General features: G+C 47.0%; 1 protein-coding gene, 4 long non-coding RNA genes, 47 other non-coding genes and 6 pseudogenes across 77 annotated transcripts; 1 reads left to right on the top strand and 57 right to left on the bottom strand.

Annotated features, from left to right (window-relative positions):
- Nucleotides 1–17,752: 17,752 nt before the first annotated feature.
- LOC116633302 lies at nt 17,753–19,776 on the bottom strand. 3 transcript variants are annotated; one of them, XR_004299633.1, is made up of 4 exons: nt 18,653–19,776; nt 18,143–18,550; nt 17,904–18,057; nt 17,753–17,816 (listed from the first exon to the last, which is right to left on the bottom strand). It is a non-coding gene; the product is annotated as an uncharacterized LOC116633302 (long non-coding RNA). The 3 variants fall into 3 exon arrangements; XR_004299634.1 differs by having other exon boundaries at nt 17,759–18,057; nt 18,653–18,930; nt 19,019–19,776; XR_004299632.1 differs by having other exon boundaries at nt 17,759–18,057.
- Nucleotides 19,777–40,144: 20,368 nt separating this feature from the next.
- LOC116633301 lies at nt 40,145–110,088 on the bottom strand. Of its 21 annotated transcripts, none has more exons than XR_004299613.1 (32): nt 108,958–110,088; nt 104,266–104,351; nt 103,463–103,547; nt 102,513–102,586; nt 99,449–99,534; nt 98,504–98,580; nt 95,932–97,625; nt 94,715–94,800; nt 93,696–93,781; nt 92,800–92,878; nt 91,598–91,730; nt 90,612–90,694; nt 89,640–89,727; nt 86,610–88,581; nt 85,426–85,511; nt 84,472–84,556; nt 83,019–83,104; nt 82,440–82,523; nt 81,479–81,546; nt 80,923–81,012; nt 79,948–80,002; nt 79,058–79,246; nt 74,655–74,769; nt 73,517–73,601; nt 72,555–72,645; nt 71,556–71,629; nt 69,729–70,331; nt 68,049–68,112; nt 65,987–66,415; nt 62,338–62,410; nt 59,352–59,443; nt 40,145–42,652 (listed from the first exon to the last, which is right to left on the bottom strand). It is a non-coding gene; the product is annotated as an uncharacterized LOC116633301 (long non-coding RNA). The 21 variants fall into 21 exon arrangements; XR_004299626.1 differs by lacking the exon at nt 74,655–74,769 and having other exon boundaries at nt 86,610–87,633; nt 88,492–88,581; XR_004299624.1 differs by lacking the exon at nt 74,655–74,769 and having other exon boundaries at nt 86,610–87,633; nt 88,496–88,581.
- Nucleotides 70,700–70,773, bottom strand: LOC116633433. The gene has a single exon (XR_004299711.1). It is a non-coding gene; the product is annotated as a small nucleolar RNA SNORD113/SNORD114 family (small nucleolar RNA).
- On the bottom strand, nt 72,118–72,193 carry LOC116633382 (annotated as a pseudogene).
- LOC116633381 lies at nt 73,113–73,187 on the bottom strand. Its single transcript, XR_004299667.1, has one exon. It is a non-coding gene; the product is annotated as a small nucleolar RNA SNORD113/SNORD114 family (small nucleolar RNA).
- LOC116633374 lies at nt 74,090–74,161 on the bottom strand. Its single transcript, XR_004299661.1, has one exon. It is a non-coding gene; the product is annotated as a small nucleolar RNA SNORD113/SNORD114 family (small nucleolar RNA).
- Nucleotides 77,386–77,460, bottom strand: LOC116633410. The gene has a single exon (XR_004299692.1). It is a non-coding gene; the product is annotated as a small nucleolar RNA SNORD113/SNORD114 family (small nucleolar RNA).
- On the bottom strand, nt 79,566–79,634 carry LOC116633406. Its single transcript, XR_004299688.1, has one exon. It is a non-coding gene; the product is annotated as a small nucleolar RNA SNORD113/SNORD114 family (small nucleolar RNA).
- On the bottom strand, nt 80,527–80,600 carry LOC116633429. The gene has a single exon (XR_004299708.1). It is a non-coding gene; the product is annotated as a small nucleolar RNA SNORD113/SNORD114 family (small nucleolar RNA).
- Nucleotides 81,077–81,148, bottom strand: LOC116633416. Its single transcript, XR_004299698.1, has one exon. It is a non-coding gene; the product is annotated as a small nucleolar RNA SNORD113/SNORD114 family (small nucleolar RNA).
- On the bottom strand, nt 82,041–82,112 carry LOC116633375. Its single transcript, XR_004299662.1, has one exon. It is a non-coding gene; the product is annotated as a small nucleolar RNA SNORD113/SNORD114 family (small nucleolar RNA).
- Nucleotides 83,927–83,998, bottom strand: LOC116633401. Its single transcript, XR_004299685.1, has one exon. It is a non-coding gene; the product is annotated as a small nucleolar RNA SNORD113/SNORD114 family (small nucleolar RNA).
- Nucleotides 86,089–86,159, bottom strand: LOC116633397. The gene has a single exon (XR_004299681.1). It is a non-coding gene; the product is annotated as a small nucleolar RNA SNORD113/SNORD114 family (small nucleolar RNA).
- LOC116633414 lies at nt 87,151–87,225 on the bottom strand. The gene has a single exon (XR_004299696.1). It is a non-coding gene; the product is annotated as a small nucleolar RNA SNORD113/SNORD114 family (small nucleolar RNA).
- On the bottom strand, nt 88,109–88,181 carry LOC116633411. The gene has a single exon (XR_004299693.1). It is a non-coding gene; the product is annotated as a small nucleolar RNA SNORD113/SNORD114 family (small nucleolar RNA).
- LOC116633395 lies at nt 89,223–89,297 on the bottom strand. Its single transcript, XR_004299679.1, has one exon. It is a non-coding gene; the product is annotated as a small nucleolar RNA SNORD113/SNORD114 family (small nucleolar RNA).
- On the bottom strand, nt 90,214–90,286 carry LOC116633399. Its single transcript, XR_004299683.1, has one exon. It is a non-coding gene; the product is annotated as a small nucleolar RNA SNORD113/SNORD114 family (small nucleolar RNA).
- On the bottom strand, nt 91,184–91,255 carry LOC116633393. The gene has a single exon (XR_004299678.1). It is a non-coding gene; the product is annotated as a small nucleolar RNA SNORD113/SNORD114 family (small nucleolar RNA).
- On the bottom strand, nt 92,178–92,252 carry LOC116633412. The gene has a single exon (XR_004299694.1). It is a non-coding gene; the product is annotated as a small nucleolar RNA SNORD113/SNORD114 family (small nucleolar RNA).
- LOC116633396 lies at nt 93,286–93,360 on the bottom strand. The gene has a single exon (XR_004299680.1). It is a non-coding gene; the product is annotated as a small nucleolar RNA SNORD113/SNORD114 family (small nucleolar RNA).
- Nucleotides 94,320–94,387, bottom strand: LOC116633405 (annotated as a pseudogene).
- On the bottom strand, nt 95,528–95,603 carry LOC116633430 (annotated as a pseudogene).
- Nucleotides 96,157–96,231, bottom strand: LOC116633402. The gene has a single exon (XR_004299686.1). It is a non-coding gene; the product is annotated as a small nucleolar RNA SNORD113/SNORD114 family (small nucleolar RNA).
- Nucleotides 97,148–97,219, bottom strand: LOC116633377. The gene has a single exon (XR_004299663.1). It is a non-coding gene; the product is annotated as a small nucleolar RNA SNORD113/SNORD114 family (small nucleolar RNA).
- Nucleotides 98,107–98,180, bottom strand: LOC116633409. Its single transcript, XR_004299691.1, has one exon. It is a non-coding gene; the product is annotated as a small nucleolar RNA SNORD113/SNORD114 family (small nucleolar RNA).
- LOC116633432 lies at nt 99,036–99,104 on the bottom strand. Its single transcript, XR_004299710.1, has one exon. It is a non-coding gene; the product is annotated as a small nucleolar RNA SNORD113/SNORD114 family (small nucleolar RNA).
- Nucleotides 100,048–100,119, bottom strand: LOC116633386. The gene has a single exon (XR_004299672.1). It is a non-coding gene; the product is annotated as a small nucleolar RNA SNORD113/SNORD114 family (small nucleolar RNA).
- Nucleotides 101,006–101,080, bottom strand: LOC116633425. Its single transcript, XR_004299705.1, has one exon. It is a non-coding gene; the product is annotated as a small nucleolar RNA SNORD113/SNORD114 family (small nucleolar RNA).
- LOC116633408 lies at nt 103,076–103,150 on the bottom strand. Its single transcript, XR_004299690.1, has one exon. It is a non-coding gene; the product is annotated as a small nucleolar RNA SNORD113/SNORD114 family (small nucleolar RNA).
- Nucleotides 104,069–104,146, bottom strand: LOC116633394 (annotated as a pseudogene).
- LOC116633385 lies at nt 109,548–109,619 on the bottom strand. The gene has a single exon (XR_004299671.1). It is a non-coding gene; the product is annotated as a small nucleolar RNA SNORD113/SNORD114 family (small nucleolar RNA).
- Nucleotides 110,089–110,749: 661 nt separating the features above from the next.
- Nucleotides 110,750–110,824, bottom strand: LOC116633400. Its single transcript, XR_004299684.1, has one exon. It is a non-coding gene; the product is annotated as a small nucleolar RNA SNORD113/SNORD114 family (small nucleolar RNA).
- Nucleotides 110,825–111,281: 457 nt separating this feature from the next.
- Nucleotides 111,282–177,498, bottom strand: LOC116633300. Its single transcript, XR_004299610.1, has 27 exons — nt 175,769–177,498; nt 171,297–171,380; nt 171,044–171,195; nt 170,425–170,597; nt 168,687–168,844; nt 167,430–167,526; nt 160,197–160,262; nt 159,358–159,429; nt 156,448–156,519; nt 150,207–153,325; nt 148,730–148,807; nt 138,665–141,233; nt 136,685–136,771; nt 134,600–134,682; nt 130,874–133,810; nt 128,470–128,510; nt 124,097–124,138; nt 122,959–123,033; nt 122,028–122,089; nt 121,056–121,126; nt 120,262–120,342; nt 119,405–119,483; nt 118,243–118,331; nt 117,270–117,354; nt 114,269–114,880; nt 113,326–113,411; nt 111,282–112,434 (listed from the first exon to the last, which is right to left on the bottom strand). It is a non-coding gene; the product is annotated as an uncharacterized LOC116633300 (long non-coding RNA).
- LOC116633388 lies at nt 111,941–112,015 on the bottom strand. The gene has a single exon (XR_004299673.1). It is a non-coding gene; the product is annotated as a small nucleolar RNA SNORD113/SNORD114 family (small nucleolar RNA).
- On the bottom strand, nt 112,915–112,989 carry LOC116633391. The gene has a single exon (XR_004299676.1). It is a non-coding gene; the product is annotated as a small nucleolar RNA SNORD113/SNORD114 family (small nucleolar RNA).
- LOC116633422 lies at nt 113,897–113,970 on the bottom strand. The gene has a single exon (XR_004299703.1). It is a non-coding gene; the product is annotated as a small nucleolar RNA SNORD113/SNORD114 family (small nucleolar RNA).
- LOC116633384 lies at nt 116,863–116,937 on the bottom strand. Its single transcript, XR_004299670.1, has one exon. It is a non-coding gene; the product is annotated as a small nucleolar RNA SNORD113/SNORD114 family (small nucleolar RNA).
- LOC116633378 lies at nt 117,830–117,904 on the bottom strand. The gene has a single exon (XR_004299664.1). It is a non-coding gene; the product is annotated as a small nucleolar RNA SNORD113/SNORD114 family (small nucleolar RNA).
- Nucleotides 118,982–119,056, bottom strand: LOC116633379. Its single transcript, XR_004299665.1, has one exon. It is a non-coding gene; the product is annotated as a small nucleolar RNA SNORD113/SNORD114 family (small nucleolar RNA).
- Nucleotides 119,878–119,947, bottom strand: LOC116633407. The gene has a single exon (XR_004299689.1). It is a non-coding gene; the product is annotated as a small nucleolar RNA SNORD113/SNORD114 family (small nucleolar RNA).
- On the bottom strand, nt 120,640–120,714 carry LOC116633398. The gene has a single exon (XR_004299682.1). It is a non-coding gene; the product is annotated as a small nucleolar RNA SNORD113/SNORD114 family (small nucleolar RNA).
- On the bottom strand, nt 121,629–121,703 carry LOC116633390. The gene has a single exon (XR_004299675.1). It is a non-coding gene; the product is annotated as a small nucleolar RNA SNORD113/SNORD114 family (small nucleolar RNA).
- On the bottom strand, nt 122,585–122,659 carry LOC116633383. Its single transcript, XR_004299669.1, has one exon. It is a non-coding gene; the product is annotated as a small nucleolar RNA SNORD113/SNORD114 family (small nucleolar RNA).
- LOC116633389 lies at nt 123,508–123,582 on the bottom strand. The gene has a single exon (XR_004299674.1). It is a non-coding gene; the product is annotated as a small nucleolar RNA SNORD113/SNORD114 family (small nucleolar RNA).
- On the bottom strand, nt 125,400–125,472 carry LOC116633417. The gene has a single exon (XR_004299699.1). It is a non-coding gene; the product is annotated as a small nucleolar RNA SNORD113/SNORD114 family (small nucleolar RNA).
- LOC116633413 lies at nt 127,778–127,851 on the bottom strand. Its single transcript, XR_004299695.1, has one exon. It is a non-coding gene; the product is annotated as a small nucleolar RNA SNORD113/SNORD114 family (small nucleolar RNA).
- Nucleotides 130,128–130,203, bottom strand: LOC116633420 (annotated as a pseudogene).
- On the bottom strand, nt 132,228–132,300 carry LOC116633427. The gene has a single exon (XR_004299706.1). It is a non-coding gene; the product is annotated as a small nucleolar RNA SNORD113/SNORD114 family (small nucleolar RNA).
- Nucleotides 133,611–133,689, bottom strand: LOC116633424 (annotated as a pseudogene).
- On the bottom strand, nt 135,936–136,010 carry LOC116633418. Its single transcript, XR_004299700.1, has one exon. It is a non-coding gene; the product is annotated as a small nucleolar RNA SNORD113/SNORD114 family (small nucleolar RNA).
- LOC116633421 lies at nt 138,704–138,775 on the bottom strand. The gene has a single exon (XR_004299702.1). It is a non-coding gene; the product is annotated as a small nucleolar RNA SNORD113/SNORD114 family (small nucleolar RNA).
- On the bottom strand, nt 140,412–140,483 carry LOC116633428. The gene has a single exon (XR_004299707.1). It is a non-coding gene; the product is annotated as a small nucleolar RNA SNORD113/SNORD114 family (small nucleolar RNA).
- LOC116633431 lies at nt 145,358–145,429 on the bottom strand. Its single transcript, XR_004299709.1, has one exon. It is a non-coding gene; the product is annotated as a small nucleolar RNA SNORD113/SNORD114 family (small nucleolar RNA).
- On the bottom strand, nt 147,946–148,017 carry LOC116633419. Its single transcript, XR_004299701.1, has one exon. It is a non-coding gene; the product is annotated as a small nucleolar RNA SNORD113/SNORD114 family (small nucleolar RNA).
- On the bottom strand, nt 150,303–150,374 carry LOC116633423. Its single transcript, XR_004299704.1, has one exon. It is a non-coding gene; the product is annotated as a small nucleolar RNA SNORD113/SNORD114 family (small nucleolar RNA).
- LOC116633444 lies at nt 168,512–168,588 on the bottom strand. Its single transcript, XR_004299722.1, has one exon. It is a non-coding gene; the product is annotated as a small nucleolar RNA SNORD112 (small nucleolar RNA).
- Nucleotides 177,499–180,568: 3,070 nt separating the features above from the next.
- Nucleotides 180,569–186,181, top strand: RTL1 (retrotransposon Gag like 1). The gene has a single exon (XM_032405945.1). It carries the CDS (start codon nt 181,656–181,658, stop codon nt 185,697–185,699), a length of 4,044 nt encoding a protein of 1,347 aa, XP_032261836.1. The 5' UTR covers nt 180,569–181,655; the 3' UTR covers nt 185,700–186,181.
- A 17,207-nt stretch (nt 186,182–203,388) lies between these two features.
- Nucleotides 203,389–237,510, bottom strand: LOC116633298. 4 transcript variants are annotated; one of them, XR_004299607.1, is made up of 7 exons: nt 237,411–237,510; nt 234,752–234,828; nt 233,770–234,506; nt 231,941–232,054; nt 227,191–227,368; nt 218,282–218,357; nt 203,389–203,759 (listed from the first exon to the last, which is right to left on the bottom strand). It is a non-coding gene; the product is annotated as an uncharacterized LOC116633298 (long non-coding RNA). The 4 variants fall into 4 exon arrangements; XR_004299608.1 differs by lacking the exon at nt 203,389–203,759 and adding an exon at nt 206,862–210,603; XR_004299609.1 differs by lacking the exon at nt 203,389–203,759 and adding an exon at nt 215,264–217,940 and having other exon boundaries at nt 234,725–234,828.
- Between the last annotated feature and the right edge of the window lie 35,108 nt (nt 237,511–272,618).

The following is a 272,618-nucleotide window of genomic DNA, read 5'->3' as shown; positions in this document are numbered from 1 at the left end:
GGGGGGCGGCAGAGGGCGGGGGTGGTCCGGAGGGGAAGGTGCCCCCCCAAAGCCCCGGGGCCCCCGCACGGTGGCGGCGCCCCCTGGCTGCAGAGCCGGGGACGGAGGCCCTTCCCCCGCCCAGCCCGCCGAGCCCCAGACCGAGGCGGCCGCGGCGCGAGCGGTGAGTCACGGCGGCCCCGCGCGGCCCTCCCGGCGGAGCGGCGGCGGCAGGTTCGGCAGGTAATTATGTAATGGACGAGGCTCGGCCGCTTCTGAGTCAGCCCGGCTGAGTCGTGACCGGCGGAGGCTGCGGAGCGGAGGCGGGGGCTCGGCCTCTGCCCCTGGGGGGGGGGGGGGGGGGGGGGGGGGGGGGGGGGGAGTGGCCCCCGCCGCGAAGGACCCCTCCGCTTCCCTTCCCGCTTCCTTTCCCGGAGATGCTCCCTGCAGGGTCCCCGCTGGGCAAAGGCTGGTGACTCTAGAGGAGAGCCCCCCCCCAAGGCAGATGGCCTTTGTTTTTAAACCTTCCCCTTAATGAACATCATCTCTGAACATATATAGACACACAAACGTATTTAGATTTTTATAATGTGTATTTATTATTCAAATAGCCCAACGACATGCCAAGTGTTTGCAAAGGAAGAGCAGGAATTCCTGAGCCCCTCCGCGGGGATGGGGCGGGGGTCTTTGGCTCTTTGGTTTGAGTTCATTGCCACTCAGAGTCCTCTGCAGGCCCACATGGTCCTCCCCAGTCCACAGTGCAGGCCTGTCCCCTGATGGATCTGCCCCCCCCCCCCGTACCCACTCAGGGTCCTTCAAAGGGTGGGGAGTGCACAGCCTCCCCTTCTTCCTGGGGGTGGCAGGAGAGGGCGCTGGTCCAGCAGGACCGTGCGTCTGTCTGTCTGTCCCCCAGGGCATGGGTGCCATCAGCCTTCTCCAAGAGCAGGACCTTCTGGGGGTCCTGTGAGGCAGATGAGCCCGGGGAGGAAGACGCTGACGCTCCAGGTGGGTTCACCGACAGCAGAGACCCCTGAAAGGGTAGGGGAGACAGAGTCAGGAGCAGGACCCAGAGCCCAGGCCGCAAACAAGCTGAGCACTTCCGGGGTCCCCCTGGCGGTGTCCTTGACTCCGAATCTCCAGGCCCAGCTGGCACGGGCATCTGAGTGAAACAGATGCCCCCTACTTCCCTGTGCCTCTGTTTCCTCACCTGGCCCCCGGCATCCTGGGCAGGAAGGGAATGCAGACCCCCGGGGCCGTCGGGGTGGCCGGACCAGCTGCCCTCCGCTCCTTCTTTGCCTCCCATCACTTCCTCTCCCAGCCAGCCCCCTCCCCACTTGAGCCCCCCTTCTATTTTTCCTGGCTTCAACCTGCACAGACACCACCACACCCGGAAAGAGATAAATAAATAAAAGAAAAACAGCCTCAACTGTGAAAAGCAGTCCAGATCTGAATTTTTTCCGGCCTGAGTTAATTACACTTTAAATTGGCATGTTTACTGATCGGGGATTTCAAGTTAACAGAGACACCCCCCTCCCCAACTGTTTGTACAGTAAAACTCAGCAGGCTGGCGGGCTCCCCCAGGCCTTGGCAGGCCCCGCAGCTCCCCTGCCAACGAGAAGCATAACAGAAACATCTATTTTTGAGTGTTAGAGAAAACGAAGATATCACAGATGGTGGGAAGCAGCATTCTGGAAGGTTTCCCACACCCCAGGCTCTGTGCACCCAGGCTCTGTGCACAGCGGCTCGCCCCAAGGAAGACCAGGGCCTTCACTCCCAGGGAACCCTGGAGGCAGGGCCCCGCTGTCCCCCCTGTCTGGGGCCTCGCCGGCTCAAGCCTCCCTCCCACGGCGGCCCATGTGGGGTTTGCTCACTTCTCCACAGCCGGGCAGAGCGAGGCTGGCCTCTCCTTGGAGCAAGGCTGTCTGGGGTGTGCAGGGAGCTCTGGGGCAGGAGTCAAGAGGCCCTGTTTCATTCATTCACTCAGTGAGCACTGTTTAGGGCCTGGGGGAGCTACACTGAGTAAGGGGGCATGATCTCTGTCCTGAGACCCACCCTGATAATGAGCTTGGGTCTCCCCTAGACCCCGCGTGTCCTGGGCAAATCCCACCTTTGCTCCCTGCCCGAATGGGAGGCACCTTGTGGTCCTTGCAATGTGCACTCACCTGACCCAAGGAATGCCTCTAGGGTCAGACCGGGCTCCCCGGCTCACAGCCCACATCTCTCCAGGCAGAAGTGGTCTGGTGGGATTACCTCTGGCCCAGCCCTTGGCTCATGGCTGCAATCAACCAAAGGCTCCATGTACTGGGCACCTGCCGAATGCCCCGTCCCGTGTGTCTGCCAAGGGAAGACAAAGTCAACAAGCATCCCAGGACACCTTCCCTGGGCTAGGTCCTGTGGGGTACATGGGCCCCACAATGACCAAACCAGAACAGCCCCTGTCCTGGCAGAGCTGGCGACCTGTAGACCAAAGAATCAGGGGACTGATATCTGACTGCAGGTTGAGGCTCTGTGTATGTGTGTTGGGGGTAGGGGTACATGAGGGAAGGCTTCCTGTAGGAGGTGGCAGTGAAACTGGGCCTTTAACGATAAGGAAGGACAGGCATTCCAGGTAGGGGTACAGCATGAACACAGGAATGGCACTGGGACTTCCAGGTATAAAAGCAACCATCACACACCAAGGACACGAGGTGGGCTTTGAGATGTCCCATCATGCACCCATTTGGGTCCAGCAGCCATAATGGCCCCAAAGTCCTGCCCTGTGACTGGTCAGGTGGCCTTGAGTGACTCCTGTCCTCTCTGCTGCCACGCCGGGGATTTGGGACCTGCCCCGCAGCCGCTGGCTCACCTGCCGGGCATGCCTTTCCCTGGGGTCCCTCCCCACACCCAACCCCACACTCACTGCCGCCGGGCGGGCAAGTGCCTGCGCAGGTGCGGGCTCCCATCACAGGGATGATGGGAAAATGATGAACGAGCCTCCATCCCACCCCTGCTTCCTGGTCCCCCCCGTGACAAACGGCCCCTCTGCCTCCGCGGGGTCTCGTCAGCCGCCTTGGCTGCAAAACCTTGGCGGCGCTTGGTGGAGATTTACGTCCATCTTCCCCAGATTCTTCTTTTTCTCTCTGCTTCTTTATTCCCTCAAAGAGCACCCTTCTATTCATTCATTCCACAGACGTCCTCCCAGGCCCTCCTGTGTGCTTCCTTCCGGCAGCGAAGAGACCTGACTTCCGTCCACACTTGCGTGTTGCCCACCTTCTCTGCCCCGGTGTCCGCGGCCAGCCTCGATCCCGGCATGAGCTGAGCGAGGCCGACACCGCAGGGTCAAGGGCACGCCTTCTAGAAGCTCTGTGGCAGGGTAGCAGCCTCACTCCCCCCGTGGGTATTGAGGTATTGAATCCTGCTTGGTGTTTCTGCAGGCTTGGGGTGCTAGGGTCACCCCAGTTTTGCAAAGAAGGAAATTACTTATTTGCCAGAGATGGGTCCTGACCCTGAACTTTGAGACAACACTCAAAAGAAAAGCCGTGGCAAAGCATGCCAGGCTCTTGGACCTCAGGTTCCTTACCTGTGTGAGGATGTGAGCAGAAGGGGTGGGGCGTGGGGACAAGAGGGAATGCACTCGGGGAGCCCATTCAGCCCTGACATGTGATGGTGCTTCCAGGACTGGACCAGCCCCTGAGTTGTGCAGGGTGGGATGCACACAAGGGCGGGGGCCGAGCAGGGCAAGGGGGAGGCTGGGGGAGCAGGGCTGGTGCCTGGCCTGCCCCGTCGAGACCAGACAGCTTGGCCTGAGCTCCCCACTCTTGCTCACCAGCTGTCCTGACTAGACTTGCACACAACCCTCAAATGCTCTCCAGGGTGGTAGCGAAAGGCGCGAGTCAAAGTGGGTCCTTGGTCCTTAGCTCTCCCCTGGGCCCTGGGGCTCCTGACAGAGCAAGCAGTCCTCTCCCCGGGCCGGACAGGAGCCAGGGTCCATGGGGACCGTACCCAGCTGCAAGCATCCCATGTCGTGGGGTGGGCACCCAACTGGAGAGATGCCAGGTGGGTGCAGGGAAAATCCCATTGAAAGTATGGCAAGCTGAGTGTTCGGAAGAGGAGGCCTACCTTGTCATGCAGAGAGAATTTGGGCGGGGGACTGTTCTAGAGCTCTGTGGCTCTCAGCAGGCAGAGTGCCTGCTGGGTGGTCTTGAAGGAGTCTCTCCACCTCTCTGTGCCTCACATCCTTACTGTAAAAACAGAGGCTGCTTCCCACACAGGCTGGGGGGGGGGGTGCAACGAGCAAACACCCTAGAGCTGATGGACAGGCGGGGGCTGAAGCTTATTCAGGGGGGCTAGTATTTCTCTGCTTAACCCCCCTTAAAATGGTAAGGCGAGGAGACTATAGGTCCAGACGCACTAAAGCGCCTCAGTTTTCAAAGTGGCTCATTGAATTGTGTCCAGGAGATGTGATGGGGGGAGCCAGGGTCCTTGCCCATGCGGGCCCCAGGAGACAGTCCGCACCCCATGGGCTCAGACCCATGACTGGATTAACACAACACCTTGGAGATGAGCCCAAGTCACTGACCCTCTGGCTTGAGGGTCCACAGCGACTGTCATCCCAGCCGCTGTGGGGACAGACATTTTCATTTGGCCCTTTGTTTATTCTCTCTTCTGCTCAAACAATAGATAAACCAGTAATTTGGCTTTTAATGAAATTCTGCCCCGAGCAGCATGGGGTCACTGTCTTTGGGTCTACAATGAGTTTGGAACATATGCCGCTGAATGCCTGGTACCCCGGGCTGACATTTGTCTCATGCATAATTGTCAAGCGGTGGCTGATCCACCCAACGCTTCCCCCGAGTGGCAGCCTGGGGGGCACCCGGGCTATTCAAGCTGGGGTGTGGAGATGGTTACATTGGAGCTATTAAATAAGGCTAATGTCGCCTCCCGCCCCCTACAAACATTTAATATATTCCAAAGATGTGTGGATGCATTAACAGCAATTTTCATCTCCAAATGTCCCCATTTAGTCAGTTCCATGCATAAAATATTAGCCCTGACACCACACGCCAGCCTGTTGCAGACGGAGCTCCCCAGAGCACCTGGCTCTGAGCACTGCAGTGTGCCACAGGCGGGAGGAGGGCGCTCAGTTGGTGGTTGCAGGATTATCTTGGGGCTCATCTCTCCTTTTGGGGGTCCTGGGAGCCCCTTAGAAAGTGGAGAGGAGAGCCCAGACCCAGCTGACCCGACCCTGTTGCAACAGACCTCAACCCTCCCAAATGACATCTGGAAGGGGCAGAAAAAGCCAGAAAACCAAACGTTTCACAAATGTAAAGAATTTCTAAAACCCGATTACCATATTCATGTGCGCCGTCACTATGTCTTCGGTCTTGTCTTCCGTCTTGTCTTCCTGTCTTCCTCCCTGCCTCCTTTGTGCCCCCATACTTTTCTGGGGATTAACTTGATAAAGGCCCCTGCCCTTAGGGAATCTGTTAGTCAATCAACAAACAAACACCATTCCTCTATTATGGGCCTGGCCTGGGTCCCAGGACTGGGGACAGAGCAGGGAACAGGACAGAAAAAAATCCCTGCCCTGAGAAACCTTAGTCTGGGGGAGGAGGGGGAGAAAGCAGACATTAACAGCAGGTAATTTCAGACAGCAGTGGACCAGGAGGAAAGCTGGAACAGGGTACTGACAGAGGGCGACTAGGACGAGGGGCGGCTAGGCTGGCGGGATCAGGGACAGCCTCGCCGAACAAGGACATTCCATCCCCTCCAGAATCCTGAACCCCTGCTCTAGAAAGGGGCAATCCCTTTGGAGCAAGAGACTGTGCTGGGTGCCCCGAGATGGGGACATCCCCATCTAGGCCCTAGAGAGGGGGAGGATGAGGCAGTCTGCAGTGGCAGCCGCACAGGACCCAGCTCCCAACAGACGGGTGGGTGGACCTAGAGTGGGGGTAGGTATAGGGTAAATGCCAAAAGAAGGGCGTGGCAGGGGATGTGGTGGGCCGCCTGGGGTCTTGCAGGGGGGCACGAGGACGGGGGTGCCTTGGAGGGGCTTTGGGCGGTGCAGAGAGAGCCAGATTCCTTGCTGGAGGGTTCTGGCAAAAGCAGGAGGCGGAGACCCCGATGGGGCCCGTGCAGGGGTGTGAGCCAGAGAGGGCAGCCCCTAAGGCAGGGCTGTGGCGGGCCAGAAAGGAGGGCCAGGTGCACACAGCCGCCCCACCTGGGGCCCGGCAGACCGGGCAGGGGAGGCCCTGGAGCCGTGGGGCTCCACCGGCGCGGTCACTGCTGGGAACCTGGCACTGGGCACAGGGAGCCCGCGGGCCTGCGCCGACACCACCAGGGGAAGGGTGTGCAGAGAGGGGCCTTCCAGGGAGAGGCGGTTGTCTAGCCACCCCCCTCCCCAGTCCGGGGATGGGAGCCAGCGCAGAAAAAGCCTCCGCCGCCCAGAAGACAATTCACTAATACCAAACACCCTCGGGTCACCCCCTGGAGGCGCTCTAGGAGCTCCCCTTTGCAGTAGCCCAGACCCGTCCCCCCACCCCCCACTCCCCACCCCTGGGGCCCTGCGGTGGTCTGGGCAGGGCTGGGCGCCCTCGGGAAAGGAGAATCAGCAGGTGGAGGCCTAGCCCAGCCCTGGGGTAACGGCCCGAGTGGGGACGTCAGGAACCACCAGTTTGGGGGCCTCGGGAGCCACAGGCCCGCTCCGTGTGGCCCTCAGAAGCCGTCTAGAACGAGAGGAGCTGGAACATGACCAGGCCGGGGGGCACGGGTCCCTACACCAAGTCCACAGGTCGACCAGCGCGGAGGCTTCTGCCGCCTGGAGCTGGCACCCGGACGGGACGTCGTCCAAGGCGGGATTCGATACCGGAAAGAGGTTGACTGTATAATATTCATCGTATAGAAAGTGAACACCTCACAGGCAACCTATTTCAGGTACCACTGAGCAGGGCTGACTCCAGACGGGAGGCTTCTTCCTCACAGACGGCCCACCACGCGCCCCGGGGCCACGGGCTGGAGGTCAGCGCATGCTCGGGGCCCCTGCCGTGCCCCCGCCGTGCCCCCTCCCCAGCCCCGGCCCGGCCCCCTCCCGGCCCCCTCCCTGGACGGCAGCGCAAGCAGGAGGCATGCAAGGTGGGATCTGATGCTGAAGAGAGGCCGACCGCGTATTGTGCGTCAGGATGAACGCGAACGCGCCACGGGCAACCTCTCCTCAAGCACCCCACGGGGCAGCAGGTGCAGCAAGAAGCTCGGGCTCTCCCCCAGTGGGGCGGCGGCCGGCGCGGGTCCCCAAGGCAGGGCGGTGAGCGGCAAAGCGGCTAGGACAAGCCTCCCAGGTGCAGGCCATGCAGGGGCTCAGCCCTCGGTGGGGGAGGGGGCCCCCCTGGGGACAGGGGCAGCCGCCCTCCGCACTGGGGGGCCCTCCACGGTCTGGGGCACGGAGGACGGACAGAGCCATTCGCCTTGCAGCAAGCGGGGCCTCGTGCCCAGCCTCCCCCGGTGCAGACCCCCGGCGCCCACGGGCCCTCCGGGAAGCTCTCCCGGGGCGGACTCGATGTGGAGGGTCGGCGGAGAGGGCGACACAGGTCATTCGCAGAGCCCATGCACTCACGTACCCTGGAGGGGGCCGGCCTCAGAGTTGCAGGTGGTACTGAAAACAGGCCATCTGTGTTATATTCGGCATTAATAAAGCGAACTCATCACAGACAACCTCTCCTCAAGTACCCACAGAGACGCCGTCGAGGGCCGTCGAGGGCCGCCACCGCCGCCGTGGTGACCGCCTCGCGGGAGCCGTCCTGAGGGTGGATCAGACAGGAAAGGTGAGGGGCTGCCGGCCGGCCGTGCACGCCTGCCCCGCCCCACCCCGCCCCTCCAGCCTAGGTGGCCAGGCCTCCACCCCGGGTGCCCCGCTGGGGCGATGACACGGACCCCTCCCCCCACAGCCCCATGCCCGCCCCCGCAGGGCTTCATGTCCAAGAGATCCTCCAAGGTGAGATTTGATACTGAGAAAAGATCAACCATGTATTATTCGAAGTCAATAAAGCGAATATAACACGGTCGATCTCCCTTCAAGTACCAGGAGAGGTGCTGAGCCGAGGAGCGACGGGCCGGGCCCGCGGGCCCTGCAGGCTGCAGTGGATACGGACGGCTAGTGGACCAGGTGAAGTACATTCGAAACAATTACTTTCCAACTGGTCGACCAGCCGTCCTGTACCCCAGAGCGGTGCCGCTGCCGACGTCCTTCCCCGAGGTGCCGCGGCCTCCCAGTCGGCCTCTCTGCTGGAATGTGATACCGAAAAGGGGTTCACCGAGCAACATTCGTCGTCCAGATGCAAAGTTGCTCGGGTAACCTCTCCCCGAGTACCATGGAGAGGCTTGGACGCTTGGACTAAGGCGGACGCTTCAAGGTGGCTGTGCTTCCAGAAGACCCTCCCCAAGGGCAGCCTGAACGTTGGGCATTCAGGGGCCGGAACTTCGCCCTCTACCGGACTCCCCTGCCCCCGCCAGCCGTTGAGGCCAACCATTCCATCCCCTCCCAGAATGAGCCAGATCCAGAGACCATTCCCCGAAGTGAATACGAGGGCCGTGGGGGGTGGGGGGATCTCAGGCTGGCAAGAGGGTGCCCTTGCTTGGGCGCACCACCCTAGAGGGCTCCCCAGGTGAGCTGACGGGCATCTGAGGCGCCCTTCTGCCTGAATGTCCTACACGGGGGCTATCTGCCGATGGGTCTGACGCACAGCTGACGAAGACACCACCCTGCCTGCCCTCAGCTCTTCTTTCCCAGACCCCGGAGAGGGTGACCCCAGGCCCCACGCCAGCACAAAGCCTCCCTCCAGGGGGCACTGCGTGTGTGCACGGTGCTAACACCCAGCACTGCGCTCCCCGAGGTGCCCCCAACACCACCCCTAACCCCGTATAGGCGTCACCCCCCCGCAGCATCCTCCAAAGGGCGATTTAATACAAAAAAAACCGGTTGATCATTTGATTAGCCTCACAAGCAAAGCAAGCAAAACACCAAAAATAAAGGCTAGGAGGAGTGGGGGGGAAAAAAAAGCAAATGAGCCAAACATAATCTCTCTTCAAAAAAAGGCAAAGCAGCTCTGATATCAGAACCCTGGTTTTTCACAGAGTTGACATCAGATCCAGAATATGCCCCCAAATAATGGACTGGCCAGAGAGGGCCAGGGAGCAGATGACATATGCCACAAGCAGAGTCTGGATTCTGTGCCCACCACCCATTTTGCGAACTTTGGAGTGGGACCGACAGCAGAATCCTTTCCCTGATGTTGGCATGAATTCAGAAAGCCCTTGGGTCTTGCTATCATTGCAGCAAGGAACCGGCCACCCAAGGTCTGTCCTGAAGAAAGAAAACGCAATATGGAAGCGTCCCTGTCCATGGATACTGACCTGCGGCTCAGAGATGCTTTCCCAGAGCTGACATCACCTCCTGACGGGCTCGTGAGAATGGGCTGGGCGGCAGCGGCTACTGGACCAGATGACATACATCACCAACACACTCAGGGCATGTCCTGGGGCTGCACCCATGCACCTACCCTGGGGAGGGCTCCAGCCGCTGGCCACCTCCTGAGGGTGCTGTGGCTTCTGGGAATCCTCCAAGGCAGGGCTCGATCTGGAAAGAGAGCACCACACAGTGCTGGTCACCAACAAATCATGCCAGCAAAGGACAACTTTGCACACCCTGGTCCATGGTCTGGATCCTAGAAACACCAATTCCAGGACCACCTCCCAAACGAGGCCAGCCTCCGCGACCAAGCGACACTCGGCTGCTCTGTGGGGCCAGCCTGGGGCCTGGGGACGTGCCAACACCTCCTGTGGGTTGCACAACAGCACTGATGACAACTGTCCCCACTGACCAAGGATCTCCTGCCTCACTTGTGGAGGGAGTCAGCGTGTTGCCCAGAGCTCCACAAGGGGGTGAAGGGATGCCAAGAGGAAGCAGATCAGGAGAGGCCCAGCACTGAGAAGGCACACACGCTGGTGACAACATGCACCCCGTCACCAGCGTGTCACCCCTGACGTCAGCAAGCCCGCTCAGGAAGCTCTCTGGGAAGACTTGGGACAGAAAGAAAAGGTCAGATGCATAAAGGACACTGTGCCCGGCCCCCGTGTTCCTGCTGACCCCACGGACCACACGCCACATGTGCGAATTTAACCACCTCAATGAGAACTGTGCCGACATTGATTTTCATACAAATCGTGTTTCTCACAGTGAATTCCATTAAACTAATCAAATTCCCTGTTTAGCCTCCCTGGCTATGCTGTTGAACTGTTTTCATTTCTTTTATTTCCCTTTGCTATTTTCGCCCAAATCATCTTCATTAGGATCAATTCTTTTCCATTTACAAATTTGCACGGGGATCGGATCCCTCAGTGTGCCCGTGTCTGCGTCCGCCCGGCTGCGTCGGGAGTGCGCCGCCGTCCGTTTCCTCCCGTGGCCGCCACGCCTACAGTGCTCTGTGGCCCCAGGTCGGATGTGGCAGCTGACACGTTGTCAAGAAAATTAGATTCTTCTGCCAATTTGTAGACAACTGAGCATGTCTTACGCGGCGACTTTTCCGTTGTGTTTAGTGTTATTTTGTGTTGATTAATCACTGTTATTTAATACAAATAGGGTTCAGTACTGACAGCTTCTATTCATCCCCTAACCCATGAGAAAATGGAGAGTGCTGGTGGGCAGGGGGATGCCGAGACAGAGAGAGAGAGGGAGAAGAGGAGCGGCGCAGGGAGAGGAACCGGAGAGACAGACAGACAGAACGCAGGAGGGGTTTTGTGCGAGACAGAGGGAACGAGAAGCTGCGGCCTCTCCAGCTGCTGAGGGCAAACTCTTCACTAACCCACAAGGTCAAAACTCCTCCCGAGGAGAAGCGGGGCAGGCAGAATGTCTTTGGGATCAGTGGTCAGACTGGTGATGTAAGGAGGGTCCCAGGTGAGCTCTGGAGCAGATTCAGCACTGACACCAGCCTTCCAATGCCCCAGGTGACCCATGCTATGAATGGAACCTGTGTTCTCTGATCCACATCCTCCTTGTCCACCCACACCCACACCATCCGTTCTCGTTCATGGGAGAGGTGTAGACCCTGAGCTTGCCACTGGGCCCCAGAAGCCATCACCGGCAGGATTTGATACTCAAACAAAAGTTGCCTTTGTGTGATTCAACATAAATAAAGCGAATTCACCAAGGGCAACCTCTGCTCAAGGGTCAAAGGTCAGCAGGGGCAAGAGCACCAGCAAGACGCCTCTTCACCGAGGGCAGCGCTGCCTTCAGGGTCTAGCTGCTCATTTCCACCCCCTGCCCCCAACTGCCTGGCACTAGCCTGGCACTACACCCGGGAGCCTCCCACACCTGATCAGAACATGTCTTGTCAGAGGGGAGGGCATCATGCACCAGCTCAAATGGCACCGGGTGATCCCCTGACCTGGCTTCAGCTGGGAGCGGGGGGGGGGGGGGGGGGGGGGGGAGGCTCTGAGCACACGCACCACCAGTCAGACCCATATCTAGGCAGCATCTGGCCACTTACCCTCGAGAGGCACAGACACCCAGGTCCCATCCCAAAGCTGGCGCCTCCTCTGGGCAGTCCCTGCATGGGGATTCAACACAGAGAAAGGAGCGGTCATTTAACATTGTCTAGAAGTACTGTGGCCACGGCAGGGACCTCCAGCCTCCAAGCCTGTGGGGTCCCTGACCTGAAGACTGGGGACTCCTCCTGGAGTGGGGGAGCCAGCATGGCGAGGGCGAACCGGCCGCGTCATCGGGAAAGCAGAGGCTTGCTGCTGTCCTTCGTTCCCTCTTCCTTCCAGGAGGGCCTCGGAGAGCCACTTGATAAAGAAAATGTGTCAACCAGCCACTATCCATTCATCCAACATCACATCTACCATGTGCACTGAGGAACACAGCAGTAAGCAAAACCCCCAGGGAGCTCGCATTCTGGTGGGCAAGAGAATGATAAAGGAAGGTCTATGATAGAACAGCAACATAGTAATAACGGTCATCCCAAGAGCCAATTCTTTTTCAACTGCACTACATGTCAAGCACTGTCCAAACACTCTGCACACATATTGAGTTTTTATACCTACTCTATGACTAGGCATTGTCTCCGTTTTACAGATGGGTAAACTGAGGCACAGAGGTGCTCGCCTAAGTAACTTGCCCAAGATCCCAAAGCTCGTAAACATAAGGTAAATCATACATGCTATGAATGATTCTTATCTTGCACCAGGAATAAACAAATCATGCCATGGAAATCTGTCTTCAAATACCTCGATTCTCATGACCCAAGAAATCCCCATCCCCAGCCCCACCTCCCCAGGGTGGGCTTTGCACCCTGAGGACTAGGACACTTGAAGGCGTCCTAACACAATGCATATGTAAAGTGTGCGCCCTCCACTCAGCCAGGCTGTTGGCATGGCACAAAGGTCCCCTCCCCTAGAATGTGTCCCATGTCCAAGATGACTTCATACAGGACAGAGGCTTACCAAATAAGCTTTCTTCACTAGTGAGTCTCCAGGGAAGGAGGGGTTAACAGTGACCAGAAAACCACTGTCTCCCCTACAAGGTCAGCATCATTCCTGGGAATTCTGGGCCGGGTGACATTGTCACACATAAAGAACTTGTCATGGGGTACACACTCCGTTTCCTTACCGTGGACAGGCACCAGATGAAACGTGCCCTTGTGGAGTTTTTCCCAAGAAGAATTTAGTACTGAAAGGAGATTGGCCATGTAATACTCATCATAAATAAAATGAACACACCATGGACAACCTCCATTCAAGTACCTGACTAAGGTGCTAGCTTCCGGCACGTCCCAGACAGCAGGCCTAAGGACGGAAGGGGTACGGAGTGAGGATGCTGGCGACACCAACATGAGGAGGATGCGCGCTGTGCGGGCTGGCCCCATTCAGCTGGGCCCCGCCGGCAGATGCGGACCCACTGCCCCTTACTTGAAATTAGCGCCCCTTCCAGGAAGCCATGCAGGTAGGGACAGGCTGCGGGGCATCACCTGTTACACATGAGGAGACAGCACAGGGATGACTTCCTGTCAAACACGGAGAGACTCGACGACGAGACTACCGCCTTTTCAGGGAAACTGGCGTCGTGCGTAAGTGGTAACCCCAGAGGGGGCGGGGACGCAGGTGGCACACACATGGGAAGACCCACACGTGCTCAAGACCATCCAGTCAAGAGTGTGGACGCCAAGTCGAGTCCCTGAAGCTGGCATCACCCCAGGGTGCCTGAAGGCTAGTTTTGATATGTAAAAAAAGGTCAGCCACGTAAGATCTGTCAAAAAATAAAGTGAGTACATCACGCAAGACCCGTCTTCAAGGGCTGCCAAGAAGCTTTGGGAAGAAAAGCCCCACTTTTCCCAAGATGGCACCGCCTCCACGAATCTTGCCACAGATGTATCACACAGAGGGTTCGGAGCAGGGTGCACCGAGTCAGGATGGTACACACTCTATGGTCAGCTCTGGTCCATGGTTCCCCCACCCCCCGCCACTGACCCCAGAGAGGAATGGACACTGAGGTCTCACCCTGAAGTAGGACCCTGCCCCAAACAGCCCTCCACAACAGGCTTTGGTACTGAAAAATAGGTGAACTATGTATGATTTGCATAAATAAAGCAAAGGCAACATGGATAACCTAACTTCAAGGACTGTAGATTCGTGCCAACCAGTTGCCAATTCCTCTTCTCCAAAGTTGGCCTTCCCCCTAAGGACACAGCGAACACGGAGAGTTAGCAGAATGAGAGCCATGCAGGAAGTACACGTGCCATGTTCGGTCGTCCCATCATAGACCCTGAAGTAGCCCAGAGGTCAACACCTTCGCGGTGCTTGGCACGGTATCTCAGAAGCACTTCTGGGGGATTTGAACGTGGAAAGGTCAAGTGCAAAAGAAGTCACTATTCTGATCACAGCAAGGAACACTTCCCCCTTTCACATCAGCATCACAACTGATAGTAGGGATCCTTTCTTCACATAGCCTTGTGTCCAGGAAGCCCTCCAAAGCTGGAGTTCATCCCAAGGAAGCTGACTTCGCAATATCGACTGTTAAAAAAAACTCCAGTGTGGGATACAGATGTTATCATGCATGGTGTGACACCGACCTCAGAATTATGGCCTCATCTCCAAAGGTGACCTTAACTTCTAAGAAGTCTCCCTGAGGATAAGTCACACACTTAGGGTTAATAGTCCAGTAGACATACGATCAAAAACCAAATCCTCCATTGTTAAAAGTAAATTCACATACCTAGCAGATGGTACGGACTCCACGTCCATCCCAGAAGCTGGAACTGCAACGAGGCATCCTGCCAAGGTGGAAGATTATACTGTGAAGGGGGCATCCAGGTAGGATTCATTTTAAACAGGCAAGTACAAGAGCAAACGACAACAGAGACTTCCAGATAAGATGGCAGCGTGGGGCCAGATCAGAGATTTTTTTTTTTTTCCTCCTCCAAGAAACCCAAGAAAAGGCCAACACATAGAAGAGAAAAGTACTCATAGAAATAATAGAGGAAAACATCTTTGAAACAAAGGAACGACTAGCTATGAATCAAGGAGGCATAATATGATTCAGAAGAGTTGATAAAGAAAACTAGTGACTGAGTCAGATCCTAGTACTGAGCTAACAGAGAACCCTCTCCTCCACAAAGGCAGAGAAATGATGAATAAAACACAGCCACAGCCAAAATCAACTGGTAAATAAATGCACAGCTAAAAGGAATGAAAGGAAGGGAAACGATCTGCTGCCAATGAAGAGAGAATTTAATTCAGAGTGACAAGTTTGCAACCTGCCACCAACGAGACCTAAGGGACACTGCACTGGAGACTCAAAGAGTCTGTGGTCATACTGTCCAAGCAGAACAGGGGATGTGACCTTGGGCCCGAGAAGTGTAGAGATCTGGAAGAGAAAGGAGAGCTAGAACACTATGCGGGCCCAGAGAAATGACAAGAGAGTGTGCTTCCGTCTAGGCTGTGGATGGAATGACTTCTCCTGTGAGCAACAAAGCTCCAGGACAAAGATGTGGTGAGGATTTATACCAGCCATCAGGTGTGAGAATCTTTAAGCCAACAATTGAGTAGGAAAACTGGTCCAACTGGTGAAAGCCTTGGGGTTCCAGACAGAACCAAACACAGAGCCGTAATGTCACAATCTTTTGCAAAGGGAACAAAACAGAAACACTTTAATTCCCACTGATGATAGTATCACTACAAAAAGCTACAGAAACCCATGAGGAAAAGCACTATCAGGAGTCAACAGACTCAACAGAGAGAAGGACTTGTACCCCTCAAGTTGAAAGAAAGTAACAGTAAGTATCTTTAAAGTGACTAAGGTGATTAAAAAGAGCTACAAATCACAGGGCCACAAGAACATCTGAAAAAACAGGCAGACAAGGTATTAGGAGCAATGGTCAGACATTCTCAGAGATGAAAGACCTCACAGACTATGGTCCACCCAAAGTCTTTCTAACAAAGTATATGAAGATCCACCAGACAATACAGTCCAGCCAAGCAGGAGGTCCCATCAAAAGAGCTAGTGAAATACTAAATGTAGCAGACAGTGGAGCAGTATCCACAAAGCTCTAAGAAAAAAAAAAAAGAGAAAGTAGGCTGAGAATTTTATACCTAGCTAAGTTGTCCCTTATGTCTAAAAGCAAGAGACAGAGATTCTCAAATGTGCAAGGACTGAGCAATAGTGTCTATGAGTATTCTTGAAGAAACAATGATAAAATCCATTCCATTGAGAGATGAATTAAAATGAAAAACTCCAGAATAGAGAAGGCTTAGTTTAAGAAAAAACAAAACAAAACAACTGGTGGTCAGTAATGAATCCATTTAAATATAAAACTATGATTAAACACCTGCAAGAATCGTGGTTACAGAACAAAATGCAAAAATCTATAATGGGAAAATTACATTGTAAAAAGCAGGAGGTGGATCAAAATGTAAGAATGCTGGTTTCCTTATATTTCACAACTAGGAGTGAAGTTGAAACAATTAAAAACATGATGATCCAAACCAGCTGACATTTTACACAATAATTTTCCTTCATATTAGAGGGATCTTTTAGGAATGAATACTTCTTGTGGTAGAGCAAGAGACCTTTATCAATTCTCCCAATTTTCTTTGGCTTACTTTTTATATTAAATTTGAGTAAAATTAGAGTTAACCTTTTTAATAAAAAGATCAGGTACTGTGTGATCTCATATTTATAAAATATTTTTCTCTTTGTCTAAATAGACGTTTCTATTTGCATATTTGCTCAGACAGGTATTTGAAATTTCTGCAGTGCTGATGGTTATTTCTGGGTGCACAGAGAATTGGGCCATTTTCTCCCCTCTTTATTTACATTTTTCCACATTGCTTGAATTTTTATTATGAGCATGTGTCATTTTCATAAATACGGCATTATGGTAAGGTATTCTTTTTGGAAAGAAAAAACAAGAAATTGAAAACAGAACTGCCCTCTGTCCTCAAATTTCGTACACTTTCCAGGTCAATAGATGTAGTGAATCACCCGTTCATTTAGCCCAGAAAAACTGCTGAGACCAACACCCTTCCTGACTTTGCCAGTATATCTAAGGAATCCTCCCTCGAAGACAAGATTTAGCACTGAAAGAGAAGGCAGCTGTCTACTTTTCTTTAAAACACAAAAAGCAATCCAGAAGCATCCTGAACACCCCTACTCCCTCAGTCACTTAGGGTCCTAGATCACATGCTTCTTGCCCCAAATTGGCAAGGTCCTCCATGAACGGACTGAACAAGGATAAGGAGCACTAGGGGCAAACTAGCCACTAATTCCCGAGGGGCCTGCTGCAGGTTCAAGAACATTGGCACGGGACCCACAGGAGTGTGGCTTCCCCGAGGTTGGCATCAGCTCCAAGGAGACGCCTGATGAGATGTGGTACCGAAAAGAGATCGACCGTGTATTGGGCATCATTAAATAATGCGAACTCACCACGGACAACCTCCCTCCGAGCACCATGAGGTGGCACTGCTCGCAGCGTCCCTGCATCCAGGAGGTCTGGGCAGCTGGGATGGGAGTGGCCTCTGAGGGGTGGACGGGACACTGAGGATGAGGGGACCAAGTGGCTCCATCCCCAAGTCAAACCCATGCGTTCCGGCCAACTCCTGGTTCACTAACCCGGGATCAGTTGCACAGGAATATACCTCTTCCTGCACTTGGCTGCCCACGCAAGCAACACTCAACAGTGCCAAGTCAGCCACGTGTGGCTTCATTGTCAATGAAGCAAAGAGCTCTGGAAAGACCACACGTTTGCAAAAACAGATTAGCCACTGCCTCCTTGATAAAGCTGGAGTCACCCTAGGGGAGTTCCCTGGAGGCTGCGAGGCTGCTGCAGGTTAGTAAACCAGGGATCACAGGGGCCGTTTCCTGGTTTCTCCTAAATCCCAAGAACTGACTCATAAAAATGCTTCTCCATGCCCCTCCGACATTGGGTCTGCTAGTAAAAGGAGCTCGCCGTGTGTATTTCAATGTTAGTTTTTTTAAAAGTAAGGGCTTCCCAACAGCCTCTCTAGCTTATCCTGAAGGCGGTGGTGCCCCAGGAAGGGGCCCTCGGGTCGGCCCGGCCTCTGGGGTTAGTGCGTCAGCAGCATGCGTCCTCAGGAAAGCACGGGGCTCAGCCGTCCAGGCACCTTACCTGGGAAACAGCACTGGCTCAGGACGCCTTCCGAGGCAGAATTTGACACTAAAAGAGAGGAGAGCCGTGTATGACTCGCTTTGATGAATCGAATTCATCACGGCCAGCCTCTCTTCAAGTACCATAAGTGAACGCTGGCGAGAATCCATTGCCTCTCCCGCGCAGGCAGCTGCCCTCTCCGGAGCCCTGTAAGGGATGGGCGGGACAACATTGGGTAGTGGGCCGAGTGACATACTACCACTTTAATTGCATGCTCACCCGAGACGCACTTACCCTAAGGCGGGGCGGACCCCGTGAGTCCTCCTGCAAGAGGGGACACCATTCGACGGCCATCATGAAGCAGCACATCGTGGTGCCCCCCCCCACTCCGACAGTGCGGAGTACCAGGGCTGCTCCCCAGGGCGGGCCTCGCCTCTGCGGGGTCCTCCTGTGCGGAGACAGGATGCGGCAGGTTAGGGGACCAGCTGCCTCACCCACTGGATGAAACGCGTGCTCGGTGAACAGGTACGCACCCTAGAGAGGAGCTGGCCGGCTCGCATCAGGTCTCTCATCGGAAGGCAGCATCACGTCCCGGAGAGCTTCGGGGAGGCTGTGTAGTGATGGTGATGAGGGGGCTACTGCGGATGAGTCACCGCGTTTTAAGCGAACACACCCTCCCGACCACAGCTGTCCAGGTCCGCCGAGCAGCTGCCGCCACAAGTCCGTTGCCGCAGTGCCCAAAGTTGGCAGGACCTCCGAGAAGTCTTCCTGGGTGGGTGGGGTGGGTGCTGAGGGTTGGTGACTAGGTGGCCCACAGGGTGAACAGTGCTTGCCCCTCTGGTCAACCAGTCACACACCCTGGACAATGCTCACACCAGCATCTCTTCTGGAAGTTGGCCTTAGGCCCAGGAAACCTCTCTTCCGAGTCTTGTAAGATGGCGCTGGTGACAGAAGCACAGCCATTTCCCCAGAGTTAGCATGGCCCAGGGAAAGGCCCCCTACGGGCGGATCGGATGCTCAGGTTAGTGGGCCAGAAAACTTACAGCTAGGTCAAGCTCGGTGTCCCTGGCCAACCCTCCATCCTTGTCTTCTCCACATGGTTGACAACACGAACTCATCTTCCCGGACGTTGCCCTTGTGTCCAGGAAGTCCTTAGAGGTAGCATTTGGTACTGAAAAAAGTGTTGTCCGTGAATGATTCGTCATAAGTAAAGCGAATCCACCACGAACAACTTCTCTTCAAGTACCACAGAAAGGCAGAGACAAGACAGACAAGAGGTCCCCTTCCTCTTCTCTGGGGGTCGTGGCCTCCAACCGCCGTCCTGCGGGCAGATTGGACACGGAGCGTTAGTGACATGGTTGACGTGGGTCCCGAGAACACGCTGGAGGTTGGGGGGGCCATCCACTCACCTCCCTGGGAGGGGTGCTGACACAGCCCCCCCTCCCTGGAGTTGAATTTGTGTTCCTGAGTCCTCAGGGGCAGGGTTTAGAAACGAGAAGAAACTTGTGCTTCGAAGTGCGAACTCGCCACAGGTCAGGGCTCTCCACACGTGCATGGACCCAAGGGTTTCTGAACGGAGGCCTTGGACTTCTCAACAGAGCACACTCGATTATCCATCAAGCACATGGAGGCACTAGCCAAGCTCCTTCACGACTCGTGGGGTCCACCAAACTGGGGGAGTTCCAGAGAGATTCCCATGGCCACTGCAGGGTGCTCCTGGAGAGTCTGGCCAGCCCGGGGACCCGAGGCACCCTCAGGAGGATCTGAGGGAGGCTCATCAAGCTCTTCACTGTCCCAGGAGACCCCCACTCCCTTGCCACCCACTCTCTACCCACCCGGCTCCACTACCCATCACCCCAGAGAACCACCCAAGAAAGCAATTCCAAGAAGGATGCTATCAAAAGTCACTCACCCACCTTCTCCCAAACAACCCTGGACCAGTAGGACCAGGTTCCATCTTCTCATGGTCAGAGTAATCTTTTCAACACAGGTCCTGCATCTCTCCCTGCCTGGAACCCTCCCACAGCCTCCACCTCACTCAGAATAACATCCACACCTGCCCCACCTCAGCTCTGGCCACTCCTCCATAGCTCAGCCCAGCCCCACTGGCCTTCTTCCTTTCTCTCAAAGATGCCAGAGGGCTTTCCACGTAACCTGCCCTCCTTCTGAAATGCTCTGATCCCAGATTGCCACGTGACCCACCCCCCACTTAGTTTCCATTGCCCCTCCCCAGAAAGAACTTCCCAGACCCCTGTAGTGAACATAACCATCCATCCCATTTCTGCTTCTCTCTAAGACCTTACCCTACTTTCTTTCTCTCCATAACACTCAACAGTGGACAAAATTATATCTCACAGTTGGCTTCTTATTGTCCATCTCTCCCACCAGGCTATAATGAGCAAGGACTTTCTCTTGTACTCTACCCCCAGTTCAGAGGAAATAGCTAAGTTCTAGAATCCTCTAGAATACAGTATGCACACAATCGTTTGTGGAATGATAGAATCATTCGTCCTTGGTTGATCGATCCATGGACCATGGGGTCCTGCCAGTAGCAGGAGAATCTGATCAGGAAAAGAGAAAGCCCTACTGGGAAAGCATCATAGCCAAAGCAGAGTACCCCTCCCCGAGGCAATCATAAAAACGGGCTGGGTCTTGCGGGAGAGGGAAGCAAGTGAGACCATCAGAAACCAAGAGCAGACTCTGCTCAACTCTCTCTCCACATACACCGGAAAGACATGAGGTGAACATGTCTCCCCCGAAGTTGACACTGATTCCAGAAAGCTTTTCTGGGCAAGATTTGACACTCAGAAAGAGTCTACCCTGGAGCAAATGCAATAAAGATGACCAATTAGGTGTCAGCCAGCATCACTGCCACGTCCTCACACTGGCGTGGTCTCCAGGGATTCATCTCATGGCGAGGACTGGGTTCTCCTGGAATAGGCAGCAGGTGCTGGGTGTGAGTGGGATTCTCACTGGTCAACCTGCCATGATGGGTGGTGCAGATACCAACACCCCTTCCAGAAGATCACAGTCCAGCCCTCCTAGGCAGCCACTGTCTGCACAGAGTGGCTTCTGGTCATGGGTGCAACAAGTGACAGGCATCATGAAAGAAGCATGTGCGCCATGCTCCACCGTCCATGTACATACCTTGGGTGGGTATGGAAGCCAAGACCTCCTCCCTGCAGGCGGAATGCTGTCTGGGAGGCCCTCCAAAGCAGTATTTGATACTGAAAAACTGGATGTCCCTGTATGATTCGTCATAAATACAGCGAACACAGCAGGGATAACCACTCTTCAAGTACCGAAGGCTAACGCGGCTGAACCATGTCTTCACCAGAGTCGGCCTGGCCTCCAGCTAGTCCTCCTAAGGACGAATTGGGGACTGAGGGTTAGGAGAATTGGGTGCTACATGTTGTAAATAAAGCCCATGCTCTCTGGCCAGCCATGCATTCCTGTCCCCCAGGAAAGGGCTGGGACCAACAGCTCTTCCCAGGCAAGATTGATACTTAAAAACACAAACTTTCCCTCGTATGACTCAGCATAAAGAGAGCCAACCCAGCAAAGAGAAGGTCTTTTCAAGGGCCAGGTACTAGCATGGGTAAGGAAACCACCACCTCTTCTCCCGGAGTCTGTCCCGAGAAGTCACTGGATAGGTAGGGACTGTGGATCAGTTGACATACATCATTGATAAAATGTATGTTCTCTGATCAACCATCCATTCCCCTATCATGGACAACGCCCTGCCCTCACGTTGGAGTCCTGTCAGGGCACATTTCCAGGTGGGAGTTTGTCCTGAAAAACAGCAGCTCCAATGTGATTAACCACAAACAAGGTGAAACCCCAACAGTCAACCGCAACACCACTCAGCCCCAGGGGCTGAGCATCCAAGGTCTCAGTGGGATACACGGAAGGGAGCTATGTGGCTTAATCCTAATTAAGGCACGGGCTCTACGATGGGTCATTCTTTCAAGTACTGGGGGAGGTCATTCCTCCGTGAAGTTGGAATTATATCCAGGAAGGACGAAATGCCGTATTGTGTTTATAATAGAAAAAGCCCTGAGGAGTGACCCGCCGTGTCTGCCCTGCCCAGGTGAGGCAGAGCAGGAGCCCACCGTGCCCACCCCCTGCCTCGTCCTGTAGCTGGGCTGAATGCTGAGGGTCAAATCAGCTCTGCCTAGACCTTGGATTGGCACTGCCAACAAGAACCTTTCCCGGGAGGGCCTCATGGGCAGGATGGGACACTGAGAGCTGAAGGACCATGTAATCTAGGCCACGAATACAGTACTCCCCAGACCAAAACTCTGTCTTCAGGACAGGTGGGACGGAGCTGGGCTGGCCCCCAGAAGTCCCGTAAGGACAGGCTGTGTCCTGGGGGCCCGTGGACCCCCACATGCTGACTCTCCACCCACGGACGGTGTGATGGGGCTGACGCAGATCCCCTCCCTGCAGGTGGGACACCTCGACACATTCTTCCACGATACCAGCATGAGTTCCACGATGCGACATCTGCCAAAGAGCGCCCTGGTGGCCCCACCTCGAGCCCCGAACGCCGACAACAACATGGGCATCCCATCTCCAAAGCCTGCTTCAGTTCGGGGGCTTTTCCTGCTCATTCTGAGGGTAGAACAGATTCTCTGGGTTAGTGGGTCAGGGAACACATTCACCAAAAAATGCGCACCCTGGGGTCAACTCCATATCCGCATACCTGAGGCGGAGGCTGACAGTTTTCTTACTGTGAGGCTGGCGTCCCCAACATGCATCCATCCTGAATGCATTCCATCAACAGACCCGACCACGCTGGTCATCACAAGTGGAATAGAAGCATCAGGATGGGGGTACGGCAGCCGGGCTTTGCAGCAGCTCTAGGATGTCACCCTCAGTATAGGTGAGATCCTGGGGTGGTGACCCTCCACCAAATTTGGGGTCTGGGCCAGCCTCCCTCCCCTACAACAAGGGGAGATCCTGAGACCACTGTTCTCGTCCCAAATTGGACCCCGCATGCAGGGAGCTGCCCGGGGTAGAGCTATGGAGGAAAAGAGACATCGGCTGTGTGCGTCTTCATTGTGAACACAGGACAGGAATCCAAGTCAGAGCCAGTCTCTTCAAGACCCTCCTGCTGGCTCTGCCTCGTGGAAGTCACCTGAAAAGGAAGTGGACAGTGGGGTCTGTGACTTCACAGAGACCCACAAAGGGACAGTGGAAGTCAGCCTCCCTTTCACATACCTGGAGAAATGGTGGCCCTGAGTTCAGGGAGCCCTCCGGGGTGGGATTTGACCCTTGAAACAAGACTGCCCTCAGAGAAGTCTTGAAAGAAGTGACTTCTCCTTGAGGATCCCAGTGGAGTGGAAACCACAGTGTATCCGGGGGGCCAGCACAGCCTCTGGGAAGCCACCCTACAAGGGGCTGGGCCGGGAGGCTCGGGGCCGGACGGAGCTCCAGCCCCCGGGGGGGTAGGCTCACTGGTCAGGCATTCCCTGAGCCGCCCTGTGGTGATGTGGACACGGAGGCCCCATCTCTGCAGCAGCCCGGGCATCACACCCTCACTCCAAGGCAGGTCGGCATTGAAATGGGGCCGACTTTGTACAAATCAAAAAACACAGCAAGTTCACTGCAAAAACACGGCAAAGTCACCCCGGGCTCTTCCCCCCGCCGGCCTCCCTTCCAGGAAGCATGCCTCACGAAGCTCAGGATGGGCCCCCGGCTCACATCACACACCAGAAACACACACTCTCACGTCTCTTGTGCGGGCGGCCCTCCGAGGCAGAGTTTGATATTCAAAAAGAGGTTAACCATGTATTATTCATGATGAATGAAGCGAACAGAACACGGATAACCTCTCCTCAAATATCCCTGAATAGCTCTGATACGAAAACCATGGCCTCTTCCCCACTGGTGCCTTTGCCTCTGGAAAATTCTCAGGACGAGCTGAATCCCAAAAGTCAGGGAGCCGGGCGTTCACAAGCTGTGAAGAGAGCGCAGGTGCCGGAATCAGCCATCCACTCCAACACTCGGGTCCCAGGGCCTACCTTGGCCCTGACACCACCATCCAAGCCCCAAAGTTCACGCCCCAAAAGACTTCCAAGGCAGGTTCTATACGAAACAAAGCAACAACAAGAAACTCTGCTCCAGGGATTCCTGGCAGATGGGATTTGATGACAAGAGGTAGTCAGCAGATGAATGTGTGTCATACATATACCTCTTCTGATAAAATGGAGCGTCACTGATCCCCGAGACAAGGTCTCTGCCGCAAGATGGCCCCGGTGCCAGGAACATCTCCTCCAGACTGACTGCAAAGGAAGGAGTACAGAATTAGAGGGGCCAAGTCATCAGTTATGCCGTTGACCCGGCACCTGACAGGTTCTGCTCTGGGCGGACACTCGGGGCCTCTCCCTGACGCAGCCTTGTATCTGAGGAGCAATTTGAGGCACGATTCGATTCTAAAGAAGAGTAATCTCATGACATTGATGCATCCAGGGAGCCCATCACAGATCACTGTTGTTCACGAACCAGAGAGCAGCGTGTTGATTCCGGGAGGCTCTCTCAGGATGGATGGCATATGGAAGGCGGGGGACCCGGGCACGCACATCACAAATAAGGCACATGAGATCCAGCCCCGAACGGTTCCAAGTGTTGTCCACTGACCAGCAGCGTTAGCATCACTTGGGAACTTGCTAAAAATGCAGAATCTTGGTCCCTGAATCAGAATCTGCCTTTTAACAAGATCCCTAGGTGATGAAAATCTTAGAAGCATTTTATGGTTTGAGGAACACTGTTCTAGTTAGTACTTCACACATACAAGAACACGCACACTCACACTCACACACACACACACACACACACACCCAGAGGTGCCGCTGACCACAATGTCTTATTCGCAAAGTCTGTGTTCCATCCGAGAGTCCAAGATAAAGTGGGCCCAAAGGAAGGCACGTGGCTGAGGATAAACAGAACTTTCACTACACAGCTGCTCAGGAGCACTGAGCCATACGAGTGGCAGGAAGCATAGTGTGTTGAATGTTTGCGCCTCCCCTAGGAAGTCCTCCATGCTCAGGATATATGCCAAAGACCAGGGGACGTGGGACCCAGGTGCCCCAGTCCACCACCTAGGTGCCTAGAGAGATGCCTGGAGCCAGCATCTGTCCGAGGGACCCCTCGTGGCTAATATTTAAGAACAAGAAGATAAAGACAGTTGGAAAATTAGCTGAACATCTTCCAAGTGGCCCCTTCCACCCCAACGCCAGTATTAGTGCAAGGAAGTCACACTGATGGCTTGCATCGCAGGGCCACTGAATTAATTATTCTAGATCTTCAGAACAGTCATGCTCCACAGGAGGGCAGGAGTCGACGTCCTCCTGCTGAAGTCAGCACTGTGCTTGAGAGAACTTTTGAAGCAAATTTGGATACTAAAACAATGGTTGTCCGATATTAATCACCATGAATATAGAGACCATACTACGGACAACCATTCTTTAAGCACCAAAGAACTGTACCATCCAGAAGAGCTTGGCATCTTCTTCAAAGTCAGTGTCCCTTCCAGAAAGTTCTTCCCGGGCGGTCCGGACAATAAGGGTTAGCAGGTCAGCTTCACACATTGAGGGTCAGGCACATGCTTGGGGGACCAGTTACATCCTCGGGACTCACACAATGCCCTGTCCCTGAGGTTGGCTTCACGTCCCAGAAGCAGGACTGATGAGCCTCGAATGCCGTGCCCCACCTAACACCTGCCCGTGACCAACGCAAGTCAGCGGCGGCACCAAGGAGCCCACTGGGCCCTGGCCAAGCTCAGCCCCGCCTCCAGGGCCCCCACCACGAGCCAAGTGCATGCTCGCTCGTCCCCCAGCCCGGAATGAGCCCCGGGGAGGGGTGCCGCACGCGGCCCTTTACGGAACTGGCCATCGAGTCCAGGAAGTCTGTGAGGCAGGATTTGATACTCAAAAAGAAACTGTCCTTGTATGATGCATCACAAACAAAGCGAACACACCAAGGATAATTTCTCCTCAAGTATGAAACAGCGCGGACAGGAACACCGGCACCTCCAGGTCTCTGGCTCAGGCTTGGACAGTGACTGAAACTCAGCAAACCCAGGCACGCGCACACACACCGCGCACGCACGCACACGCAGCAACACACCGCGCACGCACGCACGCAAGCCGCATGCACCTCTGACAGCCGCTCTTTCAGCACTGGGGGGACAAGCTCCCCGAACCCGCTCCTCACACAGCTTGGCGTCCACGCCCAAAGGCCCTCAGAGGGTGGGTGGCGGCGGAGGTCAAGAACCCAAGGGTTGTCCCCTGACATGGAGTGAATGTTCTCACTTGCCCTGCCGACCCCACCGAAGCTGGCCATGTTTCTGAGTGCCAGCACGAGAAGGACTCCGCTGCTCCCCATGAAGAGCCTCGGGGGGGCCCCTAGCATAAATGTGGCCCCCCCTCCAGTCTCGACAATCCATTCACATACCTGAGGGAGGGCTTGATGTCCACATCTCGACCTTGCTCCAAAACTCCAAGGAGGGAACGTACCACCACCACCACCAGCACCGAGGTCACGGCACGTGAGCGTAACAGCTACCACTTAGGACGTGCCAAGCGCCAGGCTCTACTCTAAGCCACGTACAAGCCTTCGCTCCATCAGCCCCCAGCAGCCCCCACGACCCCCCTCCGACAGGCGAGGCGGCAGGCACAGCGCGATGAGATCTTGCCCAATGTTGCATGGTTAGTAAGTGTCAGAGGCGGGATCCAAACACAGGAAATCGAACTCTACGGTCTGCGCTCTTGATACTGAAAAAGTGGATGACCCTGTACGATTCGACATGAGTAAAACGAACAGGACAGGGATAACCACTCTCCAAGTACCAAAGGTTAGCACGGAAAAGAAAGCCACTGCCTTGGGAGGACTTGGTCCGTCTTCAAGGCGCAGTCCTGGGGATGAATTAGACGCTGCGGGTTAGTGGACCAGGGCACGCACCAGGCATAAGCGTGCAGGCTCACGGACCGAATCACAACAGTGACAACAAACACCGCCCCTCGCCAGCGCTGACCTGGCCCTCGCGGGACCCAGACCACACACACAGCGCATGCCTCCTGACCCTCCCACACATCACAGGGAGAGGTGACATTGCCTGGGCCGTTCCTTCCCTAGAGTCGGCCACGCACCCGTGAAGTCCCCTCCGAAGAGCGGTAACCCACTGAGCGATTTGCCACACAGCAAATGGACACGCACAGTCATGCACACACATACCGCATCCCTCGCTGGGTGTGACTAGGTCCAAGAAGACTCCCAGACAAGGTTTGATACTCACAGAGAGCTTGCCCTTGTATATTCTATGTCAATAAACCGAATATACAAAGGGCAACCTCGCTTTAAGTACCAAACATGAGCATTGGGCAGGTCCATCGCTATGGTTCTCAGGCCTGGCCTCGTCTCCTGGGATCCGTCCTAGGGAGGGGTGGGACATGCAGATCGGCAGACCCGAGGGCAAACACCTCCTGCCAGGTGTGTGCCCGTTGGTCAGCTCCCCATCCCACGGAGCCCAGGGAGGGGCAGGGACGCCAGTACCCCTCCACTGTAATCGGCATCGTATCCAGGAATCACTCCAGCTCAGGACTTGTTCCTGAGAAGGAGATCAACCCCACAGCCTTTGAGTGCACGCACAGAGCTCAGCCTCTCGATTTCTGAAAAACGACACCAGGGGTGGAACGTGCATGAGCACCTCCTCCAGGAAGTTCTCCTGATAACACACTGGGCACTGAGGGCAAGGGGACCGGGCATATTTACATTGTAGATAAAGCAAAGGCCCTGTGGTCAGCAGCCCATCGTATCTCCCACAGAGGCATAAACATCGATGTCATTCTCAGAATCAGCTCCCTCCCCACCACCCTCCTGGAGGTTGGCATCATGCCCAGGAAGCCATGCTAGGACAGTTTCTATGGAAAAGGAGTCAAACCCCACGTACCACAGAGTAATGGAGAACGCACACCCACAGCCAGTTCCCCACGGCGGCCTCTCCCCTGAGGTGGCCCCCACGGAAGGAGCGGCAAGTGAAGGCTACAGGTCAGCAGGGGACCTGACTCATCCCCCAGGTGAGGCGCTCACCTCTCTCAGATGACATCTGTCCCTGATGGGGGCTGCCGCAGTGCTCGTTCCCTGAGGCTGGCCCCAGGGCCAACTGACCCCCACGGCAAGCAGGGCAAAGACAACGGTCACACAGCCCAAGAACTGTCTCTGCAAACAGAACCGGAGTGCTCTTCTCCCAGCCATCATCCTAGGGGTGAACGAGATGCAGGCCGTTAGAGAACCGGAAGACAAACACTGAGACAGAAGCACGTCCCTCTGACCTTCCCATGTTCACATACCTGGCCCAGGGGGACGGGCTCCCATGGCTCTTCCCCAGAGCCCAGCAGTTCCTGTGGAGGACACTGTCTCCAGGGCAGGACATGAACCACAAATCACAAAAAGAAAGAGCTCTTACAGATTCGTCTCGGGGACCATGAGCAGGGCAATGTCCATCTGAACACTGAAGAGGAGCACTGATGAGCAAATCTCAGCCTCTCTCCCAAAGCTGATGCCACCTCCAGGAAGCCCTGCAGGACGGACTAGTGGGGGTTGGTCCATCAGACTTGAGACCATCCTAAATAAAGCCGGTGCTCTGTGGTCGACCGTCACTCATGTGTTACCCTTGAAAGGGGCTGGTATCAAGGTCGGTCTCCTGAGTTTGACTTTGCACCGGGATGCTCCTGGGTATGACTCGGTACTGACAAAGGGCAGGTCCATGCATAACTCATCTTTAAAAAAGCAAACCACCATTAAACTCAGTGCAGACAAGAGGAGGCATGTGCAAAAGGCCCCCCACTCCCTGCCCCCACCAGCATAGCACAGCCTCGGGGGAGTCCCCCCGAGGAGGAGCCCAGGGTCAGCATCGCAGCCGAAGCCCACACCTGGGCCCAGGGAAGCGGGGACATACCTGGGAAGGGCTGACATCAGGCTGACATCTCTGTCCTGAAGATGGAGCTGGGTCTGCGCGCCTTCCCGGTCAGAGTTTGATACGCAAATAAGAGTCTCCCCCTGTATATTCGCCATTAATTAAGTGAACATACAAAGGGTATCCTCTCTTCAAGTACCAAAGAGCAGCTCCAGTGAGGACCACGCTGCGTCTTCCGGAGTGGTCTCTTCCCGCGGGGCCTGAGACCAGGGGGAGGGGCCGGTGACAACCCTGCCCCCTGCATGCTGTGACCCAGCCCTGAGGTGCACTGTACTTCTAGCATCTCTCCAAGACAGGATTGTCTCCCCACAGGCAGGCAATCCCCCATGACCCGACATAAAATGGACAGACAAAGGCCGACATCCCTCAGGGCCTGCAAAACTGCCCTGGGGAAACTTGCTGCCTCTGTCCCAAAACACTGCCTCCAGGAAGTCCACCTGATAACGCATTGGCCGCCTGGGGGTAGAAGACAAAATAGCATGCATCATGGGGGTGGGGAAGCAAAAAGAGAAAACCAACACACTCCACGATGGGCCGCCCATTCGCAAATCCAGTAGCGGTGCCGACAGGCATGCTTTTGAACCTGGCGATGTGTCCAGAAAGCCACCTGCACTGCCGCCCAAAGCACCCAACTAGTGCAAGGTTCCGCAGAGGGAACTGAAATCGCTGTGGGCCAGTGCTCCCTAACTAAGAGATAATGACGTCAAGAGTCCCGGGTCCTTCCATCACAACCAGCAGTGATGCCAAGGGGCTGCCTATGGACAGAGGCCACTGAGGCTTAATGGTCCCAGCAGCAAGTCTCATACAAACACTGGGTGCTCTGGGGCCACCCCGGTCCCTTCCTCGGGACTGGCACTAACCCATCCCCTTCCCTTAGGTGGACACTAAGGCTCAGAAGTCAGCCCAAGAATGGGCTGGGTGTGAAGGGTGGGTGGGCCGAATGACCCAAATCTCAGCTAGACACTGACGTTTCTCTTGAGCAGCCTTCCACCGTATCTGGGAGGTGAAGGTCTCTTGCCAGCACCTGGCATCCTGTCAGCCTTACACGAAGCAGGCCCACCCAGGGAAGCGCCGCTTTCTAAACAGAACGGCAGCTCTGAAAGGAAAACCAGTGCATCATCTCCCAAGTCATCATCTCTTCCAGAAAGTTCTCTGAAAGATGCATGGGACGGGGAGGGCGGGAGCACCAGGTCACAAAGAGCAGGAAAAGAGGCAAATGCCCAGTGGCCAACCATGCACCTGCCAGCCCTGCAGCGGTCCTGGCCCTCTGCTGGGTCCCAGAAGTCAGCCTGGTCTCCAAGCAGCCTTCCCAGGAGGGATTTGCTCCTCAGAGAGAGCTTGTCCTTGCATATTCATTACAATCATACAAACACACGAAGGATAACCTCTCTTCAAGTAGCAAACGAGAGTACTGGCAGGAAGGCCACTGGCTCTGGGACAAAGTTGGCATCAGCTCCAGAAGTGAGCCTAAGATAAACAGATCGGATACGTGGGGTCAGCGGGCGGGAGGCATGCGCCGTGTGCGGAGTCCGCACCCATGGGGGAATCGCGTGCCCACTCGGCCCATACCCCCTGCTGCCCCCACCGGTGCCCCTTCCCGAAACCGACAGCCCGAAACCGACAGTACTCTCTAAAGTTCCTGCAGAAGAGGTTGATTCCAGAAAACTTATCATAAACATGGGAAACACACAGAGAACAAAGTTCATTCAAGGTCAGTGAGGCGGTACTGAGAACAGTCTGGAAACAGCACATTAGACGCCGAGGGCGTATCCCATACAAAGCGTGGGGCTACCCTGTGGTCGGCTCCCGTACCCAGAGCCCACAGGGGTACCCACACCATCTCTTCTTGGATGGCGACTTCACGTCGTCGGAGATTTCCCAGCAGCATTTGATACTGAAAACGTGGATTTTCCTCTATGATTAATCATAAATAATGTACTCATAGAAGGAGAATCTACCTTTTAAATACCAAAGAAGGATTCTGTCCAGGAGAACGTGAACCTGTGTTTGAGTCATCAAAAATGAAAGTCACGTAGGGCGGACGAGTTTCCACGCAGAACCCGGACAGCAGACCCGCCACATAATAACCTCCCCAAGTTGGCCTCCCAGTGAGAAATGGCTTCTAAGCCTGTAGGATCCTTGGCGTTTGTCCGTAATTACCATACGATGTGCAGCCCACCACGTTTTCACCTGCCCAGGCCCCGGGGGGCTAGGGGTCGGGTCCCGGGGAGGGGCTCTCGTCCTACAGTCTCCTCCAGAAATACTCCCAAAGCAGCATTTGATACTGAAAACATGGATTTTCCTCTATGATTATCTATGAATCACGTAAACATAGAAGGAATATCCACCTTTTAAATACCAAAGAAAAACTGAGTTCTGGAACGGACAAACATGTGCACAGTTCATCAAAAGTAGAAGCGAGACAGCAAAGCAAGTCGCCTTCGGTCGCGTGGCCCAGCTGTGACGACACGCCACGGTCTCTCTGCCCAGAGGACTCCTCCGCGAGCGGGGGCTTCTAAAGGTGATGGTCGGCAGACATATGGCTCGAACGAAGCACATGTTCCGCGGTCCACCAGCTTTTCACTTACCCTGGCGGGGGGCGCGGCCCTATCTTGCTCCCCTGACCGCGGCTTCAGGCCAGCCATTTTCCCAAAGCAGCATTTGATACTGAAAACGTGGATTTTCCTCTATGATTAACCATCAAACACGTAATCATAGAAGGAAAATCTACCTTTTAAATACCAAAGAAGATTAATCCTGGAAAGCGTGAACCTACGCACAATCCATCAAAAGTGAGAGGCGCGTTGGCTGCCGTGGAGAAACCGTGACCACAGACCCCAGCCTCTTCCCCGAGGTGGCAGCTCGGCAGAGGGGTCGCGAGACAGGGTGGGGGGGTAGGGGTGGGGCGGGGGGCGCGGGGGGTGGTCCGCAGGCATATGGCGCGAAGAAAGCGCATGGGCTGGGGTCCACCATCTTTCCACTTACCCTGGAGGGGCTCACCCCCCCGGCTCCCCTGACGGTGACATCAGTTCAGCCATGCTTCCCAGCAGCATTTGATACTGAAAACGTGGAATTTCCTCTATGTTTAACCATAAATAACATAAACATAGAAGGAATATCCACCTTTTAAATACCAAAGAAGGATTTAGTCCTGTAAAGCCTGAACCTGAGCACAATCCGTCAGAAACAGAGGTAACGCGGGGCGGGCGCGCTCGGCTTCGGCCTGCTGGGGTGGCAGGGTGGTAGTCAGCTCTGAGGACAGCACCTAACCAGAACCTAAGTTTTGGGCTCTGTCTTCCGTTCACTCCCTCTGTTGGCGGGAGGGGTGGGGGGGCGGTACACATTAACCTTCCTCTGTTTCCCCTGGTGGGGGGGGTGGGTTTCGTGTTCAGAAACGTTTTAAAAGCAACTTCAAATATCAAACATGTGGATTTTCCTCTATGATTAACTATAAATCCTGTAAACATAGAAGGAACATCCACCTTCTGAATATCAAACATGGAAAGCCCTAACCTGAACACAATTCATCACGAATAAAAGCATCCCAAGGCAGTCAAGGACCTTTGACACTCTGTGAAGGAACTGTAACACCAGGCCCTGGCCTTGTCGTGTCCAGATAACAGACCTGGTTACCAGGCGCACGATTAGGGGCGGGCCCTGCTCTCCCTCACCCTGGGGAGGATCACCCTAGCATCTCATGGGCATTTCACGGCCATGACTATATCCAAAGCAGGGTCTGGTTCTGAAAAAGGGGACGTACTTCAAAAATTCACCATAAATAAAGCAAGCACAGGAGGGATGACCATTCTTTAAGTTCCAGAAATATCACAGACAAAAGAAAGAAACTCCACAAAGTCCTTAAAGTCAGCCCCAACTCTGAAGCCTGCCTAAGGAACCCAAAGGCAAAGGCCACACAGAAGTGTATGCTGATCGTCGAGCGTCCTTTCACATACCTTAGAGGGATGAGGACACCAAAGAACCTTCCAGAAAAGGAGACTTGTATCCAAAAGGTCCCAGTAGCCAGGATTTGAGAAGTCAATGGGATGGGCTGTTAGGAGTGTATTAGAGAAAGAGATTTCAAATCGCATCTCTTCAAATACAACCAAGGGGCAGCAAAGCATGGTTATTCACCAACCGCTGCCGCCACCCCCTGAAAAACATGGCACAACTTCCAGAAAAATCATCCTTCAGGTGGATTGAACACAGAAACTTACCGAAGTAGGTGCCATCGATCCTCGGTAAAGCACGCATCCAACAGCACCAATGACCCCAGACTCAGTTGTCATCACCGCCAGGAAGTCCTCCTGAAAACAGATTCCAGACTTGGAGACAAGCGGGCCAGGTGGCCTTCTTCGTAAACACAGCACACGCTCTGCGGCCAACCCTCCATTCACAGTCCACAGAGGGGCACCCACACTGATACTGTTTTCCTAAGGCCGGACTTGTTTCCAAAAATGTCTTGCACGTGAAAACCACTGCCTGTCACAAAGGGTGGGGTTGGGCGTTCCTCCTAAGGACAAATAGATACTGAGGATAACGTGGACCAAGGAACAGCCCTCATTTACAAAGAGCCGGAGTCCCCCCCGTCCAGATGCGGCTTGTTGAAGAAGCCACCCTGATCCCCCCGTCCCAGAGCCCCCAAGCACGATCTGTCATAAATAAAGCAAATACACGGGGCTAGGTGTTCTTCACATACCATCAGAGCAAGGCCACGCTCCCTAGGTGAGTGCTGCCCCCAGGAAGCCCGGCAAGAATAATGAGACACGGCTAGTTAGGGGCTCAGAGGGTCTAAGTCATAAATAAAGTACATACCCTCTGTGGCCAACATCAGGTGTGTACCCAGGGGTGGTTCCGGCAAGCACGGCCATGAACGAGGAAGGCATGCTCTCGAGGAGGAATAACCAACCGGCTGGACAATTTTTTTTTTCACTGAAATGCAGGCAGCCAGACAAGATCTGGGATAGATGTAGCGACCAGCCACCGAGCTCCTCCTCAGGTATCCCACGATGGCATAGCCAACCCACCTGTTGTCGCTTCCAAGAGGTCCAGCATCACTCCCCAGGTGTCCTGATAGGGCTAAAATGTTGGTTAGGGTACCAAATGTCAGGGAGCTGAGAGTCCTGTCTGCTCATGGCATGGCTACCTCCCCTCCCCTGCCACCCTCATTCCCTCCTGGAATGCCCTTCCCTAAAGTGCTTCTTGAATAAACCACTTGCCCCCAAATCCTGAGGAGCCCTCGCCAGGTGTAAGGAAAAAGTATGTGTTAATCATAGCAGTGTGGCCTCCAGGAGGATGGAAGAAAGATAAGTCAGAGCGTATGTCCAGGGGAGCTGGGGAAACCCCTGACCACTAGCTGAGACCGGAGACAGGGGCATTTGAAGAGTCAAAGACCCCACAGTCTCTCTCTCTCTCACCCATTTGGAAACCTCCCCCGAACAACCTGGTATTTCACACCTCTAAAAAACAGTTATTGTTAAAATAAAATTACATTAAACTAAGTTACACACTAAAACATCAGTACACCTGCCACATATTTGTAAAAATTCCCACGATCGTCTCGTATTTGTCATTTCAATTTTTGCAGCCTATGTCTGTCTTATCGCTTCCCCGTAGAGGTTAAGCTTTGGAAACCAAGGGGCTGGAAAGTGTATATTTGGGATTCTTCTCAAACTCTGAAAACCATTATTAAACATTTTTTTGTTCACATTTCTTTGTCAATTTTTCAAAGCAACTGGTGTCACAGAACCTAACTTTCCACATTTATAGATTTACCTTCGGCAACAGGATTATATGGTGATTCATTCAATAAATTCTCAGATCTCAAAATAAATAAATGAAGGAAAACACTTGCCATCTGGTCAACCATCTGTTCTCATACCCTCCGAGTGGGGGAGAGGATCTCACACTCACACCCATTCCTGAACCTGACACCACATGCCGCGGGTCCTTCAAGAAGGCATTTGATGAGGAAAAGAGATCAACCGTGCAATATCTGCCATAAACAAAGCAAATACATCACGGACAACCTCCTTTCGAACATCTCAGACCAGCTTCTGTGACCTTGCTTCTCCTCCAGCTGCCAGGGAATCCTCCTGCAAAGGAGACAGAGGGTGAGGGCTCGCGCACAGGGAGCACGCACCAGCCAAGATATGCTGCTCCCTCGGGGCCTCTCTCCGGCCTACCTGGGGTGCTGCAGGGAACAGCGGCCCTCCCTGACATTAGCAGCAGGATTCAGAAGCCCGCCAAGATGGAAAGTGAGGATCAATGGAAAGAGTACTGTACCTTTCACGTTTCTCGGACATAAAACAAAGGCATCATGGGACAGCAGTTCTTCCCATTCAACAGGTGCCTCAGAACCAGAATCCCCTCCAGGAGCATCTCCTCTGGGCTGCAGAGACGCTGCAGAGACTCCTCTGGGCTGCAGAGGGTCCACAGGCCAGGTGGTACAAGGCATGCACAGGACGCACACGCAGCCCGCCCGCTACGCTGAGCTCAGAAACCCGGGGGGACGTGCTCCCATGGCTGGCTGTCCCTGAGGCTGGCCCCCCATCATCTAGGATGGGCCTAGAAGATTCAGCAGGTTAACTACGTGTGCCCCATCTTGGAAGGCCTTTCTTCACAGGCTACCGACGAGCCTGACGCAAAGACTGCTGCTTCTCTTCCCAAGGTGTTTTTGCCTCCAGGAGGATCTCTGAAGGGAGGACCGGCCCTGGAGGACGGATGGACCAGGGGCTACGGCCGCGCAGGCATCTGCTTGGGCCGGCGCTGGGGGCTGCTGGCAAGCTCCCTTCCCGGAAATCGGTCGGTGCCGGGCTTCGGTGATGGGATATGATACTCAAACAGAAGTGCACCCGTATTTTTCGTCATAAATAAAGCGAAGAAACACGGATAACCTCTTTTCTAGTACCAAAATGTAGCCCCAAGAGTGACCCCGTGTGGCATCCTGTCCCAGCTGACAGAGCTCCAGGGACTCCTCCTAGGGAAGACAGAAACGGAGGGTGAGCGGCCGACGCGACCATGACCGCCACGCGCACACTCTGGACCATGACCCATTACTTACCCCAGGGAGCTCCTGACACCACCGAGACGCTCCGCTCAAACATCCTTTCCTCCCAGTCAGATCTGGCACTGAAAAGAGGCTGGCCAAGAATGACTCGTCACGAGTACAGTGAATTCATTTGGGGAAACCTCTCTTCAAGTACCACAGAACAGAGCCGTCCGTGGAGCCCCGGGGCCCCCTCCTCCAGGAAGATGGCCTAAGGATGGATTAGCGTGGAGGCTGAGAGACCCGGACAGCAGGATCACTCACGAGGCACATGTCCTGCAGTCACATCCATTCTGTGGTCCTGCCCGGGGGCCGACAGCGACGTCTCTTCTCTGCTGACAGCACCGAGGTGCCCGGGGCTGGGAACCTGGAAAAAGTCAGGCTGGGGGGTGGTTAGTCCTAACATAACGACCACCCTGGGGAACCCCTCTCCCAGAACCACAGGGACAGCCGCCTTCCACCACAGTTGGTGTCCCCAATCAATTCCACTATGCACGTGTGGGTGACCGTCCGCCAGGTGACACATCACAGTTCAACTACATCCACCTGGCAGCCGTCTGCTCACATCTCTGGAGGGAGCTGGTGGATGGTTTTCACTGGCTACTTGTCTGTAGGGCTGTAGCAGTGTTTTGGCTGTTGTCACCTGAGCTCCTTTCAAATGTTAGGGGGATTCTTCAGGAGCGAGCCTGGAAGTAGGTCTCCCCAGCCCCCCTGCACTGGGGAGCTGGCATGGGACCGAGGCCTCCCCAGCTGCACCTGTCCTTCGAGGTGGACATTGCCCGTGGTTGGGCTGCAGGTGGCCCGACGCCGCACGTCCCTGACCCTGCCAACACGCGGGCCAAGGGGCAGACCCTCCACGTACATACAGAGATGGGCGGTGACACCACGGTCCCTTCTCCACAGTTCCGCTGGGCCCAGGGAGCTCTTCAAGGTGAGATTTGATACCGAGAAAGAAGTGCACCATGTTTGTTTCGACACATATCAAGCGAAAATAACACGGGCAACTTCTTCCCAGGCACCAGAGGCGGGCGCGTGCACACTCACTCCCTCTGGCCGTCCACCTGCGGGAGAAAGGACACCGAGGGTCAGAGCCGGGTCAGCGCCATCCATCCCACGCGTGCGCGAAAGCAGGGGGGCGCCAGCTCACCTGGGCAGGGGCAGCACATCCGGGACACCCTCGCAGGCGAAGCTGACACCGAGTCAGGTGGGGCGTGCGGTCGTCCCTGTGGGTGAAGCAGACCAGTCCCTCGGCTCCACGACCCCAGTTCGTCCTCCCGGGGGGGAATCAACCATCACGGCAGACGGGTTCCAGAGTATTTACTGTGAACTCCACAGATGCTCCTGGAGAGCGGCACTCCGGAGAAAACAGGACAGTCTGCACCCCGAAAGAGAGTTTCTCCCACGAGTCGGTGGTTCTGGGACGGCCTCCTCTTAAGGGACAGGAGACCGAGGATATTGAAGTAGGCAAAACATGCCACCAGCCCAGCATCAGCTCTCCTGTGTGTCCCGTGGTTCTGATGGCATCCCCTCCTCAAAGCAGCTTCTGGTTCCTTCGAGGCACGGCTGGGCCCTAAAACACCAGCAGTCTAGAGTTTAGTATGACTTGTGGTGAATACAGCAAACCCGTCAAGAGAGGGCCAAAGGGCACCAGGTGCGAGGAAAAACGTCTTCCCCAAAGTGCACAGCATGTCCAGGAAAGTCCTCCGAGGAGAGAGGGAGTCTGAGGGTGAATGGGTCAAGGGAGATGCTTTGGGGTCTGCCATCCTTCAGCTGCCCCGGAGAGGGGCCCATGCCAGTGGCCCTGCCCTGGATACAAAACACATTAATCAGGAATTGTCATTCATAAATTAATACATTTAAAGTACAAACATGGTAAGTTCATAAGAAAAAGTCACTTTTTACTAAGAATCTGCCTTAGATAGGATAACAAGGATAGCTGAACCAAGAGACACACATCACTGAAAAAAAAAAATGCACGAGGCTCTCATCTGCTTTTAGCCCAAGTAAGATAAAACCCAACTCAAACTGGCTTAAACAATAAAGAGATTTTTAGGTTCTATATAACTCAAAGGCTTATATAACCCACAAGTGAAGAGGCAGGGCAAGCTTCAGGCAGGGTTTGATCCAGGGGCTCAAATAATGTCACCCAGGTCCTGGTTCCTCTCTAACTCCTCAATCTATGCCTTTTATGGTACACATTTCCCTCTCTGGGGCTGCACAGCTCTGCCATGCCCAGACCCAGGCCCTCTCCTCTTGGTCATTAAATGGCCGTGGGAGCATCAAGGTTCACACTACAATGTCACATGGTGGAAGGGTCCATACAGGGTCTACTCTGGAAGCTCTCACAGGAAATGGAGAAACACTTCCTTTCCCAGAAGCCTCAGGAAACACCTGGCATCTCATTAGCTCAGTGTAAAGAGTTAGGGGCCCATCTTTGGATCAATTGCAACAGCAAACAGAGAGGGATAAAGCAACTCACTTAATCCTGGGGTGGTGTGTGTATGGTGTGAGGAGATGGGGGTGGGAAGGGGGTTCAGTCCAACCCAGGCCACACGGCAGGAAGAGGGGCGCTTGCAGGACCAAAATCAGGGGAAACCGAGGAAGGGGGAAAACATGCAGGGTAGCAAAAATCTTGACCCAAGTCCACAACAACAGCCCACGTGCCTTCCCTGAAGTTGGCGCCCAAACCAAGCAGTCCTCGAGGCAGATTTGGATACTGAAAAAGAAGTGCACCGCGAATGTTTCGTCACAAATAAAGCGAAAAAAACACGGGCAACTTCTCATTAAGTACCGCACATCGTGTCAGAGCGGCTGGGCGGCACGGCTTCCGGGCAGGCGGCACGCCGTCATGGGATGCGTGCCACGGAGGTCTAATGTTGGTCAAAAACACACAAAATGGCTCATGGGCAACATGGCCTCGAATGAAATGGAAAGACCCTGGGCCCTGACCGCTATCGCCTCTGCTGATCAGCCCTAGCTCGAGGTGGTGCTCGCGCTGCAAAGAGGACATGGAGGTTACTGAGTTATGAATGAGTAATAAAGGAAACCCAAGTTCTCAGTGGCCCGTGAGGACCACCGGCCCATTGGCTCCATGCACTCACCGTCCCCGCATCTGCACCTCGCCACGACGGCCTCGTAGCTGGTGTGTACGCCCACCCCTTGTCTTTGGGCTTGGCCAAATGATCGGCTTCGGCCAAATACACATGGGCAGAAATGGACCAGTTGTAAGTATCAGTGTTAAGGAGCCACTTACTTTCTTGTGCACCTGCCATCGGTGTGGGAACAACGAGTTGGCCAGCCCCAGGGGACGGGGAGAGATGTCCCCTCCTACCTTCACTGCACAGAGTAGGCCTGTCTCCACAAGTTGTCCTGAGGCGTGGGGGGAAGGGATGCCTTGGATTACAGGGCCAGGAGACATGTGCTAAACAGAACACGTGCTCTCGGGGGAAAACATCCACAGCCATACCTCCGGTGATGAGGTCCCCTCCCTCAAGTCGGTGTCACAGCCAGAATGCCTCTCCGATTGAAGCCAACACTGAAAAGCATCCAGTCCGTTTGGGTCCTCACAAGTCAAGCAAAGCTGGACAACACACACAGAGCTGAGTGATGACAACAAAGCCTCTTTCCCCGAGTTAATGAGCATGGACTTGAAACCCGCCCAGAGAAGGGCTTAATTCGAAGAGGTAATGACCCAGGAGGGGCTCATCAAAACCACACTTGGAGCTCCTCAGGCACCCATCCGCTCATTCACCAGTCATGGTGTGGACACCAATGGCCCTGCCTGGAATCTGGCTTCACATCCAGGAAATCCTCTGGGGTAAAGTTTCCCGCTGAAAAAGAGACGGGCCGTGGAACATTCATCATCGACACAACAGACTTGCTCTGTTCGGATACCACAGAATAGAGCTGACTTCACAGCCACAGACACTCCCCACCTTAGCACTACGGTGCACACATGCCCTCCCACCGACCATCCCGAGGACAGACTGGACCCATGCGCCAGGTGATACACACATCCGGCCTTCAACGCGCGCGGTGGGGTGGGCCCCCCGCTGGTGGGGGCCCTGATAGCAAGGCCTCTTCCTTGACCTTGTCTGTAGTCAGGTAGACAGTCCTGGGCAGGATCTGAGCCTGAAAGAGAAGATTATTGACTAATGATTGCTGTATTTATTTTAAAAAGATGAGACGGGGATCCCGCTGGACCAAAACGGTGACCCCTGTGTAAACACTGCATTCATATTGGCCCCAAACCCTCCTACATCTTCACCAAAGTCTCCACGTGCACCAAGATGTCATCCCACAGATGAACTGGGCGCTGATGGATAGTCAAACGGGTGACCTACAGCATAAATGAAGTGCACGTCACCGGTCTACCACCCTCTCAGCTACCCTGGAAAGCGGCTGCCATTACAGTCCCTTCAATGACGCGGCTGGTGTGTCCAGAAAGCCATCCGAGCGAGACCCCCCCCCCCCCGAAGAGCCACCACCCCCCGTGAGTCATCAAACAGACGAAAACCACAGGGCGCCACCTCCCTCCACTGCAAACACATGGGCCCTTTCCCAAACATGGCCTCCTTTCCAAGGAGCTGTCCACGGGAGGGCGGGGTCCCGAGGGCCACACGCTGCACCGCCCTCCACCCCGCGACCCATGTCACCCGGTCCGCCTTCCTTGTGCCTACTCAGAGTGAAGCTGGCACTTTCCCTTCCCTGAAGGCCGCATCGGGAACAGGAAGTGCCTCCAGGGTGGGGTTTGATACTAAAAAAGAGGTTTCCCGTGTATGTTTCATCATAAATAAAGAGAAGACAACACGGACGACCTCTCCTTCGAGTATCGAAGATTAGCACTGATAAAAAACAAAAACAGAACAAAAAACAACCACAAAAACGGAAAACACAAAAACAAAACTGCTGAATCTTCACCGACGCTGGTGTGACCTCTGGGGACTTTTCCTGAGTCTACGCTGCAGGAACCCCGAAGTCACGTGCCCTATTCAAGTGTCCTGCAGTGGTTTCTGGACATCAGCCAAGAAACCCTTTAAAACTGATACTGGAAAGAGGTCACCCATGAAATATTTTCCAGCAATACAGAGAACGTTTAGTGTACAACCTCCCTCCAGTTATTGGAGCTTTCCTGCTGATGGCGCCACGGTCTCCTGGAAGTCCACAGGCCTCCAAGAGTTGGCATCCCAAGTGAGGTCGGTGCATCAGGAGAGAGTTCAGCGATTGAGCCCGCATTTTGTGGTCCCAGGGCAGCGCCGTGGTCTGCAGTGGGCTGACAGCCAGGGCCCTGCGCTGAACGGGCCACGCAGTCTTCCAGGCTAAGGTGTGGTTGTAAAACCAGATGTACAGGACGGGGTTAGTCGTAAGTCAAGTGAGTGCCCACTACAACCTCCCATGGGGTAGGGGAGAGGAGTGGGGAACAGGGCCAGGCCCCTGCCCTCCAGGTGAAACCCCGTTCAGTGCCCTCCACTGCTTTCCACTTAAGTTGGTACCAATGAGGAATGAAAACAAATCGCCTTTCCTGAAGTCAGTTACCCAAATGTTGGCACCAACTCTGGGCTGGCTTTTCTGGTTTGCTGCCAAACACATTTGACCCTAATTTTTTCATCACAGGGGGAATATTGAGATCTCCAGACTCTCTGCGGCCCCAGCAGGGAGGGAGGCCAGCCGAGACCCTGAGAGGCCTGGAGAGAGGAGTCACACCCCCAGGGAAAGCAAGCCTCAGGCCTCCTCTTACGAAGTTGTAGGACTGTGCCCTCTCTTCTCTCCCAGGCCGGCCTGGTGAGCCTCTGCCACATCTCACCTTTCTCTCTCGTGCGTCGGGCTCTTTCCGGGTGGGTGGGATGGCGCGGGTGCATCAGCGGATGTGAAAGATTGGGTTGTGCCCGTCACCGTCACCACCGCATGTGCTCTGGCTCTCGAAAAACAAAGTGGGGTTGAGTGGAAATGACCTGGGCCTTCTTAAGGACCCCATGCCCTCCCCCAAATGCCGCAGAAGAGTCCAGAACCGGGAGTCCTGGCATACTGCCATCAACACCAACACACTGCCGACAATCTACCTCTGTGCCTTAGTTCTAGGGCCGGCCAAGAGCCACCTCCCCTCCCAAAGGCTGACGTCGCCTCCACAGAGTCCTCCTGGGAAGGACTGGCAAGGAGCACCAGCGTCAGACACGACGTGCAGAGCGAGGGAAGCCTAGGCGTTAGCTCGCTCACCCGGGACTGGGGCCCACCACTTCCATCTTGTGCGGGAAGTCTCGCAAACTGGCATCTGATACTGAAGAGTAGTCAGGCGAATGACTTGTCCTAGAAGAAACAAACACACCAAAGGGAGCCTCTCCTCGAGTACCATGGAGAAGAACCATCCACAGAAACCCAGCTTCTTCCCTGACATCAGCATCGCCTCCTAAGGGTTGATCAGATTCAACGGCCAGTGGACCAGGTGTGTCCTTGGTAAATCCCACGGCCTGTAGTTAACTAGCGGCTCACTTCTCCCAGATCAGGGATGAGGACAAGGCCTTTCCCCTAAACTGGCGTAACAGCTGGAATTTCTCCAGATTTAAACTAAATCAACACCAGAATTCTTGTTAGAAATAAACAGGTCCCATCCCAGACCAATGTCAGGGACCCAGTCCCCACTCCCTGACACAAAGGTCTCAGCTTGATCTCAGAATAATCTTTTTTTTCCCCAGAGATGTCATTATGTCCAGAACATCTTTTCAGAATGAACTGGAAGCTGGGGGGCAGTGGTCCAGGCCACCTACATGGTCTCTCCAGGGCATGCTCTCTGTGCAGTGGGCATCTACCTAATGTGGGCTGGGCTAACTCCAAGCCCATCACCAAAGGGGACAAAAGCCAGCCAGCCTTCATAGTGGGACTGGATACTGAACGAGGCTGGCTGTGTAGGACTCCTCAAAGCAAGATAAATGCAAGCCCTGATAACCTACCTTCGTGTTCTGGGGCATGGAGCTGTCACGGGGACCACTGTCTTCCTCCAGGTTGGCATCACCTTGGGAAGTCCTCCTAAGAATGGATAAGATATTGAAGGTTAGTAGAATAGGGGACAAAAGTCAGAAATCTGGGATAGGCTTTGTGGTCAAGCACGTATTCGTGTCCACAGTGCCCATTCCCTAAAGCTGGGATCTGGACCAGAAGGCCTCCAAGGTGAGACTGATGCTGGAAAAGAGGTTAACCGGGTGTGTTTCGTTCTCATTAAAGAAACAGAAACCCAGAAAACCTCTCTTAAGGGTACCACTGATTATCACTGACAAGAACACCACTGATCCTTCCCCAGACTTGACATTCAGTTCTGGAAGTCCTGTTAATATGGATTGGACACCACTGGTTAGTGTAACAGGTGACATTAGTCATAAATATAAGGCACAGGCTTTGTGGTCAACCACTTATTTCCGCCCACTGGATGGGAGCTGACAGTAACGCCCTTCCTGAAGCTGGGATCTGGACCAGAAGGCCTCCAAGATGGGATCTGATACTGGAAAAGAGGTTAACCAGGTGTGTTTCATCCTCATTAAAGAAACAGAAACCCAGAAAACCTCTCTTCAGGTACCACTGATTAACACTGACAAGAACACCACTGATCCTTCCCCAGACTTGACATTCAGTTCTGGAAGTCCTGTTAATAGGGAGTTGGACACTGCGCATGAGTCAGTTTGCTGATGTAAGCCATTCGTTCAACGTATGCTGTCCGTCAACCATCTATCCAAGTACCCCAGTGGAGCGGACCCCAATAGCATCCTGAACTTCCTGAAGTTGGCACGCTCTACAGAGAGGCTGGTCACAAGAGCTGACACATGTATGGTTAACCCCCCAGGGCCAGAGAGAGACACAGATGCCTCAAGCCAAGGCTGGCTCCCCAAAAGGTCTTCCCAAGCCTCCCTGGATCCTGAGGTGCATGGGCCAAGTGACTTTGGTCGTAAATAAAGTGCACATACTCTGGTCAGCGGCTCACTCGAGTACTTTGGGGTGGTGCAGACAGCATGCTCCTTTGCCTGCATTTGGACGGCCTCACATTTAGGAAGCCCTCCAAGGAGAGGCCCTCCTACTAAAAAATAAGTCCAAGTTTTGCCATATCTGGCCCACTGTGTGGTGGACGCCTTGCAGACGCTCTATCTTCCATGTCTAGAGGAGCCCGGCTGGCCCTGGTTTATTGTCTCTTTCCCCAAAGTCGGCACTTCTTCCGGAAGTTCTCCAAGAGGAGATCAGATACTGAGGGTTAGTGGACCAGGTCACAAACGGCACAAATAAAGCGTGTGCTCTCTGGTCAACCATCTCATGTACCCAGACACGTGTCGATGCCACTCTCCTTGTCCGCAAAGTTATCCCTGCCCTTGAAGCCGCCAAGCCAGAGGGGTTTGCTGAGAAAAAGGCTGCCACACATGAGTTATCATCACACACAAGACAAAGGAACGCATCACAAACCCCGCGGAGTTGCAGTGAGCGCAGAACTAGTGTCCCCACCCCACAGTTGATGTTAGCTCCAGGAAAGCTTGCAAGGCGGGATTAGATACTGCAAAGAGGTCGACCGTGTAATGTGCGCCATAAATAAAGCGAACGCGCCACGGACCACCTCTCTCCAAGTACCAAGCAGCAGCAGGACTGACACCAGGACAGTGGCTCTTCCTCAAAGCTGATATCCCCCTCCTGGAAGTCTTCCAAGGCGAGATGTGATATTGAGAAGAAGTAGACCATGTGTCCTACGTCATAAATAAAGCGTACACACCATGGTCAACCGCATCTTCAAATACCATGAAGGGACGCGGAACCCGCCTCTCTTCCCTTAATTTGGTATCACCTCCAGGAACCCCTTGGCAATCAATGAGCGTCATGAGCTATCACCAATCAGCAAATGTGGCAATGACCACAAACCCGTGTCCAATGCCACTACCACCTCCAAGACGCCCTGTAAGGCTGGGAATGGGTGCTGAGTATTGGTTAGGGTTAGCACGTGGTCTGCAGCCAACCGCCTGGTGATCTATGCTGGATGGTGCCTACCACACAGGCCCTGCTTTCAAGTCAGCATGGCCCCCGGGAAGGCCCTAAGGCCGACTGATGCTGAGAATTAGCGGACCACATTACATATGCCATAAACAACGCGTAGGCTTTCTGGTCTACCATCTCTCCACGCACTGTGGAATGGTGCTGAAGCCAGACCAGTGTGTCTCCCACGAAGTTGGCTTTGCCTCTGGGAAGCCCTCTGCGACTGAATTTGATATTGAGAAGACGTGGACCATATTACATACGACATAGAGCTAGCGCATGTTCTATGGTCAACCATCTTTTCAGGTACCGTGGAAAGGGCTGCTGTCAGAACCGGCGTCTCTTTCCTCTCGTTAGCACCACCTCCAGGAAGCCCTCTGAGGCTAGATGCAGTATTGAGAAGAAGCCACCATGCAATGTGTGCCACAGATGAAGTGGACGCAGCACAGAGAGACCCCTCAAGGACCCAGAGTGGAAATGACGCCGGAAGGAGCCCGATGCCTGATGCTTAGTTATCACCTACAGGAAGCCCCCCAAGGTGCATTTGCTGTTATGAAAAGGTGGACCAAGTGACATGCGTTGTTAAGTAAAACATATGAAGCATGGTCAACTTCTACTAAGTATCCCAAAGCGGTGCTGGTACCACCACTGGCACCTCACCTCCAGAGCTTGGCGTGTGACCTCCCTGGAGACCTCCAAGGCTGAAGCTGATACTGAAAAGAAGTAGACCATGTTCCATACGCTGTTAATAAAATACATGCAGTGCGGTCGAACCCTTTCCAGGTACCGTGAGGTCGGTGTTGACATCAGAACCAGTGCTCCAACTCGACTCTGAAGCTGGATGGCAGATAGGGAGGAAGTGGGCCGTGGAACGTGCCTCGTCTGTAAGCAGACACAGCAGGGCCAACCAGATCTTCGTGGAGGAGCCGTGTTGAGTCCAGAGCCAGGGCATCTTCCCCAAGATGACTACACTTGATATGGGAAAAAGATAGACTGTACACGTATCGTCAATGACAAAAATGAGTCAGTGTGTCTTCAAGTACCTGGAGTGGCATCATCTCGTGAGCACCCGCACCTGCACTGGGTCTTGAAGCCATCTGAGGACAGCTTGGAGGATGACAAGAGGCAGAACGTGTAATATCCCTCCTTCACGAACATTTGAGGCACTGACCACCATTTCTTCAAGTACTATGGGGGGACGTGCCAACGTGGAAGCAGGACACCTTCCTAGAGGGTATCATTGTCCTAGGGAAGCCCTTGGAGGCTGCGTTTGACACTGAGGAGAAGACTGTGTTGCAAGCATTAACAGATTAAGTACACATCTAACAGTCTACCGTGCCGCCAAGTACCACGGAGCAGACAGGGTGCTGAGGGAGACCAGTGTCGCTTCTCTAACTTCAGGCTCTCTCCAGGATGGTTTGGATGGCTGGGCTAGATACCAAGAAGCGGTTTACCGTCCCACATACATATTCAAAATGTATGTGGGACGGTAAACCATTTCTTCAAGTACCGCACGAGGGCAGTGATGACCGGAGGAAGGCTCACGTCCACAAAGTTGCCTCTGGGGACCTCTTCGGGGCTGCATTTGATGCTGAGAAGCAGCGGGTCATGGTGTACACTAAACAAGAGTTGCGTGGTCAACCATGTCACTGAATGCCAGAGAGCAGCACCGATCCCAGAAAGAATCAAGATCTCCTCCCCAGAGATGGCGAGATTTCCCGAGGCAGAACTTGATATAAGAAGAGCGAGAGTATGTCATTTTGCATCATGCAGAAAAGAACATGCCATACAGAAAACCATGTCTTCGAGCATCACGAAGAGGCCTGGTGTTGGGTCCAGTGGCGCCTCCCCGAAGACAGCGTCGTTTCCAGGAGCCTCGAGGATGGATTTGATACTGAGGGTTAGTGGACCGTGTTACATACGTCACAGATAAAGCGTACGCTATACGGTCTACTATCTCTCCAAGTACCACACAGGGACGCCGAGGACAGAGGTTGAGGACGCGTCCAGAAAGCCTTCCAGAGCTGGGGGAATCAGAGGGCAGGTCGAGCACAACACATGCATCATGCGACAAGCACACACAGGCTAGGAGTCTTGTCTCCACTGTCAGGAGCTGGTGCGGACGCTGGAACTGGTGGCTTATCCCCAAAGCTGGCAACTCCTCCGGGAATCCCTCCAAGGCTGCAAGTCCCACTGAGCAGAAGTGGACGATGTTATGGATTTCATGATTCCAGAAATACTGGTTAAGTGCCTACTATGTGCTAGGCACCGTGCTGGATCTGAGGGAATGGGTACGTGGGCACAGCGGGAGGGTGGCCATGGCATGTGGCTAAAGGGACTGGGTGGGGGGGAGGGGAACGGGTGAGCAAAACGACAACTCTAGGATGGCCTGTGTGCAACCAGAAAGAACACCTGTCTAGTTCTACTGAGCAGGCCAAGCAAGTAGACTCAGGGCATGTGAAGCCCAGGCTGTAAACCCAAGTATTGGGCATTAAAAAAAAAAAAAAAATATATATATATATATATATACACATATATATGTTATATAAACTTACATATATAACATATATATATATATATTTATATATATGCCACAAGCAAAAGACTAACGGCCATCTCTGCCTGAAAGTCAGGGGCATGTCCCAGAGGTCCTCTTAGGCCGACTGGATCTGAGCAGTAACCACCATGCCATCTTCATAAGCAAAGCAGATGTTTGTTTTGGTCAACTGACTCCCTAAGGTCAGAACCTCCGGTTCATCCCCAATCTTGGCACGGCCTCCAGAAAACCCTCTGCGATTGAATGTAATATCGATCAGAGGGGGACATTAGTACAAACACAGGAACTTCAACATAGGGCAATCTCTCTTCCATGCCACACAGAGTGCTGGAGGCTGGACTGCTGGGTCCCCCTGAAGGCAGGATTGGCTCCATGAAGCCCTCCCCAAGCTGGCTGGGCTTCCGGGGAGTGGTGGGCCATGCCACACAAACGCTTCCTCGCGCATATGCCACAGGGCAAACCATCTCTTCAAGCACCACGGCTGAGGCTGGAACCGGCGTCTTTCCCCCCGAGTTGCATCACCTCCAGAAACCCCCCAGAGGGTGCATTGAATAGGCCTTGCCGCACAATTCGGACATCAAACACAGGCACCGGGAATTACCATGGAGCAGTGCCGGAGCTAAACCCAGTGTTCTCTTTCCTCACGTTGGCAACACCTCCGGGGTGCCCTCCGAGGATGGATTGGATACTGAGAGTTAGTGGACCATGTTACATAGGTCAAAAATCATAAAGCCTACGTTCCATAGTCTACCATCTCTTCAGGAACCATGGAGTGGTGCTGACCCCAGACCAGGGCTTGTCCCTGAAGTTGGTGTCACTTCCAGAAAACTCTCTGAGGCCTGATTTGGCACTGGGAAGCAGACACGTGGTGAGCGTAAATGAGCCCCCCTCAAGTGTGCGGGAGCGGTGCAGATGGGGATGAGGCACCTCTACCCTCTCCCAGGAAGTCCGTGCCAACACGGAAAGATTGAGAAGAGGCCAACCATGCAACGTTGGCCATGCTTTGGCCAGGACATGGTCAACTATCTCTTTATCGAGGCAAAGGGCAGTGGTTTGCTCTGTGTGGCAGAATGGGAAGCTCTAAGGGCAGAGCTCAGACGTGAAAGGGGGTCCCTCAACTCCTGGGTAACAACCTCCCCGAGCTATGGCAGTCCTTGCCACACACTACACCACCCTGGTATACTCAAGTCACAGACCTGAGTGAGCAGTGGGTTCTTCTAGCTCCTTCCCAACATCTACACCTCCCCCAAGAGGCTTTCCTTGGGTCTCTCGATCCCTTCTCGTAGTCCAACTGTCAATACCACCACCCCGTAGAAATGGAATGCACAGCCATGACAGTTGGTCTCCAAGGACAGGGCAAGGGCAGGCTCCTGGGCAGCAGGGTGGGAAGACATAGCTATCCTCCAAAGTCTTGGAACCCAGCGCAGAGCATGTCATCCCCCAGCTCACAATCCAGTTGTTGAAGACCAAACTCCTTAGAATGGCATTCAAGGCTTCAGCCTACATCCCCATCCTCCTCCTGCTCCCTGAGTCCTGACACCACCTCAGCCAACTCAGGCCTTTGCATCCCCTGACCCTCCCAGCACCCTGCCTGTGCCCCTCCTCCACCAGCCCAACCCCACCTCCCATGTGGTCAGGCACAGAAATAAGCTCATGTTTATGAAACACCCATGAGATGCTGGATCTGTGAATAAAACAGGGTCTCTGCCCTCCTGCAGCCTCTAGCTTAGCAGGGGAGCCCCACGTGGAAATAATTACTGCAGAGCATTGACTTCAAAATTAAAAGAGACCAAAGTGTTGTGAAGGAGCGAGGAATGTTTAGTAAGAAGACTAACCAGCTGGGGGGAGCTTCTCAGAAGAAGTTTATAGTAAAAGATGAAGGATGAGGAGAATAAGCCAGGAAGAGAGGGGACAAGAGTGGACAATGCAGGGTGGAAGTAGAAGACTGGGTAGAGCACAGACTAGGTGGTACACAATCCAGGTGGAGAATGGACCAGGTGGAGCACGATCCAGATGGAGAATGGACCAGGTGGACACAGACCAGGTGGACACGGACCAGGTGGAGCAGGGACCAGGTGGAACACGGACCAGATGGATGGCCCGTGGACCAGACAGGTGAAGCATGGTCTGGGTGGAGCATGGTAAACAAGAGAGCAGACCTGTGAATGGTGCATGGAGAGCCAGAAACATGCCAGAACTAAGGTGCGAGATGGAGACTAGATCATTCAGAGCCTTATAGCAAAATTTAAAGATTCCAGATTTTATCCTCAAGCCACAGGAAAGCCCTTATTAGCTGGTAAAGGACACGAGCTTCGTATTTTTCTGAGACAAGTCTTGCTGATGTGAAAAGACAGTGCTTCTGGGGGCAAGAGTGGGACAGGGAGAGAGTACAAGAGTTCAAAAAAAGAGCGCGGTAGCCCGGGCAGAGGAGGGCTCACAGAAGTGGGGAAAGCACAGTTAGGAAGAAGAGCATGAGAGATTTAGTGATGCCCTGAATGCAGGTAAAAAATGGTGAGCACCAAGAGAAGGTCAAGAATCCGTGCAGGTATCTGGCATGGAAAGTAGGAGAGAAGGGCCCCACTTTCTGAGCTGGGGAGCCCCGGAGGAGAAGCAAGTGTTGGTGGGGGAAGAGGAGTTTAGTTTTGAGTTGCACCAAGTGTGAAGCGCCAGCGAGAGGCCCTAGCAATCAGATGGAGGCCACTGGTCATCTTCATGAAAGTTCCTCCAGTGGAGCAGTAGGGTTGGAAGCCAAATAAAAGTGAAATGCAGAGAAAGCCCCAAGAAGGTGTTGGCTAGAGGGAGAAGGTGGTTTCCTGGGATTTTTCAGACTAAAGGCACTACAGCATGCTAAGAGCCAACGGGAAGCCTCCGGGAAAGGGGAGAAGCCAGCCATGGCAGTAGAAAGCACCAGAGGAGCTGGGGTGGATGGAGCCCATGCTCCATGGCAGGTGGCATGTGGTGGCAGTGTGCCATGCACCAGGGGCAGGTGGCTTCCTCCACTGGTCATCAGGGAAAGAGAAGCAAGGGGGCAAGGCTAATGGAGAGAAGCTGGGGAGTGCCTTTGGATGGCTTTTGTTTTCTCTGTATCCATGATGGAGAGGACGCCACTCATGTCTCCTCCTGGAATGGGGACTCCTCTGTGCAGGAAGGGGTCACACTGGCCTCTGTTTTGAATCGCCAGTGGCCAGAACCAGACATTCTGTAAATGAATAGCAAGAATATCAAGGAATGAAAGGACGGACAACTGCGAACTGCCGCGATAAACCCTGAAAATATCTTTGCCCTCCTGGATCTCTAGAGAAGCAGGCAAACTCACCCTCCCCACCCAAATCCCCAACACACGGACACCAGCCTGGATGAGCATCCCCTCAGCTCAGACGGCTGGTGGCCGATGGCCCTTCCCACTCTTCCAGACCCTTGTCGACACCCCACTCACCCCATGTCCATTGGCTCTCTCAATGGTGCATGGATCTTCCCACTCGCATGTGCCCCCCTTGCTCTCCCTCATAGATGCACTTGTCTGCTCCTCAGCGGCTCCCCTTTGCACTGACTGGTCCACACATCCCCTCAGGCTCTCAGCTATGAGCACACCCTTGCTAGCACCACCCTGTGTAGGGGCCGAGGCCACCCTGACTTATTGTTCCTGCATCTCCATAGCTCACAGGCTTGAGGGGATAGAGACAGACACTCGACCCACATGTTATTAAGAGATCAGGTGAGTGCACAAAATGCTAGGATTTTGGGCTTACAACACCCATAGTCCAGAAACGGCAAGGAGCCTCAGCTCCCACAGAAGAGGCCAGGCCCAGAGAAAGCAAAGAGAGGCAGTTCTCTCCTCCTAAAGACTAGGGCACAGGGTGGGAAGGCCAACAGGAGACAGCAATGAGACGCACCCCCCCCCCCCTTAGACCTCATCATCTGGAAGCTCATAAATAGGAGGAATGGGAAAAAAACAGATACACACTCATCTTAATAATGACGCAAAGTCAGAGAACACGATTTCATTTTTTTTTTTACCATAGCCAAATACAGATATAAGTATGGTTTTAAAAAAAACCCTGAAATGTAAACACTAAGACACTTAGAAACTGGTTGTATGCTCTCTGAATTACCAGAGAAAATTTTTAAAAAGAAAAATGTGGTCTATATGATAAAAGATATCAGGAAAGAAAGGATGAGACAAATAAAGCAAACGTTAGTACAATTGTTTTAAGTCCAAACAAGACAATCAAAAAACAAAAACATAAATGGGTTACACACCCTTAAAAAGGAGAGTTTTCAAGTCAAGGCAAAAGCCTCAAATACAAAGTATCTGCCGTCTACTTGAGGCACACTTTAAATAATTAACTCAAGAAAAGAATCAAATCCAAGGAATGGGCACAGATAAATAGGAAGGCCTCAATTTTCATGCATCTGGCTTTCAGACAACCCACACTATCATGCAATGACATCTCAAAAACCACAAAATTTATACAACAGCTGACTGCCAGCAATCAACTCCCTATCAACAGCACCCCCAGTTTTGCATATACAGCAATTTGTTCAATTTGTGCAGTTGCCTAAATATCTCCTTGCAGAGGCTTCCAAAGGGTATTCCAAGGGGCACCTGGGGTCCCCCATGCCTCTGATGGGATGATGCCCACAGCTTGAGTTCACCGCCCACCTCCAAATAGGGCAGCACTGATTTGATCTATTTTACTTATTGGGCTTCTGGGTAATATTTGGTCTGAATAAAGAGGTTGGCTGCATTTGAGAACCAGTATTTAATTACAGTTTGCTCTTATTGTTTTGTAAAATAACTGAAAAATGGAAAAATAAAATTGCTGATACCTGTGGTTAAGAGCATAGATCTCATATATACTTAAGAAATTAAGATGAAGATGGAAATTGTTAGGCAGACCCAATGTGGCCAATCTCTAGCCTCAATAATTGAATTTAAGGCAGTCAACTATTTGCTTGAAAAGAATAAAATTAAAGAACATCCGTGGAATGCTAGAAATTGCCTAGAAATGTGCAGAATATTGAGCTCTCAAGGAGCAGAACACTCGGGAACATGCAAGTCTCTCGTTCAACTTCCAAACAACATTTTGCCTTGAATTCAGACTTCCAGAAACAATTACATGGGAGGGTAGGGCTACCTAACTCAGGAACTCAAAAGAAAATAAAACAGAAGTGTCTCTGCAATTTCAAGCACCCAAGAGCAAAATCATTAAACAGGTTGATAAAAACCACCTCTCAGAGGTGGAAGGTACAATCCACAACAATGATATAACATTCACAAACATTTACATTAGGAATAAAATAGCATCCAAAGGAGATGGAGAAACAGATAGAAACAATTTCCAGGGTCCTCTCAGTCCTCAAGACATCAAATAGTCAAAAAAGTAATGATAAACAAATTCAGAGGCAAGCAACATCATAGTTAACAGAAAATGAGAAATAAAGAAAAGAAGCTTACTTCATCAATATTAAGTTACACTGTCCAAAAATCTCTGACTCATGTAACAAAACAAACAGATAAATGTTATAAACTCTTAGAATGAGATTGTTAAATTTTTAGATTACTTCATTCTTTACGAAGAAAACCCAAAAGAATAGACTGAAAGCCTAGTAAAACAAAATGTCTTTAATCAAAATCTATACCCTATAAATGAGATGTACACCTTACTTTTAAAGGTCCATGGAATGTTTACAGAATTGATTATATAAAGCACAAAGAAGACATCCATAAATTCCCCAAAGTAGAATCTATATATCCACATTCTCTAGCCACAGTGAAATATAACCACAATTGAATAAAACAAGATAAGGAACACACAACCCAAATCAATTAGAAATCAATTTTTAAATAAGCTCTACTTTTTCACATTAAATTCAGATAATCATTTCTTCTAAGAAGAAATGAAAAGCATAATTACAAATATTTTAAAATATTTTTAAAACTACATATTAAAACTTATGCAGTCAACATTGCAAGCAGAGGCAAATTCATACCATGAAATGTTTTCATTATTTAAGAAGAATAACATAAGGAATATATGGACAGATCCACAAAACAAGCTTCAGGAAAAGCAGAAGGAAGGAATCAATAAAGATAAAGGCAGATATTGTTGAATTTGAACACACACACACACACACACACACACACACACAAACAGTTGAATTGATAAATTATTCCAAAAACTGATTCTTTGAAAAACCTCTAATAGAGACACTCCTCTAGCTCATCTAATAAAAAAGAGATAAAGTACACATACACAAAATTAAGAATGACAGAGGTGATACAATCATAGAAATAGATTAGAATGTTATAAAAATACTATTTATAACTCTATGCTAACCAGATTTTAAATCTCAGAAAAATCTATTATTTTCTAGGATTAATAATAGGTTTTTAAAAAAATCACTGAGCACTCACTATGTGCCAGACAAGGTGCAAGGTACTTTATCTCTTCAATCCTCACAGTGGCACTCTTAGCTACAGGTTCTCATTTTAATCATTTAACAACTGAGGAAACTAAGAAATAGGAAGGAGACATAGTTTTCCCAAGGTCACATGGGAAATGACAGAACAAGAATTTGAACCCAAGTTGTCTGATTCCAGTACCTGCACATTTAAATGCTGGGCTATATTAGAAAAAGAAGCATATATTCTACAGATGCAAAAAATAGGAAGAATCCAATAAATACAGAAGAAACAGGAAAAGTTGTCAAAGAATTATCCCAGGAGAGTTATATGGGTGAGTTCTTTCAAGCTTTCATTGAATAGATCATTCAATTGACGTATATATGGTACAGAATACAGAAAAAGATGGTATGTTCCCTAATTCATTTTACAAAGCCAGCATAACTTTGATACCAAAACCAACAAAAAATAAATTTGAAAAGTCCAAAGCGAAATCCTAACAAAACAAATCATGTGGTATATTAGAAGAACAATACTCCATAACCAGGTAGAATTTGATCCAAAAAAAATGTTTCAAAGTTATGAAACATTATTATAATTCATGCATCAACAAGTCAACAACACAAATATCACTACATATTAATCAAAAAAGCATTTCAAAAGTTCTAAATCCATTCCTGATTTTTAAAGTCATATATGAACTAAAAATAAATACTTCATTAGCATTATGAAAAACATATACCTAAAAAATTATTTGTTATTGTACTTAACAGTGAACCAGAAACAAGATGAAGATTTCTATTTTCAACAATTTAATGTTTTGGAAGATCTAGCCAATGCTATAAGACAAGAAAGAGAAATAGAAGAGATAAAATATTGAAAAAGAGGCAAAATTAGTATTATATAGAAGTGAATGACTTTTACCTAGAAGTTCCAAAACATTCAACTAAGAACTTGTAGAAAAATGAAAGAATTCAATGAGACAGCCAATAACAATAAAAATGCAATCTCTTCCCTACATGCTACTAGTAACCAGTTAGAAAATATAAGGGAACAAATTCACAATAGAAACGTGTAAACAATATTTAATTCCTTGAAATAAACTTAATGATGAATTGTGAATTTGTCAAATTTGACAAATTGTGAAAAAATATATATATATATACTATATATATTACTATGAAAGATTATACAAAGCCCAAGTATCAAAAAATATAATTCTCTTTAATTCACAATTTCATAAAATTCCATAGAAAATCTATAAAGAATGTCTTCAACTTCCTAATATTACTAAAATTCATCTAGAAAAGCAAACAAGTGAGACTAATGAAGAAAATATTGATATGAGAATGAAAGACTATTGCTACCAAATAATAACATGTATTATAACAATACTGTATTAAAACAAACCAATACAAGTGTAAGAATAAACAGATTAATTGAATAATAGAAAGCCACAACAAGAAATAAAAACTATTGGGGCGCCTGGGTGGCTCAGTTGGTTAAGCGACTGCCTTCGGCTCAGGTCATGATCCTGGAGTCCCGGGATCGAGTCCCGCATCGGGCTCCCCGCTCAGCGGGGAGTCTGCTTCTCCCTCTGACCCTCCTCCCTCTCATGCTCTCTGTCTCTCATTCTCTCTCAGATAAATAAATAAATAAATCTTTAAAAAAAAAAAAAAGAAAGAAAGAAAAACTATTGAAGTATCTAGCATGTGGTACATACAGAAATAGAACATACAGTTATTTCTTACAATAAATAAATGATTAAAGATTCAAATATAAAAGATGAAATCATGAAAGAACTAGAAAAATTGTAAGTGCCTATATAAGCTCAGGGTGGGAAAGGCTTTTCTAAGAAAAAAAGAAAGTATAAGGAAAAATTAGTGATAGATTTTTAGAAAATAAAAATGTTTTAAAGAAAAAAGTAAAAAATGAAAAACCCCATGAGTAAAATGGAATGGCAGATGAAAATGGCAGGGGGTGGTGGGAGTGGGATGAGCATTGGTACTATGGGATAGAAAAAGTTACTATTCTTATTTAAAAAGTCTTATAAGATAAAAATAAAAGAGGAACATGCCAATAGAGAAAAATAGGTAAATGACTTTCAGTTCAATATGGTGAATTAAATACAGATGTTCACCTGCCTTCCCCCTTAAAACTGTGCTAAATGGGGGTGAAGAGATTTTCATTTTGAGATAAGCACACAGGGACAAAGACAAGAAGACAGGAGTGGAAACTGATTCAGAACTGGGAAAACCAAATTTAAACTGGCTGTGAAGAAGGTTGAAATAAAGTCTGGTGTATCCCAAGGAATCCACAGAAGTCTCAGGAATTGACAGCACCAGACGCCTCGATGTCGCAGGAAAATCTGAGCCTAAATAGGATGAAGTGGCTGAAAGTCTGTTTAAGAAGAAGGCAGGTCCCCAAATCCTCAACCCCCCGTGCAGTCTCCCTGATCCTGAGAGAAGACTGAAAATGTACACAGAAAGTAATAGAGAGGTGACTAACACAGAAACAGCAAGCACAACTGAGGGTAAGAGTTCTAAATTAAAAAGAGGAAGAAGGCAAAATTATCAAGCTGGATGTTGAGACCCCCTGTCTTCCTCCTCATACCTCCCAGGGCACTGGCAGCCAGATATACTCTAGGCCAGAAACTAAAAAACCTTTGGAGCATCTGAGCAGTCCAAAAGAAAAATATTTTAACACACTAAACATGGGATGCACTAGCTAGCTCATTCTAGAACCCACACCTCACAAGTCCCAACTAGATCATCAGTTTGAATGCTGAGAGCTACCAAAGAGCTCATTAGTGTATTTGTGTGTGTGTGTATGTATGTGTGTATCTATATCTATACATTGATCTCTATCACCAGAGAGTTGAGGAAAGAATGTTAACATGGAAGTCAGAGACACATATACTTGGAAGGAAAAAAAAAAAAAAAAAGCTTGGAGACTCCATGAAGAAGAAAATTTCAGAAAAACTATCATTAATATTATCAGAGATATCAAATATTATCAGGAATATCAAAACAATCACATCCATGAAACAAAATGTTATAAAATAATACTTGGAGTATAATTTAAAAATCTTACAAATAAGAGATTGATTTCTTAGAGAAATCTCTCAGAAAGAGAACAAAGAAATTGAGGGTTGAAAATCAGAGGAAAAAAACATGGGAATATTAAAGAACCAGTCAAAGAGATCCAACATACAAAAAATAAAAGTTCTAGAAAAACGGTTGGAAGGAAATTATCCAAGGATTGTTCAAAAAAAATGTCCACACCAAGTTTCAGATCAAAAGGGCCTAGCAAAATGGATGAACATAGATCCACATCAAGATGCATATGCATGAAACTTAAAACCCTAGAAGACAAGAAGAAAATCTTGCACATTCCAGAAAGGGAGGAAAAAAAGATCACATACAAGGGATGATGAATCACAAAGGTTTCAGACTTCTCATCACGAGCACTGGAAGTTAGAAGACAATTATGTCTGCTTTCAAAATCTGAGGGGAAGAAAGATGACCAACCAGAATTCTATACCCAGCCAAACTATCCATGTCATTGTGAAGTAGACATTCTCCTTTTCAGATGTCAAAAGTCTTCGAAAATTTACCTCCCCTGAACCCTTTCTGAGATAACTGCTAGAGGATGCACTCCAGCAAAACAGGGGAGTAAACAAAGAAAGATAACCCAAGATTTATGAAATCAGGGATCCAACCAAGGAGAGAGGATCAGGGGACTCCCTGGGGAGAGAATGAGGGCAGGAACCCCAAAGATCAAGCAATCTGGAACAGAAGAGGCAAGAAGCCTCCAGGAAGAGATTTCTTTGAAAAGATAAAACACATTTAGAAAACTTGTTTGAATGTATTGAGAGGCTTGAAATAAATCTGATAGGTTCACTTAAAACTAACCAAAAGAAACAAGCAAACAAACACCCAGATAATTATTAATTCCAAGAAAACAAAAAGTTTTGATGGACAGGTAAATAATCATAATGTTGCTGCTCAGCTGTCAAGAGTGTTTCCATGGTTATAATAATGTAAACACTGAATACTGACCAAACCAAAACTATAAAGCAAACATATTAAAAGGATGGGGCATAGAGGTATGCTCATGGATGGTGAGTCCAAGGACATATGCTCTGGGGTTGAAAAATCAAGCTTAAAAAAAAAAAAGGCAGAAAAATAAGAATGTTACTTAGAAAAATGGATGTAAATGTCAAAAGGATGAGTTAAAAGAATCAAAAGCAGGAGCAGGATTTGGGGTGGGGTTGGGAGAGGAGGGACTGGTGCCTCCACAACAGGCTTATAGGACTATTTGACTCTTAAAATGATGCATATGCCAGACTTCAACAAAAATAAAACTAAGGGAAAGATGAAAAATGCAAGGAACTGGAACTGGCAGGTCAGATACTAAGACCCAGTAAAGACATGTGGGAAATGCTGTGATCACAGGTAATGAAAGAACTGACAATGATGTGTGTTAACAAATTTGCAAATGTTAAAAACTTGATAATTCCCATGGAAACTGGCACTTCTTAAACTAATTCTGAGATTGCAAGTTGGTGCCAAGTTTAGGGAGGGCAAGTTGGCCATAAAATGTTCACACATCTGACATGGCCATCCCACTTTGAGAATGAACTTCAGGAAACAAATCGGACACATATGTCAGATGAACAAAGATGCTCACCCCAACTTACACAATCCAGCTTTGAAAATTATCTAAAAATCTGATAAGAGAGGAACCTATTAAATCAGTTAGGAGGTAGTAATTTGCTAGCATACTCCATAACCACTAAAACATCACAAGCTAGAAAATTACCTACTGGCATGGGAAGATATTCAGGATATATAGTTAGATGATAAAATAGGATGACAATAATGAGCCCAATTAAAAATATACATACATAATATATGTGTATAAACACGCACATATGTGCCCCCCACACACACACACATGTACGTACGTGTGCACACACGCACGCACCCACTTATGTAATTTACAGCAGAAAACAAAAGACCAGAGAATGGTCATCAAAATACAGGCAGTGTTCATCTTTGAGTGACTGGGATGAGGGTAATTCCTATTTTTCATTTTGTTCTTTTTAGTATTTTACAAGCTTTTATAATAAACATGTATTTCATTTTTAATGAGAAAAAATACTATTTTTTGGAATTATTATGTGCGATAAGTTTTAGTTATTAGCTTAGTGTCTTTTATGGGGAAAACTCACATGGCTCTATTGTTTATTGCATTTTCCATTATAGTAATAAGTTAACAAAATGCAATTTTATGCATAATTTTTAAAAGAAGACTCATTTCTGCCAGGAGCATGAAGGTAAACCTGAGTCCCAACTCCAGCTGCCAAAAAGGACCCTAGTGTCCAGTCAGCTGTGAAGTGAACATGGTCCCTACCACTTGGATGGGACCAGGAACAAGGGACAGCTCTCTGGGAGCCATGCGCCTACTGACCTCCCCTCTTTGCCTGCACTCCCCCTAGTGCGGCCCTGGGCAACTTCTAACTGGCTTATCTGGCAGACCTGCCCTCTACACAGAGAAGCAGCTTCCAGAAGCGGCCCAGCCTCTGCCTGCCAATGCTCTGGGTGGGCAGTGCAAGCATTCGGGTCCATCTGAGGCCTCCACACATGCTCTAGGCCATCTTGGATCACCTAGAGTCTTTATATTGTCTAGACCGTGTGTGGCCCTTCACCATGGACACATACGCCTTTTAGAGTGCAACCAGGAAAAGCAGAACTCACCCAGTGAAGCAGGTGCTCCCCCCATCAAAGGTGTCCTCGGGGAAAACTCAGGCTCAAGAAATCACTCCTCCGCTGCTCTCCCTGAGGACGACCTTCCAAGACAAGAGGGCCAAGTCACAAGACCAAATCCAACCTGCAGGAGCGTGTCTGACTCACAGGGTATGGGGAACTGGGAAACACTCCATGGGGGGTACTTTGGGAATGGCGAGGCCAGCGCCAGGGACTTGGAGCTGGATCAGAGCTGGCTGCTGCCTTCCAGATCCTCAGAAGTACATGGGAAATGGACAGCTATGGAATCAAACGTGGGAGTTCCACGCAGGGCCGATCCTGAGCACCTCCAGGTAGGGAGACCCTCCCAGAGTGACAGAGCTGAAAGGAGCGGTGAATGGGCATCACAAGAAACTCAGGATGGAGCAAGGTGGAGGAGGGGAAGGAGAGGGGACGAGATACAGGGAGCCTTCAGATTCCCACCTGTTGCGTTACCACTGTTGTTAGTATTACTACTATTGTCTGTCCCCCAAGGAGTAAATTGATTACAGTCTTAATCCCATGGCACCAGTCACCGATGGTCCATGAATGGTTCTTTTATGATCTCTATTCAGCTTGTGAAGGATTTGGTGCCCATCCATATGCCCTGCATAGCTCCGACCTAGAGCCAGACCTTAACCAACGTGCATCCCCCTGTGCTGGGTGGATGTTCCTATAGCCCCGTGGTCCGGCCGCTTGCCACCAGCCCTGACCTCACAGGCTGAGACCCGCCCCTGCCTATGCCCCGATCCTGGGTTCAGAGCTGTGCTTGGGCTGTTTACTCCCTGGCCCATTTTTGTATGGTTCTAACCACACCATTCCTGGACGCTCTCCCTGCTGGGACAGAAATGGGCTGGTCTCAACGACAGATGGACACCCTCCCAATTGAGGCTCTCCTTGAGGCCACGGCAGGGGGAGTTTTGGGGTAAGCGGGCACTCAGTGGGCTCTGGGGTAGGGAGCAAGCCCAGGTGGGCTGAGGGCGGCCCTGGCCCCGCTCCCCTGATGGGCCAGGCCGGGAGTGAGCTAGCTCCACAGCCTGTGTATTTTGAAACATGCTGTTTGGGGCAACTCTAGAGAGCAGGAAGGGAGTTTTCTAGATGCTTCCCTGCAGGATTTTTTTACAAAAGGTCCTGTAATTGGTAGACTTTGCCATGAAAGTTTGTTAAATTCTTTCGTCCTGATGAGCAAACCATAAACGTGTGATGCCACGCTCTTAGGACCCAAGCCCCTGGCACAAAGGAGGACGGTGCCACCAGTCTCCCGGGGGGGAGCAACAGACTTCTGCGCTCTGTGTTCAGGGCACCCCTCTGCTGCCCCTCTCAGCCCTGTGCATTCGGGGGAGGCAACTAGGATGGGGACTGCTGTGCTAGATTTGGGGACACAGCTGAGCTCACTGCACTCATCTGAGCCTCAGTTTCCTTCTCTGCAATGGGGGGGGGCGATGAGGTACCCTCCGCAGCAGCAGGGGTGTGAGTGAAGAGCAAGAAGCACCTACCGACTGGAGCCAGCTCTGCGAGGGGAGGGGCGAGGGTAAGGGAGGGGCACACCCCCTGGGAGCTACACCCTGAAGAGCCTCTCCCTCCCTTCTTTCACCAATACCTGCCCAGTGCTTTCTAGCTCCCCAACCCCTTTCCTTTGTGCCCCACTGCACCCCAGGGAACAGCCATCATGCTGCGAGGCCTCATCTTCCAGCCCGTCCCAGCCCCCATTCTGCCCCTTCCTCCTCCGGGTAGGAACCCAAGGCTGCACACAGCGTAGTCCCTGGGAAAGGGTGGCTGACGAGAAAGAGCCCTGGGAGAAGCAACCAGGAGACCCACAAAGCGAAGGACTCAAACCAGAGGGTCCCGGGCCACCCCCACCATCTTCTGTGGCTCGAAGGGAATCTTCCATCTTTGGTGACCTCCCCCACATTCCAAGTACGGCCTTCCGGAGGCCGATGAGTGCCCACCAGCTGCACAAACAGCCAAACCAAGGAATGTGGGCGCATGGCTCACCAGGGGACTAAATATTTGGATAGGTGACCTGTGGAGCAGTGGGGTTTTGGCAGGTCGGGGGGGGGGGGGGGGGGGGGGGGGGGGGGGGCGAGAGGAGGGTCAATGCCAAGGGTATGCATAGGCACGAGGGGCAGGGGCCCAGAGTTGCAGGGAAGCGGCAGGGGCCCCAGGGGCACAGGGGGTTGGACAAATGCCCCTTTAAAAATGTCTGAACTCTGGCCCGGGGGTTCTGCAGAGAACCCCATGGGGGGCTATTAGTAAATGAGGCCAGAATCCCAGTGGCGGCCGGGGCAGCGGAGGGGAGGGGACAGCTTAGGAAAGAGAGGCCACGGGAGGGACACATGTGCCCAGGCCTGCCCTTGTTCCCTCTGGACAGTCGCCAGCAGCCCCGGATGGCGGGGGCCACCGGTTCCTGCTGATCCCGGCAACATCTGCCGGGGACAGGGTCCAGCCCCTGCCAAGCGAGCAGGACTGTCTCTTATTTGATCACGTTGATCCGAGGGAAAAGAAAATATAACAAACCGGCCCCAAAGTGACCAGTGAAGATCAAGGGCCTGGAGGACAGCGAGGAGGAGGGCTGGGACCAGAGTCCAAGGGAGAGCCATCTTTTTCCCCACCCCATCCCCCAACAGGACAGGCAAAATGGTGATGGCAGAGACTCTTGCCATCATCCTTCTCCTGTGTTTACAGATGGGGACACTGAGGCTGGGCGGCCGTTGGCTCCAACCCAAGTCTCACACAGAGGGAAGAGGGAAACGTCACCCTTTGTGAAGGTCCCAAGTGACGGCTGAGGCCCAGCGAGCATGGCAGGCTGGTGGAGGGAGGGGGGGAATGGGCAGCACCCTCGGGCTCGGGGGGTACAGCGGGGGCTGGGGGGCACCCACTGTGAGGCCCAGCTCAGGTGGGAGCTCCACGGGGCACAGCACACAGCAAGATTTCTGCAGGATAAATGAAGGAAACTTACTTCTCTCTCACACAGCGCAGGAGCACAGAACGTGGAGCGCTCTGGTGACTTCGAAGACACAAACTGCTCTTTCCTGGCAGAAAAAGAAAAAAATGTCAAAAGAGAATGAGAGGGGCGCCTGGGTGGCTCAGTCGGTTAAGCGTCTGCCTTCGGCTCAGGTCATGATCTCAGGGTCCTGGGATCGAGTCCCACATCAGGCTCCCTGCTCGGCAGGAAGCCTGCTTCTCCCTCTCTCGCTTCCCCTGCTTGTGTTCCTGCTCTCGCTCTCTCTCTCTGTCAAATAAATAAAATAAAATATTTAAAAAAAAAAAAAAAAGAGAATGAGAGGCCACGAATCGCCCTGTCCTAGAGGCCAGTCCCCGGCCTGGCTGCACTCACAGCTCAGCAGGGACAGTGGGACAGCCAGTCACAAGGGCTCGAACACCGAGAACCGTCCTCCGGGCCTGTCTATGTGTCCCTGCATCCCTCCGCCTCCACCCGGGGCCTGCCGCACCTGTGACCCTGGGGCACCGGCCTCAGCCTCCACTCTGGGAGGCAGGAGTGCACTGGGAGGAGCCCTAGCATGGAGTCATGGAGTCATGCCTGCCCTCCCCATCCCCAATTGATATCACCTGTCTCTGGAGGAAACGGGGAAACTTTTGGCATAATATAATGCTATTACTCTTTCTCCTCAGTGTCAGGACCCACAGGCTCTGGTCCTCAGCCCCACCTGGGCCCGCCCCCCAGGGGAGGGGCAAGCCCTAAGCTGAGCCTGCCCCTGAGCATCCCAGTCCCAGCTAGTGCCACATACTTGTCCCATCCATTTCAGGACCAACTCCGTCTCCGCTCCGGCCCCGGGAGGGTTTGAGACCTCCGCCAGAGGCTTGGAGGAAGAGCTGATGGGGCTGAGTGAGCTCACTCCAGTTTCATTAGAGAAGCAAAACCGAACCGCGGAATTCTGTCTTGCAGACCATCAGCCTACTCAGTGACAGCTGAAGGTTTGTTTTCAATCTTCGCTTCCCTTCTTTGCAAGGAGGCCCCAGCGACCCCCGCAAACCAGACTTGGCTCTGGCCAGTGGCCACAGGGTTTCAAATTTTGAAATGAGCCTTTTGCAAAATGTTCAGTTTCAAGCCCTGGTCCAATGGCCCACATCCTGTCCAAACTTCCTGGGGGAGTGAGATTTATTTAAGAAGGAATAAAATCTCCACGTTCACATCCTTGAGTGAAAACACGCCCCATCCCAGGCAATTTCAAGGATTAAGGTTACATATCTCTTAATGAGTCGCAGGCGGAAGGCAAAGTAGAGTTGGCTGGAGAAAAGGACAGGCCTCAGTAATGAGGTGCTATTCCCCAGTGCCAAGGATCCCAGTTCTCTGCCAGGGATAGACTCTGCCTCCAGAACGGCCTCACAATCGTTCTTGTGTGCGTCCATTCACTGTCTCATTCAACCAGCTTCTGATGGATGGACCCACCAGGTTCTGTCCTAGACAGAGGGGGATCCAAAATACCCAAGACCCAGCACCCACCACCGGGCTGGGAAGGCAGACACCGAGCACAGGAGAGGTTTCTGAATGGAGGTCAAATTCATGGCCGTGCAACAGTCCAAATGTGAGGTGACCCAACCGACCAGGGGGAGGCAGGACAAGCCGTCCTGCTATTGCTCCGTGGGAGGACAGGGTCAGAGCAGGAACGTGTGCAAAGGCACAGAGACGCAAATGCACAGACTCAGGGAGGGTCTGCAGGGCAACACACAGGGCCAGGAGTGTGTGGTAGGAGCCAGGGCGAGAGGCCAAGTCACAAAGAACCTGAGCGGGAAGGCAAGGAGCTTGGGCTTCCCCATGGGGCTTCTGGAGCTCACAAGAGGGCTCTAGGGAGCATGGGACTCTTTCTCATGCATTCTAGAAAATTCTAGATAGACTGTACAGACCACAGTGAGGAGAACAAACTGGAGGAGGGGCAAAAAGACCAATCCAGAGGCTGACGCCAGCCCAAGATGAGGGAAGTCTGGACTGGTGTGGGGGAGGGGATGACAGAGGTAGCCTCGGCATTCCCTGAAGACATGCTGACGGGGCGGGACCGAAGTCGGAGGCAGAGGGAGGGAGGCGTGGGCCAGGGTGGCTGAAACAGGCCACACCAGGTGTGCTCTAGAACATCACAGGGAAGCTAGCGACACAAGGGCCATTTTAAGAAACTCAGAATGAAATGTGGTGGAGGGAGAAGAGGTCAACACATATTCCACCGGACCCTCAGTCTGTCATCTGGCAGCACATGTAAGAGAAAACCTTGAAAATTGACGGGCAGATCAAACCCTGACACTCAGCAGAGCCGTCCTTAACAAGCACAGGGCTTGCGTGAGACGCGGTGTTTGGCTGGTGGCCACTGCCCAGGTGATAACCACACAGCCGCTACACAAACCCCACAACCCACTCACTCCTCTGTCCTCCAAGGACGTCCAAGGACCCCCACGCCTATGGCCTTGTCCTTTGAGACTGCACCCCCAAACAGAGAAGAGAAGCAGAGGGAGCTTATCGAGAGGGCCAGGCCAGCCCAGCCCAGCCCAGGTGGCAGGTCAACCATGCCCCCAGCACCTCGGCTTCATAAAATTCATCACAAGTGTAATTAAGTAATTTTGCTGTGAGAGTTTGTTTAAAATCTAGCTCCCAAGCCTTGGAGCTCCACAAGGGCAGACAGAGGATATGGCTGGTTTCTTGCTATTTATACGCAGCCTCCGGAGCCACAGAAAGAGCCTAATATTTTTTGAACAAAGGAAAGAATGGATGATTAAGTCACCATTTTTTTCAAGTCTCGACCTTCTAGTGGACTACATAACACAAAGAGAAGACTCTGTCCTCAAGGAGTACATTCCCTTCGGAAGAAACCAGCAGGTCCTAACGAACACTGTAACACAGGTTCTGTCACGGGTATGAGGATGCACCAGTGAGGAGGACAGGACGAATCTAGACGAAGGGATGTGGGGAGCCAGGAAGGAAGACAAGGGGCTACGTGAGTGTGAGACAGGTTGGGTTGGCGGCGGGGCAGTGAGGCTTAGCACAAAGCTGAGCAACTGGTGGAAGCACAGACAAGAATCTACTGGAAGTTGCTGACCACTGTGAGATCCAGACAGCTGGTTTACCCAGCAATCCTGGGGAATGGGAGCACGTAAGTCCTGTCTCCTACGTCCACACACATGTGCCAGTCACACCTTTGATTCTAGCCTAAAGCCACCAATGTTGATCCTGCTGCCCACCCTCAGAATTCAGGGGGTCCGGAGTGCTCACTGCCCAGAAGACTCAAAATTAGGGTCCCACATGTCCACAACTGAGAATGGTTGGGGGGGGGGCCTCTACCTGATTCACTCTGAAGTAGAAAGGCCAGTGATTTAAGCTGAAATCAAATCGTCAGGAAGAAGGAAGCCATATTCCAAGCCAAATGACCAAGTTCCATCACCCAGTCCAAAGGACACAAAATCAGGAGTGAGAGATGGAATCCAGGGTCAGGAGCCAGCAAGACAGGAGAGGAAGAGGAGTGGTCAGTGTCAGCCATAAAGTGGGTATAAAATTACAACATATAATTGCAAGAGGGAGGGAGGATGTAATATTGGGGGCAGAGGGGACGGAGGGTGGGTCTTGGGCAAATACCCCACATAGGGCAAAGGTGTTGCCAACTTACTTTTCTTGTCATCTGTCCCTGGCAGAATGGCATGTTCTGCTGCCTTAAAGGTGCATGGTCTGGGCCAGCCGGTCCCATCCAAACTGGCATTCTTCCAGAACTTCGTTGGACTCGCCATTCTTCTGGGACAGGGAATCTGGGTATTAGTTGGGTATCATTTGGGAGTTTTCAAATAAGTACAGTTGAAACCATTCAATTACAGCTACTTTAGGTGATTTCTGAGGCTTCTATTCCCTCCCAAGTACCATAGTGTGGACATTCTAATAAGCTCCTGCTAGACAAGGTTAATTCCCATAACAACTGTTACCCTTATCGAGCGGACGATGCTGAGACTGGAGGTCCAGAGGCACCTTAAGTCTAACCCAAAGTCCTACAACGACAACCAGAGGAACTCGGCTTGCTTGCACAGGCAAGGAGCTGGCCCACTTGCTGGAGGCATAAAAACAAGACCAGGTTATTTTCGACCTCCAGTCTTGGCAGACGCAAGGGCAGCTTTCGGGAAGACCCAGGACTTTGATTCCCCAATGGCAAGCCAACGTTGCCCAAGGATGGGCCAAGGTCCAGGGTAGTCAGAACTGCCAGTATCCTGTCTCACTGTCTGGCACTGAACCCTAGAAGCCAGACCCAAGGGAGAATCTGGACTTGCGTAGGAGGATGCCACAGACCATCTGACACACAGCACACTTCCCCACAGCACAGTTCCCAGACCATTCTGAGAAGGGCCATCCCGGTTCCACAAAAGCACATGTATTTTTAGTTATTCATTAATTCATTCAGCAATAATTTACTGGGCGCCTCCTAGGCTCCAGAGAAGAATGTGACCCGGTTCCTGGCTCTCGGGGCACATCCATCTAGTGATGACATGTACACCAATGCCCATGATGGAGTAGCATGGGCGCTCCCGTGAAGCCGTTTACAACGCGCCGGCATTCCCAGCATGCCGTGAGGTTGGGGTGTGGCGAGCTCTCTCTGGAGCGGTCGGGGAAGGGATCCCAGTGTGAGCTCACTCATGCACTGCCTCACACATGGATCACTGACTCACTCACTCCTTTCTTGACTCCCCCCTTTACTCATTCATTCAGTGAAGTTGTTCTTGGATTACATTCCCATCCACTGACTCATTGACTGACTCACTAATTCATTATTTTATTCACTCACTCTAATATCCACTCCATTCCTCCATCCACTTGCTAATGCATCCACTCATTAATTTCTCTCATTTGTGGACTTATTTATTTACACATTAGTTAAATTATTCAACTTTTTCCTTCTCTCATTGATTAATTAATTTCTTCACCCACTCAGTTTTTGGCTTATTACTAAATTCATTTGGTTACTTATTCACTCATTGATGCATACATTGACCCACGCTTCATTCATTCCCTCATTACTAGTTAATTTTCAATTCTCTAGTAATTCAGGAGCTCATTCGGGGATTCACTTACTCATTCTCGCATCCATTTGTGCACTCATCCTTCACTTACTGGTCCTCCTTGAGCAACTAGTCTTTCACTCATTCACTCACGGACTCATTCATTCATCACTCACTCATTATCCTTTTGACACTTTTACTTACACATGGTCTCATCCACGCATTAATTCATTAATTAATTCATCATGCATTTATGCACATATCCATTTACTCAACTCATTGTCAATTTATTAACACATTTGCATACTCCTTCACATTTTCATCAATAGATTTCCTTTTGTTTCCACAAAGACTCAGTCATTCATTACCTCACTGTGTCATTCAATCATTCTCTATTTCATTCATCATTTATTCCATCTCTCACTCAACAAAGATCTATAATCTTCTTAATCTGAGAGAGTAGTCTAAATCTATTTTTTGAATGGAGATCTGTTTTGTTTGTTTTTTTCAGTTTTGAAAAATGAATTAAGCACGATCTTGTCAGGATAAATTCTTATCATTTGTCCATGAATGGTCTTCATTGATTTCATTTTATGATTGCATGAAGCCATTTATTCTTTTTAAACAATACAGTCATCATCCATGAATAAAAGGATGAAACCAAGAATAAAAACTTAATCTACTACTTACCCCAATCTATACTGTCCTTGGCTACATCGGTCACAGTCAGGATCTTCATCATTAAATATAATGACTGAAATGGCCAATGTGTGGCCATTCAGGGGCACAAAGCAGATGTAAAAAAGAATAAAATATACTCATCACTGGTTCATACTTGGCACTTACTCATTTAGTTAACCATTTGTTCAATTTTAATTTTTTCTTTCTTCATAAATCAAACATCTAGGAACCCACTGCAAACAAAGAGCAGAACACTGACCATTAAATACCTATGTCTAGTTGCTTCTTATGCTAAGTGGTAACAACCTTAATCTATATATTTTTTTTCTTAATGGACCAAAATATATCAGAACTGAATTAGTAGTATTTCCTGTTTTGTAACATATCCTTTAAATTGGTCTTTTGCTTTCTTTTTTTAAAGATTTTATTTATTTACTTGAGAGAGAGTGAGTGAGAGAGAGCACACAAGCAGGGGGAGGGGCAGAGGGAGAAGCAGACTCCCCCCACTAAGCAGGGAAACGATGCGGGGTTCAATCCCAGGGCCCTGGGATCATGACCTAAGCTGAAGGCAGACACTTAACTGACTGAGCCACCCAGGTGCCCCTAAATTGGTCTTTTTCTATTTCTATTTCTATTTTTCTTTACCTTTGAATATATTTGTTTATTGATCAATTCCTTTATTCACTAATAATATAAAATCAATATCCATGAACCCTTCTCAACTAGATTCTTAAACTTTCCTGAGATCATCGCCGCAAAGTCATAGAGTAGTTCTCTGTGCAATGGACCTCAGTGGTTCAAAAAAATGATTGATCATAATTTTCATTCAGATGCATTCCATTCACATCATCGGTCCAGGCCTGGCCCTTCTGCATTTAACTTTTAGATGTTACATTGAACCATTTTTTGGTGTTACAGTGACTAACAATGAACCCACCATCCTATTCAACAACTAGAATACTGACCCCTGAAATGAGTAACAGCTTAGATCTTCATGAAGAGAGGAATGTTTAATCAGCGGGACTAAATAAATAGTAAATGGGACAAACATAAAATGAGACTTGAAGTTTTGAAATGAATGAAAAAAGCTAGGTTTTTTACTTGTACTTCATTTGTACCACATTGGATTAATTATAAACTGTGGTTTGTAATATATTTACATTATTGGTCTATGCATGACATTTTAAAAGTTATTTATATTTGTTTTATTTCCTTCCATTTTTTGTTTACATTTTCCATATATTTTTTTTTTTATTTGAGTATAGCCAACACACCATGTTACATTAGTTTCAAGTGCATAACACAGTGATTGAACAACTCTTAGAGGGTACGATGCTAAGTAAAACAAGTCTAAGAAAGGCAAATAGCGTATGATTTCACTTATATGTGGAATCTAAAAAGCAAACCAAAAGAATAAACAAAAATCAGAGTCAGACCTATACATAGAGAGAAGATACTGATGGTCACCTAAAGTGCGGGGGTGGGATGGGTATAATGGGTGGAGGGGTGGGAGATACAGACCCCCAGTTATGGAATGAACAAGTCAAAGGAATAAAAGGCAGAGCATTGGGAATATGGTCAGTGGTATTGTAATAGTGTTGCATGGTAACAGATGGGAGCCTTTTTTTTTTTAACTGATACAATGAAAACCCACAAACTAACCACCAAACCAAGAACTTGGTTACTTACGTAGCATGATATGCTCCTTCCCACAGGGAAAAGGCAAAGATCTTCATGATTGGAGAGTAATTTAATTAGCTACGGTGCATCCATCCTGCTGAATGTAAAGAGGATGTTGACAAACTAGATTTGGGGTTTAAATATTGAACATGAGGGAATCATGACAGAAATTTCTCATAAACAGTGATGTATGCCATATTCTTACATCTGGCTCATGAATGGACCTCCATTTTATTAATTAATATATTAAGTTATCCATCCATTTTAATAATATAATGAGCACCATTAAATAAACTACCCAACATAAGAACGAGGACTGCTGCAGACAATTGACTCTGGGTCCCATACCCTCAGAGCTAAAAGGATAGAATTTCTTTTATAAAAGGGTGTGTGTTGTGCTAAATCAGATTTATCATGAACCTTGGTTTGTGACACAATCTCATCATTGGTCCTTATGTGGACTTCTTTGATTATATTCCATACTTTTTAATCATACAGACAACCGTGAATGCCCTCAACAAATAGCCCCAACAAAGGCAAGAATTGGGACTAGTACTCACACTGAACCATAAAGGTCTTGATCATTACAGAATCAGCTCAAGTGTGTCCACTCTGCAGAGTAGAAAGTAGATGGGAAAATAAAGGAGGGGGAATGAATATGAATTCTTTTTTCAAATTTAATTTTTTTAAGTTTTTATTTAAATTCCAATTGGTTAGGGGCACCTGGGTGGCTCAGTTGATTAAGCATCTGCCTTCAGCTCAGGTCATGGGATCGAGCCCCATGTCGGGCTCCCTGCCCAACGGGAAGTCTTCTTCTCCCTCACCCTCTGCCTACCACACCCCCTGCTTGTGCGCTTTCTCTTGCTCACTCTCTCTCTCTCTCAAATAAATGAAATCTTTTAAAAATTAATTAATTAAATTCCAATTGGTTCCATATGGTGTAATATTAGTTTTAGGTGTACAATATAGTGATTTAACACTTGCATACAGATGTCCAGACACATATTATTCATCATTCTTGATTCATACACTACCACTCACTGTCAATGGTCCAAGTTTGTGAATTCTTTTCATTTAGATTTTGCCTATTGATTTATTCATTAATTTGCTACTTACTCATGAAGAAATATACATAAATCCAAAAAAACCCAGAATAAGCCTCAACATCCCTAATATTTATCTATAAAATCATTTCTCACAGACATTAGATCTGTTTCTTAAATTGGCCTCAGTGTTTCATGTATGGACATAGCAACATAATGTTTCATGTCAGTCCCATGTTTATTACTGGATCATGTTTGGCTCTTTTTGATTATATTTCCTACTTCTTTTTTTTTTATTAAATAAAGATTTATTTATTTATTTTAGAGAGAGAGCATTTGCAGGTGAAGGGAGAGAGGGAGAGAATCTCAAGCAGATTCCCAGCTGAGCACAGAGACCAGTTCGGGGCTCAATCTCATGACCCAGAGATCATGACCTGAGCCAAAACCAAGAGTTGGACGCTTAACCAACTGAGCCCCTCAGGTGCCCCTATTTCCTACTTCTTTTTTAAACTTCTTTTTCTTAAAGATTTTTTATTTATTTGTCAGAGAGAGAGAGCAAGAGAGTGCAAGCACAAGCAGGAGGAATGGCAGGCAGAGGGAGAAGCAGGCTCCCGACTGAGCAAGGAGCCTGATGCAGGACTCGATCCCAGGACCCTGGGATCACGACCTAAGCCTAAGGCAGGCGCTTAACCGACTGAGCCACCCAGGCGTCCCCCTATTTCCTACTTCTTAATAATGCATTCACCGCTCTTAAATTGCGCAAACCAAGATAAGAACTTTGACTATTACTCACACACTCTGGTCTCCATGCTAAGACAGCCATTGAGGCCATGACAGAATGCCAGAATTGGTGAGCCAGTGCCCATTCTGAGGAGTATAAGAGAAAGCAGAAAATAAAGTTTGAGATCTTCTATCCATTGGTCCTTTGTATTCCACCTTCCATTTACTCAGCCATTTAATATTTATTAATTGACTGTGGTATTTGCTTACTTTTCTCTTACTAAAACAAATGTTGAACTTCTAATTCATTGATTCAGAACAAAACACTGATTATTACTTACCAATGGCTATGTAATCCAAGGTAATACCTTTGGTCTACTTACTATGCATTCCAGATTATATTAATAGTATTGTTCTCCTTATCACATCTTTTCACAATTTGGAATATGCCTCACTCCATTCATCTTTAATCATTTAAATATTTTTATTGATCCTTCCATTGATTCTTTGATATTAATATAATCATAATCTATGAGCCATAAAATTAGAAGCAAAAGATTCTTACATATCTCTAACATTTATCTATAGGATTTTGTTTCAACAGAGGAATAGACTAGATTTCTATTGTATTAGTGTTGGACCTCAGAGTTCCAGACATGTAGTAGTCATCATCCATGACTCATACCGCCACCAGTGGTCATCATTGATCCAGACTTGGCCCTCATTTTAATTTGTGTCTACATGAATTTTATTAATTCATCAATAATAATAAAAGAACTACCTGAAGTCCTAAAACATGAGAGTAAGATCCTTAAATATCTTTAACATCTGTCTATAGAACTATTACTCATGGTAATACACCTTTTTCATTACTTTATTTCAATGTTGCATGTAAGGATTAATCAAAACAATGCTTCACATCAACCCCATACTTATGCCGGGGCCACGGTTAACCTTCAAAATTATATTTCATATTTTTAAAATAATACAGTGAATGCCTTTAAAAAAAAAAAAAAAAAAAAAAAAACAAGCAAACACTGAAACCAAGACAACAACCTTGACTATTACTCACATTGATCTCCATGCTCCTAAAGCAGAGATGTAACCATGGAGCTCACAACCCTGGAGGATCTTACATCAGCTCAAGGGTGTCCGTTCTAAGGCTTACAGAACAGAGGAGGAGATAAAGAAAGGTTGAGACATTATCAGCGTCAGCCCTTGTATTCCACTTTTTATTTAGTCAGTCATCTAGGTAGTTATTTGGGATAACATTTTTACCTTCTCTTAAATAAACAGTGTAGGTCTTGCCACTGACACAGAATCTGAGCACTGACTATTGGTAATGCTGTCTGTAACATCCTTAATCAAAGAATATTCACTTCTTAGTGAATATCAGAGTTTTCAGTATATATCAACAGCATTTTTTGTCTTACCATATATTTTTATAATTGGACAATGCTTAACCTTATTCATCTTTACCTATACATTTTCAATGTTCTTTCATTGATCCAATTGTAATAATAGTTTGAATATACATGAACACAAAGACCAAAATGAAATCCTTGTATGTTTCTGACATCTGTTTATAGAATCATTTCAAAAAGAGAAAATGGACTAGAATTTTTTTGGGTTGGACCTCAGAGTTCCAGACACGTAGCATTCATCGTATATGACTCATACGCCACCAGCCGTCATCATTGATCCAAGATTAGTCCACTTTCTCTTCATTCATTTCTATGATATTTATTGATTAATTCATTAATTCACTAATTATACTTTCAAACTCTATGACTCACAAAAACTGAGAAAGAGCCCTAATATCTCTAATCTGTATATAGAACAATTGTCATATCAATATATCTCGTTCATTAATATCTTCAGGTTTTTATATATGCACCCATTGATATAATGCTTCATATCTACCCTGTATTTACTAGTAGGCTACATGTGGCCTTATTTGATTATATTTCAAACCTTGTTACACATTGAATCCTCTAAAAGAACACAAACCAAGATGAGAACGTTATTACTCACTTTGGTCTCCATGCCTCTAACAAATACATGGAACCAGGAGCTCAAGACCATGAAAGATGCTGACATCAGCTCAAGTGTGCCCATTCTGAGGAGTACAGAGCAGAACAGATGATAAAAAAAATTATGCCATCTCTCCATTGATCCTTGCCTTTCATCTTTAATTTAGACAGTCATTTGTGCAATTGTTAATTTCAAGTGTATTTATTTCATTTTCTCTTAAGAAAACAATTTTGAATTTGCCACTGACCCAAAACATAAACACTGTCTATAATTTATACTGTCTATACTCTCCCTAATCTAAGAGGTAACAGTCATATGCTGTTGAACTTCAGTGTTTTGAAAATATATCCACAGCATTTCTTGCCTGATCACGTATTTTTATAATTGGACAATGGTTCACTCCACTTATCTTTCTCTCTTTCTTTTTCTCTTTCTTTCTTTCAATTCACTTATCCAATTATAATAATGGAATGAAAAACCATGAGCACAAAGGCCAAAAAGATCTTTGTGTATTCCTGACCTCTGTATGTAGAATCGCTTTAAAAAAAGGAAATGGACTAGATTTCTCTTCTGTTGGACCTCAGAGTTCCAGACACGTATTCATCATACATAACTCATACGCCACCAGTGGTCATCATTGATCCAGTATTGTCCCTCTTTTTCGTCATTCAATTCCATTTGTTTATTGATCATTAATTCATTAATAATAATCTGTAATCACTATAATTCACAAAAACCCAAGAAGAGTTTTTATGTCCCGAATCTGTATAGTGGACTTTCATTAATTAACCTCAGCTTTACATATATGTAATAATCAATGTAATGCACCATCTCATTCTCACATTTAGAGTGCCTGGGTGGCTCTGTTGGTTAAGCTACTGCCTTCGGCTCAGGTCATAATCCTGGAGTCCCAGGATCAAGTCCCGCATCGGGCTTCCTGCTCTGCAGGGAGTCTGCTTCTCCCTTAGACCCTCTCCCCTTTGTGCTCTCTCTCTCTCTCTCTCAAATAAATAAAATATTTTTAAAAAATCAATCTCACATTTATCACAACTGTACAATTGGCCATCTTTTTAATAATACATTGAATACTCTTTAAAAAACCACCTAAACCAAGACAAACACTTTGACTACTACTCACATTGGTCTCCATGCTCCTAGCACACATATGCAACCATAGAGCTCGTGACCATGGAAAGTGTTAAATCAGCTCAAGTGGGTCTGCTCTGAAGAATACAGAGCAGAACAAGTGATTACTAAAAAAAACAAACAAACAAAAAAATGCAGATCTTATCTCCATTGATCCTTGATTTCTGCATTTCAGTTACTCATTGATATATTTATTAATTTTCCATAAATGTTTTTTTCTCTTAACAAAAGGAATAATCTCAAACTTGGATCTGATATAGAACAGTAAAATTGACTCTTACTAAACAGTGTCTACATGATCGTAAACCAAAGAGATAATATTCTTAATCCATTTATTTCTTAATAAGCATCAGTGTTTTCAATTTTTAGTAATATTTTTTGCCTGATCATCACATAGGTTTATAATTGAAAAACACTTCATCCTCTTCTTTATCTATTTATATTTGTTTAATGGTTCTATCATCGATTCATTAGTAATAGTGAATCTAAATGTATGAATCTAAAATGAGAACATGATATCTATATATTCCTAACATGTGACTACTGGATCATTTTAAACAGGAAATAGACTAGGTATTGTGTTGAACCCCACACGTATTGCTCATCCACAACTCGTACACCACCAATCATCATTACCTGTCCATGCTAGACCCTCACTTTCTTCATGCGTTTTACATTTGTCCTCAATTAAATCATTAGTTCTTAGATACTAATAAAAGACACATTTATTCAAGAAAACATGAGCACAAAATCGCTGAATGTGCTTAATGCTGTTCTATAGAATTCATTCCCATATACTATATATGATGTATTTTCCTTTTTTTTTTTTTTTGATTCATCAACACAATGTTTCCTATTATATCTATTTTTGTGCCATGGATAACTTTTTTGTTCTGTTTAATACATTTTATCAATGCTGAGAATACTCTTAAACAAATGATTAATAAAGAACGTCTCAAACTCAACACCCAAAAAATAATCCAGTCAAAAAATGGGCAGAAGACATGAACAGACACTTCTCTGAAGAAGACATACAAATGGCTAACAGACACATGAAAAAATGTTCATCATCATTAGCCATCAGGGAAATTCAAATCAAAACCACAGTCAGATACCACCTTATACCAGTTAGAACAGCAAAAATTGACAGGGCAAGAAACAACAAATGTTGTAGAGGTTGTGAAGAAAGGGGAACACTCTTACCCTGTTGGTGGGAAGTGGTACAAGTTGGTACAGCCACTTTGGAAAACAGTGTGGAGGTACCTCAAAAAATTAAAAATAGAGCTACCCTATGACCCAGTAATTGCACTCCTGTGTATTTACCCCAAAAACACAGATGTAGTGAAAAGAAGGGCCATGTGCACCCCAATGTTCATAGCAGCAATGTCCGCAATAGCCAAACTGTGGAAAGAGCCTAGATGTCTTTCAACAGATGAATGGATAAAGAATATATGGTCCATATATACAAAGGAATATTACTCAGCCATCAGAAAGGATGAATACCCAACTTTTACATCAACATGGATGGGACTGGAGGAGATTATGCTAAGTGAAATAAGTCAAGCAGAGAAAGTCAATTATCATACGGTTTCACTTATTTGTGGAACATAAGGAATAGCATGGAGGACATTAGGAGAAGGAAGGGAAAAATGAAGGGGGGGAAATCAGAGAGGGAGACAAACCATGAGAGACTATGGACTCCAGGAAACAAACTGAGGGTTTTAGAGGGGAATGGGGTGGGGGATGGGTTAGATCGGTGATGGGTATTAAGGAGGGCACGTACTGCATGGAACACTGGGTGTTATATGAAAACAATGAATCGCGGATCACCACATCAAAAACTAATGATGTATTGTATGGTGACTAACATAACATAATAAAATAAAATTTAAAAAAAACAAAAACAAAAACAAACAAATGATTAAAACCAAGCTAAGATCTTTGACTATTACTCACTTTGTTCTCTTTCCTGACACAGAGACAACATAACCTTAATTATGGCAAAAGCTAAATTCAGCTCAGTGCATCCATTCTGAAGAGTACCAAGAAGACACAATGATAAAAAAAAAAAAGAGAGAGACATTCTCCCCATTGACCCACAGTTTAAATCGTTCACGTACATAGTCATTTAAGTGTTTATTAATGTACAGTGATATTTATTTTCCTCTCAGTACAATAAACATCAAACTCACAACTGACTCAGGGTGATACTGACTACTACCTGTCACCATCCATGTCACCCTTACTCAAAGATGTAATACACTTGGTCCATTTATTATCCATTCCAGTGAATATTTTTTTTTTAAAGATTTTATTTATTTATTTGACAGAGAGAGACACAGCGAGAGAGGGAACACAAGCAAGGGGGAGTGGGAGAGGGAGAAGCAGGCTTCCCGCGGAGCAGAGAGCCCGATATGGGACTCGATCCCAGGACCCTGGGACCATGACCCGAGCCGAAGGCAGTTGCTTAACAACTGAGCCACCCAGGCGCCCTCCAGTGAATATTAATATTCATTTTCCTGGCTATATATTTTAGTAATGAACAATGTTTCACCCTCTTCATCTTTATTCATTTATACATTTGCAAATTTATTCTTGCCATTGATTCTTTTATAATCATATTTTTAAAATTTATGAACACAAAGACCAAGGAAAAGATCATTGTAGAATGCTGAAATCTATCTACAGTCTTAATATATGGTGAATGGATTAGTCTTTCTGTGTTGGACCTCAGGGTTCTAGATATGAGGTATTCATTGCATATGACTCAAAAGCCACCAGTTATCATCATTGGACCATAATTGCCCATCTTCATCCTCATCTACATTTATTTATTAACTAATTAATAAGGAAATGCACGTAAATCACAAAAACACAAGAATAAGGTCCTTGATTATCCCATAACATCCACCTATAGAATCATTCACATAAAGACTAAATCTCTTTCATTTAACTGAACTCAATGTTTCATTTATGGACTAAACATGTAATGCTTCATATCAATCTGATATTAAATATCACTATGGTTGGCCTTCTTTGATTATATTCAATACTGTTTAATAATGCAGTGAATAATTTTCTTAAAAAAACCAATCAAACTAAGTCAAGAACTTTGACTATTACTCACATTGTTCTCCATGCTCCCCACACAAAGATGCAACCATACAGTTCGTGACCTTGGAAGAATCCTTAAATCAGGTCAGGAGTGACCATTCTAAGAAGTATATAGCATCTCAGCAGATGATATCAAGATTGAGAAATTGTCTCCATTCTCCCTTGCTTTTTACCTTCATTTGGTTGGTCATTTATTATCCATTCCAGTGGATAGTAATATTCATTTTCCTGACTATATATTTTAGTAATGAAAAATGCTTCACCCTCTTCATCTTTATTCATTTATACCTGTGCTAACTTATTCTGCTATTGATTCTTTCATAATTATATTTTTATAATTCATGAACACAAAGACCAAGAAAAAAATCACTGTATAATCCTGAAATATGCCTAAAGTATGACTTGAAATATGGGGAATAGACTAGATTCCTTTTGTATTGGCCCTCAGAGTCCCACACTCATATTATTCATTCAACTTTGACCATTACTTACTTTGGTCTCTCTCCATACAGTGGCACCATGACTATTTAATGAGGCAGAAGCTGAAATCAGTTCCAGCATCCATTCTGAAGAGTACTAAGCAGAAAATGTGACTAAAATGGTTGAGACTTTTTCTCCATTGATTCATAGTTTCCATTATTCGTTTGCATAGTCATCTGGACATTTAATAGTGGTAATATTTGTTTTTCTCTTAAATTAAATGTCAAAGTTTTAATAGACTCAATCAATACCTATTACTTACCACTATCTTTCTCACTCAAGACATATATACTTGATCATTTTATTTTCCATTCCAATTATATTTCCTTATTATATATCTTAACAATAAAGTGTTTTACCCTCTTCAGATTTATCAGTTTACATTCTATTTATCCTACCATTGATTTTTTTTGTTTGTTTGTTTGTTTTTCTTTTTTCTTTTTTTTTAATTTTTTTATTGTTATGTTAATCCCCATACATTACATCATTAGTTTTAGATATAGTGTTCCGTGATTCATTGTTTGTGCATAACACCCAGTGCTCCATGCAGAACGTGCCCTCCTCAATACCCATCACCAGGCTAACCCATCCTCCCACCCCTACCATTGATTTTTTTTTATTGAAGTACAGTTGACAAAAAAATTTCCTACAAAGATTAGTTAACTAATGCTTCATATTAACATCGTATTTTTTTAAGCATGTTTGGCCGATCACTGATGATATTTCACACTTTTTAATAATGCAGAGAAAACCTTTTTGTAAAACCACAAAACCAAGAAAAGAATTTTGACTATTACTCACATTGTGCTCCATGCTCTTCACACATAGATGCAACCACAAAACTCATGGCTATGGTGGATTGCTTCAATCAGCTGAGGGTGACCATTCAAAGGAGTATAGACCGAGCAGATATAAAATGATTGAGATCTTATGTTCATTCATCCCTGTATTCCACCTTTCAATCAGTGAATGAACAATAATGACATCGTCCTTGACAGAAAACATGAATATTGACTATTACTTATGAATAACTATATCATCTTTAGTCAAAGAATAGATGCATATGTATCTTTCAAAATAGGTATTTGTTTTTAATATACAGTAATAGTATTCCTTGCCTAACCACATATTTTAATAATTGGACAAAGTTTCACTACCTTCATCTTTCTCTATATATTTATTATTTCATTGAACTAATTATAATAACAGAAATGCCTGAACGTAAAGGCCAAAAGAAGATCCTTATATATTCCTGACACATGTCTAAAAGATCACTTAAATGAGGGCAATGGACCAGAATCCATCTGTGTTGGACCTCAGAGTTCCAGACACATATTCATCGTGCACAACTCATACGCCACCAGTGGTCATCGATCCAATATTGTACCTGTTTTCCTCATTTCTACAGTGGTTATTGACTAATTTATTGATTCACTAATTATTCTAAAACCCAATCATCAAAAAAAAATAGCAACCCTGAAATCCCTATTCTGTATATAGAATTATTTTCACATCAATATATCTCTCTCTTTAAATATCCTACATTTTTATGTTTCATGTCATTTCAATATTTGTCACTGGGCTACAGGTGACCATCTTTATTAAATATGGCACTTTTAAAAAAATACATTGAATACCATGAAAAAGAAATCATTAAAACCCAGACGAGAACTTTGACTCTTATTACTCACACTGGTCTCTATGCCACCAGGTTGTACTGCTTGAATCAGCTCAAGTGTGTCCATTCTGAGAAGGACAAAGCACAGGTGATGATTTAAAAAAAAAAAAAAAGTTAAATTCTTATTCGCATTGATCCTTGACTTCCACATTTTTGCCCACTCATTTAGGAATTTATAAATTATTCCTCATGTAAATACTTTTATCTTAACAAAATCAACAGCAGGAGACTTGAAACAGACATTCAACAACAACAACAACAAACTGACTCTTAATTATCTGGGCTAATACGATCCTTAGTCAAACAGATGACACTCTTCTTTTTTTTTTCAAATGACACTCTTGTTCCCTTTATTCCTTAATGAGTTTCAGTGTTTTCAATTGAACTAATAATATCTCATACCTGTCCACAAATGTTCAGAGTTAAACAATGCCTTGCCCTTTCTTCTTCATTATTTGTATTTCTTTAATGGTCCTATAATTAGTCTATTAACAATAATAATCTAAATCTATAAACCCAATACCTACATTGGGTATATTCCTGACACCTTCTATAGGATTAAATAAACAGAATACACTATGTTGGTATTATGTTGCACCTCGTTATCCAGACACATAATATTCATTGTCCATGATTCATCCACCACCATTCATCACCACTGACTCATGATTAGGCCTCTTTCTTTTCACCCTCATAAACAATTGTTTATGGCTTAACAAAATTAATAAATACACAAAATTAAAAATAAATAAATAGAAGATCCCTTAATATCCTTAATATCTCTTCCTACAATCTTTTCCAGAGACTAACTCTGTTTCAAAAACTGACCTCAAGGTTTACATTTATGGATTCATCAACTTAATGTTTCATATCAGTATGATATTTAACACTGGCATATTTTACCTTCTTTGATTATATTTAATATTTGGAATAATACACTGAATGCCCTTAAACAAACCACCTAAGCTCAAACACTGACATTACTCACACTGGTCTTTCCAATGTTCCTAACAACATAGATGCAACTGGACAGCACATGACCTTGAAAGATGCTTTAATCATCTCAAGTGGGTTCATTCTGAGGAGTATAGATCAGAGCAGATGACAATTAAAAAAAAAACAAACCTCACATTTCCTCTGTGTTGGACCTCAGCGGTCCAGACACATATCATTCATCATGAGTGACTCCTACACCAACAGTTATCATTGATCCAAAGAAGACCACTTTCTCTTCATTCATTTCTGTATTGTTTATCGATTAACTCATTAATTCACTAATTATAATTCTAAACTCTACTATTAAAAATAAAACAAGGGCTTGAGCTCCCTAGTGTGTGACCAGAATCATTTCACAATATCTCTGCCATTAACTATCCTCAGTTTTTCATATATGTATTAATCAAAATAATACTTCATATTAATCCCATAATTGTTACTAGGATACAGTTCACATTCTTTGATTATAGTTCATACTTTTTACTAATACAGTGAATATCCTTAAGCAAAATACCAGAATGAAGGTAAGAACTCTGATTATTACTCACACTGGCCTCCAAACTCCTGCAACAGAACTGCAGCCTTAGAGTTCATGATCAGGTCCAGTGTGTCTCTTCTGAGGAGTGCAAGGCAGAGCAGATGATAAAAAAGTGAGATATTCTCTCCAGTGACTGTTGCTTTTCACTTTTCATTTAGTAAAGCACTTAGGTAATCACTAACTTGGTACAAATATTGTTTTTCTCTTAAGAAAACAAATAACTTTGAAATTTACTACTAACCCAGAATCCGAACATTGTCCATGACTTATCCTATCTATGGCATTCTTAGCCAAACATGCAAGAATCATGTACCATCTACTTCCAATGGAAGCCCAGTGTTGTCACAGGATCTGAACAGTATTTCTTGCATAATCACATATTTTTATAATTGGACAATACTTCACTCATTCATATCAATTTATATATTTATGTATAGATTCTCTCATTGATCCAATTATAATAATAGCATGAAAGTGCATGAACTATAAGACCAAAAACAAGATCTTTGTATATTCCTGGTATGTGTCTAGAGGATACCTTCAAAAAATGGGAATAGACTAGATTTCTTCTGTTGGACCTCAGAGTTCCAGACACGTATTCATCATACATGACTCATACGCCACCAGTGGTCATCATCGATCCAATACCCTCTCTCTTTTCCTTCATTCATTTCTCTTTAATGATTAAATTAATTCACTACTAATAATTTCTAAACACTATGATTCACCAAAACCCAAGAAGAGTTATTGCATTCCTAATCTGTTACATAGATTAATCCCATATCAATGTGTCTCTTTCATTAATTATCCTCAGTTTTCCAAACATGGATTAATTAATGTAATTTTCATATATCCTATATTTATCACTGAGATACATTGCCTTCTTTAAGTACATTTTGTACTTTTAAATACTACAGTGAATTACCTCTAAAAAACACTTAACCTAGAATAGAACATCAACTGTTACTCACCTTAATCTGCATCTTCCAATTACATAGAGGGAACCACAGAGCTCACGCCCATGAAGGTATGAAATCAGACCAAGTGCATCCATTCTGAGGAGGACAGAGCAGAGCAAGTGATTTTAAAAAATGAGATTTAATTGCCATAGAGCCTTGCTTTTTATTTCATAGGCTCAGGATTTAGATATTTATTTTTTATCTTTATTTGTATAATATATATTTTATATATAAATAAAAATGTTATATATTATACATATATAAAATGTATATAAGTATATAATAGAATGTATAACTAAATACATAAAATATGTAAATAAAATATTAAATATTTTAAAATATAGTTACAATATAATACAAATTTATAAAATATAATATAAATATATAAATATGTAAATAAAATGAAATATATAAATATAAAATAAATAAAATGGATAAATAATGCTTCATATCAACCTAATAAATAACATTGGCAGATTTTATCTTCTTTGATAATATTTTTAATAGTATTTTTGAATACTTTTGAATAATACAGTAAATAGCCTTAAACAAACCACTCAAGCCAAGACAAGAACTTTGACTATTACTTACGTGGTCGTCATGCTCCTAAAACATAGATGCAACCAGAGGGCTTGTGAAGTTGGAAGAATATTACAGTCAGCTGGAGTGTGTCCATTCTGAGGCGTACAGAGCAGAGCAGATGATAAAAGAGGAGACATTAGGGGGCGCCTGGGTGGCTCAGTTGGTTAAGCGACTGCCTTCGGCTCAGGTCATGATCCTGGAGTCCCGGGATCGAGTCCCACATCGGGCTCCCTGCTCAGCGGGGAGTCTGCTTCTCCCTCTGACCCTCCCCCCTCTCATGTGCTCTCTCTCTCTCTCAAATAAATAAATAAAATCTTTTTAAAAAAAAAAAAAAGAGGAGACATTATTCCATTTATCCTTGATTTACATCTTTCATTTAGTCAGGCATTTAGGCAATCATTATTTGAAGTCTATTTCATTTTTCTTTTTTTTTTTTAGATTTTATTTATTTATTTGACAGAGAGACACAGTGAGAGAACACAAGCAGGGGGAGTGGGAGAGGAAGAAGCAGGCTTCCTGCGGAGCAGGGAGCCCAACGTGGGGCTCGATCCCAGGACCTTGGGATCATGACCTCAGCCGAAGGCAGACGCTTAACGACTAAGCCACCCAGGCGCCCCTATATCATTTTTGTCTTAAGAAAATGAACCTACTTTGAACTTTGCACTGACCCAGATCATAAACATTGTCTATAATTTGTCCTCCAAAGAGGTTACATTCAGGTACCATTTATTTCTCTTTGGACTTCAGGGTTTTCAAAATATATTAATAGTATTTCTTGTCTCCCACATATTTTTTAAACTGGACATGGCTTCTACAATTCAGCTTTTTGAAAAACTTATTTCCACGGTGATATTTCAATGATCCAATTTTAACAAAGAATATAAATGTATGACGAGAAAGATCACATTTCTTTTGTGTTGGGCCTCAGATTTCCAGACACGTATTCATCACATACGACTCATATGCCACCAGTGGTCATCATCGATCCAATACTGTCCTTTTATTTCATCATTCATTTCTATTTATTGATTAAAACATTAATTCATTAATAATAACTTTCTGAATGCTATGATAAACAAAACCCTAGAAGAGCCTTTGTATCCCTAACCTACACATAGATTATTCTTATATCAATGCATCTTTTATTAATTATCCTCAGTTTTCTACACATGGATTAATCAATGTTTCATATATTCCATATTTATCACTGAGATACAGTTGCCTTTTTAAATTATATTTCACACTTTTTAATAATACAGTGAACTACCTTTAAAAAAACACATGGAGTGGTGCCTGAGCAGCTCAGTTGGTTAAGCATCTGACTCTTGATCTTGGCTCAGGTCTTGACCTCAGGGTTGTGAGTTCAAGCCCCATGTTGGGCTCCACATTGGGCGTGGAGCCCACTTAAAAAAAAAACACAAAACACATGGAAACCAAGAAAGGAATTTTAACTATTTCTCACATTAACCTCTGTGCTCTTCTTATATAGAGGTAACCAGGAGCTCACGACCATAGAAGATGCTTTAATCAGCTCAAGTGCATCCATCCTGAGGGTGACAGAGCAGAGCAAGTGATAGAAAAAAACTGAGACTTAATTGCCATTGATCCTTGCTCCCCATATTTCATATAGTCAGTATTTATTTATTTTTTTAATATGTATATATTTTTATCTTACAAAAGGAAAAACTCAATTTCACTACCAAAATGGATAAAATTCACTCTTCCTTATCAGAGTATATGTGACCTCAAAGAAGTGAGAACTTTGTCCATTTATCTCTTAATGGGTATCACTGTTTTCAATGGTTATTACTAATATCTCTTGCTTCACCACAAACTTCAATAGTTAGACAATATTCCGCCCTCTTATTCTTTACATGTTTATTTGTATTTGTTTAATAGTTCCATCATTATTCTATTAATAACAACAAATCTATGTCCATAAAATCACTATGAGGATATGATCATTTTACATTCCAGACATTTCTTCACTGAAACAATTCCAAAAGAGGGAACAGACTAATTAATTTCCATGTTTGCCTCAGAGTTCCAGATTCATACATGAGCAGTCACATTTGGGCCTCATTATAGTCATTAATGTCTACATGATTTTATTGACTAATTCATCAATTAACTAATAACAATAAAATAAATGCTTAGAGACCACAAAAACTTGAAATAAGAGCTTTAAATATCTCCAACATTTGTCTTTAGAATGACTTCCTACTGACATATCTTTCATTAATTAACCAAAATGCTTCCTATATAGATTAATTAATATAACGCTTCATATTAGCCTCAAATTTACTATCTGGCTATGGTTTTGATCCTTAACTTTATATCCCATTATTAATCATGCAGCTAAAATCTTTTTTTAAAAGACCGCAAAATCAAGGAAAGAATTTTGACTATTACGCACATTGTTCTCCATGCTCTTAGTACATAGATGCAACCACAGAGCTCGTGACTATGGTGGAATGTCTACCTCAGCCGAGGGTGACCATTCTAAGGAGTACAACACAGAGCAGATGATAAAAAAAAATTGAGACCTTATGATCATTGGTCCCTGCATTCCACCTTTCATCCAGTCCATCCTTAATAAGCAATGAATTGGGATAATGTGTATTTTATTTTTCTTAATAAAATAAACAGTATCAATCTTGTAGCTGAGAAACAGCATGAACACTGACGGTTACTCAAAGAATAACACCATTATATCGTATATTTCCTAATAGATATTTGTTTTCAAAATATACTAACAGTATTTCTTGTCTAACCACATATTTTTGTAACTGGACAATATTTCACCCACTTTGTACTTCTTTTTCTTTCTTTCTTTCTTTCTTTCTTTCTTTCTTTCTTTTCTTATTTCATTGATCCAATTAAAAAAATAGAATGTATCAACATAAAAGACCAAAAACAAGATTATAGATTATAGATTTATTTATAAATCATTTATCCAAATATAATAATAGAATAAAAATGCATGAACACAACACTAAAAACAAGATCCTCACATATTCCTGACATCTATATATAAGATCTCATCAAACGATGGGAATAGGCTACATTTTTTTGTGTGTTGGACCTCAGAGTTGCAGACAGTATTCATCATATACGATTCATACGCCACCAGCGGTCATCACTGATCCAATATTGTCCCTCTTTTCCTTCATTCAGTTCTACATTGTTTATTGACTAACTCATTAATTCACTAACAATAAGTTGAAACCCTATTATTCAGAATAATGCAAGAGTCATGATACCCCTAAGCTGTGTATAGAATCATTCTTATATCAATATATCTCTTTCATTAATTATCTTAAATTTCATCTGTGATATAATAAGAGTCTCATGCTCTACTGGCTGCTAGCTAGGCTGTGATATAATAAAAAATATAAATAAAATAAAAAATAAAATGTGGAAAAAATTATCTTAAATTTCATGCATGTAATAATCAATATAATGTTTCATAGGAATTCAATAGTTGTCACCAGGCCACAGTTAGCTACATTTGCCTCTATATAGCACTTTTAAAAATATACCAAATATCCTTAAAAAAAACATAGCTGAAACCAAGACAAGAACTTGACTACTACTCACATCGGTCTCTGTTTCTAACATACAGACACAATCATGGAGCGCACCACCAAAAACAATGCTTAGTCAGCTTAGTGTGTCTGTTCAGAGAAGTACAGTCAATGAAAAAAAAAGAAAGTTAAGACCTTATCTCCACTGATCCTTGCTTTTCATATTTCATTTACTCACTAATTTCATGATATTAATATATTTTTCTCTTAACAAAAGGAACAACCTCAAACTCGACACTGAGTCAGAAAGACTAGACTCACTTACCTGTATAAACTCTTAGCTAAGGAGGTAACACCCTTTCCCCACTTATTTCTTAATGAACATAAATATTTTCAATTATATTATTTGTTGCCTCACCATATGTTCATAGTTGGATAATTCTTCTCCCTCTATTTTTTAACTATTACGTATATTTCTTTAATGGTTCTATCATTGATCCACTAATAATAACAAACCCAAATTTAAAAATTCAAAATAAGAATCTGATCTTTTTATGTTCCTAACATCCATGTACAGGATCAAATAGAACAGAAGGAATAGACTATTTATTATGTTGGACCTCAGATATCCAGACACATATTGCTCATGACCCAAGACTCATCCATCACCTGTCATCATCACTGGTCCATGAGACCCACTTTTTCTTAATTCCTTTCTATACTTGTATTGATTAAATCATTAATTCATTGAAAATATTAAAATGAGTATAATTCACAAAAGCTGAAGAATAAGATGCTTGAATGCCCTTAACTTCTAACTTAGAATCATTGCCAACATAGGTTATATTTCTTTCATTAATCAATCTCAATGCTATGTAATAAATTAATGAATATAATGTTTTATATTTATCAGTTAGCCATAGTGAACCTTTTTATTATACTCTTACTTTTTAATAATTCCATGAACACAAACAAATGACCCAAACCAAAACAAAATTTTTGACCATTACTCTCCTTGTTCCATTTTCCTAACACAAAAGGAATGTCACGTGACAATCCCGATCCCACAGAAGACGAAATCGGCTCAAGCACCTGTTCTGAAGAGGACAAAAGAGAGAAGGGGATGGAAAGGCTGAGCCTTTCCGCTGATCCATGGAGCCCACCATTCATTTATATAATCATTTAAGCCTTTATTAACTTAATGTATACATTTATTTTTACCATAAAAATAAACTTCAAACTTGGACCTAAATCAGAAAATAAATGACTACAGAATTTCATTGTTTATATCAACCTTATCAAAGATATAATACACTTGGTCCCTTTATATCCATTCTAATGTATATTAATACTTTTACCTTGGTATATATTTACCAAAAAATAATACTTCCACCTCCTCAACTTTATTCATTTATACATTTTTTATCCTACCATTAATAGTTTTATAAATTAATTACTAAAATTCATTCACCGTAAAGAAACACAAAGATCAACAACAAAATCCTTGTTTATTACTGACATCTTTACATAGGATCCCTAAACACAGGAGAAACAGACTAGATTATCTTTGTATCAGATCTGAGTTCCAGACACATAGCATTCATCATATATGACTCATTCGCCACCAGTTGTCATCATTGGTCCAAGACTGGCCCTCTTTCTTTCCATTCTCATAAACATTTATTTATTAATTCATTAATCAAAAAATACACATAAATTAAAATATAAGAATAAGATCCTTCAACATTCCTAACATATGTCTCTATAATATTACAGAGACTAAATCTCTTTCATTAACTGACCTCAGTGTTATATTTATGGATAAGTAAACATAATGCTTCATATCAATCCGGTGTTAAACACTTATATTTTGCCTTCTTTGATTATATTTAATACTTTTGAATAAATACACTTAACAGCCCTAAATAAACCAAAACAAAAGCTTCGAGTCTTACTCACGGGGTCTCCATGCTCCTCCAACATAGATGCAACCAGAGGGCTCATGACCTTGGAAGAATGTTACAATCAGCTGGAGTGTGTCCATTCTGAGGAGTACGGAGCAGAGCAGATGATAAAAAAAAAAAAAGAAAAAAAGAAACATTCTTCCATTGATCCTTGCTTTATCTTTCATTTAGTCCGGCATTTAGGAAATCATTACTGGAGAATATTTATTTCATTATCTTTTACAAAAATGAACTACTTTGAACTTCCCAGTGACCCAGAATATAAAAACTGTGTATAATTTGTCCTATCTATATCATCCGAGCCAAAGAGGGGACAACCATGTACCATTTATTTCTCTTTGGACTTCAGTGTTTTCAAATTATATTAATAGAACTTCTTGCCTCATATATATTTTTTTTTAAGATTTTATTTATTTATTTGAGAGAGAGAGAGAATGAGAGACAGAGAGCATGAGAGGGAGGAGGGTCAGAGGGAGAAGCAGACTCCCTGCCAAGCAGGGAGCCCGATGCGGAACTCGATCCCGGGACTCCAGGATCATGACCTGAGCCGAAGGCAGTCACTTAACCGACTGAGCCACCCAGGCGCCCATTGCCTCATATATTTTTAAATTGGACATTTCTACAACTCACTTTTTGTAATATATTTCCTTATTGATATTTCACTGATCCGATTATAATCAAGAATGGAAATGCATGAAGAGAAAGTCCACATCTCTTTTGTGTTGGACCTCAGAGTTCCAGACACGTATCATTCATCATCCATGATTCATACGCTGGCAGTTATCATCATTGATCCAGAAAGACCGCCTTCTCTTCATTCATTTCTACATTGTTTATTGATTCATTCATTCATTCACTAATTACCATTTCAAACTATACGATTCACAAAACATGAAGAAGAAACTGTTATCCATAGTTATGTATCTAGAATAGATCTAGAATCATTCACACATCACTATATCTCTCATCAGTTATCCTGTTTTTCATAAATGCTTTAATCAATGTAATGCTTCATTTTAATCCTATATTTGTCACTAGGACAAGCTGACCTTCTTTAATGATAATTCATATTTTGTATTAATACAATGAATATCCTTAGCAAAATACCAAACAAGACAAGAAGTTTGACTATTACTCACATTTGTCTCCTGTCTCCCCAATACAAAAATACAACCCTAAGGCTCTTGATCAGGGGAGAATCCTTAAAGCAGGTCTAACTTGTCCGTCCTGAGGAGTATAAAGCAGAGCATACCATAAAAATAGTCAAGACATTCTCTATTGGTCATTGCTTTTAGCCTTTCATTAAATCCATTATTGGTCAACTATTAATTTGGTGTCAATATTTTTTCTCTTAAGAAAATGAACAACTTTGAATTTACCAATGACCCGGAACGTGAGCATTGTCTATGACTTACACGACCTCTGGCATCCTTAGCCATACATGTAAGTCATGTAGCTCTTACTTCTAATTAAACTTCAGAGTTTTCATAGAATGTTAATAGTATTTCTTGCATAATCGCATATTTCTATAATAGGACACTACTTCATTACAGTACACTTTATTTATGTTTATTGATTATTTAATTGATCCAATTATAAAAATTGAAAGAAAATGCATGAACACTAACACCAAAAACAAGATCCTTGTATATCTGGACATGTGTCCATACAGGATCTCTTCAAACAGTGAGAATAAACCAGATTTCTCTTCTGTTGGACCTCAAGAGTTCCAGACATGTATTCATCACATATGACTCATATGCCACCAGCGGTCATCATCGATCCAGTATTCTCCCTCTTTACCCTCATTCATTTCTAATTGTTTATTGAGTAAATCATTAATTCACTAATAATTTTAAATGCTGTAATTCACAAAAACTGAGGAAGAACTTATATAACCCTATTTCTACCTAGATAATTCTCACATCAATATATCTCTTTAATTATCTCAGTCTCCCATGCATAGATTAATCATCATAATAGTTTATATATCCCATATTTATCACTGAAAAACAGTGCCTCTTTTCATTATATAGTGTGGTTTTTAATAATACAGCGAATTACCTTAAAAAAACACATAAACCAAGAAAATAATTTCAACTGTTACTTACATTAATCCCCATCCTCCTATCATAGAGGCAACCATAGAACTCAGGATAATGGAAGATGTTAAATTAGCTCAAGTGTGTCCATTCTGAAAAGTACACAGTAGAGCAAGATAAAAAAAGGATTGAGATATTATGTTCACTGGTCCTTCCATCACATTTTTAATTTAGTCACTTATTAAGCAGTATATTGCAATAATGCATATTTTATTTTCTCATAAGTAAATGAACAATATCAATCTAGCTAATAAAGAATATGAACATTGACTATTACTTATCAATAATTATATCATCCTCAAAGAACAAGTCCTGTACCATATATTCCCTCATAGACATCAGCATGTTAAATAAACACTAATACTATTCATTACCTAACCACATATTTTTGTAATTGGACAAGATTTCACTGTTTTCATCTTTATTTATTTATGTTTGTTTATTGATTATTTCATCAATCCAGTTATAAAAATTGAAAGAAAATGCATGAACATAAGGACCAAAACCAAGATCTTTGTATATTCTTGATATCTGTTTATGGAATCACCTCAAACAGGACAATAAACCAGATTCCATTTCTGTTGGACCTCAGAGTTCCAGACACGTATTCATCGTATCCGACTCATACGCCACCAGTGGTCATCATCGATCCATTATTGTCCCTCTTTTCCTTCATTCAATTCTACATTGTCTATTGACTAATTCATTAAATCACTAGTAATAATGTTAAAACCCTATCATTCACAAAAGCCCAAGAAAAGTCATGATATCCTTAATCTGTAAATAGAATCATTCTCACATCAATATATCTCTTTTAAAATTATGCTCTTATTTATTTATGCATTAAACCAATATAATGTTTCACAAAATTCAATATTTATCACTGAGCTATTGTTGGCCTTCTGTGATTCTACTACATGGAACTCTCAAATAATACTGAATACACTGAATAAAATAATCATTGAAACCAAGACAAGAAACTGGATATTACTCACATTGCTCTCTGTGCCTTCAACACAGAAATGCAACCACTTGAGCTCGCCACCACGGAATATTGCTTAAATCAGCTCAAATGTGTCCATTTTGAAACATGAAAAGCACAGTCGATGATAAAAAAATAGAATAAAACTTTTATTTCCATTGATTCTTGCTTTCCACATTTCATTTACTCATTTAGATATCTATGAATATTTCATAACATTGATTTTTTTTCTTTTAACAACAGTAACAAAATTCCTCAAACTTAAGATTGACCCAGAACAATAAAATTGACTCTAATTGTTCATGTCTAAATGATCATTGACTAAAGAAGTGACATTCTTGATTCATTTAATTCTTACTGGGTGTCAGTGTTTGCAATTTTTATTAATATTTCTTGCCTAAACACAGGTCTTCACAGTTGGACGATTCTTTATGATTATATTTATCTGATATTCATATTCTTCAATGACTCTATCCTTGATCCATTTGTAATAATCAATCTAAATCTATGAATGCAGTAAAACCATTATCTTTGTGCTTTCCGAACATCTGTCCATAGGATCAAATAAACAGAGAGAAAGACTATGTAGTGAATTAGACCTCAGCATTCTAGATAAATAGTATTCATCATCCATAACTCATCTGCCACCAGTAATTATCATAGGTACATAGAAGACCCACTTTTTTTCATTCATTTCTACATTTGTATCAGTTCAATCATTAAATCATTGATTACAGTAAAATACATGATTAACAAAAACTAAAGAATCAACAACTTCGGGGTGCCTGGGTGGCTTAGTCGGTTAAGCAGCTGCCTTCTGCTCAGGTCATGATCCTGGAGTCCTGGGATGAAGCCCCAGATCAGGCTCCCTGCTCAGCTGGGAGTCTGCTTCTCCCTCTGACCTTCCCCACTCTTGTGTTCTCTTTCTCTCTCTCTCACTTTCTCTCTCTCAAATAAATGAATAAAAGTTTAAAAAAAAAATCAACAACTTGAATACTCCTAACTTCTATCTATAGAATAATTGCCAACATAGATTATATTTCTCTCATTAATCAGACTCAGTGTTACATGTTATCAAGTAGTCAATATGTTTCATATCATATTTATCATTGGGCCATAAATTACTTTTTGATTATATTTATTAATTTTTGATTATACTGTGAATACCCTTAAACAAATGACCGAAACCAAGACAGAATCTCTATTACTACTCACCTTGCTTTCCTCTCCTAAGACAAAAGTAACATAACAATCTTGATCAGAGCAGAAGATGAAATCAGCTAGAGCATCCATTCTGAAGAGTACCAAGCAGAGAACATGAGAAAAAAATTGAGTCATTCTTCCATTGACCCTTGCTTTACATCTTTCATTTAGTCAGGCATTTAGGAAATCATTACTGGAGAATATTCATTTCATCATCTTTTATAAAAATTAACCACTTCGAACTTCATCAACATTGTCTATAATTTGTCCTATCTATATCATCTGAGCCAAAGAGGGGACAGATGTGTACCATTTATTTCTCTTTGGACTTCAGTGTTTTCAAATTATATTAATAGAACTTCTTGCCTCCTCATGTATTTTTTAAATTGGACGTTTCTACAATTCACTTTTTTTACATGTTTCCTTATTGATATTTTATTGATCCAATTATAATCAAGAATGGAAATGCATGAAGAGAAAGACCACATCTCTTTTGTGTTGGACCTCAGAGTTCCAGACACTTATCATTCATCATCCATGATTCATACGCTGGCAGTTATCATCATTGATCCAGAAAAGACCGCCTTCTCTTCATTCATTTCTACATTGTTTATTATTTCATTAATTCACTAATTATAATTTTAAAACTGTATGATTCACAAAAACTCAAAAGGGCCTTGATCGCCCTAATATATATCTGGAACCATTCCCACATTATTATACTTCTGTCATATTTATTATCAGTTTTTCATAAATGCTTTAATCAATGTAATACTTCATTTTAACCCCATGTTTGTCACTAGGACACAGCTGACCATCTGAATAGATTTCATCTTTTTATTACTGCAGTGAATACCTTTAGACACACCACCACCCAAAGCAAGTCAAGAATTTTGTTTATTACTCACATTGGTCTTCCAACTCCTAAAATAGAGATTAACTCTGGAGTTCATGATCAAGGAAGAATCCTCAACTCAGGTGTGGTGTGTCTGTTCTGAGGAGTATAAGGCAGAGCAAATGATTAGAAAGGTTGAGACATTCTTTCCATTGGTCTTCACCTTTGCCCTCTCATGTAGTCAGTCATTTTGGCCACCATTAATTTCGTGTGTGTATTTTACTCCCTTAAGAAAACAAACTTCAAATTTACCACTGACCCAGACGATGAGCATGGTCTGTAACTTATCCTGTCTATATCATCCTTAGCTGTATAGTAACAGTCATGTACAACTGGCTTCTAATTGAACTTCAGGGTTTCCATGGTATATTAATAGTATTAGTTATTAATCATTAATAATAAATTAATAAATTAGGTCTTAATTATTGCCTAATAATATCTTTTTATAATTAGACAATGCTTCACTCCCATCATCATTTTTATTTCTGTATTTATTTATAGAATCTCTTATTTATCCAATTGTAATGATACATATAAATGCATGAACACTAAGACCAAAAACAAGATCTTACTATATTCCTGACATCTGTCTATTGGATGCCTTCAAATAATGAGAATGTATTAGATTAATTTTCTGTTGGACCTCAGAGTTCCACGTATTCATCGTATCCGACTCATACGCCACCAGTGGTCATCATCGATCCAATATTGTCTCTCTTCTCTACATTATATTCTCTTTGTATATTGATTAAATCATTGGTTCACTAATAATTTAAAACCGTATTATCCACAAAAACTGAAATGAGTCTTTATGTCTTTAAACTGAATATAGACTTATTCTCACATCAGTATCCTTCATTAATTATCCTCAGTTTTCCATACATGCATTAATCAATATAATGTTTTCTGAAATTCAATATTTATCACAGAGCTACAGTTAACCTGTGATTCGATGTGGAATTTTCGAATAATGCAGCAAATGTGCTGAAAAAAATCACTAGAACAAAGATAAGAAATTTGACTTTTACTCACATTGGTCTCTGTGCTTCTGTCCCGCAGGTGCGGTCATAGAGTTCACCACCAGGCAATAATGCTTGGGTAGCTCGAATGTGTCCATTCTGAGAAGTACAAACCATAGCGAAGGACAGAAAAAATGATAAAATTTTATCCCCATAGATTCTTGCCTTCCGCAATGAATTTACTCAATCTTTTAGGAATTCATAAATTTCTCATAACATAGATCTTCTTCTCTTAACAAAAAGGAAAACATCAAACTTGACACTGACCGAGAATAATGAAACTGACTCTTAATTATTCATGTCTATATAATCCTTGACCGAAGAAGGGACACCCTTGAAACATCTATTTCATGAAGGGCATCAGTGTTTGCAAATTTTATTAGTGTTTCTGGCCTCACCATACTATGTTCATAGTTAGATAATAATTCACCTTTTCTTCTTCATCTATTATTTATATTTCCTTTAATAATTCTATCATTGGTCCATTAATAATAACAAATATAAATATATTCATCCAAGGGGCGCCTGGGTGGCTCATTCGGTTAAGTACCCAACTCTTAATTTCAGCTCAGGTCATGATCTCGGTGTCATGGGATCGAGCCCCATGTCAGGCTCTGCACTGGGCATGGAGCCTGCTTAGGATTCTCTCTCTCCCTCTACCTCTGCCCTTTCCTTCTAAAAATAAGTAAATAAGTAAGTAAGTAAATGAATGAATGAATAAATAAATAAATAAATAAATTCATCCAAAATAAGAACATAATATTTATACATTCCTAACATCTATCCATAGGATCAAATAAACAGAGAAAATAGAATACTTCTTGTATTGCACCTCAGGCGTCCAGACACATACTGTCCATTGTCCATGACTCATCCCCCCACCAGTCAACACCACTGGTTCCATTAGAGGTTAGTTTATTCACTCGTATATTTGTATCAATTAAATCATACCTTCATTGGTAATAATAAAATCAATACACGATTAACAAAAACTGAAGAATATGATACTTGAATACCCTAACCTCTTCCTATAGAATCATTGCCAAAATAGATCATACCTCTTTCATTAATAAATATAAATGTTACATACTATCAATTAATCAACATAATGTTTATATCATATTTATCATTGAGCCATAGTTAATTTTTCCTTATATTTATTACATTTTAATAATACCATGAAAACCCTTAAGCAAATGACCCAAACCAAGAAAGAACTTTGACCATTACCCACTTTGGTCTCTTTCCTATAAAAGGGAAACACGGTGACCTTGATCACAATAAAGGTGGAAATAACCTCGGGAGCTTCTCTTCTGAAAAGTACCAAACACAAAAAGTGATAAAAAGATTGAGATTTTCTCTCAACTGATCCATATATTTGTCTATTGATTCTTTCATTTTCAATTATATTAAGAAAAGTAAATGCATGAAGAGAAGGAACACATCACTTTTGTGTTGGACCTCAGAGTTTCAGACACGTATTACTCATCATCCGCGATTCATACGCCGGCAGTTATCATCACCGATCCAGAAAAGACAGCTTTCTCTTCATTCATTTTGATATTGTTTATTGACTAATTTACTAATTCACTAATTTTAATATTTAAATTCCATTATTTCAAACCCCAATAAGGCCTTGATATCCCTAATATGCTTGTAGATCTATTTTTACATCATATCTCTGTCATTTATCAGTTTTTCAGACATGCATTAATCAATATCATGCTTCCTATAAATCTCTTATTTATCAATAGGATAAAGATGACCCTCTTTGATTATATTTCAAATATTGGATTGATATAGTAAATACCCTTAAACAAACAAGCCAAACCAAGAAAAGAAATGTGATTATGCTTACACTGGACTCCAGTCTCCTAAAATAAATGCAACCCTAGAGGTCAGGATCAAGGAAAAATCTTTAAATCAGGTCCAGTGTTTCTTCTAAGGAGTACAAAGCAAAGCAGGTGATAAAAATGGTTGAGACAAAAAAAAAAATGGTTGAGACATTCTCTCCATTGATCTCAACTTCAACATTCACATAGCTCTCTAGGCAATCATTAATTGGGTATATATATTTAGTCTGATAAGAAAACAAACAACTTTTATCTTGCCACTGAGCCAGAATATGGATATTGTCTATAACTTACACTGTCTACATCATCCCTACCCTAAGAGGTAACAGTCAAATACCATTCATTTCTAACTGAACTTCAGGGTTTCCAAAATAGATTAATAGTATTTCTTGCCTCACCACATATTTTTAAAATTGGACAATAATTTACTCTATTCATCCTTATTTATTTATATATTTATTTATAGAGTCTCACATTTATCCAATTGTAATAATAAAATAAAAATATATAAACACCAAGACCAACAGCAAACCCTTCATTTATTCCTGATATCTATCTATAGGATGCCTTCAAAGGACTAGACCAATTTTATGTTGGACCTCAGAGTTCCAGACACGTATTCATCGTACATGACTCATACGCCACCAGTGGTCATCATTGATCCAATATCATCCCTCTTTTACTACATAGATTTCTATTTGTTTATTGATCAAATCATTATTTAACTAATAATTTTTAAGTAGTACAATTTAAAAAAAGAGCCTGTAAGTCTCAAATCTATACACAGAATTAATCTCACATCAATATAACTCTCATTAATATCTCCAGCTTTCATACATGCATTAATCAATGTGTTTCATACATTCCATATTTAACACTGAGATCCAGCTACCTTCTTTAATTATATTTTACACATTTTAAAAACACAGTGAATAACCTTTAAAAAATCCACTTAAACTGAGAAAAGAACTTCAACTGTTACTCACATTAATCTCCATCCTCCTATTATATAGAGGCAACCACAGAACTTGTGCCCATGGAAGGTGCTGAATCATCTCCAGTGAGTTGATTCTGAGGAGTACAGAACAGAGCAGATGATTAAAAAAAACCTGAAACCTAATCCACATTGATCCTTGCTTTCTGCATTTCATTTACCCAGTATTTAGGTATTTATTACTGTTTATGTATGTATTGTCATCTTATAAAAATCCAATCTTTGGTCTGAAGAAGAACAATTAAGGTGATTCCTACTTAGGCATGCCTATAGAACCATGGTCAAAGAGATGACCCTTTGAACCACTTATTTCTTAATGGGTATCAATCAGTGTTTTCAATTTCAATATTCTGCCTTGCTACTTGGGTTTATATTTGGACAATTCCTCACCCTATTTTTCCTTATGTGTTTATTTATATTTGCTTCATGGTTCTATCACTGATCCATTAATAATAACAAGTCTGTATCTACGAAACAATACAAGAATATGAACTTATTCCTGACAGCTCTCTGTAGAACCAATTTCAACAGAAGGAATAGACCAAATTATGTTCTGTATTGGACCTCAGAGTTTCAGACACATAGTTTCATCGTACATGACTCCTATGCCACTGGTCATCATCACTGGTCCAGGACTGAGTCTCTTCTTAGTTCATTTCTACTTTTGTATCAATTAAATAATTAATACATTGATAATTATAAAAATAATACATGGTTCACAGGAACCCAAAAATAAGATCCTTGAATATCCCTAACATCAGTTTACAGAATCATTATCCAAATGGACTGCATCACCTCCATCTTATACATTACTAATTAATCAGCATAATGTGTCTTATCACATTTATTATGAGGCCACAGTAAATTTCTTACTAATTTAATACTTTTTAACGATACCATGATTACCCTTAAACAAATGTCCCATTCCAAGACAACCATTTTGACCATTATTCACCTTGTCTTTTTCCATACTCAAAGGAAGCATCACAATCTTGGTCATGGCAGAAGCTGACATCAGCTCAAGCATCTGTTCTGAAGAGTAACAAGCAGACAAGATGATAAAAATATTGAGATATTCTCTCCATTGATTCATATATCCCACTATTCACTTGCAGTCATTTCGGCATTTATGAAATTATTGTAATTTTCCCCTTAACAAATCAAATGTCGAACTTGTAACTGACTCAGTAATTACTATTTATTCTCTACATCATTCTTACTCAGACATATACACGTGAATCTTTTATTTTCCATTCTGATTCATATTAATATAATTTTATTTATTATATATTATAGCAATGAACAATGCTTCAGCCTCTTCATATTTATTCATTTATATATTTATGCTACTATTTATTTTTATACATATTTTATACATATTTTAAACATTCACGTACACAAAGACCAAGAACATGATCCTCACCTATGCCCGACATCTGTGTATAGGACCACTTCAAATGGGGAGAAAGGACTACATTTCTTTCGTGTTGGACCCCAGAGTTAAAGACCTGTGGTGTTCATCATCCAAGACCCGTATGCGCCTTATCATTTATCCAGGTATGTCCCTCATTATCTTAATCATGTCTACATGTTTTTATTAATTCATCAATTCACTAATAATACTAAAAATAATACCTGGGGGTCGCAAAAACTTGAAACAATTCCCTTGAATATCTCTAATATTCATCTACAGAATTAATTCCCACTGATAATATATATCATTCATTAATTGACCTCAATGTTTCCCACATAGGTTAACACAATGCTTCATATTAACCTGATTCTAATTATTTGGCCATGGCTGGCAATCATAAATTATACTTCACAATTTTTTAATAATGCAGTGAAAACCTTTTTGAAAAACCACAAAACCAAGAAAAGAATTTTGACTATTACTCACATTGTGCTCCATGCTCTTCACACATAGATGCAACCACAGAGCTCGTTACTCTGGTGGATTTCTTCAATCAGCCGAGGGTGACCACTCTAAGGAATACAAGACAGAGCAGGGGATAAAAAATTGAGACCTTATGTTCATTCATCCCTGTATTCCACCTTTCATTCAGTCAGTCATTTAGGCAGGTAGTGACTGGGGATAATGTATATTTTATTTTCTATTAAGTACACAAACAATATCCCTCTTGCCCCTGCCAAAGAATATGAACACTATACTTAACACGGTCTATACCATCAACCTTAGCCAAAGAGACAACACCCTTATACCACCTCTTTCCTAATGGATATCAGTCTTTTCAATATAATTAATATATTACTATATTATAGTAATTTTTGCCTAACGACCTATTTTCATAATTGGACAAGGCTTCACCTTCTTCATTTAAATTTGTTTACACATTTGTGTATTGATAATTTCATTGATCCAATTATAAAAATAGGAAGAAAACTCATAACATAATGACCAAAACCACAGTCTTTATATTCCTGACCTTTGCCTCTAGACCACATCAAACAGGGACAATGGAGTAGATTCCCTCTGTGTTGGACCTCAGAGTTCCAGACACGTATTCATCGTACACGACTCATACGCCACCAGTGGTCATCATCGATCCAATATCGTCCCTCTTTTTTACCTTTTGTTTCTACATTATTTATTGATCAATTCATAATTCAGTAATTACAATTTTAAAAATGATTATTCACAGAAACCACAAAAGGCCTAGAAATTCCGAATATCTATTTAGAAGCATTCTCATGTCTATATCACCTTCATTAATTATTCTCCATTTATATTATATGTATTAATCAATATAATGTTTCATATTAAACCCCTTTTACTCAGTGGGCTATTTGGAGTCCACTGATTATACTCCATGGTTCTCAATAATGCACTGAACATTAATCAAAGTACTGAAACTAAGACTAAAACTTCGACTATTATTCACATGGTCTCCATGATCCTAACACGTGAACGCAGCCTGAGATCTCGTGACCAAGGAAGAATCCTTAAATCTGCTTGACAGGTCCATTCTAAGGAGTACAGAGTAGAGCAGACAAGAGAAAATTTCAGATCCTATCTCCATTGATCCTTCTTTACTGCATTTCATTTACTCATTTAAGCACGCATTAATTTTTCATAATGTGGTATTTTTTCTTTTATCTAAAGGAAAGCTTAAACTTGAGACTGATCAATAACAATAATAAAGGCTCTTAATTATCAGTGCCTATACAATTCTTAAGCAAAAGGCAAAAATGCTTATTCTATTTGTTTCTTAATGAGCATTTTTGTTCATTTCTTATACATCACAACATATATTATTGGCTGGATAATGCTTCACCCTATTTATCTGTTTTTTTACATTTTTAATGCTTTGATTACTGATTCATTCATAATAATATATCTAAGTATATAAACCCAAAATAAGAATATGAGCTTTGTGTATTTCTACATTGACCCTGAGGTCATTTACAACAGAAAATAGACTAAATCTTGTTTTGCGTGGACTCGGAGTTACAGACGTATAGTACTCAACCAGGTAGGATTCCTATGCCACCAGTTTTCATCATTGGTCTATGTTTGGGCCTCCTTTTCTTCAAATGTTTCTACATTTGTAACAATTAAATTGTTAATTCATTGGTAATAAAAATCAATACATGATTCATAAAATCCCAAAAAAGACCCCTAAATAAGCTTAACTTCTCTTTGTAGAATCATGTACCACATAGATCACATCTTTCATTAGTCGACCTCAATGTTGCACATTATCAATGAATCAACAGTAATATTTCATATCATATTTCTCGTCAGGCCATAGTTAACTTTTTGATTTTATTTATTACTTTTTAATGATACCGTGAATGCTCTTAAATATATCACCCAAAACAAGGTAAGGTCTTTGACCATTATTCAACTTGGTCTCTTTTCTAACACAAAGATAACATAACAATCTAAATCACTGTGGATGATAAAATCAGCTCATTGCATGCACTCTGAAGATATGATAAAATATGATACAAGTAGACAATATGATAAAAGATTGAGTTATTGTCTCTATATTTTCCACCACTCATTTGCACAGTCATTTGAGCATTTATTAATTTTTGGTAATATTTATTTATTTTTCCCTTAATAAAATAAACTTCAAATTGATACCTGACTGAGAGCAATAACTATTACCTATCACTGTGTAAATCACCCTTAGTCAAATACAAAATACACTTGGTCCTTTTTTAATCCATTCCTTTACACTAATATGCATTTTCCTTAGTATATATTTTATTTTGCTTATGAACAAAGCTTCATTCTCTCCATATTTAGTCATTTATACGTTTATTTATTCTTCCATTGATACTTTTATAATAATATTTTAAGGCTTCATGAACTCAAAGGCCAAGAACTAAATCCTTATGTAGTCCTGACATCCATCCGTAGGTTCCCTTCATAAAGTAGAGTGGACCAAATTCCATTTGTGTTGGACCTCAGAGCTCCAGAAGATGTCTCTATCATATAATAACACCCAGTGTTCATCACAAGTGCGCTCCTTAATGCCCACCCCCTGTTTAAGCATCCCCACTCTCCCCCCCAACTCCCCACTAGTAACCATCAGTTTGTTCATTCTCTTGAGTTAAGAGTCTGTTTCTTGGTTTGCCCCTCTCTCTCTTTCCCCTTTGTTTTGTTTCTTAAATTCCACATATGAGTGAAATCATATGGTATTTGTCTTTCTCTGACTTATTTCACTTAGCATAATACTCTCTAGCTCCATCCATGTCATTCCCAATGGCAAAATTTCATTCATTTTTATATGATTATATAATATAAATTTTTAATAATACAATGAAAATGTTTTTCAAAACAACAGCACTGGGTGTTATACTCAACTAGTGAATCATTGAACATTATATCAAAAACTAATGATGTACTGTAACTGGCTAATTGAACTTAAATAAAATAAATAAATAAAAATAAAACAATAGTCTAGCCAAGAAGAACATTGAATATTACTCACACTGGTCTCCATGCTCCTAAATCCATAGAGCTCCTGACCATGGAAGATTTTAAATCAACTGGAACACATCCATTCTGAGGAGTACAGAAGGGCAGAACAACAACAAAAACAAAGGATTGAGACATTCTCTCCAATGGCCCTTAATTCCATCTTTATTCAGTCAGTAGGCAATTAGTAAGTTGTGATCATGTCTATTTTATTTTCTCTTAAGGGACCAAATCACATCAATATGGCCACTGACAAAGAATATAAACATTGACTACTACTCATTACTGCCTATGTCATACTCAGCAAAAGGGGCAACATGCTTATATCATTTGTTTTCATTAATTGTCAGTGTTTGCAACATATATTAATTGAACTCTGTACCTCACCACATATTTTTATAATTGGACAATGATTTACTCCCACCATTTTTTTGTAACATGTTTATTGCTATTTTGACTGATCTTATTATATTTGTAGAATTAAAATGAATAAAAACCAAGACCCAAAAGAAGACCTTGTATATCCTGACATCTGTATAGGACCATTTCAACAACATGGAATGGATTTGTTTTGTGCTGGATCTCAGAGTTCCAGACACATAGTATTCACTACACATGACTCCTATGCCATCAGTTGCCATCATTGGTCCAGGACTGGCTCTTTTTTCTATTGTCATCTGCATCAGTTTATTGATTAATTGCCTAATATAGAAATAAACATAAGTCACCAAACAAAATCACAAAATCCTTGAATATCCCTTACATCTATTCATACAATCATTTCCACTGAGGACAAACTCTTTCATTAACTGAACTCAGTGTTTCACATATGGATTAACATCATATTTGATATTGGTATGTTTGGGCTTCTTGATTATATCAAACAATTTTTAATAATAGAGTAATTAAAACAAAACAAAACAAAACATTCCATCCAAGATAAGAACATTGACCATTACTCACATTGTTCTCTATGCTCCTAAGACACAGATGCAGCCACAGAGCTCTGCCACGTGAAGGTGCTTTAATGAGCTTGAGAGCGCTCGTTCTGAGGAGTAGAGAGCAGAGAGGATGATAACAAACTGCGACCTCATCTTCATTGATCCTTGCTTCTGCATTTCACTTTTCAGTGATTTAGGCAATCATTAATTAGGAGTATACTCTATTTATTTCATTTTCTCTTAAGAAAATGAACTTAGACCTTTTCCCCAACCCAGAAAATGAACATCGATTATTATTTATTTCGTCTATATCATTCTCAGCCAAAGATTTAAGTCATGTAACCATTTATTCGTCTTTGGACTCCACACTGTTTTCAAATTTATTAATACCATTTCTTGCCTTACCACATATTTTTATAATTAGAGCATGCTTTCCTATATTCCTCATTTTTTCTCTTTATTTATTTATATTTATATATATTTGTTTAGTGACTATTTCAATGCTCCAATTATAATTCCAGATGAAAATCCATGAACAAACACAGAGACCAAAAACAAGATCTCTGTATATTCCTGACTTCTGCCTATAGCATCCTTCCAAACAAAGAGAATGCACCGTCGTGTTTCGTTGGACCTCAGAGTTTCAGACACATGTTATCCATCATCATCCATGACTCATACGCCACCAGTCATCATCATCGGTCCAGGATTGGTCCTCTTTCTCTTTGTTCACTTCTAAGTTGTTTATTAATTCACACTAATGATTCGGTGAATATTCTTAAGCAAACCACCCAACCCAACACAAGAACTTTGACTATTACTCACGTTGGTCTCTACGCTCCTAATGCAAAAATGCAGGCACGGAGCTCATGACCATGGAAGATGCTTACATCAGCCCAAGTGCGTCCATTCTGAGAAGTACAGGGCAGAGCAGTGGATAAAGAAAATGAAGACCTTATCTACATTTACCCCTCCTTTCCACATGACATTTACTCAATGTTTTACATGTGTGTTAATTTTTCATTATTTTTCTTTCCTACTAACAAAGGGAAGAAGCTTGAACTTGGAACTGATTCGGAATTTAAAAATAATTGATTTTTAATTACCTGTGTCTACGTAATTTTTAGCCAAAGATGTAACACCCTTGATCCATTTATTTCTTAATGGGCATTGGTGTTTTTAATTTTTATTAATAATATGTCCTGCCTCACAACATATGTTCATAACTGGACAGTGCTTCATTTTCTTTATTTATTTATATTTCTTAAATGGTTCTAACACTGATCCATTGATGATAATAAATTTAAATCTATAAAGCCACAAAGAGAATATGACCTTTATATATTTCTGACATCTGCCCATAAGATCATTTCTAAAAGAGGGATTCGACTAATTATGTATTGTGTTGGATCTCAGAGTTTTAGATATTTATTTTCCATTGTCCATGACTCGTACACCATCTCTCATAACTATGGAGAACAAACCGAGGGTTGCTGGAGGGGAGGTGGGTAGGGGGATGGAGTAATTGGGTGATGGACATTAAGGAGGGCACTTTGATGTAATGAGCACTGGGTGTTATATGTAACAGATGAATCACTAAATTCTACCACAAAATTAATAATACACTATATGTTAACTAACTTGAATTTAAGTAAAACCAAAAAAACCAAGCACGCATACTATTACATATCACAATCTATATCATCCTTACCCCAAAATGTAACCCCTGATCCATTTATTAATGAATTCTACTTGTTCCAAGTTATATTAATAGTAATTCTTGCCTCACCACATATTTTCATAGCTGAATATGCTACACCCTTTTCTCTTTATGAACTGACCTATTTGTTTCTCTCATTTATTAATTATGATAATAAAATCAAAATCCATGAAGCACCAAAGGCTAAGGACATGATCCTTGAATATTACTGAAATCTATAGGCTCAGTCCCACAGATATAAACACTTAAATCCCTCTTTGTAATGGACCTCAATAGGTCATAGATATTTTGATCATAAAATATAGTTCAGGATGCATTCCATTCACATCACTGGTCCACAGTTTGCCCTTTTTCAGATAATTTGTATATTCTTTTTATATATAGTCACCACTTGCATCAGAACTAAAACACTGACTACAACTTAACATCTCCTATGTGCTTCTGCCTCATAATAAAGGTAGTTTACATCTTTATCAGTTAAGGAATGTCTAGGGAAAAACTGAAATAGAAATTTACAGAGCTATAAAAATGAGTGACATGGACTTGATCTATTTTTAAAATCATCCCAAGTAGTGGAGGTGGGCAGGAAGATTGGGTAAACAGGTGATGGGGATGAAGGAGCGCACTTGTGATGAGCACTGGGTGTTATATGCAAGTGTTGAATCACTAGGCTGTACACCTGAAACTAATATTACACTGTATGCTAACTAACTGGAATTGAAATAAAAACTTTTTAAAAAGTATTAAATATAATCAAAGAAATGCTGAGGGTGGGACCAGCAATCTACAGTTTAACCAGCCTTCAGGTGATTGTGGTGCTCACTCAAGTTTGAGAACCACTGCTCTATAGTCACCTAACCCAGAGAGGTAACACTTTTAACCTACTGAATTCTTAATACACGGCAAGGTTTCCCAATTGTATATACAAAACTTTCAGCCTCACAACATTTTCTCTTAATTAATCCAGCATTAATTACTTTCTTTATCTACCTACCATCATTTATCTATCTATTTATCCCTCTATCTACTTATCTATCATCTATCTACTTATTTATCATCTACTGATTTTTTAATTTATTCCCTTAGAACAATGTACTAAATTCCCAGGAGCCATTTAACCACATAATTAGATTCTTGCACATTACTCAAGTCTAGCTATCGCCTTATTCCCGCAGATGCAATATACCAAATTTCCTTTTGAAATGAACTTCAGTAATGAAGAAATGAATTAATCACAAGACACATTCAGAATGCATTCCATTCACATCATGGGTCCTTGCTTGGCTCTTTTTTTTCAAGTTTTTATTTAAATTCCAGTTAGTTAACATATAGTGTAATATTAGTTTCAGGAGTAGAATTTACTGATTCACCACTTACATATAACACCCAGTGCTCATCACAAGTGCCTTCCTTAATCCCCATCCCCCATTTAGCCCATCCCCCCCCACCTCTCCTCTAACAACCCTCAGTTTGTCCTACAGAGTTAAGAGTCTGTTTTATGGTTTGCCTCTCTCCTTTTTTCCCCCATGTTCACCTGTTTCATTTCCTAAATTCCAATATGCGTGAAATCATATGGTATTTGTCTTTCTCTGACTGACTTATCTCACTTTGCATAATACTCTCTAGCTCTATCCATGTCATTGCAAATGGCAAGATTTCATTCTTTTTTATGGCTTTTTTATTCCATTGTGTATATATACCACAACTTCTTTATCCATACATCAGTCGATGGACATTTGTTCTCTTTCCATATTTTGGCTATTGTTGATAATGCTGCTATGAACATCGGGGTGCATGTGCCTCTTTGAATCAGCATTTCTGTAACCTTTGGGTAAATACCTAGTAGAACAATTGCTGGATCATAGGGTAGTTCTATTTTTAATCTTTTGAGGAACCTCCATACTTTTTCATTAACTTGTACATTCTTTAAAGATATAAGTACAACCATGAGCCCACTATCTACTGCCCATCCAAAGACTGTACCTTACAACTTTCTATGAGTTGTTTCATTGATTTAACAACTTAGTTCTTTTCCACAGAAGAATGTTTATAAACTGTGGTGCCAACCTAAGATGGAAAATTAGATACTTAGGAAAGTGAATGTAAAATCCTAAAACCTTTAAAAAAAATTATACTGAAATTGGTTACTTCATAAACCTTGCCACATAGCTCCATCATAGATCCATCTTTGGTTTTCTTTGATTTAATTTATACATGTAAATATTTATCAATAGCTTTAATATTCATTCGTTCACTCTTTAATTCATAAAAAAATTGACAAACTAGTCACTTTTTTTAAAAAATGAAAACGGTTAAATAACATAAAAGATGTCTAACTTCCCAGAAACCCAGAATAGAAATGCTACTATGTATATATCTGTGTGGTTCTCCTGACTCCACCTGGAGAGAGCTGAGATTTTTGTCTTAGGAGGGATAAAACATGAGTAGGACTGCTGGATCATGCATCACCACATTCTAATCCCTGGCCATGGGCTTTGCCCCTTTTATTGTATTCACTTATTAACTTATTTATTAATTTATAATGATAAAATGTGCACTGTTGTATGCAAACTCAAGATTATAATAGTAATTAATAAAAACTGTGTCCAGTTTTTATCACTATCAAAAATGACAAAGGACTATATACTTCTTGTCCAACTTTACTGAGAAATTATTGATAAATATAGTTGTATATATTTAAAGGGTACAACGTGACATTTGATTGACATATACATCGCGGAATGATTACCAATCGAACACAGTGAAGCGAACTGGATTGGTCATAATTTGTTATGGGACTCAATTTTGTCACTGGTTCATGCTTGACCCCCTTTAATATAGTTAGTTGATTATATTATATAAACTTTTTCCCTATTTCTCAACTGAAAAAAACAAAAACAAAAACACCTGCAACCCAGAGACAGCACAGAATATGAATACCAACAACTACATGCATCTGTCCCTATGTCCCTTCTGATGAGGTATAAATGCCTTAATATGTTTTTAATGGACTTCTGATTCTTAGAAGTGAATTTGTAATGATGTTAATTTCATTACATATGCTATAGTTATTCCACGTTTGGCCCTATTTCTCCTTCATTTACTCATACATTTTTTTACTTATTATTGCATTGCTTAATTTTTAATAAGCAATCAATATTTGTGAAACTCAAAAGCCCAAGAATAAAATTCTGGGATAGCTCTAACAACTGCTTATAGGACCATTTGTAACAGAATCAATAGACTAGATTTCTTTTTACGTTGGATCACAAAGTTGTAGATAAACCTTATTCATCCTTGCCTCTTATGCTACTGGTCCTCAGGATTGGTCCAGATTTTGCCCTTTTTCTTCATTGAACCATAATTTTGTTTAGAGATTAATTCATTAATTCACTAATAATAAAAAATGCCCACGAGGTTTTGAAAAGTGACTTTAATATCCCTAACATCTGTACCTAAAATCATTTCTACAGGGCAAATAGTCTAGATCTTCTTTGTTAGCTGACCGAGGTGTTGAATGTATGGATTAGCCAACATGCTCATTTTAACCTCTTACTTCATCATTAGTGCCCGGTTGGCGGGACTAATGTGTAACATCTGTCCATAGAATCCTTTCCACAAGCAATTCATTTCTTTCATTAACAGACCTCAGTGCTTGGTATATGGATTAATAAACACGATGCTTCCTATTAGTTGCATTTGGGGGCCATCGTTGGCATTTCACATTTTTTAACAATACAGTAAATACCCTTAAACAAACCACCCAAACTGAGACAAGAACACTGACTATTACTCACGTTAATCTCCATTCTCCAACACATAGACACAGCCATAGAACTTGTGGTCACGGAAGAATGTTTAAATCACCGTGAGTGCGTCTATTCTGCGGGGTACAGAGCAGAGCAGATGAAAACAAAAAGCTTTAGACCTTATCTCCACTGGTCCTTGCACCCCACCTCTCATCTAGTCAGTCACTTAGACAATTTGCAATTGGGGGAACTGTTTATTTAATGTCTCCTAATAAATGAACAATAATGACCTCGCCACTGACATAGAATATGAACATTGCCTATTACTATTTAACACTGCCTACACAGTCCTTCGCCAAAGAGGCAACACCTTTGTTTGTATCATTTATTTCCTAATGGACAGGAGTGTGTTTTCAATACACATTAATAGTATTTCTTGTCTCGATACATATTTTTATAACTGGACAATGCTTTATGACCTTAATCTTTACTTATATATTGTTTGTTGATCAACTCATTGATCCAATTATAAAAATAGAGAATGCATGAACATGAACCCAAAACAGGATCCTTCTAAATTCATGATATCTGTCTATAGGATCACTTCACACAGGGAAGTGGACTAGAGTGCATTTCTGTTGGACCTCAGAGTTCCAGACACGTATTCATCGTATACGACTCATACGCCACCAGTGGTCATCATCGATCCAATATTGTCTCTCTTTTTCTCTATTCAGTGCTACATTGTTTATTGACTAATTCATTAATTCACTAATAATAATTTTAAGATGCTATTATTCACTAAAATGCAAGAAGAGACTTGATATCCCTAATCTCTCCCTAGGATCATTCTCACATCAGTGTATCACTCTCATTAATTATAATGTCTTACATAAATGCATTAATCAATATAATCAACCCCTATTAATCAATATAATCAAATCCGTATTTGTCACTGGGCTACAGTTGCCCTTACTTGATTATATTTCATACTTCTTAATGATATAGTGAATACCTTTAAAAAAACACACACACAAGAAGAAGAAGACGAAAACTTTGACAACTACTCACATTGGTCTCTATGCTCCAAATTCACAGATGCAACCAGAGAGCACATAATCATGGAAGTATTTACAACTGCTGGAGTGAGGGGCACCTGGGTGGCTCAGTCGTTAAGCATCTGCCTTCGGCTCAGGTCATGATCTCAGGGTCCTCGGATCAAGCCCTGCATCAGGCTCCCTGCTCGGCGGGAAGCCTGCTTCTCCCTTTCCCACTCCCCCTGCTTATGTTCCCTCTCTTGCTGTCTCTCTCTGTCAAATAAATAAATAAAATCTTTAAAAAAACAAAACAAAAAAAAACAACTACTGGAGTGAGTCCATTCTGAGGAGTACAGAGCAGAGCAGATGATAACAGGATGGAGAGACACTCTATTGGTGCAATGATTTTACCTTCATATTGTCTGTCACTTAGGAAAATAGCATGGTGGGGTTGTATTTATTAATTTTCTCTGAACAAACAATATCAAACTTGACAGTGACCAAGAATAAGAATTTTGGCTGCTATTTACTGTCTGTATCCTCCTTAGCCAAAGAGATAAAACACTTGAACCATTTACATTTCTTAATAAACTCCAGTATTTTCAATAAATGTTCATAATTTTATTAGGAGTAGACATGCTTCACCCTCTTAATATACTTGCATATTAATTCTTCTTTGAGCCATTTTTTACAGTAGAATCAAAATTCATGAAAATGAACCAAGAATATGGTCCTTTTTCTTTCCCTAACATCTGTCCATAGGATCACTTCAAAGAGAAGCAATAGACTATATTTTTTTTTTATGGGACCTCAGAGTTTCAGACACGTAATATTCATCATCCATAATTCATACGCCACCAACTGTCATCACTCGTCCAAATCCAGGCCTCTTTTTCTTCATTCTCTTGTACATTACTTCATTAATTCCTTAATTGACTAATGTAAAATTTTAAAACCCTGTGATTCACAAAAATCCAATAATAAGAGCAATGAATATTCTACCTCTGCCTATAGGATCATCTGCCACATTGTTACATGTCTTACTCTGGTGATCATCCACACCTCACATATGCGTTAACAAATGTTATATCCCATATTTAAAGGTTCACATATTGATGGTTTTAAATTGTATTTCACACATTCAACAATACAGTGGATACCTTTTTTTTTTTTAAAGATTTTATTTATTTATTTGACAGAGGAGAGACACAGCGAGAGAGGGAACACAAGCAGGGGGAGTGGGAGAGGGAGAAGCAGGCTTCCCGCAGAGCAGGGAGCCTGATGTGGGGCTCGATCCCAGGACCCTGGGATCATGACCTTAGCCGAAGGCAGACGCTTAACGACTGAGCCACCCAGGCGCCCCTACAGTGGATACCTTATTTTAAAAACTTTTAAGCAAATACAAGAACTTTAACCTTTACTCACATTCATCTTTATGCTCAGAGCATGCAAGAAATCACAGACCTTTTGACCATGGAAAATGCTTACATCAGCTGGAGTGTGTTGATTCTGAGGAATGTTAACACAGAGCAGATAATTAAAAATTGAAACTTCTTCCATATTAGTCCTTGTTTTCGTCATTTCATTTTCCCAGCTATCTGGTGCTAATTAATTTTTAACAACATATATACATATGAAAATATAAACAGGTATATTACAAAATTAACATCCTCAAATTAAGAATGACCCAGGCTTACAAAATTCGATGTTGCTTATCTGTGTCAGTGTCTACATGATCCTTACAAAAAGAGAATAACACCTTTGGTCCATTAATTTTGCAACCTGCATCAGTTTCTTTAGGTTACATAAAGGATTTCTTGCCTCATCAAATATATTCATAGTTGATAAGGCTTCATCCTTTTTTTATTTATTTATAGATTTTTACTGGTTCTATCATTGATCCATGTATGTTATTAATATAGGAATCCATAAATCAAAAATGACAAGAACATTATCCTTGTATATTCCTCACATCGATCCACAAGATCGTTGTGTTGGACCTCAGACTTCCAGACACGTAGCATTCATCGTATAGGACTCATACGCCACCAGCTGTCATCATTGGTCCAGGATTGGCCCTCTTTCCTTTATCCTCATCCATTAATTCACCAATCTACTAACAGTAATTAAATAAATATTTATGAATCGCAAAAATGCAAGGACAAAAGCCTTCAGTATTTCTATCATTTTTCTTTAGAATCATTGCCTAATTAAACAAAGTTCTTCATTAACCACCCTCCTTGTGGTAAAGGTAGGTTGGTCAACATAATGTTTCATACAGTTCCAACTTAGTCATTGGACAATGATTGGTCCTTTTTCTTATATTAAATACTTTTTAAATAATTACAGTGATACCCTAAACAAACCCTCCAAACCAAGACAAGAACTTTGATTACCACGCACGTTGGGATTCACGCTCCCACACAGAGAGGCTAGCCTGGAACGCCTGAACATGGGGGATGCTTACACCAGGTCAGGTGTCTTCTTTCTGAGAAGCACAAAGCAAAGGAGATGAGAATAAGACTGAAATGTGAGCTCCCGTGTTCTGCACATTCTACTTTACACGGAGTCAATCATTTGAAAATACATTAACTTGCAATCATGCTTATTAATTTTCTATTTAAAAAATGCATTAATATCATACTTGCTACTGACCCAGAATAAGAACTTCTCTATTACTGAGCACTGAAGAGGTAAGGCACATGAACCATTTATTTTTCTTAATGGAATTCAGTATATTCAATACCTTTGAATGGTTTTTATTGCTTCACCATGTACATTGAGAGTGCATATGCTTCATGCCCTTCATTTTTACTTTTCAGTATTTGTACGTTGATTCTTAAATTGATCCATTGATAATAAAAGAATCAAAATTCAAGAAAACAATGTAAGAAAATGGTCCCTTTACAGTTCTAAAATCAGTCTACATAATAATTTGAGACAGTAATAGATTATATTTCCTTTTGCATTGGACCTCAGAGTTCCAGACATGTAGTATTCATCGTCCATGACTCCTACGCCACCAGCCATCATCATTGGTCCATATTTCAGCCCCTTTTTCTTCATTTTCTGTATATTATTTAATTCCTTAATTCACTAATATTAATTTTAAAAACCCAATGATTCACAAAAAAATGAGTAAGAACATTGAATATTCTACATCTGTCCCTAGAATCATTTATCACATTGATATAATCTTTTTCATTAATCATTCTTAATCTATCATAAATGCATTAATAAATGTAACACTTGGTAATACCCCAGTATTTATCACTGGCCATGATCAGCCTTTCGAATTATATTCACACTATTAATAACACAGTAAACACCCCTTTTTTTTTACAACCTGTCAAATGAAAACATGAGATTTATTACTCACATTGGTCTCTGTACACCTGAAACACAGATGCAACCAGAGAGATTGTGACCAAGAAAGAAATCTTCAACCAGCTTGAGGATGTCCTTCTGGGGGAATAGAAAGCAAAGCATGTTATATAAAAGAAAATCAGAAACCTCATCTGAATTGACCTTTCTTTTCCACATTGCATTCATTCTATCATTTAGGAATTTATTAATTTTCATTCTCTTAACAAAAGGAACCACCTCAAATTTAAGACTGACCTAAAAACTACAGTTGACTCATACTTAGGAGTTTTTATGATCCTTAGTCAAAGAGGTGATGCTCTTGATCCATTTATTTCTTAAGGGGCATCAGTATTTTCAATTTTTAGTAATAATAATTCTTGCCTCACCACATGTATTCACAGCTGGACAACGCTTCACTCTTTTTTTTTATTTTTGTATAGTTCATTAATAGTTCTATCATTGATCCATTTATAATACTAAATCTAAAACGATAAAACCAAGGCAAAAGGATGACCCTTATATATTCCCAGTATCTCTCTAAAATAGCATGTCCACAAGACGGCTCTGACTAATGCCATCTAGTGTTGGACCTCAGAATCCCAGGCACATATTATTCACCATCCACACACATATGCTACCAGTTGCCACCAAAGGTTCAAGTTTGGGTCTCTTTTTCTTCATTCATTTCTACACTTATCAAATAAATCATTAATCCATTAATAGTAATAAAATAAATACATGATTCACAAAATCCAAGAAGATCCTTTCAGATCTCTAAAATCTCTTTATAGAATCATTTCCCACAGAGACTGATTCTGTTTCAGTAATCGACCTCTATATTGCCATTATTGGTTAATCAACACCATGGCTGATACCATATTTCTCACTGGGACATAGTTAACTTCTTAAAATTATGTTTCATACTATCTAAGATGACAACTTTGACCATTACTCACCTTGGTCTCTTTCCAACACGGAAGCAACAAGACAATCTTGACCACAGCCAATCAGCTTGGAGTTCCATTCTGAAGAGTACCAATTAGAAAAGGTGAGAAAAAGATTAAGACATTCTCTCCATTGATCCAAACTTTCCACCCTTCGTATATGTAGACATTAAGGTATTTACTAATGTATGGTAATATTTATTTGCCCGTCATAAAATAAACATCAAACTTTCAAGTTTCTCAGTTTAATAATTGAGTTTTTAAAATAAAGATCTCTCATTTTTTGAGACAAAATAAGTCGTTTAAAGTTAACAAATTAGTAACATTCAATATTTTCACAGTATTGTAAAACTACTATTTCTATGTAGTTTCAAACTACTTTCATCACTCCAAAATAAAATCCCATTCTCATTAAGCAGTCTTTCCCTACTCCTCCTGCCTCCAGCCCCGGGCAACTACCAATCTTTATTCTCTCTCTGTGGATTTATCTACATTGGATATTTTGTATAAATGGCGTCAGGCATGCTGTGACCTTTTCTGTCTGCCTCCTTTCACTTAGCACAATGTTTTCAAGGCACATCCGCATCGCAGCACAGATGACTACTTCATTCCTTTGCAGCCACTCTGGAAAACAGTATGGAGGTTCCTCAAAAAGTTAAAAATAGAGCTACCCTACAGCCCAGCAATTGCACTACTGGGTATTTATCCAAAGGATACAAACGTAGTGATTCGAAGGGACACCTGCACCCCAGTGGTTATAGCAGCAATGGCCACAATAGCCAAACTATGGAAAGAGCTCAGATGTCCATTGACAGATGAATGGATAAAGATGGGTGTATATATACAATGGAATGATACTCAGCCATCAAAAAAAAGAAATCTCGGCATTTGCAAGGATGTGGATGGAACTAGAGGGTGCTTTGCTAAGCGAAATAGTCAATCAGAGAAAGACAAGTATCATGATTTCACTCATATGTGGAATTTAAGAAACAAAGCAGAGGATCATAGGGGAAAGGAGGGAAAGAATAAAACAAGACAAAATCAGAGAGAGAGACAAACCATAAGAGACTCTTAACTCTAGGAAACAAACTGAGGCTTGCTTGAGGGAAGGGAGTGAGGGGATGGGGTAACTGGGTGATGAACATTAAGAAGGGCACATGATGTAATGAGCACTGGGTATTATATAAGACTGATAGTCCTCTCTCACTGTCTCTTTCTCTGTGTCAAATAAATAAATAAAATCTTATTTAAAAAGGGGGGGGTGCTTGGGTGACTCAGTCGTTAAGCGTCTGCCTTCGGCTGAGGTAGTGATCCTAGGGTCCTGGGATGAAGCCCCGCATGGGGCTCCCTGCTTGGTGGGAAGCCTTCTTCTCCCTCTCCCACTCCCCCTGTTTGTGTTCCTCTCTCACTGTCTCTCTCTCTCTGTCAAATAAATAAATAAAATCTTTAAAAAAAAAAAAAGACTGATGAATCACTGAACTCTACCTCTGAAACTAATTATACACTATATGCTAATTAATTGAATTTAAATTTTAAAAAAATAGAACTACCCTATGACTTAGCAATTGCACTACTCGTATTATTTATGCAAAGGATATATAGTGATTAGAAGGGGCACATGCACCCCAATCTTTATAGCAACAATGTCCACAATAGCCAAACTATGGAAAGAGCCTAGATGTCCATCCACAGATGAATGGATAAAGAAGATGTGGTATATATATATACACAATGGAATATCACTCAGCCATCAAAAAGAATGAAATCCTGCCATTTGCAACAATGTGGATGGAACTAGAGGGTATTATGCTAAACAAAATAAGTCAGTCAGAGAAAAACAAGTACCATATGATTTCACTCATATGTGGAATTTAAGAAAAAAACAGATGAACATAGGCAAAGGAAAAAGAAAATAAGATAAAAACAGAGAGGGAAATAAACCATTAAGAGACTCTTAACTACAGGAAACAAGCTGAGGGTTGCTCAAGGGTAGTTGGGTGGGGTGATGGGGTAACTGGGTGATGGGCATTGAGGGCACTTGAAGTAATAAGCACATGTTGTTATGTGCAACTGATGAATCACTAAATTCTACCTCTGAAACTAATAATACACTATACGTTAATTAAATTGAATTTACATTTAAAATTTTTTTCAAAATTTTTGAGTATAGTTGACACACAATGCTACATTAGTTTCAGGTGCACAACACATGATCCAACTTCGCTATACATTATGCTATGCTCAATATGCTATTACAATATCATTGACTATATTCCTTAATTTGTACCCTTTTATTCCCATGACTCAATAATTGACTATTACTGATCACTGTCTATATCATCCTTAGTCAAAAAGGTAAAATGCACTTGATCCACTTATTATCCATTCTAACATATTATTTCTCCTTACTACGTATTTTAATTATGAACAATACTTAACCCTCTTCATCTTTATTCATTTATACATTTATTTTGCCATTGATACTTTTATAATATTTCTAAAAATTCATTATCACAAAGAATAAGAACAAGTTCCTTGTATATTCCTGACCTCTGTCTATAGGAACACTTTGAACAGAGGGACTAGACTAGGTATCTTTGTGTTGGATGGACCTCAGACTTCCAGACACATAGCATTCATTGTATATGACTCATACGCCACCAGCTGTCATCATTGGTCCACACTCAGATCTCCTTTTCTTCATTCTCGTTTACATTTGCTTATTGTCAATTTATCAAGTCATTGATATAATAGAATAAGTATCTGTGAATCACAAAACTCAAGGACAAGATCCTTAAGTATCCCTAACAACTGTCTATAGAATCTTTTGCCTCACTGAATATACTTATTTGCCTAATGATCCTCATTGGGAACATATTGATTAGTTATCATAATGTTTCATGTCAACACCATATTTACCATTGAGCTATGTTTGGAATTCCTTGAATTTCTAATATGATACTGAATATCCTATACAAATCATCTAAACCAGAAGAATCTGACTGTCACTCACATTGTTCTCCATGCTCGTACACACAGGGGCATCCATGGGCACCTGATCACGGCCAAATGACTATGTAAGTTCAAGTTTATCCATTCTGAGGAATACAAAGCAGAACAGACAATAACAGGCTGAGAGATTATTGATTCATACATTCCATCTTCAGTCAGTCATTTGGGAATACAGTGAATTGGGATCATATTTATTATTTTTCTCAAAATAAAACAAACAATAGCAAACCTAACACTAACATGAAATAAGAACTTTGGCTGTTATTGTCTATGTATCATTCTCAGCCAAAGAGTAAGACATGTGAACCATTTACATTTCTTAATGAACTGCAGCATTTTCAATATATGTTAATAGCTTTTATCACCTCACTACATAAACTAAAAGCAAACATATTTCACTCTATCTTATTTGTACTTGTACACTGATTATCTCTTTGGGCCATTTTTTACAGTAAAATCAAAACTCATAAACACAAAACAAGAAAATTATTCTTTTATTTTCCTAATATTTGTCTATAATATCATGTCAAACAGAGGCAATAGATTAGCTTTCTTTTTTTGTTGGACCTCAGAGTTTCAGACATGTAATATTCATCATCTATGACTCATACGCCACCAACTGTCATCATTGGTCCAAATCTGGACCTCTTTTCTCTTCATTCTCATCTGTATAAGTTCACTGACCAATACATGAATTCACTAATATTAATTCCTAAAACTCTGTGGTTCACAAAAACCCGAATAAGAACCGTGAATATTCTATATCTGCCTATAGGATTATCTGCCACATTGATATATCTCTTTCATTAATTATCATCAAAGTTCCATATATGGATTAATACATACAATGCAGCAGACCAATCCCATATTTATCATTCCTGATGGTTGGCATTTCTTATTATATTTCACACTTTTAATAATATAGTGAATACTGAAAATAAATTCTCCAACGCAGACACGAAACTATTACTCACATTGGTCTCTGTGCTCATTACACCAAGAGGCAACCACAGAGCTCATGACCATGGAAGATGCTTCAACGCACTGAAGTCATGCACCCATTCTGAGGAGTACAGAGCAGAGCAGGAGATTTAAAAAAAAAAAAATTGAGGCCTTCTCTAAAATGGTCCTTGTTTTCCTCATTTCATTTACCCAATCATAAAGGTCCTTATTATTTTTCATAATTTATACACATATATAAGCATAAATATAAATGTAATGTTATGATCCTTAGAAAAATAGGGAACACTCTTGGTCCATTTATCTCTTAACCTGCATTGGTTTCTTTAGTTTATATTAATAGTTCTTGCCTCACCACATAATATATTCATAGTTGGCAAGGCTTCTTCCATGGTTTTATTTAGTTATATATTTATTTATTGGCCCTATCAGTGATCCATTCATATATATAAAAAACATAGAAATTCATGAATCCGGGGTGCCTGGGTGGCTCAGTCGTTAAGTGTCTGCCTTCAGCTCAGGTCATGATCCCGGGGTCCTGGGATAGAGCCCCGCGTCGGGCTCCCTGCTCTGTGGGAAGCCTGCTTCTCTCTCTCCCACTCCCCCTGCTTGTGTTCCCTCGCTCGCTATGTCTCTGTCTGTCAAATAAATAAATAAAATCTTTAAAAAAAAAAAAGAAAGAAATTCATGAATCCATGATTACTAGAACAATATTCTTGTATAATCCTAACATTGATCCACAGGATCAGTGTGTTGGACCTCAGACTTCCAGACACGTAGCATTCATCGTATATGACTCATACGCCACCAGCTGTCATCATTGGTCCATGCACAGGCCTCCTTTTCTTTATTCTCATATACATTTTTTAAGGATCAATTCATCAACTCACTATGGTAATTAAATAAATACCTATGAATCACAAAAGCCCAAGGACAAGGGCCTTCAGTATCCCTATCATTTTTCTTTAGAATCATTGCCTCATTGAAATACCTCCCATTAATCATCCTCAATGTTGTAAAGGTAGATTAATCAACATCATGTTTCATACATTTCCAATTTCATGACTGGATCATGGTTGGTCTTTTCTGTTTCACTGAATACTTGTTTTTAAATATTAAATAGAATCCCCTAAAGAAATCACCCAAAGTGAGATGAAAACATTGACTATTACTCACGTTGGTTCCATGTTCCTACAGGCAAATGTAGAGATCACGGCCAAGGCATACTACTTAAACCACCTTGGGTGTGTGCATTCTAAAAAGTAAAAAGCAGAATAGATAATAACATTAATGAGACATATTCTCTATTGATCCTTTCACTACATTTCATTACTCAGTAATATTAATTCAGGGTAATATGCATTTTACTTTTTCTTAAGAAAAACAAACATTGAACTTTCCACTAATCCAGAACAAGAATACTGGCCATTGTTTATATTATCTATAACAACATTCTTATGTAGAGGTAATACCCATGAACTATTTCTCTCTCACTCTTGCCTTACTACATTTTTTCTTTTATTAATTCACTTATTGTAATAGAATCAAAATTCATGAACACAAAGACCCCAGAACAAGATCCCTGTGAAATTCTAAATCTGTCTATAGGATCATTTCCAACAGAGGCAATAAACTAGATTTTTTTTATGTTGGACCTCAGAGTTCCAGACCTATTCATCAACCATGATTCATACGACACCAGCCATCATCATTGGTCCACCCTTGGCCTTTTATTCCTCACTCTCATCTACCTTTATTAATTCATCAATTTATCTGATAGTAATAAAATAAATACCTATGAAGCAAAAAAAAAAAACCTAAAATATAGGCCTTGAATGGTCCCACATCTGTCCATAGAATCATTTACTACATCATATATTTCATTGATTAATCACCCTTAAAGTCTCATATAGGGACTAATCAATGTAATGCAATGTAATACCAAATCCATATTTATCAATGGACCATGGGTGGCTTTCTTTTATTATATTTTATACTTTTCAAATACAGAGTGTATACCCATAAAAACTCACTCTTCAATGCACCAAACACATAGACAAGCAGACATCTTGTGACCATGATAGAATCCTGAAATCAGCTCCAGGGCATCCTTTCTGAGAAGTGGAAAATACAGAAGGTGATATTAAAAAAAAAAAAAAATTAGACCTTATCTTCATTGTCTTTGTTTTCCACACTTCATTTACTCATCCACTTAGCTATTTATTAATTTTCATAATTTACAATCCTTAACTTAGTCATATTTATTTATATTTGATTATTGATTCTTTCATTTCTTTATACTAAAAGAATCAAAATCCATGAACACAAAGACCAAGAACTTGATCCTCGTATGTTATTAATATCACTATGGTCATTTCCAACAGAGGAAAAAGACTAGATTTCTTGTTGTGTTGGACCTCAGAGTTCCCGACACATAGTATTCATCATCCATGACTCATACGCCACCAGCCGTCATCATCGGTTCAACACTGGCCCTTTTTCTTCACTCACTTCTACATTTCTTTACTGATTAACTTATCAATAAATCAATGACTATAAAATAAACATCTATGAATCAAAAACACTTGAAAATAAGACCCTTAAGCATCCCTAACATCTGACCATAGAATCATTGCCTCCTTGAAGATGTATTTCATTAATCATCTACAATGTTGCAAATAGTAGTTAATCAATATGATGTTTCATGTCAATTCTATATTTATCATGGGGCCATGGTTGGCCTTTTTTTATTAAATTTAAGTATTTCTTAATATTATACCTAACTCCTAAACAAACCACCAAAATAAGATAAGAAGTTTGTACTCACACTGGTCTCCATCTCCTACATATAGAGCTCATAATCATGGAAGATGCTTTAATCAGCTTGGTGTGGCCACTCTGAGAAGTACAGAGCAGAGAAGATGAAAAAAAAGAAAGAGATATTATCTCTCCATTAATCCTTCCATTTCACCTTTTGTTTAGTCAGTAATTTAGGTATTTATTATTTTGGGGTAATATTTATTAATATTTCCCTTAAGAAAATGAAAATCAAATTTGTCACTGAGCCAGAACAGGAACAATGATCATTATGTGTACTTTCTATATAATCATTAGCCAAAGAAGTCACACTTTTGAACCATGTCTTTCTTAATTGGCTCAATGTTTTTAACATCTATTAATAGATTCTCTTATGTCATGACACATTTGCATGATTGAACAATGTTTTACTTATTCATATTTATTTATATTTTTTATTAATTGTTTATAATTTTAATATATCCAATTATGATAACAGAATCAAAACCCATGAACAAAAAGACCAAGAACATGGTCCTTATATATTCTTAACATCTGTCTATAGGGCCATTTCCAATAGAGGCAGTAAACTAGATTTTCTTTGTTGGACCTCAGAGTTCCAGACACGTATCATTCATTATGCATGATTCATACGCCACCAGCCATCATCATTGATCCAAGCTTGAGCCTCTTATTCTTCACTTTCATCAATATTTGTTTATGAATTAATTTACCAATTCCCTGATAATAATAAAACAAATACCTATGATTAAAAAAAAAACAAGAATAAAGGCTCTAAATATCCCTACATCTGCCTATACAATCATTTACCACTTTAGTATATTTCTTATATTAATTATCCTCAATGTTTCATATAGTAGCATATTTCTCATTGGGCCACAGTTGGCTTTCTTTGCTTATACAAAATACATCTTATTAAAACACTGAATATTCTTTTTAAAAAATAACCATTCAAACTAAGAGCATCATAACTATTACTCACATTCGTGTCTGTGTTCCTAACAATGGAGCCAACCACAGGGAATCAGCTCAAGTGCATCCATTCTGAGGAGTACAAAGCAGAAGAGATTATTTAAAAAATTGAGACATTCTCTCCATTTAGCCTTGCTTTCACATTTCATTGACTCGCCCATTTGATTATTTACTAATTTTTCATAATATTTTTTTAGTTTCCTCTTAACAAAATGAACAAATTCGCCCATGAGACTGGTCTGTGACAACCAAAGTGACTATTATTAATCAGTGCCTGTATGATCCCTGCACAGAGGTAACAGTTGATCCATTTAATTCTTAATGGACTTCTGTGATTTCAATTAATATTAATAGTATTTCTTGCCTCACCACATTTTTTTAGTTTAACAATGCTTCATCTTTTTATATTTACTGATTTATATATTTATTTATGGTTCTATCATTGACCATTTATAGATATGAAATCGAAACCAGGTATACGTAGTAAAATAATAAAATCCTTGTGTATTCCTAATATCTGTCCACAGGACTATTTCCAACAGAAGGAATGCCTAGATTTCTTATTTGTTGGACCTCAGAGTTTCAGACACGTAATATTCATCATCCATGACTCATACGCCACCCTTTGTCATCATTGGTCCAGAACTGGCCCTCTTCTTCTCCACTAATTTCTACATTTGTTTACTGATTAATTCCTCATTTCATTAGTAATTAGGTAATTTTGAATCACAAAAACTTAAGAACAAGATTTTTAAGTATCTCTAATAGCTACCTACAGGATCATTTACTACATTGATTATATCTCTCATTAATCATTCTTAATTTTGCAATCATCAACAATAGTGTTCAGGACAATGCCATATTTATCACTGGGCCATGGTTGGCTTTCATGGATCCTTTAAAAGGACCAAAACCACGACAAATTCCTAGACCATACTCACATTGATCTCTAGGCTCCTAGGTAACCAGAGAGCTCAAGACCATGGAGATGCTTAAACTGGCTGGGAGCATCCACTCTGAGAGTATAAAAACAGATGATAAAAAAGATTTGAAATATTCTCTCCATTTATCCTTGCATGCCTCCTTTCATTTTATTTGTCATTTAAGTATGTATTAAATTGTTATGTATTTTTCTTGAGGTAACAAACAACGTTGAACAAGGCCCTGGCCAAACAAGAAAATAGGCTATGATTTACACTGTGCATATCAACCTTAGCCAAAGAGATAACACCTTTAGGACATTTATTTCCTAATGGAAGTCAGTGTTTTTAATATATATTAATAACATTTCTGGCCTCACCATATATTTTCAAAATTGGATAATGCTTTATTTTCTTGCTTTATTTGTTTGTTTGATTCTTTTGTTGATCCACTTACAATAATAGAATCAAATTCTGTGAACACAAAAACTAAGAAGATCTTTAAATATTCCTAACATCTCTTCATTGGATCATTTCCAGCAGAAGATATAGACTAGATTTCTTATTGTGCTGGACCTCAGAGTTCCAGTTACATAGTATTCATCATCCATGACTCATACTCCACCAGTCATCATCATTGGTCCAGGACTGGCCCTCATTATCTTCAATCATGTGCACATGTTTTAATGATTAATTCATCAATACCCTAATGATAATAAAATGCATAAAGGTCATGAAAACTTGAGACAAGATCCTTGAATATCTCTAACATTTCTGTACAGAATTACATACCACTGATTATATCTTAATTGTCCATAATATTTCCTATAGAGATTAATACAATACTTCATATTAACACCATTTTACTATTTGAATGTGACCAAATAATGTCTCCATAAAGGGAGGTTTAAATCAACTGTGACTCAAAATTGAAATTGAATAATACATTTTACACTAATTAATTGAATAATTAACTGTGAAAATGAATAAAATGGTCTTGCTTTTTTCTCTTTAATTGACCACGGATGTGCTGAACTGGCTCACACATGACCTTCATTCATTTTATTTGTATATGTAGCAATTTATTCCCTTTCAATAATGGAGTTAACACCCATGACAGACTGCCAAACCAGAAGCAATTACCTTGACTGTTACTTACATAAGTTTCTACACTCCATAATTAATTCATCATGCATCCATTCTGTAGAGTATAAAGGAAATATAAAAGCAAATAGATTCAATGATATAGATGATAGATATAGAACAGCCTAGATTCAGATATTTTGGTCAAGTCAACAATAAATGATTAGAAATAAACCTTAGTGCCTGTTATGTATTAAAACTCAAAACAGCATATTTATTGCTTGATTGATCCACCCATTACATTTAACTGATACAAAGAACCCCTCTGAAACCAGCACCAGATAAAAGAATAAGAACCATGACTACTACTCATATCTGTTTCTATGTCTCCTACTTGGCCAGGTGACGCTCTATCTTCTTTCTAAATGGATCTTGCTTGGAAAGAACTAGGCTAATCTGAATCCTAGAGTCCAGCACATTCTCAACAATTGTGCATCCTTATCCCACCTCTACATGTGTATGTAGGAACACAGTTACATATGGAGTCATTTATCTTCTGCTTTTTTAAAGAAACTTCACCAAACCAGAAAAAGAAATCCTATCTAAATATATTCACCATTCCCAAAATTTAAGAGCATAAGACTTATTTTCTTTATCTGGAGAGCAATTGTGTAGAACTGGATTAATCACTGTCCTTGCTTCATAACACATGCTTCTCATGATCCAAATAATTGATTAAAACGTTAACTTATTCTTTTATATATATACAATAATATCACTAATATTTGTGACTCCACAGAAACAGGACAATATTAATGCCTGTCCATAGTTTCTTAGGCACAGAAAAAAAGATCAGATTATTTTTTTCCTGTTTTCTTTTTTTTTATTAAAACATAGCGAAGATCATTGGATTAGTAGTAACTGGTCATATGACACATTCTCAACATAAGTCCATGTGCAAGCCCTCTCTCAATTATGCAGTTATTTAATCAATAATTAATTTTAAGTAAATGTTTTGCTCTTCTCTTAGTAAAACAAAAAACCAACAACCCAAAAAAACAACGTGGGTTCTTATATCCATTTATCTAAATTCTCTTTACCCAAAAGGGTCAGCTTTAATCAATTTACTTTACTGGAACTCAGTGCTTCAGAAATTTATTAACAATGATTTTTATATTACATATATTACATTACATACTCTCCTACTTGGATCAGGAATAACCCGTTTTGTCTTTATTCATTTATTTGTTTCTTGATTTATTCATGCATTGATTTACTGAAAATACAGTACCCAAAAGCCCAAGAACAAACTGCTGAGTATTTTTAACTCCTAGAATAAGCTCATTTCCCATAGAGACAACAGAGAGGAATCTTTTGTAACGGACCTCAGAGTTACAGGGTTTAATCAAAATCCTTGATTTCAGACACCCCAGGGTACTCATCATTGATCCAGGTTAAGAAATCTTTTTCTTCATTTATACCTTTGTTTATTGATCCATTCATTGATCCACCAACAGTAATAAAATCAATATCCACAAATTTTTAAAAAGCCAAGAACCAGATCCTTGGGTATGACCAAGGTCTATTTATAGGCTCTTTTCCCATAACTAGACCTTTTCCCAAAAGTGTTTTTTTTGCAGTGGCCCTCAGCAAGGAATGATCAATTAACATCCCAGCTTCATGTGCATCCTATTCCAACTATCTTCCATCTTTCTATGTACTCCTTCAGTGAGGAGCTATCCAGTAGCACTTTGCATCATAACATGAATGTGCCATAACTGGGTTCTCACATGGTCGCCATTAGCCACATGTAACTACTAAGTACTTGAAATGTGGCTAGTGCACACTAAAGAACTAAAGTTAAAATTCACTGAACTTTAATTATTTTAGACTTAAATAGCCACGTGTGGCTAGGGGCAACCACACTGAACAGTGCAGCCTTAGATTTTATCACTGGATAAATGTTTAAGTCAAATGCACTGCAAAAATAAGTTGGATTATTCATCTACTTTGAAAATGAATAAAATGTCTTCCATCTTACTTTCAACTACAATTGTACTGAATTGGATTAACAATAATATTTATTTCATGGCACATTCATATCATTGATCTGTGTATGGTTTAATTTAAATAATTCAGCGAACACTAATGAAAAATTCACCCCAATTGACAAGATCTTTTGACTATTATCTACTTTAGTCATTAGGTTCCTTCCCCACAAAGATAACAGCCAAGATCTTCATCAGTAGAGACTAATTAAATCAACCATTGTCTTCATTCTGTGGAGTCAAGTGCCAATATTCAAAAGAATGAACAGTCTAGATTTAGAATGATTTAAAGGACAATAGTTGTGTGGTACAAGATTAATCAGGAAGTTGGTTCATTTCTCATTTTCATCACTGACCCAAGAACATCATTCCTTATTTATTTCTTGATTTAAATTTTAAATAATACAATGAATACTGTTGAGTTCATCGTGCAAAAATAAAAACTCTGCCTATTGCACTTATCTGTCTAGAGACCCCCTACCCACATAGGCAAGAGCCTAGACAATTTTTTTTCTGAAGGACTCAATTTGTATAGAAATAGATGAGCTTAAATTTGTGATTCATGGCATATTCTCACCAAGATCTATGCTTGACCCTCCTCATATATTAATTCAATCGTTCATTGTTTTATTTACTTATTTATAGAGTGACTCAGGGAATATTTGATCATACATTAAAATATACTAAAACACACACACAGGTAAACCCATGAACAACCCAGAATAGAAACGCTCTTCATGTGCAAGTGTCCACATGCCCATACCCAAGCTACGAAGAGACGATCAGTAGTATAAACAAAGATTAATCATTATTCTTGCTTCTTACTGGGCCATGTTTTGCCCCCTTTTTTTAAAAAACCATGGTTAGGACTTAATCTACTCAAATATAACAATTCATCAATATCTGGGAATTAACTAATATTAGATAGGAAACTTGAAAAACATTATTTTGTCTCCATGTCTATTATAGTACCCACAGAGCTTTAAAAATGAGCTGTTCCTCCTTTTTAATAAAGTTCGGCGAACAGAGGTAGATTAATAATAACTCTGTGGGGTGCCTGGGTGGCTCAGTCGTTAAGCGTCTGCCTTCGGCTCAGGTCATGATCCCAGGGTCCTGGGATCGAGCCCCGCGCCGGGCTCTCTGTTCAGCGGGGAGCCTGCTTCTCCCTCTCCCACTCTGCCTGCCTGTTCCCTCTCACACTGTCTCTCTCTGTCAAATAAATAAATAAAATCTTTTAAAAAAATACATAAATAACTCTGTTCATAAGGCACATTCTAATATGAACTATGCTCATTCTTTTTCCAATTAAGTATTTAATGAATTATTTATGTATGTAATTTTTCCTTTTCTAAATAAAAACAACCAACCAGCAAACAACCACCTACATGAGTCTTACATACATCTGCCTACCCACTCCTTCCAAAAAGGGGCAACAGCCGTTAGAAATAGATTTAACTGGAATTCAGGGCCACAGAAATGTATAATAACAATCCCTGTTTCATTATATACTCTCATAATTGGTCTATGCCCAGATTTCTTTATATTTACTCATTATTATATTTCTTCAATTTATTCATGCATGATTTACTTACAAGAATTCAATCTATACCCATAAAGTGTGTATGCCCATAATCAAGATACTTGAACATTCTGAACTTCCGCTCTAAGCTCATTTCCATAGAGGAAAAAAACGAGGCCACTTTTTAATTATGGACCTCAGAGTCACAGATGGCTTTAATCAAAATTTTTGATTCAGACACCCTCCAATCTCATCATTGGTCCACACTTGGCACTCTTTTTCTTCATTCATTTCTACCTTCATTTTCCTATGAATCACCAACTCCCAGAACAAGATACTCAATAGAACTATAATCTGTCTCTAGACTGATTTCTCACAGAGCTTTCAGACTAGATCTCCGTGTGAACCTTGCTTCGTATCAATACCATCATTAAAAATGTCCCATGATTGGGCCATGTTCATTTAATGTCCAGTTTTAAGCATGGTGTAATAAAAAACCCATAATTGTATCCCACATTTAGAACACAGACAGTATGCTCTACCTTCTGAGAGCTCCTTCCTCTAAACAGTTAATAGCCTGGATCTCTATCAAAATGAAAATGCTTCAATCCACTGTGGTTTAGAAATAATATGGAATAGCAAACAGTTCCAAAAATTAATTAAATGCCTTCCATTAAAAAAAAATGCATCTCAGTTGTGCTGAAATGGGTTAATTCTACTCCTTGGCCCCAGAACACATTCCCACTATTGGTCCATACTTAGTGTTCTTAAATTATTATTTTTGTGTATATAGCCTTTTGTTCTATTTAACTACCTTAGTGACCACATATGGACAAACCATACGAACAAGAACAAACTTTGACTGTTACATTTACTTCTTACCCACAGAAGTAACAGTCAAGATCTTCTTCATTGGACAATGGCTGAATCCAATGTGGAGTATTCATCCAGGAAGATAAGGTAGATTTTTAAAAGAGTGAAAAGTATAATTTTAGATTTTTAAGTAGAAGTCAGTTCTGCATTAGTAGATTAATCATAAATATTGGTTCGTGTCACATTTTCATCAATACAACAGTGGTATCCTTTTCATTTACTGAATTACTCAATTTTTAGTGTGAAATAACATAAAGAAGATCTTTTATAATCTACCACCGAACACAAAAAGAACTAGCACTATTATTGATATCTGTCTCTATAACCTACCAAATAGTAAAAAGTTCAGATAATCTTTCAGTGGGAAAACTTGGGATGAATTTAAATTCTTATTTCATGAAACAATCTGAACAATGAGCCCCATACTATACTTTAATTCTTGTGTTTATCAATTAATTTATTTACTCACTTTTTAAATAACTCTAAGGTAATTTAATTATCTACTCTTTTTTTTTTCTACAGAAAACACAAAATGGTAGAGCCATCAACCACCCAAAACTAAATACTATTACATGCAACTTTCTATCTCAGCACTGTTTGCACTGATGGAACTTTCTGAAGTGATGGAAGTATTCTCTATTAGCACTATTCAATATGGTAACTACTGGCCACATATCTTTTGAAATGTGGCTAGTGTTACGAAGGGTGTGAATTTTTATTTTTAATTAATTAGAATTTAAATGTTAACAGCAAGATGTATTTAGAGAATGGGGGTTATATGATCTTTCCCCGAAGGAGGGGCCTGGATCTTTTTTACTTAAGTGGACTTCAAGAGGATAGAACAGGGTTAATCATGCTCCTTCATACATTATATGTGCTCCTCACTGACCCATGGTTTACATTCTTTTAAATAATGGATTGAGATATACAATTATTCTTTTACTCACTACTAATAATGGCACCAATAATGATGAACCCTAAGGATACTTCATAAGAAGGCTAAGTGATACTAAATGTATCCATTGGCTTTTCATTTGCAGAAATCAACAAAATACATTTACATTTTTCTTTCATTTTTAGTTATTTATTTTTCCATTTTTCTTTTGAAAAAGTCTATGAACACAATTACTATACTCACCTCTCCAATGTTCATGCTTAGACCTTTTCTACGTTTCAATAATTATTTAATAATGTATTTTATTTTTTATCATTGATTATGTTCAATCTTGTTTATTAAAATCATCTCATACTAATGGGCTTATCATAATTTGCTAGATTATAATTGAATATACATATTCAATTAAATATTGTTGATTACTATGCAATATGTAATTTTCTTGTCTCTTTTTAAAATAAGACATGCCACTGACTCACCACCACCTCAGAACATTTTAAAACACTGAGGTGCACATATATCCATCTATATGCTCCCAAAGGAGGAGCAGCCTTAGTCTGCTTTATTTTAGCTCAAAATTCCAGAAAAATATTAATAATAATCCTTGATTCATTAGCTCCTTTCATGATTGGATAAGGTGCAGCCCTTATCTTTACTTACACTTTACTTATAATAATACAATTCATAGTTGTGAACAATAAAACACCACCACAAAACAAGACCACCTCAAATATTTCTAATTTCATCTATAAGCACATTTCCCATAGATGCAATGGACCTCAGAGTTACAGACTGGGTTTAATCAAAAATTTTATTCAGATGCCCCACGCACACTCATCATTGATCCAGACTTGGTATTCTGTGCCTTCATTTAATATAGTGTTCTGATTTATTCATCGATTCATTAATAATACACTCAGTGTGCATGAATTAGGAAAATAAAATGAAGGTCCTTGAAGATAGGAATATGTCCATGAAAGCTGACTTCCTACAGAGCTACAGAACTAGCTCTCTCTGTGCAATCCACCTCAGCATTGCAAAAATGAATTAATCCATTTCCTTGCATCATCTCAATTCTATTAGTCATTGGTCCCTGCTTGGGCTCTTTCATTTAACATCCATGTTTTAAAGATGGTACAGTGAACTACCATTTTGTACCATGAGTAAGAAAAAGGCAAAATTTCCCATTTTCTTATGTTCTCCCCTCAGTGGGTTCATAGTCTATAATAGTATCAACCAACGGAGAAGTATTTAAATCAACTGTGGAACAAAAGTAAAATGGAGTATAAAAGTGTTTTGAAAATTATTGAAATGCCTTTCATCCTTCATCTCAGTAAATTTACTAATGCTGAAATGGATTAATCATAATTCTAAATTCATAACATATTTTAATCATTGGTCAACGTATGACCACCTTTGAATTTGCTCATGTATGCAGCCATTTATTCTTTCCAAACATCTCAGTGAATACCCATGATCAAGCCCCCAAGCAATACATGAACATTGATTATTGCTTACATTGATCTCTTCTCTCTTTACCCAAAGAGATAAAAGGCAAGATCTTCACCATGAGATAATAATCAAATCTAGTAGATTGTGCTCATTCTGAGGAGTAAAAGGCAAACTTTAAAAAGAATCAGTCTATATTTAACTATTTTAAATGATCAAAAGTCAACCATAAACCTAAATTTCCATAATTTTCTAAACATTTGGAAGAGAGAGTTCTACTTCATATTTACTAATTTGTGTGATTTTTTTATTTTAAATAATAGAATGAACACACTGAACCTAGGACTAAACAGAAGAAAAATAATTATAATTATTAGGAATATCTGTCTGGACCTGCTACCCATGTAGGTAAAAGCCAGGATCATCTTTTTAGTTGAACTTTATTTGTGCAGAATTAGATACGTGGGAGATTCAATTCAAGGCACAATCTCACCAGGGATCCAAGCCTGACCCTACTTAATATATTTATTAATTCACTCACTAATTGTTCTATTTAATTACTCCTGGGATAATACGGCCATCCCTTCATTTTTCTAAAAGAATTCCAAAAATTAAACAACCATCAAAAGAGAAGCAAAATACTTATTATTTATAAATGTCTATGTGCACCATTAGAAAGGCCTAGAGCTCTTTGAATTCCTATGGATATCAACTGTATAAAACATGATACATCATGATCTTTACATCCAACTGCATGCTTTCCTTTTGTGCATTGTTGGCTGACTTTTTAAAAAACTGATATAAATGCAAATACATTTGCTCACTTACAATTATACTTCAATATATGTCAGCCCACTCACACTGGATAAGTACCTTGAATAATATTTACATTTGTCCTTATGTCATTACCCAGAAGAATAGCAAACTGATTCTTTAATATTTGTTTGCTTACATAAAACTGCATAAAAAGATTGCATTAATCATGAGTGTGGTTGTATAAAACATCATCATTGCTCCATGCTCTCCCTCTCAATTACATAGTTTATTCAATCAACTACTTATGTAAATATATTTCCCTTTCCTTAATAAAATGATCAATTGGCAATGTGCCTCAACACAAAGCAAAACACTGACTCTTATGCGCAGCTGACCATATGCCCCTTACCAAAGTGATAAAAACCTTGACTACTAATTTATTGGGACTAAATATCCCAAAATTGTTTTAATAACTACCCACGTTTCATTATATGCCTTAAAAGTAATGCATGTATATCTCTCTTATTCTTTATTCATTGATATATTTCTTTATTCATGGGCTAATTATATTATAATAATGCAATTCATACCCCAAACCACAAAAGCCCACGAATAAGATGCTGTAGGCTCATTTCCCACAAAGAGAATAATGAGGTGTTTCTTTGTAATGGACCTCAGTTGCAGATGGGTTTAATCAAAATTCTTGTTTCAGAAACCCCATGACATTCATCATTGGTCCATACCAGGAAATTTTTTTTTGTTTATTGATTAATATTCCAATTCACAAATAATAATACAATCACAAAATTCCAAAAACGAGATCCTTGAATTTTAGGCTTTTCTCCCAAAGAGCTAATAAATTCATCTTTTTTGTAATGGTGTTCAAAGCTGCACATGCAGATGGATCAAACTCCCTGCTTTGTATCAAACCCACATTTAGCACTGCTTCCTGTGTGGCCCTTTCTTATTTAATTTGTCCATATGTCAAAGATGGTTCAATGAAAAATAATGAAACCACCATCTTCAATCACCTCTGGGCTGCCCCGAAAGAGCTATCAGCTAGCTCTACCCATATGGGAATGCTTAAATCAACCATGGTAAAAAATAAAGAATATTAAACTGCTCTGAAAATAAATTAAATAACTTCTATCTTCTTTTAAAATTACCTCTATTGTACTGATTTAGATTAAACATAATTTTTGGTTTATAACACATTCCCATCATCGGTCCACACTTGAAGTGTTTTATTTATTTTGTGTGTGTAGTACACAATTATTCACTTTGAAATTCTTCAGATAAGACCCATGAACAAGCCATCCAAACAAAGAATGTGAACTAAGGGACTTACATATATTAGTCTTCATGCTCCTGGCTGACTATAATAACTCTTACTAAATGATTGAGTCAGCAGTGCTATTGTTCACTCTAGGTAGGAAAAAGCAGATATAGACTACATTTAGAATTTTTTAATGGCTGTTAATCAGACAGAGCTAGATACCAATAAGAACTTTGGCTCAAACATGCAGTTCTTTATTAATCCAGTATGGAATTCTTAGTGATAAAAAATATAATAAATACTATTAAGTCCACCACCTTAGCCCAAGATTAAGATCTATAATGTTTACAAATATCTACCTGTATCAACACCTATTAAGGGGATGCTTATCTAACAGATTATTGACTGAGGCAAACACTTTCCTTTTTCTTAGTTTAAAAAACCCCCCAGCAAACTACAAAAACTCCAAACACTGCCTCTTAGCTGCAGACACTAATATGTTCCATATAAAAGGGGATTACACAGTAAGCCTTTCCATTTTCCTTCAGGATTGTATTGATATTAATAGTGTTTACTGCACTCTGCTAATTGTCCCATGAGGAGGCTTTTAGTGTTTCATGTATTCATTTCTTTCTTTATTCACGCATTGATTGACTTGAAATAATACAATCCATATCCATGAACCACAAAAGCCTGGGGCAAGTTTATTGAATTTTCCTAACTTCTACTATTAGCTAATTTCTACAGAGAATATTGACTGGTTTCTTCTCCGTAATGGACCTCAGAGTTACACAGAGGGCTTCATCAAAGGTGTTGATTCAGATACCTCCACCAAATACTCATCATTGATCCAGGCACAGCTTGCTAGGTCTTCATTCACTTACGCCTTTTGAATGGATTCATTCATTCACAGATTCATGGTTAACAGTTCTACAATCAATCACCTTTAATGACACAAAACTGAGAACAAAAGCCTGAAAGACAAACAAGATCTGCTCATTGCCCCCATTCATGGGGAGCAAATAGTCCCTCACTTTTCACAATGAAGCTCTGTTTTACTCATAGGGATTAATCAGCAAGCTTGCTTCATATCAGTCCCTTACTTATGAGTGGTGTCCACCTGCTCATTTTCACTGGACTTGCCCATACGTGAAAGCTGGTGTCATCGACAACCACAGACCTCTCATCTTAACCCACAAGGGACAAAACTGACATCTGCCATCTTCCGAGGTCTTCCAGCCTCAAAGCGTTAATAATTGAGATCTTTGGGAGCCTGGGTGGCTCAGTTGGTTAAGCGACTGCCTTTGGCTCAGGTCATGATCCTGGAGTCCCTGGATCGAGTCCCGCATCGGGCTCCCTGCTCGGCAGGGAGTCTGCTTCTCCCTCTGACCCTAACCCCTCTCATGTGCTCTCTCTCATTCTCTCTCTCTCAAATAAATAAATAAAATCTTTAAAAAAAAAATAATTAAGATCTTTGTCAGTGAAGGAACATACTAAGCAAATGTGGCAAGAATATTAAATGGGAAGATAGACTGCTTTGAGAATATGTGAAATGCCCTCCATCACGTTAGTAATGGTCCTTAGCTGAGAGGAGTCAAAGTAAATATAAATTTTAATTCGTGACACATTCCAATCATGGGGCTCAGGATTGGCATTCCTTAATTTCATATATTATTTAACTACTTATTTTATTGAACTAATTTAGTGGGCTCCCATAAATAACCCCCATCTAAGCCTTGAACACAAACATTGATATTACTTACATCAGTTTTTACACTTCTCAGTCCCAGAATTAACATCCAGGTCTTGAGGATTACAGAATGATTAAATCTGCTTTGTGTTCATTCTACAAACAAAGGGAAAAGGGGGGAGGGAAGACAATTTGCAAACACAGTGAAAGCAGAACTCTCTTTTTTAAACTTATGAAATTTGTGAAGAGGACTAGTTAACCAGAAGCTCTATTTCATATCACATTCTCATCATCTTCCCAAGGATGGTATCTCTTACTTAGTTAAATTTCTACTAAATAATAGGAATACTATTGAATTCCTTGCTCAACACAAAATAAAATAAAAATTACCAATTAGAGACATCTGACTTTATTTGCTACCTATGTAGGGGGAGCCATGATCACCTTTTTATTGGACTTATTTGTGTAGAATTTAACATATTTTATTTGTTTCCTGGTACAATCTCCCAATCCTCCACTACACGTATTTATGGATTTATGGATTCACTCACTTACTGGTTGATTTTATTATTCAGGGAATAATAATACCATCTTTCTAAAGAAAACTCAAAATGGTTAAACACCAACCCAGAACCAATCACAATAATTTGGAAAAGTGCAGATGCACCTTTCAAAAAATGGAAGAGCCTAAAATTTTTCTTAGAATACTTGTCATTGGAAAACTACGATGAATCAAAATCCTCATATTTAAACATGTGTTGCTAATTGGTCCATGGTTTGCTGACTTTTTAAAAATAGATTAATATATAAAATTATACTTTCTTTCTCTTATACAAATACACTAATATCTGTGATCTTAACCACTGGACAAAAACACTGAACAAAATTTATGTGTGGCCGTAGTCATTACCATCAATAAAAGGCTTGCTTCTTTTTTATTGTTTTAATAAAAGTTAGTTTTAAAAAAGATTGGATCAATGATGAGTGTTGTCATATAAATCATTCTCATCATTGGTCTCTGCTTGGCTCTCAATTATGTGATCATTTAACCAACTATTATAGAGTAAATGTGTTGCCATTTCCTTAATAAAAGAATCAGTCAGCAACCCACCACCAACAAACACTCCTGAGTATTATGTACAAATAACCATATACCCCTTTCATTTACTATTCATTTATTAGAAGTCAGAGTTTCAGCCAAATTTTAATAATACTACACCATGTTGCATTACATTCCTTAATAATAATTGTAAAATTGTCCTCCTTTTTTCATTCACTGACACATTTTTTTTTATTTGTGGGTCAATTTTATAATAAAATACAGTCCATCACTAAGAACCACGATAGCCCAAGCACAAGGTACCACGTGCTCCTTTCCCACAGAGGGAATAACTACGTGTCTCTTTGTAATGGACCTCAGAGTTGCATATGGGTTTAATCAAAACTCCTGTTTCAGATACCCCATGGTACTCATCATTGGTCCAGGCACGTTTTTCTTCCTTAATATCTTCATTTATTTATTTATTCATTGATCCATAAATAACAATACAATCATAAAATTCCAGGACAAGATCCTCCCACTAGTGGCTCTTTTCCCAAAGAGCAAATAGACTAGATCTCCTTTTACAATGGACCTCAGAGAACACATGTTCTTTTTATATATTATGTATATATATTATGTGTATATGTATGTATATATATATTTTATATATCTATGCCTCATACCAAATCCACATTCACCATTGGTCCTTCTGTGGCTTTATTTTATTTAATTGCCCATGTTTTAAAGATGTTTCAATGAAAAGTGATGAAACCACCATCTTTAATCACATCTCAAAACAAAGTCTTCCATTTGCTTATAGGCTGCCACACAAAACAGCTGTCAGTCAGTACTACCCCAATAGGGAAATGTTTGAGTCCTCTGTGGAGGTAAATAAAATGAAATATTAAGTAGTTCTGAAAATGAATGAAATGACTATCTTTTTAAATCACCTCAATTGTGACAATTAGAAGTAATTTTTGATTGATAACATATTCCCATCACTGGTCCATATTTGGAGATTTTTATTCCTTTTATGGACATTTATTCTTTCAATATACCACTAAACACTCATGAACAAAGTATCCCAACCAAGGATGGAAACTCAGTCTTACTTACATTTGTCTCTATGTTCTTTACACACAGAGCTAACTGCCAAGATGTTGTTTCTTAGAAAATGAATAAGTCTGCTGTCTTATGCTCATTCTGTGAAGGAAAAAGTAGAATTAACCTAGGTTTTTAATGTATGTTAATTACGTGGAATTAGATAGTAGTAAACTTTGGTACTTCTTAATTAGTCTAGTATTTTACTTTCACATTTAAATACTGTACTAGCCACTGTTGAATACACCACATAGGGATAAAAACAATATCTATCAAAAATATCTTTATATCTTAGGGGCACCTGGGTGGCTCAGTCATTAAGCGTCTGCCTTCGGCTAAGGTCATGATCCCAGGGTCCTGGGATCGAGCCCCGCATCGGGCTCCCTGCTCCGCGGGAAGCTTGCTTCTCCCTCTCCCACTCCCCCTGCTTGTGTTCCCTCTCTCGCTGTGTCTCTCTCTGTCAAATAAATAAATAAAATCTTTAAAAATATATATCTTTATATTTTAATAGTCCTAACAGAATAAAAGGTAATTTCAACAGATGTTTCTTTTGCAGAATTGAGTACATTTAAATCCTTATTTTACATTCTCTGTGATGACTCATGCCATGACAAATCGAAACCAAAATGAGATGCCACCTCACACCAGTCAGAATGGTTAAAATTAACAAGTCAGGAAAGAACAGATGTTGGTGAGGATGCAGAGAAAGGGGAACCCTCTTACACTGTTGGTGGGAATGCAAACTGGTACAGCCACTCTGGAAAATAGTATGGAGGTTCATCAAAAAATTAAAAATAGAGCTACCCTACGACCCAGGAAAGAGCCCTGATGTCCATCCACAGATGAATGGATAAAGAAGAGGTGGTATATATATTTACAATGGAATATTACTCAGCCATCAAAAAGAAAGAAATCTTGCTATTTGCAATAACGTGGATTGAACTAGAGGGTATTATGCTAAGCAAAACTAGTCAGTCAGAGAAAGACAAATGCCATAGGACTCACTCATATGTGGAATTTAAGAAACAAAACACATGAACATAGGTAAAGGGAAGGAAAAATAAAATAAGATGAAAACAGAGGGGGAGACAAACCATAACAGGCTCTTAACTCTAGGAAACAAAACTGAGGGTTGCAAAAGGGGAGGTGTGGGGGGAAGGAGTAACTGGGTGACGGGCATTTAGGAGGGCACTTGATGGAATGAGCACTGGGTGTTATACTCAACTGATGAATCACTAAATTCTACCTCTGAAATGAATAATACAGTGTATGTCAACTAAATTGAATTTAAATAAAGAATTTTTTTACAAAGACTAAAACTAAAACAAAAAATCTGCTACCAGAGGACATTTACCAATGCCTGTAGATATTTTTGACTGTCACAACTGGGGGTGGGGGGTCAATACTGGCATCTAGGAGATGCCATGAAATTACTAAACATTCTACAAAGTACAGGCAGCCTTCCGGGCAATGAATTATCCAGCCCAAAATGTCAGTAATGAGGGGTTGAGAAAATCCTGCTGCACCCTCTTCAAAATAATTGGTTGAGACGTAAATGTATTTATACATTCACTCACAATATCATCAATATCTACAAACATACAAACCGGATTAGAAATTTAAATAGAATTAACAGCTGTTCATATGCTCATTACTCCCAGATATAACCAAACAGATCATATTTTCTTGTTTTCAACAAGCAACCAGCACCTTGAAGACGACAACACAGAACAAAACAACATTGCTTTCCTGGTACTCATCTGGATATGTTCCTGTCCTGAACAGGTATCAGATTTAATCAATATATTATGGAACTGGGTGCTTCAGAAAATATTAATAATAATAAACATATTACACATTCCCATAATTGGGCCACATATGGCACTTTGTCTTTTATTATGTATTTATTTATTCATTTATTAATTCACTTATAGTGCTACAATCCAGACCTATGAACCTTCATAGCTTAAGAACAAAATCCTGAATATTACTAACCTCTGCTGTAAGCTGATTTACTATATAGTTAACTAGGTCTCTGACCTCAGAGTTATAGGGTTTAATCAAAATCATTGATTCAGACACCCCAGGATACTCATCATTGGTCCAAACTTGCCCCCTGACATTTGAAGAGTAAATGACCTAGATCTTTATCACTGAAAAAATGTTTAAATTAACCATGATACAAACTACAACATTAAAAGCCCTAAAAGTGAATAAAAGTCCTCCATGATTTTTAATAAACCCAGTTGCACTGAGTTGGATTAATTGTACACTTTGGTTGGTTTCCATTATTGGTCCCTGTGTAGCATCTTTTGATTTTATTTAGGTATTAAGTATTTATTCTTTGACATGATGCCATAATGAACAAACCACCTAAACCAAGGACATAAATTCTGACTATAATCTACTACAGTCTCTAGGCTCCTTACCCACAAAGGTAAAAACTAAAATCTTTATTACTATTGAATAATTAAATCAGCTATAGTGTTTTTGTTCCATGAATTAAAATACACTTTTTATAAAGAATAGAACAGCATAGACTTAACTTTTTTTAATGGACTGGAGTCATGAAGTACTAGACGAATAAACCTTAGTTGCTACCACATTCTCATTATTGACTCAAGAATGACTCTATTTTTTATTGACTTATTTACCATTTAATTTTTAATTTATGTAGTGAACACTGTTAAACCCACCACCCACTAGTTGCTAAATAACTAAATGTAACTAGTACTACTATCCATCTATATACTCCCTAACTACATGGTTCACAGCCTCACTGATCTTTTTTAAGGGTCCATACTCATGCATTGCAGAGAGTGCACCATGAGCATTGGTCGAAGATTTACCCTAATTTATACCCTATTTATTGATTCACTCATGTTTCTCTCTTAATTAATCAAAGAATAATTTGATTATTTATTCATTGTTTAAAGAGAAATAGTAAAACCCGCCAGTACTCCAAAACTGAAATACCAGTTCATGCAATTGCTGATATCCACTTTGTCCAAAGTGGGGTAAGTCTAGATTTCTTCCTCTTCGTCTAAAATGGTTTAATCATTATATTTGTTTCAAGACACCTACTCCTCTGCCTTCTTTTAAATAATTAACCAATATATGAACTCATTTGTTCATTAACTTTTAACAATACATTCAAAGTGAAGGCAAACTAAGGCACTGGACAAGAACATTGACTAATACTAGTATCTGTCCATATGTTCATTGTCCACAGATATAACCTATTAGACTCTTTTTGTTTTTTTCAAATAATAGTCAGCAAACAGGATTTGTTTGATCATAGCTGCGATCATATTCTCAATATTAGTCCATGCTGGGCTTTCTTTCAATTAGGCACTTACTTAAACAATTGTTTTTAGTGTGAAGGATTTGTTCTTTTTCTAAACAGAACCAACAATAGCTACCTACCAGAAATCTGAAACAACATGGATTCTCATGGAATAGGATCCATATTCTTTATGGAAAAAAGTAAGATAGACTTGATCTATTTAGATGAAGAAACTCAGAGTTTCAGGAACTAATATAATAATAATTCTTGTTTCATTGCAGACTCACATAATTAGTCATCATTCATTTACTCATCTTTGTTCTTGCATTGCTTTACTTAGGATATGTTTCACAGACATTAAGAACTAAAGCTCAGGAACAGATCATTGACTCCTCCTAACTTTTGCTGTTTAAGTCCCTCTCTCACAGAAGAAATAAACTAGATTTCTTTTTTCTAATGGACCTCAAAGTTATAGAGTTTAATTAAAATCTTCGATTCATACATCTCAGAATACTCATCATTAATCTATACTGAACGTTGTTTTATTCCTTTATTTATGAATTCCTTATTCCTTTATTCATTGATTCACTAATAACAATATAATCCATTCTCATGAATCAAAAAGCCCAAGAACAACACCCTTGAATATCACTAAGAACTGGCTCTATGCCCATTTCCCGCAGACAAGGACATTTTTTGCAATATATATGTATGCTCTTTGCAAATACAAATTAGCTAACATCCTTGCTTCATATCAATTTCATTGGTCCATGCTTGGCTCTTTTACATTTAAAGATGATTCAAGAAATAACCATGGGAACTTTAATCTTTCTCCACATCTAGAACATCAACTATTTTGTCCATCTTCTTGTGTGTTCCTTCCTCAAGGAATTCACAGCTTAAATCTTTATCAATGGAGAAGTACTTAAATGTATTGCAATGCAAAAATAAAACACAATGTGGACGAACCCTGAAAACAAATGAAATACCTTGTATCTTTTTTTCTGAATTTCAGTAGTACTGAATCAGATTAATCATAAATCTCAATTTGGGTCTGTGCTGGTGTTACTTGGCTTTTTATTCATTAATATATCCATTCATTACTTCGGAAAATTCAAGCAATAGCCATAAACCAACCTCCCAACCAAAGAATATAAACTCTGCTACTTACATCAATTTCTTCTTTCCTTACCCACACGGTTTGTGAAAGCCAAGATCTTTAGCATTAGAGAATGATTAAATCATCTGTGGTGTGTTCACTTGGTGAAAATGCAGACTCTCAAAAGAGAAAGAGCCTACAGTTAGATTTTTTTTAAGTGAAGGTTAGTCTTGCAGTATCAGATCAATCACGAACGTGGGTCATTTTAGAAATGTCATCATTGTCCATGAATCGCACTCTTATTTATTGACTTACTTAATTTTTCTTTTTAAACAGCACAATTAACACCAACATGAGAATATGAACCATTATCTACCATAAATATCTGTCTACCTACCCCCTATCCATAAATTTAACAACTCAGTGGTTGCTTTTAATGGACCTCACTTGTACAAAATTGGATAAATGTAAATCTTTATTTTATTGCATATTCTCACCAATGAAGCACAAATTTTTCTGATTGATACTGATTCATTTATTTATTCATGTATATAATTAGGCATAAAATAAATCAATTACTTACCCATTTTTCTAAAGAATTTCCCCATGCAAATTTCCATGTACAACTGAACCTAATAATACACTGTATGTTAACCAACTGGAATGTAAATTAAAACTTAAAAAAAAATTCTATGTGTACTTTACCCAAAGTGGAATGAATTGCGAGTTCTATTTTTTTATCTGGACAACATTTGGGTATAAAAGGAGCAATCATTATCTCTGGTTCATAACACATATTCCTCATTGGCCTTTGCTCAGCCTTCTTTTGAATAATTAACCTATATAGAAATGCACTCCTTCATTCCCTTATGACAATATGTCAGCACCAATGAAAACCAAGGCACGGAACAGGAATATTAAATATCCAGTCTACATGCTCATGGCCCAGAGACATAACTCATTACTAAACCCTCTTTTGATTTTTTTTAAAAAATTACACTAGTGAATACAGTTATATTAACTGTTAACTCTGGTCATATGACACATCCTCAATATGGATTCACATTTGGCCCTCTCTCAATAAGACAATATTTAAACAATTATTTATTTATGTAAACCCCTTTCTTTTTTTTTTTTTGGTCCTTCTTAACTAAAACCACCAAACAAAGAATGAAAGCAGCAACATGAACTCTTGGGTATTATCTGTCCATACTTGTCCTTATGGAAGAGTTCAGAGCTTTGATTTATCCATGGAACCCAGTGTTTTAAATATACACTAATAATAATCTTTGTTTTATTACATAACTTCATAGTTGGTCCACATGTGGCCGTCCATATCTTTGTTCATTTACACATTTCCTTATCCATTCATGAGTTCATTTCCCAAAGAGTCTACCTTTTCTCTTTTTCGCAGTAGTCCACAGATTTCCAGACAAGGATTAATATAATTTTGTTTGTTTGTTCTATTTTTATTTTTTATTTTTATCTTTTTAAGTTTTTATTTAAATTCCAGTATAGTTAACCTACAGTGTAATATTAGTTTCAGGTGTACAATTTAGTGATTCCAACACTTCCGTACAACACCTGGTGCTCATCACAAGTGCCCTCCTTCATCCCCATCACCTGTTCCCCCACCCCACCCCCACCTCCCCTCTGGTGACCATCAGTTTGTCCTCTGTAGTTAAGAGTCTGTTTCTCAGTTTGCCTCTCTTTTTTCCCTATGCTCATTTTTTGTTTCTTAAATTCCAAATAGGAGTGAAATCATATGGTATTTCTTTTTCTCTGACTGACTTATTTTGCTTAGCATAATACTCTCTAGCTCCAACCAAGTAATATTCATATATATATATATATATATACACCTCTTCTTTATGCATTCATCCATCAGTGGACACTTGGGCTGCTTCCATATCTTGGCTACTGTACATAATGCTGCTACAAAAATAGGAGTGCCTGTATCCCTTTAAATTAGTATTTTTTTTATTCTTTGGGTAAATACCTAGTGGTGCAATTGCTGGATTATAGCTCAGTTCTATTTTTAACCTTTTGAGGAGTCTCCATACTGTTTTCCAGAGTGGCTATACTAGTTTGCATTCCCACCAACAGTCCAAGAGGGTTCCCCTTTCCCCACATCCTACACAAGTTTAGATTCAGACTCAATCCCCACTCCAGGATTCATCATTGTCCCCAGCTTTGCATTCTTTTTCTTCAGTCCTTTATCCTTTTGTTTATTGTTTCATTCACTGTTCCAATAATAATATAGTCAATACATATAAATCATAAAAGCTCAAAAATAGTATCTTGAATATTACTAGGATCTATTCATATGTTCATTTCCCATAAAGCTAACACATTAGATCTCTTCTTGCAATGACCTTCAGAGGAGCACACATGTGCTCCCTGAATCATTTGAAGGGATGAATATTAAAATCCACTGTCATGTAAATATAATGTGTGAACATGTATGAAACATCTTCCATCTTTTCTTAAGGAGTCATTAATTGTACAGAATTGAATTAATCATCATTATCTAAGGTCCATAATCTATTCTGGTCATAGGTAATATACAGCATTCTTTAATGTTATACTTCTATGTACCTCTTTATTACCTGAAATACTTCAGTGAACACCCTTGAGCAAGTTCCCCTAACCAAGCACATACATTTTGAAAATGTATCTTCATCATTAGATATGATTAAATCAACTATGGTGTCTCAATTCTGAGATAAACATCAGGCTTTTTAAAAATAATGAAAAAAAACAAAAAATAATAATAATGATGAAAAAACAATAAATTTAGGTATGTTTGTAGAGTTCTAGATTAAACATAAAACTTGCTTCTTTTCATTGGCTCAAGAATATCACTACTGCTTCTTTACTTAATCATTTAATTTTAATTTTAAATAATATAATGAACACCACTGAATCTACCATTCAACCCACAAGTAACGACTATGACTATTATAAACATGCCCATGTACTTTACATAGGTAACCTCTACATTGTCCTTTCAATGGATCTTTCTTGTACTGATTGGATAAATTTAAATCCTTGTTTCATGGCGTATTTTTAATAACAACTTGGTTGTTATTAACCATGTCATGTCCATGGTTGACTCTACTTAGTATATTCATTCATTCAATTACTCATGGAATAATTTTACCTGTTGTTCATTATATAAAGAAAAGGCAGGGGCACCTGGGTGACTCAGTTGGTCAAACATCCGACTCTTAATTTCAGCTCAAGTCATGACCTCAGGGTTCTGGGATCGAACCCCACTTCAGGCTCCACACTCAGAGAATTTGTTTTAGGATTTCTCTCTCTCCCTCTCCCTCTTCCCCTCCCCCCACTCACTCTCTCTCTCTCTAAAATAAATGAATAATTTTTTTTAAAAGAAAGAAAAGGCAAAGATGGTAGCTTCAATTATGGTGAGCACCACATAACATAGAGTTGTCAAAACACTATGATGTACACCTGAAACTAACGCAACATTGCATGTTAACTGTACTTCGATTTAAAAACAAAAAACAAGAAAAAAGAAAAGAAAAAGCGAAATGGTAAAATACGTAGCCCCTCAGAAAGGAAATAACTACTCTATGCATCTGTCTGTGTGTATTATACAAAGCAGGAAAAGCCTAGCTTTTTTAAAATATGCAAACAGTAGTGTAAAACAGGATAATCATTATCCTTATTCCATAATAAGGGTCCTCACTGGTGTATGATTTTCACCTTTTAAATAAAATATGAATCTATTCATATGCTTACAATAACATATAATATGTCATTATTATAATTATAACTCACTGGACAAAACTTTGAATAATATTAACATGTGATCATATGCTCACAGTAAACCATCTTGTTATAGGACCTATTCTCATCACTGGTCCATAACCTTTTTTTTCAATTAGAGCCTTATTATTTACTTATGCAAACATCTTTCCCTTTTCTTAATAAAATGAACCATCAGCAACCCACCATCAATTCATAATCACAACATCCAATCTTGGGCATACCTTTCCATTTGTTCCCTGCTGAATAGAGTAAAACCTTGACCTACTTATTTTCCTAGACCTCACTGCTTCAGAAAGGTTTCAAAACACACTCTCATAATTGAATGATGTGTGCCTTTCCTTGTCATCATTCATCCCTTCATTTCTTTCCTTAATCAGGTGTTATTTCATTTGTGATTAAAAACATCCCACACCCAAGGAACACAAAGCCTAAGAACAGGATCCTGAATATTCCTTTCTTGCCTCATAAGTACCTTCACCACAGAGGGAATAACTAGACCTCTTCTTGGAATGACCTCAGAGCTACCGAGCTTCATCAAAATCTTTAATTCAGACACCCCAGGGTACTCATCACTGATCCAAACTTGGCAATTTTTTTTAAAGGTTTTATTTATTTATGAGGGAGAGAGAGAGAGCAGGAGCAGGGGGAGGGGCAGAAGCAGGCTCCCCACTGAGCCTAACCAGTGGGGTGGGGGTGGGGGAGGCTTGATCCCAGGACTCTGAGATCATGACCTTAGCCAAAGGCAGACGCTTAACTGACTAAGCCACCCAGGTGCCCGTAAACTTGGCATTTTTTGGTCTTCTTCATTCATATCGTCCTTTCTGCCTCATTTTTACATGCATACATTATACTACCGTCAATAGCCAGGAGTCACAAATGCCAAGAATGAGAGGAATGATTCTTACTAAGGTTAGTCTATCAGCACCTGTCCCATAAAGCTAATACATTTGATGTCTTTTTTCAGTGCAGCTCTGGTTGCTCATGGGGATTGGTCGACAGCTGTGCTTCCTATCAACCTCACATTGATAACAGGTTTTTGCTTGTCTCTTAACTTTACGTGTCCACATTTTAAAGATGGTAAAATGAACGACTGTGAACCATCCTCTTCCCTCACAACTAGAATAATGTTATTTTCTCCCATCGTCCTATGTTTTCTCCTCCTTCAACAAGTAAATAACCTTGATCTCTATCAAGGAAGGGATGTTCTTCTAAATATACTTTGGTGCGAAACTAAAATGACATACTATTATGTGGCCTTGAAAATGGCTAATCTATGAACCTCGGTTCATAACATATTCATATCCTTGGTCAATGCTTGGTGTTCTTTGATTTTATATATATGTATATATATACATATATATAAAGCCAGTTTTTAAAAATGATTCCTTGGAAATTCATGAACAATCTCCCCAGAGAACAGGGACTTTGGTAGTTATTTATATTGGTCTCTGTGCTTTTTACCCACAGAGGCGACAATGGAGACCTTCACCATTAGAGAATTATTAAGTTGGCTGTGGTGTGTTCATGCTGTAAATGAAAAAGCCAATTCTAAATAGTCTCTATTAGATGTGTCTAAGTGGACGTGAGTTTTACATTGCCAGGTTAATAATAAAGCTGGATCATATCACATTCTCATTATTGGTGCAAAAACTGCACTCCTTTTTATTTATCAGTTCATTTTATTTTTAATTTTTGGCAATGTAAACATCATGGAATCTAAGACTTGACTCGGGAATAAGGCTTGTAACTATTATACTCCCTACTCTTAATTAACAGCCTAATAATTATTGTCATGAATTTTATTTATGCAGAATTGTATAGATTTAGAACCTGGCCTCATGGCACATTCTCAACAGTCCTAGCTTTATCACTTACCTATCTAATTGCCCATGGAATAATTTGATCGTCTATTTATTTTTTTAAAAATAGACATAATATATGATAAAAACACATTTCAGAACATAACATTATAAGTAATGCATTATATATAACATAAATATAAAATATGATAAAATTATATATATACTTATATATAATAGTAAACTTTCCAGCAGAAACCCAGAACTGAAATACCATCATTACATGAACCTGTCTCTATGTCCTTAACCCAAGTAGGAAGGAACTAGATCCCATTTTCTTTATATGTGGACATCACATATTGTCCACAGTTGCCTTCTTTTAAGTAATCATTTGAAAATGATCATATTGTGGTGCCTGGGTGGCTTCGTCAGTTAAATGTCTGACTCAATTTCGGCTCAGGTCATAATCTCAGGGTCGTGAGACTGAACCCTGCATGGGGCTCCGCCCTGGGGGTGGAGCCTGCTTAAGATTCTCTCTCTCCCTCTCCCTCTGCCTTTCCCTCTAAAAAAATAAAATAAAATGATCATATTCATTCAATAACTTACCACAATATATAACTACTTGAGATTCTACAGACCCTATACTTGAACACCTAAACATACTAACAGCTGCCCACACCCACACACTCATTACCCATAGAAATAAATATGTCCCTTTTCATTTTGTGTTTTTAAATAAAATTCAGTGAACACAATTAAATTAATCATGACTGATGCTACATAGCACATCCTCAACACTGGCCCATTCTTGCTTCTTTTCAATGAGAGAGTTACGTAATCATCGGTTTATGTAAACATTTTTTCCTTCTTCTAAACAAAACCAACACCAGCAAACTCCCACCAATCCAGCCTGCAGACATGCGCATATAGATACATCTGTGTGTGCTCCTACGTGTCTGGCCTTCCTATGTGCTATAAAGGGGGCAACAGCTTTTACCTATGTATTATATTGAAACTTGGTATTAAATAAATATATTACTAATAATGCTTGTTTCAGGATACACTCTCATAAATGATTCACATGTGACCTTCTTTGTCTTCATTCACTTACACATTCATTTATTCATGCATTCACTGATTCACTTACATCAATACAATCCATACGCAACAATCACTTAAGACCTAAGAACCAGATCCCCAAGGGGCTTGAACTCTATTCCCTTAGAGAAAATGACTAGGTTTCTTTATTTTCTTTCTTTTAAATTTCAATTTCTTTGTGGTTAACGTACAGTATTATATGGACCTCAGAGTTTAGGGTTTAATCAAAATTCTTGATTCATATACCCCAGAACTACTCATCATTGATCCAAGCTCAACATTCTTTTACTTCATTTATTTATACATTGTGTATTGATTGTTTATGCATTATTTATTGATTACTTCATTCATGGCCTAGCTGATTTAAAAAAAGCACTTCCTATGAATCACAAAAACCCAGGAACAAGATCTTTGAATATTGCAGAGAGCTGTTTACAGGCTTATTTCCCACAGAGCTAGTAAATGAGATCTCTTTTTAATTGGACCTCAGTGTTGCACATATGTGTTAATCAATAAATTTGCTTCATACCCATCCCATGTGTTTGACTGAGCTCTGCTTGCTCATCTTTCACTTAATTTCTTCATATTTTAAAAATAGTACACTGAACCTACCATTTGACTCTCTCCCTAACTAGGACACTGGCAACACTTTCTATCTTCCCAGGTGCTCCTTCCTCAAAGATTTAACAACCTAGATAGTTATCAATAGAGAATGTTCTTAGAATGTGGTGTAGAAATAAAATGCAATATTAAGGAACTCTGAAAATGGATGCAAACCCCTCAAACTTTGTTTCTAATGGATCTCAATTAAACTAAAATGGACTTGTCTTAATATGTGGTTCATTACACATTCCCAGCTGTGGTCCAAGCCTGGTGTGTCTGATTTCACTTATGTTTACAGTGGCCATTCTTCCTTTGAAACAATCCCACAAAAAACCCACATGAATTACCTCCACACCAAGAACACAAACTCTGTCACTTACATGAGTCACTTTGCTCCTTATCCACAGAAGGGACAGCCAAGAGCTTCCTCATGGGAGAATGAAGAAATCAGATTGAATCTGTGGAGTAAAAAGCAGATTTTAGAAAACTGAAGAAGCAGTATAGATTTAAAATTATTTTAAAGACATCTTAGTCTTACTGTACTAGATTTATCATAAATCCCTTTTTTATCACATTTCCATTATTAGCCCAAAAACGGCCACCTTTTTATTTACTGACTTCTGTAATTTTTAATGTATGTAATATAATGACAACTGCTAAATCTACATCTTAGTAGAAGAATTAAGAACTATTCCTGTTCCAAATCCTGTGTATTAAACCCTAACCACACAGGTCTGAGCCTAGACTGTCTTTTTTATGGATCTTCCTTGATTAGAATTTGACAAATTTACATTTTCATTTCTTGACATATTCTCATCAATGATCCATGCTTGACCGTACTTTATAAACTTATTCCTTTGTTTGTTTGGTTTTGGCTTATTTGCTCATGGAATGACTTGTCGTATTTTCTCTTTAAAAAAAAAAAATGCAAAATACTATTACAAGTAATTGCCTCTACGCCCTTTACCCAAAGCGGGCAGAGCCCCAAACCAACCGCTTTTACTTATATGGACATCTGAAGGGTAGAGCAAGATTAATAATGAACTTCCTCTAACGATATATTATCCTCATGGATACATAAATGCCCTTTTTTAAATAATCTCTTCCTGGGGCGCCTGGGTGGCTCAGTCGTTAAGCGTCTGCCTTCGGCTCAGGTCATGGTCCTGGGATCCTGGGATCCTGGGATCCTGGGATCCAGCCCTGCATCTGACTCCCTGCTCGGCGGGAAGCCTGCTTCTCCCTCTCCCACTCCCCCTGCTTGTGTTCCTGCTCTCGCTATCTCTCTATCAAATAAATAAATAAATAAATAAAAATAGAATGAAAAATAATCTCTTCCTTCATTCACTTATAATAATATCATCAAAATTTGTGAAACTATATACCTAGACATACCTAAATAATACTAATATTTTCCCATAAACTCAAATACCCACAGAAAAACAGATGTGTTTTTCAAAAATGATACTGATTGAGAATAACTGATCTAATCATAACTCCTCTCACGTAACACATTAACACTGGCCCATGCTTCCTTAATTAAGTATTCTGTAATCAATATTTATTATGTTTCCCTTTTTTCCCCCTTTTCTTAATAAAATTCTTAATAAAATTAACAACCACCAACCCAGAAGCAACACTGACGCTTACAGACATCTGCCTACATGTTTCTGATAAAATATGGTAAAAGCCTTGAACTCTTCACTTCCTGGAACTCAGCTCCTCAGAAACGTTTTAATAATAATTTATTTCTCATTAGATACTCTCATAATTGGCAAATACCTAGCCCTCATTGTCATTATTCAGGGATATGTTTCTTTATGTACTCACACAGGGATTCACTAATAAAAGGACCCATACCTAAGATGTACCAAAGCCACAAGCAAGACGCCTGTATTCCTAACTTCTGTGACAATTCATGTCCCGCCAAGACAAGAAATGAGGTTTGTTTTTATGATGGACCTCAGAGTTACAGGGTTTAATCAAAATCCTCGGTTCAGACACCCCAGGGTACTCATCATTGGTCTAGGCTTGGGACTGTTTATTTATCCATTTATACATTTGTTCATTCATTCATTCATTGACTAAAAATTATTTGATCATATTCATGAATCACAACAAAGCAGGAGAAAGGTAAAAGAATATCACTAACTTCTGTCTTTTGTTTAATTTCTCCCAGAACTAATACACTAGATCTCTTTCTACAATGTACTCACTGTTGCGCATACGGATCCATCACTCTTCATGCAAACCCACACCCTTCATAACCATGCGTGGCCCTCTTATTTTAGTCTTTCTTTAATTTGGTCAAATTTCAAATACGTAACAAAGACAATCCAGGAACATCTTATTTTACCTCACCAACCTTTCACCAACAATCTTTACTTGTGTTTCTCTATCAACCTGTTAGTCACCCAAATCTTTATCAATGGTGGAATGTGTAAATCGAGAGTGATGGAATATAAAATGAAATATTAAACAAATGTAAAATGAATGAAGAGTCCTCTTTCACCTTTTTTTTAAAAAGACCTTGCTTAATAGGGCCTAATGAAAGGGATGCTTCCTCCCCTCCATTAGGATAAAGTTTTATGGACTGCAGTTGTGGTGACGTATGAATTACAAACTTCAGTCCATGTTACATTATTATCCTTGTACCATGCATGGACTATTATTTATTTTTCATTTTTAAAGTAAATAATATAATAATGTAATGAATATTGACAAAACCACTATTCAGCCCTCCACCTATGACTTGGACAGTACATTTTTTATCTTCTCCCACCAAGATACAAAGATCTTCAATGTTAGAGAAATGTTCACATAAACTGTGGAACACCCAGACAAGGTAATATAAACAATTGATAAAATAAATTAATAAGCCTATGTCTTTCCTCCATGAACCTAAGACTTTTTTGCTCGTGAATCTCAGTTGTACAGAACTGAATTAATTATAATCTTTGTTTCATGAGACACTCTCATCTCTAGCCTATAACTAATCTTCTGTTATTAATTTGTGTATTATTGATTTATATAATTATTTATTCATATTTAATATTCAAAAGACTCCCATTACCCAACTACCCAACACAACTGACTAAGAGAGGAGCCATTAGTCACATATGACTATTTAAATTTCAAATTTAATAAAAATCAATTAAAAATTCAGTTCCTCATACACACTAGCCACATTTCATGTGCTCAAGAGTCACACGTAGCTAGTGGCTACCATACTGGACAGAACAAATTATATAAAACACATCCATCACTGCAGAAAACCCTATTGGGCAACACTAATGAATACTCTTTATCTCTACGGAATAGTCTAGAACTTTTTCTAACGAAGCTAAATAGGATTAATTATAGTTCTTGATCACTGGTCCATGCTGATTCTTGTTTGATTTGGTCATTTCTAAAGAAGTTTTAATGAGCACCCATAAATTCAATCTCTTACTCTTACAGGAAGAACACTGACATTATCTTTCTTCTTCCTTTGTGCTCCTTGCTCAGCATTAGCATCTTAGATCTTTATCCATGGAGAATTGTTTAAATAAACTATGTATATATACACAGTGAAACACAAAGTAGCTGGTAAAAGGAATGAAACAGACTAGATTATTTTGATAGAGGTCAAAAGCGCAGAACTGAATTAACTGTAATCATTGGGCCCTTCTCATCACCAGTCCATGTTTTGGCCTTTCCTGTATTTTATGCATTTATGTAATTATTTATTTGTTTTTAGTACTAAAATCAACATCCAACACACCATCATGCAAAAACAACAGTATTGACTACTCCTTAACCAATACATTTTTTTAAATGGAAGTTAGATGTACAGAATTAGAATAATCTTAATCCTGGGACCATGAGATATTATCATCATAGGACCATGTTTGCCATCTCTTGTTTTATTCCTTAATTTGTTCACTCATGTATTTACTTAGTTATGAACACCCTTGAACAACTTCCCAGCAAAGATTTAAGAACATCAACTATTACTTACATTTTCTTTACGTACCTTATCCGTCCAAATAAGATTCAACATCCTCATAAATATTGCATGATTAAATGAACTATGGTGTGTCCATTTTGTGCAACAGAAGGCAACTGTTTAAAAACTGAACACCCTGGATCATTTTCAATGGCTTTCACTTGTGTAGAACTAAAATAATGAGCCTTAGTTTATGAATCATTACTCTCATTGGTCTACACTTGGCCCTTTTTAATTTTATCTATTCCTTTCAAAAAATTGTAAAAGAATACCTATGAATCTTACCCAACAAACAGAAAACTACCATTATCTGTCTCTCTGAGCATCACTTTTGCCAAGTTAACACCCAAATTTATCAGTGCAGAAGTGCCTATATAAACCATAGTGTATAAATTAATAGTAAAATGCTTTTAAAATAAAATAACTTAGATTTTTTTAATGTCCTTCAAATTTGCAGGATTATGTAATCATAAATCATAAATCTTGTCTTCATTAGTCCATGCTTAATCTTTTTTTATTTTATGTACACATTCATTTATTTTTAATAAATCAATAAACAGGAACTCACCACTCAACCCAAGAGTAAGAAAAAGTAACAATTATATTTATATAAAGAGATATACATGTTATATACATGTATACAATTAATATATATGAATGTAATTGTTTTTATTTGCTCATCTCCTACACAGAGAGCAACCTAGTTATATTATTTTTTAACTTGGTGACAGTTATGCCAGATGAGATTCATCACCTTGGTTCATGACACAGTCTCCTCATTGGTCTATGCTTGACCATCTTTGATTTTATTTGTGCCTGTTCATGTTTAATAATGCATACACACACACACCCATCAGCCAACCAGCCAACCTTAGAACAGTAACACTAACCATCACTCACGTTGGTTGGTCCATGGCTCATTTTCCACAGAGTTCACAGCCAAGATCTTCATCAACAAGAGTGTCATTAGACCCACCCTGGGGCCTCCATTCTGTGGAACACAAGGCACGTATTAAAAAGGATGAAACAACCAGGTATTCTTTAATGGCTGTTGGATGAGCAGCTCAAGATGAATCACAATTTGGTTCATGACACACTCTCACCATTGGCCCAAGTCTAGTTCTCATTGTACATATTTTTTCACTTGATAATCTTATTATAATAAACATGCATGACCTAATCAAAAACAAGAGTAACAGCCATTTTAAGCATCTGTCTCTATGCTTCTTACCCACGAAGGAACCAGCCCAGATCTTCTTCCTAATGGACTCAGGTATGCAGAGTTGTAATAACAATCTTTGATTCCAGGTATAATCACATCATTGTTTCCTACATGTCCCTTTTACTGTTTTTACTTATTTTTTTAAATATAATAAACACATAAGGTCAGCACTAACACAGAACAAAAATATCAATCAGCACTTATATTATGCTTCTTATCCACAGAGATAAGAGCTTTGTTTTGTTTTATGGTTTTAAATGGTCCACAATTGTACATAAGTGTATTAATCTTAATCCATAATTCATAAAACATTATCTTTGGTGCTTCATTATCAGCCCTCTTTCATTCTTTCGTTTATTTTATTTACTCATCTAATTCATTTTTTTAAATTTTTCATTTAAATTCAATTAGCCAACATACAGTACATCATTAGTTTCACATGTAGTGTTCAATAATTTATCAGTTGCAAAAAAAAAAAAAGAAAAGAATGAGGAGACACAGAAAAAAAAATAAATAATTTATCAGTTGCGTATTACACCCAATGATCATCACATGCCATCCTTAATGCCCATCACCCAATTACCCTGTCCCCACAGCCCCGCCTCCCCCTAGCAACCCTCAGTTTGTTACTCATCTAATTCATATTTAACTATACAGCAAATACACTCAAAGCCACCATCCAGTCCCAGACCAATGACCATCTGTGTAACTGTTGATATGCTTCCTACTCACCATCCCAACACCTTGAATTCATTGGGCTTTGTTTCTGTTTGTTTTGTTTTGTTTTTAATAACTACAGTTGGATACAACAGATTACTCATAACCCTTGTTTAAAAACACATCCTCATCACTGGTCCATACTTGGACCTCTTTAATTTTATTTATGCATTCATTCATTTTTAACTATTCAGTAAAACCCATTAAGCCCCGCCTACACCCATCTAGAGTTGCCTTCCCCACAAAGATCTTACATCTCCTGTGAAAAACCCCCATGTGCCCATTCTATGGAACATAAAGCCCCATGAAAAGGAAGAAAATAGCCTAGACCTTGTTTGTTTGTTAATGTCAGGTTAGCAGACCTGGATTAATCATAATCTTTTGTCCAGAACACATTCTCACAATGACTGTATTCAAGGCCTTTATTACATTATTTCTTGACTCTTTATTCTTTTTAATAATAAAATTAATAACCACAAACCACTCCGATCTCTTTATAGCCCTTGGTTGTGGAGAATTAATCACGATCCTTGGTTCAGGTCACTTCTGGCCGTTGCCCCAGGGTTGCCCCTCTCTTAGTTTACGGATTCTTAAAGCCTATACAACAACCATGCGTGGCCCCCACCTCCACTCCCCCCGCTCTTAGCCCCTTGCTGCCCTCTGCCTTCAATGGTCGCTCCCAAATCTCCCGAATACCCTCCTCCCCTTCCCCTTTTATATATATATAAATCACGTATGTGATTTATATATTACATATATACAAAAATCACACGTGTGGATTCTTTACAAATATCTTCCAAGGGCCACTGGCTTGCGGCGCCTCTGCAGGGCTCTGTCAGGGGGAGCATGAATCCATGTGACTCACTGAAGAGCACACCCGCCAGGGGACGGTACAAGGACTCAAACGGAGATCCTGGAACTGTGTGCCATCTTCACTTTGCCTGCCTACGTGCTCACAGTCATAAGACACCGCTCCCAATGGTTAGAGCACATGGGCCCAACACCACACTGCCTGCCCCCAGAGCCAGCCTCGAGCCCTGACAAGCTGGGCAGCCTCAGGAAAGTTAGCGAACCTCTATGTGCCTGTTTCCCCCTCTGTAAGATGGTCGCAGCCCTAGTCCCTAAGCAGAATTAGCCACTATTTTCCCACCAACGGCAAGCAGGTAAAGTCTCCCACCCCCACCCTGTCTCTGAGCCCTCACCCAAATCTTTCTTCCCTCTGCGGCAGCGCCCGAGCTGTGGTGCTAGACAGACAGACAGACCAGGTTCCACCCCAGCAGGCACTCCTGAGCTGTGTAACTGCAGAGACGTGACCTGGCCTCTCTGTCTTGTGCCCCGACTTGTGCGATTTGTAGACTGAGGACAGCAGCACCCTCGTGGGTCCAGCGTGAGGGTGCAGTGAACTACCGACAGTTCCTCAAGCAGCTCCCACCCTGCACACCACCCCCTCCCCGGCCCACCCGCCCACCCCGCTGGCCAAACAGCCCCCAGTCTGATCAGAGAAACGAATTATCTCGATGCTCAGGCCAAGCCGAGGGTTTCGGGAAGGATGGGCCTCGGGCAGGAAATTGTTGGGATCTGTTCTTTTTTGGACACGGCATCAAAGCTTAAACAAGTGCCCTGGAAAATAGAAATCCAACTAAGGGATGCGCTTTAGAAAACTAAAATTCATTTCATGAAATGGGGCTGCCCTCGGGGGAGTCTATGCCAGGAGATTCTTGATGATCAAATCGTTTCCCAGAAACGACAAATGCCTCTACTCTGACCCTTACTGACAATATAGCCAGTTTCCTCCCTACCCTCCCAGACTGTCCTGGTAGGTGCCCAGCACACTGACCACGGTACAACTCTTGAGACATGAAACATTAAAAATAGATTAAGTTTTAAAAGATACATATGTCATGATTCTGTGTGTATAATGTAATATATACATACATATATCCACTTGGGGAGACTTTCCTAAGGGAGTCACAGGAAGACCACCAGGCTGGGAACCTAGGCTCCTGCCTTTGCCTTCATTACACTGCATGGCCTGGGCAAGGCCCGTCCCCTCTCTGAGACTCAGGTGCCAATAATCCACCAGTCTGCCCTCCCTCCCAGGTGGTGTGGAAGTGAAAAGCATCAAGTTTAAGTGCAAGTGCCCTCCAAGCATCAGAGGATCATTAATGTTGTACCTCCTGCACCCAGCACGTAGTGGTCACGGCATGCTTTAGCATACATTATCTTGTTTGATCCTCACAGCAGCCCTGCGAATTAGACATAATAATCATAATTAGCCAGTATTGATTGAATGCATACACTGCCCCAGGCACCATGCTGCCTGCTCGGCATATGCACTGACAGTCCTCTGGGGTGGGTACAATTCAACAGTATCTCTGTTTTTCTTCCCCCCACAAAAGTTCTGAGCCCACATTTTGTGCCAGGCACTGGTCTAGGTCCTGGGATACAGCAACGACCAGAACAGACAAAATCTGAGAGCTAACATCCCTTGGGTGGAGACAGAACAGACAATATTGAAAGTATGTACAATATGCGGGATAGGACACAGTGATAAGAGCTCTGAAGAAAAATAAAGCAGAAGGGAGAGCAATAGCCAACAACCACGAGAAAGCCTCCCTGAGAAGGTGATACTGGAGCAGACATTCTTAGTCCCATTTTACACACGGGGAAACTGAGCTTCAGAAAGGTGAAGTGACTTATAAGTGGTCACACAGCAAGGAGGATGCTAAGCTCCAGAGTCTGTTTTACCCACTTACCCCCACTGCCTCATTTTTGTGGCAGTTCTTGCTCTCTGACACCCCACTGTCAGCCTCCAAGGTGAGTGTGGGAACGAGCGTGTGGGTGAGTGGGAGGGCTTGTGTGACCTCCCACACAGGCAGTCTCAGGAGCACAGAGCATCTCCGAGATATACTAATAGCCTGGGTGAGTAAATACACTGCCTTTCTTAAAGAAGATGCAGTGGATATAGTTGCACAGAGCCGGTGTCAGGTCATGCTGAAATCGGAGCATGCACAAAACACAGCCCAGCAAGTCAGCACAGATGCTAGGCCCATATCCTGTCTGGGGTAGGAGGGCATCCAAATGTACTTCCCCCACCCAGTACTCCCCTCTCCCCCCAGGCAGCTACACTCTGCCGAGGCTTTAGTTGCAAATACCCTGCCCAGAAATGGGAGGAGGTCACCCAGTCCTCATGCCCTACATGAGCTAAGACTCCTTGGAACAATTCTTCATTCCAACTGGCCACACTCAAAAGAGCAAACAAAGAAATATTTATAAAGTGATTATTTTCTCCTCCCCCCCCACACACACATAAAAAATAGACAGAGAAAGAAATTTGGTAAGAACATATATGAGAATACTGGGGGAACTTGCCCACTGCTTCTAGAAGCCATGAAGTTGAACCAGACAACTTAATTGTTCATCTTGCCCTTCATCTACTCAGCTTCTTTTCAGCTCCCATTCAACCTCTCTGTAATTCTCAATACCCCAGGAAATTCCTATTCCAAGACTTAATATTTCATTAGATTGATCCTGTCCATTTAGTGTGTATAATTCTCATTTCCCTAACTAGAGCTAAAATCTTCTAGTCTTAAATTTATATGTGTTTCTATTTCATGGGCTCCCTCTCCAAAAGCAAACTCATACACCTCTCTGAGCACCTGTTCAGCTATCTATAAAATGTGAATAATGATTCTTAGCAATCAGAGATATTAAATACCATCTCAATAAAAATAGTTATGACAATTACAATTTTAACTATAATGGAGTATTTATTGAATGCTAACCATATGAGAAACATTGTTTTAAACTCTTTAAATGTTTGACTCATTTAATTTTCAAGTACCCATTACTAAGGTGCTGTTGGTGTCCCCATATTACAACTGAGGAAACTGAGGCACAGAGGTTAAATACTCACAAAACTAGTAAATGGCAGACCTGGGAATTAAACCTGAGCATCTGGGATGTGTGTAACAGGACTTAGCCCATACGCAGGTTATCAAAACATAGCTGCTGAAAGCCAGGTCTTCAGGGAGGCTTGCTGATTTGCCCTTCAGCCCTCTGTCTGATTCCCTCTCTCCTTGCCTTGTACTCCTTCAGGCTCCTGAGTCATTTTTTACATCTGCTTCCCTTAGTATTCAGTTATCATAGGAACCACCAGAAATTTGACTTGATTAATTACACTGCAAGATGTCAGTGGTATAGTTGACCTTTATATGTGTGATAGTCACAAATAGGACAAACTAGAGAAGGTGTTACTTGAGAAATAAATTTAGAGTCTGGGGGATAAGAGGTCCAGCTCCCTGATAGACCAGGAGGGTGGGTCTAACATGGGTTAACCCCAAGGGTTTAATTTTTTTTCAGACACAGTCTTAGAGAAAAAGAAATGGGAAGGGGGTATGAGTTTGGAAGAAAAAAGCAGACCGGGGTTCAAATCCTGATTCCGTACTGTTCCTTGCATGATTTGGGGCCAGTCACTTAGCATTCCTAAACCTCAATTTTCTTGTATCTTAATTGAGGGTGGTAATTGCTATCACTGAGGGTCATTGTGATGATTTAAAGAAGATAAAATTATGCCAAGTGGCTACAAAAGGACTGAGCATGCGGTTGGGCTCAGGGCTTAGTCATCCAGGAGAGCCAGGGGAAGGAGGCTGCCTGCTGTTTCTCAGTGCAGTGTGAAAACTGCTGGGACTGAGAGTTGCTGCTGAGAAGCTCCAGCACCACAGCTGGGGCTTGGTCCCTGTGAGCTGGCAGCCCACCTGTTGTCCCAGAGCCACCTGAGCCAGTCAGTTTGCTCAGAGGCAGAACAAAAGGCAGGAGCTTCTCCAGCAAGCTCCACTCACAGGAAACATCTCTTCAGAGACCAAGTAAGCCTTTGATGTTGGTGAGAAACTGACTCTTCTCTCTCACTCATCCATCTATCCACCCTCTGCCCTTGAATTCATTCACCCATCTCACCAGCATGCATCAGCCAGCACACCATCCCTCCATCTGCTCGTGCCTCACTGAGGCAAGCATCCATCCATCCAGCTGACTGAACATCCATCCTTCCACCTCTCCATATTATGCACAGGAATCAGACAAACCTGGATTGCAATCCTGGGTCCTGCTTCCTAGCTGATCTTGGACAAGTCACTAACTTCTCAGGGTCCTCTCATCTGTAAAATAAAGGGAAATGAGTCATAGCTGGGGTGAGGATTTAAAGAGAGTGGACATACCAATGCATGGAATGAGCAAATTATCATTAAATGTTCGCTCCCTCTGCTTCTGCAATTGGGCCAGGATTTATACAGGGAGAAAACCAGTACATCTTGCATGACATATTGAGAAATGCTTTTTAGAAATTATCTGCAGTGTTTTAGTAGTGTGCATCCCCATGCGGTCCCAGGGGCTGGGTGGTGGCCAGAGTGGTTTGGGGTAGTGGTCCCTCCTAGACTCACAGCAGAGAGTGCCATCTAGTGGATCGGCAACCAGCAGGGTCCCTGGTAGGTCCTGGGCTGTTGTTCCGCTGTGGGGTCACAGTTCTGAGCCAGCCAGAGGTCCCAGTCCCCAGACTGCAGACCGCCCTCATTCAGATGTAGTTCATGTACTGTCTTAATCAGTCAGGGGGCCTGGACTGCCAGGAGCCTTTTGTTTTGTGGATGATAGCCAGTTCTGTTTTGCCTACCCCAGCCCAACTCCCCTTTAAATGTTTCCAGAAAAAAAAGAATATTCTAGCACCTCCTGTTTGCTGCATGTCTATTATGTATTAGAAACAGGGCTGGGGGCTTCCCGTGCACTGTCTCTGAGCCTCTAAGTGACCCTGGGAGAGACTCAGCAGTTGCCCCATTTTCAGTAAGAAAACTGAGGTTTACTGAGGGAGGATGGGTTACTCACTTAAGGTGAGGGTATATAGTCAGACCCCTGAATCTGTATCTGTACTTACCTGCTGTCATCCCAGTGTCCCTTGAAAGTGCAGGAAAGAATTTGGACACTGATTTGAACAAGCCAACTGTAAAAGAAATTTATGAGTCAACTGGGGATATTCGAATGCTGAATAGATGTTGGATGACATTAAGGAAAGACTGTTAATTTTTTAACTGTGCAAGTGGCATTGTGGTTATGTTTTTAAAACAGAAAAGAGTCCTTCTTTTTTAGAGATAGGCCTTGAAATATGCTCCGAGGAAACAATATGGTGTCTGGAATTTGCTTGATTCCAGTACAAGGGGACAGCACAAGGCTCAGACAGAACAAGAGGGGCTGAGAGCTGTGGCACCTGGGTGGCTGCAATGTGGAAACTGTGTCAATTGTGATTGAAAATATGTATTATTTTCTCTACTTTTGTGTTATTTCAAATTTTACATAATTGCAGGTTTTAAAGATCAACAGGTAAAAAATAAAGTGCAGGAGGTGAGGGGGTAGGAGAGGGGAAGCCATTGAAAAAAGCAAAGGAGCCCAGCATCCAAACAAAGTGTTGGGGGGTATTAGGGAGCTGATTCATAGGAATGAATGCCTCCAAGTGGAGAGGGTACAAGAAAGGGGCCAGGGCTGGTAGGAGCAAGCCATTCTAAGTTGGGTGGATTAAGGAGAAAGGGCAAAGGTACAGGGTGCTGTAGAACGAGATGCCCACCAGCCACCCCTAGGCCCTCCTGCCTCCCTCAGACCCCCCATGTTCCCTCCAGGCCCTCCAGCCCCTTGCCTGGCCCTCCTGCCTCTCTCAGATCCCCCGTGTTCCTCCCTGGCCCTCCTGCCCCCTCCCTGGCCCCTTTCCTCCTCCCGAAGATGTCCTGGCCCTTGCAACCTTTTCACTGGCTCTAAAAGGACCTGCTGGCACCTCCCTTCTCCAAGGCAGAGCTGCCCACCTGATGAGTCCTTCCCGAGACCAGCTTGGCTGGTAAGGCTTGAGCTGTCTAGCTTTCAAATGCCTTTTTTATTTTTTTAATTTTTTGCTATTTTCTTAATTGCCTTTTGGGGAGGAAAAGAATTAGTGCTTTTGCCCTAAAACCGTGCACCAAGCTGCTCTCAGCGTTCTCAGCCCCTTTCTCCCCCCCCCCCCCCCCCCCCCTCCCCCCCCCCACACACTCAGCCCCCTCCTCTGCATCAGTCTTATCACCACGGCAAACTGACTAACACTCCACCCCAGGTCCAGCCAATTTCCCCAGACCCCGTGGACCACAACCACCCACCTCCTCCTCTCCCCGATCCCTGGCCCTTCTACAGCTGCCAGACTCTCTGTGCGGTGGGCTTCCCAGGCACCTCGCCACTCTGGAAAAGCTCCCTCCCTCCCTCCTCCTTTGCTTCCCATTCTGGAAAGCAGGCCCCAGGACAGTTCCCCGGGACCCTCCCGCAGCCTGGTGCATTGCAGCAGGGCCCTCAGTGAGGGAGGGGCACAGCCGGCAGCCACCCCAAGCCAGAGCCTGCCACCCCTCCCGGCTGTCCCCAGCGGGGCACAGGGCCCGGCCCCCCTCTCGATGCTGCAATTAAAAGCGCCACTACAAAAACAACAGAACCGGTCCCTACTGACGGTGTCCCCCTCCTCACTTTCTGGGCTCAGAAATGCGGCCCAGGCGGCCCCCTTGTGGCACTTGGGGGCGCCACAGACCCTTGGCTGGTGTCTGAAGAATTCAGACTGTCTGATTCCACTGCACCGTGAGTTGGCACAAATCTTAAGTGGCCCAAGTCCTACCCGCTGCAGACCTGGCTCAGCCGCCTCTCTGAGTCGGGGGCCGGTTCTCCTCCCTCCCTCCCCCGTTCCACATCGCGCCCTCCTCGCTCCCTCCCTCCCGGAACCAGCGCTCTCCTGTTGAATACTGCTCCAACACGCAGACAGGTGTCTGGAGACTGTAACAGCCGTGGCAGCAGGAGGGAAGGTGTGGGGACAGGGGTTTTTCTTACAGTGACATTTGGGGAAACTGAGGAGCAGGGAGGCTCACAGTCCCTGTGCCAGTCAGAAAAGGGGCCGGAGACCCTCCCTCCCAGAGCGGGTTCCAGCTTAGAGCGTCTCCCTGAGGTGAGGGGCTGCCCTGAAGACTATCTCCTGTTCCCCTTTCTCAGTCATCAAGCCCTCATCCCCTCCAAAGCCAGTCCTCCCCACGAAGAAGCCCTGGCGGCCCCCCCCCCCGATGTGCTCCATCCTCTCTCACGCACTGTCCACATAAACAAGCCCCAGCCCCCTCCGTCTCTATCTGCAATCTGCTTGGAGGTGGGCAGGGCCCTCTCCACGTCAGGTTAATAATGCCATTTTCATAAGCCTCTGCCCATAGGTGCTACCACCTAATTTTGAATCTGCCCTTCAAACGGATTGGGCCACAGAGGAGCTGGGATCTCAAGCACCGCTGGGAGGTGCTTATAACTAATCAATCCATCCCCTGCCCACCCACGCCCCCCCAGCACTCGGCTCTGCCTTCCTGAGCAGTCTTCAGCAGCAGGGTGTGGTGGGGAGCTTCAGACGGCCTGGGGTTCCATCCCAGCCTGGCCTCACAGCAGCTGAGAGACGGTGAGTATGCGACTTCACAATCCCCTGCCTCAGTTTCCTTATCAACCCAATGGGGATTATGAGGCTGGTGCTCAGAGTTTTTCCTGGGGTGAGTCCTATGCAGGCAGCCCAGCTCAGGGCTTGGCCCCGAGACAGGCCTCCATAAATCTCACCTGCCATCATCCCCGTCCCCCACCCGGATCACTTGATGTGCAGTGACTGACTTACTCCCTGTCTCTCTCCCCCACCAGACTGAGCTTCCAGGACAGGAAGCCGACTGCCACTGCTCGGGGTCCAGCCTCCCACTCGGGTCTGGGCCTGACAAGGTAGGTGCACTGCAGTGGTTTGCAGAATGAGTGCATGGGAGGATGCCCGGATCCCACAGTCTGTGGGATGCCCAGAGCCCACTGGGTTTCTCTTTCCCAGACGCACCCCCCCACCTCCTGCCTGAGCCAGCCCTTCCAGGCGGCGGCAGAGCTAAGTGTTTCTCATGCCTTACCCCGGGGCCCCGCGTGCTGTTACATACAAGGCAAATTCTTGCTGTATTAAATGCAGATGTGGGCTCGCATGCGTTTCTACCGCCTGCTGCATCTACTGTGAGCTCACAGGCCAGGGGCTGCCTCTGGCTGACTTGATTTGTACGATTAAGCCGGCAGAGGGGTCTCTGGCAGGCAAGGTTCCCGTTTGTATTCGGGGCAGGGTCGCGAAAGGCCAGACTGTCTTCTTTCTTGCGCGCCACTTGTTACATGTGCACCTCCCTCCCTGGGTCCCACTGTCTACTCCATAAGCATTCATGAAGTGTCTGATGTGTGCTAGGCGACTCTTATCTCATTTCATCTCACGGGGAGGGAGCTCCTCTCGTATCTATCGCACAGGGAAAAACAGAGGCTCTGAAAAGTAAAGGGAATTGCGTGGTCTCACAGCTAGGAAGCGGGAAGTCCAGCCCGGTCTGGTGTTGTCTGTCTCGGGAGCCCCCCAGCCCCACCACGGCCGCCTACCGCCGTTGCCACTGCCGCTGCTGCAGGCTTGACCAGGGCCGGCCAGCCGCCAGCCAGCGGCTCCTGCAGAAAAGGCAGGGGGTTGCATAGAGAGCGTTCTCCCTGGCAACTAGCAGAGGGGCCATAAAAAACGGAGGGCTCAGACGCCGCTTAACAGAGAGATCTGAGCAGCTGGATCTGGGAGGGGAGACCCGCGCCCTCCCCTGGGCTCTCTGCAGAACAGCAGGGCAAAGGGCTCAGTCCCAGACCCCACCGAGCAGGGGCAGAGGCGCCCCGGGACAGGTGTAGACGGCTGTGATCGGGACGGTGACAGGAACCCCAAATCTGATCCCTTGGTGGGTGGGGGGCTCTCTCCTCAGCACGGAAAGGAGAGGACTGAAGTGAGCTTGCTGTCTGTGAAGAGCCGAGGGCAGAGGGGGCGAGGGGGCTGCAGCAGAGCCGCGGAGGCAGATGCAGAAAGCAGGGGAGGGCTCGGCAAAGCAGCTCTGTGTGCGAGCCCTGAGCGGGCTGCTCGGGGAGAGAGGGAGCTCCCTGTTACAGGAGGCATCCGAGCAGAGAGAGGCAGGCCGGTACTTGGCCGGGAGGCTGCAGCACGGCTCCCTGCCCGGGCTGGCAGCCCGCACGTCTAGGCCTTTGAGAAGCTCCTACAGAGCTAAGTCCCAAGCGGGGCTGGCTGCGGAGGAGGCAGTCTGGGGTCAGAGCAAGGATGCGCAGACTTTTCCCATGTACCTTGCCCTGAGCTGCATGGCAAAGGCATGGAGATGGCTGGTGGAGCGCTTCTGTCACAATGAGGCAGTGAGGGAGAGGAGCAGAGAATGGGGGTGAGTGCTCGGGGCCAGCGCGGGGGAGGTGGGGGGCTGTCCTGCAGCCAACTCCCCATCTCAAGGGCCGGGCCACCTGGAGTGGCTAAGTGCCCGCCCCAGCTCCCAGGCCCAGAAAAGCTGGCCTGGGTCCTCTCTGGGGCAACAGGCTGGTGCAGCGGGTGGGGGGGGGCTTCCTGCGGGGGGGGGGGGTGTCGGGGGGGGGGTCTGGTGAGTTGAGAGGCCGCCCGGTCATGGGAAAAGCAGGGCCCTTTGCTGGAGGCTGGGCCGCAGCCACAGATTCAGCGGGCTGCTGGACCGTGACTTGGATGCTCTGGGGACTCGTGAAAGCCCCTCACCCGGCGATGGGGCCCAGGGGCCTGCATGTTGATGAATGCGGCCCACGCTGCACTGGGCGCTGGATCTCCAGGCCCATTCATGGGGGCTCAGTTCCCAGGAACTCTGGGTGGACGGGGCCTTTATCAGGGGACCCCCGCTAGACGAGGCTCTGTTCTGCAGTTTCTAAAGGAGTTTTCTTGTCTTTGTTCCCAGTGCAGGCGCTCAGGGAGTGCGCGCACACGTGTGTGTGTGTGTGTGTGTGTGTGTGTGTGTGTGTGTGTGTGTGAGAGAGAGAGAGAGAGAGAGAGAGAGAGAGAGAGAGAGAGAGAGAGAGACAGCCTGGCTGAGGGGCCAGCCCGAGTTTCCTTGTCTGTGAAATGACCAGGCTGCCCTAGCTCACCCTCTCGAGGCAGTGACGCACTTTCATGGGGCAGTAGGATTGTAAGATTCAGGGAGGGCAGAAGCACCTGGGGACCTGGGGATGGAGCCCCTTGTCACTGCAAGCCTAATTGTCCTGCTCCTGACAGTCCATTCCGCCAGGGCACTGTCGGGGTCCCGACAGCTGCTCTGACCCGCCGTGGGGGGGCAGCATCGTGTTGCTGGTGGAGAGTGCAGGCTGGCTCCCCACAGACAGACAGACAGACAGACTGCCCCCGCTGCCCCGCTTGGGAGCTGCTGGGAGACCTCGGGGAAACTGCTTTTCGGAGCCTGGGGATTCTGTTGTTATTAAGTCACTGCTCTTTTTTAATCTATTAAAGGATTGCTTTGAAAGTGTCGATTTGCAAATGTTTGGTAAAGTGGTATTTGCATATGCCTTCCTGCCTCTGCAGCATTATGTGGGGGGGCAATGCGGGGGTGCGGAACAGAAGCCACGCACATAAGAAATTTTGCAAAGAGAGGTTTCTGGTCAGGGGTAGCTGGTGGTGCAGGAAAGAGCTCAGGTCAGCGCTGGTGTGGATTTGAAAAGTCACCTACCCAAAATCCCTAACCAGCCAAAGGCCACAGGGCAGCAAACCCTTTAGCCCCTGATGGGCAAGCTGGCTGGGGAGGGGACTCCTGCTGAGGAGGAGGCGCTATCCCCCTCCCCAGGATACTTCCTCTGCTCCAGACACAAACAGAGCCCAGCTCCCTGGCCCCTGCCACCCCCCCCCACCCCCGTCCCTGCGTGAGGAAGTGGGGAGTGGGGTTTCGGCATGAAGCGCGGGGCCACAAGGTAGGGGCGCGGGCAGCTCCACACACAGAGGCAGAAAACCAGCCCCAGGGCGAGCCGCTCCAGAGTAAATAAACCCAACCTTGCGGAGAGAGGAGTCTTTGTGCCCCGCGGCGGCCGGGGAAGTTCACTTTTGTGTAAAAGGCAACAGCCGAGCCATGCTTGCACTAGGTAAGGCTGCCTCGGCTCACAAAAACCTCCTTCAGGCTGGGCCCGGCCCAGGGAGCGTTTTCTGTGAAATTCAGGAGAAGTCAGGTTTAGCCAGAAGTTTTTCCAGGAATTATTAACCCCTGGAGACTGTACCACTGTTCCTTCCGAGCCGTCCTTGCCAAAGTCCATAAAATACACGCCTAAAAAATCTGCCTGAAGAGCAGTCTGACATTTTATATATATTTATAAAAAAATAAAATAAACTATTGCCAAACTTTTCAGGAGAACCCAATTAAACCCGGCAGGGGCAGCCCCCTTCCCTGCCAGGGCGCTGACAGAAAGGCCAGGGTCTCCCTTGGGGGCGTCTGCACTGGGGCGAGGGGAGAGGGGGTCTTCATTCCTGCTCACACCCTCGGGCTTTTTTTATCCTCTGTGGGTCTCCCTGAAGGCTCCTGTTTTCCACTGGCTACTGTGTGGGGTGATTTATTTGTGCTCTTGTCTCACTCTCACTCTCACTCGGTGTGTGCAGATGCTTTTCTGATCAGGAAACTGAGGCACGGGAATTCTCAGGGCCTGGCTTGCCAAAGACGTATACTTCATGTCCGCTCTGTAGCCAGGTTTGTGCTCTCAAGATGGCCAACTTCTCGGGGTGCCCCCCACCCCCCCACCCTGGAGAGAAAAAAAAAAAGACCAAAACCGTGAGCAGGTCAGGTGACTTCTGTCCCTCCCACAAGCAGGTGAGGCCCTCTGCCCCCAGGGTGATTGTGGATCTGGCATCGTCGTCCCTCTGCCCCGGAGCCTGTGTTCCTTCTAGAACTTGACACTGTCCCAAAGGTAGCATCCACTGTCAGCCTGTCCTCTCCCCAGAGCCCTTGCCATCACCACAGCTGGTGGCTCTGCTGTCACATGCTAAGACTTACCTCCTTCTTATGTTCTGGGACCAGGCCCATTTCCCTCTGGCAAGGAGAAGGCCATAAAAGATGCAATCAACCATTTCCAAGCCGTAATTATGCCCCCCAAACCCATCACCAGCACGCTTGACCCTGAGATGCTACCACCCCCTACTCATGGATTCTGGGGTCCTGCCAGCAGGCATGGAGGGAACCTGGTGTTGCACCCCAGAAGCAGCAGAGCTGTTGGGGGCGGTGGGGGAAGGCCCCCCCACTCCAGGCGTGTGTTTGTGGTCTGACGCATTCTGAGCACTCACCCAGTGCGCAGGGCAGACGGTTCAGTCCTCAGGAGCAGAATAGGAGGCCTTTTCATTGAGGGGAAGGCAGATCCGGGTGACCCAGGAGCCCAGGGCACTAGAAAGGGACAAAGGAAAGGGGGTGATTAACATGTGGCTGGTTTCATGAATTCTAGAAAAATGCAAAACATTCTCCCGAACTAGGAAAACATGTCAATGAGGCATTGCACTTATGGGGACTGTGCTTTGTTGGACTTTTGAACGAGGTGTTGGGGGGAGTTCAGCGTGACGTACATTTCAAAGCCTGGTCTAAAAGGCTCAGGAGAAGCTGGTTGGGAAGGCAGGCCGAAGCCCCCAAGTGTAAAAAGGCAGGGCACACACTGACAGGAGCAGGTAGCTCGCGGGGCGCCTAGAGAGGTCAAGGGGTCGGTGGGGTTGGGGGGGACGGGAATGAGGCTGGGAAGCTTCCAGCCAGACCCTGAAGGGTCCTACATGCCAGGCTAAGGCTCTTGGACCTCATCCCAGAAGCTCCAGGAAGTCAGGAGGAGGATTTAAAGCAAGACAGTGACAAGGTCAAAATGGCATTTTAGAAAGATCAATGAAAATAAACTTTGCAAACCATTTAACCCAGCTACCCCACCTCCAAGAAGCTGGGATAAAGGAACAGCCAGGGACATGCTTACAGATTAAGCTATAAAAATGCTCGTTGCGGGACCATTAGCAATAACAAAACACGGAATGGCTTAGGTCCTTTTTAGCAGGCATCAGTGGAACAAAATCGTAGGAATTAAAACCTCAGTTCGTGACATGCTCATTTATCTGGGCGAGGTCCACTTTTATCTTATGTATTTATTTTTATTTATTTTCTTAAAGAATATGACAAGCAGCCATGAACCTGTGACCCCCCTCCACCCCACCCAGATAACCAGGACTTTGACCAGAGCTCCTATCTGGACCCATTCTCCAACCGCCGCCCCCCCCAGCACACTTACAGCTGGGATTTTCAACAATAGAAGAGGGTCTAATCAACAAGGGTGCATACATACCCCGGAATATTAAACAGCTCTTAAAAAGAATGAAGCAGCCGAGACCTATTGTCTTTTAATGGACCTCAGTATTTTGCGCAGAACTGGATTAATCATGATCCTTTGTTCATAAACACTTTGTCATCATTGGTCCAGGCATGTCCCTCTTTTATTTTGCTAATTGATGCATCCATATATTCATTTGTGATAATGTCATAAACACTTGTGAGCCCGCTCCTGAGAAATTACTTACACCTGCCCCACGCTCCGTGTCCGTCCCCACGGGGTAAGGACCTGGGGCTCTCGCGACAGCGGTGAGGGGGTTAAATCAGACCCAGTGCGCTCAGATTACAGGGTACTAAGGTGTGTTATAAGGCACGGTGTCGATCTTGATTATCTCCAGGCAGATTCCTGAGGGAAGAAAAATAAGCAGAAGAAAATGTACACTGTGATGTAGCTTATGTAAAAAATAAACAAAATCATATATTTTAGAGGTCTATTTATATACATACATAAATGCACAGAGAAATATCTGGAACTGCACACCTGAAACTGGTAACAGCAGTGAATGCGCTGGGGGTGGGGGGAGCTGGGAGTGAGGGAGGGGTTGCCAGATGGCTTTGGCTTTTATCTGCAGTGTTTGATTTTTAGTAATGAGTGTATTAATTATCAGCGCATTCCTTGCATAATTAAAATAAACACTTTGTGTGTGGTTTTTTTTTTTTTCTTTTTTTTGGTTTTTCTCATTTGTTTGTTTGTGGGGTGGGTGGCGGGGTTTGTTTTCCTTTTTTACAAAAACAAAAGGAAGAGCATTTTGGCTGATGGCCCAGAATGGGGCACACATCCCCAAAACAAGTTCTGCAGACACGGGGGATTTATTTTATCCCAAAGATCATTCCTCTTTTAATTTTATATGTTCTAAAGCCGGAGCCCCCGGCCTCCCAGCGGCGTGTCAGTGACAGGAGGCCAGCAGGTGCGGGCCTGCCGGCTGCGATGTTACCGCCCCCAGGCCCCAAATCCCTCCAGAGCCCCCCGGCGGGGGTGTCTGCAATGCACCCTTTTCGGTCTTTAAGAAGCCCCAAAAGCGAATGTCCTGGCCCGTGTTCTCGGGGATTAGCTAGCTGGAATGAGAACTCCGGGAGAGCGTCACAGGATCTGGGCCCAGAGAAGGGGACGCGCGGGCCTCCGGGAGCAGTGGCCCCGCAGCTCCCATGCATAGTCAACAGGCACGCGGCTGGCTGGCCAACAGCCGGGGCCTCGCCGCATCCCCGGACAGCAGCTTTCTGGGCAGAACCCACAGTGCCATCTTCCCACCCCCATGTCTCATCAAGAGGGAGTGTGGCTCAAGGGCATGGGTATTTCTGACCTGTCAGTTCCAGGACAAAGGGGAGCAACCCCACAGGTCTTTGCTTGCCCCCCTGTGTCCCTCTCCCCAAGACACCTCAACTCCTGCTTGCTCACTGAGCTTCAGACTCAACTCCCCAGGCCCCCTCCCAGCTGTCTAGGCTGTCAGAATCCCTGAGCAGGCACGGGGCTAAACGCGCAGCGAAACCATCTCAGTCTCACCTAAAGATGGAGACGCTGAAGCTCTGAGACCCCCAGAATACCAAACTAAGCCAACGTTCAACCCAAATCAGTGTGAGCCCTCGTCCGGTTTCACCCTGGCCGCCATCTGCACAGATCAACTAACTCCTCTCGATAGCACAGACGGGGACCTTCTAGAACTTTCCTCCCCTCTGCCAGGCAGGGATCTATTTTTGACCATGACTTTGTGCGGAAGAAATGTGAGCACAGGTTAACCAGCCCTCTGCGAGTGTGACCAGCTCTTAATCGCCTTTCCCGCACACGAGGCTCTGCTGTTTATTACATAGCATTTTATTTTGGCCTGGGTTTGGTCCTGGTGAATACTTTAAAGTATTTGTCATAGTTTTTCAGATATGAAATATGGTAGGATAAAGAAAAATAAAGTGCAGTATCCGGGCTGACATCACCTGCGTCCACCTCCGGGCCAGGGTCATTCAACATGAAGACGTTCACTCCTACGGAAGGCCTCATAAATCCAGGCAGCGCCAGTCCAAGTTATATAGTTGACTCAAGGAAAGGCTCTCTGGATCCCAACACTGACCCCCGACTGTCTCTGCTCCCCTCGTCCTCCCTCTGGGTTCTAGAAAAATGAGAAGGGCTTTCAAACAGGGAGGGGACAGATCCGCCTCAAATAAGAATTGTTTTTATCTGTGTTGAATACCTACCATGTGCCAGGCATTTTCTATTTCATTTCATTTAAGGCATCAAGGCAACGCCTAAAGAGGACGGTCTCCATCCTACAGAAGGGGAGGGGGACTGGCCGTCATCTGACCAAAAGTCACCCAGGGGAGTCTGTGTTCTCTGCCCCCCCTCCAGCAGGCCCCTTGGGCCCCCTTTGAGCCCCCACCAGAGAGGTCCCACTTGTTGTACCCCTGTGTACATGATCAGAGACTTAAACACCTCCCTTGATTACATATAACAGAGTAACAGCATTATTCTGGATTTTTAATAATATTACCATATTAATGCAGTGTAAGGTCTCTACCTCCCCAGAACCTGTGTGGCGTAAAGACAGGGCGTACACACCTGGTCTGCTGTGAGGTCAGCCTAGGAGGGCCGCATCCACCCCCCTCTGGGTAAGGGTGCCATCCCGGGGGCCGGGGAGGCGGGGGCTGGGTCCGCACCCTGGCCTCTGGAACCCACGACTCACTGCCCATCCAGGGGGCAGTGAGCCTCAGCTGCAAAATAAAGAGGGCAGGTTAGTTCCATCCTGAGGGGGCTACACACTTACAAGCTGTCCAAATTTACAACTCAGAAAAAATAAATTCAAGTCGCAGACCTTTCGATTCGATCCTGGGCCAGGCACCTGCTCCCTTCTGGGGGTGGGGGGCGGGGCGGGAAGCACAGTCTCACCTCCAGCCACCTGGGAGGGCAGAAAGGAAACCGCTCAGAGTTCTATCCACCTCTGAGAACCCACCTCTCAGGCCTCACCTGCTGCCCGCAGCCCTACTGTGTGCCAACAGAGGGTGGGACCAAGGAGTAGCACATGCACACGGACACCAGGGGGTGGGACAAAACAGTACGGGGGTCCCCCTGGACGGGGCCCCAGGTGAGGGAAGGACCACCAGCCTGGGAAGATTTACTTAGAATTGCCTGTGAAGTTGAAGCTCAGGGAGCTAAAAGATTTACTCGGGGTCAAGCAAGGGGCCCAGACCCCAGATTCACACAGACTCTTGCTCTTGCTGAGAGCGAAATGGGGGACTGGCAAGAACTGGGGTCTTCCCGAAAGCTCCGGAGTCCGTGGGGAGAGCTGAACGGGAGCGCCACTGCGGACCTCGGTGGGTTGTGCACCGTCCCCGAGGCCAGCAGGAGGCACGCCTTTGTCCGAGCCAGGGGGAGAATGAGGTCAGGCCTGCTAAGGATTAGAGGTTCGCCCCTGAGCCTCAGATTCCTCTTCTGAAAAATGGGGACAATAACAGCAAGAGCTTCATGGTTGCCATAAGGATTCAAAGATTTAGAACAGCGTCTGGCAGTCAGTCCTCAAACTGGAGGGACCCAAAGGGGGCAAAGTGACTCAGCCCTGGGACAGAAACAGGGAAGGAGGTGTGGGGTGTGCCGTGGGGGACAGGGGAATGTGCACCCATGACCCAAAGCCTGGACTCTCCTAATTACAGAAATAAACGTATCCAATCACTTTGTAGGAAGAAGCGAGATTCCAGCCGACAGCGGGACAGGAGCGGAACCACTGAACGCTTGCATCAGAGGTAAGACTGGGGTGGAGGTCCCATGCTGACGTCCGCCCGGGGAGGCGGCTCTCTGGGGGACGTGGGCTGCCTGGGTGATACATGGGGCGGGTAGGCTGGCCGGCACTCAGGAACAAAGGTGAAAGGGTTAGTTTGTCTGCAGGAAAACACCATGACATGGGGGACGCAGTACCTCGTTCAAATACTTGAGCAGCTATAATTAGCAGGTCCGGGGCCAGTTGTTCTGTCCCTCTGCCGACAACCAAATTAGCCAAAATGAGTTGGCAATGACCACATGAGCTTTTCAGGGAGAGGGAGGCCCGTTCCTAGGGAGGGCCTGGCCTCCCACTGGGTCACGAGGCTGAGCACACGGATGCCACGGAACAAAAGTGGCCTCTCTGGCCAAGGGGCCCTCGGGGTCCCCAAATCCCCAGATGGCCACTGTCCCCCCCCCCCCCCCCCGCCCCGGGCATCCATTCCTGCCCTCTCCAGCCACTGGAGGAAGGAAACAGGGAAACCTGGCTTCCCACACTGCCTCTTCCTTCCTGACCTGGGTTCTCTCAGCGCCGTGAAATGGGGAGCTTTGGCGGGAGCAAAGTCAGTGTCTGGGGGTCAAGCTGCTAGGGTCATGCCTGACACAGAGCAGACGCCAGGGAAACATCGGTTTCAATAAATAAATTCTAATTATCCCTGTCTGGACGGCACTCGCCTCCGCGTGTACGCACCCCACCCCTCACTAGCTTCAGTCACCAGCGGCCTGCTGGGGGGCACCCGGTGGTCTTGGCCCCCTTGCATGGCCACTGCTAATTAGAGCTCCCGGGGAAGTCACTTCAGCCCCCAGGCCCCGGTGCAATCACTTGCAAGGCGGAACGCTGTTGCCTCAGGGGGCAAGGGGGGAAATTAAAGTTGACCCAGGCGTGAAAATGCTGTCTGAGGGCTGACCAATTACAGCAGGTATTCCAAAACTAAAAATTGCCAGAGTCTTCACGTTAAACACAGGCCCTTCCTTGTTCGGACCCTTTCCAGCTTACAAAGGGCCCACCTCCCCTGAGAAAGAAGTCGGCCTCCCACTCTGGCCTGACCTCCACCCGCACCAAGGCCAAGTGCCCCTTGTTTCCCTCAGCGCCCTCACCCCACTCCTGGGTCTACGGCTCCTGGCCCGTCCACAGAGCCAGAAGAACACCAGGCCCAGAGGGACCCCACCAGAGACAGATTCCACTGAGACCCTCCCAACGCCAATGTTGAACGGGACAAACCCCAAGAGGAACCAGCCATACGGGGGAAGCTCTCTGCAAATGAAATAGTGTGAGGACCCCCAATTCCTAATACTATTTTTAAATAGTACAAGGACCCCCCCCCCCCAGCTTCTGGAATTGAGGCAGGGTGGGGCCTCTGAGCTCCACCTGCTCAAGCCAACCCCCTCCTTTCATCGCTGCTCCCCAAGTCACCCCTCAGGCACCTCCCAAGACCCCAGAGCTACAGGAACAAAATGAGAAGACCCCCTGCCCAAGCCCGCCTTGCAGTTCTGGGGAAACTGAGGGCCCAGGAGGAGAAGGTCACGCTGAAAGTCAGCACGGGCCCCAGGCTGGCAGCTGGCGCGGCTCCTTCCTCTGCCCGCTTGCCTTCAAAGGCAAGAGCAGTCTGGGGAGCAGCTGATTGGCCTGGCCCATTTGGGCAGCCCAAAGAAGAAGGACATTCTCGTATGTGACCCCTCTCCCAATCCCTCCCAGGGTTATTCTGGGCAGAGTGATCCAGCTGCCCCCTGGAGCTGCCAGTCAAGCAGTGGACGGGGGCGGGGGTGTAGGGACTCGGCCACAGAAACATTGCTACCTCAGGGGCACAGCCCCTCACCTCGTTGGCTTCAAGAGGCAAGGGGCCGAGGAACCTTTTCCAGGAGGTACCCCATGCAGCTGGTTTGGGGTTGGTGGAGAAGCCCTGGGGCCAGCCCAAGCTCTGCTGTCATTCCATGCCTGTCCTGAATCATGGCAACCCCCCTTCCAGAGACTGTTTTCGCCATGAAACGGTTTTCCAAGGCCCCAGGCCCCAGCCCCCAAGTGAAGAGCAGGAAGCAACTGAGGCTGGCTGTTCTGGGTCAAGATGTGAAGGGTCTCACAGCTATGAGGCCCAAGTGGTCTTAATCCATAAGGCAGGGGGATAAGAAGGCAAATCAGGAGTCCACGGGAGTCCACGGGAGTCCACAGGACCCAGGACCCACCCAAGCTCCTCCTGGGGCTCTCAGGGAGCTGCCTCAGAAATCCCAACTGGCAAGCTGAGGGGGGAGAGTGACCCCACCACTGGTCTATACCAGGAAACCAAGGAGCCCCAGCCCAAGCCTCACAAGGGAAGATCTTGACCTTGACATGAGTTTAATAAAATAACTAATACCAACCAGTGTCCCCACGTGCCCACCCCCACAGTGACGCTCAGCAGGTCTGGAGCAATGGAGGGAGTAACTGGGGGGAATATTCATTTCAAAGTCACTCAGCCCTCAAGACCGGGTCGCTGTGTCCCTGAAACCCAAGCGGCTCTGAAGACGGCCTGGAGGCAGGCCAAGACGGACGAGGGTCTTCCCCTGACCTCAGCCCTGATGCCCCTCGCGACAGGGCCACAGGTTTGACCCCTAGTGTCTGAGAGGCCAGGAAAGCGGAGAACGTGACAGAGAATCCCCGCTGTCCCTCACGCCCCTCTGCCCTCACGACTCCTCTTTCTTGGCTCTCCACCTTCCTCCTCAGCAACTCGGGCTGCGTGCCCCCCTCCCGTGTCCTCACCTCTCCCCTGATCCCCGCCCCAGGCTCGAATCTGCTCCTAAATACCCCTCATCTCCTCTTCCAAGCTCTATTTTTAAAATCAGATTTCCTTTACTGTACAAGTGAGCCGACAGGGCGAGGTATTCGCTGAGGGATTGGCCCCCCCTGCCCCCCCTCCCACCCAACCCTTCATAGACTCACGTTGGCAGCCCTGACCCAATGGGCCACTTGCTCAGCGGCAAGCAGGGAGCTGACCTGGCCGAGAAGGCTCTGGGCACTGAAGGTGGTGAGGCTGGGGTGTCTGTCTATGAGTGTCGGCGGGGGGCAGAGGGTCTGACTCAAAGACCTCGAGGGCACTTCTGACCCGGACCAGGTGCACTAAATCCTGATTTTGAATTTGAATTTTTTTTTTCTTTTTGGGTAAGGTGAGAATTGCCAAATCAAGAGATGTTTCTTAAAGAAATTGCCTTAAGGCCTGAGACCTGAGCATTTATCACGCTGCATCTGTTGGACTGACCATATTCCCTCTGGGGAGCCCAAAGAAGAGGCCGGGCAGCCTCTGGGCTGTACCAGCTGCAGCAGACGGGCACGCGGCCGGAGGGGGAGGAGGAGGGAGGGGTGAGTCAGAAGGAAGCCCGTAGCCACGTAGAAAGCCAGACGTGGGAGGCCAGAGACGCCTTCGCTTTACAAAACATGGCCCCAACAATGGCCAATGTCTTCACAAAGGGGCAGGCAGCTGAGCCCAGCAGAGCCCCGAGGGAGACACTCACCAACAGTAGAGGGAGACCCCCTGGTCTTGCCCCCCAGGACCCTGCACTCACCTCCAGCACGACATTTAGCGTGAGGGCGTGGTCCTCATCTCTACCGCTGGTGATGTCCTCTCTGCAAGGCAAGGCTGCTTCCATTTCTTCCCATCGGGGTCTTCACATAGTGCCTGGTCCAGAAAAAAGAATCAGGACACGTTGCTGTAATGAATTAATGAAACGTAGGTAGAGGAACTGACTTTAACAATATAAAAAGATCCAGAACTATAAAATTAAAATGAGTTCGGGGACAGGAGGTAAGAAACCCAGTCTTTGAGGAGTAAAGTGTGAGAGGAGCAAGAAACTGCATGGAGAAATTAGGGAGGACGAAAAATGTTGGTTTCGTGCAAAGGAACTTAGGCTTTATTCCCTAGTTAGTGAAGAGCAACGTAAAGATTTTTTAATATAACAAATACCTGGTCCAATTTTCATTTCATGCTCAGGCATCTGGATTTTATGCTTTGGACATGAAATCCGAAAGGGTTTACGCTGAGAACGCCATGATTGAAGATGCCGAGATGTTGAGACATGTCGTTAGTGATGAAAATACAGGAAAAGATTTTAAGCGGGGTTCTAGGAATAGATTTGGGGTTTGGGGGTAGCTTTATTTTGAGGAGTGACTGGAACAAGTTTTTGTATCATGCTAAGGAGTTTGGATTCTTGCCAAAGGGTCTTAAGAAATGTGATGGTGAGATTTTTGCTTATGGAAGATAAATGTGCAGAAAAACATAAAAAAGGTGTTTTAAGGCTAACAGCTTTGGACTTTATTATACAGGGAACATTGAAAAACTGTAAAGAGAAAAACAGTAACAGCCACAAATTTAAGTCTCCTGCAAAAACCTTTGCACTTTATAGCTTGGGGAGTGCCAACATCTGACATTCAGAGATTTGATGGATGTTGACACCAAAGTTGAAAAACTTCAATCGTAAGAGTTATATGATCAACATTGGGAATGCTCAAAGAAATTTGAAATTTATTTTGAGGCTCTGACATGATTGGAGTTTTGTACATGCCTAGAAATTTGATTTTAGCCAATAAAAATTTCTAAGAGAGTGACATGGTAAGATTTTTTGTTTGGAGTGGATAAATAATATGCAGTGAAATTACAAAATAAAATTCACATTTTATGCTAAGAATTTGGACTTTGATTCCATAATTTCACAATGAAGAGACATTGTTAAGATTTTAAGGCGGAATTACAAGATCAAATTTTACATGCTGTGCTAGGAAGTGTGAACTTTATTTTAAGGGATGACAAGATCGAATTTTTATATCATGCTAATAAGTTTGGACTTAAGCCAATAAAGGGTTTACAAGAATGACAGGATGAGATTTGGGGTTTTTTTTTATAGACCAGTCTGAAGATAAATTACATGGTACCACGTTGCATTTTATGTTAAGTAGTTGGGACGTTATGTTATAAGGCAATGAAGAAATCTTGGAAAGTTTTAAATTGGGAGTTACATGATCAAACTTATCGCATTTTGGCAGAGCTACAAGAGTGGGTTTTTATGGTAAAGTTAATATGATCAGATTTTTATAACATGCCAAGGAGATGTGATTTTATGTGAGAGTCGAAGGCATTCGAGCATTTCATTTTGGGGAGGGATATGATCTCATTTTTGAACCCTCATGCAGAGGCGTTTGGATTTTAGCCAGTAAAGGGTTTTAAGGAGTGACTGATGAGAGTTTTGTCAGGGGAATTAGCGGTAAAATATATTTTATGCTAAGGTGTCTGGATTTGATGAACCAGATAATGAACGCATATCGACAGCTCAGAGGAGGCACCCTTTGGCACAAGGGCAACCTCTCTGTACTTTATGCTGAAGAATCGGATTGTTTATAGCAAGTGATACAGAGGCGGGGCAGGTCTTAGGCAGAGGTTATGTGACTGAATTTACATAGCATGCTGAGAAGTTTGGACCCTATTTTGAGGAACGACAGGAATACATTTTTGTGCTGTGCTAAGGAATTTGGATTTCAGCCATTAAGAGATTTTAAGAGAGTGACATGGTAAAATTTCTGTGTTTGATAAGAGGAGTCTGCAGAGAAATGATATAGTAATATGTGTATTTTTGGCTAAGCAGTTCAGATCTTATCTCATAGGTGATTAGGAGATATTATAAGGCTTGTTAAGCAGAAGTTACAAGACCAAATTCATGTACCTTGCAAGGAAGTGTGACCTTTTGTTTTGAGGAATGGCACGGTCAAATTTTTATATAATGCTTAGAGGTTTGGAATTATGCCAATCAAGAGTTTAAGAAGTCGCCTGGTAAGATTTGGGGGTTTATATCCATCCGTTTGCAGATAAATTACACGGCAAAACTATTTTATTTTATGCTAAGTGATTGGAACTTTATATTTTAAGCAATGAAAATAGACTTTTGTGCGTTTTAAATAGAGCAATTATGGGACAACTTTCGTGCTAGAAGTTTGAACTTTGACGCTAAGGAGTGTTAAGATCAGGATTTTGTAACATGTCAAGGATGTTAGATTTTAGATTGAAGACAGGACAGGTGAATGATTTCATCAGTTACATCATCGAATTCATAAATACGCTAAGACATATTTGTATTATATTAATATATATGTATTATATTAAAAGGGGTATAATCTAGTTTTTAAATCATCTGGTAAAGGAGTTTAAATTTTAACCAATAAAGGGTTTTAAGGGTTTTAAGAGCCATACTGAGATTTTATATTGTAAATTTTAGCCAACTAAGACTTTTAAGTTTTAAAAGCTATATAGATTTTATATTTAAAATTTTACATTTCAGTCAATTTAAGTTTTTAAGTTTTAAATTTTAGCCAATAAAGTGTTTTAAAATTTTAAGAGATATACAGGTTTCATGCCTAAAATTTTTTAATTTTAGCCAATTTAAATATTTCAATATTTAAATTTTAATTTTAGCCAATTTAAATTTTTCTATTTTAAAATTTAAATTTCAGGGGCACCTGGGTGGCTCAGTCAGTTAAGCGTCTGACTTCAACTTAGGTCATGATCTCATGGTCCTGGGATGGAGCCCCATATCGGGGATCCCCACTCAGCAGGGAGTCCGTTTCTCCTTCTCCCTCTGCTCCTCCCCACCCCCACTCGTGTTCTCTCTCAAACACTCTGCTCTCTCTCTCAAATAAATTTAAGAGAGCTTGTGCTCTCTCTGTCTCTCTCTCAAATAAATAAATAAAAATTTTTAAAATAAAATAAAATAAAATTTAAATTTCAGCCAATTTAAATCTTTAAGTTTTAAATTTTAGCCAATAAAGTGTTCTAAAATTTTAAGAGATATACAGGTTTTGTGTTTAAAATTTTTAAATTTTAGTCAATTTAAATATTTCAATATTTAAATTTTAAATTTTAGCCAATTCAAATTTTTCAATTTTAAGATTTAAATTTCGGGAACACCTGGGTGGCTCAGTCAGTTAAGCATCTGACTTTGACTCAAGTCATGATCTCAGGGTCCTGGGATAAAGCCCCACGTTGAGGGGGGTCCCCACTCAGCAGGGAGTCTGCCTCTCCCTCTCCCTGCATGTACTCTCTCTGTCTCTCTCAAATAAATAAATAAAATCTTTTAAAATAAAATTTAAATTTCAGCCAATTTAAATTTTTAAGTTTTAAATTTAGCCAATAAAGTGTTTTAAAATTTTAAGAGATACAGGTTTCATGTTTAAAATTTTACATTTTAGCCAACTTAAATGTTTCAATTTTAAAATTTAAATTTCAGTCAATTAAAATTTTTAAATTTTAAATTTTAGCCAACAAAGAATTTTAGGGGTTTTAAGAGATCTACAGATTTCATATTCAAAAATTTAAATTTTGGCCAATTTAAAATTTTCAATTTTTCAATTTTCAATTTTTGCCAATAAAGGGTTTTAACAGTTTTAAGACATGCACAGATTTTATATTTGAAATTTGAAATTTGAGCCAACTTAAATTTTTCAACTTTAAAATGTAAATTTCAGCCAATTCAAATTTTTCCATTTTAAATTTTAGCCAATTAAGGGCTTGAAGAGACAGATTTTTATTTCTAATAGAGGAGTCTGCAGATGAGTTAGTCAGTCCCATTTTATATTTCAGTCAGAACTTTATATTCAACCTTGGAATCGTGCAGTGGTAGCACACTCCTTATAGGACTTTGGTGATGACAAATGAGTTCAATGAGGTGCCATGCTCTGCATGGGATGATGGTGATCTTACGTGACCGGGGCATCATGCTAAAAATGTAATCTCTACCTGAAGGAATGACATGAGCAGAATTTTCTATTATTCTAAAGCCTTTGCATTTTAGCCAGAGAATGATTTTGGTGAGTTTCTGTGTCAGGAATTGTTATGGTAAAAGGTTTGGATTTAATATTGTGAACAGTAAATAAACAACAAAACCTTTTCATCAGAGGCTCTGCAGGATGGAATTAACTGTCATGCTAACAAGAATGTACTTAATTTTGAGAAACAGCAGATCGGAATAGTCTATCTTGTTGGAAAGTTTGGATTTTAGCCAATGAGGGAATGCCTTTTTTTTTTTTTAAGAGATGGGCTTGGTGGCTCAGAGAGTACTCAGAAGTAACAAAAGGTATTAATTGTAGAAAGAGGGGTGACCACAGAGCTACTCTTTTGGATAACCAGAACTCAATTTACTCTCCCAGCAGAGAAGATATGTACAAAATAACCCCAACCCAGACATCTCTTTTAAATTCAGCCCCAGCCCACTCAAACCACCCATGACTCTACTGCGAAAACTCCATTTCAAGACAATCAGAGGTCAACGATATCTCGTGCCCTCCCCCTCCCCTACCCCCACCCCTTAGTCGCTACCCCAGCTCTCCTTGAGACACCCCTAGGTCAGGGAGAAACCAGCCAGTAACAGAGAGGGGGTGTCTGCTAGAGGGAAGAACCAGCCCCCCCCCCGTTAAGACTGAAGGGGCAGGTAAATATGATTGCTCGCGTGTGCGGAATTGATGCCTGAACCCCCACAAAGAGGGTGATCTTGGGAAAGTGGCAGTTTTAGGAGGGGTGGGGGGAGGATCTGCAGATCTCCCCGAGGGCTCAGAGCTGGGGAGATTGGAAATTGATGAAAGAGTATGAGAAATCAGCAAAACTTCCGAGTGAGGACCAAGTCACAGTGTGCAAGTCTCTGGCACATAGTAGGTGCTTTATCAAAATTTTTGGAAAAAAAAATAAAAGCCAGACCTCTACGTCTGCCCTCCTCCCCCTGCGCTGGCCCAATTTCTACTGTGAATCTAGGGTAGGAAGTGAGAGCTATTTTAGGCTGCTGATCCAACTGACGGGACTGCGGCCAACTGCCCATTTTCTCCTCTTCCCCTGACCTTGTTAAACACTAGGCATCCGCTAGAGATTCCTACTTCACAACAGGGGGGAGCGAGCTTGCTCCAGGGCACCCTGCCTGCCAGGGACAACTCTTGGTGGCACTGACATATGACCTCTGTGACTTTGGGATGACCAGAGGAGGGAAGGAGGGTTGACCAGGCACGGGTGCCAGGGGGAGATGAATTGGCCAGCGCATCCTGCCAGGTGCCTGCCTGCCACAGCAGCTGCTCTGGGCCTATTGCTCCACAGAATTTATGGGCTGTGAATTTCTCACGGCCATGGGGGAAGCAGGCAAGCCAGACAGGCCAAGTGAGCCTGGGAGAACAGGGAGAAGGTCAGGGGTAGAATAATATTCAAAGCTGGGCAAGGGAAGCTCTCCCCAGTATCTCTCTGTTCTGATGAGCTGGGCATCTGATTTGTCCCGGAGAACCTAACCTTGACCTTGTGAATCCCTAAACAACTGCCTTTCCTCCCCACCCGTCCTCCCCACCCCCAGGTTCTGATCTCCGCAGTCCCAGTTGCTGACCGGACGCGTCACGACCTTACCAGTCTTCAGAGAACACTCCTTTCCATCCGACGAAATGATAGAACCCTCTGAAGACTCATTTGAGACGATGATGGAGCGTAAGAATCCATCATCAAAACAAATGGAGTCCTCCGAGGGCTCATCCAACACCACCGTGGAGACATCAGCCAGCGGCGCACAGGAGGTGGCAGGGCCGGCCAGTGGCCCAGCCCAGGAAATGAAAGAGCTGCCCATTGATCTCCGCCAAGACATGGAGGAGCCATCCAGTGGCCCACATAGGGAAATAAAGGATCCACCCAATGACCTACTCCAAGACCTGGAGGAGTCACGCAACGGTTCACATCAGGAAGTGGGGGGTCCAACCGGTGAGGCACCTGGCAGAATGGAAGAAGCATCAGTCAACCCATGGGGAGCCCAAGACCAACAAGTCAATGACACTGACCTGGCCGACGTGGGAGAGGAGGAGCGTCCCGAAGAGGAGTCCGAGACTTCGGAGATCATGGCCACGGTGAGATCCATCATCTCTCTGTACTTCCGCATGCAAGACCTCCGAGAGCAACAAAGAGTAGCAGAAGAGATCTTGATGGAAGCAATCAACACAGGCCGACTGCCCGTCCCATCAAAATTCTCTGGTGATCGCAGAGAATACCACGAGTTCATCGTGCTCTGCCAGCTGATCCTACAAAGCTACCCGAGAATGTTCTACAACGACCGCCTGCGAGTGGGGTACGTCATGTGCCACCTGTCCGGCATGGCCTTAGAATGGGCCAGAGCTCTGGTGAATGAAGACAGCCCCCTGATGGATGACTTCCCGGCCTTCCTGGAGGCAATGTCAGGTATGTTCGAGTACCGACAGGCACTGTGTGTGGCCGAAGACGCCATGTTCAGCATCAGGCAGGGGAATCGCCCCGCCATCGAATACATCAACGAGTTCCAGGGCCTGGTACCCACCTTGGGCTGGTCGGACGAAGTCCTGCAGGCCCACCTGTGCCAGGGGCTCAATGAGGAGATCAGGCACTATCTGTTCCGGGTCCCGCAGCCAGATTCGCTGGACAGCCTGATTGTGCTCATCCTGCAGATAGAAGAAAAGCTGGCAGAGAGAAGGGCCATGCTCAGGCTGCCCCCAGAGGCCCGCCCACGGAATCTGACCTGGATCGACTCACCTGCCCCGGAGAGGTGGATGGTGAGCAGTTGGCTGCCCTGCGAAGTGCGCCCCACCATTAACCGCAACCACCTCTTCCTGCTGCTCCTGGTCAGAGTGAACCCGTACCACAGCGTCGCGGTGCAGGCCCTGGTTGACTCGGGGGCGGGCGGCAACTTCATGGATGAGAGGTTTGCCCAAGAGCACTACGTGGAGCTCTACGAGAAGCCCTACCCGCAGATGGTCCAAGGTGTGGATGGCTCACTGATCGGCAACGAACCTGTCTGGCTCTACACCGAGCCCCTGGTGTGCATCCATCAGAACCACCAGGAGTCCATCGAATTCGACATCGTTCCGTCCCCCAACTTCTCCGTGATCTTAGGCATCAACTGGCTCCGGATCCACACCCCCGAGGTCGACTGGATCCAAGGCCGCTGCACCTTCCACTCTCCCTACTGCCTCCAGAAGTGCTTCCGCCCGCCCCCACCATGCATCGCACTAGAAAGACATGCCATAAGCCTGCTGCCCGGACTGCCGCCCCTGTACTCCGACCTGGCCGACGTGTTTAACCCGAAGGAAGCAGATGATGAGACTTCCGACCAGCCAAGCTCAGACGGATCCGATGATCTTTCTGAATCAGAGCCCTCTGAGCTTCAGCAGGCTGGAGACAGTGATCACAGCGAGACCTTTTACGAATGTCCCTCCACCGCGCCGTGGGAACCTGTGGGTGCCGGGATGCAAAAAAGTGCCAGGCCGCGGGATGAAAACTGGAACCCGGACAGCATGCTGACCAACAAACAGGACTACATACAGATGATTCCAGAACTGTTCGACCAGTTACACGGAGCTACATGGTTCACAAAGCTGGAGCTGCGGGGGACCATTGTGGAGGAAAGCATGAACATACACCAAGCAGAAGACGTATGGAAAGCAGCGTTTGGTTTCGAGCCTCAAGAGATGAAGAGCTACCAGCCCTTCCCGCTATCCTCAGACCCGATCATCCCTCAGAACGTGCTCCACTTTATCCTAAAGGACATGCTGGGTTACTTCGTGCTCTCCTATGGGCAGGACGTCCTGGTCTACTCAATGAGCCAGGAGGAACACTTCCAACATGTCCGACAAGTCCTGGTCCGCTTCCGACACCACCACGTCTACTGCTCGCTGGACAGAAGCCAGTTCCACCGACACACCGTCGAGTTCCTGGGATTCGTCATAACCCCCAAAGGGGTGAAACTCAACAAGAGCATCGTGAACACCGTCACAGGGTACCCCACGCCCGGCTCTAAGAAGTCCCTGAAACACCTGATCCAGTTCATCCTGCCCTACCAGCACTTCGTGGAGCGCTTCAGCATTATCATAGAGCCCCTGGCGCGGCTGCTGCTGACCGCCCCCACCTTCTCCTGGGGAGACGAGGAGCAAGAGGCCTTCGAGTGCCTGAAGCGGGCTTTCCGCAAGGCGCCCCTCCTGCACCACCCCAAGCCGCAGAACCCCTTCTACTTGGACACAGGCGTCACCAAGACGGCTCTGCACGCCTCCCTCATCCAAATAGACGACCAAACCGGCAAGAGAGTGTGCTGCGCTTTCTACTCCCGAAGCATCTCGCCTATCGAAGTCGCCTACCCTCAACTGGAGATGAGGGTTCTTCCGATAAGGGCTGCCTTCACGGTGTGGTCCCGCTACCTGGAGAACACCGAGGAGCCCATCATGATCCTTCTCAACACAGAGGATCTAGCCTCTCTGAATAATGACAGGCTCACCGTACTTCTCCCCGGGCATTGGGTCTTCTTCTTCTCCCACTTCAACTTTGACGTCATGGAGCGGCCAGCACAAGATGGCGGCCGGCCTCTGCCGCCCCCGAGACACCTCAACCAAAGGGCTTTCCAGCACAACACTGCCACCCGGGCAAGGTCGCTGTTCTCTACGGGAGGGTCCCCCAGGGACCGGTCACTAGACTCCGGGGAAGAAGACGAGAACGAAGATGCCCCTCACCAGGACGAGCCAAATGGCCGGAACCTCCAGCAGGAGTTCCTGGCTCTGATACCAATCGACCAAATCCTCAACAGCTTCCTCGCCCATTTCAGCATGGCCCAGATCAGAGCAGTCATTCTGCACTTCTTCCGAGGCCTCCTGTTCTGGAAGGACACCCTGGCCGTGGCAGCACTCCTCGTGCTGCTGAAGCTCAAGCGCCGCCTCTCCACGCTGCCCACGCCAGCCTGGGCCGTGCTTCGGCCCCCACCCTGGCGCTGGCTGCCCCTCGGCCCGGCCGCGCCCCTCGGCCCCGGCAGCGGCATGGCTACAGCCATGGCGCAGCTCCTCGCCCCAGTGCCCCTGCCCGTGGGCACGAGCGCCGTCCCGGCCCAGGAGCTGGCCGGGCTGCTCCCAGGCCCCGGCCACTGGCAGCAAGGCGCCCTGCTCCCCCTGACCCGCCGGGGCCTGCAGCTCACACCAGGCTTCTGGGTGCTGCTGTGCGAGTTCTTCGGCGTCCGAGTCGGCACCCCGGGAGGAGCCCACCCCCTCCCCGGAGGCACCCGCTCTCTGGAGCTGCACGTCGTGGGTGACGAAGATGTCGTCTTGCGAGAAGCCCTGCAAGACGACCTGCAACGTTACCGTCAGTGTGGCCTGCATGACGGCCTGCAAGACACCTCGCAGGACGAGCAGGAGAACGACGTGCGGGAGGCCCTCAGCACCGACACCACCGTGGCGGCCCTCCAGCCCCTCCGACACCTCCCCATGCCCTCCCAAGTCCTCGCCTTCCTGAGCCGACACCTGCCCCGTGTCCACAGCGCCGCCAGGCAGCCCGACCTGATCACCCAGGAGCTGGCGGCCAGGGCCCTGATCCGCTTTCTGACGACGGTCTACGCAGAGGCGTCCCCGACCGCTGAGTGGGCGAGCCCACCCCGGGAAGAAGCTAGGCTGGAAGAGCTGCCCGGGGACGAGGACAGTGCGAGCCTTGAGTGAAGCGCCTCCCGGCCGGCGCCACACCCTCCACACCTCTGCCTCCCACCTCGGCCTCTCCTTCCAGACTCCCCGTGCCTCGGCCTGCTTCACTCAGCCCAAGCGCCCCCCTTCCCGCCCACTCCTGACCCAAGGGGAACCCACTTGTGAAGGGCAAAAATTTCTTCAACTCATCAACCAGCAACATCATCTGTGCTAACAACGGACTATCCAACCATCAGAGACCCAGAGCCAGCTCAGGGCTACACAACCACAGTCCCGTCTTAACTGCCCAGGTCCCGGGCTTGCAGCTGGGAGTGAGATCAATGAGGGAGAGAGCAGTGGTGAGCAGGAGATGACCCCATGCCCCAAGGCCAGGTGAAGAATCAGGCACAGCGGACGCAGCCAAGCAAGCAGGTGCCGGGGACCCACCCCCCCTTTCCCCCGGAGAGACGAGTGGCCACCATGTGCCATCCTGGGACACTGACCTCGGGTGCTCCACTGACTTCTTCTACCTCCACCACCGGTGCTCCTGCTCCCCCTGGGCTCCTGACCCCCCGCCCCCCACCCCCCACCCCGCTCAACACCTCGTGGAGCGCTGTGGCACCTCCCTCGCCCACCCCCTGCAAAGCAAGCCCACCCCCACCGTCTGGTTCAGCTCCCTCGACCCTGACTCTGCCTGGCCCTGAGCTCTGCCCTTACCTGGACAGCGCCTCTCCACAGAGCGTCCGACGTACCAGTACTCACCGGATTTGCATTCTTGAGAGTCCCCATGACTCCCCGGACATTGAGGGGGTGACCTCACTGGGCAGGGCTCCCTCTCCCCTCCCAATACTGATAGCACAGGGACCCAGAGGTCCACGACAGGGGAGGGGGCTCCAAGAGAGACTGAGGAAGGCCCCAGACACCCAGTGGACTGTGCTGAGCACAGCTGTGCTGTACCAGACCCACCGCTCTCTGCCATGGGGAGGAAACCCCCCCACTTTCCCACCCCCTCACCTTTCCCACCCCCAAAATAAAGCAAAATAAAAGATTATCTGACTCTGTGGTTTGTTCTGAAGGTAGATGGTGGAGAGCAGGACGGAGGAGGGGCGCTGGGCTCTCCCCCCAAAATAGGCCCCACCTCGTGCCGGGCACACAAACTGGGATGGGGGTCAGGGGGACACTGGGAGCTGCCTCCTCCTGAGGGTCAAGTCTCACCTCTGGCCTGGGCCTAACTCCCACACAAGATATGCGGGCTGGGCAGGCTGTTCTCTGCCCCCTAATGCAGGGGGTTCGGGAAGAGGAGCCCCAGCTTCAAACAATTCCCCCTCTATCATCCTCAGTGGAGGCCAAGATCACACTGCCCTGAAAGTGGCAAAATTGGCTGTTCAGAGGGTGGGGTGCACTGCCCTGGGGAGAGGAGGGGGCCCCCGGGGAGTCCAGGCAAAGGGAGGATGGCACTGATTCACTCAGGCCCATTCAACCCATGGCCCAGCACATACAGACTGAGGGCCCCCTGCCTGGCCTCAGCTTCACCTATCCAGCGGCAGCCTCTGACCTCCAAGAGCACAGCTGCCCCCACCCTCCACACTGGGGAACTGGGGCATGGTGGAAGGACATGAACGACTGCCTGCACGACCGGGACCCTCACCTGGGGGCCCTCACACAACACCCCACACCCCCTCCCACCAGGTCTACCCTGCCCCTGCCCCTAACTCCGCCCCTAACTCTGCCCCTGACTCTGCCCTCAACTCTGCCCCTGACGGTGGCACCATGAGATCACCAAGCAGATCTCAGGTTCAAAGGTCGGGGGCTCTGCAGGAACCTGACATCCCGTCCATCTCCCTTACTGCCCCTCTCCCCCTCACACCATCCTAAGGAAAACCATGGCCCCCGCTGACCCCCAGAATTCTGCAGGCTCTGTAGCGGCATACCAGGCTCATGTCCTGTGCCCTCACTGGTCCCCAGGGGTGACCGGCTGTGGCCCCCTGTCCGTCTATTTAAGCCATCTGCCCCTGATAGCAGCACCAAGAGATCATGGTGAGGATCCCCAAGTGCAAAGCCAGGGGTTCAGCAGTACTTCTGGGCTGCCACCCACCCCCACCCTCCCCCCTGCTGGCTGGCTGCATGCCCCACCCCCTGCCTCAGTTTCCTCATCTGTCGCTGGACCCTGCAGGGCTCACAAAGGAAGTGGTCAGCACAGCTGACACTCAGGGCTCCTATCCTCCACCCTCCGCACCCCAGGCAACCTGCTGGTGTAGGCAGAGGAGTCAGGAACAGACAGAGCCAGGAGTGGGGACCCTCCCCGGTGGCCTCTGCTCTGTCACCACAGGCCATTCCACCCCTGCCGCACCCACCCCGCATGTCTACTGTCACAGGACCCCGGAACCACCCCCACAAAGAGCTGACATCATGGCGGCTCTAGGAGCCAGGGGCACCACATCTGTCTGCCCACCTAGCATCTGCCCCTGACGGCAGCCCCAAGAGGCCATGAGTGGGTCCTATAGGTCAAGATCAAAGGCTCAGCTGCAGGACCCCAGCGTCTCCCTTAGTGGCCCTGATCCTGACTCGTGGGTAGCCCTGGCTAATGACTGTGCTCATCTCAGCCCTGTTGCCTGTTATCAAATGGGGGACGGGAGCAGAGAGAGGATCTCCTAAAATCCCCTCTGCTCCCAGATGTCACTTCTGGGGGCTCTCGAAATCCTTGGTGGTGGTGAACTGCCTTGGGGCACCGCCTGGGGTCACAGTGGGGATGTCACTCCCAGCACTGACCCCTCGCTCAGGCAGCCCCTGGGGGTCCCAGAGGCTGGCTGCCCACAGGCAAACCTGTGTGCCTGCTCGGTAGGGGCTGCCCTGGGGGCCTGGGGTGTGGAGGGGTGACCCTTCGTGTGCCTGAGGCCAAAGTCCTGCCAAGAGCGGGGGGGGGGTCTCTCAGCAGGGGCCAAACGGAGAATGTGTCACCCATCAGCCTGGCCCTACAGTGGAGGGGCCAGACGCCCACCGAGGTGCACAGTTTCACCCACGGTGACAGGCACACACAGGCACACACACAGGGACTAGCAGGAGACTCAGCCTCCCACACCAGCAGACAGCAGCATCCTGGCTTCACGGAGTCCCTGCTGCTACTCCCAAACAGAGGGGCTTTAAGCCCATTTAGAGAAGAGAGGCAGCCCCCAGGCCTCGGAGAGCTACTGACAAAGCAAAAACATTGGGTGTTTTTGAGGTCCCCACCTCCCTAGAAAGAGTTTAAGAAAAAACAATACAAACCATTTTCCTCCTGAAGAAAAAAAAGAGAAAAACAGAAAACAAAAAACAAAAAGGAAAAGAAAATTAGTAGCAAATGACAATTGGGTTGCATGGGTTATGACATCACGGACACCGCAAACAAGGGGAGACAAGCATCTGATGACTCTGGACAAGGGGTTCCCGGCACTCGGGCACCAGGCTTGCACCAAGTCATGCCTAAATGTGCCCACATCCCACCTCCCAGGATCTCTGGCATCCAGGGAGCTCTGGCAGCACTCAGGGATCGGGGGAGCCCCAAGGTCCACCCCAGGGAAGGTTATCAGCCCCTCTTGTCACCTACCTTCCCTTTGTACCCACCCCCATGCCCCAAGTGCTCCAGCCTTCAGGCCTGGCTCATGCTGGGCCCGTTTCCCAAACATGCAACCGCGCACACAGTAGGCTACTCACCACTCGGGTCCAGACGCGCCTGCCCCTCCTGCAGGGGCCACAGGTCCGATGCGGGGCCTGTGATGCGGGCCCCCATGTGAGGGGGAGACGGGAGTTAAGCCCAAAGGCCCTGCGCTGCTCCCAAAGTGAGAAGAGGAGGCAACCCAGCCCCGCCCTCCACACCCCATGGGCCCTGCTGCTGGGCCAGTGGGCACCACCACGAGGGGATCTCGGACCCAGACAGACACCCTCATCCTGACCCCTGTCCGGGGTCTTCCAGAATAAACAGAGGATGCGTTTCAGAAACACCTTCAACCTAGGATTTCACACAGACACCCAGGCGGCTGAAGGTCAGGCCTCCATGGAAGGTGAGTTTAGCTCGGCCCAAGGGCAACAAAGATGAGCAGTGAAAGAGAGGGGCCAGGATGAGCATGGCAGACCTCGGGTCAGGAGCAGGGAAGAGGAGAAGCACCAGGTGCTTACTGCTTGCAAAAGGCTGTTTCTCAGAGTGAGGCCTCGGGCCACCCACCACAGAGTCTCGCTGACTAGCTGGTTGAACATGCAGATTCAGGGCCCTGGCGCCAGCCTTCAGGCCTCAGAAAGCTGGTGCCCAGGGGGCTGGAGAACCACCTGTCTACCACGTGTCACACACTGCCCACTTCTTGGAGCACCCCCGAGAGGCCAAGACCAAGTCCTTTCAGGGTGGGGCTTCAGTGTGGCCTGTGTCACGTCTTGCTCCAAAGCTTTCCACCCAGTGAAGGCACAACACACCTGACGTGGCCCAGCTCATCAGGAAGGCCGTCCTGAACCCAGCAAGACTCCTGATGCCATGAAAGACTGGGAAGAAGAGACAAAAAGGCAGGAGGCAGGGGAGAGAAGAGGAGCTGGGGGGTGGGGGGAGAGCCATGGCCTTTCATGACCTGCTCTAGTGGCTTCCTGCTGTGGGCAAGGCCTTCGCCCCCCTCGCCACCCCAGGCATCCACCTGGGCAGGCTGCCACGGTGGTTAATGGGTTAATGACTCCAGCAGCACAGGGGCATGGTGCGGGCCACCTTCTGCCATGCATGGAACCTGAGTCAGTGGGGGTGCAAAAGACAACAGCCGCGGCCAAGGGCGGAGGGCAGAGAGGTAGGGAAGGGCTCAGTGTGCACCTGAAGGAGGAGGGACTCAGTGTGACACGAGGGAGGGGGGAATCAGTGTGGCAGGTGAATGAGGAGGGAATCTGTGTGACATGAGTGAGGAGGGGGCTCCATGTGACACATGTGGGAGGAGGGGCTCCAAGTGACACGTGAGGGAGAAGAGGCTCAGTGTGACAGGTGAGTGAGGAGGGGCTCAGGGTGAAACATGAGTGAGGAGGGGCTCAGGGTGACACATGAGGGAGGGGGGCTCTGGGTGACACATGAAGAAGGAGGGGCTTTGTGTGACAGGAGAGTGAGGAGGGGCTCCGTGTGACAGGTGAGTGAGGAGGGGCTCAGTGTGACACATGAGAGTGGGGGGCTTAGTGTAAGAGATGAGTGAGGTATGTCTCAATGTGACACGAGAGGAGAGGGGCTCAGTGTGCATATGAAGGTGGGAGGGGCTCCCTGTGACAGGTGAGGGAGGAGGGGCTCCACGTGACACATGAAGGAGGAGGGCCTTTGTGTGACAGGTGAGTGAGATGTGTCTCAATGTGACACGTGAGGGAGGAGGGGCTCCGTGTGAAACATGAGGGGGGCAGGCTCAGTGTGACACATGAGTGAGGAGGGGCTCATTGTGACGTGTGTGAGGGAGGAGGGTGTCAGTGTGACATGTGAGGGAGATACTCAGTGTGACACATGAGGGAGAAGGAGCTGTGTGACATATGAGGAGGAACTCAGTGTGACACATGAGGGAGGAGGGGCTCAGTGTGACAGGTGAGTGAGGAGGGGCCCAATGTGACACGAGGGAGGAGGGGCTCAGTGTGACATTTGAGTAAGACATGACTCAATGTGGCACATGAGGGATCAGAGGCTCAGTGTGACACATGAGGGAGGAGGGACTCAGTCTGACACATGATGGGGGAGGAGCTCAATGTGACTAGTGAGTGAGAAGTGGCTCAATGTGACAGGTGAAGGAGGAGGGGCTTAGTGTGACACGGGAGTGAGGAGGGGCTCAGTGTGACACATGACAGAAGAGGGGCTTAGTGTGACACATGAGTGAGGGGGAGCTCAGCATGACACGTGAGTGACGTGGGGCTCAGCATGACATGTGAGGGAGGAGGGTGTTAGCGTGACACATTAGCGTGAGGGAAGGACTCAGTGTGACACATGAGGGGGGAGGAGCTCAGTGTGACACATGTGGGAGGAGGGGCTCAGTGTGACACATGAGTGAGGTGTGGCTCAGCATGACATGTTAGGGAGGAGGGACTCCACGTGACACATGATGGGGGAGGAGCTCAGTGTGACAGGTGAGGAGGAACTCAGTGTGACATGTGAGGGAGGAGGGGCTCAGTATGACAGGTGAGTGAGGAGGAGCTCATTGTGACACATAAGGGAGGAGGGACTCAGTGTGATCCATGTGGAAAGAGAGTGTCAGTGTGATAGGTGAGTGAGGAGTGGCTCAATGTAACATATGAGGTAGGGACTCAGTATGACACATGAAGGAGGAGGGGCTTAGTGTGACAGAAAAGTGGAGGGGCTCAGCGACACACGAGGGAGGAGGGTGTCAGAGTGACATATGAGGGGGAGGAACTCAGTGTGACACATGAGGGAGGAGGGGCTCAATGTGACACATGACAAAGGAGGAGCTCAGTATGACACGTGTGGGAGGAGGGGCTCAACGTGACACGTGAGGGAGGTGTGCCTCAGCGTGACATGTTAGGGAGGAGGGACTCCATGTGATACGTGAGGGGGGAGGAGCTCAGTGTGACATGTGAAGAGGAGCTCAGTGTGACATGTGAGGGAGGAGGGGCTCAGTATGACAGGTGAGTGAGGAGGAGCTCATTGTGACACGAAAGGGAGGAGGGACTCAGTGTGACACACGTGGGAAGAGAGTGTCAGTGAGACAGGTGAGTGGAGTGGCTCAATGTAACACATGAGGTAGGGACACAGTGTGACACATGAAGGAGGAGGGGCTTAGTGTGACAGATGAGTGGAGGGGCTCAGCGTCACACATGAGCGAGGAGGGTGTCAGAGTGACATATGAGGGGGAGGAATTCAGTGTGACACATGAGGGAGGAGGGGCTCAATGTGACACAAGACAAAGGAGGAGCTCAGTGTGACACATAAGTGAGGAGGGACTCAGTATGACGTATGAGGGAGGAGGAGCTCAGTGTGACACATGACAAAGGAAGAACTCAGTGTGATACAGGGGGTAGGAGTTCAGTGTGACACACGAGGGAGGAGGGTGTCAGTGTGACATGTGAGGGAGGAGGGGCTCAGCATCACACATGATGTCAGAAGGGTGTCAGAGTGACACATGAGGGAGGAGGGGCTCAATGTGACACATGACAAAGGAGGAGCTCAGTGTAACACAGGGAGGAGGAACTCAGCATGACGTGAGGGAGGAGGGGCTCAGTGTAACACATGACAGAGGAGGAGCTCAATGTGACACATGAAGGGGGAGGAGCTCAGTGTGACAGGTGAGGTGAAGGAGGAGGGGCTCAGTATGACATGTGAGGGAGGAGGAGCTCAGTGTGACACATGAGTGAGGAGGGGCTCAGCGTACCACGTGAGTGAGGTGGGCCTCAACATGACACATTAGGGAGGAGGTTGTCAGCATGACACATGAGGCAGGAGGGACTCAGTGTGACACATGAGGGAGGAGGGGTTCTGTGTGACACATGATGGAGGAGGAGCTCAGTGTGACACATGAGTGAGGAGGGGCTCAATGTGACACATGAGGTAGAAGGGGCTCAGTGTGACATGTGAGGGAGGAGGGGTTCTGTGTGACACGTGACGGAGGAGGAGCTCAGTGTGACACATGAGTGAGGAGGGGCTCAACGTGACACATGAGTGAGGAGGGTGTCAGCGTGACATGTGAGAGAGGGACTCAGTGACACATGAGGGGGGAGGAGCTCAGTGTGACATGTGAGGAGGAACTCAGTGTGACACATAGGGAGGAGGGGCTCAGCAAAGGGGCCCAATGTGACACATGAGGGGGGAGGAGCTCAGTGTGACATGTGAGGAGGAACTCAGTGTGACACATGAGGGAGGAGGGGCTTAGCAGAGGGGCCTAATGTGACACATGAGGGAGGAGGGGCTTAGTGTGACATTTGAGTGAGACATGACTCAATGTGGCACAGGAGGGATCAGAGGCTCAGTGTGACACATGAGGGAGGAGGGACTCAGTCTGACACATGATGGGGGAGGAGCTCAGTGTGACTGGTGAGTGAGAAGTGGCTCAATGTGACAGGTGAAGGAGGGGGGCTCAGTGTGACACATGAGGGAGGAGGGACTCAGTCTGACACATGATGGGGGAGGAGCTCAGTGTGACTGGTGAGTGAGAAGTGGCTCAATGTGACAGGTGAAGGAGGAGGGGCTCAGTGTGACACATGAGTGAGGAGGGCCTCAGTGTGACACGTGAGGGGGGAGGAGCTCAGTGTGACATATGACAGAGGAGGAGCTCAGTGTGACAAAGTAAGGAGTGGCTCAGCATGACACATGAGTGAGGAGGGGCTCAACGTGACATGTGAGGGAGGAGGGTGTTAGCGTGACACGTGAGGGAAGGACTCAGTGTGACACGTGTGGGAGGAGAGGCTCAGTGCAACACGTGAGTGAGGTGTGGCTCAGCATGACACGTTAGGGAGGAGGGTATCAGCGTGACACATGAGGAGGGACTCCATGTGACACATGAAGGGGGAGGAGCTCAGTGTGAAATGTGAGGAGGACCCCAGTGTGACCCATTACGGAGGAGGGGCTGAGTGTGACAGGTGAGTGAGGAGGGGCCCAATGTGACACATGAGGGAGGAGGGGCTCAGTGTGACACATGAGTGAGGACAGGTTAGTTCGGGCAGGAACCAGGAGAGGTGTTCACCCCCAGGACCACCCAATGAGGAGCTGCCCCTCCCCTAAGGTGATGGGCGAACTGGGGTGAGGGAGGGAGCCCAGGGCACCACCTCATCCCAAGGCAGTCCGCACACACCACACTCATTGTGATTCAGGAGCAAACCGAAAGAGGCCACCAGACAATCCTAAAAGTTAGACAAGATCATCTGCCGAAGGTAGAATTCCACGTTAACGCACCTGACATACCTCCTGAAGCCCACCCAGACCCTCTAACACTGAGTGCACTCCAATTTTTGAAGGGGACTTTTAAGACCTCTGAGCCACCGTCACACCCCACAAGCCCATGCAACCTCCACCCAAAACATCTACAGGGTCTTCATGGACACCAGAGGGTCCAAGATTCTGGCTCTCCAAGACCTAGAAACTTCCAAAATGGATATTTGACAACCAACACCTGGCCAAGCACAGGCATTAAAGTCAAGAGGCAAAACGATTCCATCCTGGACTACCACTGTTCCGGAGAACCCAAGTACATTGTAACAGCCCCAACACAACAAGGACACAACTCAGATTTTTACAATGGAATACATTTTGCTTTACAAAAAATTCACTGCCTTGTCCACATTTTCTGATTTCACCCCAGAAACATGAACACTGCATCACACATGGAGCCCACTCCCTCCTCCCCCCAGCAACTTCCCCTCCTCCAAGGTGATCTAACCCTGCCTTGAAACCAGCCCAGGGCTGAGCAATGAGAAGCAAAGGTCCTGCTTCCCTCTCTCATGTCCACTTTGGTGGCAAGAGCACAGAATGTGGTTCTTAACCCTCTGAGTGCTGACATTTAATATTCAGGGAACTCATCTGAGCAGCCGTTTTCCCCTCTAAAAAGGGAATGATGTGACCAACAATGGATGTAGGTAGGACTGGATGATCTCCAACAAAGGGGACAGCCAGGAGGCTGACCCGGAAAATGGGGTGCAGAGTGCAGGGAGCCCAGGCTCCTGGAGGGGCAGGAACCACACCAGGGCCTAGGAGCGAGGACCCCATGGACAAGCGGCGAGCGCCTGGGTTCCTGGTGCCATTTCTAAGATGTCAGCCACCAGCAGGGAGGAAAGAGAGCACATCTGACCTCTCCTTCCAGACCCCACTCAGCAGGACCTTGGCTGAACCCTCTGCCCCGTCAGCCCCCGCGGTCAGATTCACTCTTCTCTGCACTGCATCCCCAAGCTGCCCGGGCCCAGGCTCGCCGCCATCCGCCGGCTCTCGTGCGTCTCCCCGAGGCGTGCACTCCCAAGGGCAATGTCCATTTACTTGATGCCTGGCACAGGGCCTGGCACACAGTAGACCTTCACCGAATATGCAAACGAATGAATGAAAGCCTACCATGTACAAGGCCCTGGCGGCCAGAGGGAGCCCCGAAGCGAGGATGATGGAGGTGAGGCGGATGATGGATGGGTGATGGCCAGGTCCACAGTGATGGAGATGAGATGCCGTGCCCAGGATGACAGAGGCCAGGTGGAGGTGATGGGAGCCCGAGATGGCCGACCCGCAGGGTCCCGGGCCCTGGGACCCAGCAGTTGCAGATGACAGTGAAACAGTGCTAAGGGTGAGGAGCCATGATGATGGAGCCCATGGTGACAGAAGTGCATGACATGGACCCCCCCCCCCAAAAGCTGAGATGGGAAGGAGGAGGAACCCAGGACCCACCAGGGGGACCTGGAAACTTCTGAAGGCCAAGGTGGGACATGAATCAAGAGCCTTTACAACCACAGCCCAGCCCAGCATCTGGCCCACTACCCCCGCCATGCCCACGTCATCAACAGAATATCCACCACGCGCGAAGCTTGGCGAACAATTACAAAGGCCTTGAGAACCTTGCTGGTGAGGAACAGTGGACACCCTGGAACAGGGGTCAGCAAACATTTTTGCTTGCATACCCCATAAAGGAATTTTGAAAAGTCACCTATCCCCTCCTTCTCCCCAGCCCATTTTTGAATTGGCAACAACGCCAAGTTTAAAGGGTTGCAACAACATGATCTCCTGCATGTTCTATAATATTTACATGCCTGTATATATCATACATATAGCATATATAGATTTGTCAAAAGCTCAGGGCTGTTGATAAGGCTCGTTTGATTTGTCCACTCTCAACCTCACCAGCAAACCAATCGGACACACACACAAAAAAATCTGATGTCATTCTTGGCACTTTCCCATCCAAATCATGGTGTTCGGACCGTGAATCTCAGGTAGATGCAGCACCTGGAGGATAAGGGGGGGTGGGGCGCCATGAGGCACAGCGGGAACTGACCTGGATCCTGCAGCATCCGGGACACAGCTATCCCCCGGTCCGACGCTCTGGCAAGGGTGGGGTGCAGCAGCCGAGGTCTGGGAGGCCCCATCTGGTCCTGAGGTCCCTGGTCAGCACCACGGGGGGCAGATGCCCCGGGCGGCAGGGCAGCAGCAGGGGAGGCTGGGCAGGCCGTAGAGGCTGGGCAGAGGACCCAGCCGCGCCTTGCTCAACCCGTTCTTGTCCCTCCATCTGCGAGATGGCTGAACTCTACCGTGAACTGCCCTGGTAGCTGGGGTCTAGGGGCTGGTATGGGGGAGCTGGTTAGAACCCCAGCCCAAGGAGCAGGAGCTGGGGGACTGCAGGAGGGGAGGGCTCCACGCCAGGACACAGAAGGGAAAAGCCTACTGGTAAGAGGGCAGAGCTGGTAAGAGGGGGCGTCGGCAGCTCATGGGCGTCGGCAGTTCAAAATCCCCCTGACCTATGACAGCATTGCTAAGGAGAGGCAATGGGGGGGGGGGCAACAATGAAGGGCAAGGGGTCAGGGACCAAGGTTGCCACTCTCCTGCCCACTCTGGCAGAAACGGACACACAGATGGGCTGTGGACAAAGCTCCAGGGGGCATGTGGCAGGGGGTGACAGTGGGGAGTAGGTCTGCGGGAGAAGCGGATGGGGACTCTGCACTCAGGGTGTCCGGGCTTAGGGAGAGATCCAATCTGTCTCTCACTTCCAGTCACCCTCCACCATCTGTCTCTCTCACCCATGCACACACGCACAAGCACAGACCCTCGCACGCATGCATGTCCGCTCACACACGCACGCGCACGCGCGCGCACACACACACACACACACACACACACACACACACCCCGATCCAGGCACACACAAGCAGGCAGGGGCACTCATCTACCCCCCAACCCAGGCCAGGGACCCTCAGCACACAGCCCCCCTGGGGCCAGGACCACACCTGAGCCTAGCCTGGGGCAGTCACCCAACACCGATCTGGTGCCCACATGTGCTGGGGGCTGGCGTGGCAGCTGGGGTACAGGGGTGCAGACTGAGTCCTGGACCAGGGTCCCAGGCTGCAGAAAAGCTCTAGAGGTAGCCCACTCACAGGCGGCATGAGCAAAGGCTGTTGCGGGGTGGGGAGCAGCTAAGGCCCGTTGGGGTCACAGTCAGTTCTAAGTGAAGGGAGGCAGGTTCCAGTCTGGGAGACCAATCCCAGAAGATCAGCTCTGGGGCACACTGGGGGGGTGGGGGGGGCTTTCCTCCCAGCAGTGTGGTCCTCTGATTGCTGGGCACGGAGGCCCCCAGCCATGGCATCAGAGAAATGGCCCCTCGCAGGACAGTGAACCCCTGTCCCCCTACGGACATGTGAGTGTCCCCAGAATGGCCTTTGCCCTTCTCTGAGCCCAGGGTCTCCACCTTGACATGGGGGGGAGCTGACAGGAGCACCCAGCCCACTGACAGGCACACCTCCACTCAACTCCACCACCAGCCAACACCAAGCAAACAGATAAAGTGCTTTGTAAAGTGCAGGTATATAGGTAATGTTCCACAACACCCTGCCAGCCCCCACCCCACCCCGCACCCGACCCAATTCGAGGTCTGGGGATGCTCGGTCCCTAGAGGCCCCTGGGCCGCAGGAAGGCAGCCGTGGCGCTGCGGGCTGTCTGGGAAATGCACAGATACCAAATCCACCTAATAAATGCCTTCTGGGGTGTGGGGCGCCCCCTCCTCTGCTGATTGCGTAACATCTGGCTTGAATTCGGCCTGACTCTCTGGGCCAGTTGGCTGCTCTGCTGCCCCCGCTGCCCTGCCCGTCCATCCTCCTGGCCCACCTCCACCCACCCACAGGTGGGCCCCGCCTCCGCAGGGGGCTTTTGCTGCTGCTGGGACTGTCTCCCCTAAGCCCCCATGTGACCGCAGGGTGCAGAGCCCCAAGTGTCTCCTGAGAAGTACGCGGAGGACACGATTAGGAACGCTGTCCCCTCACCGGCAGGCTGGCACATGAAAACAGCCCTCAGGTGAGCGGAGCTTGGGAGAAAGTTCTCCCAGGGCCCACCTGATGCTGCCTCACTCCAGCCCCCGGCTCCAGAATGGCAGCTACTGGTAAGGGTGAGAAGGGGAAAATTACAGTCATCTGGGAGAAAACTGCAGTCCCCGGGCATCTCCCTGCCTTCCCTGCTTCCTCTAAGAGCTGAGCTAGAAGTGTCAGTGAAGTCTGGGGCCTCACTTAGTCCCCCCGGGGAAGAAAGGAGGCCATGACCTTCCATTCCAGCCTCCCTGTCACTGATCCCTTTGGCCAGCGGCAGCCGCTCCCACAAACAGGAGAAGGACAAAATGAACAATGGGGAAACTGAGGCCCTGAGGGGGAAGTGGGGCAAACTGTGGCTGGGCCTGGCTCCCTAGACTCCTAGTTGGGCTTCCTCCTGGCCCATCCCCTCTCCCATCCCCCAGAGTATCCTCACTCCCTCTGGTCTACTCTTCCAGCATGGTGCTGGGGCTGGGCTCCTGGAGGATGTCACCACCACAGCCAATCTGCCCAAGGAGGTGGGAGCTCTGCTGCCAAGCCTTCCTACTTCTGCTCTCTTGATGGGTGACTGCAGGCCATCCACTCAGCCTTTGGGGCTCTTCCTGAATCTCCGTAAAATCAGAGGCAGCCTGGGGTAGGGAATGTTGATCTCCAGAGAGAGGGCTGGTCTTAACAGACATCAAGGGAGCAACCTTTCTCTGGGCCTCAGTTCCTCATCTGGAAAATAGGGGAGCTAACTGGGAGACCTCTCTGGACCATTTAACCCTGATCCAAGGGAAGCCCTCTGCACTGAGACCACAGTGGTAGCACCTGGAATCCGGCCTCTCGCACTTGGGAGGGCAGGGACTGCGTCAAAATCATCTCCTCCCCAAGTCCATCACAATGCCTAGCACACTCCAGAAACATCCCAGAGCTGGATGACCTTCCTGGGAGGGGCTGTGTAGGAGTCTCTGAACTATCTTAAATCAGGGGCTCTGCCTGATGACCTAGAACTTCTATCTATCCATCCTTAATGCCTACTCTGAGCCTCGCTCCCTGAAGCAGATGACTTTTTATAGAGCAGATTCCACATTTCTTCACAAATGTTGCAAGCCTGCCGGCTCACCCGGTTTGCATTTGGCTTTGAATTTGTTGTGGGGACTTCTAGGAAATCAGCAATGAGTGATTCTAATAATTGCTTGTTCTTGGAAACCTCCTAAAATAACTTGGCCAAATGAGGGTGGGGGTAGGGCAGGGCAGTCCTCTAAGATGACATTTCTCCACCATTCCATCCCAGGTCTAGAGTCCCAGTTACTCATAAAATAAGTTTTTGTATGCATAGTTCCAAATGTTAATGAATTTCCAGGAAATATCACCAAAATGATGTTGGCATCGTTAAGATGTGTTTTTCAAGAACTCTTGCTAGCTGCTCCCTTTTCCTGCGGGCTCCAACTGCATAAAATAAGTCAGTTTCTGGGATATATTATTGGAGCTGTGTCTCAATGGCATAACTGATGAAATCAGATTCTCAGAATCTCCCAGTCTAGAGACTTCAGAGTCCGCTCATGCAGATACTGCGCATTCTCTCCTCCCAAAGTTGACACTTTCCATAGCTTCGACTCTATCCACCCATGGAGTCCTTAGGGCTTCTGAGAAAGTCAGTATTTTTGGCCTTATTTCTTTAATTGTCATCTCTCTTCAGCTTAGTGGACAGTCTGGTGTCAACTGAGTTCCTGAAGGACCACAGCTATCATCAGGGTGCTTGGGGCAGAGTCCCAGCCCAGAAGACAGCTGCATCTGGGAAGCTGCCATCATGTCCCCATGTGTTTGGAGGCGCCCCTTGCCCCCCATGCTGTCTTCACACCCATCGTGATGGCCTGGCCCTGTCTCAGTCCCAACCTCAATTGAGCTTCCGTTGCTAGAAAGAGGCAACCAGAAATGACCAGCCCCAAGGTCACAGCTTCACGCCAGTCTGGTGAGTGGGCGTTTAGCACCTTCCCCTGGGAGAGGAGCTAAGCCGCAGAAACGAGCTTGGGTTACATTCCAGGGTCCAGCCAACTTGGCAGCCCCGTGGGTCAAGCCTGGTGTGCAGCCAGCCATGAGTCCAGCACAACTAAAAGGCATAAAACAGTGCTTTGCTGCACAGATACCCTCTCATGGGCAAGCTTCGTCAGCAGTGCCACCCACAATCCATTATTTCGGCTGCCATGCTCTTCCTAACACTGTTCCTCCTGCCAGGAGTCCCTACTCCACATCTTACTAATGCATCTGGAACCCAGCTTCCTATGGGGTCCAAATGCTACCTCTGGTGTGGCTAGTGAGGAGTGCTGAAGGCCATGGGTGGAGAGCAGAGTCTCCTCTGCCATCTCCAGTCTCAACACACCCAGTCCTGCCCAAGCAAAGTCCTGTCCAAGAAAGCCTTGAGGCTTTCTCACCAGTTCTGCATGTGTGAGCTTCATCAGAGGCTGGAGCTGAGGTCTTGGCTCTGGAACATCAAGGGGACCCCTCATTCTGGATATCCAAGTTTTATTGAAGGCTGGAACTGGGGTCTCAGCTCTGGAACATCAAGGGGACCCTCCTTCTGGATGCACAAGCTACACTGGAGTCTGGAGCTGAGGTCTTGGTTCTAGAACATCAAGGGGGCCACTCATCAAGGACATCTGAGCTTCACTGGAGGCTAGGGCTGGAGTGTTGGCTCTGGAACATCAAGAGGACCCTCATTCCAGATGCCCAAGTGTCATCAAAGGCTGGATTTGGGGTCTCAGCTCTGGAACATCAAGGGGACCCTCATTCCATATGTTCAAGTTTCACTGAAGCCTGGAACTGGGGTCTCAGCTCTGGAACATCAAGGAGACCCTCCTTCTGGGTGCAGATTGATCTAAGTCTGGAGCTAAGATCTTGGCTCTAGAACATCAAGGGGCCACTCATCATGGACATCTGAGCTTCATCAAAGGCTGGAGCTGTGGTCTTGGCTCTGGAACATCAAGGGGACCTTCATTCTGGATGCAAGATCTTCATTGGTGGCTGGAGCTGGAGTCTTGGCTCTGGAACATCAAAGGGCCCCTTCATCATGGACATCTGAGTTTCATCAGAGGCTGGAACTGGGATCTTGGCTCTGGAACATCAAGGTGGCCCATCATCATGGACATCTGAGCTTCATCAGAGGCTGGAGCTGGGGTCTCAGCTCTGGAACATCAAGGGTCCCCTTTATCATGGGCATCTGAGCTTCATCAGAGGCTGGAACTGCATTCTTGGCTCTGGAACATCAAGAGGAACCTTCATCGTGGACATCTGAGCTTCATGGGAGGCTGGAGCTGGGGTCTCAGCTCTGGAACTTCAAGGAGGCCCTTCATCATGGACATCTGAGCTTCATGGGAGGCTGGTGCTGGGGTCTCGGCTCTGGAACATCAAAGGGGCCCTTCATCATGGACATCTGAACATCATCAGAGGCTGGAGCTGGGTCTCAGCTCTGGAACATCAAGGAGGCCCTTCATCATGGACATCTGAACGTCATCAGAGGATGGATCTAGGGTCTCAGCTCTGGAACATCAAGAAGGCCCTTCATCATGGATAGCTGAACATCATCAGAGGCTGGGGCTCTGACCACCATGGGCAGGACTCTCCCGGCTCCTTGGCCCCACCTTGGCTGGAATGGACTCATCTCAGTGGGACACACTCTGGAGGCCATCTTCCTCTTGTCTCCATGCTGCCTGGACCATACTCTGTACCATGAGTCTCATCATCTCCATCAGGGACTGGGGTCAAGTCTCCTTGGCTGAGACATGGCCATCGGCACCAAGGTGGTTCTTTCTTTCTGCGAAGGGGCCATGCTCAGCCCCATGCTCAGCCCCATGGTGGGACTCTCCTGTAGTTCTCTTGAGGCACCTCCCTGCGTGGGGGAGGAGGAGGGGAGGAAGACGAGAAGAAAGAGGAATAGGAGGAGGAGGAGGAGGGAGGAAGAGAAGGTAGGAAGAAGAAGGTGATGAAGGAGGAAGTAGGAGGAGGAAGAGGTAGAGAGAAGGTGGAGGAGGAAGGAGGAGGAGGTGATGGAGGTGGCAGTGGTGGTGACTTTCGGTGTTGAGGGTGGCAGTGGCAGGGGTCAGCCTCTCCTTTCCCACTGGTTGCATGTCCAGTTCATCTGCTCCAGCAAAGCCAGGTGTGACGACCCCCAGGACTCCGTGTGGACTTGGGTCCACAGGTCCCTTGCCCTTGCTCCTCTCCGTCACCATTCGGCCAACAGTCTGACTTTCCTGAGCTGGGTCTCGGAGGCACAAGGCTCGGTGCCCGTGCCAGGGGGGACAGCGGCTGCATCTGAGGTTCCACCCCTGCAGCTTCCTCAGGGTCCCGCTGAGCTCGGTAACCATCCTGTGCAGTGAGCGTTAGCCCTGGGTCATACCCAGGCTGGCCACGCACTCACTGTCAGTTCGAGCAGGACCACAGCTCTGCCTGGCTCCTGCTGGGCCCTGGGAGTGCAGGAGGAGGGGAGGAAGAGTCGCAGCCTGGGCGCAGCCCCTCTGGGGCTCTTGGGACCCCCAACGCTGCGCTCAGCTCAGACTTCCTCCACTCCCCAGCTACATTCCTTTCTGGAAAGGAACGTGCCATCCCAAAACCATTAGAAGGAAGGGGACCAGCCCAAGTTAGTTCACCCCAACACGCATCCGCCACAGGAGGTCAGAGCTGGCTCCCCTGCCCTCCCCACCCACCACACGCCCTGGATGAGAGCAGCCCCAGCCAGACAGGACACCCGACATTCAGCCCTCCTCATATTAGTAGCACATCCATCACTGTTTTTGTTAAGGCAAGAAACACATTTATTGAGAGCACAAAAGGGTGTGCCAAGCCCCAGGTCAGGCGCTTTCAAACCACATCACTCGCTCCTCACAACAACCCTGTGAGGTAGGTGTCCGAGCCCACTCCTCAGGTGTGGACAAGTGAAGGCTCGGTGGCTCCCCCAAGTCTCAGGGTTCATGAGGGGTGGGTAGGGGTCCAGCCCACGTGTCTGAGCCTCAGATCAGTGCAGTCCATCAGTCAGAGGGCGGGTGGCTACGCAAGGAGAGGCCAGGAGGGCATGCCCCTCCTCGCAGGGGGCAGCCCTGGTGCAGAGTCTTTGGGTCCGGCCTGTCCCGCAGGAGCGTGTGCAGGGTGTCCCTGTGGCTGCGGAGGCTGGGAGAGACACAGGTGCAGATGAAGGGGCCCGCTCCCGGTCTCACTGGCTGACAAGTTCTCATGCAGACAGGCAGGCCAGGGGGGCGAGGAGAGGAGAGACGCCCCCGGGACTGGGCACCACTGGACACCACGGGGAGAAGGCCCTGGCTCCCAGCAGCCTTGGGGGGCCAGGGGAGCACCCAGGCACCAGCTCCTGCCCCCTCTAGCTAGTGCCCCTCGATCTCTGGGCTCCCACACGTCACCACTTCCCCAGGCTCCCCCACCTGCAGAGATTTCCAGAAGCGTACCCTTAGTCCCGACACCCTCCTGCACCCGGGACCTCTGAAGGTTCTCACCTCACTAACCCAGAATCTGGAACTCTTGGCCTTTCTAAACACCACCCCAGCTATCCTGCCCAAACCACTGCCAATTAAACTTGGATGTTCTCTAAAATATCAGGCTCCCCATCCTCTGAGGGTTTCTAAAAGTTCTCCCTGATCCCACCCCCACCCCCGACACCTTTGGCCTCAACCCCACCCCCTTTGACCCTGCTAAATCTCTGTATTTAAAAGCAAACCCTTCCCTCCCTCGCTGCCTCCCCAGAGCTGGCCGCGTGCTTCCCTGACGCCCTCCACTCCGCACACCAGCCGCTTGGGCCACTGCAGTTCTGGGGAGCACAGAGCTTCTGTGACCAGCGCCCATAGGCCGCAGGGCACTGTGGTCAGACCCAGGGTTCACCAGAGAACAAGGGGAGAAGCGACCCATGTGCCAGGTAACAAAGCATTTATTTTCACATAAACAATCTCATTGAATCCCACAATAACCGTGCCAGGTAAACGTGACTATTTCCAGGTTACAGGTGAGCAAAAAATCGGCCAGGCCACACACACACACAGGCCCCAGAGTGGCCTCAAACCCAGACCTTGATTCTCAGAGCCAGCATATGGGGTGCAGCAAGGCACGCAGCCTGCAGTCGGGGGCTACCAGCGTCCTTTGAGCGGATATTATCATTCAGTACCCATTCTACAGGTGGGAAAACCAAGACTCGGGATGCCTGCAACCTGCCCAAGGCCACTGCCCTGGCAAACGGTGACACCAGGACCAGAATTCAAAAGAGCAAGACCTCCAGGGTCCCATCCCTCAACTTGTGCCCGGGTACTGTGCTTTGAGGGTGAGAGCAGATAAAAGGAACCAAGGTCTGGAGTCCAATCCCCCCGCATTTTTGGGGTGCCCACGGCTGCATCTCAGACTTGGATGTGCCATACAGGTTGTCACCAGTGCTGGAAACAAAGCCGTTTCAGGTGGAGACTTCCACACCCTCAGGGCCCACCGCCAGCCACAGAGGAGGGCGTTACCAGGGCCTCCCTCCAGCCTGGGCATGACCAAATGCCACATTATCAAAATCACTTGGGCCACAACACAAACGAGGACACTTGAGCCTAAATGAAGTTTTATTCTAGACATAAATACTTCAAAAATGGGCAGAAGACAAACATTTCTATCAGGAGGGACCCTCCTCTGGCTGCACCTGCCCCAGGGGGAGCCCCCACCATAGGCGGAGACCCTCGGGAATTGCCCTGAAGAGTCTTTGCCAAGAAAACACACTTTCCTCCTAAAGAAACACATGTGGATTCAACTTGCCTATCAGCCAACCATCAATTCAGTTCTTCACGTCCATGAAAAACCCTGCCTCGTCAGTCAGTGAGCATCTGTTAGGTGCCTACTAGTGAAGTGAAGGGTCAGAGAAGCACAAATCTCAGAGTAAGGGTTCAACTACAGCTTGGCTGTGACCCCACTGAACCTCCACTCCCTCACCTGCCCTCAGGAAACGGGGACCCAGCCCTGCCCATTTCAAGGGGTGGGTGACCTGTCAACACTGGGCCCCTGGGAGACTCCCTCATCCTGGGTCACACACAAGCTTAAGCTTCCAGGAGCCCGAGGCCTATCGGGGAGCAGACACCTGAACACAGACTCAGAGTCCCCTGGGAGGAGGGGCCTACTACCTGTCCCTCCCGTGGGGTCCCTCCGGAGCACCGAGGCAAGGCCCCCCTCTGCTCAGACATGTTCTCAAGGATGTGTGATGTCCACGGGGCAGACGGCAAACAGCGAGGACCCCCTAAGCTAAGCCCAAGGGAGGGGAGTACCGGGAAGTCCAGTGCCAGAGCTCCTGGAGGCAGGCACACAGGGCTGGAGGCCAGACCTCACAGTAAAATCTCAGGCAACTGAAAGAGCTGATCATGTGGACAGCAGTGAGGGCCATAAAGAGCGCCCAGGAGGCAGAAAGAAGGGGAGGCCAGTGAGGCTTCCACAGAGGGAGGGCAGGACAGGAGAGAGGCTGGGGGTGCAGATGGCATTTGGGGATGACAGCAGAATGCTCTGTCTCACAAGCATGAGACAAGGGCCAGGAAAGAAACTCAGGGGTCTCCTGAAGAGACCCCCCAACCCCAAATGACCCCTAATATCTTCTCAAATGCAGCCAAGCTTCCAAGGCCCACTTGGACCCAACTGAGCTGTGGCACACTGTGACCCCTGCCAGGGGCAGGGCCAGGTACACATGGGCCAGCAGAGGCCGGCCGCAGTAACTAGGAGAGATTGGCTGGCAGGGTCAAAGCGCACCAGCTCCTCAGGCAGGACTGCTCAGCCCTGGCTCTGATCCCCAGCTCTCTCTGAATCTCAGCTCCCTCATCGAGAAACCGGGCCCACACCCCCAACCAAGCAGGAAGCTTGCGGGGCATAGTGGTTAACAGCCCTGCCCCAGCTTGGTTCCAGGCCCCCAGACGAAACTGCAGACCGATTTCTTCACCTTACAGCCAGAGAAAGAAGGAAGAGGGGTGAGAAAATGAGGAGCACAGGGGCCTTTCCCCTAAAGGGCAGAAGAAGATGTCCCCAAAGACATCAGCAGAAGCCCCTCTAAACCTCTTCCTGCCTGGCGGACTCGACCCGGGGCACACACAGGTGTCTGCAGAAGCCCCCACAATCAGACACGGCATGAACAGGTACAGCAAGCCCGAAGCAGTCCCCCCAGCCTGCTGCCACCTCCACGTGAGAAGCAGCAGCCTGGATGGAAAGTGGGATGGTGTGGGCGGGGGGGAGGCTCCAAGGAAGGAAAAAAGCCGTCACTCATTAATCAAACCAGTATTTACCCTGGGCCAACTCGCTAAATACTTGCAGACCGCTCAGCCTCTGTCTTACACGTTCCATTGACTGTCGAAATACAATCTGAGCATAAAATCAATGCTGACTTTCAACTCACTTAGATCCCGCAAAGGCTTGGAACTTGCCGGACAACCCCCAACATACGACGATCCTCAATGAGCGCCAGCGTTTGATCAGCTCTGTTATAGCTGACCCAGGCCCTGGCCTCCAAACCACCCAGTGGAGGGAGCTTTCTGGTGACCCATCAGAGAAAAGGAGACCAAGGGTCAGAGAGGAGAAGTGACTTGCCCAGCACTGCACAGTTAGTTAGGTGGCCCCCCGGGTCTGCCGGGTTCTAATTCCGAACACAGAACACAGACAGCTAAAAAGTTTCATCTCACGACACTCCAAACAAGAATCCTGGTTTTCAAACAACACGAGTCATACAGAAGTCCATGAGATACAATACAACAATTGTTAACAGGTTAATCAGGAGCGAAATACAAACTCTTAGTAAGGGTTTTAACATCTGCCACTTGCATTTGGTTACAATCCGTTATTTGGCCATTCACCCATGCATCCATTCAACAAAAATGGAAGGCGACCCCTACCACTGGCTTGGTACTGTGTTAGGCACTCAGGCTGCTGGCATTTGAGCCCAAAAGTTAATTGAGAGGGGGGACATTGCGGTGTCTTTGACGGCTGGTGCCTAATATTTCAGCGGGGAGGACACTGCCAGGAGAGATCTCTTGCGGAGGGAGGGTCGTGTGTAAGTGCCGCCCACAGGCCAGACACAGCGGTAGGCAAGACCCAGTGGGTGCTTCCAACCTTTAACAGAGGTGAGCGTGAACGCGTACCCCAGGGGGGGCAAGGGTGTTGCCCAAAGAGGCCCATGCCCCCGGCATAAAGGTCCCTGCCAAAATTACTCCTATCTAACCCTACAATGTCGAAGCAATTTGCACCCTAGCCCACGGTGCCCCCTACACGTCTAGCAAAGCCATTCCCTGCTAACCTGCTGGGTCAGGCTGCCCCACCTGGCCTGCCATCCCACCCCCAGCAGCCCCCGGGGGCACGCGCACCACCTGGTCGGAATCCCAGTTCAAAGCCCTGGTTACAGCAATCCTCACAACAGCCCTGCGAGGTGGGTGCCACTGTTCCCCCAGAAGACAGACTCAAGCTGTCACGGTCAGTTTAAACCATACACGTTTGTCCAGCTCCAGGGTCCTGGCTTTGCTCACTACGCCCTCTCTCCAATGCAATGAATACACAGCAGAATTCTAAGCAGAGGCCCCAAGACCTCTGCCTTGTCCCCCACAGGCAGCAGTGAGCTAGAGGGGTGGGGGTGGGGGGGGTGCCTGGGACCCACGTGAATGCTTGGGGCCACGTCCAGGGGTTGCGAAGTACCATGTGTCTTGGATGCCCAGGTCTGCCAACGGATAATTCTGTGCAGACCCCCGCACAGGGCATGCTCCTTATCACCTCCGTGAGCAATCATCTCTCCCAATTTTCTCTAAATAGAGCCCAGCATTAACTAATTTCGAAAGGGACAGGAACGACTCTAAGATCACCACCGGGCAAGATCAGGGTGTCCTAATGACTTAAAAGCCAGCTCACGGCCAGAAGCAGCCGTTCATCTCAGACCCCCTAGCCGTCACTCTGGCCTCTTGAGGACACAGGTTATGATTTCTGAACACCCAGGGACACGGTTTGCTGATTACCAATCAACCTAATTTTGTAAGGAACAAAGTCAGGGAGGGCAATCAAACTTCCAACAGAACTCGGATCTTGAAGTTGGGGCTGAACCAAGGGTCGAGCCTTTTGCTGGCACACAAACATGGCCCCTTGCAGACATGCCCGTCTTGTCTTCCAAAAGGAGAAAATCGGGGATGAGTCCTTGGGAGCCCGCTCTAGTATAGCACCAGCTAATTTGAAGAAATGTTTGTCGATTGTGAAGGAATGAGGGATGAAGGAATGAAGGGGTGAATTACAACCACTGCCATCGGGTGGAGGAAGCAGAGAGGCTGAAGGCAAAGCTCATGGCAGGGACCATGCACCAGGCAGGGCGGCCTGGGGAGGACACCTCCGCTCACGGGTGGGGGGCCCTCTCGGACCCCGGCCCTGGATCCGCCGCGGTGGGTGATGCCTGGGAAAGCACCATGGGGACAGAAGCCGTGTGGGTGACAGTGGCAGATGAGTCCAGCTGGGACGTGCTCAGAGCAGTGACCCCGGAGGAGAAAGCTCTAAAAAGGGCGTTCGCTTCATGACCACAGCCCATGGCGCTACACAGCCCACCCAAAATGAAAAGGCTTGCTTTCAGGGAAGGGAGAGGCCAAAGCACCAGGTCAAGAAATGGAGGCCAAATGCACAGATGAATGGATGGATGGATTAAATCAACGCTGGAAGTCATTGCTGGCCTCCCAAGCCTCGATGCTGGGACAGACATGTGCGTGACTAATCCTGACGCAGGCAAACATCGCTCAGTGCTATAGTAGAGGGGCTCGGCGGGAAGAAGCAGCTCCCTGTCGAGGGCAGGGATTGTTCTGGAAGGTAGGGCAAGCTCTCCGTGGGGAACACACCCTCGCCAAATGGTCTCGATGGCCTTTGAGCCGAGTTAGTTTGTAGTGGGGCACAAGGGGAAACCCAGGAAGACCATGGGGTCCATCCTGCTGCTCGGATCACAAAATTTAATTGCCCCATTGAAGAAAACCTGAAGGATTCTCCACCAGTCCTGATCCAATACGTGCCATCCATCTAAGGCCTCGGGGACATTTGCTCACACATCACAGGACACTGGGAATGAAAAGGACAGCAGATGGCCTCTCCTGATTCCCTAAGAGGTGGAAAATGATGGTCCAGGGGGCTGGCTTCCTCAAAGGGAAATAGGGCTGGGTGTCAGGGCTGGTGAGAAGTCACCAGCTAACTGCACGAGATGCTAGGCATGGCTAACTGGACCTCGGAGGGTCAAAGAGATATTCCTGTCCCACGAGAGTTCCAGAGGGTGCGGTGTAGAGTTTATAAATCATAAATGCATGAACCCCCACCCAGGGGATGCCATCTTACATGTTGCCAGGCTGCCAAATGGAAGATGTCCCGACCCCCCATTTCCAGGGAGAAGCAAATCCTAGTCAAATAGACCTGCAAGACCATCTAGACCAACCCCACACCTGCTATGTGAATCTCCTTTAAACTACCCTCATCAGGTGTCTGCCTGGCCTGCCCCTTGAATGCCTCCAGTGACAGAGGGCTCACTACGTCCCAAGGACACCCATTCCATCGTTGACCAGTCTCACCAGAAAGCCATGACCCAATGGACTTGGACAAACAGTTCACAGAAGAGAAAATACAATTGGTTAACAAGTATATGTGAAAATGCTCAACCTTCATTAGTAATCAAAGCAATGCAAGTTAATATGACAGAAAAACACTGTTTAACAGAGATAAACTAGCAATATCTTAACAAAATGCTAATACATCACTGGACATTGTAAAATGCTATAGGTCCTCGGAAATTAGTCAACATCCATACAAACTCCCTGGCCTTTCACTCAAGAAGCTCGACCCTAGGAGAGCCAATCATACATTCAGCGTCCATGCATTCATCCATCCTTCGACCGTCTCACCCAGCACGCCATCCATGCAGCATTCACAACATGGCGGGCACTGGGGGTACAAAGATTAATTTGGCAAGCTCCTTGCCCTTAAGGGGCTCACAGTCTAGCAGGAGAAACTGGCATGCCATGAAGCAATGGTCATTTCGGGGTGAAGGAAAGCAATTCGTAAGAATGAAAAAAAATTGATGTGCGCAAAGCCATTCGCCGTGGTGGAATTCATAGCATTAGGGGAAAAAAAAAAAAAAGATGAGTTATACATAACAATAGCAGGTCGGCATTGCAAACGATGGTATATAGCCACTCGATGGGACACGACACAGCCAGTGAGGCGATGATATTTTTTTCCATGGAAAAAAAGAAAAACGCTGATGACAAAAATATTGCATGGAAAACGCAGGATGCATGTGGTGAAAAGGGCAAGGTTTAAAAACTGGATGCTTATTTTAAAAAAAAAAGAAAAAAGATGTCCATTTAAAAAAAATAAATAAAAGTATGCCCACAGACAAGAATGTGAAGGGGAGAAAGACAGTGGCATGACGTGTCAGGGTGATGGGTGACCTCCTGCTCTAGGTCATGTGCCATCCACACCATTTACATTAGGAACACAAGGGGGGCCTTGGCCTGTCTGCCCCTGAGGCCCAGCCTCCAGCCTCCAGCCTCTGGAAGGTCAGTCCTGAGGCTGAGCTTCCCGAGGAGGGATTTGGGAGTCACAGAGGAGTCTAAATAGAGCTCCTGGTGTCACCAGGGGAAGGATTTGTGCATGGAGTGCATGCAGAAGTCAAAGTCCAAGATAGAAAATTTGGTCTTGTTTTAATAAGTTAAAAGAAAGAAACACACACTGAAGATGTGCCCTGATCAGAGGGGAGCACTGAGATCCCAACTCGGAGCTCATGGGTTGGTCGGGACAAATGGGGGCCCCCACAGGAATCCTACTCTGGCTTCTGCAGCCATTGGTGGGGAGGGGTGACAGGGGGGAAGCCATGTCCTGAATCTCAGCACCCCAGAACGGAGACCCTTAGAACAGCAGATTTAAAACTCTTAAGAGCCAAAGACTCTGCGCATCCTGACCTGACAATCCTCATGCCCTCTGCATTCCTGAGAACACAAACAATCCACTGGATCCCCACCCACACACCCATCGGGGCACCCGCAAGTCTCACTGGAGCTTCTCCCATTGGCCCATTTCCAGCCCCTGGGACCTCTCAACAGCCCCTCAGACACGGGGAGAAAGCTCCCTTAGAGGTTATGTCCCTCTTCCTCTACTTCTTCCGGGCATTTGGCTGTGGCCCCCTCCTCCTCCCCACTGCACACCCAACATTTTAAAGTCTTCCTGCTCCTCAGCTGACTTAAAATAACCACATAAGGGTTCTCCCTGCTCCGGGCCCCTCCCGCCCCCACCCTAGTCCACAGGGTGATATGTGGGCTGGTTAGGGAAGCTCTTTGGGGGTCCCTGTGTTAGCAGGTGTCTCAGGGTACCAGTGCACCCCTCAGGCTTCAGGCCGGCTGAGGCAGAGCCCAGAGCCCCCAGATTCCTAGGGGAAGGAGAGCAGAGCCCCGCAGCCCCAGAATATAGGCCCATGTGGCCTTGCTCACGTGGCCCAGGCATGTGATTCTGGAGGCACGGAAGGGTGGCTCCTGATGCATAAATTCCATCCTCCATTCGGGGCCACACGAGAGGCGTGGAAGTCACCCAGTCCGCCCTCACTCCCTCCTCACGTCCTGTCTCAAACTCTACAGCTATGAATCCTGTGCCCCCCATTTCACTGCCCCGAGTGAACACCTTCAGCATGGCTGGCCCCCCACTGCAGCAGCCCCCCCTCCCCCGGCGCCTGCTCCCACCCAGGGTCCAAAGTCACTGCAGGTGTGAGCCCCAACGCCAGCCCCACCCCAGCCCGGCTCCTCTGGGTTCCTCGTGCTCCCAGCCACGCACCCAGGCTCCGGCCAAGATGGCTCCCCCTGCTCAGGGCACTGGTCAAGAATCCAATTTTGGTTTAATGTCCCAAAGAGAAATTGAGAGGTCGAGGGGGACTTCGGTTCTAGTTTCTGCAGACAAACAGGCACACAAGAGACAAGTGCACAGACCCCGTCCACTACAGAGACCGGAGACTGGACAGATCCAGGGAGTCCCTGGGGTCAGAAACGTCAGTACAAACGAACTCCCCGACCTGCCACGGCCCCAGGAGGGCAGGTCAGGAGGAGAGAGGACAATTCCAACACACACCCCAACGCGATCTCTGCCCAAATACAGAGGACATCGGAAAACAGTCGAGAAGACAGTGAGACCTTGAAACGGGCTCTGGGGATGCCATGTCAAGGGGGCCGGGATCCCGGGACCACGTCTGCAACCCCGGGCCGAGGTGCACCTGCCCAAGACATCCCCACCCCACCCCCGTTGAGAAGGGCAAGCGGCCCACCCCCTAGAAGACCAGGCTGGAGGGCACCTGGGCACATTTCAGAAGGTTTCATGAACAAGGCTTCCGGTGACTTGCCTCTGGGCACCTGGGTCACTGGGCTCCTGGGTCAATCTTCTCAGGCCCTCCTGGCCCGGTTCTAACCTGCCCGCCCTTCCCTGCACAGCCCCTGCATAAGGGTGGCGCCACACCCGGACAGCCCAGGGGCGGGGCCCACGAGCCCCAGGGCCTCCTGCTCCCTTACCCTCTGCTGCCCCCTGGCGGGAAGAGCCTCCCTCACAGGTGACCCAGCCCAGGGAGGGGCCAAGACACCCACCCGGCCCCACACTCCTGGTTCACACAGCCTTCTGCAAGGCCCAGGGCCCGAGCCCCTCTGCCTACCCAGGGCCGTGGACAGGGCACTGCCCACAGGTGGGACGGCATTTGCCCCCACGATCAATCCAAGCAGGAAGCTGATGCCCTTCCAAGTCTACAGATGGGGAAACTGAGGATCAGAGAAATGAGGTGAAATGGCCCACACAGCCAGGATAGCGCCCTGGCCCTCCGCAGCCAGGGCCTTCCTGAGCCAGTTCCTCCCTGCCAGGCGAAGTGCTCGCACCAAGCACGACAGGCCAAGAGCCGTCCCTCCTCTCACCCTCTCGTTCAGCTGCCTGGACTCAGGGCCAGAGAAGCCCCTGCCTTTCTGCCTGCCCACCTGCCTACCTGCCTACCTGCCTTCCTCCTTCCTTGTTCCTTCCTTCCTTCCTTCCCCCTTCCTTCCTTCCTTCCTCCTTCCTTGTTCCTTCCTTCCTTCCTTCCTTCCTTCCTCCTTCCTTGTTCCTTCCTTCCTTCCTTCCTCCTTCCTTATTCTTTCCTTCCTACTTCCTTCCTCCTTCTTCCTTCCTCCCTCCTTCCTTGTTCCTTCCTTCCTCCCTCCTTCCTTGTTCCTTCCTTCCTTCCTCCTTCCTTGTTCCTTCCTTCCTTCCTCCCTCCCTCCCTCCCTTCCAGTTCCTCCTCCATTCATCCCTTTACACCTAATTCCCTCATCTGTGGGCCTCCACAATCAGCCTTGGGCGTGCAGACCTCCCTTCACAAGCTTTATTTACGTGCTCATCCAGCATTTTTGTTCCCTATTCCTTTCTTGTATTTCTTCCCAAATCTCACCTTCCTGACTTTCTATCGCTCCTCCCCATGAGAGGATGAGTCCACTCCCCCCCACCCGGGGCCCTCCTTTCCACTCCTGCTCCCCTGTGAGAGAACCGCCAGGTAAGCCCCCCCTGCCCCCTGCACACCGAGCACCACGCCGCTGTGCACATCTGCAGTCTCTTCCTGGCACTGAGTCAGCTCTTACACTTAAGGTATTTATTTATTCATTCATTCATGGGCCTCCATTGCATCTATTTTATTACAGTGCTAGAAGATGCAGCCTTGTCCTTGGGCTGGGTATTTCCTTTATTTTTCATTTATTCTCTGAAAGGGGTAATGCATTTATCTATTTAAGGAGAGTGTATGTAAACTAATTATAATCCCTGTTCAGACAAGCTCTCCCAACTCTCCATTTGTCACTGTGATTGTTTTCATGTTTATTATCTTCCCTTTTTCGTCTTTCACTTCTTTTTCCACTCCCTCCACTTCCCTCGCTCTAGAAACCCTTAGGACTGAGGAGCTCGTGGCTAATCCTAACAGAGCCTGCTCCTTCGGACACACCCACGGTGCCCTTCTCTGGTGTCCTTCCCCCCTTCCTTTTTCACTTAGTCTCCCTCCACTCTCCTCTCTCTTCCCCTCTGCGCTGGGTCCCTGCATCTTTTGGCTGGGGGCAGGAGGGGGCCTCAGGTGCACGGAGTCCGATGAGTGAAGATCCCAAGGGCAGCGCTCTCCTGGCTGTCCCAGGCATCTCCATTTCTAATTCAGTCGTTCCGGTGTCCATTCATTCTTTCTGTCACCCTTCTATTTCAATATTTATTCTTTTATTTATGGACCTCAGGTGCACAGAATTGGATTAACCATAATCTGTGGCTCCCAGAGCCTTTGCAGCGCCCGTGCTCGCGAGGCTCCCTTTTGTTCGTTAATTCCTCGTACTGCCGATTTGGTTTAGGATTCATTTCACCGTCTCCAGAGCCCAGTTTTGAATCAGTCGTAACTCTGGGCTCACGGCGCCTGCTCGTGTTCTTGGCTCCAGCGTGAGCCTCTCTCTCGCATACCTACGTGTGTCAGTCTTTTTATTTATGGTCTTGTTTTTATCATTTATAAACTCTGGGGCCCCAGATCTGAATGAATGTGGATGAATTGATGCTAAGCCATTTCCCTCTCCTAGACTTAACTGTTTGACCTATTTATTATTTTTTATAGTTTTTTTTATTTTTATTTTGTTTCCCCATCTTGATTGTTTTTTTTTTTCTCTCCCACCCTTTCAATCGTTCTCACTGCCTTTCATTCTTTTGGAAATCAGGCACCCTCCTCATCAGTTAACACAAACCTTTTTTCTCCTTCACTCCTTCCCTAGGGTGCTCATGGATCCCTCGGGTCCTTCTCGCTAGTTAAGTACCTATTTTTATGCTCCTGGAGGCAAACACACCTAACTGCAAACATGCTAATCTATAGTCAACCGTCTGCCCCAGCCCAGCCCGTTCTCCTGCTTCTCTCTCTGTCTCTCTCCTTTCTTGCGTTCTTTGCATCTTTGGTGCTCAGTCGCCCAGACCGATGAATCCTAATGCCACCTGCAAATGGCCATCCCTGACCCCTGCAGCTCCTCCATGGGTGCCTGCCTTCCTTCCTTCCTTCTGACCATTCTCCCTTCCTGTTTTCTTTTTCTTTATCAGCTACTTACTCCACTATTAATGGAAATGAATGCCCAGACTCTGACCCATGATGATCCGCAGTTTGAGCCCACCCTCTCCTGTGGATCCCCTACCTATTCCCCCATCTCTCTGTTGGGTTGCCAACACCCTGAGAGCTGTTCTTCCCTCCTGCTCAGCTTTGCTTCTCCCCTCCACTTGCCTGCCTTCCTTCTCCGGGGGCTTTGGGGCCCAGATGGGATTAATGACAACCCTGCTGCCCATGGGCCTGGCTCCTTTACTCCGCCCCGTCTGTTTCTCTGGATCCTGAATTACTTGTTGATTTGGAGACTTCTTATTTTATTGATAGCACCCTGGCTTGTAGAATTGGACTCACCATAACCTTTGCTGCATGACAGCTTTCCACCACGAATCCTACCACCATCTACCTGTACGTATTCACCCATTCCTGTATTTCTGGGCCGACAACCTGTCCTTTTTCCTTCCGTGCTTCTTGATTTTTATTTGGATATTTTACTTTATTCTCTTTTATCCTTTCACAGGACAGACTCAGCTCCCAGGACAGGGGGACACAAGCCCCTCAGGCCATGCTCCCATCCGGGTCCAAGAGTTTCCACTGCTCACTCTCTCTCTTTGGCTTTCTTTCATTTCTGTATGTATTTATTTATTTATGTGTGCCTGGAATTAGACAACTTTTGGTAAAAGTTAACTCTCTTCTTTGGTGTCCTGGGCCCTCTCTTTTTTTTTTTTTTTTTTTACCTATTCTTTGAACTTTCACCTGCTAATTATTTGTCTATGCCAGGAGCCCACGTGTGGACTCGTCCTAATTCCTGGTTTACGATCACCTGACGTAGTCCTCCTTATATATTTGTGCACCCCCTAATTTAAGAAAATGCTCGTTCTTCCTTCCATTTACTATTTATGTTTTGTCGTGTTCTCTCTCCCTCCCAATCACCTGCTCCCTCTCTCCCTCTCTTGCACCGGCTCATTTTGATGGGACTCATCCTCTTGTTCTCACCAGTGCTTTGGGAGTTCTTTCAGTGACCTTCTCTTTATGCTTTTTAATTTTAATTGTGTTTTGACACACAGTGTGCACCACGAACCCATCACCGCCATCCTGTCCTAAACCTATTTATCACCTCCAGAAGTTTCCTCCCGCCCAGAAGGATCATTATCATTGCTATCATTTGTGATCAGAACACTTCACAGAAGATCTAGCCTCCTAGCGACTATGTAAGCACATGACACGGGCCTGTGGCTACCGGCTTCTGCATTTCCACCCCTTGGTCATTCTCTCTTCTATTTACATTTTATTCTTTTATTGGTAAACTTCAGGCGCTATCTATTTGCATTACACCTATTCCTGGGTCCATGAGGACTAAGTATCAGCTCATGTGGGGCTCTCTTTACACAGTGATTCAATACTTTATTGATTTAGAGATCAATGTCCTAGGCATCAAACGGGATCTCGTTCATGGCACTCTCATCCTGGCTTGCTCACTTCTTTACCTATTTATTTGTTGATCCACTCCTTTCTGCCTTCATTCATGCATCCATGGGCCCTTATTTGGATCATGTAACAGATACCCGTGAAACGACCTCCCAACAAGAGAAACAGAACATCCACAGTATCTTAGACCCTGCTGCTTCCTCCCACCAAGCTGACCACCAAGGCACAAGCCACAGTCCCTAACACACACACGTGGCAGATGTAGGCACAGGCAGAGTCAATGTTAGTGCAGCCGGACCCTCCCGGGGCTCACGTCCTAGACCAACTGGGACAGATGTGCAATTAGGGCCGGGTTCCCCAGGCCCCCTTGGCAGGGCAGGCGTGTCCCCCTGGACCCCAGTGAATGGCCATCCCCATGAGAAACCTGTTTCAAGACCCTAGAGTACATAAAGACACACACACACGTCGTACATGGTCTCCCCAGTGGGAAAGGACAGACATGGCGTTCATTTCTAAATAGACGGCTTTGTCTGTGGCAATATGAAAATATTTTGGCCTTTCAAGGCAAATACAAAAGAAACTACCCATTACCATTGCTGAGTGTCTCAGTCCCAAACAATAAAGAACTTGAAGAGGTTTAGCCGGAAACTTTGAAGACAGAAAATCTGCCCATTCTGTTTTCCAGACATTTCAAGGGGGTGAGCGAAGGTCATTGGAGCTCGAAGCCCGTTTGAGAGGCTGGTCCCTCGGCCCGCGTTTTTTCCTTGGCCCTTTGAAGAGCCCCCCAGCTCACAAGGGCACTTCCATCCTAGTCTGCCCTGGGGCACAAGAGCCAAAGGGACACTCAATAATGAAAGGGCCATTCATTGAGAGGAGCGAGAGAGAAGGAATTCTTTGGGGGTCCGGCACTCGAAGCCGCCTATAGAATTCTTTTGCCACAGAGACAACACAAGGAGGCTGGGGGTCCTGCCTTAGAACACAAGCCCCCCAGGTTGGCAATCAGTTTGGCTCGCTGGGCACCCACCTCCCCGTGAGCGGCCCCCTGGCCGGTGCTCACCAGGCCCTCCCACAGGGCTCGCCTGGCCATGTGCTCTGGGTGGCAGCCCCCCACCCTCAGCGACGAGCCCACAGATGTGTCCCCCACACTCCAGCAACTTACGATTTGAACGCTGGAGGGTGCTGGGTCGTGTGTCGAGGGCTCTCCTTCCAAGGAGGATTCCGGACAGTGTCTTCAACTGGAATGAGAGAGCATGGGGTCACTGGGATGGAACCTCACCCAACTAAAGCATGGACTCCCCAACCTTCTAGCAAGTGTGGAATTGGTGAAATCACGCATTTCTCTTTTCAGCACCCTGGCCCGCGTGCTCACTCACCCGCCAGGCTCCCCACCCAAGCTACAGCTACGGACGCAGTAGACGGGCGCAGGCCCAGAGGCGGGGACGTGGCTCCTGCCCCAAGAGCCCTTGGCTGAGTGCTACGCATGGAGCGAAGTGCCGTCTTGTGGAGCCCAAAGATTCAGAGCCACGGCATGAATGACAGCTGAGCCGGACACCAAAAGGGTGGGGAGAAGACTCCCTGGAAGGGCATCCCACCACGGAGGAAGGGCAGCGCCGAGGCACAGCGCGTGCTCAGGCAGAAGCCCACGGGGCGTGGCGTGAGCATGGGTCAGACTAGAGTAGTAGGCTCTGGGCCATGGGCTGGGGGCTCTGTAATGGACAGTGTGTCCTAAAACCATGGCGCACATATCAGAGGACAGAAGATCGTGGTGCCCGGAGAGGTACCTTCACTTTGATAATTATATTCACATTTTAATCAGCACCACAAAAAGCTGTGTCCAGGCACATCAAGCCTTGTGTTTCAAGCATTTGCCTTAAAGTTAAAAAAAAAAAAAAAGTGAATTCAGTAACGGTAGTTACTGTCAAAACACACAGACTGTCCGGGACAAAAGAGGGGACCCAAAGAATGACATAAGCACCGGCATTATTTCATAACGACGCATCTGCGATGGGCTGATCAGTTGTAACAAACGTGCCACACAACACAAGCTGTGAGTGACAGGAGAAATCGGGGACAGGGGCAGGGATAGGAATTCTCTGTCCTTGCCATTCCCTTTTCACGGAATGCTCAGGGAAAAAAAAAAAAAAAAGTCTATTTGTTAAAACAAAACAGATTTTTCTAAGTGAGCTGATTTGGAGCACACGTCCAGTCGAGTCTAGTGAAGGTACGTAGGTGTGGCCAAAATGTGGCCCTGCCATAGCTGAGGTCTAAACAGCGCTGTGAGCTGGGTGAGGGCAGAGCCAGAGGTCGGGGCAAGAGAGGGTGCAGGCAGGGAGCCCCAAAGTAGGACGAGGCCCTCTGCAACTCCCCCTGCCCCGACGTAAGCCCCGTGGGGTCCCCTCCACTGTCTATGCCTCCCAAGCCTTGGCCGGGACGCTGCGGGGTACACCTCTTGCTTCCAAATCCTCCTAAAAATTCCTTCCCTGGCCTTGAGCTTCCCAAACCTTGTTTTCCCCCCAACCGGTTGATTTTATAACCAAAAAACCAAAAGTCTTTAAAAAAATAAATAAATGTTAACCAAACAGTCATAAGCTAGTGGATGACCAAGGGCAGACTCTGGTGATGCACACGCTCTGGGTCCCCCATTTGGAGCTGGATACCACCTGAGACAGTTTCCAGCCCTCCCGGGGAGCCTGTGAGCCCCTGGGGAGGCCCCCTTCTCATGACCACAGTCCTAAGGTGACAATGGGACTCCAGACCCTGAACACACAGTCAGACCCCCCGGCACTGCCACTTCCTGTGGGAATAACGGGGTGGGGGTAGTATTTGGTGTGTTTAATAGGACCAAGGAAATCAGGTAGCTCGGGGCATCTGTGGGTTTTTTTTCCTGCTTCTGCCCCCGGGGCTCCATGAGTCCCCGGAGCTCCTGACGGCCCCAGATTAACTTTCATGCAGACTCCAGGCTGCTCTGTGAAGACGCAGTGCTGGCCAAGTCGTGCCTTGGTTTCAAAGCTGCGTGCAGCACAGCCCTGGGTCGGCCGTGATCTATGATAACGCAGCGCCGGGCTGGGACGGTAACAGATGTGTCGGAGAATATGCAGAGATGAGTCACTGTCTGGAGCCAAAGGAAAACACAGGGATTCCTTACAGGGTCCAGGGAAAGAACCGCCACCCGCATTTGATCTCAGGCCTCCTAAATGCCTGCCCTGAGCTCATGATCCACGCAGGGGAGCCCTGGTGGACGCCCCAGAAACATCCTCCATGGCTTCACAGGATTAGCAAAGTCTAGCTCTTGGGGCACCTGGGGGGCTCAGTCGATAAAGCGTCTGCCTTCGGCTCAGGTCATGATTCCAGGGTCCTGGGATCAAGCCCCACATCAGGCTCCTGGCTGGCTCAGTGGGGAGCTGCTTCTCCCTCTCCCTGCCCCTCCTCCCTGCTTGTGTTCTCTCTCTCTCAAATTTAAAAAAAAAAAAAAATTGAAATAAATTTTAAAAAAAAGAAAAGTCTAGCTCTTCATCTCAAGATTTTAAAAGTTACTCTTTTCTGGAGGCCAAGAGGACCTAACGGGTCTGGCATGCCTTTGGTACAAAGAACTTATGGATGTTTAGTGCTAGGAAAGACACAAAAGGATTATTTTCAATCAAATGGTGATTTCCAGAAATAGAGCCCGTAGTTTATACAAATAATCAGCCTCGCCTCAGATCTCATGCTTCCTACCTGTTGAGCAAAGACCACCCTCCTACAACTTCCCTTACAGACGCAGGCTCTTTGCAAAGCTAATTTCCTGTACCTTTGTGAAGACCGGGGCCCGGACATTATGGACCCATTTATGAAAATGGGAGAGGTAATTGGGACATCTTTTGAAATCACGTCCCCTCTCTCGCCGGCCCCCATCAGCCCTCTAATTTCAGTTGGCCGGGCCATAGAGGATGTTTACATATGCCTCTTCCTGGAACCTCACTCTCTGCTTCAGGAGTGGGCAATTAGAGAGAATTAGGGCCTATTTGGTGTATGTTTACGGTTAATGGCTGCAGTGGTGGAGGCAGCCTCGGGAAAGGCAGTCGCTGGTCTAATTGAGGCTGCCAATTTCTCGATTCCTCATTTCGGTTCCCAGGTATTATAACAACCAAGGTCACAAAACAAAGGCTGCAGCCCACCGTGGCAATGACCAGGTGCGGGACCAACCGAGGGCTCTGTGAGCTTATTTACCACGCACATGCCGAAGCACAAAGGGCTGGCTAGAGGCGTCCTGGGACGGGCAGCCGGCAGAGGCCTGGTTACCGAGCGCTTTTCCAGAAGTTGCCACCCTGGTGGCTTTTTCAGGAAGTTCTCAGCTGAGCGGGCGAGGGCACCAACAGAGGTGTCGCCCAGGGTCTCGGGACCAAAGGGCACGGGGTGAGCCACAGAGGATGGCACGGCCAGCCACACTCTCCTGGGACTGCCGCCACGGGGCCAGTCTCATTACACACAGACCACTCCACAGCCCGGAAAGTTTTCCAGGCTTGGCCGGCGGCCCACCCATTTGGAAAAAATGCTCCGTAAAATGCCATCCCAGCCCCGGAGTGCGCAGGCAGCCCCTGGGAGCTAGACTGGGGTGTGAGCGCTATGGGGATCTTGTTCACAAAAAGCTGACCATGGGGACTCCCTAATGACTGTGACCCCATTGCCCGTGCTGGTCAAGAGGGAGCCAGCCACTGCAGCGGGTTTCACACCAGGGCCTGCTCTCCGAGATGGGGCACCAGCCCTCTCTGCTCTCTGTGTCCTCTCTAAAGCAGAGGGGTTGGGGTGGAAGGGCACCAGCAATCTCTGACCCTCGGACTCTAAAGATCCAGCAAATAAACAAACCACAGAGGACCACTGAGGCAGCTGGAAGGAAATCCCAGAGCTCCAAGGGCCCTCAGCTGACCGTGATCCTGCATTGCCCCCTGTTACAGATGGGGAAACTGAGGCCAGAAGGCTAGAGACAGGATCCAAGGTCACACCCAGAGTTGGGGCTAAGCCTGGGCTGGGACCAGCTCTCCAAAAGGCCGTGTCCAGAGCACCCATTCAGAATTTTCTCCTCCGACCGACAAGTCCTAGGGAGTGGGAGTGTGCCCTGCTCCCAGCCAGGAGGCTAGTGGGGGCCCAGTCTGGACACTTAAGGCCTTCCACCCACCACCCCCTCTGGTGAAACAGGGCCCTTGCCTTTCCCAAACTGACATCCCATGCTCCTTCTGCCTTAGAGAATATGCAGAGCTGACAGGCTACTGCCTCCTTTTACAGATGGGGAAACTGGGGCCCAGAAGCCAGCAGCAAGAAGCACCGGCCAAGACTGAGATGGGGACTCCTTCCTCTCATGGCAGGGATTTCTGCCCCAGTTCCCCAGAGGGGCTAGAGCCTCAGGATAGTTGGGGGCCGTGGTGGCGCAAACTCTTTGCCCTCCATCTGGCAGGGTCCCCTTGCCCGGGGCTGCCCCAGGGCCTGTGAGCCGTGCTGACCCCCATCATCCTCCTTAACTGTGAACACCGGCCCCCAATTTCTTAAGCTGGGAGAACGATTCTGCCTCCAGTATCAGGCAGGCCCGGAGAATGGGACGGGGCGGGGGCGGGGGGAGGCAGGAGCCACCCCACGGCGGGCCCGCAGGGCTGGCACAGACACGTGGTCAGCCTTCAGCCCCTCCGGCCCTCCGGCCCTCCTCCCGGCCCCCTCCCCCGACCCTGGAGGCCGGTCTCCCCTGGCCCCATCTGCCTGTCTGGCATTCTCTCGGGCATCAGGCCCGGTTTGATCCAATTCTTGTTTACAGGCAGAGGCGCAAGGATTCTTCCTCCTGAGAAACTTGCAGAGAAGCCCTAGAGCCGAGGAGCATGAGCATGTCCGAGGTTGCGCTGAAGGGGTGACTGGTTAACCGTGTCATTGTGCAGCCTCTTGTCTGCGCGGCGCAGCCCCCGACACACACACAAGGAAGGGGCCACCGCGGCCCCCGAGGGAACACACACACACTCCGGTCCAGGGAAGGTGATTGAGCTTTTCTCCTTTTCATCTGAAGAAAAGGCACCTTCTATTGAAAGAATGTATTCACAGGACCTGGGAAAACTCATGTGCACTCAGCCCTCCCGATTATCCCCAGGTGGCTGTTCTCCATGGGGGGCGCCCCCACATTCCTTTCTGCCTGCGCCTTTGTTCAGCCTCAAACGGCCCTGGGAGCTCCCAGGCTAAGAGTCTCCTCCTTAAGCCCCTGCCAAAGACCCTATTCACTGCTCGGAGGAGCCAGGCAAAAGGTGGTGGGCAGCCTTCTCTCCCCAGACCCCCAGGGTGGGGGACTTAAGAACTCTCCATCTGGATTGTTTTTAAGCCCAAAGAAACTGGAGAGCAATTAAGAGACCCACGACTACACCCTCCACCAGCCTCCTCTCCCCTGATTAATTCCCCTCCCACACACATCCCAAGTGAGGGCCCACCCCAGCCTCGGCTCCTCAGCACCTGCTCTGGCCCCTGGACCCTCATGAGCCCACGACTTGGGGGAAGGGGCAGCTGAGAAGACAAACACAGATATTGCTGGAGACTTTCTCATCAGTCAGTTCCCAAAAGCATGGCTAGAAGGATCAGTTTTCCACAGTGAAGACCGGGGTAAGGGACCGAGTGTCTAAAATCCAGAAGGCACTAGAAATTCCAGGATGTATGAGCTCCTCAAAGATGGGTCTCTCACCCTGGCACAGATGAGGAGTCCCCCCACCAACACTCGCTTCCACTGGATCCAACTGAACTTGGGACCCCTCTCGATGGTGCTGCTCTGTCCTGCTGGCGTGTAGGGTGCCAGGGCCAGAGGGCGGGGGGACACCTCTGGGGGCAGACCTCCTCCCAACAGAGTCCCAAGGGCTCTCTGAATTCTTTCCTGGCTCTGAAACACGGACTCATTCCACACCGAGGACGAGAGCTGCCTCTGCAACAGCCCGTCCCTCTGACTACCCTAAGGGCCCAAATTCTCGAAGCCATGCAGGACTCGGGGCTGCCCCCTTGGAACCAGGTACCATAGAGAGAGCTGTCCCTCCTTCCCTGCCCACACTCCTGTCTCCCTTTCAAAATGGAAACCCCACACTGGAGATGGTCTCGTTTGGGAAGATACAACTCTTGTCCAGAATTTTCCATCTGCTCACACCAGAGATGGGAGACCAGGCGATGCTTCCTTGTTCGCCGTTTAGGAGAGAGGACAGGACTCAAAGCAGCAGAGGGAAGGGGGACCGCTCCTGGGACGGACTCACACTGTGTTAAACACGGGTCTTCTAAAAAGAAACTGCCCCCAGAGCTGCAGGCCTTTCTCAATTCCGCTGACAGTGCTGCTCCCTCCATCGCCCACTGCCCTTTAACCCTTCGGAACCTTAATTTGTCTCCCTCCACACCCCCTTCTGTGTAAAGCCGCCTTCTTCTTTTCAAGGAAAAATTCATTAGCAAGCTCATTAAAGATGGGTCGATTTTTTTTCTCTTTCTGGAAGTCAGATTGCTCACAAAAAACACATTGAAGTTACTTCATGTAAACGAATAAGAAACACATGCATCCTGTTGCCCTTAAGTCTTGCCAGGTTTTGGACATTATTTGGAGAAATGTGCTTGGAAATGCTTTTGGGGTTTGAATCACAAGTCAGGAGGCACGAGGTCAGGGGCCCTGAAAGCTGCAGTGAGGCCCCCAAGCAACCTGCAGGTGGGAAAACACGGGGCCGAGGGGGCACTCTGTGTCTTTCCATGAGCACAGAGGCTGAGCTCTGCTCTGGGCTCCATTTCCCACCCCCCCCAGGCGGAGTCCGGTGGGACGGGAGCGCCAGCTTCTAGACAAGACCACCATCTCCTCCGCACATCTGTGCCCTCCTGGAAGCATCCAGCTAGAGGCAGGCCCTGGGGACCAGGGCTCATAACAAATGGACAAAGAAACCCCTCCCGCCACAGTGACAGGGCCCTCTGCCCCCTGTCGGGCCCGTCAGGGGCTCCTACCCACCCCTTACTGCTCAGGGATGGGCCAATCCCTCCAAAAAAGAATTTTCCTGAAAATGATCATTTCTTTTAACACTTAAGAATGCCTGGGATGTTCGACTACAAGGCTGATTTATGATGTTCTGTTTTAACTCCTTTAATTGAGAAGAATACTTGATCTAGTCTTTATTTTCTGCTTAGTGACACACAAAACCCAAAATACGTGTGACACACAAAAACATCTATTTGCCTGAGACGGAACACTCACAAGTGTACCTGAAATACAACTAGGCCCAAAGAGACGCCATCCCACACTGCGGTGGAGGATGAGGGGCAGGGGGCTGGCAGGGGCTGGGGCGGGCTGGACACCTGCCTTCACCTTGACTCTGGCCCTCAGCTCAGCCCACCTTGAGGGAGCGCTGAGATGTCCCTCCGGAAGAATCCAGAAACCATGGGCACTTGGCTCAGACTAGCTACGCGGATCCGTCTGGCAAGCTCCGGATGCGACCCCCCCCCGACCTGCATCCTGCCCTATGTAAACCTTCCTTCCTAGGCCTCTCTCTCTGCCACGTCACTCTGCTTGCAATGGCTCAGCAAATGCCAGCTACGGAGTAAATATCACAGGGCAGAGCCTTCCTGGTGCCCCTCCTTGGATTCAGCCCTGGGCACACACTCCCCGCCTCAAGGCAGCCTGACTAGCTCTCCAGGGAACAAAAACAAGCAGGCAAAAGACAACGGTCCCCAGGTTCGGATACCTCCGCCCCTTGCTGTCTACACTGACGCGTTTTGTTTAAAAATAATATCCACACCCCATCTCCCTTTCAGTGGAGAAGGGCAGGGCAGACCTGTCTCTGAAACCGCTGTGGGATGAAAGGGCATTACGGAAGCTGAGTTAGAAACCCAGGACCGCGCAGGCAGCGCGGGGGTCTGCGGCACCAGGAGGAGGAGCCCCCTGCTCTCTTCATCGCCTGCCCTCCCACAGACCCTGCGTGTGGGCACCAAAGGGGATGCTGGCATCTGGCCCAAGGGCACTGGGCAACCCACCCGAGTCTCCATCAATGTTTGTGGGCTTGAGTTAGCCTCGCCGGGCCATTCCCCCATCTCCCACCCGGACCACCCCAGGAGTCTAACTGGCCTCATCCATCACCCCAGTGGCTACCCCAGGAGCACTGGACGCGAGGCCCCACAGGCACAGAGCTGGCCTCGCTAGCCCGGCCCCCTGCGCTGTCGGCTCCTGGCACCCAAAAAAGGACAGTGCCCTCAGCCGAGCTTCCTTCACTTCCTGTCCACCTTGCTTAGCTGCCACAGGGGCCACGTAACTGCGTGGAAACCCCCAGGGAACCCCGCTAGACCCTCCGGTCCTTGAGGCCAAGCTGGCTTTAGGCACCCCAGGAGAGCCCCAGCCCTGAGCCCCCATGGCTCCATCCATGCGTCTTGAATCAGTAAAGCACAGATAAACAAATGACTCGTTCTGGCGTGAACTGTGTGGCTGTAATCCTCTGCTTTCTTCTTCTCTACCATTACTGATTTTATTTAAACAGACCCAAACATTCCCATCTCATTGCAATTTCAGGGGTGAGGAAAAGGGGCCAAGAGAAGAACTCACTCAAAACCACTCTGTGATTAAAGGACATTATCAGAGCCTGGTGTGTGAGAACCCAGCACTCTCACGAGGGCTGACATAGCACTGGCTTTCAGGGAGAAAGGCTTTCTACAGACAGACAAGCTTTCCCATTTCCACGTCTCCATGCTGGCCCTCTGGCCAGGCCTCGGAGACCAGAGAGGGCAAATGCACCGTTCTTCATTTCATTCACGTGCCTAGCAAAGCTGCACTGAGGACCTACTGTGTGCCTGGCCTGAGTTGGTTCTCGCCAGAGTTGTGGACACCCCTCACTTACCGTGCCTGGCCCACAGCATGCCACTGCCCAGGGTGGGCCCCACCCATGCCGGCTCCATGTGGCCACGGTCCTGGCTCCAGGCAGCTTGCAGACCCCGAGGCCGCAGGGTTGGTGGAGAAGATTCACTCTTGGTAGTGGCCCCCTCCCCAGGCGAAATGTATATATTCTTGAATAGAGATGTGTGAGCTGAAACTAATGACATCCTGGTGTCCCAAGAAAGCAAGAAACTCACCCCAAACCAGGAGGAAGTGGAGAGGCACGGGGCTGGGCCTGAGATGTCGGGCAACGGGCAGCAAGGCAGGCTCGGTGGTGCAGGCCAGTGGTCCTCCGGGGGCTGCTTCAGCCTCTTCCATCTGGTTCTTCGGCCGGCCCAGCCAGGTCGCAGCCGGTGTGCCCAGGACAGGGCTGACCTGCAGAAGAGGCAGGAAATCAGGATTGCGACAAGGCTAGCACTCCAGAAGAGCTACACACACACACACACACACACACACACAAAGGAAAAGGCATCGAGCCCAGTCTCACCTGCAGCGTGGTTTTTGGTGGAAGGAGGTGGCTCGTGGAGATGAGCAATGACATGAAGAGGTGAAGGAGAAGCAACGGGCCTAGACGGCAGCCCCCGCACCAGCCGTGAGGCCCGGGGCACGGCAGAGCCCAGGCCTCACAGGCAAAGGCTGCGGCTAACACCCAGTGGGACAAGACAAGAGGTCTGGGGGGATGGGGAGGGGCAGGACAGAAGTCTGGCTGCAGCCATGGTCGCCCCCCCCCCCACGGGAGGAGGCATCCGAGGATGGCTGGGGGAGGTGGCATGCCAGCAGGGGCCTGTCCCATGGGCACTGGGGACCAGTTTTCTGGCTGCACAGGGAAAGGGGCTCCTTGGGCTGGAGGAGGGGCATTTGGACCCAACACAAGGCCCAGAGGCAAGCAAGCGGGAGATGGAGGAGGAAGCAGTCAGGGCCAGGTAACCACAGGTGTGGGCTCAGCAAGGAAAACCAACCAGCTAGGCAGAGGGCTGGACAGCTGAGGTCCAGAGGGTCAGGAGCCCAGTGATTCGGGCACGGAGAAGGGGTAGGTGGGTCAGGCCAGGCGACAGACTACGGCAAGCAGAGCTGCAGGTGGGGCAAGAGGGCCACCAGACAGAGCGGAGCAGGTGGGCGACCAGGCAGAGATAGAGCCTGCAGAGCTCCCTGGAGGTTCCCAGCCATCGCTGGGGCTGCAGAGGGGCTAGATTTAGCCCCAGGGGGAGGAAGGCATCGTGGAGGGAGAGCTCCAGGTCACAGACCCCAACTCAAGAGGGAGACCCTTGTGGCCAGAGCCCGAGGGGCACACACACCACAGCGGTTCCTGTGCCCCCGCCTCAGTCCTGAGCTGTAGGGCAGGGGGCCAGGGCAGCCATCAGCACTCAGCTACGGGATGGGGGGCAGAGGCAGAGGGGGCAGGAGGGGGCAGAGCCCTGGTGATGGGCAGCTTCAAGTGAGCTCCAGGGTTTAAATTAAAGTTCACGGGGGCCAACTGGCCCAAGGAAGGCAGACCAGGCCTACCCCTCACACCCCTCTGCCGGCCTTCTCCGCAGAGCCGGAGGCCACTGCTCCAGCACCTGACACAGCATGAGGCCGCCCTCAGCGGAAGCCACCCCCCGGCCAGCCCTCCCGGGGAGGCAGAGGCCATCAAGGGACGCGCTAAGGGATGCCGGGGTCGAGCCGGGGCCGGGCCGTGGGCTCGCTCAGTAAGGATCAACTGTTGGATGACGGGATGGACGCCTGAGTGAATGAAGGGGCAGGACCAGCAAAGCCCAGCTCAAATGGGGCTGGGAGTGGAGCGATGCCCACTCCCCCTCAGTGAAATGAAATCCACCCTCCACCCTTGCCTAAAGCTCCTCAGTCCCCAAAGACTACCATCTAGCATCACAAGTATGGCGGTTCCTTCATTGACTCACCTGCCCAAACAGACATCCCACATACTCTTACTGAGCCCCACTTTGTGCCAAGCTGAGGCTGGGGCATCCAGAGGAGGCATGGGCTGGCCTAGGGCACCGCCAGAGGACCAAACCAGGAAATGGTGATGAAAGGAGGGGAGGAAGGGGGTGGAGAACAGAGGTGGGCAGTAAAAGCAGAAAAACAGAAACTCAGAATTGTGGGGTGGGGGCATCTCCTGGCCTCACACATTCTCTGCTTTTCCACCTGGTGAAGCCACCTCTTCCTAGAACTATCCAGAGCCTCCAGGATTGATTTAATGAAGGATGTTGAGACCAGTGGGTTCTGGGAGCCAGGGGGCTCACGCAGGAAGCCAGACTGGACCCCTGGGCTGGAAGTGTGGGGAGCGGGGGGTCCTGTGTGCACAGGCAGAAGAGAGCGATGTCCTTCCCAGGCATAGAAGGGATGCGGTAGAAACAAGGGGGCAAGTGACAACAGGCCACCCCTATACTCAAGGGAGCAATTAGCTCAGACCCCTCTGCTGGCGGCCTCAGAAAAGCCTAAGAAGACTGCCTAGTTTCCAGAAACCCAAGCAGGAGCAGAGTTGGGGGAGAGGATTTTTGTCAATGCCAGGCACTCGGGGTGAATGGGTACACAACGGAATGAGTACAAAACCCCCAAGATCCTGGCCAACCAATGCCTTCCACGGCCTTCCCAGGTTCTTAGATGCTGGCATATTAATGACTTGGGGGCCTGTATTTTAATTACTATTTATTGGAGAAAAGGTCTGTGGTTAACTTTTTCCTATTTAAAATTAAGTCCTCTCATTTAGAAACACCAGGAACTGCTCTATCATGTTACTCTCCAATAACTACAGAGTGGGGTAGGCTTTGGTAGGATCCCTAATTTCAGAGGTGCTCATCCTTACCAGTCCCCTCACCCAGGCAACATCTGGGTCACCTGGACATCCTTTGACATGGTTAAGGTGCCTGAGAAGCTGGGTTTGCAGATTTGAAAAGAGCAAGCTTAACTCTGAGCCATGATGCCAGAGTACCTTTAACCAACAGAGAACTTGTGGGCCTCCTCCCTTCTCCCACCATTTTCCATTTGGCTGAAGGTCTGGCTATAGTCCGTTGATTAACTGGGAGTGATCTAATCTTGATTGATCGGCCTTGGGGTGAGAAAAACCCAGAACTTGGGACACAGAAGGGCAGGTTTCAGACTTGGGGGGCTACCTGCTCTAAAGATATCGATGGGCTCTGGGGCATCCAAAGATCAGGACAGAAGCTTGGGGTGGGGGGGGGCAATTCCACTGGGGCAAAGGGCATATGGGGGAGGGAGATATGAAACAGGTAAAAGCAGGGACTATGGGTTCTGATGCCAGATCGGAGTAGTCCCCTCTGGGCACTTGGCTCACTGAGTGATCCCGACAAATCGCTGGCCCTCGGACACTCGCGCTCAGCAGTATGTGGGAGCCAAATGTGAACCGCAAACCTTGCAGTTCCGTTGGGGGGGGGGGGGCTCTGGGGCACCAATATCCATCTGTTTCTTGACCGGGATGGGGCATTCCATGGGTGCTGGCCTTGGGATAATTCCATGGGTTCTACAGGTAGATTATTAAGTTTTTAATGATCAGTGAGTCCTGAAATAGGTCAGGTGCGTGCTCTAGTAGGAAACGCGCACGCCCATTCCCGGGCTTTTTGGAGACTGAATCCAGGAGGCATGGAGCGCCTGGACCACTGCGACATCTGTGTGTAGTACAGTCGAACAAAGGAACTTTCTGCAAAGCAGCCCTATCTGCGGCAGGCTTCCCAAAGCGGCCTTCAACTTTCAACCCCACTCAATGGACCCCTCACTGGGACAGAGGCAAAGACTTAAATGAGGAGCAAATGAAACCCGGGCTCCAGCACCAGAATTAGAAGTGTGGCCTAAGCACCGGTCGCCCCCGCCTGCGGACGCCAGTTCACCTCATTATGATAATCAGTGTGTTTTTCCTTCGCAGACAAAGAAGGGCTCCTTATGAGACGAATATTGGAATCCAGCAGCTACCTCATTAACGTCTGCAGCCTCTTCCTTGACAAGACCCAAGATTAGCCCTGTGTTCATTAAGGGGAAAGGGCGGAAAGTGGAATAAAACTGAAAACCACAGCTGGGGGGGGAGGGGGAGGGCGCTTTCTGTGGGCCATTCATCCGCTGAAAGGCTGCGTGTACCTTCGGGACTTAATCACCAGCGAGGGGGGCTGGGGAGGGTTTAACCAGGATGCAGGAGGTAAAGAGGTTAAACTTGATAGAAGGAGTTAAAAACCCAAAATGGGGCAATTTGATTTGAAAGCTTCCTGGGATTTGTCACTGGGATAATCAATTTAAAACCTTTTTCCTGTTTACTTTCTTTTAGCCGGACCCGACCCGAGAGGAAACCTTTCTCTGGATGGGTTTTTGGTAGATTTCAATATTTTCTAAGTCTCCCTTCCCCACTTTTTGGGGCCTCTAGTGTCTTTTCTTACTGTTTTTTTTTTTTCTTTTTCTTTCTCTGCTACTCTTCCCCCCCCATCACCCCCCATGTTTTTCTTCCCTCTTTGGTTCTCCCCGTGGGAACATAACCTGCCAGAAAAGCTGATGGGGACTCCAGTTTTCTCATGAACATTTTATTGACCTTATTTCAAGTCCCTCAACTAGTGTCTGGTTCTTACCTGCAACACATCCCACCTGACCTGCCAGGTAAAGATTAGTAACCCTATTCCAGAACTGAGAAAAACATGGCTTGGAAAACCTGACTAACCCCAAGGCCTCAACACCAGGTGGTTCAGCCAGGCCTCAAACGTGGCAAGATGGTAAGACGGTAAGAGGCAGGCTCCCAGACAGGAGAGCTGTGGATACTCCAGTTCCTAGGAGAAACTAAGAATGAGGGAAGCCAGGAGCAGGTGAGTCTGTGAAGCATCTGGGGAGTATATGTCAACAGGAGGGAACCAGAGCCGAAAGCCCTGTGAGGGCCAAGAATGAAAATGTGTCCGTGTGTCCGTGTGTCCGTGAGCCGGAAACGTGTCCAGAGTTAAGCGACAGAAAAGTCATTACCTGAGGTAGGGTCGTTCGACGGAGCAGAACAAGTCAGGAAGCAGTGGGTTGAAGAGGAAATTGGAGGTGAGGAAGGAAGACAGCAAGTGTAGACAGGCCTTTCGAGAAGCTTGGCTGCGAAAAGGAAAGAGACAGGCTGTAGTGGCTGGAAAGGGGGTCGGGGTGGGGGGGGCCCTGGGAGGCTCCCTGCTGTGGAGAGAGCAAAGTTAGGAATTGAGAGGGAAGAACTGGTGGCGGGAGGGACAGGTAGGTCTGAGACAGGAGGGGCCAGTGCAGTGGACACCTCTTCCTTCACTACCCAAGAGGGGACGGGGGTGCAAATGTGCCGTGGGACCCCAGTCGGAAGAACACCTTGATGGCCTCTATTCCCTTTGGAGGTGGCAGGCCAGCCCCGGGGTCGGGACAGGGAGTTGTGAGGTTCAAATGAATCCACGGTTGCAAAAGGCCTTTGCGGACTGCAAAGGGAGACATAAATGTTCACTGTAATTACTCACTGGTAGCAGGACGCTCAATTGTACGGCCCACTCAAACCTCACCGGGGCCTGGATTTTCACTGACCATAAATTATGCGTCCTTACATTAAGGATGTAAAAACCAGTGGTAAAAGCTCCTGCCAGCCCCTGGAAGACAAAAGGTTCCCTCCTAATAGCCTGGATTAACTCAAAGCAGCTCTCCGCCCACTTCATTTGTCACCTTCCAAGTCACCCTTCCACCTTCTATTTGCCACATAATCCAATCAGCCCCTTTCAGATGCCCAGGAGCTATTGTCTCCATCGAGCTGGGCTTCTCTATAGCGGCCGGAGTTGTTTTTGTCTTGTCCGGACAAAACTGGTTGGCTTAAAAGGGGACGAAAGAAAGTGCGGGTCGAATGAGGACCCCAATTAGCTTCCAGAAGACTGTTTTCATCATCTTTGGATCACATACCAGGCCTGGAGTGCTGGGCATATTGTCGGCGTTCCAGAAAATGTTTGTTGAATTAATTCTGCTTTTATTTACTCTGGAATTTATTTATTGAGCGCAAACACACACAGCACCTACTGGGTGCCGTTATTACCGAGGGAGAATGGGCTTGGGCATGTGCACCACGAGGCGCTAACCCCGGGAGTTAAGTATCTAGCAATTTCCACAGCGATTTACAAAGCACTTTCATAGTGGTTACATCATTTGGTCTTCAAAAGCGCCCTGTGGGGTAGATAAATGCGGGTGCTTTTTTTTTCTTCTTCTTCTTTTTTTTTTTTTAATCCCCATTTAGCCCATGAAAGGGACTGGGGCTTGGAGAAGTTAAGTGACTTGTTTAAGGTCACACCATCATTGAAAGGTGGAACCAGCACATGGCACCAGCACTGGGGCCACCCAGGCCCCCGAGACCACACTAGACAGCTGGGATTTCAAAGAGGCTATCCCACTGTCAAATGCCTGATTGGAAATCAAAAGGCTCTTAGTAGAACTCTGGGCCGGGGGGGTGAGGGGCAACCACAAGGGCACCCAGGGTCCAACTCTGACCTCTTCTCTTGCCAACAATGTGACAAAACACTTACACTCCTCCAGCCTCAGTGTCCCTGCTGTGAATGTGAATGTGTCCTGTGCCATGGGAGGGGGCACTTGCTTCTCCTAAGTCCTCTTTCCCCCGCCACCCCCGACCCTTTTAAAATCCCCCCAAATCAATGCCGAACCCATTCTCATCTGTAAATGAGACTGCTTCGTTCATAGGTATGCACGACACGGAAATAAGACACTGGTAGAACATAGAAAGTGCTCTGGAAATGACCACATGCAAGATTCATGTTCCTACTCAGGTCAGCCCAACGCCCATCTTGGTGGACCCCTACCTGCTTCAACGAGAGCCCCGCAGACAGGGGCTGCCTGGAGCGCTGCGGGAGAATAAACGAGAAGCATGAGACGAGAGTGACAGGGGTGGGAAGGGACTGACCTACCAGACTTTTTTCACCAGACATTTGCTGACCACCAACTCTACGCCCAGCGCTGCCTGAGGCAGTTTTATCTCATTCAATACTCACAACAACCCTGGGAGGCTGCTCTTCTTGTCCCCGTTCCCCAGAAAGAACAGGGAGATCTGAGAAGAGGTGGGGATGCCCTTGGCAGTTCGGTAGCATGGCGTCAGGGCTCATGCTCATTCCAGAAGCCCACCCTGGGCCTTGGAATTGCCAGTGAGATGCTGGTGGAGCCCTTGGCCCAGGTCCCCCTCCTGAGAAGTTCCCAAAGGGATCCTTCTGTTCAGGACATCAGACAGGCAACAACAGGGTTGTCGTCGCAGAGAGACTGACAACTCCTTGGGGAGGGAAACACTCCAGGTCGCTGGCACATGAACACAAGCAGAGACTTAGAGGAAAGTATTCATAGCATCAAGGCATAAGCATAGCAAAGGCCAGGGGTTAATGACCAATGCCCCCTCACTAGGGCAATGGTTTAAGCATTCAGCCAAGAGGGAGAGCTGGCTGGTCGGATCTGGTCCTCTTCATCCTCCATCATCCTCGTCCCGGGGGCTCTCTGCCAGTGGCTGCTTTGTATGCGGGTGCCATCCAGGGGTCGGAGCTCCTAGTGTCCTCTGCAATTGATCAAAGGTTAGAGGACCCACTTAAAAGCCCAAGTCTAGGTAGTAATTAAAATTTAAATCAATTAATTACAACTAAAACTAATTAGTTAATATTTAAAATGGTCTTTTAATTGCTAATGGGTCTGGGGGTGGTGCAAAGAGGGTGGCAGGGGTGGGGATTCTGCCCGTCAGGTTGGGTTATACACTGCCACAAAGAGGGACTGAGGTACCATCAGGTGGAGGTGAGCAGCAAGCACCTTGGCAGCAGCGTGGCATCGAGAGGTGGTCCTTGAAGACAAGGAGGTGAACGGATGATGTCATCCCTGAAGAGACCCTATGGCATGGGAAGGGGGCCGGATTAGAAACCATCTTGATGACCTCTAACGGTCAGCACAGGAACAGCAGAGAGAGGGAGGGGGCAGTCAGCGAGAGAGGGAGGGAGCTGTGGGAAAGAGGGGGTAGGGGGAGGGAGGAGTTAGGAGGGAAGAGGGAGGGGCATGGAAGGAAGAGGAAGGGCAGGGGGAGGAGGGAGGAGGGAAGGGGAGAGAGGAAGGGGAGGGGAAAAGAGGGATGAGGAAAACGAAAGGGGAGGGGGAAGAGGAGAAATGGGAGGGGCAGAAAGGAAAGAGCTGAAAAGGGGAGGAGGGAGAGAAGTGGGAGGGGGTAAGGAAGACTTGATTGACAGGGCACAAGTGTCAGCTGTGTGCGCATGCGCAACCTGAAGCCAGGCCTAGCGGGCCAAGAACCATTTGCAGACACAGACCGCTAGGGGGCGCGCGGCCAGCACCCAGGACTCAGGAGCACAGCCACCTGCGGCGTGCGCGCGCGCGCGCAGCAGACCCTCCCGCGCCCCCGCAGCGCCTGGCCCGCAGCTGCCAGGGGCACAGCTGGCATAGAATGGGCGGGGGGGGCGCGCAACAGGTCTCAGGCTGGGTTGCGGGGAGGCCACAGCCCACCCCAGCACATCGCGCAGGGCCGCTATGTCCCCGAAACACCACACCCGCCATCGCATGCCAGAATCCACCTGTGGACATCGAGCAGCGCCCCCCCAAAACATGTCCAAGGGCCCTTCAGCACCCCAACTATGGGGGTCACCCTGCATCAGAGAGACACATAAGGCTATCAAGAAGGCACTCTCCATAGGATCTTTCCAGAACACGATTCCACTTTTAATAAGTAAAAAAACACAGAAATCTTGGCTGTGACCTTCGGTAAGTCCACTTAAACATAAATTAATTAAAATTATAAAGGCCCAGTTCTCGATACACTGTTTTCACTCATTTGTGTGGTCTCTGGACACATGACACAAAATAGTATCGCTAAAAAATAATATAAAGTCAGCCAAAACCACCTAAAATCATCCAGAGCACCATCGACCCCCCACCCCCTCCCACCGCGCAATCTCATCTCCCTTCTTGGCCACAACAAGAATTTTAAGACCTCGCACGATGACACCTAATTAACAATTTTACGACCCCTTCATCCTGCTCAGATGAGCCACACCTTCCTAAGACCCCCAAAACCAAAACCGACTAAGATAAACTAATCTGCGTCCACGCTCTTCCACGACACCCTAAGTCGCACAGCCAGTGCGAATCACCGCATCTCTGCCCAGCGTGAATGCTCCAGCCGCTCCCCAGTGAAGCCCCGGATCTTAAAACATTTCCCCCTCAGGTAAATGAATCCAGAATTCTCCAGTAAATCCCGCGCTCGACCCCCTCCAGCAGAAGAACAAAGGCCACCTCCCCTCGCCACCCCGCCCCCCAAAATTCCGCAGTGCCACCGGCGCCCTCTGGCGGCCAGCAAGAGAACTTTCCAGAAACCTGCCACGTAGCAACCCGCTCGCGCGCCCCCCCCCCCCCGGAGCCCGCCGGCCCAGAGTGGGGAGGGGGCGGCGTGGGGGGGCTTGACAGGGACAAAGGAAATGGCAAAAGACGACTTTATCAAAAGTCAAAAGCCCGCAACATGTCAGAATCTTCTAGCGACCATCACGCGATGCTAAAAAGACCCCCGACCCCCAATTCCCAACTCCCAGCGCCTGGACAACCCCCAACACGCCCCCTTTTCCGTATTTCTCTCTTCCCTCTTGATTAGCCTCCCCCAGCCCCAAGGACATGGCCTTCTCTCCACCCCAACCCACCCCCCTGCTTCTATTCTGCCAGTGCCCCCAATGACTTGACCCTCCCCCCAGCCGCCCTTCTCTACGGAACTGATCCTAGGGGGCTTCTGATGGATCTGCACTTGGGCGCCATATCTCTCCACTACTAAAGTGACTGATCGGGGGCAACCAGATGATAGCAGTTAGCAATTTTACTCTAAATTTTGCCTGGAGTCTGCTCTGCACTAAACCCGTGTATTCGGATTCGCAATCCCTTGCGGTCGGGAACCTGTACTCCTCACGCCTACGGGCCACCAAGAACCTAGCCAAAAATTAGGGGGGAAATCTACCCGGGAGACTCTTCTTTTTAGGTGCCTTCCCCCCCCAACTCGTGGGGCATGCAAAATGCACCCGCCGCCATATCTCCCACCAACCGTGATTTTAAAGGTGGCTTCGAGCACAGAAAATCAGGGTTTTGGACCCCAGTGACTGCGGTACACGGGATTCTGACAGGATCTGATCGGATTCCTCCCCCTGGTCTTCATTTAAGCCCCTACCACCCAGCCTACCCTCAAGCTAAGGACTGGACAAGAAAAGGGCCCTGATTCCCCCACACACACCCCAGGAAAATGTGCCTCGAGATCTTCCTGCCTGACAGAATTTCATCGCCGACACTCGGGGACCAGGCGAGGTGGCCGCCTTCGAGAGAAGGTCCCCGGCGTCAGTCATCGGCATGTCCAGGAGGACAGAGCCCAACCTCGAAGGGGTGTCGTCTTCGATTTGCACATCCTTTCGGGCAAGGATGGCCAACCACTCACCAGGTGGGGAGATTCTCGCGTGGGCGCCCCGCTTCTCCCGAGGAGCTGCGGCCAAGGCCAGCGGGCCAAGGCGCGCTCCATCTCAGCTCTCCGCCGTCTGCGCTAGGGGCTGGCTGGGTGGGGTTTATATGGAGGCGCAGAAGGGGTGGTCTCTGACGTCAGCGCATTCTGCTGCAATGCGCTCATTTCTCCAAAAGTGATTGGCCGGAAAAATGAGCCCCCCAGATTCTATGACAAATTGCTCTAGCCGCACCCAGATTGCAGCAAAGAAGGGAGGAAAAAAATCTGCCGCAGTGCCCCTCGCCGCCATGACCAACACCCTGTGTTCGCTGGTGCTTTTTCCCTACGCGAGACCCGCTCGCCGAGCAGGGCGATCTGTCTGCACAATTTGCTGGGAGAACGGAACCAGGGATGGTTTTCCTCAGGCGGGCCGAGGGTAAAGCTGGGGCGCTGGGGGCAGCAGATCACACACCTGACTATTTCGGAACCTCTACCAGAGGATGCGGCTTAGGGAAAGAAAATGATGCTTTCTGCTTATTGTCCCGGAAAAAAAAAAAAACGCCCCGAGCAAGATAACCAGTACCCAAATGTAAGTCAGCGGCTGTCACCCCCTTTTAGCCCACCCGTCCATTTCTGATTGGTTATCTTTGACATGGAAGCCTCCGCACAGCATTGCATCTCCGAGTCAGAAAAAAAAACCGGGTTTTGAGTCCCGGGCTTTGCCGCTCACAACCTGTGCACGAGAACCTTGCAACGTCCCTTCCTCTGCCAGGGGGTCTGTTTCCTACATGTTCACAAGGGGGTACCCCTCCCCAACCGGGGTCCTAATAATAATTTAGACAGGAGCCGTGTCCCTCTAGGGAAAGTACTTTTCGAGGAGGACCGTGTCCCACGTGGAGATGCATGGGGTACCCCCCAAAATTGAGGTGATTTCCCCCACACAGACACTTTGAAAAGCCCTCCCCCTCCCCGGACCGCCCCGGGGAAACAGGCAGCGACACATGTTGGGGCAGAGCATAGCTGCACGGCCTCGTGCTCCGGGACTTGGCACATGAGATTTAATCCGTAACAGGTGGTGCCTTCGGCAGCTCTGCCGGGCACTGAGTGGCAAAGCGGGCAGGGCCGTCAATCAAATGTCCTCTCGAAAAGGTCAAAATGCTGTTGAAAGGGACTAAGGATCTATCTTAGGGTGACAGGTGGGTGGCAGCCGGGAGGGCAAGGATGAAGCGCCTAGTGACAGAAGAGGGGTGAGAATGAGTGATGGGTCCCAAAGGGGAAAGGCAGAGGGGCCCTGCGGGGACTATCAAGTTAGAACAGCTCCCCCCGCACTACTTGGAGGGGGGGAAGTTTCAAAGCAGCTTCCGATCGAGCCTCCCGTCTCCCCCCCATGCCCAGCGATCCTGCGAGGGGGCTTTCACACAGGCAGGAGACTCTGGGGCTGAAAAGAAGGGACAGAGCTACCTGTAAGCCCACGGGTGGTGGTAGGGAGGTGAAAGTGGACCACCAGGTCACGAGAGACACCGAGCCTTGGGCGGGGGGCTCGTTTATAGGTGAGCAGTTGTGCTGCTGAGGAGATGGAGATAGAGTGGGCTTTGGGGGGCATGGCGGGGAGCCACCCTAAAGTGTCAAATAATGTGGGTGGGGAGAACACTCAATTTACAGCCTGGGGAGCACGCAAGGAGCCCCAGAGACTAGAGTCCCCCATCATGACTAGCGAGACAGAAAGGCCTGCACCAGGTGCAGACGTCAAGAAAGCTTCAAAAAATCATGGCTCCGAGCATCCTTGTCAACAGGAGAACGTTTATTAGCCTCAGTATTAATAGCTAGGAAACAGCCGGAGCGGGCCGGGACCAATCAGCGTTCAGGAGCCCCTGTCGTCAGGCCTGCGCAGCCAATCAGACGCCGGCAGGCCCGGTTGCTAGCCTCTCGGGGCCAGAGGCGAGGGGTGCGCATTGTCACGGGGGCTCCCGCTCGCCCCCCACGCGTGGGAGGCCTGCGTGGGAGCCCAGGCGGCCACCAGAGAGCGTCAGTAGCCACGCATTCTGGGCCCCTGGAGGCTGTCCTAGAGACAGTGCCTCCTGGCGTCAGCCCTGCAGCCCCAAAAGGACATGAGTTGATGCTCTGGGAGGAGCCCCAGGCCTTGGTTGGGTGCCCCCGGGAGGCCCAGGAAGGAGAAACTCCAGACATCCATGCGCATCTCTTCTCAGGGCCTGGCGCCCAGGAGGAAACTTGGGCCTCCTAGTGCAATCAGCCTCTCTGCTTTTTTTCTGGTCTCCCTGGCTCCAAAGCCCTGTGCTCAAGAGTTTAATGGTAAAGCCCACTCCTCTTTTTCAGGGTCTTACTGACAGGCCAAGGTAAAGGACCCTGGAAATTATGTGTTTCCGACAAAAGCCGGGGGGGGGGGGTGGATCCGCGCTCTGCTCCCTCCTAACTGGGAGGCTGAGGTCCAGGCCTCTCCCTGGGCCCCTATTTCCTCATCTGGAAAAAGGAAAGAGTTGGACAAGATGGTCCCCAAGGAGCCTTCCAGTCCTGCTTTGCTTGATTTGAATGTATACATCAGGCGAGTCAAATGTCTTCCAGAACATTCTGCATGACAGTAATTAGTATCAGGTGTATCCTGCAGTCCATGTGGTTACTTCATCATTCTGCTTTTCTTTCCATTGTATTTTATTTTAAACAGAACACCATGGCAACATGTTTATCCTTCTGGCTTCCTAAAAGAAAGAAAGAAAGAAAGAAAAAGATAGAAAAAAAAAAAAGCAAAGAGAGAAAGAAAACACTGCTGTAAACTAATCTCTACTGAGCATGGTTTTAACCACAATAAAAAAAGATATCCATATGTTTAAATGTTTTTGTTGGCTTTTCTGGAGCTCAGAACCTAACTTTTTAAATATTTATTGGTCCAAAGCAATGGAAGAAATAACTTGAAAGAGCCAAATCTATGGTAATATTTGGATCCAAACTGTTTCTCAATCTGAGCAATGTCGTGCGTGCTTTCCTTGCTCAAAAAAGGACATTTGAGGGCTCAGATTGATATCAATAGGGCCAAACAGACAAGGAAATCCAGGTTTGAGAAATGACTCGTTTTCTTTCTGTACATGCTGAAACCCAGCTCTCTTGAAGGGCCCTGGAGGAGAGCCAGTGTCCCAGACGCATGGCTTAGCCTGTTGCCTTTTTTTTTTTTTTTTCACATAGATCTAATTCAAAGCACACATTTTTCTTCTTTTTTTAATTCATACTTGGGAACCCTCAAAAGCTGTGTGAGCAGTCTCCTATCCACATGTACATACTTGTGGGCAAGTGTACAAATGTCCTAAGATTTGGCCAGGAAATGAAGACAAGGTCCTCCTATATCAATCTCCCAGCCATGGGTAAATGCGCTCTCTTCTTAAAAACCACACTGCAAGCTTTTACAAAATAGCATCCCCTGAGTGGCTGCTCCTCTAAGCAGATTTTCCCAGTCTTCCGGGTACCCCTAAAATGGTAGTATTCCCCAGAAATCTCTTGAGGCCCCTTCCACACTTCCCACAAGTGGCTACAGTGAGACTGTACCTTCCTAATCGCTAGTTCCAAAGCCAGCCTCTGACAATTCCAATGCCCCGAAATCACACATCTCTGAACCCCCCAGCATCGCCCCCCCGCCCCCCCACCCCCGCTCCGTAGACCTCAGCCAAAGTCAGAGAAGCAGCAGCGTATTCAGAAGGCCTTCCCATGAAGTTATTTTGGGGTAGAGATGCCTGGGCACTGTCAGGAACAGCCTCTCTGCCTCCTATAAGGTGAGAGATTGGACCTCAAGCTGTCAGGGATTTGGGGGAAATGATCAAATAATAGTCCCATCTTCTGGGGGCCCGGAATTGCCAGTGGCTCTTCTAGAATGCACACCAACCCATTGCTCTGATGCTAACATCCCCTTAGGAAGTTTAAAGTAGGTTCTACACCCAACGTGGGACTTGAACTCGCAACCCTGAGATCGAGAGTCGCATGCTACCGCCTGAGCCAGCCAGGCGCCCCTCTCTGGAACTTGAGTTTGCCTTCAAGATAAAGTCTAACCTCTTTCGCATTTAAGGACTTGTACGAGGGGCTCGCTTGTTACTTATTTATTATCCAAACACAATTCATACCCACATTCCCTGTGATCTGGATGCTCGGGGGTCTCTGCCAGAGGTCGTCATTCTGGGGTTGGGAAGTGGGGAGCTGTACACCGCAGCTGCGTCTGAACTTCTGGACCTCTCCTACCCGGGACACCAATATCAGGAAGGCCCCGCTTCCCTGAAACCTGAGTTTCTGGGTGCAGCCTCAACCTTTGCGTGGAGGAGTTTGTCAAATTGTAGATATTAAAAGACAAATAAAAGTCAGCGCCTTTTGCAAAAGGCCAAGGATAAAGCTTGCTTCCCGGTAGACTGCTGGGCTTCAAGGCAGCGTGTGTATGTGTTTGGCTCTGGGGGTTTGCGGTATGCGGGAGAGAGGGTAGACACTGTTCTTTACCAATACTTTCCATGACCAGAGCCAATGAAAAAGAATGGGAAGGTGATAGGCCAAAATTACCCCCAAAGGCCCCCCCAAGAAAACAGTTGTTCTGGGTGAATAGATTTAGGGTGATTTTTCTTCTACTTTTATGCATGTCTCTACTACATGTACTGCTTTTATAATGTGCATTTTTTTAAAAAATGCAGCAGTGCAAGATGACTGACCATTTGAGCCTCCTCCTTAGAGACCTCAAATATGAAATGTTTTTCTGAAATAAATACAAACCAAGAGACTCAGGATTCCCCTCCTAAGTAGTTCAGGCACAGTCCCCGGACGGAGGCTTCCAAGAATGGTGTGGGGGTGGGGGTGGGCACAGAAGGGCTGGGGGAGTCCCACAGCCACACCCAACTTCTGGAAGAGCTCTCTCGAACCTGCACCAGAGGGGAGCAAATTCTGAGCTGGTAGCAGCAAAACAGAGTGAACTTCACTGGTTTCATTCCTACAGGAGGGGCCTAAAGAAATCCATTTAGCAGGGGATGAGGCAGGCCAAGAATGGGATCTTGGCGGAGCAGAACACCGCCATGGGTTGGATTTTAGAAGTCACATCCTGACACGAGGAAAAGGTGGCCACGTCGACCCGACCCGCCCCCACCCGGCACCCCTGGCTTTGGGTGTGGGCCAGCCCCCGGATTCAAGCAAGGGGTTTTCTTGGCCCAACTCCATGGAAATATTTCCTTCGGTGGAGCAAAGAACTACTTCATTCAACTGCCCGAGGCTAGGGAGGGGGCTGGCTTTACTCTGTTGACATAACTGCTGAGGCCTGGGGGAGGGCCCCCCCCCCAGAAGAAAATGTATTCCAGGTAGAACAGGACTGGAAAGTTTGCTTTTTTTTTTTTTAAACTAAAAGATCGCTGACAGTTGAAAAACTGCCACCCCACCCAAGAGCCTCCAAGAGAAGACATTTGTACTAGATTTCAGTGATGACTACAGCAAGACCTGTCTTCTTAACGGCAAAGGGAAGGGGGCCAATTCTGGGCACGCTTTCAATTTAAACATTCAAGGTCTCGATCCTTCCAGAGAGCACAGCCGGCCTCTCTGGGCCAAGCCTGGTGATATCTGTCTCAGCCTCACCCAGAAGCCATCGGCTCACTGGTGCAGAGTCAGGGCGTCCAGGAGACGGGGCAATTAGGGGCCCTCTGCACAAAGAGGCAGGGGTCCCAGAGGCACACAGTCCTCCCTTGTGGACCCTAGGATGTCCCTGTCACGGTCTATGCCCCCGGGAAGGGCGTCGGCAAACACGGGAACCCCCCGCCCCTTGGCTTTCACCAAAAAGCCAGAAGGAAGCACATGCACATGAGTCCCACGGGAGAGAACAGCTCAGAAGCTGTGCTGCAAATGAGAGGCTGGGGGTGACAGCCCTGTGAGGACAACGCCCCCCCGCCGGCCTTCTTTCTCAGCCCTCTGGTGGCCCAGTCTCACCTGGTGGTTGAGGGTTTGGGCCCTGCGATCAGACCTCTGGTGCAAGTCTACTTGCTCCCCGTGTGGCCTTGGCTTGGTTGCTCAGCCTCCTGGGCCTTATTTTCATGATCTGTAGAATGAGGATAAAATGCCTCCTTTTGGTAGTAAGATTAAATGAGGAGAATAAAATGAGTGCCGTAGTCACCGTGTGTCTCCAGCTATAGGACCCGAAGAGTGCGCAAAAAGATGTTGTTTTGTTGTTGTTGTTCGCCTTTATTTTATAGGAAGCAAAATTTATTTTGTAGTTAAAAAAAAAAAGTAAGGCAGACAGCCTCTCCCTTGCTGTCCTGCCTGCCACTCCCTTGTGGCGTGTTCAGAAACTTCTATCTCCTTTAAAAATAATAATAATAAAATTTAATTTAATTTAATTTAATTTAATTTAATTTAATTTTTAAAAAAAGTAAATTCAGAGAAACTGCTAGGTCAATGAGCAAAAGATCTGTGCTCTGTGCACTGTGTGGGCCTGCCCCAGACATGCAGTTGCCTTTCTCATGTGGGTAGGACGGCCTTGAACACCATTCTCTCCAAAATGCCTGAGAACACGGCTGCTGAACCCCACTGTTTGGGGGCTGGGCTTTGCCAGTCCCCATGAGCGACCAGAAAGAAAGGAGAAAGAAGCCTCCCCACTTGCAGCCTCTTTGCTGGGCCCTGTGGGCTCTCTGTGGACCTGGCCGGCCACTCGACCACGGCCACCTGGCCCAGTACCCCCCATCCCCAGCACCACCAAGGGCCAACTGTCTTCTTCGGTACGACCTCCCCTCTCCAAGTCTGGGATCTGAGATGCAGTTTGCAAGCTCAGGAGGAAAAGAGATCTTTCAAATAAAAAATATTCCCAGGACACGTGGTCCTCCTCCTCCCTCTCTTCCCTGCTGTCCTCCTAGACCTGGTAGGACACGACAGGTGTGGACATTTGGCAAGGAGGAGGTGAGGCCAGGTGGGCAAGAATGCAGGCTCCGACCTCGAACCCAGGTTCAAACTCTGATACCACCCCTCACTAGCTGCTTGGCTCTGAGGGCGTCTTAGGCCGTTCTGTGACTCAGTTTCCTCATCTGTAAAATGGGGATAATAATGGTATCTGCCTCTCAGCGAGCACCTTGTTAAGAGGGCTGAATGAGGCCATACACGGGAAGCCCTCGGTGCAGGGCTTGGGGAGATGCTCAGTCACTGGGGTAGCGTCCTCCCACCCCCCCACCCACACAGCTGCACTGCCCCGGGTGGGGGGAGCAGATCTAGCAAGGCCACCCTCTTCAGAGGGATGCAGAGAACAGAGTCTTTGCCACAGCCTTCCCTCAGCTGAGGAGGAACAGCTCTGGGCCTGGCAGAGGAAAGTCATGAGCTTCTCGGTCCTGGCAATCCAGGAGGGGCAGGGGCACAATTTCTGAGGGTGAGGAGGCGCCGTCCATGCAAGCGCCTGCTTCGTGCCCTTTCTAGAGCCAGCATGCACACACATCTTGCAGCCGCAACCCACCAAAAAGCTTCGTTCAGCCCCCCCATTGGGGTAACCGCACCACCAGGGGTGCTGGGGGTGACGGCTGGGCGCTCAAGGTCATTTCAGAACTCCGCAGGTCACGGCGGGCCTCAGTGTCTAGCCCCCATCCACCAACTTGCTCAGGCTTATGCTCTGCAAACGCTTTGCCCTCTGAGACAGGGCTCAAATGTTCAACATACCCTTTAGGTGTTTGCAGAAAGGATGAGCTTAAAGGCGCCTGCCTTTAGGTAAACGGAGCTGCCCTTGCACTTTTGATGATAAAGAAAAGCAAACAAAGGCCGCCTTTCAAAGGCCTGCTTGCTCCCTCTGGCTCCCAACCTAAAGACACCTCGGCCTTTGTGAACTGTTGGGGGTGGAGGGCTTTGGGAAGGTCTCGGGACCCCTTGGCCCTTTGAGGAGGGTCCTGCCCACTTCACCCCACGGAGCCTCCAGTTTTTCCCTCTGCAAAAATATGAAAATCAATACTCAGGCCACAGGTTTGCTCTGAACATAGAATAAGATGGACTAACAGACTGTGAAACACAAAAAGGCTTCCACATTCTCTGGAGGGACCCTGGGGGTCAAAGTCCCCAGCTGGGATGGTGGAGGCCCTGGGAGCCAGTCACCTAGTAGGTGACACAGTGGGCCGAGGGGCCAGGCCGGCACTCTCAAAACGGGCTGCCCCCAAAACATGCCAGCCGAGGTTTTGGCCTCTTTAGCTGAGTTTTTATCAACTTTGAAAGACAATTCCAGATATTTGTGCATTCCTTCATTCAGTTCAAGAAACACTGGGTGTTGGGGCGCCTGGGTGGCTCAGTCGGTTGGGCGTCTGCCTTCGGCTCAGGTCATGATCCCAGGGTCCTACGTCGGGCTCCTTGCTCCACAGGGAGCCTGCTTCTCCCTCTCCCTCTGCCGCTCCCCCTGCTCGTGCTCTCTCTCTGTCTAATAAATAAATAAAATCTTTAAAAAAAAAAAAAAAAGAAACACTGGGTGCCTAGGGCTGGCACTGTCTTAGCTGCTAGGGATAAAATGACAAGTGATGGGCCAAGCCCTCGGCCAGGCCAGTTGAAGCTCAGGGGCGCTGGGCTGCACACCTACTATGTGCCAGGTCTCTGGCTGCCTCAGCTTGGATCTCAGGGAGACGGTGTGCTCAGCCCAGGCCCCGAGATGAGTGAGCCATTCTGCCCTCCCTGGGAGGAGGATTCGGCAAATAGAGAACTGTCACTTAAGTCGAAGAGGGAGCTGAGTGGGGGCTGGGATGACCATGAAAAGCTGGCACCCCTCGCCCGGGGCTGAGGATCAGGAATTCTGGGCCCACGTCTTTCCCAACAGTCTGGCCTTATGTACATTTCCCAGAAATTCTTACTGTTTACTCTGAGGGGCCTCCCCACAGCAGAAGCCGTTCAAACCCTGCTTTCAGCTGTAAGTCACTTTTCTGGCTGGCTCAGGGCACAGACATCTCGGAGCGTTGAACGTATGGCCACGTGGCCGCCCCAGAGATCCAAGCAAAACTGTCTGGCTGCCCAACCCGAGCTGTCCCTGAAAGGCTTCAGTGTATCTCCCGGCCCCCGCGCTGGGGGCTCGCACGGGGCCCTCACACACGCCCTGAACAGCCCGCGCAGACCCGGGCCCACACTCGTGGCTGGTTTCTGCAGCCCCAAGAGGGCCCTCATTTGGAGAAACCTGAGTGGAGCCGGGCTGACGGGGGTCCGGAAGTGGCTGGGGGTGGGGGTGGGGGGGACTGTATATAAGCTGTCCTCCCCCACCAGGCTAGAAAGGAAGCCGAGTTGAGGGTGGGGTAAGAGGTGAAGAAGGGAAGATGAGGGGAGGGGGCAGAGGGTCAAGGCAACCAGGCGCTCAGTGGCAAGCCCACCCCAAAGCCTCTCTCTGGGCGAGGTTTCTGTAGAGGAAGGCTGTATCCACACGGAACCTGAAGGCTGCTCTCTGCCCTGTCCCAGGATTCTGTCTGGAGGACAGAGAGGCTCAAAAGAGACACCACCCCCTCCCCCCAGTGAACAGGGCAGAAGACGAAACAGGTGTTCAGGAACCTGGTGGGTATGCTGTCCCTGTGCACGTGACGTGGGCTGGGAGAAGTGGGGGGTCACACACCCTAACAGGAGACTGTCTAAGCACCAAGGAAAAGAGAGACAGGAGGCAGCCCCTGGTCACTCCAGGCCTCCCTGGGGTCCTTGCACGTTCTGTGAATTAAGAGCAGGATTTGGGGGTCCAGGAAGGCAGCCCAAAAGAGGGGGGGCCGCTGTGCCCCTCCTGCCCAAGAAACGTGTGAGGGTCTGTGGTGGAGCAGAGGACAGGACGCAGGTCCCATGGCAGGCAGCCAGCCGGGTCAGGGACACTCCAGCCCCCAGCCCCACTGCGGGGCTCGGGGTAGGGGGGCTGGGCACTTGGCAGAAGTCATCATCACGTTTCCATATGTTAAAGGCAATGCTGCGCCTGCATTTCCAACCTCAGTGGAAGGCAATGTGAGGCAGAAGCAAGATGTGAAGGACTTTAACGGCTGCACAGGGAGCCCCCGAATCAAATCAAGATGGCCTCACCCCCAAAGGCTGCCCTCCTGGCAGGCTGGGGCGGGATCTCCAAGCCAGGGATCCAGGATCGGGCCGCCTGGCAGCTCTAGAAGTCCGTGCTGAGCAGAGCACAGAGGCAGAGCTGTGTTCCCCTAGATCAGGATTTCACACATGAACCCATGTTCCCTCTAAATAAAGTGAAAAAAAGCCTGTCTCGTCCCTCCCAACTCAGCGCCAAGATTCACTTGCTCCCAGCGAGACCGCGCGCTGAGGCTGGCTTTGCTTTATTTCCTCACTTGGCCAAGTTCAGCTTGTGACTATCTGGCACCCCTCACCCCAACCTGCGGCAAGGGGTGGTGGCCCAGAAGACTCGGGGTCTACAGAAAGCGCAAAAAGGTAACATTTGATTTGGACCCTATCAAAATGTCCCTGCAGGACTTTTGTTTGTTTGTTTTTTTAAAATCTACGTTCTTGTATTCAACTGTTGGAAGACTTACCATAAAAATGCCACGACCGGGGGCTCCTGGGTGGCTCAGCTGGTGAAGCGTCTGCCTTCAGCTCAGGTCATGATCCCGGGGTCCTGGGATTGAGCCCCACATCAGGTCCCTGTTCAGCGGGGAGCCTGCTTCTCCCTCTCTCTGCTGCTTCCCCTGCTCATGCTCTCTCTCTCCCTCAGTCTCTCTCTCAAATAAATAAATAAAATCTTTTTTAAAAAATGCCACGGCCACCGCCCCCCCAACAGCTCCCCTCACCAGCTTTATGCTGTGTCTGCGGTAGAAACGGGCACAACTTCTCTGGCAGGCATTCTGGCCGTGCGGACCAGACGTTTGTCGGCATGTGAGCCTCAGCCTGGCCACTTCCTCCAGACTTGGTCCCCACACAAAGGACTGAGCAAGTGTGCGAAGGTGCAGAGAGTGGTGGTGTTTGGTCGGCAAACCGACCACCATGCTCATCTGCGCTTCCTCTGTGCCTCGTACTAGCTCGTTTTGTCTTCACCAGAGAGCCAAGTGCTCTATCGCGCCCGATTACATATAAGGAAACTGAGGCACAGAGCTACAGCCGGTGAGAAGCAGACTTGGGGTGTATGCCAGGAAACACTTCCTCCCCCTGCTGCATTGCCTTCACATTTCTCCCGATTCCCCTGCCCCCCGTCCCCAGGAGGGCAGGGAACACTCAAAAGATGAGGACGTTGAATTGAGTTCTCGGGCCACGTGGGTGATGGAGAACCCCGAGGAGGCCGGAGGATCCCATGGGCACAGCTTTGTGATCTGGGAGTTACTGATCTCTACCCCTGCAGATGTGATAAGGCCCGTACACCCCCCCCCCAACTTGGCCAGGGAGGGGGGCAGGGCGGGGTCGGAAACTTTGCCCAGAAATCGTTTTGGTCTGACCCTCCACGAGAGATCTGGGTTTTCCTGCCCAGAGAGAAGACTTGCAGCAGCTCCCACCCAGCTCTTCAGCAACTACCAGGAGGGGCGGGACGTGGCCCGCATCCTTGACCGAGCGGCGATGGGGTGCGGGCTCGCCACAGGCAGTCGCCGGGAAGCACGGAGAACCCCAGCCCCGCTACTCCAGCGCTCCCCAGTGCTGCGGATCTGAGCGAGCCCTGCCCTTGGACACAAAGGCCCCACAGCGAGGGCAGCAGGTGCCCGCGCACCGCCACCCCGGGCCCTGCGGGCGGCGATGTGAGCCCTGACGAGCCACAGCACAGCCACGCGAGGCAAACCACGGTGCGCCCGCCAAGTGAGAGACCTGGCCCCTCGCAGGCCCACCGATGGTTCCAGTTTGCTGATTTGGAGCCTACAGCATTCAAACTATCCTATTTTCAAGGCCACCACGTAGCCCCGTCACACATTTGCGTGTCCCAAAGTTCCCTGTCCATTTGCTCGGAGGAGAAATGTGGCCAGCAAGAAGTGCCCGAGAGGCTTCGGTGCTCGCTCTCAGGGTGAAGCCCCCGGTGTCTAGCCTTCTCTGAGACTCTCAGACCCTAAAGCCAATTTCTCTGTCCTTGGGACAGAGCAAAGGTGGGGGGATGGGCAGCCTTCACCCTCCCCCCTCCCCCAATGCAGACACAGTCATTTGCAAACTAGCAGGACCTGGATAGGGGCCTGAAAACTGCAGTGCTGGAGTTCTTTCCTTTCTTAAAAGGACAGAACAACCCCAGCTGGGAGCAGCCCGGGGACCAAAGGCACCCCCTCTCCCCCCCACCGAGGGAGTGCATTTCCATCCACTTCCTGGGCTCAGTGGCACCAGCCTCCACCCCTGGCTGGGAGAAGGAGCCTTGGGGCCTCCTAGAGCCTGGGAAGGGGCTGGCACCTGATCCAACACCTGGAAGGGGCTGTGAGGGTTCTTCGGGGGTTCCTGGGGAAGCAGTTCAGACGTCCCCCTTGTAATTTATCATGACTTCATGGATCACGAGATACTGTTGAATTCTTGTTTTTATTCCCAAATCCTACCCATCAAAGCTTCCATTCTTCCCTTTTCCAGATGCCTCAGCCGAAGTTCCCAGAAGCCCAGAGACTTGTCCATATTCCCCAACTCTGATCTGGCGGGCACCAAGATGAGGGCCAGTTTGTGGGAGCCAGGCCCTTCTCCTCATTGCCCCAGCCAAGGAGCTGGCTTGAGGAGATGTCGGGGGACGAGGAACCCAGTGCCTGGGGCCCGGGACTTGCATGGGATGGTGAAGGCCCACTTGGCTGGGTCCCGCAGAATGGAACTTGGTATCCCTGGCAACAGGTCAGTGTCAATGGTCAAAAGTCAAAAGGAAAAGGGCACCCCTCAGGACGAACCGGGGCACTTCCTGCACCTCACACCAGGCCAGACTGAGAGAGCAGAGAGCCCAGGGAGTGGGAAAAGTCAGGGACAGAGAATTCTTCAAGGGGTGACTCGTCCACTGAAAGAGACACGGTTGTCACGAAAACCTCATCCAAGGACATGGGCATTTCAGGGGGGCCACTGACAGTCTTCCCAGTGAGCACCAGTCTTCTCCCTGCTGCCTCTTCTGTCCCTGACAACTATTGTCTTCCCTTCTGGAAAAGCACAGCCCTGGGCTCTGCCCAGTGCCAGGGACCAAGAATTGCTACTCCTCAAGGAACACATGGCTTGAGTCCCTGCACCTTTGGGTCTAAGAAATAGTCCAGGTCCGTCTCATGGAGATGGAGGGGTGCCAGACAGAAGCTTGTGTGTGCACGTGCGTGTGTGTGTGCACGTGCGTGCGTGTGTGCACACACATGTGGATGTGCATGCTCATATGTGTTTGGGTGAGCGTGAGCTGGTTACAACCCACGACACAGTTCCAGCTGTGCCCGTGAGTACGATACCCAGTTTGGCGTTGTATGTAAGCACTGGCAGGACCCCCAGGACTCCACCACCTCTGCTCGGACAGCCCAGGGGGCTGTAATCTGCCCGGGGAAAGGGAGACGAGGCTGCGCCCCTATCTGGCTCCACCATCCCCCACCGAGGGCTAATAATTCACTGGTAACCAAGAGGCTTGGGGGAGGGTCGACTAAGAGTCAAGTATCAATTCCTCTTGAAATGCAGAGCTTCAGATGGGGGGAGGTGAAAAACAAGGGCCTGGAGCTATTTTGCTGCAGCCTTTCGGCAAATAAAGTTGCCCGAGGACCGTAGATAACCCGCGGAACTGAGAATCGTGGAGATCCATGAAATCACAAACCGTGGCGAATTGTGGTGAATCACAGTTGAACTGTGCTGCAGAGAAATGCATCTAGGCAAAGAAGGGCCAGGAAGTGGGGGGTCAGGGCAGACTTCTGTGGCCAGTCACGGCGCTGCAGGATTATGGTGTGGCGGCCGACTGCGGGCAGCTGGAGAACCGCGGGCAACTGGCGGACCCCGTCCTGGCAAGTGCAGTCTCCTCTTACAGGCCCACAAACTCTTGGCAATTCCTAATTTGAGTCTGAGACATGAATATCACGCTGGCTCCCATGCTGCCCGGAAGCCCACCCTCAGCACAGCACGGCTGTGCTCTGTTTGCTCAAAGGGTAAAGCGACAGGTGCCAAAACGACTCAGATCCCCAAACTCAATAACTCAGATCCCCAGCCTCAAAAGGAAGGGAGCCACAGATCTTATTCTCGGGGCAGATCTGGCCAGCCCCCAGGCGGGGGTGGCGGGTGGGCAGCTCCACCCCTGGAGTTTGGGAGATGAGTTGGCCTTTTCAATTCTAGCCTGTCTTTTTCTTCTGAAAGGAACAGGGTGACCCAGGCAGGTGGTAAGGAATAAGTCCAAGGATGAAATTTACGGAGTCCATCTCGGTGTGGACTCAGCACTGGAGAGCCACGGAGCAGACACAAGACGTTCAGAAGCAGTGCAGGCAAAGCCCTTCTGGTTACACTAACCTCCCCAGATGTGGGGAGAAGCTAGTGTGGCCACCCGCACCCCACCTGCGCATCAAGGATTTTGTGGTTCCTGAGGGGGTTGATTCTGCCACACTCACAATTCATAGTGTTTTCAGTAACTATACCCTGTCACTCATTTCATTTACTCATTACCACAATGCTAGGAAATGGGTCTTCTGCCCTCCGGTTTTGGAGAATCCCAAACTGGCTCCTCTCAGTAACCAGGCTGGTGCCAGAACCACACAAACCATAGGGGAAGAGGATTGGGGTTTCAGATGGGCTCTCAGCAGGAGAACAGGATCTGAATAGTTTTCCTAAGTTAGGATGAGGGTCTGGAGCAATTGCCACTGCAGAATTTCAGCAAATCCTCGAGAGGGTGCACAAAGTTGCCCAAGGACCACTGAGATTGGCATGATTACGTGCAGATACCTCACAGTGAGATCCTGCAGACTGAGAATTGCAGAGACCCATAAAGTCACAAGCCAGGTGAACGGTAGTGAATCACGGTGAACTGCGCTACAGAGAACCGCCTCCAAGCAAAGAAGGGATGGGAAGGGAGGGGGCCAGGGCAGATCTGGTGTGGTAATCACGGTACCGCAGGGTGATGCACAGAGGACCGCAGGCAACCGGCAGACCGCGGGCCGATGAAGGCAACTGACGGGCCACGGGCAACTACCGGACCTCAGGCAACTGGGGCACCGCGGGCAACCGGAGGACCTCGGGCAACTGGCAGGCTGCAGACAACTGACGGGCCGCGGGCAACCGGGGAACCGTGGGCAACTGACAAGCCATGGGCAATGGCAGACTGCAGACAACTGGGGGACCACAGGCTACTGGCGGACCACGCAGATAACTGAGGGACCGCGGGCAACTGGGGGACCGCGGGCAACTGAGGGACCACGGGTAACTGAGGGACCGCGGGCAACTGAGGGACCGCGGGCAACTGGGGGACCACGGGCTACTGGCGGACCACGCAGATAACTGAGGGACCGTGGGCAACTGGGGGACCGCGGGCAACTGAGGGACCACGGGCAACTGGGGGACCACGGGCTACTGGCGGACCACGCAGATAACTGAGGGACCGCGGGCAACTGGGGGACGGCAGGCAACTGGGAAACTGCGGGCAATTGACGGACCGCGGGCTACGAGCAGACCACAGGCAACTGTAGGACCGCGAGCAACTGGGGGACCATGGGCTACTGGCGGACCCTGCAGGCAATTGGGGAACCACAGGCAACTGATGGGCCACGGGCTACGGGCTCGGACCTCAGGTAACTGAGGGACCACGGGCAACTGGGGGACCATACAGGCAACTGGGGAACTGCGGGCAACTGGGGAACTGCGGGCAACTGACAGGCCACGGGCTATGGGCAGACTGTGGGCAACTGAGGGACCGCAGGCAACTGGGAGACTGCGGGCAACTGGGGAACCATGGGCAACTGACGGACCACGGGCTACGGGTGGACCGCGGGCAACTGGGGAACCACAGGCTACTGGTGGACCACGCGGGCAACTGGGGGACCATGGGTTACTGGCGGACCGTGCGGGTACCTGAGGGACTGCAGGCAATTGGGGGACCACAGGCAACTGGCAGACCACAGAGAACTGATGGGCCACGGGTAACTTTCACACCGCGGGCAACTGGCGGACCGCGGCACCTGGTGGACCATGGGCACCTGGCGGACCCCAACCAGTAGCAGATCATGCTCTCTTTGCCCAAAGGGGTAGATAATAGTCTTGGAAAGATGCTTCAGGTGCGAAGTCTCCCCCAGAGACCCCAAACCCAATTCTTTGGACACCGGACTCAGAGGAGAGGGATACAGGACCCATTTTCAGGGCAGACTCGCCTCAGGCAGAGAAAGTCATTTGCAAAACAGTAAGGGGAGTATAGAGCCACCTCCGGAATTCGGTTGGCTTTTGAGTTTCCTTTAATTAAACGGGCCAACGGGCTTTAAGGAGCTGCCCTAAGGATGAAATTTACCAAAGTTGTCCTGGAGAGTCTTTGCGGTTGCCACTATTCTTGTTCGATCACTCCAGGTGGGAGCAGCTGGAAACAAATCCCTTGGACATGAGCAATGGTCACACGCCACTCCAAGTGTCAGGGTTTGAGCAAACACCAGTGAAACCTGGCAAATCATGGTGAGTTGCGGCACAAACCACAGTCTGGTAGGGGTGGGGCAGGGAGACCAGAGGAATTGCGGTGAACCTCAGCATTTGTGCAGGATTACGGTGCTGGCTGCCGCTGGACCGCGGGCCACTGGTGAACCACAGCCTAAGGGAAGTTGCCGCTCATAGGCCGACAAACTCTGCAATCCCTGTTTCGGACCTGGGGCATGACAATCTCTTCACGTCCTAGCCACCTGCAGCCTGACCCTGCACTGGGTTCAGCACTCTTGGAGGTCTTGGGGGAATCCTGCAGGTGCCAAACCTTGTCAGGATTCCCAACGCTCAATTTTACAGTAACCAGGGCTGAAAAAGGACAATTGTGCTCTCTTGGACCCAGGGGTGGGTCGGTTCTCTTTCCTTGGGAGCGCTTTGCTAGTCCCAGTACTCTGGCCTCCAGCGGACAGAGCCATTTACAAAGCAGCAGGAGGGCCTTAGGAATACGGTATTTCTTTCAGCAGGTGGTCTTTTCCAACTCAGTGGGCCCTCTCTTCTTAAAGGAGCAGAGTCTCTCCAGACAGCCTTAAAGGGGCACTTTAAGATTGGAACTTACCAAGTGCAGCCTGGGAGGGGGAGCCTGGGGGGCACACATAGTCATCTTACGCTCTCCCTGATGGGGCTCCGCAGAGTGGGGTCTGCAGATTTTTGGAGTAACACTGGCTGAATCTGACTAAAGTATCCTTTCCTCATATCTGAGGGGAGGGCAGCATGGTATCCCTCCCTACACCCCACACGTATCAGAGATGTGGGGGGCCCGACAGGGGGTCGGGTTCCTGCAAACCCTTACAATGTATGATGCTCTCCTGAACCGTAGCATTTACTTAACACAACAGATCTAGGAATGGATATTCTAGTCTCCAGCTTTGTAGAACCCAAACTGGTCCATCTCAGGCACGGGGCGGGGCGGGGGGGGCGGTCATAGAGAACTCCCTGGCGACAGTTACAGGGCAAAGGCCTGCAGGAATGTCTGTGTCCCCCCCACACACACTTCTCTCCCTCTTGTGGCAAATACACAAGGCACAGGTCAGGATGTCAACACGAGCGCTTGTGGAGGGTGTGGGATTCCCATGCCCCAAAGCGTGGCACACGGCGGTTCGAGGTCCCAGAGCCCCCGGTGGACCTTGAGAATGTGTGGGTACCAGAGCACAGCTAGGGATGGGGAGCCAGCTGACTGCAGCACCAGGAACGACGGCAGGGCAACCCGTGCCAGACGGTGAGCTGGGCAAGCGCAGCTGGTGACCAGGGAAGCCAGCGCATCACGGGACCGGGACCCAGCAAACCTGGACGCCACCAGCGTGTCGCACTTCGCAATCTCCCAATGACCGAAGTCACCGAATGGGGGTCTAGGGTTTTCCGTGCATTTCATCCCCAGTGTCAGCAGGCAGCCCCACCATGCATTTGAGCATCTAGACCCAATCTCTGCTCAAAGGGTAAGTATTCCCCAGTCTTCAGTGCCCCTCAGGTCTCCAGTCCTCCCTCCCCCTCCCAACTCCCATTCTCCCTCCCCCACCCTCCCAACCCCCATCCTCCTTCCCCCACCCTCCCAACCCCCATTCCCCCTCCCCCACCCTCCCAACCCCCATTCTCCCTCCCCCACCCTCCCAACCCCCATCCTCTGATGTCTGCTAACTAGCACCACCAGGTAGGGGCAAGGAAGGCCCGCCTTCTGTTTGTGGGAAGCTCGTGAGTGCTGGTGATTACTTCCCCTCTTAAAGGAACAGCCTCGAGCACCCAACACCACCTTCCCCTGGGGGCATTTTGCTCCTTCCCACCTCCTGGCTGAGCCACCACCCCTTGCCCCGGTTGGGAGAGGGGCCTGCGATCGATAAGCTGCAGAGCCCGGCGGGCTCCGCACTGTCTCCTGGGGCCTGGAAGGAGCCGCAAGTCCTCCAACTCCACGGTGAGGAGAGCTCCTCTGGGAGCCCAGGCGTCTGGTTGCTGCCAACTCTTCAATTTCCTGGGATCTCAGGGGTCTTTACTTGGCATTTCTCTCACTGAATCCTCACCACAGTCCCTCGAGGTGTGTTTTCTGTTCTCCAACGTTATGATTGCCTAAACCAGAAAGCGAAGGTGCTTGACCTCCCTCACTGACGGCACGAAGGTTGGGTCCCAGGCTTGTGACGGCCCTAGGTGAGAAGGCAGACTTGGGGGCACAGAACACCCTAGCACAGGACCCTGGAGACAAAGACTGGGGTGGGCAGTGGTGAGGAGCCCTCACCCATGACGTCGAGGCCGTGGGTTAAGGGTGCAGGCCCTGGTTGGGGAAGGGAGCCAAGAGTGGGAGCATGGCAGGGCAGGAGAGATGGACTCTTCTAGTCAGGATCCCACCCCCACAGTCCTTTATGACTGAAATTTCCACTCAAAGACGAAAATGTGCCGTTAGGATGCAAGGCCTCCCTGGAGAAGCCGTAAGGGAATCTGTCATGTAGAAGATGCCAGGAGCCAGGATGCGATGAGTGACAAGCTTCGGGGACCAAACAGCTCCCCACGGACAACTGAGGCAAAGGAGCCTGGTGGCAGAAGGGCTGTCCTTTCTCCTGCACAGTCTTGAAAGCTCCCAAAAGCAGTCCTGACATTCCCTGGAGTATCATCTCATTTAATTCTCCCAACGGTCCAATCAGGAAACTGTCATAATATTTTAACCTTTAAGACAATTACAGGAATAATTCTTGTTTCTTGTTGAAAAAAAAAAAAGAAGAAGCCCACACAACACAGAGCCAAAGAACGCAGTGGTGTGTGACCATGTGAAGTGTGATTTCTTACTCCCCTTCTGAACCACTGCCCCCAGCCTGCTTCCTGAGGGGGGCTCTGGGCCAGTGGGGTCTCCAGGTGCGACGTGCATGGGATGGTGGTCTTGGAGGGAAGTCCCTCTTCTCCCTAGAGCCCCCCAACACCACTGGAGGGTCAGGGGCATGCTCAGTTTCTGGGGTAGGGGTTTCCTCGTGGCCAGAGAGGACGCTGGCAAACTGGGAACTCCTCTGTGTTGTGGAGGCCCTTATCCTTCGAGAGCTTGGGGTGGAGGGTGAACTCCAAAATGCAGGAGAGAGAAGGGACATGGCTGACTCTGGGAGACAGAAACTTCGTCCTGAAGCAAGTTTCCGGGCCCTCCCTCCCTGCCTACACCCTCTAGAAATGCAGAGAGAGGCAGGAGTACTTGATGGGCCCTCCTAGGTCTGGGACTAAATGGGATGGTCCCCAGGGTGTCAACTTCTGCTGCACAACGTCCAGGGGGCTGGTTTGCAGATTCCCTTTTAACAGAGGAGGAAATGAGAGGCAGCTGTGTTAAGTGCAAACCGCTCTGCTAAGCAAAGCTACAGGGCCTGGGGGGCTGACTTCCAGCTCCATTGCTTTCTCCTTGGCCAGGTGTCTGCCCCAACCCCAGGGAGGAGGTTCATCAGGGCCTGAGAACATTTTCATTTCCCTGCCGAGGTGTCTCTGCAGGAGCCCAAGTGGCTGCTACCCCAGGTGGGACTTGGCGGGGGGCGGGGGGTGGAGGACGGGGTGGGGGTGTGGGCTGTGCCAAATGCCCCGATCACATCACCTCCCTCCACAGTGATCCCCAGTGGTCCGGGAGACCAGCGACACCCCAAAAGGGGCTTGAGGGTAAGGAGGGCAGAAGGGGGAAGGGAAGGCAGGCTTCCCAAAGCACGGCCCGGCGCTGGCTCTGTGCCAGGCCCTGGGTAAACTGCCCCGAATGGGGAAATGCTTTGCCAGGACCCAGAACCACAGAGCGCCACAACGTTGACACTGGGGACCTCTTTCTGACCTTCTTCTTCAGGCACAGAGATCTAGACATGTCTGCTTCTCAAATGGAACACTTAGGTCGGGGTAGCACCCAGGAGTCAGGGTTGGCCCCGGGCAGCAGGGACTGGGCACTGGAACGCAATCCCTGTCGCTACTTGGTGATGTGACCCACAGACATCACTGGCCCAATGTCCTCTGAGGGTAAAAGGAGATGAGGGAGGAAACACTTGTTGGGGACTTTCTAGGTGCAGGCCCTGAGGCAGGTGTCCGAAGAAGAGCCCCCAGCAGCAGGGTGTCGGCGGAGAGGGTGCCCCAGAGCAGCCCAGGGACTGTCAAGGGACAGAGCTGGGGCCCAGCAGCTTGGGCACACCGCCCGGTCTTACTGGAGGTGCATCTGCTCCCCATCCCGTTTCATTTCTTGCCTGGTCAGGGGCTTCCCCAGTCCTTTGCCAACACGTTCAGAGGATGCGGACCATCCTGTGTTGAGGCTACCGCCCCCCGAGCAGCGTGCTGGGGACAAGGCCTGGATGGAATCATCTCCCATGGAGATTTTTAATGTACAGTTGACAAACGTACCTCATCCTGTCTCCATGAGAAAGGTGGACAGTAGAGAGGTTTGTGAAAAAAAGGGCAAAGAGCTGGAAAGTAGAAGGCTCCAGTTCTAAGTACCTATGGTGACTGTATTTACTGGTCTATACCTGGGGGAGAAAGGGAGTTCTGGAACCAGCACTCTTCCTCTGTGTTGTCATTTGTCCAGGGGACAGCCTTACAGCCAGCCCCAGGATGATCCAGAAGTCTCCCACTCCCACGGAGACCCCGTCTGCCGCCTGGTTCTCTGGGGACAGGTGCCCTGTAAGCCATTCAGAGCATTTTCAAGCAAAATTAAATCTAAGAGTGATGGGATAAAAAGGTATGTGTATGTAGTTACCTGTTCGTTTTTCTGGGAACTTCTGTGTCCTATAACCCTTGCACCGGCCGCATCCTGAGCCTCTCTTGGTCACCCTGAGAGCCCCCCACTCCTGAGATACTCTGCAGAGGGCGTATCCGTTCTCTGTGAACCCACACTTAGCCAGCTACATTCCCTCTGGGCAAGGCCCAGCACATGGAAGCGACCAGAGTTCCCAGTCCTGCCATCTAATGACCGACAGCAGGGAAAGCCCTCCGGGTCTATCTCTCCAGAGGTTTCTTTCTCACCGAAAGCCCATTTAACTCCATCCCTGGCATCCACGAGGATGAGATTTTGCAGCAGTATATTTTTTACTTTGTTGAGGTATACCTATTTAAATTGTACAAAGTGAAAAGTGTGAGTTTTTTTAAAGATTTTATTTATTTATTTGAGAGAGAGAGAGCAAGAGAGCAAGAGAGGGCAAGAGCATGAGCAAGGGGAGGGGTAGAGGGAGAGGGAGAAGTAGATTCATTCCCCACCAAGCAGGGAGCCCGACGTGGGACTCCATCCCAGGACCCCGGGATCATGACCTGAGCTGAAGGCAGCCGCTTAACTGACTGAGCCACCCAGGCGCCCCCAAAGTGAAAAGTTTTAACTTGTATACAACCGTGAAACCATTAGGACAGCCAAGATAGCGAACATATCCATCACCCCAAAGTCCGCTCATTCCCCTTTGTACCTCCTCCTTCCACTGTCCTCCTGGGCAACCGCTGACCTGCTTTCTGTCTGGACAGATTCGTTTGCACGGGTTTTTAAAGATGGCATCACACGGTGTGTATTCCAGACTCTTGCTTCTCTCCTTGCCATCAGTGTTTTGAGACTCATCCACGTTGTGGCCTCTGTGGACAGTCCCTTCTCTCTTTGTCACCAAATGGTATCCCATTAGAGGGAGGCATCATTATTTGTCTCTCTGTTTACCCACTGATGGACAGTTTGAATTGTTTCCCGTGTGGGGCTATTACAGAGAAAGCCACTGTGAACATTCATGTGCAAATCTTTGCGTGGAAGTATGCTTTCCTTTCTCGTGGTGATGTGTACGCAGGAGTGGAATAGCTGTGGTGGATGTCCTTCACTTTTGGAAAAACTGCCAAACTCTTTTCTACAGCATTTATGCCATTTTCCATTCCTGTTTGCCATGCACGGCCCTTCCGGTTTCTCACTCAAACTTGATATGGCCAGTCTTTATAACTTTTGCCATTTTTTAAAAAAGGATTTTATGCTTTTAGGGGCACCTGGGTGGCTCAGTTGGTTGAGCGTCTGCCTTCGGTGCGGGTTATGATCCCAGTGTCCTGGATAGAGTCCCGCATCGGGCTCCCAGCTCAGCGAGGAGTCGGCTTCTCCCTGTCCCTCTGCCGCTCCCCTTGCTCATTCTCTCTCTCAAATAAATAAATAAAATCTTTTTAAAAAAAGATAAGTGATCTCTACACTCAATGTGGGGCTCAAACCCACAACGCCGAGATCAAGAGTCCCATGCTCCACCAACTGAGCCAGCCAGTTGCCCCAAGACCATCCTTTCTTCCCTGACTTGCCTTTGTGCTTTTGTCAAAAATCAGGACTCCGTATATGATCTGTGATCTGTCTCTGGATTCTCTAGTCTGTTCCCTTGATCTATTTTGTTTCTCTTTTCACCATGCCACACTGTTTTACTTACTATAGCTTTATGATGGGCCTTGAGTTCAGGAAGTGCTAGTTTTGTTTTCCAGAGTTGCTTTGGCTAAGTCTTTTCAATTACCATATGAGTTTTCAAATCCATTTATTTTTTATTAATTTTTTTAAAGATTTTATTTATTTAAGTAATCTCTACACCCAACGTGGGGCTTGAACCCACCACTCCGAGATCAAGAATTTCATGCTCCATGGACGGAGCCAGCCAGGTGCCCCTTTGAATTTGTTTAGAATGAATTTATCAATTACTTTTTTTAAAAATCCTGCTGAGATTTTGATTGAGATTGTGTTGATATATTGATTAATTTGGGAAGAAACAACATCTTACCAACACCGAGTCTTCCAACCCGCGGACAAGGCGTAGCTCTCCATTTATTTATATCTCTAATTTCTCTTAACAGTTTTGTAGTTTTCTTTATACAGACCTTTCACATCTTTTGTCAGATTTATCTATAAGAATATATTTTGATGTTATTGTAAGTGGCATTTTCATTTCAATTTATGATTATTTGTTGTTAGTGTATAGGAAAACAATTTCTCATATTGATCTTTTAATCTGCAATCTTGCTAAACTAACCTATTAATTCTGGGGGCTTTATTGTACTGGATTCCATGAGATTTCCGACAAAGATGATCATGCCATCCACAAATACAGTTTTACTTCTTTCTTTCCAATCTGAATGCCTTTTATTTTTTATTTACTTATTTATATTTTGAAATAGAGAGGCTAGCAGAGACTAAGACCTCCAGTGCAATGTTGAATATAAATGGTGAAAACAGACATCTTTGTCTTGTTACTGTTCTCAGGGGGAAAACATTCAGTCTTTCACCATTAAGTACAATATTAGCTGTAGGATTTTTATCGATGCTCTTTGTCACGTTGAGGAAGTGACGATTCCTAGTTCACTGAGAGTTTTTATCACAAATGGATGTTGAGTTTTAATTAAATGTTTTTTCTGAGTTCATTAAAATGTTCTTACGGTTTTTACTTTTTTAGTGCATTAATATGGTGAATCGCATTGATTGATTTTCAAATGTTAACCCAATCCTGCATTCCTGGAAAAAATTCCATTTGCTCATGAATATTTTCCTTTTTATATATTTGTTTGATTCAATGTGCTAAAATTTTGCTAAGGGTGTTTGTAATCTATGGGAATGAGGGATATTAGCCTGTGGTTTTCTCTTTTTTGTAATATGTTTATCTGCTTTTCATATCAGGTTAATGCTGACCTCATAGAATAAGTTGGGATGTATTCCTTCCCCTTGAATTCTCTGAAGAATTTATGTAGAATTGGTATTATTTCTTCCTTAAATGTTTGGAGGAATTCTCTGGTGAAGTCATCTGGGCTGGAGTTGCCTCTGAGGGAAAGTTTTTAGCTACAGATTAAATTTCCTGAATGCGTATACAGCTATTGAGAGTATCTGGGTTTTGTTTTTGTTTTTGTTTTCGAGTGAGCTTTCATAGTTTGCTTTTTACAAAGAATTTTTCCACATCATACAAATTGCAGAATTTATAGGCATAGAGTTGTTCACAATATTCCCTTATTATCCTATTAATAGCGATAACTATGCAGTGTTGTCTCCTCTCTCATTGCTGATATTGATTTTCCCGATTTTCTCTCTTTTTTTCCTAGTCAGCCCAGCTAGAGGTTTATCAATTTTATTGATCTTCCAAAGAATCAAGCTTTTGGTTTCATTGATTTTCTCTATCATTTTTCTGTTTTATAGTTCACCGATTTCTGTTTTGATCTTAATTATTTCCTTTCTTCTGTTTACTGTGAGTTTAATTGGCTGTTCCTTTTCTAGTTTATTAATTTGGAAGTGGAGGTCATCGATCTGAGATCCTTCCTCTTTCTAACCCTGGGGCATTTGGTGCCATAAATGTCTGCCTTGCTACGGCTGGAAAGACATCCAGCAATTCTGATATGTTGTATTTTCATTTTCACTCAATTCAAAGTACTTGTTACTCTCCCTTTTTCATTTCTCTTTGACTCATGAGTTATTTAGAAGCGTGTTATTTAGTTTCCAAGTGCTTGGGAATCCCTCCCCCCCACCCCTAGACCTCTTTCTGTTATTGATTCCTCATTTAATTCCTCTGTGGTCAGAGAATATACTTTGTATGACTTGAATCCTTTTAAATCTACTGATACTTGTTTGACGGGCCAGGTTATGATCTATCTTTGTAAATGCTCCACGCACACTTGAAAGGAACGTGGATTCTGCAGTTGCTGGGTGGAGTGTTCTATAAATGTCAGTCATGTCAAGCTGGCTGACCGCGCTGCTCGAGTCGGCTATATCCGTGCTGATTTTCTGTGCCATCAGTTACTGAAAGGGGGCTATTCATGTTTCCAACTATAATCGCGGATGCAGCTATTCCTCCTTGTGCTTCTCTTAGTCTTTGTTTTATGTATTTTGAAGCTCTGTGATTAGAAGAAAGTGTTCAGGATTGTTATGTCCTCTTGATTAATGACTCTGTTATCATTATAAAATGAACTTGTTTCTAGCCCTCGTGGTATTCCTCGCTCTGAAATCTACTTGTCTGACATTGATAGAGACACCTGCCCTTTCTTCCGATTAGTGTTAGCACGGGATATCTTTTCCTACCCTTTTGACTTTTCCCCTGGGTGTGTCTTCATACTTAGGTGCGTTTGTTACAAGCAACAGCAGTTCTGCTCGCCTATTAACGCTTTAGACCACTGACATTTACTATGATTATCAATTTTACTTAAGTTTAAGCCTATCATCTTACTATTTGCTCTCTATTCAATCCCCGTTCTTTGTTCTTTTTTTCTGCATTCTTGCGACTGTTACTTTTATTATTCCAGTTTATCTCCTCTGTGGACTTACCAGCTCTTATTCTTAGTTTTGTTATTTTAGTCATTATGCAGGGTTTATAGTATTCCCCATTAATTTACCACAGTTCACCTTCTAGTATGTACCACTTCACATATAGTACAAGAACCTTGCAAACTCAACTTCCATTTCCCCCACTCCAACCTCTGTGCTGTTGTCATAAACTTTACTTTTACATATATTACAAAACCTACAATAATTGTTCATACTTTAACTGTCAATCCTCTTTTAAAGAAATTGAAAGAATACAAGACAATTTTGACCATTTACCTACAGAATTACCATTTTTGGTATTCTTTCATTGACATAGATCCATATTTCTGTCTAATACCATTTTCCTTATGCCTGAAGGATTTGGACATTTCTTGAGGTGCAGATCTGTTGGTCATGAACTCTTGCAGCTTTTGTGTATCTCAAGAAGGCTCTATTCCACCTTTGTTCTTGCAAGATATTTTCACCAGTTATATCAGTGAAAATATTCAAAGTGGACAGTTTTTCCCCTTTCAGCATCTTAAAAATTGTTGATCTATGTTTCCTTGTTTGAATTGTTTCTAATAAGAACTCTACATTCATCCTTATTTTTAATTCCTCTGTACTACATGGGTTTTTTCCCCCCCGCCCGACTATGTTTAAGATTTTTTTTTTTTCCTTGGGGGCACCTGGTTGGCTCAGTCCATACAGCATGCAACTCTTGATCTTGGGGTTTTGAGTTCGAGCCCTGTGTTGGGGGTAGAGATGACTTAAAAATAAAATCTTTTAAAAAAAGATTTTTTTTTTCTTTATTACTAGTTTTGAGCTATTTGATTATGACGTGCTTTGGTGTAGCTTTCTTCTTGTGCTTGTGCTTAGGGTTCATTAATTCCTTGGATCTGAGGATTTACATCAAATTCAGAAAAATTTTGACAATGATGTCTTCAAATATTTTTCCTGCTTCCCCCCACCCCATTTTAGAGTCTTCAGTTACCTCTATATTAGGTTGCTTGAAATCATCCCACAACCCATTGATACTATTTTAATTTGGGGGATTATTTTCTCTGTGTGTTTTATTTTGGATAGTTTCTATGACTAAATCTTCAAGCTCATTTGTCTTTTTCATTCGACAATGTTTCCTCTGCCAGTATTCTTACCCAGTGTCAATTTCATCACGCACATTGTCATTTTCATCTTTAGAAGTTCAATTCTGGTTTTGTGTCATCACATCTCTCTTTAACCTTTTGAACATATGGGCTACAGTTAAAACTGTTTCAATGTCTTTTTCTGCTCATCCTAACAGCTGTGTAAGTTCTAGTTCGGTTTTGACTAATTAGTTAGCCCCCTTCATTGTGGGTCACATATTCCTGCCTCTTTGAATCCTGGGAAACTTCGATTGGATGCCAGACGTTATGGACTTCACCTTGTTTGCGTGCTGTGTATCTTTGTATTCCCATAAATATTCAGAGCTTTGTTCTGGGATTCAGTCAAGTTACCTGGAAACAGTCTGATCCTCTGCATCTCGGTTTTATGAAATGATTTGCTAGGCAGGTCTGAGGTGGCGTGAGTCCACGCCTAAGGATTTGCCGCTGCTGAGGCAATTCTACCCACTACCCTGAGAACAGGAGTTTTTCCAGGCTGGTCGGTGGAAACAGACACTCTCCCCAGCCCTATGCAAGTGCTGGGATTGTTCCCTCGAATCTTTTCGGATGGTTTAAGATTTTTTTTATTCCTGGATTTGAGCAAATTGGCTTTCCCAAGCTGAGATAGCTTTCTTCCAGGCAGGCGATCCTCAGTCCCCTGCTGGACACTCGAGGGGACCTTTGTAGCCCTCGGGGCTCTCTCTCCCCTCACAGCACAGCCCTGAGAACTCCAGAGTTCCAGCTCTCAGTTCCTCCTCCTGGCCTTAGGGAACCCCAGGGGCTGCTTCAGTTTCCCCTGCCGGCAGCCTGGAGACCCCCTCCTCCCACCCAGGTAGGAAGCTGGGGCAATCGTAGGACTCAGCTCATCTGCTTGCCAACTTCCAGTGATATCCAGAGTCTTGGAGAACCCTAGTTGAGTATATTTTGCCTGGTGTTTTTGGTGGTTTCACACAGGAGAGTAAATCTGTTCCCCATTACTCTGTCTTGAGCAGAAGTGGAAGTTCAGAACATTTCTGAATGTTCTCACCTCCCCAGCTCACCTCCCCAGAGCCCACCCCGCCCTATACCCCCTCGGCTTTCATTCTAGATAGATTCCGTTCAGCCTGACGAGAAGGAGGAAACCTGCCCATGGGGGAACCCCCATTGTTTGAAAACAGCCTCCTCACCTTCTCCAGAAAACCAAGAAACTGTCCAGACATCTGGGGCTGTTTGGGGGTGGGGGGCTCACAAACATGCAAACCCCAGCTCTGCAGAACTGCCGAGAAGGCAGCAAATAGGAATCCGGATGGAAGGAGTGTGGAAATGCTAAGAGAATTGGGAAAATCGTGGTTGTGGATATGGGAGGGCCAGAGCGGGCCTGAGCGAGGCTTTGCACGGTATAGGACACAACAGCTCAGTGGGGGCGGGGGCCCGTGGGGACAAGGACTGAAGTGCACACTGTGTTTCTGCTTTCTGGCCTGACGGTTTGCACCAACTGCTCTTTTCCCGCTAGCCAGGACTGGGGACCAGGTCTGGAAGAGGGCCAGAGTGGGGCCAGGCTCCCCAGGTCCCTCTAGCCACTGAGCCACGCGGGGAGGCCTGGAAGCTCCCACCCTCGCCGCGTGAGAGCCTGTCGGGACAGAAGGGCCAGCCCAGGGCTGAGGCGGGGCGGGCTGGGGCCTCACACGGCCTGGAGACTGCACTGCCCGAGTCGGGGAGCTGCCAAGGTATCAGTTAATCCCCACAAGAGGCCGGTAAGGGTGGGTTCTTGGCCCCATTTTACAGATTGAGAGCCAGAGTTCCCGAGTTCCTCAGCTGACACATGAGGCCAACCGAAGGGCCAGCCCGAAGCTTTCCTGTGTTCCAGCCATGAGTGTCCTCCTCTCTGCCCTTGGGAGCTCAAAACCTCCGCCCCCCAAATTCCCTGTCCGAGCGGCATCTGGGGGGGTGTCATGGACCCCAGGCCCCAATTTCTGGCCCGCTACCGTGTGCCTGTACAGAGTGGGGACCCTGAAGAGCTTCCTGTCTTCCTCCAGGTCTTAAAAGTACAACAAAGCCACAGTGGCCTCCTGGCATTGGAGATGGCCAATGAAAGATTGAGGGATGTTGGCCTGGGACTGGGGCAAGGGTCTATCCTAAATAGGTCATGTTCAGTCCCCAGCAGGATACTCTGTGCCCGGGAGCTAGAGACGTGTAGGTCTAAAATTGGAAGGCGTGGAGGTGGCCTTGACTTTTTCCGGCCTTGGATCATCTGCCCCCGCCCTCAGCTGGGAAGGATCTGACAGGTGGTCCCGGCCCCTGGACCTATGTGCCTGGATTCCTGTGCTCTCAGCAGAGGCCCTAAAATAGCCCGGGACATGACACACTGCGCCTACAGTACCCTGCCTCCCTTCTCCCTCGCGGGGTTTCCTCGCAGACTCTGGGGGGCTAACTCCTCGGGTCCCCGAGCCCGTGGCAGGTAAGGGGAGCGCGGGCAGGCCTGCCCTGTCCCTCTCCTCAGCTGCTTGTTACCTGGGGGTTTGGGGACAAATCCCCTGAGCCTCGTGTTCTCGTTTGCTCATTTTCTCTGCCCTTCCGTCTGCGGGGCCTTGAGACTCACCCTTCTCCCAAGTGCCTGAACTTGCCATCTTTGTCGTTCCCAAAGTCCCACAGACATCACTTAATTTCCTCCATCCACCCAGGACACCCAGCATATTCCGCTGCATACAAATTCCCCTGCGCTCTGAAGCCTGCAATTTACTTCTGTCTCAAGCCGCTGTCCTCTGTTGGATTTGTACTGTCCCCCCTGACAAAGGCAGAGCCGAACCGCCTGCTTGTCCTGGTGGAGCTCAGGAGTCGTGATTCACCACTTGTCATCTTAGACAGGCTCGGGGGGTCCAGCAGGGCCCCCCCGGGGTGGGGGGGGCGCACAGCTTTTTACTAATGGCAAACTGCACGCACCTGTCGCGCCCGATTCTTCCAAGAACTAGGGCAAGACAGCTCGCTGTCTCCTCCCAGCTGAGGCTACTGAGTCACAGAGCTAAGAAATAGCATGCTCAAGCCCACACAGCCCGTAATGATCACATTTGACCCTTATACTCAGTTCCGTCTCAATCCAAAATGCCCGCACTTCCCTTCTAGGGCCATAGAGACAGCTAATAATGATTCCTTATTCCTAGCCTGAAGCCACCAGCTGCCGAGATGTTGAACGAGAGCTTCCTGGCGCCGTGTCCCATGTCCCAGGCTATTTTAGGTGTCAGGAATTCGTGCACATTGAGCATGTGGCCAGGACCACTGGAGACTCTCTCCCGCCCTGCCAGCACTCCTCAGCCCACCCCAGGACCCTCTTCCGTGCCCTGGGGGGCCAGGGTAGGAGGGTGAGGGTCTTCCCCTGATAACCCCTACCCCTGGAGAAAGTCGGGTGGCTCAAAGCCCAGGACCCGGGGACATTCTCTGACCTTCTGCTCATGGCCCGTAACCTCTGGATGGCTCCGGAAGGTTTCTCTAAAGTGGTGGCCTCCTTTAGACCATCGAAGCCAGCCAAATAGTTGATCCTCCGTCTGGGAAGCCTGGTGGCTCTAATTCTGCCCTAATGTGACTCTTTGCGCACAGTGTCATTCCGCAGTATCTGAGCAGGCCTCATTTGTGTTCAGATTCAGGCCGTGGGGCAGGAGGGGGTGGGGGGTAGGAGCCGCAGGGCAGGGGCCCGGGCCCGTGGGACCCCGCACTGTCAGGAAGCGACTACGTGCCGTCTCAATACACGCTGTCCCGTGGGCTCTAACCAACCCTGCGAGGAAGGCCTCCTGTCCCCATCCCACAGAGGAGGGTGCCAGGACCCCCAGGAAACCGGCTGCACCCACAGTCTTGGAATTCAGGCCTGTGTCTGCCTAAAATCCATAGCTTCTCTCTTCTGGGGTTCAGCGTTGCCCACCTTTCAAATTCTACACCAAAGCTACCCCCTAGCAGGCGCCGAGGGCAGCCCCAATGTGGCGTGCCATGTCCCAAGCTATTTTCAGGCCCTGCTTGGGTTACAGGCATCCGAGCGCTTTCGACAGGTGGCGGGACCACCCAAATGTCCCCCGCCTCAAGAGGACCAGGCGCCGAGGGGAGTGGATGCAGCGGGATTGGAATGTGGACGTGCCTGGAGTCTGGTTTCAGCGCTGCCTTCCCTCGCGAGGCCCATGTGATCATCTGGGGCAGAACTGGCCCACGCGGCGGCCTGCGAAAACTCGGCTCGCTGTAGCTTTCTCTGGGTTCTCTCCCGAGGAGCTGTAGGGGGCGCAATTCTGGAGGGAGCCTGTGGGGGGAGTCTTCTAGTCCCAGGGGCCCCTGGAAGCCTTCTTGGTCACGTGGTAAGCCCAGGAAAGCTTCACGGCTCTCCTGGAGGCCAGCGGCTTTCAAAATCGAAGAGTTGCAGAGATTTGAGGCCGAGGGTTGAAGGGAAGGCCACCCAGCCCTCCTTTCCCCCAAGCTCACAGCCCCCTGCTCCTTCTGGGGGCGAGGGATAAGAGTCTCCCCTGGGCTCAGCCCATTCGGGGTCCTGACACCTCCCCTCGGAGGTCCCCGGTGGACCCAACTCTCTGGCCCCGGCCTCCTCTTCCCTGCAGGACCCTCTGCATTCAACCCAGCCCAGTCCTGGCTGTGCACCCAACCCCTGATGTGAGGGAGCTGGGCTCCATCGGCTCCAGGTGCTCCTCACACTTCCGACTGCCCCCCTCGGGGCCCTGACCGATGGCAGGACCACGGGACATCTTGACTACTTGGGAGGAAACAGCAGCTCCAGGTCCAGGGGCTCCATCCTGAAACGGGGCAGGTTCCCCGTGCAGGAGGGCCCTGTGCTAACCCGCCGTGCCCTTGTTGGGTGGGGCGGGGGCTGCACCTCCCTGCAGGGGCCACACTTGCTGGGAGCCGGGGCAGGAGGCGTCTCCCAAAGCCCTTCTCCCGCCCGCCACCGCTCTCAGAGCCCCCGGGTCTGGGGGCCATCTTTGTGCACACCTACCCAGACAGGGTATACAGAAAATTTCGATTTATCTTCCAATAAAGAGAACTTGGCAAATGCTTCTTCCAGGGTGGGATAGCCTAGCTGGGGGTGGAGGGCTTGGGGTGCACAAGAGAGGGGGGTTACCAAGGACAGCAGGATGCGCGCTGGTGGGAGCCCCCACCCCACCCCAGGCAGGCTGGGGCAGCCACCAGAGTGATTGGCCGAGGCCTTCAGGCCATATGGAGGCCCCACCTCCAGACGTGCCTGGCTTGGGTTTCCCGGCCTTTGGCACTGGAAGGCTACACAAAGATGGTATTCATGCTGAGGCCTTAAATTCTCTCCGGAATGAGGCAGGGTTTAAATAAATACATAAGAAAGTTGGATCCTGGGGCCGGACCGGGCTTGCCCAGGGGGTGGGTGCTGTTCACTCTGAGGGAGAAGGTGCCCCTCCCCACTCCACTCACAAATTCGTGCTGAATTAGTAAAAATGCTTCTTCCATGTCTATCGATGAGGGACTCCCATGCACCTCCATTCAGCAAGAGTCTGCGAAAGACTTGTGTTTGATGATGGCCCTAGTGACCGAGACAGTCCCTGTCTGATGTTAGATGAGGATTTTAACTCAGGTCAGTCCTGGGTCATCCCCTTACAAAGGAGGACAGGAGGAGGTGTTGGAGCTGCAGAGACAAGGAGGCCCCAAGACACCTGTCCAGGTCAGGGTGACAACCAATTAGAAGATGAGATACAGGGCCTTCTGCTCCAGAGCCCGGCCTCCAGCCACGTGCTGGGATAAGGGAAATGGGCACCATCAGCTCTGCTCTCTAGGTGAGGAAACAGAAGCAGGGACATAAGACACTCATGGCAGGAGGTGGAAATGAAGAGCTTCTTCTCATAGGAAGACCATCCTGGGTCATGTGTGTGCCTGCAAGGAGCCCAGAAGCCTCCACCAGCCCGCACCCACACTCGGGGAGGCCCCCAGCCCTAGCCAGCCCAGGACTAGCAGCAAAGATGTCTGAATGACCTTTGACTTCTGAACAGAGCAGTCCAGAGCAGGGTGCCTGGTGACCCTTTGCTCGAAGCCAAGTGCCTCATTTTACAGCTCTGGAGGGGATGGCCAGAGGGCGAAGAGGGTGCCCCACGTGGCCAGGCACGGGGCCCATGGTGCTACATCACCCCATGTGTCCAGGGAGTTCATCCCTCTCCCCAGGCTGGGGCCTGCTCAGTCCTGGGGTTTGCCAACTAGAGAACACAAAAGCGTCTTCCTGCCTCCCTTGGTGGGTCTGACGCCCATCAGACGGGGAGCTTTGGAAAGAGCCGCGGATCCCCTTCCTGCCACATGGAGCCCCACAAGACAGGCCTCCAAGTGAGGACAGCAGAGGGGAGGAAGCATGGGACAAAGTGCTGGTCTCCTTTCTCCACAGTTAGCAGCATTCCCTTGGAAATGGAGTTTGGTTGAAGAGGCCCCACCTCCCAAAACCTCAGGCATGTTACCTTGCTTGAAAGGGGTCTTTTAAGAAATGCCATCAACCTCCTGGGAGGGTCAGCTCTGCCCAACGTTGACAAACGAGAAGGCAGATGGGTGGGGCAGGACCCTCTAACAGGAGCAGGGGGGTGGTCATCAGACGACGAGGGAGTCACGGCTGCCCCCCCTCCAGTCATCAGACCACGGGGGGTCACGGCCGCCCCCCCAGTCATCAGACCACAGGGGGTCACAGCTGCCCCCCCCAGTCATCAGGCCACGGAGCAGGGAACCTCCAGGGGAGAATGGCAGCAAAAGAAGCAAAGTGCCACCTTCCGCGGCTGAGACTAAGTTTAAGAAATTTATGTCAATTTTGCTTTCTGTGCCATTCCATAGCCTCGCTAGTTTTAATATTATTTTTTAAAATCACACGCCATTATTGAGTGTGGATCCGTGTAACCTTTCCAGAAGCCCATTTCAAATGCCCTTCCTCGAGGTTCTGCTGAGATAGATGTGGTGTTTGGGGACTTTTTCTTTTTTCCCCAGCACTATTTGTAATTATAAAAAATTTCAGCGACCTCTTTGTCCATCATTAGAGAAATGGCTGGATGAACCATGGTGACATCCATTTAAGGAATACTATGTGTGGCTCGGTTGATAGACAGAGTGAAGCAGAGCGACGTGTACAGGCCTGGGGAAGCACTGAGCGGGTTGTCAAGAGCAAAGACAAGTTGAAGAATTGTATGGGTTGGATGATCCCATCTGTTAAAAAAAATGCGCATATGTACATATTTAGTTAAATGACTGTATATGCCTAAAAATATTTGGAAGGAGCCACAGCAACCAGTTGATGACTTTTGAGGAGGGCACATTCTTCTATATTTGAATCTGTTACAACAAGCCGGTACCATTTCTGTAAAATAGAGATTAGAAGCACATCACTTACCTTTGGGGAAGAGCAGAGCTCCAGGAAAGTGCCCCCTACCTCCCCTGTGGGTTCTGGCCACGAGCCCACGGCCACCACATCCGCGTGTCCAGGTTGGGAAGTGTGCTCCCCCCACCCCGCGTGTGGTCTGGCCACTGGGCAGCTCAGGGGGTCCCCAGCATGCCCACTGGGCCGGACACGGGCGTGGGAGCAGAGTGGGCCTCTGCCTGCCGGCTTGGCCAGGCACCAGGGAGGACATTGTCCAGTGATGGCTTCTGTTTAGATTGGCTGAGGCCTTCCCTTCTTTCTGGAAGTGGGTGGATGGCAGGGCAGATGCCTCTGAAAGTGTCCCCAGAGGAAGATAATGGACCCCATTGTCTGCGGGTAAGAGGATGCCGGTCCTTGCCCCCAGCTCTCATTCAGCAATCCAAAGGGGCCCCCGATGATGACAAAGACATACAGTTGAAGAAACACTCACTGGTCTCTTCCTTCTGTCTTGAGAAATTCACATGCAGCCACCTCTGGTTTTTGCCAAAAAAGAGAGGGGAAACTGTATGATCTGCTCCCCAGGCAGGGCTGAGGGTGGAGGAGGGGTGGTGGGATCGCTGGGACCAGGTGCGTGACAGGTACTTTGGGTACCAGCGCGGTGCCTGAAAAGGAACATGGCTTCTGGCACCGGGGCTCAGCAGTGCCCCTGCCCTGGCTTCTGGGGCACCCTGGGGCCTGGGACCCCAGGGCTGGGGAATGCGCTGGAAGCCAAGGCAAGGAGGAGCTCTCTCAGAGAAGGCATGTCGGGAGTGCCTCACTGTACCCAAGGGAGGGCAGAAGATGCTGCCGTCCACATACCTGAGACATCCCCATGTTTCAGAGGGGAAAGAATAGGATTATGACACAGAACAGTCAAGAAACAAAGTCAGCTGGTTGCGGTTGACTCGGCTGGGCCGGCCACTTGGTGAGAATGGAAGGCCGAGGACGGAAGCCCAGACAACTGCAGAGTAAAGGGCAGGAGGAGAGGCTGAGGCAGGAGGCCAGGGAGGCGGCCCAGCAGGAGAGCAAGGAGACTGGGGACAGGG

This window comes from Phoca vitulina, unplaced genomic scaffold (assembly GCF_004348235.1).
Source record: "Phoca vitulina isolate PV1807 unplaced genomic scaffold, GSC_HSeal_1.0 scaffold7, whole genome shotgun sequence".
Classification (NCBI taxonomy): domain Eukaryota; kingdom Metazoa; phylum Chordata; class Mammalia; order Carnivora; family Phocidae; genus Phoca; species Phoca vitulina.
The sequence above is the reverse complement of the archived record's forward strand: the minus strand, read 5'-3'. Positions and strand labels throughout refer to the sequence as shown.

What these genes read in the sequence shown, in the direction of transcription:
- RTL1 (XM_032405945.1), top strand. Translation starts at nt 181,656, where the DNA reads ATGATAGAACCCTCTGAAGACTCATTTGAGACGATGATGGAGCGTAAG.